A 226,884-nucleotide genomic window follows, 5' to 3' on the forward strand; every position below is an offset into this window, starting at 1 on the left:
CAGCTCTGGTGACAAGCTTATTCCGGCGGGGTAACGCACAGAGACACCCCTGCAATCACTGGACACGCTCACCACATTCCTGCAGTCCAGCTCTAATGTCATCACATTACCTAAACATTACAGAATGCTCTTCAGGACGATTGGGGCCACTGATTTGGCCTGCAGTCTCTGGCATGTGACGGATTCTGTGAGCAAGCTTCAAATCCAACAGTCATCTCTGCTGAGCCCGCGTCTGGCGACGGATTGATTATTGCTGCGTGTGGCACTATGTGTGCAGTATGTCCTCACCATGTGCCCTGTGTTGTACTACGATGTTCGCAGGCCAGGACGGCTCGCTTTGATGCTAATTAAGTGTGCCCATTCCTGTTTTTAGCTGATTAAAGCTGACATGGCTAGTTGGTGTTGAAGGCTGCTGCTGTGCGTTGCTGCGCCTCGTCTGCTGGTGGAGACGGTGTTTCCTGTAACCTGAGGCCTGAGCCTAGCAGGAGAACCCGTGGAGGCAGCCCTGGGGGAGGAAATGACACTTTGGTTTGAAATTGCTGCCAATCCGATGGCTGCTCTGCTCCCACACTAAATTGGCACAGGCCACGTCTGCTCTCGCTCAATTAAATGTGGACTTATTGAATTCAACCTCTGTCGTCCTTTTCAGGGACATAACCCGCCCACCAGAGGCCTGGACAAAATTAATGTTTTCTCTCAGAGCCAATTATCGTTTGCTTAAAAGGACAGTTTGCAATGACACGTGACAGAAAAGAAACTCCGAGCACTTGGTCTGTATCAGATATTGCGCTCACCGAGTGCCTTTGTTTTCTTCATGGCTTTTAAAATTCAAATACTGACTGTTCAGATTTGTACTTGAGCTCAAAGTCTAGTCTAAAGTCAAGTCTAAAGTAACACAAACAAAACAAATGGGGCAGGATGGGTGGCATAAAAAACAAGATAAAGGAAGTAAATAACGTGAACATTCGTATAACATAGCTGGGTTTGGCACTGAATTCCTGAATTCTGTGAAAATATTTTAGAAAACATATTTATTATATTGCTTATTTTACTGAAACCAATCACTAACATGAATGATACCGAGTTTATTGGGGACTAAAACCCATAGTTCAATGAGACCTGAGAGATCAAGGAATCAAGAATGAACACAACTTCTAAGTGACATCTTCTTCTACGTCGCACCTCCGTATTTGTCTCACTTTCAGCATCTGCTGATTGTCACAGTCACAGTTGTTATCTTGGTTGCATTGGCCGTTGTATTGGCCTCTGTTATCTCCACAGTCTCTCCCTGTTCATTTGAACTGTGTTATCATTAGTGCTCTCAGAAAAACTCCCTCCTCCCCCGCAGCGCTCGCTGATGGCTGCTCCAGCGAAGTGGGCCATATGGGGGCAGGGTGGAACCGGGCTAGGACATCATGTAGCCCAAGAGATGGCTGCACTGTGTTCCTTGGCCTTCATACGCAGCGCAGCTATGCTGGAGGACTTGCGGTCTGGATCAACATTGAGATCATAGCCATTGATTCCGCCGCCCATCCCAGGACCTCCAAAAAGGCTGCCCATATGTGTCTGTCCCATGTGGCTGCTCCCTGGACTGGGCACGCCCAGGAAGTCAGTAACGCCTCCAGGACCATGAGGGTGAGGCGGCATGCAGGAGGGGACGGAGTCACAAGGTACAACGCAACCCGGCACAGGAGATGCTCCACTGCTGCTCCCGATCCACGTAGGGTTCTGGATCTGGAGGAGAAGAGCAGGGATTATCAGTCAAAGCGGCTAAGGTAGATATTTTTGTAATATCAGTGTATCAAATGTCAATTTCAAAACAATGTGTCAGTGTGAAAGGGGTTGCTCGTACTGATGAACCTACAAAGCATAATGGAGCATTTAGCAGCTAAAGAGCCAGATATTTCCCCCACACGTTGGTAGAGATGAAATCAGAGCTAAAAGAGTGAATACTAGACTTGCATTCATCAAGGGGACATTAAACCAACTCCAAATGAACGATAATGTTCCTGCTTGACGCTGCCGTATGTGAAAATAAGCAAATGTTTGCGAACACATTCTCTGTATCAACTTAAAAGCAGCTGATGTGACAATGCTGTGTTCACAACTTGTTTCTGCTGCTCCCAAGTGGCCAAAAATATCAGTTATTGCAGGTTCATTAACAAACCATACGTCTTACTTAATAATTTCCACCCCTCATAACCATTTATGAGCTGATATCTCAGATAATGAGTACCTGTTCATCGTAATATTTAATGAGTGGACAACCACTGCTTTTCCTTTACCTGTGCATAGTTCTCGGGTCGAGTCAGTAGAGGCAGCTCGTAAGCAGTAGAGAAGTGTGTCCGGACCTGTTGCATCTGGCCAAAGCGCTCCCTCTTCCTCCACTTGGCTCTGCGATTTTGGAACCACACCTGAAAAGAAAACAATACATCATCAAGACACCTTAAAATACAGACCCGCCACTACCACACAGGACCTTAATATAAGTTTGAAAACCACTCTCATATCACGTGCAAGCCCAAGCACATTTTTTCCAGAGAGCGAGGCGATCCCCTCTGCTCAGCGAGACAAAATAAGAAACTGAACCACATAAAATGAAGATAGTGAGGCAAATAAATTCTGCTGCACATGAAAGTCCAGACCCAGGTTTTCTTACTTGACGTGTCTTTAAAGTGCCGTCCACACGGAGCTATTGATGTGAAAATGGTGAGTCTCCCCTGGTGCTGCACCTTTCAGCTCCTCCCTTTGATACACAGGCGTCTGCCTCCCTTCAGGCTGCCAGCGTCGACAGATCCACATCTGGGCCCGTAGCCATTCATAAATCACTCTGAGAAAGGTGTGCTCTCCCCCACATGTCAGCACAGTGGGATACAGTGGAGAATCCCTCAGTACAGTCCATGAAACAAAAGTTCAACTTTTGACCAAGAATATGCTTTTCTTCAGCCTTTATTAATAATGTGTACGAAGTATATGAAGTAGGTTCTTCTGGATAATTTCTCTTGTGAGATTGATAGACGTGCTGCTTTGCAGAACGATGTACTTTCAGTACTTGCTGACAGACCCAGTGCAGGCTACTTAGACCGCTTCTCTGTAGCTCAAGCTGAAGTCTTTGGAGAAAAATAGGACTGAAGGGTGAACGAATGGTGTGGAAGAAAGCACATTACAAGCAGCAAATCTGTCACCTGAAAGAAGTTCACTGAAATATTTCTACAACCCTGAAATTTGGGACTCAAACTGTGTTCACCGACAACAGTTTTACAAAGCGGTGAACCTCTCTCCATCCTCGCTTGTGAACGTCTGAGCCTTTCCAGGATGCCCCTTTCAAACCCAATCATGAGACGATCACCTGTTAGTGATGAAACTGTTTACCTGTGGAATGATCCAAACAGGTGTTTTTGGGGCATTTCACAGCTTTCCCAGTCTCGAGTTGCTCCTGTCCCAACTTGTTTGAAACATGTTGCAGCATCAAATTCAGAATAAGCAGATATTTCCTAAAGTAAATGACGCTGCGGAAGTAAAACATTAAATATATTGTCTTTGTACTGTTTTCAATCGAGTATATGTCCAGAAAGAATTAGCAAGTTATCACATTCTGTTTTATTGATGTTTTACACAGCGTTGCAACCTTTCTTGGTTTTGGGGTTGTACTGCGGTCTTGGTATTAACTGTCAGTGCTTTGTAATGTAGTAATCTGTTTATGTCTACTGCGCACACAATGATCTGTTGTATGTCCTGTCCGTCTATCCAGGAGGAGGTTGCTCTTTCTGAGATTTCTTCCTCTGTTTTTCCATGCTAAAGTTTTTGAGGCAAATTTGCCGTGTTGTGACTTTGAGCTATATAATGGAGATTGTCTTGGCTTGACTAGTGTAGATGAAAATAAGCAACAGTGACGTTGTTGGCCATATTAAACAGACTGGATATTGATTTCAGACATGTGACCAGCTAATATACATTCCTTGGCACAAGTCACGTCTTTTGTTTCAGTTCTGCTTGAGGTGTTACATTACTTTATGATTGGTTAAATATTAATCAGTTTTTACATGAAAATACCAAACATTTAATTGAGAATTCGCTGCTTATCCTCATTTCATCATATTTAACTGAATATATTTGGGTTGTGGACTGTTCCTCAGGCAAATCGAGGCATTTGACGGTATCAGCTTGGGTCATCAGAACTTGTGAATGGGTTTTTTTCTTCGTTTTTTTTCTTTTTTTTTTATGATGTTTCATAGAACAAACAATAATTTCATTAGTTAAGAAAATGACCTCCAGAATAATCGATAATGAGAATGATAGCTAGTTGCAATCCAAGCATGTTTTGCATGAATCATCAGTCAAATTAAAAGCAATATCTGCCTTAATGAAAATTAATTCAATTGAATAGAATTGACAAATTTAATATAACCAAATAACACAATTTAAGACATTACTGATATTAGTGAAATTCTAGCCGTTTTAAGCCTTATTACATTAATTTCATACAGTGTAATGCAGTGGTAGCCACCTCTTTTATTTCTCCACATTTCCTCCTTTCCTAAGCATGCGTCTCTGCTGTTCCCTGATATAATCAACCGTAACTTTTGCAAATTTTTTCTACAAAACTTTCTCACATCTACATGCAAGAGAATGAACAAGCAAAGGGGGGGTACTGGGAGTCTCCACATGTTTATCTGTATCTATTTGTTGATTGTCTGAATCTTGTCCTCCCAAGAGGGAAAGGGAAACGTCTTCAAAGAGAAAAGAGAGCTCGATCCTGCTTCGACACAGGGGTTTGAACTTGGATTGCGGGTTGATTCCCAGCCCAATCAGCTTGTGGTTTCCACAGTCCCTGACATGCAATTTCCCCTCAGTCAACCTCCTCAAATCCCCCCTCATGTCTCTCTCTCTCTCACCATTTCTCTCCGTCAACCTAAACACAATAGAGTTTAGTGACAAACATGAGCAACGTCACACAAAGATATGTCTTTTACAAAAGAGTGTGTGTGATATATTATCCTATGGTGAGTTTTTCTCATGGAACTGGAGGGGACTTTTATCATGACATAAGACCCTCTATAAGAACCCCGACATGCACACAGACCCATTGTTTTTCTGACTGGATAAAACAACTAGCTGGTTCATTTTTAAAAGAGAGGACCACGTATGGCCTGTGTTCCTTGCATGAAGCTGACGTAAAGAAATGTCGTCTGACTCCGACATTCCTCAGGTCAGCTGGCGAGATTAGAGGCTAGCTCACCCTTGAAAAGTGGTAAGCTGATATCTGAGGTTGTGGCTGAACTCCAGTGTCAAGGTGAGGGGTTGTTGCCCTTTGAATTAAATCATATGTTTGGAGGTGGACTCGGAGTCTATGTCCCCCCTGAGGATTTGGGGTTTATTATTGTGAAAGGTTTGTCATGTCTTTCCGTTGGTTCTTCTTTGATTATGTGAGCTCATAACATCACAGTTTTCCAAATATAATCCTCAACACTAAAGGTCCTGATTGGACTGATAAGCGTAAAGCTCGCTCGCATATTTGGAAATTTAGTTTCTGGAAAGTTTCGTTGTTTTTGAGAGATGGCGGTGCATTTGTTTTTTGCCTAATACATGAGAGGCGCAAACTGGGGCTAAGGTTAATGTAGGTGAGGTTAATGTTGTACGACTATTTCAAAGCTCCACGGTCCTTTTAAAATCTAAAGTTTTATCAGTTACCGAGCTGTCATCTTAATTGTGAGGGATCGCGATAACTCAGCTTTACTCCTCCACTCTTAATCTCTTTGTCGTACTCCCACCTCGCTGTTGAAGCTCGGCCTCTTCTCTCCCACTCCAGCCCCTCCCCCCCAACCGCCGACCCCTCTCTCCTCCCTCCTCCCTTTAAAGTCAGCGAGGGGAAGTGGGGATATTGGAAAGTGAGATGGGAGAATGTTCAAACTGGAGCTTGTTTTCATTTCATGTTTAATTTCCTGACGCCTAAGCCCTTGGCTTTCCGCAGCTAACCCCGCTGACCTCTCGGAGGCGTGCAGACGAGAGCGGCGGACCAAGCATACACATACACACACACACACAGGATGCTCACAGAAAACGCACACATTTACATACGGTATATACAGAATTCAAAGTCGACCACAAAGCAATGTGTTCTTTCAACCTGGATGCTCTCACACACTTTTTGGAACCTTTTATAAACAAGCAAACAATGTCTGAGCACATATATGCCCCTTGTCTTGGTTTCTGGGTGCTGAGTGTGTCATGTTTCACAGAGGGCTCGCTCTACGTAGCTTTGCCTTTGAACGGCAGTAGAAATGAGACCCAAGCCAAATAGTTTGGCAGGGAGATCATTCGGAGAACAGTATGAAGTCAGATGTGTCCTTTGCTGCTCCGTGTCTCTTATTCCCAAACTTTCTAAACTTAAAGTCCATTAGAAAGGAAAGCCAGTGGTGTTTTCGCACAAGCGGAATTTCAGTTAACATAAAGAATTTTCATTTTTTCTTGTAATGACCACCTGTTACACATATGAGGCACAAAAGGATGATATTTACCAACTGCAAACACTTATTCTTACTTTATCTAGCGGACATCTGCAAGGAAGGTGGCTCAGAGCTCTAAGTGCTTGGCGGCGATACAGTAATTGCTAAAGACGTTGACAGCAAAAGGCAGCTTACAGAGCCATTAAAGAGCTTTATTTATGCTCCAGAGCCAGCAGGCAGAGAGAGAGGAAGAGGGAGAGAGGGAGGGCAGAGTGCACAACTCCAAAAGCAGCTTTGAAGTCCAGCCGTCTCACCTCATCTCTGTCATCCAGGACCAGGGCGATTGATAGACTGCCTCAGCAGTCACTCACACACAGCCTCCTCCTCCATAAAAAGTAGGCAGTGCGGTGAAGTTCAAGTCTGAGGTTGAGAGCTAATTGTACTAAATAAACTAATGGCAGCAGAAGTCACAGATGTGATTATGGAAAACTGCAGGCCGACTTTATGAAGACATTCATCATCAAACTGAGGATGAAACTGTAGGACCTTGACACTGGCATCTTGGCAGAAAACATCTGCACTCTGGGATTTCAATGGCTGTTGTTTCGGAGATGAAAAGGATTCTCCGATCGCTTGCCAAGCTTCGAGTACCCCTCGGTATTCAACAATTGGATATCCCTGGACTTTGTCTTGATGGACCTTCACTTGAAATTGTAGGGTTTAGTCTTGATTGCGTGCATATTTAGGGTCTGATTTTAGAAGTATGGGTCAAACCTCACAGCGACTCAACAGAGTCTGCTGTGTGCCTGTCAGATGAGGAAGTTAATTATATTCATCTGGGGAATAGACGGGTCTGTGTGAACCTAACATGAATGTACTTATTTTACTGTACCACCACAAGGACCAGGCCAGGTTCTCTGTCCCTGACTATGTCTTGGATCACGCGTGGAAATTGAACCTGGCATCTCAAAGTGTTTTTTATATCCTTGCCAAATAGCTTTGATGGCTTTTCTTTTTTTTCCATGTGTTTTCCCTCCCTGCCTCCAGATTTGTGCCGTAGAGTAGTTTGAACGTGGTAGTGCTGGGGAGAAACCCTTGGCCTCTGACCTCTTTGCAGAGCCTGCAGCATGTAAGAGCTAAGAGCAGAGTATTCCCTTAGTCCCACCCATCCCACTCTGATCTAAAACTGGCAGGCAGAAAGAGAGACGGAGAACAATGGGCCTTGCTGTCTGCCCTTCCGAACAATCTTTGTCAACATGCCAGTCTTAACTATCCCAGCCCTCTCCGTCAGTTCTCTGAGTTTTTATTATCGTGCAAACATGGACAACTGCAGTCATACAGCACAGCTCATGGAGACTTTGCTCTCAAGAAGGACAGCGTCCATCATTTCAACCAGTTCCTCAAAATGACATATCTTTACATTCAAGTGGCAAAGCCCTCTAGAGGCTGTAGGTAGTTTTGGCAGAGGGTCAGGTGACGTTATAGTTATAGTTATAGTTATAGTTATAGTTATAGTTATAGTTATAGTTATAGTTATAGTGACAAAGTCTGCATGAGGAGAGTGGAATGGGCCAACTAAACATCAGGCTTCAACACGAGAGACCTCTGTTTGCTTCCGGTCGTTTCTAACCATGATGTCGACGCTCCCCTTACTTTAATAAAACATTCATTTTAACTCAAACTTTGTTTCCCTAAACCTAGCCAAGTTGTTTTTGAGCCTTAACCATAGCTTTGTCATATCATAAACCTGATATTTTTTTTCAACAGTGACCTGTAATGTTTTGGAAGACAGACAAACGATATCATCCTGCTGATCAGAAAACATCTGTCAAGCGTAGACAAATAACATATTTTTTTCTTTCATTTGGAGAACTTGTTAGCGCATCACTGCAGAAAGGAGTTTTTCATGCGTTATCACCCTGTCCTCACCTGCACACGAGCCTCCGTCAGGTCTGTCCTCAGTGCCAGCTGCTCGCGGGCGTAAACATCTGGGTAGTGTGTCTTCTGGAAAACCTTCTCCAGCTCCTCCAGCTGGTAGCTGGTGAATGTGGTGCGATTGCGTCTCTTCTTGCCTTTGTTGCTCTCAGCCTCGCTTTTGTCCAGAGGGCTGGACAGGTCCGAGCCCGGCCGCTCGCTGGGCCCCTTCTCACCAGGTGCCTTTAGGTTCAGGTAGCTGCTCTCCATCCCAGCAGGGTCGACACTCTGAGGCAACTCAGACTCTGTCAGGCCGCTGTTGTCTTTTCCTGCAAATGGGAGATTAAAAAGAGGCAAAAGAATGGACAGTTAATATCAGCAGTTTACTAAGTTTACCTGCTTGTACTTTACTTACAACAACTACTACTACTTAAACTGCTAGTGCTAATTTCTTCTGTGGCTCTGAAGGGAGCAAAATTGAAAAATGTCTCAGCTTTGACTTGAGACTTCAAATTTCTAACAGAAAGGCTGCATTACACACTGAGGAGTTTGAAAGAAGTTGTGTCCATGAAAGATGCTCTCCCTTTGCATTGTGGGAAACGTAGGGTCTGGGGTTTTTGGAGCTTGACCTTTGCTAGAAATAAATCAGGACATTTCTGCCTCTCCTGCATGAGTTTTGACCTTTTTTTTTTTTTTTTTTTTTTTAAGTGTCTCTTATGCACCCGTCAGCAAGTACAACACAAATCCCCTTTTAATTCTGTGATGTGGATTGACAGTACGGCTCAAAAACCTCGTAAAAAAATACTGCAGATTTTAAAGTTTAGATGTTACACTGTGGTTCTAATGAAAAACATTTGAGCAATTTTGGTTTCGGTTAAAGTGTGCCGTTCTTCCGATTTTCATCTGAAGCATGAAAAATCAAAGAAACCTTCACAATTTACTTAAGTGTGGCTTTATATATAATACAAATCATATTCTGACTGTAATAATATTATTTTCAAACAAGCTATTGCAACCAACTCTCTGACCATTTTAGAGCTGAAAAAAGAACGCCACATGTTGTCAATAACTCTCCTAAAATTATTGTTGCTACTCTATAATTAGAATACTCAGCAGCGCAATACTTTCTTTAAAATGTGGCTGAATGAAACCGTGGTGCCTCACATCCACTCAGCAAGCGTGTCTGCTCATCATCACGTTAAAACATCCACACGGAATGACATTTACTTTAAGCTTACATCACCTCTGTAATGTTTTATTTTAAGGTTCAAAGGCCTCATCTGTGTGCAGCTACAAGTTGCAGAGAAGAAACGTCGTTCTCTGTTTGAAAGGTATGTCACTACACATTGGCGTGACCTGTGACACAACCCTTGAAGCAGTCTCCCTCACATCTCTCAATCACGCCACCCGAAACCCGAGCCACGCAAAGTCCCGCTCCATCTCGAGCCGTGTATGGTGGGCCTTGTGTACTGGGGCGACCACGCTTACCCCTGCGGCCTTGCCCCTGAAATATAAACAACATTGTGTTTGTCACCTTCAATTTCGAGAGCGTCCACTTTGTGACAGATCTCGCTCTGTTCCTGTCAGCGCTTGCTAGCTTTTTTTGTTCGCTTTTAGGAGATGAAGAAAGCTGTCCCTTCTCCTTCAATAAACAAACAGCTGTGTGAATAAATAAGCTGAAGGGCTCTGGTTGCAGGCCAGCAGGAACAGCGTACTCTGTCAGCCTTTCTGTTTGCCTTTCCTACGAATGGGCACGGGGAGCGCCCTGTCTTAACTGTATTGGTCTCAGAGCAGCTCATAATGGTCTCCTCGACATAAACACACTCGTACGTCTTGTGCAACACCACCATTACTTTAGTCCAACAACATTTGTCATTAAGCTGGATCAAGTTTAGGATGATTAACCTAATAGTTATGTGCTTATGTGTGCGCATTTTACTCTGTCACTTTGCATTTTTGCCATGAGTAATGTCAGTAATGGACTCCTGTCTTTCTCAGAAACCCAGAGCAATGAGGGAAAGAGAGTTGACACCTTGTGGCACTGGTGACTCTCTGAGCCAAGCGTTTTAGTGGTTAGTAAGATGACTGAATAGTTTTAGAGTGATGAAGCTAGGCGGTGGCTGTCTGCAACATGCATGTTTGTTTTCATGGATTAGTACGCCTTTGGCGAGTGTGTCCCACAGTGAGATGTCAATAGTCATCCTCTCGATACTGGAGCAGCCCTCCCCTGCTCTCTGGCTCAGATTTGCCCCGACAGAGACACTAATGGAACAACACAGCTCACCCAGCTGGAGTTCATGACCTCATATCGCTGTGGCCCACCTGTCAGACCCTCTTACAGTCTCCACGCAGGCAGATGTTCTGACATCACCAGCCCCTGCGCTGGCCTCTAATGCTAAAGCACTGTGCAATATTTTCATTCTACCCCTGGGCAAGAGCATGGCTGCAATGTTATGAAGGAAGACGGGTCAACTCCAGGTTCCTGCTTGGTATTTGCATCTGTGAGAGAAAATGCAATTATGCCCCTGAGCAAGGCATATATCCTGTACAGCAAAGGGTGCAGCTGGGCGCACAGATGAGGGGATGGGATGATGCAGGGATAGTGGGTGGAAATGTTTAATGTTCTCAGTCTTATACAGACCTATATCAACAATATTTACACTGGAATCTGCACCAATTACAACGTTTCTGCCTTAGAGGTCCAGAGTGTTGTTTAGGGGGATCAGTGGGCAGAAATGTCACATGATATTCATAATTATGTGTTCATTAGTGTATAGCCTGAAAATAAGAATCATTGTTTTTGTTGGCGTAGAATGATCTCTGTATATATACAGAGGGAGTGGGTCCTCTTCCACAGAGTCTGCTATGTTGCACCACCATGTTTCGACAGTAGCCCAGAATGGACAAACCAAACACTGGCTCTAAAAAGCGACTCTCACTTTTTAAGTTTCAAGTGAAGGCCATCGTAACTTCTCCTACGAGCTTGAAAAGGGAGGGTGAGGTGGCAGGTATTCAGTTCAGTTGCTTGCAATCTGCAACCTCACCACTAGATGTAAATCCTACACACTGGACATTTAAAGGAAGAATATTTTAGGAAATACACTCATTTGCCTCCTTACCCAGAGTTAAATGAGAAGATTAATACTACTCTTATGTGTGTATGGCAAATTTGAAGCTTAGCTTAGTATGAAGATTAGTGAAAATGGGGAAATTGCTAGCCTGGATCTGTCCAAAGGTAAAAAAAAAAAAAAAAAAAAAAAATAGTTTGTTTGTTCTGTGCAAGATAGAAATCAATAAAGTACAATGATGACAATTCCAATTTTATAGAGGATAACTGTTTCTGGACCAGAATCAGTCACCAGACAACCAGCAGAAACTCCAGATAGTTACTGGTCATGATGTAGAAATAGTTTGGCATGTAACCTCCAGTAAAATGGCACTTGGTTTAGTTACATTTCATTGTTTGTACAGGTTAAATACGTGGTAATTAGTAAGCTTTAGAGCTCCTGGCAGAGCTGGACAGAGCTAGGCTAGCTGTTTCCCCCTGTATCCAGACTGTGTTAAGTTAAGCTAACCAGCTAACATTTCCTTTACAGTTCTCAGCCATCCACAGACTTATATCACCACAATTTACACTAGAATCTATGCTAGTCAACATCTTTCTCTTTGTAGTGCTCCAAACTCATCTCTTTTCTCGTCACGCTAACCACACACAGTCTTTGCCACGAACGTCTCTCAGTGTTCCCGCATGCTGATCTGTCTTTTCTGCACGCTGTTCTGGAGAACACAGACATCACGCACTGCTTTCCTTTGAGAGCCAAGATTCCACTGCGCTCTAGTTTTTTTGGCATTTGGAGGAATGTGTTTTTGGCTGTTGCCCTCATTTCAGCATTCATCAACGTATATCCATATAAATGCACCAAATATCACCGGCTGATCCTGCAATTTGCCAGAGTTGCTCTGTGACAAGCTGCAGACCTCTTCAGTTAGCCGAGGTCAGATGTTTACTAGGGTCAGCAATTTAATCACTGCTGAAAACAGAGAGAAAACATCAAAGTGTAATTTAACTGGTTGTAAAGCAACAGGGCACCCTCTCAGTTTTTATGGAATGGGATGGGGAGGGTCAAGTGAAGCCAAATAAAAGAAACACTATAAATTAGTAACCTGGGGAAGGGTTAATGACCAAACACTAAATAGAGAAGGGAATGCTTTTAAACAGAGTGCTCTAAGTTGTTCTCTCAGAACACTCAAAGCTGACAGCAATCTGCCACAATGGCTCTCCACTTATCACACCTTATGTGGACCAAATGAAGTCGAATATTCCATTGGCTTTGGTGACTATTAATTTTACATTCATTGCTGGTTCGCAGACATGCTTTGGGCTACATTATTTTTCCTGCAGCACAGTCTTAAGACCTGATGTTGACTGTTGTTTCCTCAGTGGAAGGGAGGCTCCCAGATGTTCCTGAGGAGAGATCTATGCCAGCGGCTCATGCAGGAATGCAGATTCCCTGGGAAACCAAAAAAAATCTCTCTGCTCAGCCTCAGCTCCTGATAAATTGACACGATCATGACCTCACTACTGTCATAATGCTTTGGGTTGTGGCTGTCACTGTCTCGTATCAAAGAGAAAAAAAAATTGTTTGGGATTTTATGGGGTTTTTGTTGAGGAGGGAGGCAGTTAATAGCGGAGGAAGATTTCTACTAAAGATGATAAAAAAAAGTATTTTCGTAAAACCTGTCATTTTAAAAGGAGAGCTTTGAAGTATCTGTAGTAAAATGCATGTGGCAAAAATAAAAGTACATGTTCCACCTAATGTTGTCATATATCAGTGCAGAGAAACAGTCCAATGCAATAACCTCTCAGAGTCCAGCTGAAAAAGATTTGTTCGCTAATCCTTTTAATGCTCCGCTTGTGTTTCGTATCATCATTGATACAAGTGAGTTTGAGTTTGGTGATAAATATGGAGTAAAAAGAAGAGCATCAAATGACAAGGAATTAAAGAGAGAGGAACTGAAATTAGATGTGTTTCTAAACGATGTAATCAATCATCTGTTAGCCTGTCCCTCGTTTAATGGTCCAGAACTCATTTCTCTATCACAAAATACTGTCATCGCATTTTTACACTGTGTTTTTGCCTCATTGCAACCATAGAGCAGCATAAAAAACGTTTGTGGCACAGGCAACGTCACTCGATGACGATTTGGATTACTTTCCACCCCTCGCTTTTATATTAAAAAAATATATCAACCCAGCAAAATGAGCTGTGTCTCTCTGCTGAAAGCAAGCTGAGAAAGAGAAAAAAGAGCTGTTAATCGTAGACCCAAAAGTGATCATCATACTTGTGCTTTGCCCAGTAGTTTCCATCATTAGTCTGTCACAGTTGGCTTTCTTGAATTTGCATATTGTGGCTTGTCAGGCAATAAGCCTCTATCCCTTTTTGACCATGCTATAGTACTGCAAGGCCAAATGTTTGCCTTATTCAAGAAGCTGATTGTCCATTGATAAGAATGGAGGAAGTAAAGACACAGCGGCAGCTCAGAGCCCAGGTCAAAATGTGCACCAGCTGTTTAAAGTTTCCAAATCTTTCCTTTAATCTGGCCTGCTTGCTGGTCTCAGGTAGGCGATGGGGAGTTTCTTTCCCCCCTGCAAGGGAGGTGGCTGCAAGTAAAGGCCAAAGCAAGCTGTGTTAGCGGCACAACAGATATGCAGGAACACATACGAGCTGAAAAAAACGAATTTTGAGTGGGGAGAAGGGGATCCTTTCATCACACTCATCAAACACAACGCTCAGAGTCCAACGATTTGTCTTTTAAGTCAATGGCAGGCAGATTGCTGCTTTTTGTGCTTCTGAGACACACATTTATATAGGCCATTACATTTTAACGAGTCAGTAATCCATCCTGTCAAGCATTCTCATTATATATTCAAATTTATTCTGGTTTGCAGACACATGCCGGCACGATCACAGGTGTCTGACATATCTGACATTTGCTTATTGTTAACGTCGGCACAATGTGTTAGTCATCAGCACATGCATATCCTGTGACATCACTTCCCCGAGCCTTTTAACATGTACTTAGAGTGCTATATTTTGACAGGATGCTTTTAAAACGTTGCCAGGACTTTTCTGGGGTCTTGTTTTGGTTTTCGTACGCCCAGGAAAAATGTTTTACATATCACAGGATGCTTCGATCTCCCGCTGAAGGGACAAGGGGTTGTCTGAATGTACAAAGATTGACAAAGCTGTATCTTATAAATGTGCAATTTGTTCTAAACTGTTATTTTATGAAAAGGCAAAGAGGGTGAGGCACAAATGGCCTTTAGTGAGTACCAGTGTTCACACAAACACTACAGCGCAATGCAGAACTCAACCTCAGTATCGACCACAGGCCTATAAACACAATGATTTTTGCTTTTCAGATTTAGCCTTGGCTCCACTTTCATTCTCTCAGATTTTATAGAGAAAGTTTGATAACATTTTCATCATAAGTTAGTGTCTACAAAACTTTGCGGTCTCTCTATTGCAGCAATCAATTTGTATCAAGGATAAAGACTGCGAATTAAAATTATGAAGCAAAAAATACATAATGCATCACAGAGCCATAGTTAAGTGAAATATGTGCATGTAAAAGTCACCCGCACACGTGATGCGGCTTTCCCAGAAACGCTCTCAAATCATTACCCAATCTCAATGTCCATATCTGACTCATTGCTTATTTGTACAAGGTATTGTTGAGACGGGGTTATGTAAACCCGTCCCACTTCTGTCATTTCAGGGACTCTCTGTAGCTTTGGAGATCTGATGTTTTGGGAGTATGAATAATAACTATAGGAGCCAGTAATGCACATCTGCCTTAGATTAATGTGGACCTCTCCTGCAGTGCTGACCTGCATTCCTCAGCTCTAGATCAGCTCTGGGGGTTTTATTTCATTCATCGCCATGTGAGCAGGTAGACGGCTCCATCCTTGTCCTCGCTGTGGGACAGTCTCGCTGATTAACGTGCACTCAAGGAAAAGAACCCGCCAGCCTGAGCCACTACTGTGCACATGTTCAGTCACTGTTCCAGGGACACTGTTGTAGTTTTAATGAACATCTTTTAAAAATCTGGTTGGGACTAAATGTGATTTTTCGTCCATGCATCACAGCATAAACCTTGCAAAACCCCCATTCAGTGATTAGAGACATTAAACCATAAAAAAAATAATTTTTACGCTTTTTTTATTGCAGCTAAATCATACTCAGTGGCATGAGGATGAATAAAATGTAAAGAAATAATTTGACAAAACATTTGGAAGTGTGCTGAATTAAAAGTGTGAAAATGAGGTGTGAATAATATGCAGCCAAAAATGTTTCCCATTAATTCAGTAAATCCTCATCTTATCGTTCGCTTCTCTAATCTTCATGTGCTATTAAATCTAAATATTACTATTTGAGTAATTTTTATCATACATCTACAATGTTTTTCTGCTTTTTTGTGTGTGTTTTGGTGCAGCCAAACACTGTTTCGCATGTAACATCCTCAGAATGACAGATGCTAAATGTTGGGTTGCCATGTAAACAGTATTACAGTTGGAGCTGAGGTTGCCACACAGAAAACTCCCTTCGGGTATGAGATGACTTTTGATGGAGATAAAGCATCAGCATTGAGCAATATATCTCCCATTGAGGACCACACATAAGAGCACAAGCCTGTTGACGCCTGAGGCTTTGGCAAGACCCCAGATTATCCTCCCCAGAGCCACGATGCCTTCATCTGGCTGCAACATTTTCAATAATAACATCGCAGGGCTCTCCTCAAGGGAGGCACGTTGCATTTAATGATGGTGTTTAAATGGTTCTGTCAATGCACTTGCCAAATCAATTCACTTCAGTAGAGGGGCGCTCAAATCTGTTTGGAGGCTTTGCTCTCAACCTCGAGAAAAAGTGACAGTGCAGCTTAGAATAAAGAGTGACTTCAGTTGTTTCTCAGGAAAACAGATTACTTTGCACTTTATGGATGTATTTTGGCAAAGTTTAGTTCTGGCTACTGCAAAGAAATGTGTTATAAAGCAGGCTTAGTTATAATTGGTCCCACTGAGCAGAATTAGGGCAGTTGGATTTTATTTGTTACACCTAATACTTACATTTACTGACATACTACAATCATGCACTTAGTGTTTTTAAATTATCCAGTGTTAAGTCTCTGTTTTCTGACCTGCATTTCCCCACTGATCTATTTTCAAGCGTGACAGGCCGAGTAAAACGTCGGCTGCTGGCCTGTTTAAAGGTTGGATCACTGCACAAGTTTCGATCCACATCAAATTTCAGTCATGATCACAGCAGATGTTTTCTTCTGTAACATCCGCATCATGATAAACATCTGGATCTGAAACATATAGGCGCCGGCGAGTCTATGCGTTGATAACTCACCAAAATAAAGCTTTTGTAATGTAGTTTTTAAACTAGTCTATAACATATTATACAAATATCATATGCATATATTATGCAAAGCTAATTGTAAGCATAATTGATACGTTTTAAGCCTATCGGCCCGTTCTTGTGACCCCACTGTCACACAGAATAGGTTGAGCCCATTTCTTCTGCTCATTGAGACGCTTTTCTCTTTTTATTTTAAACGCGCGCGTCTCATAAAAGGGACAGTAAAATGGATGTTTTCGCTCAATGGTACATGTGTAGTGCAACGAATAGTCGGAAGACTCTGTGAAGCTGTAAAGCTTTCTTTTAAAATGGATTTTATTTGTCAGGACGTCCAAGCAGTCTCTAAATATTTAAAGTGGCCACTGACTGTTGTGTTGTAATCTACAACTTGTGAAATCTGGGCCCGGAACTGGAGCGACTCCATTAAATACAAGAATATACTCTATAACTGTGGAACAGCACCGCCAGTCGTCATCAGGTATTTGTCTTTAAAGAATCACCTGTGCTAAAAATAACAATTGCAATAAAAATGAAGGAGCACGTGATAGAAATGGCCTTTAAAATAGTCCAATTGAAATGTAACTTTTGTCATTTTGACGCACGGATTTTGCCGTCTGTGCGTTTGTGCGCGCGCGTGTCCTGCTGACTTGTACAACGTGGTTCATAATTTAAAATTTGAAATAGCTCGTGACATTTGTAAGTGGTGAAGACTTTTTACTGTATGTAGACAATAACAGGCTGCAGCTGTGGGAGAGTGAGATCAGCGGCAGTGATGCTGCGGCTTCACCGAGAATCAGATGATAAACTGAAAGAAGGAATGGAAAACTTGTGACTCTCGATCTGTGCAAATCACAAGGTCAAAACACGTAAAAGGCCAAGCATCCATTCAAATGTTTTGAATGACCTCTTCACCTCTCAGTATAGGCACACGCACGCCTTATAAAGGAGATAATTTGCCATAATGCTTCAATAGCTCACCTCATCCGTGCAAGCTTACGGGCCAGGAAATCCTAATTTCCGTGAATATATTTCAAATTCATTCAGGGTTGGATTTGTCCATTAATCAGTCAGTCAGTAGCCTCTCCGTATAGGCACCTATTCGATGCAGCTATTTTCTGAATTTCTGAAGGTCTTGAGGGTTTTATGGTATGCGATTTAAGTTCTCCTCCCTATGATACACAAAAGTAAAATTTTCAGACAGCTTGTTTTTCTCGCCATAGCGCACAGTTTCCCACATCAGTTTGATAGGAAACCACGTTATTACATTTAATATGAATCTATTCTATAAACACAGGCATCAACGTTCAGTTAAAAAAAAAAAAAAAAAAAAAAAAAAAATGGGTGTCTGATGGGAGTCCTGGTGGGTTCACCCTCTCGTCCTCTCTGCTCTTCCCTAACAGATTACTGACTTTCAGATGCTGTATTACACACAGCATACACGTTTCTCTTATTGTTTGCAAATGTGCCCTCCTGTCATGCATCTCAGTTCAACTCCAGGCCGATATGCTGCGTCATATAGTGAGACTTCTCTGCCTCTCTTTTGCGCACTCACCATAGCAGGGAATGAGCGTCCCGTTGAGTCCGCTGTCCGGGTGCAGCTTGCTGCCTTCGGGCGGAGTTTTGCAGGTCGGTCGCTGCATGAAGAGCTGATACTTGCTGAAGGTGCCCTCCTCAGCGCCATCCAATGACTGGCACTCCGGCTGGAAAGGACTCCGGGACTTCTCTCCGTAAGGCGGCCCTTTCCCCGGAATGAACGTGGGGCTGTATTTGGTTTCAGTGGTCGGGAAAGTCCTGAACGGGTTCGCCTGGTGATCCCTACCTTGCGCAGTAGACGTGCTATAATATGAATCCATCGATGTCATATCGCAGTATGAGACGCACGCTGCGTTCATACCTAAAAAGTTAAATTAAAAAAAATCCACTCGGTTCTTCTTTCCCTCCCCTTCGCTATAGACAGCCGATATTCTCCCCAAATTCTCATGCACCGACAAACTCACACTGACGCGCTCATGCACGCACACACTCACACTACCGCATCTGGGACTGGTTAAAAAATGAATCAGATGTTTTCCAGAGACTGCAGACTGAACAAATGCTAAAAGCCCCCTGAAGGTTTGTCGGGGTAAAGAGAAATGCCTTGCTCAAGCTGATGCCGCCTCAGTAGCCTACAATGTATCTGACACACACACACGCACGCACACGCATGCACAGAGCACTCCGACCTTCAGGCTCCACACACATCTGAAGTGGGCTGCAGGCCCACACCGAGCTTCACTCTGCGCTATTATGCAGCCAGAAATGGGAGGTCAAGCTCAGAAGGGGGGAAGCTTTTTTGGTAAACACGCGGGAGACACAACACATGACATTAATGTAATTAGAGGATGAATATAACCGCTTTGATTCCTGCAGTTACATGGCTGAAGACCGTAACCTCTGACTTTCCCTCATATCAAACTTTAAAGCAATAAAAACGCGTTGTTTACATCTATCAGAGGAGCCACTCTTGGTTATTAATGGGCGTTTGTGGAAAATCAAACGTGTACTATCTCCTCCTCTGTCTCGTGCATACAGAAAGAGGATCCTAAATCACTGGATCAAGCCAAGAATTTAGTCCAATAACAGCTCCTAAAATCCCCCGATGTTAAGCTTAAATATTACATAAATATTTACTTTGCGCATTTGTTTTACAGACCTATATTAAACCAAACAACATTAGCCGTTTGACCATAACCTTATGTGCGGAGTCAGAGGCTGTCATTTCGGATATATCCACTTATACTGATGGGGAATTAGAGCCCATCATTGCAAAAACACTTTCAGCCCTGCTATTTGAAAATTGGCTACTTGTTAATATTAAATTAATTCTAAACCAATAAGCCTATGATGCACTTGGCGTTCTGCGCTATGACGACGCTGCGCCAGCAGTTTGCCTTTTCTTGGCTAGAAAAATCGGTTAAAGCGTGTTTTAAGGACAGGACATTGGCATTTATGTCTGTCGGTAGTCAAATGTGGTAAACTGCCTCAAATCACGTCCTCCTTTTTCCCCCCTTGAAAACATTATCCGGGTTTGTACGTAATGACAACATCAATTAGCATAAATTAGGAAAATATATCATATTAAATCTGGTACAGTAAGTTTTAATTTTAGGACAAAGTATTTTTTATAGTTAGGCTTCGTAATTATTTGTGACTGTTAAGCATCAAACATATCATTTTTATTATTGTTATTGTTGTTATTATTATTCGTATTATTATTTTTATTATGAAGTTGCCATTCATTAATTTTATTTTAAAAGGATGGAGCGAAATATTTCTCCAGTGTTGGATTTGCGGTTCTCAGGCCTGAACGCACATTAATTCAGTATGAACACTGAAATTCACTCCGCCCTTCTTTCTTTCTTTCTTTCTTTCTTTCTTTCTTTCTTTCTTTCTTTCTTTCTCATTTTGCGGTACAATTAGCGCATTAATTATGGCACGAGACATAACTCCTGTCCTGTTGCTCTTACAGAACATGATATCGGCCACATCTGCAGTCCAGCTCAGCCACGAGGATGATTATTACGTTTCTTAGAAATAAAGGATGGAAATCACAGACTGTGTTTTAAATTGCTGGCAGGTTTTTTTTTGTTTTGTTTTTTTTTTCTACTTCTTACTTTCACTCATCCTATCCAAATGACTTCCCAAAAGCACTAATCTTTTAGCATCTATTAAGTTTCTTGCAGGATTTTTAAATTAAATTGCTCAGGTTTAAAAATACCATTTTACTGGTTTGGGCCCAGTGCACGTGCAGTCTCGTCGGTGTAGTCTTGCTCACCACCGGCACCTCTCTCGCTGTGCAGGTATTCGTTAACGAGACTTTTGACTATATTCTTCATTGCTTTATTAGTACATGTCTCCTGTTCAGAGCTATTTCTAATATAACGTAATGCGCTTAACTCTGGCTGCACACCGCATCGAGCCCAACTTCTGTTTAGTCATTTAGTTATTTTTTATGTTGTGGCTTTTAATTTGGGGGAGAAGCTCGACCTGTTCTCATCTTATTCCGGCTGTGTTTTTGCGCTCATTGCTGCAGTTTGTTTCAGCCGATTTTTGTGTTCATGTCTCCACAGAAATGAGATCTCACAAAGCTTTTCTTTTTTTTTTTTCCTTTGATTGTCAATGTGTGATTGACACAAACAAGCAGGCAGGAGAAACATGACAGTTTCTGCGGATTTGTACATTTTGCACTGTTTTCAAAGGACTTTACTTCACTTTTCTATTTGTTTGCTAAAACAGCAAATTGATGTTGTCTTTGACTTACAAATAATCTCTCGGTCTTGTAAAATGTATTCAGATTTTCTTTTTTTTTTTCAGCATTAAAATGAAAAAAACGTTCTTAATTTTAAAAAACATTTGGTGTAGAAATTAGGAGATTTATTTGCATGTCATTTAGCTGTTGCCCATGCAGGGTCAGTATGTACATGTAAAAGGTGGACACATCCATGTGACTTTTGTCTGCTTATGAGAACATTTTGAATCAAATATAAGAACTTACGGGACTACAGGAGACTACGTTTTGAAGATGTGTGTGTGGTTGCATTTCGTTCTCTTTCCTTCTCTGTTACCTTTCCACAGTTAACTACCCTGTAGGAAAAGCTGATGCAAACATTTTAAGATAGCAGTGTCTCGACAGAGAACCTAGAAATTACAAGTCCAAGGCTGTCACACAGCTAAACAATCAAGAATGACAGACTTCTGCTTTGAGTGCAGCGTATGTGCAGGCCTCCCTTAATATAAACCACTCCACTGCTACAGGCTAAAGCCTCAGCTGTCACAGATATACATCACTCATGCGTGGCATTCTCTCTAAAAGGTTTCCACCAAATGGCGACTTGTCTGTTTAACTTCCAGCAGGAACCGTGTCCAGGTATTTGCTGCTGAGGGGACGGGCTCTCCACTGATGCAGCAGCTCAGACCCTCTGAGGTTTATGTTGGCACAGGCCTCATGTGTATCAGCAGCAGGGTCCCCGAAAACTCCTCTGGCTATTGCTTTCTTGTGTGAGAGGCGTGGCAGTGCGGGTAATGGGCTGGAGAAAGTGCTTTGACTTTATGTCTCAGCAATGCCATGTTCAGTTTGGCTGTGGGAAAGGCCAGGCATGAGAGATGGGAAATATGTTGTTGTTATGCTTTATGGGAACATTTTTTTAACGTTCAGATATGTTGAAATAGCATTTACATGTATGGACATTTTCTAGAACGATGACGATCAAAGTCTAGAGTCATCTGTGTGAGATATTAATTCACATGTCATTCAGCAGTAAGGACTGAAACCGGAGCTGGACTTGAACCTGTTTCCTGTGATGCCCAGTTTGCTCAGAGATGGGAATTTTAAATAATTAAAGGAATGCTGGGAATTCATAAACCAGCTGAGCCTCCTCAGCCGGGGCTGTCACATCACAGCTGCAGATCACATCTCACTCTATCATTTGTCCCAAAGTCTATTTTTGGGTGATGCTTCTCACTGTGTTACCTCCCGTATGCCTATCTGCAGTGGCAGCATCCTCTCTTTTATTCTCCATGCATCATGTAGCTGCAGGTTAAGTCAAAGGAGAGTTTAAAATGTTTTCATACCCGTCTTAAAATGACACTCACATGCCCATAACAATAAAACATTTTTTAATCGCTGTAATTGTTCTTGTGCTCTAAACTTTTGAGATTATTTCAATTTGTTTTCAGGTTCAAAACAGCTCTGAGTTAAAACAATGTTGCATTGGTGGAGGTGTTTTGTTTCAGGTACCAGTGAAACAAAGACATTTGATCCAAGAAGTGCTGATTGTAGCACTACATATATGACTCTGAAGGCTTACTAGATGCTGGCAGGGGCGTAGGACTGGGGGGCAACGGGGGACTGGGGGCCCACAAAGATACTTGAGTGAGTAGCCATATATGTGTGAAGGGGCCCACAGAGAATTTGGTGTTGGAGAATGCCAGAAAACTGCATAGCAGTTTAAAATACTATGACACATTCTCTGACTCGCTCAATCATTTTATCCTCCGTCGCAACAACCTCGAGGAAAACAGTAGAAATAAAGCGTTCACGTTACAAAGTAACCCACCAGGAATGTGCACTTGGCAAACGCGACTTCTTGCCGGATGATGCTGAATTGCTTTGCGGCTGGATTAAGTTTTTTTTTTTTGCCAGAAGACTCTGCGTTGTCACCCCCGCTGAGGTTGTTGTCTGTCTGAGTATTTCCTGAAAGACATGGGACAACATCCACTGTCCTCGTTCAGTGCAGAAATGTATTCTGAAGTTCAGATGAAGCTGATATTGGGCTTCAGTGGTCTCTGTGTGACAAATGAAATGGATTTCTTTCAAAGTTACACTGTTTAATGTAAAAGTCCCTCTTTATGATTCCTGACGGGGCCACAGTGGAGGAACAATAACATGAAGCGGGAATTTTAAACTGTGAAAGGTGAGAAGGGACTGTTGAAGCCTCATGTTAGTTTTGGCTGAACCTGAAAATGCATTTTTGTACCAAACAAGAACTTTGGGAACATCTCCCATCTCAGTGAAATGGCCTTCACAAGAGTGTAGAGACTGGATTTCAGTTTCAATTCAATCTACATGTGGGATTGCAAGTGTTGCTTTAAGACAGACTTGAATTTGTCTTTTGACTCATTCGCACACAGGTGGGGCTGCTGTTAGATCAGATCTGTCGTGCTTTTTGTTTACATAGACAGAGGCAAAGTATCAGTGAAGTTCTCATGTTAATAAGACGAGGACGGGTTGCACCACAGTTACCTCTCTTAGCTTGTTCCATTCACAAAACCCGTTTCCACAACAGCAACATGATGAGCCTTGGAGATGCTGCCACAGTATTTACGGCATGTGGTATAAATATACAATCCTTTAAACCACATACTGTTTGTAAACATGGATCTACTCACTATCATTGCCACACTGTTTGATGCTGCTTTGGTGAATCTGAGAAGTGTCTCGCTCACACCTGTGGACAAGCCATCGGCTGGGGTTCCCTGCTGAGAGTCATACAGGCGGATTATCACCAGAAGAGGGACAAATAGCACACACACCACACCCTCTGTATGTGTCTGTGTGTCTCCGTGTGTGTCACACACCAGATTTTTATGTGTAGCTTTAAATTGGTTTCACATGAGCCGGGCACACACTGCATCAGCAGATTCTCTGATCAAATTAAGCAGAGATGAGGGGAGAGAAAAAAGGGGCAGCGGTTGTACTGATGTGTAATTCAATAAACAGGATCAAGCAGGCGCAGACAGAGGGGATGCTGTGCTGCCTTCATCTCTCGGCTCTATATCTGGTCGAGGACAGTTAACCCATGAGCAGGAGACACATAGGAGTTCACCTCCATCCATCATCACTGCTGCAGCAGCTGACACAGGCCCATTGAAGTCCCTGCACATATAGAGTCAATATAGGTACATGAGGGCCAGGATGTACTTTATTCTGAGTTTTTCACCTAAGTACACAGCTTTATATAATTTTTGTAAGATATATCACAAATAAGGTAAAACAACAGTTAATTAATCAACAAGAAATGAGGTTGTTGTGATAATCGATTGTTTTGGTAATTTTCTCTCCACGTTCTCTTGTTCCAGCTTCTCAATTGTGGAGATTTTCCACTTTCCTTCATGTTGTAGACTGAATATGTCAAGGTTCTGGATTGTCAGTCGGCCAAAACAAGTCATCTGAAGAGCTCAACCTGATTTTTAGGAAATTTAAATAGTCATTTTTATGTATTTTCGGATATTTTATTGGCGACATTTATCAATTAATTAATAGAGAATGGTCTGCAGATAGGCTGGTTGATCATCTTTCAGTATTCACTTGCTGAAATGTATCATTAACCTCCTGTTCAGCTTTGCTTTGCAGGGAGCATGAGGATTCAGATTTGGATTATTCATATTTGGAGCAGAAACATCAATTAATTGATTTGCCATTGATTTTCACTTCAGTATTTTTTTAAACAAAAATGGCAAATAGTCACCAGCTCCAGCTGTTGCTTGCTCTGCTCATCTTTGTCATGTATGACAGTAAACATAGCAGTTTTGGTTTCGAGCCTGTTGGAAATTAGATTTTAATGGCCATTTTTTACCTATTACATGACATTTTATCTACACTATGGCAAAACTCTCTGACCCAACCAGTCGAGGCAGATGGCCGCCCACTCAGAGCCTGGCTCTGCCTGAGGTTTCTGCCTGTTAAAAGGAAGTTTTCCTCACCACTGTCGCCAAGTGCTTGCTCATGAGGGAATTGTTGGGTCTCTGTAGATAAAAGAGCTTGGCCTGTACCAGCTCTATATGGAAAGTGTTCTGAGACAACATTTGTTGTGATTTCGCGCTATACAAATAAAATTGAATTGAATTGAAAACAATCAATTAAGAAAATAATTAGCATTAATGGTTAATGAAAATAATCATGAGTTGCAGCCCTAGTGTCTTGCAGCTATGGATGTTTAATTAAAAAACAAAAAACAGAGAATTTAATGCATCTTTGGGTCACTTTTTGTGCATGTGGTTTGTTTTCTTGTATTCTGATATTTATTACGAGCCTGTTGATCTTTGCATTGTTGCAATCACTAGGATTCAGATTAGGATTATTCATGACTGCTGTTATATATAATGATTTAGATCTGAAACAATTAGGTTGCGTAGTCGACTGAATCAATCTGCAGCTGTTTAGATGATTGATTGGTTGATTGTTTCAGTCAAGCTTCTTAAATGTGATGATTTGCTCTTTGTTATATATGATGTGATAGAAAATGGAATATTATTGCAGCAGTATCATTACTACTATCATTACCACTATTCAAACAATAGAAACAAATACCACACACAGGAATAACAAGCCAGGAGCAAGATTTACTGTACGTCTTACTGAATTGTACTATTGATCTAACATGCATTCTGTAAAATCTAATAAATTAAACATTAAGAGAAAAAAGTCCATAAAATCAAAGCTTATGTCACCTCACTGGAACACATAATTTTTGCATATTACAAAGAGATTGTAGATCAAACATTTTACAGGTGGAAGATTGAATGTGGAATATATTTAGCACTCCCCAGTGTTAATATATTCATGGAGGTGTCTCACTCTAATAATGAAAAAATTGGAACAGTACCGTGACTGTTCAACACATGGAAACTTCAGAAGATGAGGTTGAGCAGTTGTGGACATGTGCTGTAAATAACACACACATGCACACACATGCACGACAGTAATGTATTTAAAAAAAAAAAAAACATTTCTGCTGTGGCGTTTAATGTCTTTATATCGAGCACAAGTTGATGACAGTTAGAGCACATCTTCATCATGAGTTTGCAGAAGACCAGTTGCTGCAAATGAACTCGGGACATATTGAAGATAACGAGTCTCTCTGTTAATGCTGTGCAGATTGAACGCAGACAGAAAATGTGCCGTGTGCCAAGCATTCTGAAAAGATTACTCTAATATCCTGTTATTTTGACGTAGTTTAGCTTTAATATTGTTGGTAAAAGCCAGATGTGCTTTGCTCCCAAATCACTGTGAAAAGCAACAAGCACAATTGTGCAAGTCGACTACTGAAATGATTTATCCTAACATCTTCCTCATCTTACTATTAGTCAAATATGGTTTTAACCTATTTGTATACACACATTTCCCAGTGGTTTCTAGCTGCTGCAGTACACCTTTACAGCAATTTCACACAGAGACTCACATTCAAGGCCAGCCTAATGCATTTCAAATGCTCTTCATTTGAAAACAGCACTTGCTGTGTTTCCATGTATTTATGTTTATTGTTCATCCGAGCCCTAATTTACAATAAGCACTCTTGAACATGCTGACTATTTTTGTCTTGTTCAACAAGGCCAAATTACCTGGAGGACTGATTACACTTCAAACTTCCATCCTTTCAGATCATTCTGAAATAAGCTGCTGATGATGGCAGACTCTCTGTGGATATCAGTGGACTGAAGTCTAAATTATTATAATTGAGCCTAACAAGAGTTTCTATTTGGTGTACATGTTGGCACAGTATTTCTGCAGGGAAAATGGCAAAGTTCATTTAATTAGATGTAACAAGGCTTGCATTGTATCTAAACAGTGTAATTGCCCAATTACATTTGACTTTGGTTTGTGGAGGCTTGGAACTAAATAAATACACAGGGAATTACACTCCACCATGAGCTTTAATCTCTCCTACTCACAATATGTTAGTCATCTTTGCTTGAGTGTCTAAAAGTCTGAAATGATGAAATTTCATTATCAGCCACTGCTGTCATCTCAAGACCATGCAAGATAATAGCCGAAAATACCACGGCATTATTTTTTTACCCAAGTCTCCTCTCTCTGCACGTTTGATACAGTTTTAGAAAGTGTTTGCATTGTAACACAACACCATGTGTGTGCTGACCCAGCCTGATCTTCCCACAGCAGTGTCTGGACCGGGCTAGGCGATGTGTGCAGAGACGCAGCACCAAAACAAAACAAACGGGTCTGAGGGAACATGTCTGTCGATCCAGGGTTCAGCTCAGCCACTCGGGGCTCAAGGAGGACTCCTATCTAGATGGGGAAAGAGCCACATTCCCCTGAAATGAGCTTCTCTGGGATGAAAGCCTCATGTGAGCTCCCCAGATGACCCACGACCCCATCTGTATTTGTGCAGGGGGGAGCCCTGATCCTGGGTTCTCTGCCTCCCTGCCAGGATCCTGGGGAGTCGTGTTGGGGTGGCCAGACAAGCTCACCATTCTGCCCTCGGGTGTTTTGGTTTTGAGGTAAAGAGAGCCCCTCAGATGAGCCGGCACTGTCACAGCAGTAACCTTTCACCCCGGGAATTTCAGAGGTGGGCCAAAGGAGGTTGTTCCTGCAGCGCCATGCTATCCCATGTCAGAGTTTGCAACATACTAATATTTCAACAAATCTCAAGATCTATTCTCAGTGTTTTGCTTCAAAACACAGTTTGACTTTTTAATATTGGTTGAAAATCACATGTATCTGAGTTCAAATTGCAGGCATGTGATTTTAGCATATTGCACAGGCAGCATGATGTCCACATTTCACTTGCCAGTAGCTCAGAAGAGCCTGGCATGTCTCAGCTAAGTGGAGACCAGCTCCAGAAAATCAAATCTCTGCAAGGAGGCGAGGACAGAAGCTGTCATCGGGAACCTGTTTGCTCCTTTAATCTCAGCCAGCAATGCTGTGCTGACATCATCACACCCAACAGCATCTGAGAACTGAGAGATGCGGGTTTTCAGGTCCAAAAGAAACACTTGTATACCCAAACCTGATGCTGAGTAAGGATGCTGAGAGTTCAAAAGCAGCAGCCAACGTGCAGTTTTAGGCATGAGCGCACTGTGCACCAGGACTGCAATGACTAACCTCTGCCCTCTCCCTTAGGCTTTGCAGGATGTCAGAGTCAGTCCCAAACACACCCAATTACAAACAAACACAGATGCCCTGAATTCCACTTTCACTTGAAACAGTTGTCTGACCCCCTTTTCCCCTCTGTTCAGGTAACCTCTACCCACTCTTACCCTCAGGCCAACGTTAATCCGATTGAGAGCTCGCTTTAAAGGAGGCTGAACAGGAAGACACTGTGGGTGACTGGTTGACTAATGTAGCCTGCACCTCCTACCCCACTCAGACTGGGACACAAGAATAGAGTGCATCTTGACCTAATCGTTATCGTCACCGTGACCCACTGCAGGTTACCTACATGTCGTTCCAGCTGACTGTTTTCCCTCATGTTCAGTTTTACACTTTTCCCCAATAACACTATATAACCATAAAATGACTCACAATAGAGAAAATGTGAATTAAAGATTTTAATTTCCATCTATGACCAAAACACCTAATATTACACATATTTTTCCATTCTGGAAATACCCAAGTAACAATAAAAGAGTGCACCAGGGAAATTCTGGTACATGGAGTTAAGACCAGACTGTTATTGATTAGGAAAAACACTGCAGCCATGATAGTGGCTCTGTGAAGCTGTACTGAGACACAGCAGGGTTTTGCTAGCTAAATGCTAATGTCATCATGCTAACATGCTCATAATGACATGGATGTCAGTGGCACATTTCACACCAAACCCAAAATGTCACAACCTTCTCTTTCTTCCTCTATCACTCCATCACACACATTTCTCTCATTTCTTGTGGCAGCGTTTGGTGTTCAGAATGCTCATTGTCCTAGGAGGCAATATCCGGATTTGGTTTTGTGGCTGTACCATTAAATACTCTGTACTAAGAGACATTCCCATTTATGTTCTTTGGTTCATTCTGAAGCTGAGCAAAAAGTATTACTCGTATTAGAGGCTGCACTGGCCCAATAAAAATCTGTCATGAAGAAATGAAAGGTAAAGTTTCTCCTTGAAAATCAGGGTTATATGTTTCACACCTTTGCTGCTTGTCATCTGTAACTGACATGAACAATAATAATAGCATTTACTGTATTTGCTGTGACATTAACCTTCTTGTGAATCCTACTTAACAGAAGGGGACTCTTCACCTGCCGTAACTTAACGCTGTCACTGCAGAGCTGCATGCTGATAGAAATCCTGGTTCCTGTGCATCTTAGACTCCCAGGTAGTCACTGAGCCAACAGACAAGGTCGCCTCTGAGAGACAAACAAAGCTGCACTCATCCTCCTAATTGTCAGGAATGTCCTCATTGAGACAAGAAAGAAGCTCATTCACATGGCGCTTAATCAGAGTCATGCTGCCTGCACTGAATTTCGGAGAACACTTGTTGAACAACTGTCTTGTCCTCTTACAAACGGCCGCAGAGACTCTGTGTCCTACCCACCCCTGCATAACCACCACAAGACAATGTTACTTCACAGCCTTGCCTGTGTCTAGGTCTGTCTCATGCCACATCCGTTCACTGCCGCTTTAAACAACCTGTCACCTCTTACTCTTGTGTTGCTTTGATTATCCAATTTGTTAGTTGTTTGAATGTCTGGGAACAACACTAGTGGAAAAGTTACAGATCTCCCAGCATAACTTAATCAGGGTTGTCTTGGGGTTGAACTCCAGGCATGAGTTGGCAGAGCCGAACAGCTCAGGTATTTACCTCTAAAGACTAGAGCTAAAACTGCAATACATCAGTGTATTTTGTAATTTTACTTTTTCTTAGCTGCTAAATGCTTCACTATGTTAACCAGCTAGCTTTGTCTGTCTGCTGTTGGGTGTTCAGTTGGTTTATGAGAACTTCTTTCACTGAAAACAGCTACCTGCTGCTGATGAGAGCCATGGGACTGAACCAAAACATAAAAGCTGAAGAAAACCAATACTAAGAACTTTATTCCTTATTGGACAAGGGGACAAATCTATCAGATGTTATGAATGAGTGCCAGTCATTAACATGATGCTGGTATCTGGGTGCCGATTTCAGCCTGACTTTGCTATGCTGATAGAAACACACTGCATGAGATGCTGACTTGACTGTGATTTGTGGGTTCAGATGTGATCGGAGTCAGCTGCAGTAGTCATCATTGCGTCCAGGAGTCTGTAACAATTATAGTAACAAAGCTTTACAACATATAACTTGAGAATAGGGCCTCTGGCTGCCCTGCAGTCCTCCACTCTCACTATTGTGCTGCAGGGTATTACTGTAAATCTATGGGCCTTCTTGGCACAAGCCAAGAGGGTGTAGTCTATCTTTAACAATATGACAGCTGGCAAGTGGGCTGACCAAGCATTAAAGACACATGTTGGATAATACACTTGTCTACACACACAATTGCCAAGATTGCTTCCACAAGTCAGCTCCTCAAATGGTGGCGAGAATTTTCTGACATTTCTACAATCCTGGATTCAAGATTAACATTTTCTTTTATATTTTATAACTAGCCTTGACTTTCTAATCCCACTGAAAGCTCGTGTCCTCTTGGTTTAGTAATGAGCCGTATTTTACAGACTTCAGCTCCTCAGGGGACTTTGATTTACTCTGAGAATTAGCAGACTTGAAGTAATTTATGGAACTATTTCACTGCATCATAGAGCTATGGAGTGGGCCGTTTTCATTTTCTTTATTATAATGCCAGCCATTTCCTGCCAAATTTGCATGAGCTGGGGCAGATTGACAGTAAACAGCTGTGTGAATATGGGGCTGATGGGTCCACACGCAGGGGTAATATTTCAAGCTGGGAGAAGTTGTGTCACAATTCGGAGTCATTTCACAATCCTGTGTCACTGATGTTGTTGAATTTGAAATGTTCCTCATCCAGTTGTTGAATCCAGTCAAGTTGATGCATTTGGTGTGATGGCTTTCGAGCCTTATCACAATTAGCTGATGGCAAACATTCCCAAACCATGACATCTCCCAGTAAAGGGATTTTTGGAAATTTTGCTTGCAGGCAATAATAATTGGGAAAATCATGTGTGGTTGATCCCAGTCTAAAGATAGTGACTCACATGGCAAACACAAGACATGGCAAGCCTGAGGACTAAACCTGCAAGCTGCGTGGTTCCTGAAATTGGAGGCCTTGACAATTAGAGTGGACGGTTCCACACGGCGGTGTTGACCAGAGGACGACCAGGCCGCGTGATTTAGCTTGAGAGGTAGCAGCGCTGGACTGCCGTGGACAAAGGTTCCACTCACCAGTGCTCTTTTGCTTTACGCCTCATACTCACGCGCATTGCCCTTCGATTGCTTATTGAATTACATCTAATCATTCAATTAAAGTCACATGGAGGAGCAGCATACGTTGTCTCAACCGAGTGACTAAATGGCAGATAACGGGTGCTGTGTTGTTGTTCGTGGGAAGTTTCAAAACAAGATGTCTGAAATGTTAGCACTATGACAAGCGTCTCAATCTCTGGCTGCAATCAGTTATGTTTGACGACGGCTTGGGAAAGCACCATCATGAATCTGGATCAAACTCATTTTTCTGTAACTGCATCCTGTTCAGCTCACATAGTACACATTCACATGATTAGATGGTTATATATATATGCATGCATCAACATCTCAGCCCAACAGAGGAGCACATCAGAACAAATTAAGCCACATTAAAAACAGGGAACAGGAGATGTCAAATGAGGAGATGATTAGGCTTCCCTGTGCAAGCAATCACCCATGTTGAATAACTGAGGAGTCCAAAAATACAGTATAATCTGATACTTGCATGTTTATGTTGCAACGTTTCTCATGAACAGCATAAATCTGTGAGAGGCATCTTTACAGCTGCTGCACTTTTTTGAATCATTCCTAGAAGAGATTTATCTGTTTTTTAGGTAACAGGTGTCCTACCAGGATCGAAAATGGCAGGACAAGGTGTGCATTTATGTTTACATTAGGGTTTTGAGTTTTTAGTCATTATTACTACAGATAATCTGTGGAATATTTTCCTAATTAATAATGTTACCAATAAAATAGAAGAAACCGAACTGACATTCATGTTCCAGTGAAAAGCAAATCATTGTTGCCAACCATGTATGTTGAGGGGAAAAAGCACAAAATTCTATATAAAAATGACACAAAACAATTGTTTTATAGGCGTTTTATACTTTCAACATCTTCCAAAACGTGGATAATATCTTTCTGAAATCTGTCTAATCAACAGTCACAAACCCAAAACTATATATATATATATATATATATATTCTACACACACACACACACGCACAGTATCTGGCCAGAATATACATGATAATCAAACAAACTCTCAGTTGTATGTATTTAATTACATATTATCAGATGTTGATATTGCAACCACATAGATTACATAATATTTCGGAGAATTGGGTAATTTATTGGCGGAGTTCTCCATGTATGTCTAAGGCCTCATGCAGGGTCGCTTCCAAGGTTTTCTCAATCTATACAAGTTCCACTGTGGCTGCTGCCGGTTGGGTGTTGAGAGGCACCAGTGAGTGAGGAGGAAATGGGGTCTGGCATGTTGACTCAGGAGTAAATCCCCCCGGACTTCTCGAAAGGCTGCTATTAGAGTTTAATCACCCTACGATCCTGGACATGCTCTGAAGCTGAGAGGGATGACTGATGAGCAAGCAGCATACAAACTGTAAGCATCAACTCATCCAGGAGCTGCAATCAACGCTTTGGATGGATGAGTGCAATCCAATGATGAGGAAACAGAATAAGCTCTCAAAAATGTAATGTTGCACTCTTCTTTCCACATTTCACACTTCCTTTTTTATTAAAAACTGGCTCTCGCCTGTGTTTGTGCAATTTTTTGCAAAAGCCACTAGATTATACTTGTAAATGATACCTGAATGCCCAGTGCAAGTTATTCTTCTTCCTTCTTAAATTTTATTAGCTCGAATTTCCCAAGGCCCCCGCAACAGTGTCCCCAATTTTTTTCAACAAGCGAGGCTCTTAGTTTTCATTATGCACGGCTTATTTTTAGACAAAAGGCCTATTCTGTTGTCTGCAAAAGCAAAAGGCAGAGCACCAGTGAATTGTTTCAAGAAAATTTGCATAATGCTTAGTGACTGAGTCTCTATTTTGAGCTGAATTTCTTCCAGACATGGCTGCTCGAGCTACCAGAGAAAAGAGAAAAGAACAAGTGTGGAGAGAAATGGACTATCAAAGGAAGGAACTGAGCTTTCATGTTAGGACACTTTGATTGTGTTACAGATTGGTTCCAGGTGAGGCAACTCTGAAAGAAAGGAAATCCAAGGGAAGAGAGAAATTCTTAACTAAGGATGGCATTGGCAGGATTTAAGCATTCAGGGATTTAGAACAGCAGGTGTAGAGAATCAATGGGGCTCAAATATTCTATATTGTGGTGGGTGGTAATTCCCTGTGGTGCCGCAACAGTTTGGGAAAGTGTCTTTTTTTAATCATAGACAAACTTTTCATAGACAAAAGCTAGTGGTGAAAAGTAACTAACTACATTTACTCAAGTACTGTACTAACTGTAAGTGCAATTTTAATTTATTTGTACTTTGAGTATTTCCTTCTGCGATCTTCTTAATATGTCTACATTACATTACATTATGTCTACATTACAGACATTTATTTAGCTGTTTCTATTTACAGATTAAGATTTTACTCATAACATTGTGAAAATGGTTAGTTTCATTATCCATGAATCTTCCTTTTGTTTTCTCAATTAATCAATTAAACATTCAGTTTCATTACACCAAAGCACCAAGTCACATCATGAAATGTGTTGTTTTGTGCAACCAAAACACTAAAACCCCTCTAATTATTATGATTATAATTCTTATCATAATGTAATTGTCACATTTGAAAATGCAGAACCATCAAATATTTGAAATGTTTGCTTGAGAAATGATTTAAATACTTAATCAGTTATCAAAATAGTTGCAGATTCATGTTTTTTTTCCCCCAATAGATTAATAGATTAATGGATTAATTGTTGCAGGTTTAAATCAATTTGTAAAATGCATGTGTTGTTACAGATGAAATTACCCAGGATACAAAGCAGTTCAAATTACACTTCTGTACTTTAACTTAATTAAGATGAACTTGAATGCAGGACTTTGTAGTGGAGTATTTTTATTTCTTCCACCACTGACAAAAGCCGTACAAAGCCTTTAAATGTGTTATTGAAAATCCCTGCCCATTTTCTGTCCTGAAGTTCTTCGTGATCTGTCCAACTGTGGTCCAGCATCCTGCCAGTGTGTCTGCCTGTGCTGGCTTTCTGCAATGATTGGAAGCAGGCATTGCGTGGGACGTCCAATTAGAGACGGAAATTGCACTGAGCCTGGCGCTGTGTAGCCAAGGTTTGCCGCATGGTCACTTACCTGCACATCTGCACTGATTTTTTAAAAGCAGTAGCCACCTTTTTCCACCATCTTAATTGGAGTTTCCATCGCTGATTGCTTGAAAGAGAAATGCATTGCCACGGTCTGCTTCCTGGTAACGGTCTGGCTTTTCACTGATGTCTGATGAGAAGGAGGTGGGAGGCAGGTTTAGATTTATACCAGGAAGTCCTTTTTTTATGCTCATCTAAATAAAGCTAGACTTATGAGGTCCCTATGATGTATGGTGCACGAGGTCACCTACTGTCACTAGAATGACTTGTCGAGATAAGATGTCATATGCATGATTGTGTTGTGTTTTAATGAGAAAATGGAGGTATGTGGCAAAATGAAAAGAAACCACAGGAATCAATCACCTAATGGCTAATAACTGAAATAGTGAAAGTATTCACGTGTAGAAGAGAATGAATCACAAATATTACAGAAGATTCTCAGTTATGAAACTCATTTTTTACTCAGTTTGTACCCCTTTGACCTGTAACGCCGTATGCACTCACTCACGGTCATACTGAACCCTCAAGAATGTTTTCATGTGTCACATTGGTTAATTTTCTCAACTGTTCATCCATGAACGCACCAGTCCGTGGTTTATTACTTATAATGCACATAATGCCCATGATTGTAGTTTCTAATCTATATGATGTGGCATATGACACGCAGCTACATTTATTACTCTGCAATATTGCCTGTATCAGTGCAGGATAAAAAATGGTTCAGCTAACACCCCACCCATCCTGTCAGGGCAGCACTTTCCCGCCAGCATGTTTGATGCAGGTCTTGGGACAGAGCCTCTAGTGCAATATGTAGCTGGTTCATCAGAAGCCAGGAACACTGCTCAACATATGGCGATCATTTTAGGGAGGGAAAATGACTTATGGCCTAAGAAACATATGTAAAAAACATACAGGCGATTGGTTCAAAGCAGATTTACTGCACTTGCATCACATATTTTTGCTGATCTGAAGAATTTCAGCCATGATAAATGCAAGTGTGTGTTATTGTGTTCATGTGTACAAACTGTTTCAACAGTGGTGGAATGTAACAAGGTACATTTATATTAGTACTACCTTTAAAGGGATTGCTTGACATCTTGAGAAATTTGCTTATTCATTTTCTTGCCAAGAGCTAGATTCAATTACGTACGGTAAATATGAAGCTATACCCAGCAGCCAGTTAGCTTAGCTTAGCACAAAGACTGGAATTGGGGAAACAGCTAGTCTGGCTATGTCCAGCGATGACAAAATCTGCCTACCATGGATTATTATGGGGCTGGAACCAGGTTGCCAGCTAACCAGCAGAGACTCCAGGAAGTTAGTGGTCCCACTTGTAAAACAGCAAACTATCATTTTTACACTTTTGCGGTGAAGTTCTAACTTGGAGCTATAACATGAGAATTTTAGAGGTGGTGTTTGGTAGATTTTATTTATTTTTTTTTTTCCTTAATTAACAGAGCCAGGCTAGCTGTTTCCTCCTGTTTTCAGTCTTTGTGCTAAGCTAAGCTAAGCTAAGCTAAGTTAAGCTAAGTAGTTGCTCGGGTAGCTTCATATTTACCACACAAGCATCAGATGGTATTGGTCTTCTCATCAAACTCTTGACAAAAATGTAAATAAGTATATTTTCCAAAATGTGAAACTATTCCTTTGTGAACAAATTTGAGGTACTTGTGCTTTCCTATTTTATGCTACTTTATTCCTCCACTGTATTACAGCTCAATCAGAAATATTATACCTTTCACTCCACTACATTTATCTGTCAAATACTAGTTTGATAATGAATAGTTACTTTAAAATTTAAGATTTTACATTCAAAACATTTGCTCATCTTTTAGAAAATTATGCAGTTACATTGTTTTAACTACCTAATTGTATATAAAGTTGAAAAATTTGCACTATTTTGACCAACTCCTGAAGTAAAATGCTACTTATGCATGAATGTAATGTAATACTGTTTCAAAAATAACACTCACAGGGAGAATTTTTCTGCATGGAGTACTTTTATTTATGACATTTTTCTGATTATAATTCTATACTTTTATTAAAGTCGGATTTTAATTGTAGGACTTTTTGTTGTGGTATTGGTACTTTTGATTTAGTAGCATATCTGAATACTTCTTCAACCGCTGTTCTCCAGTCCCTCAGCCTCTCTGTGATATAAAAGCCCGCAGGCATCCAGGCTGAAGCAGTAAACATCATAATAATCACAGAGTCCGTCACGTCGCACATCTACACACATGGCTGTCTGAGAGTGAAAGGGAGGGAAGCTTGGAATACTAAAATACAGAAAAACATACTGGGAGTAGAAAATGGACGAGAAGGTAGATAAAAGTAGGTGAGAGAGATTGTGTGAGGTAGGAAGAGGGAGGGTGAAAAGTCGAGGCAGCTCAGTCTTGGAGTTTTTCTGAGGCCCCAGAGGTCCTCTACCTAATAAATCCTCAGCACATATTTAATCCAGTCAGTGGACATGCCCGGCGAGAGTTAAAGGATGCACGCTTATTACTCACCTATGCACCTCTGAATGTGCTGCCATACCCCACAACCCCCACGCCCCCAAACTCCACTCCCACAGCCTGTCCTCCACCCAGACTGCAGGCGCTACAGGCTATCAGAGAATCGGAGCAGGAATGTGACTCCTGACAGACACATCTCTCAGGACCACAGACTGAATATGTTCCCAATTAGCTCCATCTGATAAAGTGTGAGTGCAAGTGAAACCCAAGGCGGGCATGATCAATAGCACTTGACTCATTTCGTCAGATGGGTTTGACATTGACAGGCCACACTGTGATTAATCACCGTGCTGCTGCAGATAATTGTCCAACCACATCTTCCTTTGTAGGTGTCGTCGAACTCTCACTGTCATGTCTGTGGTGCTTTGAATATGGCTCGTCACTTTCAGTTCAGTTCTAATTAATCTTCTCTCGAGCTGGCATCCATACGAAAACCAGCTTTCACTTAATCTGCCTGTCAGTTATTTTACACATACACACACGCAGCCTTTTTTTTTGTTCCTCCTGCATGTAAGAACATCTACCTGGACCAGACCCGCCATCTGCTGTTCACACTACACACTGCACTGGAGTGAAGTCGATGTGTGGTGGTTGTTTCAGTGGGGTGAGCTGTTTGATAAAAACAAGCTGCGAGCCGTTGCGGTTTCATCCCCAGAAAGTCTCCTTGGTTTCCATGCACACAGCTGGATGTTTTTAGGTTTACCCGTACAGGACTGCTGTGACATGGGCACTGGAGATGAAACAGGCCTGCCTCAGCACACAAACACAGCACTACACTCCCGGCCTTGTGTACAGCTGGTTGGGATGACACACGAGGCACAGGGCTTTATTGAGTCCTGCTGAGGCTGCTGTGCAAGTCAGGCCAGTGCTCTGGCAAAGCTCAGCCTGCAGGGCAACAGAGGAGAGCGGGCCGATGGAACACAGGCCGCTTGGCCGATGCTGAGGGTCTCTGCAGGCTGGTGTGTGGTGTGTTAATGTCGTGAGATGAGACCTGGCCTCCCCTCAGCTCCAGTCTCATTAAACTCAGTGAACTCTGTAGAAACACAGCAGCAGATAAAGAGTACAACACCCTCCTTTAACCTTTAAGTTCTGTTTGGGGTCCTGGAGACTCTGGGCTCTCATTAACAGCTCAAAAACATACTTAGAATTGTTTTATCAGTTTGACACATAATAACTTTGACTACTTGTGTGAGAATTGCTTTCAAAGACGATTTTGAACTGACAACATGTTTCAGAAGTCGTCTATAGAAAATGATGCATTGCTTCTGTTTGAGGTCCAAGAGACCACAGACATAAACAGGAGTCTACAGCCATGCTAGCAGCTCTGTGAGGCTGTACGAAGGCACAGTTGTGAAATAAATGCTGACACATCTTATTTTAGTGCCTTATCATGCTAACATCTGCCAATCAGTATTAAACACAAATTACAGCTGAGGCTGATGAGAATGTAATTAGTTTTGCAAGTATTCGGTGGTAAAACAAAGTATTGGACCAATTCAATGTTTCACCTGATGATAAAAAACTAAATAAATAAATAAGTACTTTATTGTTACTTACGTGATGTAACTTGTAAGTATGTTATGCAAGTCAAAATAAGTCAATGTTGGCTTTTGGTTTGCACGGGACATTAACCGTTGTCTCCAGAATGAAAGTCCAGTGTTTGTTTTTGCTACATCACCTGATTTCCTCCTTTGCACACATCACAATTACCACAGGCACCAGAGGCCACCTGACAATAAATGTAACTATGGGTCTTGATAACCGACTTGCTTTACGACCTGTACGACGAGCTGTCACAATATGTCTCTAGAAGTTCAAAATATCAACCTGTTTGTGATGCTGGAGAAAAGAGGATCACTGAAGTCAGAGGGTTTCATCCTCTGTGGACCATGAACATCTGTCCAAAATTCTATCTTACCAACCTTACGACCAACCACCAAACCAACATGCTCTCCATGGAGCCATGACACTAGCATGACTAAAATGAAGTACAGATCTACGTAGATATCTGTTGTTGAATTGTTCAGAAGAGGTTTAAAAGTGAACAGTTTAAACACGTTTCTCTGTCTGAAAATTACTTTTACAGCAAACAAAAGTAACAGATATTTGTTCATGCTTAGTCTAAATAACTTAAAAAACATGAAAATGTTCCTTTTTTGGTGCAATAACTGTACTTCATGATCATTTCTGTATGTTGACACCTTCATCAAATGTTTAACCCCACAGAAGGGTAACCACTTCTGTACTTTGGTGGGTTTTAATACAGTCAGAAGAAAAGAAAAAATATCTGATGGAAAAAATTGGTTGGTTCTGTAATTATTATCATTATTTTTAAACACAGTTTTGAGGTTTGTGAGACCCCAACCAAAGAGGAAGTAAAGTCAGTGGTAACAGAACACAAGAATTAACAGTCCTACATCACCAGCTCTGTCGACTACTGAGCTGCTACCAATACTCTATTCGTATACGCAGCTAAGCTGTTATTTACCCACACATATCTTAGGCTTGGTGTGCAGTATGGAGCTGATTTGTAGTTGAGACCACCATGTAGATTTTTTTTTTCTATGGAGCCATTCCTCAAACATTGCTTAATACCACACTGACGATTCTTGAATCTGCAGACCTCCAAATGAGTAAAGGCCCAGCATCCCTCTGTGTGCCTATACAGTATATTCCCATCTCTATTGTGGGAAAGCTCATTAGCCTCCCCATAAGTATCTCTTTCAGCAAAAGCGTCATCTCAGCCTGGGTGGGTTTTTAACCCTGTTGGTTCCTTCATTCCTCCCTCGCTTATGAATAAACGACTGTCAGGCAAAAACTAAAGACATCACCCTGGAGCGTCTGTGCCGTCTTCTCTCTTTTACCTTCCTCTCTCTTTGTCTTTGTTGCAAATTGTTTCCCGATCACATTTTTCACCCACTTTTTAGTGTCAGTTCAGACCGCTTCTCTCTGTGGTCAGGCGCCCTGGTTCCCAAACTCACACGCAAGAGCAATTCATGGCTTCAATTATTGGTGTTATGCCTGTAAAGATAACTGGGGATGGCAGGAGGTTGTGGGATGGCACTGGAGGAGCACGCCTTGTGGCCAGTTCAGAGTGAGCTGACAGCTGGCAGACATGAAGAAGAGAGCAGAAACACTCTGAAGGGCACCGGCTTTGAAGACAGACAGACAAGAGAAAAAGCCAGAGACAGCCCAAAACATCATGACTTCATTAACCCCAATTTCTTATGTTTCTCTCACTGGGATTCATTCTCTGCCAGAAGACTTTATTATGAGAAGGAGCTTAATCCCACAATAGATTGGCAATAAATAGCAGCATAGAATTCAGCTGTTCTCATAGCTCACCTGGCAAACACAAACCCTGATACCTGATTGAGCTGGTATTCATGGGATGGTTGGAATTCATAAATCTTTTAGTGACCTCTTGTGGCTAAAAACAGGTATAAAAAGTAGATCAACTGGAAAAAATGCAGTGATGTGAGACTGATCTACTGTCTATTAAACACACATTCACAGTATTTTCCTAAATACTCCTGAAGGCCATCGCTGTGTCCTATTGTTTGTTTGTTCCTGTTCTGCAGTTGGTGTACAACACGTCAAAACACTTTATACTGGCAGGAAATTACACAATCAAACTGATTTTTCAATACAACGACCAAATAAACTTCAAAAAGAGAAATGTATATATGTTTTTGCAAAAAATGTAAAGGTATTTTTTGGTCACACTTTATATTAATGTACACATATTCACCTTAAACTAGCTGCTTATTAGCATGCATATTAGCAGCATATTGGCTTTTTAATAGTTATTATAAAGCACTTGGATCATAATTCATACACAGGAACTTCCTGAACGCAGTAATTGTTAGTATTTAAAATGTGATTGATTTGCAGCACAGATTTGGAGCACAGCTTGTGTCAAAATCCTTTGAATGCTTGGATTTCAAGTTTCTTTGTAAATCCCAGGAAGACACACAGGTCGAAGATAATGCTGTTTCTCTAAATTGCAATTTATTTCATAAATTGACAAGTCAATATTCAAAAAAGTCTTAGGTGCATGTCCAGAGGATTGTAACAGTTACAAAAGAGACACTGAAAACATCTCCAAAGTCAGTTAAATTAGTATTGCATGGTTGCCCTCGGTCACTAGAGGGCGCCACCAGTTCAACCTGGCAACACAGTACAATCATTCTGATCTGGTCTTTTCAAAATGGACAATGTATTCCATTTATAATATGAAAGTCTGTTAACACTTAATTTGACAGGTCTGTAATTTCCTTACTAAGTTCCTAGATAAGTTTCATGGGAAGAACATGTAATTTTATATTTTTCATCTTGAAAAAGTCTCAGGTAAGCTGTGCATGCAAATGTGAACTTAGTCCACAGGCAAGTTTCCAAAGATGAATGAATAATAACTGAATATTTACTTGGGTTTGAATGGAGCAGTTCTCTATAATTATTACTAAATGACATTCAATAGTTCTTCCCAGGAAATTCTCAGAAAATTGCTGACCCATAAAATATAAAGTTACAAAAATTCTTATTTGAACATTTCAGACCAGACGGAGGCGATGCAACAGAGTTTGACTACAAGAAACAGGATTTAGTTTTTGTTCGTTACTAAAATTCTAAAATCTCAGTGTGTATAACAAACAATTATTTTTGCATGTTTAAGTATTTTCAGTGTTTAAGCATTTTTTGCATTTATGGATGCAGCTTTAGATGAAAAGCTTTCTGTTATTGCTGGTGCAGTCTTCATTAGTCCCCAGCAGGGGGCAATGCAGAGATGAAGCCCCCGTTTGTGTGACAATGATTCCATATGAATGTCAGATGCATGATAAAACCTACACAGGCTACAGAAAGTCAATATATCAATTGTTCATTCCCTTTAAAGCCAGTGGGGAAAGGCAGGGTGATGCTCATTCATCTTGAGCAACAGATTCTGCTAAACCATGTTGTTATTGTTAGGTTTGGTCCACTGAAAGATGTCTTGCTCGCACACAATTTCTGAGTTGATGAGCAGGTAGCGATCACCCACGCAGAAGTGCTTCTGGCAGGTGGCACACTTGAAGCACTCCAGATGGTAAACTTTGTCCCGCACACGCATCGTCATCTCAAATGCTCGAATCCTCTTCTCACAGGAAGCACAGAGACCATCCTGACCGAAAAGCCTGAGAGGATGAGGAAGATATCAAAGGTAATGCTGAGAGGAAGACGGAAGACATTCACAAACCCACTCTACAAGTCAGGGCACATCATTTTTAGCAAGTATTACACAAACCAGTATTAACGCTGCATTTGCTGGGGACTATTTTCCGCTGTGGATGAACACATAGTGTGTGCTAGTACAGCAATAGAGCAGTGTACATGGGATTGACTCCAAATAAAGTACAGATTGCACATTTCTTGATAAAAAGACATTATAGAATATCATCAGGCTTATCCTTTCATCACTTTGACTCTCTTTTGACACTTTACTGTTACTGTTAGGAGCATCTTATGATAACACAAATCATGAAATAAATCATGACATTAACCAACCTGAGGTAGTCTCGCCGACATAATTTTCTTCCCAGCTTGTAGTAGAGCCGGCGGCCCACTTCCCCAAGTCGACAGCCACACAGGTCGCAGCTCAGGCAGTCCTCATGCCAGTACTGCTCGATGGCCTTCAGGAAGAATCTGTCACCAATGCTCTGCTGACACCCACTGCAGGTTAGCAGAGATGGGGGCATCTGGAGAACCTCATCAACCGGCTCCCTAGACCAGACGGAAAACTAGTTAGAAATGCAAATATTCCAGACTGTAACAGATGATCGCTTTCTCAATTAATCTCAAACTGGTCTATAAAATATCTTCAAATTGCTTATTTTGTTCAAGAAGCACTTGCAAAGGTTTTCAGGTTCGTCATCTAAACAACAGAAAAACAAGGGCATTTTGGGCATTCATGCTTGGAAAAATGACCTCAACAATGAATGGATCAACTCACTGTGTCAGCTGTAAAATATTCATTTAATTACCCTTTTATATAAAATAGAATATGACTGAAAATCTTTGGCCGATTAGTTCATATTTTGAGGTTAGAAAATTATCTTGCAGCTGTTTGTTGATCCACTGATTTTAATCTGTCCATCTTGTGTTACTTGTACATTTGTGACTTGCCACTGTCCACCTGAGGGAGCCACTGGGTAGTATTAAATACAGTAGCCACAACACAAAGCTACTTCATTAACCTCTTAAAAATCAGATTTCCCCTTCAGAAGCTTTAATTCTGATAAAATCATCTAGCCTGTCTGTATCTTCATTGTAACTATATGATTGTTAGTGAAATAATCAAACCCCAACAGACTTGGGCTTTGAGCTGTGTCGTTCATCTTATACACATTTCCCCCAAAGATCACCCTGATGCATTTGGTATTTTTAGAAATGAAATTTATGTTTGAATAATGTTTGTCTTAAGTTTACTGACCCACCATCAGGCTGCTGCTTTTGAGAGAGAGAGACATAGACATACAGTAGGCAATTATATATTTTACCTTTAGGTTACTTCACTTGTTCTGGGAAATGCTGAACTTTTTCTTGCCAGGAGCTATTTTCATTCCCTTTTTACACACACACACACACACACACACACACACACACACACACACACACACACACACACACACACACACACCTAACAATCTGCTCTCGGCCTTGAACTTGATTATTTTTTCTTGCCTCACAGCAGGAGACTTCTGACCTCATGCTGTCAACCATCTGCAGATTTTACACGTGAGACAGTTTGGCTGCCTGTCACAGTGATGATGCCTTTTTAATATCAGAGGTAATATTATTGCCATTTCACACTTTAGCTACTTACTCATTGGCTTCCAGTGTCTTCCTCTCTATAGTGGATGTCATGTCTGAAATATGAAGTCCAGCCTGATCCAGATTAGGTTCAGAGTCCACGGCTACCTGCCTGCAGCCAAGACGCGCTGCACCTGCTCCCACAGCCTCCAAGCCGCCAGTTACACCCCGGTTTCGCCTGTTTCTGGGTTAAATTAATTGGTAGTTGGGTCCTCTGGAAATGGCCGCAAGACAAGAAGATTTCGCTCTAAGCAGCTAAGCGATGATGGAGGACACTGTCATCATTTCCTGAGGCAATAACCCGCGGTGACACTTCCATGTCATCTCAAGTGTATTTTACCAAGCTGCAGCGACTTTGAGGACTTGGATTAAAACAGCACCAATCCGATCAAGCGGTCACTTGCGTGGATCTCCGTGTCCGTGCGTCTTTTGTGAGTGCGCGGACCGCAGACGCGCTCCTCCGTGCCAAGCCGCGTTCGCCGTTATTGTGCAGCAGCATCGTGTTTAAATACGTCGGGCCCCCTCGGTCTCTGCTTTCGTTTCCCTCTTCCTGCTCACGACTGTTTGACAATGGGGGGAAATCGGTCTTAAAGCGACAGCCAAACATTGCACAGCCCGCTTCGTCAGGCGTGGAGTTGGGTCGTGACTGAGACTAATGAGTTCATTATATGCTTTGCTTCACAAGTGCCGGCAGGACAAAAGATAAAGAGCGGCGTGATGGAATAAGCAAACACACAGGGCCCGTGCCCTGTGTGTTTTCTCAGTCATTAGAGTGTGCCTCATTATTTCCCTGAAGAAGAAAATATGAAATATGTTGAAGAAGAATTCAGACTGAGTTTTTTGGTTACCACTTTCTAATAAGGTACCATTGATTTATAAATTAGCTAATGAGTTTATTTATGGCTAATAAATCATTTACTGATGTTTTATGGATCCGTTTACAAACCATTATTTAGAACCACTTTTAGGCTGACGTGAAAGAATTCTCTGGCTGCTGAGTCATTAACAGTACTTTAACTCAAGTAATGTACTTTCGCACCGTTGAGGTATTAGCATTTCCAATTTCTCCTACTTTATACTCATCTACAATTCAGAGGGAAACTTTTTTACTCATTTACACATTTATTTGAAAGTTATTGTTACTTTGGTTTTATATACAAAACATGTAATTAATTTAGAAAATATGATGTACTATGCTGCACGGTGGCGCAGCAGGTAGTGTGCGTGCCTCACAGCAAGAAGGTTGCCGGTTCGATCCCCGGGTCAGGCGGGGCCTTTCTGTGTGAAGTTTGCATGTTCTTCCCGTGCATGCGTGGGTTCTCTCCGGGTACTCCGGCTTCCTCCCACAGACCAAAAACATGCTCATTAGGTTAATTGATGACTCTAAATTGTCCGTAGGTGTGAGTGTGAGTGTGAATGTTTGTTTGTCATTACATGTGGCCCTGCAATCGGCTGGCGACCGGTTCAGGGTGTACCCCGCCTCTCGCCCATTGTAACTGGGATAGGCTCCAGCCCCCCGCAACCCCGAAAGGGATAGGCGGTATAGATAATGGATGGATGGATGATGTACTATCAGTGTTATCTGTTATGTGGCTGATAACACAGTTGTGTTGGTCTGTTGGGATTTAGATGAAGCCACCATGTGCTAATAAGAGTGATACAGTTGCGACTTGTCCCACAATGAGACTTAAAGAAAAGCCCCTGAAGTCCGAAAAACCTTTTTATTTTTCATGTTGTCACATAGATGATTAAAGACACATCATCTTTGGGGCTCCATAATTTCACACTTTTACCTGGTGTTTCTGCATCATGAGTACTTTGTCTGGTAATACTTATTTACTTTTACTCATGTAGAGTTTTGAATGCAGCACTTTTACTTGTAATTTGGGGAAAGGATCTCATTGATTCTTCCACCTGGTCATTGAACATCATTAGTATAAATAGTCATTTTTAAGGGCAGTTAGTGTCCCAGCCTTCAAGTCTGCATCTGATGAGCCAATGATTTATCAACTTTAATGAAACCAGTGATAAGAACTTGTTAACTGTTGGTACAAAGGTGCCTTAACAAATTCCTAAACTCATATTAGAAACGTGTGTTTTGTATTATGGTCAATTCTAGATTTTATGCAACATTGTACATCTGTATATGCTGCTCCTTAGAATATCAAAATTCAACATACTCATGATGCACAATCACCCCTTTCTCTCTGTCATATTCTAAGATTATTATTGATTATTATGTATGATTCATGAACATGTACATGTAAGATCAGGATTCACTTTACTGTATCATTTGTCAACTGATTATATGTTTGTTTGTTTTTTTATTTAAAATCTTAATTTGCCATGTACAATAACTACAGCCCTGGGATAAATGTATTGAAGTAAAAGTCCAGTTTTCTTGGTATGTTTTTCTTATCTCACTCTTATATAACTGTTGTTTTTAAATTGCATGCACTTGTTTGACTACTCTACCTGCTTTATTGATGCTGCTGTAAATTGGAATTTCCCCTCGTGGGACTAATAAAGGACTATTGAATTGAATTGAATTGAATTGAATTGAATTGAATTGAATTGAATTGAATTCCCTCAGAGATGTAGTTGAGTAGAGAGACAAAGTAAAAATACTCAATATGAGTATGAGTATTATATGAGTGAAGTTGGTCACTTTCCACCGCTGTTGAAATCGTGTGAGATAAAATAAAGACACTCTTTCAACATGCAAAGTTGATAAATTGCTCATTTTTCGATATAAAGGATTCTCTAGTAGTTCCCCCTCTACGAGTCAGTCTTCTTTACAGAGCTCTTGGTTTACAAGGTAGATCTACTAACATGTAAACTGGTGGAAGAGAAAAGATGCTATTAAACATCCCAAAATAAGATCTTTTGAAAGTTTTCTCCTTGATAAATGAATGCAATGATTTTACTTTTTTTTTTTTGACACAGCTGGTGTCCTCTCATCCTTTCCTTTTAAAACCAGACTCGCTATGGGCCCTTTTTCTTATCTGCAGCCAATGCCCCGGGGCTGCCTGCAGGAGGGAGGGACGCAGACAGCAGTTGGACTGGGCAGGGAGATAAAGCACCTCAACTTCAGCGCCCACAGTCAGCTCCTCAGCCAGAAGCATAGGAGGAAGATCACAGGCAGACTCTAAATTCAGGCTGAAAGCGTCCCTCGGCTAGACAGTTGTTGGACTGTGTCAGCTCACTGGATAGATACCAAGCTGAGAAGGCCCAGGAGCGAGGTGAACATGGCGCTGTGTTGTGCCAGCTGCACAGAAAGCAGAGCAGTTAAACAGAGATAAAACTCTAACTACTGTATGTATTCTTCAGACAAGACTTTTGCTGGCTGTCTTCGTACAGCACGACAGCACAGTGCAAGGGCCGTGGTCGCTTTCCTAGTCCTAAGTAAATAAAAATACCTCGCACCTGATCCCTAATACCCCCTTTAACTTCCATAACTCTCACCACTCTGTAGTTTATCTGGAATTTATCTGAAAATATAGATGTTCAAAATGTTTTTTTTATCAGGACTTTGAGGACCTCTCATCCACATTGGCTTAAAAATGGATATAAGGATGTATAAATCTTCTGTAGGATAAATTCCATCTCCTGAGGAAGGTAGTGTGATACAATCAAAAGCTCCAGAACAGCTATTGAATTGAAGGTCAGTCTCAGTCAGTCTCAATCTCAGTTTCAGTAGATGAAACATTTTTTTCAAAGGAAACAGCACTGCATCAACATATTCAATCCCAGGATGATATTTTTATGTCTTCTTCAATCTTTTGCACCATTTTTTCTTTGACATATTTGGTATCAAGTTATAAAGTTGAGTGAGTTTGTACAGTGCTTGTTTGTGCAAAAGTTGTTGCAATGATGAACCCACCTGATGGTCTTTGGGGTTTTAAGAGCTTAATAGTAATTAAACAGTGGTGCCATGATATCTAACCCTTCCAAAACGCCATGTTGCTCAAAGCTCAAAAACAAAAGAAAAAGAAGAGAAAGTCAGTACTGATGTGACACCCGAGTCATCCACTACTTCCTGTGGAGTTGACTGAGAAAGCCCAGAGGATGTGCAACTGGCATGCAGAGATGAAGCTTTCCTGGGGGGTTGGTGCACACTGTATTCACTTCCTACCCCGCTCCCCTCCCATGCATGATGGCACCCCTCTCATGGCTTCCCAGATAGACAGTTCGACACCAGATGGTTCAGTGTGATACGACTAACGAGGCTTACGGCGCACTATAAAAACTTGAGCTTGTTGGCATTAGCTGGTAAAACCCTTATCTGTGTCTTAAGGCTTCCTAAATGTCACCAGAAGGAAGGTCATGTATCAGTTTGAAATATTTCATCATTCGCGGTATATTATGGGCTATACGGGCAGTCTTTCACACTTTTATATTCGTGTCTAAGGCAGAATTTGGGGAGCAAACGGTTAAGATTGTACACACTTTTGGGAAGTGTGTCGCTCATGTCCAGCTTCCTGTTTTGCCTGTTTGGTACTGAGAGCATTATGGAGTTGAAAGCAGTGTGGAATTTGAGGGCAGCTGGAAAAGTGAGCATCAGCACAAAGCAAACAGTGACATTATATTTAACAGCTAGTAGCAAATGTTAATTCACCACAAGCTACAAGTTCCTCTAGCAAAGTGTAACAAGGCTGTTGTAGGATATACTGTGCAACTAATATCCCACCATCTTGCTAAATCATTAGAGATTTCCCGTTAAATAGATTGCCTAATTAGAAGTGGTTAACAAAGATGGCTATCCATACATCATGGACTATCTAGACACATGCTTGCAGGCCCATTTCCTGATATAAGAGGGCTGGATGTATTGTTGACTCTCTGATTGCACGAACTCTGGAACAGCAATAGCGAAACCGAGCACTTCCTGCCTAATCTGAAGTGCAGTGATAATTAGTCGCTGTTTCAAAACTGTTACAGGGCTACAAAGATGGAGAAGATTTATTGTTCACTGTTACCACACGGGTTTGAAATAACGGCCTGTGGGATTCATTGTAAGTTTTAAAATGTCAAGGTGTAAAGGTCAGAGGTCAGAAGAGGAACCACCCTGGGATTCTTTTAGAAGACGGCTGGTGTTCAGTGCTGTTGTTTGATTGAAACACAGCAGGCTACGGAAATGAGTCACTCGTTGAAAGGGAGCTTCACTTACCCTTGGGATCCTCCCATAATCAGTATTATCCCTAAAAGAAAACACTTTCAGTGGAACAGTGCAATCAAAAAGCTGTGCAGCCATGTTAACTGCTTCCTGTATTTGGCAAAACAAAAGAAAGCTGCTTTCACATTCTTCTGGTCAGTTTGCTTCCCTTTGGACACTGGTGTAAAGCATGTGCTCAGCCGTGAAGTAAAGCAGAAAAGATACTGGAAAAGTTTGATCATCAAAGATACATTCAGTTGTTTTGACTTGGGAACTCAGCATTTATTTAGTATGTGTGCGTATGCATATGTGCTGTGTGTGTTCTTATAATAGTAAAGTTGTCAGTAAAATTATCAGTAAATTTATTGAAAATTGTTCACATGCATATTTCAGTGTCAGAGAATTTTCAAAAGCTGAACTGTCTCTTCAGCCACAGTTTCACTCTATCAGTGTTTTGCTGTAGATCAGATGCTGAGCTTTACTGCCACCTACTGATATAAGTCATAAAAACATTTTTTCAACCAAATTACTACAACATGTTTTATTCTTGCATACTGTACATCTGAGACTTTCCACTTACTTAAGTGCTTGCACAGCTTATAATATGGTACAATTATTCAATGAATTCTCAATATGGGAAACACTGGAGTACTGCAGGGTTTGTCAACCTTGGAGTCAGAACAAAAGATTGATAGGACATGAGCCCTCTCAACTCACAATATGCACATGTATATTCTGATGTTCTGTAGAAACATCTTCAAATCATCTTCAAAACAGAATAGTTTAATCTAGACCGGTACTAAGATCACATAACTAACTCAAACTTTTCTACGTTTCTGAATTTCACTTTCAGTTTACTTGTGTGACCTGCATGGCAGCCTGTTTTAGTATTGGGCCTACTATTATTACTACTACTATTATATACCTATTATTATCATCAGTATTATAAGTAGTGTCAGCATTGTTGTTTCTTTATTGTTAATGTTTCATTTATTGATGTTATTACCAGTTTAATTTTCATTTTCAAATATCCATATTTTGTTTTTAGTATTGTATCTGAACTTTAAACTGATGTGCAAAAGATGGTACAATCATGTATTGTCGTGTAGGGAGACAGCTGTGCAACAACATATGCCAGTTTTCTCAGTGGGATGGGACAGCTGCTGCAGAACTAAATACTGTGTAAGGCATAGGGAGACACACAGGGTAGCCTAATCAAAGCTAATGATTGTGCAGATTTTCTGCCAAGAGACTGCTGACTATATTGCCTGTTCACAAATAGCAAATACATCACAATTAATTACTGTAAAATTAACCTATTACTAAACAGTTCAATTAACGGGTTTGTGTTGCATGTGAAAATATTAATATTAAGAAATCTGTACTCTATTAAGGTTCGTTCTTATAGTTTATTCGTTCAGGCATATATTTGACAACTAAAAACGGACCTTCGCCTTTATAAAGAGTTTCGCCGTCTTTCGTACTGTCTCAGTTGTCGGTGAGGCCGGCGGGGCGGATCCCACACTAGAGTGAAAGAGCAAATAAAGCAACACAACAATAATAACAACTTGGCCGTTTCGTACATTTCGCTAGCAAGCTCCCCTGTGGATATATAACATCAAGGTGGGTGAATCAGGAGTCGTGCTACGAAGCGAACGAGGCCGGGGCCGCCGGCTGCTGGTTAGCACGCGTCGCTGTAGCTACCAGACAACCAAGCTAGCAGTGCGTGAAGATGCTAAGTCAGTGGTCTGTGCTAACGGTAGTGTGGCCAGGGCCATTTTACCAGACCTCGTAGATAACACCGGCGAGCTGGCCTCACTGCTACGTTTTCTCTGGACCATAGAACTGGCAGCCGAAAATACAGCTTTGTATCCGAAGTTATAGTGAAAATATTCTGATAAGAAGAAGGATTCAGAAAGGTCCTCTCTCCAGTTTACACAGTTAGACTAAAGTTCGCCAGTTGCTATGCTGAACTGGTTTGGGGGCTTGGGGTTATAGTCTGCTACTCTTATTTTGTTAAGAAGCTGCACTTTATGTTTGTACTGTACGTCGTTTACACCTAACAGATTACATCGATAGTACATCACCTACCCTGTAGTAGCTGCTTATCTGTAAATTAATGTTTTCTTGTGCTATTAAGGCCCACATTAACCGTTCATACTTACACTCGTTATTCCGTATATTACTCGTATTACACATTTACTTTTTGAATTCATAGCTAATGTGTTGGTGACATATGTCTGTCTGTCTGTCTGTCTGTCCGTCAGTCTGATTGTCCAGGCCCACTGTATCATGCAACTGGACGGTGACGTTATCTGAGGTAGAGCAGAAACGGGAAGTTGATTTATCGAATAGTCGACTGAAAAAAACAAAACAAAACATAACAATTTTTCTGAACAATGGTAATCACTTGCAGTTTTGCTTAGGTTCCTGCTCTTGAATGTGTGAATAATCGGTGGTTCACTTAGGTTCAGAGTTTGTAAACTGATACCTTTGTGGTTTGAACTGTTGGTCGGATAAAAAACAAGCAATTTGATTATGTAGATTTGGGATTTTGGAAGTTGTGATTGACCATTAGGAATGCACCTTTCCATCCATATCTCTCCTCATACCAATACCTTGACTACGAGTATCTGCTGATAACCATTACCAGTGAAATAACAATGCTCTCTTTCCCAAAATAATAAAATCTATATGCTTCACTGCATGAAATTTATTGGAATCATTTTTAGTCAACCAGTCAAAGTTTAGATGAGGTGAGGCAGTGGAATGGCAGTAAAAAGAAAAACAGGGGAAACAAGTGGCAGATTGATCTGTAATGGAAATAGTTGTTAGCTGTAGCCCTAATCCCATCATACTTTCTTCATTAGTCATCATGCAGCATTTATTGACTTCTAATAATCTCTTCAGTGTTGGTTTGGAAAGGTTTCAACTCATGCTGATGACAGTCATTTTCAGTTAATCTAATGTTTATGAATTTGTATAGTTTTTGGTGGAGGCATCTCCTTGTTGCCACCAGAAGTTAACCTTTCACACTTAATTTCTAGATGCCCTCAGTAATGAATGCAAATGGGACCGTGCAGTCTGCCAGCCCAGATGTGGGATCCGCTCCAGGGTCAATGGGCAGTTTTGCACTCGGTGGACAGTCTGAAGTATTGAAGCAAGTGCTGGGTGTCATCGACAAGAAGGCCCGCAACATGGAGAAGAAAAAGGTGAGTAGTGTTGAGAGCCATTTGTCCTGGATGCATCCTGATTACAACATGGAGCTACGTCGCTGTTGTGTAAAGAATGAGGCATGACAGATGTCCCTCTCAGTCCATAGCTGAAGTGCTCTAACAGCCAAAACACTCACATCAAGAATTTCTCTTCTTAATATGTGTGGTAAGTCATTACTCTTTGTTGCATTTTTGATTGTCTATTACAGAGCAAACTGGATGATTACCAAGTCAGGAAGAATAGCGGGGAGCGGCTCAATCCTGACCAGCTGGTGGGTACACTTTGTCATTTTGTCCAAAACCACAAATAATCCAGTAAGTCTTGCAAAGATACTATAACCTAGTGATGCATGATTTCATCTTTTTAGGAAGCCCTATCCAAATACCAGGAAGTCATTAATAACTTGGAATTTGCCCGAGAGTTGCACAAGACATTCATCGCACTGGGACAAGATGTAAGGATCACTGTGGTTTCCTGAAAATGTTCCCTCAGTGGTGTCCACCCTCACTTGCAGTAGCTGGACCTTATGTGACTGGTGTATATCATTAGATCCAGAAGGTGGTGAAGAAGTCTGCAAGGCGGGAGCAGCTGCAGCGGGAGGAGGCAGAGCAGAAGAGGCTGAAGACGGTTCTGGAACTGCAGTTCCTCCTGGATCGGCTGGGAGACGACACTGTGCGGCAGGACCTGAAGCAGGGAGTCAGCGGCTCACCGCTGCTGACAGATGCAGACCTCACAGCTTTTGATGAGTTCTACAAGTTATTGGGGCCAGACCGTGATCAAAACGTCAGGTTGGTCTAAGGCATCGGTAGCTCTGAGATGCAAAAGACTTCTTCTACTTCTTTTTTCCTTTTTAACAAGGGGATCAATACGACTTATCTCTACAATTGCAGGTTGGCTGACCAGTATGAAGAAGCATCTGTGCACCTCTGGGACCTCCTGGAAGGGAAGGACAAGGCTGTGGTTGGAACAACATGTAAGTCCATTTTAATGAAAGCCTTTGAATGGTTGCAAGCAGCAGAGCTCAGTATTTTCATTAATGGGTGTTTTGGCTGAATAATTTCAGCACATGCTTTAAATGGAATTACTTGCTGGTTTCTTAGTCTTCTGTGATATTAAACTGAATATCTTTGGGTTTTGGAGTGCTTGACAGACACAACAAGCAATCTGAGGACATTGACATGGGGTCTGAGAAAACTGTGATGGGCATTGTTGGCTATTTACTGACATCCAGAGAGAAAATAGTGGTATAGTATATATTAGTATTGAAAATAATCAGTAGTTACAGTCCCACTGCAATTTATAGCAAAATTAAGTTAGTTTATGGAAGACAAACTGGCTTTATTTATATGCCCAGCTGGTTGTGAATGTTGTTGGCAGGACATTTTATCACATGGTTGGTGACAAAGCAGTTATCAGCAAGCTTTTTGTTGGCCATAAATAATTTGTCACATCCTTCTGAGTGATTCCACAGAAAGATAGATGAAGATGGCAAATGCTCTAAACAAAACCTCCTTGTCAGAAGGTACTGCAGGCCATTAGCCAGTCTTAATATGTTAATGTAGCATGTTCATTGTATTTTGTTAATGCAGCATGCGGGCAGTGCTCTGATGTGAATAATCAGGGCTTGGGGATATTGGTGTACTGCTTTCTCAGCAATCTGGCCTCAGGACTCGCACTGCTGCATTCTGCTTGGGGGCTGAGCGCTGTGGGCTTATCCTGACTCAGCACTGGGGCAGGGTGCCAGTGGCCTTGTCGCCTGTGGTTCCACTGGTCAGATCTCTGGAGCCACATTAGGATACTGGTGACCCAGTTCACTGTAGCCAACCCTTTCACCTCAGTAAGGAGGTCTTATTTGGTGACTCAGGGTGATATTTATTCAGACAGCAGCAGACTTTTTGACCTGAAGCACAAGACGGTAAAGGAAATAACACTGACCTGCTTTGCCTGAAGAGCCGAAAGTGGAAACGCCTGAGCTAACTAAAGGGCTCTGCTAGTGTTTCTAGTGAATCACAAGTCATGATTGTGTTGTAGTGGCATATTTCTAATCTAGTCGGTCAGTGATTATGGGCATTTTGGTCCCATGCCTGCGACTTTTTGTTTTAATCATTAATTAAGGACTGTTGCTTAGTTGGAGGTTTGGCATGTGAGGCACTGAAACATATTCTCTTTATTAGCTTCTTACTCCTGGCATTGGGGTTCATCACAAACTGTACAGTCATGGGTTTCCTCGCTTATGTTGTCAGTTATGTTATGTTGTCATGTTGTCTTATGCCACTGTCAGTCAGATGTGAATACTGACGCTTGTAGAGGAAATATTAAGACTTGAAACTAACCAGAGCCTTCAAGGTGAATAAGTAAGTTAAGTGTGTACCGCAGCCAAAATCCTGAGTTTGGGGCCTAATAAAAGCACTGTATTGGGCTTTGATTATGATAACATGCACAGTCTGGCTGGCTGAATTTGGTAAAATGGTCATGTGGCCTCATTGCATATTGTAACTTTGTAAATATGATTACTGAATATCAGCTTTCATAACTTGTCTTTCCAATAAATTGCTTGTTATGTTCCTTGTCTTGTAGACAAGGCACTGAAAGAGACTTTGGACCAGGTTCTGCTGAGCGGATACTTTGACCGGGTTCCACCTCACCAAAACGGAGTTTGTGAGGAGGAAGAGGAGGAAGAGCCAGCCTCAGCAGCAGCAGCAGCCTCGGCGGCGGCAGCGGCGGCGGCAGTAGTAGTTGCTGAATCGTCAGAAGCAGAAGAGCAGACTGTCGATCCAGGTCCTGACCATTCACTGATGTCGTGCTGCATGAAACACTCTATTTTTAAAATGCTAATGAAATCAAGCAATACAGAAATCAGCGCGGCATTCTCTAAAATTATTTTTCTCTTTACAGAAACCGAAATAATTGAGGAGTTCACAGAGCCCATTGCAGTGGAAACAACAGAGGTCAGATTAACCTGTCCTTTCCAGTGAGGTCACTGGACTGATTATATTTAGCAGTTTTGTGCTGATGTGTTTTTGTTTTTTTTCTTTCTATTTTTTTTTTTTTTTTAAATCCTCTAGTTCATAAATAGACAGTTCATTCCAGACGGCACTTACAGCGGCAGTGAGAAGGAGCAGGGGGATGAGTGGACCACGGAAACAGAGGTATGCTGCAGGGATTATGTTTGTCTGGGACTGAACTTTGCATTTTATAGTTTTGTGTTTTGCTGATTATTTGTGTGCTTTGTTGACTGAATGACCATTTTAGTATGTCTGGCTCTAACTGGCTGGGACACATTATTACATATGTTTCTAGTATTTCAGTGGAAGTATATCCAGATCTAACCAGCACATTTAAAAACGGTATACTAAGAACATTTTATAGAAAAACAGCAAAAATTCAAGTGATGTTAAAACCTTTGTATTAATTGTCTTGATGACATGATGAATTTGCACCGTAATGAGTTGATTTAGATGGACTTGAATGCAGCATTAGAAAGCAGAATTTTGCAAAGGAGGATATTTCAATTAAAACTATTTAGATCTTGACTTTGCCTTCGTTTAATAGTGACAGTAGAGATACTGACTTGACAAATATTTGTCAGATGTTTCATCCAGTTGGACAGTGTTGGACTGAAAACGCACACATCTAACGTTACTCACCAGTCTGTCTTGAGAGTGATAGTCCATCATAGTTCACCTGCTCTACAGATAGTCCCCGAGATTCACATAGCTTGTCTATTAGATGTAAGAGGCATCACACGGGTTTATTTTCATTGGCCAGTTGTTGTAATTAGTCCCAGAAGTTTTTAGCTGAGATAAGGACTCATTCGTTGGTAGTTGAACTATGGGTTATCGAGTCTTTTCACACTGATCCAGATTCCTTAAAAGATTTTTTTGAAGTAAATGTACTATTGATTAATAAATTGTAAGAGACATTGAATACACAGTGCAGCTAGAGTTTCACAGTGATCCTGTCCCCAGATGAATGTGCTTTTAATGCAGCTTATTTCCCTATCATTTACATCACTGTCATGGTGACTTTAGCTGCTGGAGAGAGTGTTGTGGGTTGTTGCTGCTAAGCACTGGACACCGGAGAGTTTGCTATCAGCTCTTAAATCACAGATACAGAGTACATCTCTTTTAATCTAGTCCGGTTTCTAAAGCTAGTGTTAATGTAGTTGGAAGAATATATGTAAGTCAGAAGAGGAGCTAACAGTCTGAGCCTTGTCTGCCTCGGTTTTCTGCTGGCCCAGTCACAAGAGTTGTAAAGTTATTAATTTATTAGATATTGTTTTCTTATCACTGACCAATAAAACTATGCAGTAATGTGCTTGCAAACTTTAAAACACAATATTAATACTGAGACCACACAGTGTTTAGCTGCTTGTGCTTATCACATTACGTTGATCATTAATGTGGGAGAAATCTTAGGCTACTGTCTATGTCCAACGTGATTACAGAGACACGGGGAAACATGAGTTTATTTGCTGCATCACATGAAGTTTTGAATGAGGAAATCTCAACTCTCTTTTAAGGGCACAACAGCCTGTTCAAGACAGGGCTGTCAAAGTGGGTGTGAAGTGGGCATTACGGACACCCCCTGGGGCATTCACAACGCTGGCTGTTTGGCTGTGGTGTAATTCATGCCCTGAACCAACTTTGATTCAAAGTTGATGAAAAATAAAGCATTATAAGTTCTTCAGACAGCTGTGAATTGTTTTCTAGGCACTACACTGCGTGTCATAGGCTCAGGCTCCGATGAGAGCTGTCAGACAGGTGTCTCAGCCACCACCCTGCGGTGGTATGATTCTCGTGATAACTCTGCAGCATGTGATTTCCTCTGATCAGTCCCAGGGTTTTGTGCAGTGGGTGTTCAAGCCTTTGATGTAATTTCTACACTGGAATGCTCACATTTGCATGTTTAATTGTCAGCTGTGAGGTTTCAATTTACAAACTATGATGTGAGATACACCCACTGGCAGCTTCAATGACTAAACCAGTTTTCCAGTTTTCACTTATTCCTCCTGTTTCTTATACGCCTGCGATGTCTGTCTTTTGCTCTTAGGCAGTCAGTGCCATGCAGCAGCAGCCTGTGCAGCCTGCGGCTTCCCCTATTGCCCTGGAGACCCACCCCTTGAACTTGGCGTCTCCTGCGCCGGCTACTGACCCCATGGCCAGGAAGCAGGTGGTGCAGGACTTAATGGCACAGATGCAGGGAACGTACAACTTCATGCAGGTGAGGACTTTGTGCTTGGAAGGACTGTTGAGTGTAGATTTTCAGCATGGTGCTCATCATGTCTATGTTCTCAGGACTCTATGCTGGAGTTTGACGGACAGCCTATTGATCCTGCCATTGTCTCAGCGCAGCCTATGAAACCCACTCAGAGCATTGATTTACCACAGATGGTGTGTCCTCCAGGTATGTTTCACAAAGAGAAACTCAGTTCTGATGTCATGTTATGTGTAAAATTCACACTTCAACACTTGAACTGGCCTTTCTGGTTTACTAAGGTGCAATACTCAAATCTTCTTAGTTCACCCAGAGTCCCGGCTATCGCAACCCAACACTGTTCCTGTCCAACCTGAGCCCACACAAGTGAGTAATCAAACTTGAATGGACAGCGCTGATCTTGTAGCCACCCTGAAGAAATGTTAAACAAGAGTGTCATTTTTACTTTCTGTTCTCAGGTTCCTATCGTCTCCCCAACTCCGCCACCCATGTATCAGACCTCACACACGCCAGATCCACGACCCTCAAAAGAATCCATCGACCCCATCCAGGTAAACCATGCTGCTCTGTCATGTCTGTCCTGTCTGTTCATGTTTGACGTGCAGCTTGATAAATTTTGTTTTTGTTCTGTTTAAGAAAGGATCAAAACGCAAGTAAAGGACTGAGTCCTAGTCCTGTATTAAGTTGAGTAAAAGTAGTGAAATTTAAGTATGAGGAGTCTGGAAAAACACTGGAATCACCTTGTAAAAAACTAGCCTTTGGCTAACACTGGCACATTTACAGTAATGTATGATTGATGTGCGCTGTCCTCTTTAAATAAACTTAAGAAAAAAATAAATAAATAAAAAATAAATGCTCACCTTGTGTAGATTGAAGTATTTTATTTAAGTATTTAATTGTAGTTTTCTAAATTATTCAGATAGCCAGGACAAATGCCAGGGACACGAGCAGCATACATCATATTAAATGAACACCTGGCAAGAAAATGCAACAGATTTGAATTGTGAATCCTGTACTTAAATCTGAACGACGTTTTCTGACCTCCTGATGTACTTTCTCACACAGCAGATAAAAACATGTTTATTCATCTTCCGTTGTGTTTCCCATCTTCAACAGACCATGTCCTTGTCGTCGGAGCAGCCTCCACCATCGACGGCTCTCCCGCCTGCCTCTCAAACGCAGGTTTTCCAGCCTGTTTCCAAAGCTCCTCACAGCAGTGGCATCAATGTCAACGCAGCACCATTCCAATCAATGCAGACAGTAAGGCCTTTGTGATGACACGCTGCCTGGTGTTCAATCCAAGAATTACTCATGTTGTGAAATAAAACCTGTATTTAAACCATTTCATGTTAAAGTTGAGTGAAAGACCAAATCGCCTGGTCTGTCATGCAGATTAAAAGGTGTTAGAAGGACGTTGAGCATTACTTCCAGTGGAATCAAAATAGAAATACATTAATAGCTCCCATTAGAAACTGCTTTATGGAGTCCTGAGGTGCCCTCTCGTCATATTGCAGTTGTATGGGTTTGCAGTGAAGCAGCTTTATCCAGGAAATAGTGAGTAATAGACTTTACTCCTAATGAGCGTGTGACCTTTCCTCTGGTTTTGGCTTCACCACAATGTGGCCCTTGTTCGCCCCTCAGGTGTTCAACCTCAATGCCCCGGTCCCACCAGCTAGTGAGACGGAGGCTTTGAACCAGGCCAACCAGTACCAGAACAGCTACAACCAAGCCTTCAGCAGCCAGTCGCAGCATCCTGTGGAGCAGACAGAGATGCAGTCAGAACAACTGCAGTCTGGTAGGCAGATTTTCAGTCTTTTATTCATTATTTACTTCTTGGATTAATTGTGCAAGATTGCGCTTTCTCTCAAGTTTGACTGGAGGTTGACATGCATCTGTTTTCGGGCACCCAATCACATATTTTTAGTAGTCGGTGCCTTTCATTCCCAAGACCAGTCAGGAGGCCATCAGCAGCCTTCCCAGCAGGGCCCAGGCTTCGGCAGGCAGCCTCAGTCCTTCTACAACAGCAGAGGCATGTCTCGTGGTGGACCTCGCAATGCCAGGGGCATGATCAATGGCTACAGAGGCTCATCGAATGGATTCAGAGGTAAACTCACAGCCCGCAGCCACAAGTGAATCCAGTATTTTCAGTTCAACCCTTTTCAGACGTGGAATATGTAACATTGCCGCTTTCATGTCTGTTAAAGTAGGACGGATCCAGTGGGTGTCTGTTACATTATGGCTTTCTTCAGACATAATAGGATCTTTTTCTTTTGTCCTTCAGTCTCCATCTGTGAATGATTTTAAAATTAGTGACCAACATAAGAGTGATTCCGTGAAATAAAAGTCCCCGTCGGTTTCATGTTTTATTATAGAACTATGCTGTATGAATGAAAGATGTCCAACATCAATAATTGTCAGACCAGCATTCTCTTAAGATGTTGACTAGTTTTGCTTTTTTTCATGTCTCTTTTGAGATTAGTGCAGGAAAAACAATAATAGAGACCTAAACCAATGTTATTTTCTTCATAATAAATGTATTTCAGTGCTTAGACAGAGGAACAAGACATACGTTTAATCTTTCTGTGTGTATTGACCCTCATTCTGATGTCCTCAAGTTAATTTCACCGCATTCTGATTCAATTCAGATTAGCTCTAATGGTTTTTTTTGGAAATGACACCCAGCTCAACCCAGCAAGATTGTCTCTGTGACTTTTAAGCAAAATTGATGCAGGCATACGTTGACATTTAAAATTGACATAATATGGAGCATGTTTGAGAAGGACTGAAGAGTTGGAGCTTATTTTATTCTAATTCTAAGTCGATGCATTTTAAGTGTAAAATCTTCTCATTTTTCAGGTGGCTATGATGGTTATCGTCCCCCATTTGCCAACACTCCAAACTCTGGTTATGGACCGACTCAGTTCAACACACCTCGGGATTACTCTAATGGGAATTATCAGAGGGTATGACAGAAGAATTCAGACCCCCACGCTGGCTTTGTTTATGTCATTTTTGCTGTCTGTTGGAATAGTTTCTAAAATGTCTTCTTTCCTCTGTTGCTTAAGGACGGTTACCAACAGAACTACAAGCGCGGAGCTGGTCAGGGACCCAGAGGAGTGTCAAGAGGCAGCACTCAGGCAATACGATCCTGAAAAGGCCTTTCATAATGACTGTGACTAACTTGCACCACACTGAAAATTCAAAATTCAAGAATGCATTTGCCCCAGCTCACTCATGTTCTCCTATGTTCGTTCTTCATCAGTGGTATTTTTCCTGTCTCTTAAATCAAAGTAATGCCTGCTTTGATATTTGGAAATATTCAATCATTTAAAGTCTAACACACAAGCTAAGCTGTAAATCCAGTCATCGATTTACACAAGCCTTGTGTTACAATATTCCTGTAAACTTGAAAGATTTCATAAGTTATTTTTTGTATGAAAAAATGCACCTGCCACTGCTGGTCCAATCCTTGGGAGTTTATTCCCTTTTTCAGTTCCTTTCTGTCATTTTGGTTCAAAAAAAAAAAGGATTTTTTTGTTCGATGAGCTCCCGTTTCCTTGTTTGTAAATTGATGTCGCTTCAAGAGTTTCAATAAAGTTGTGTTGCATACCCATGCTTCAGCCTCAGTTTTCTGCTGTGAAGTTCAGGCAGTCACACGGTTAGAGGGCAGAGCATGCTACAGTGGATAATTTACAGGCAAGTTAAAGATGCATAGGACACATGAGAAGACGAATTCCGCTAAGACAGCTACACATTGAGACAGGTGATGTGATCATGGTTGTAAGTTGTCTTTATTAGAGTATTAATATTTAGCCTGTGTTGAAGGTCAGTCCAAGAATTTGGGCCAGTAAAAGGAGGAGGGCTGATTTTATAATCTCAGACTGTTGCTGGGGTACATGAAACATGAGCCGGTCATTTGTGTGAGTCTGACTGGGTCCAAAGTTCCAGTCCAGCATCATTAAGAAGTAGGTTGGTAGTTTTCCAACAATGGTTTATAGGTAAACAAACGGCAACATTTATTACACCTCTCTGCCGGAGATGACTAACCCACCTTATTATACAAGATTCAATGGTGAGATTGAGTTTATAATTAAGTGCAAGGGAAAGTGCATGCTTTCTTTTCAGCCTTACATTTCATAGAGGAACCATGACCTTGCCTCACATGGAACTAGAGCAAGTGGTTTGTGGACCTAAGTGTTCCCCAATCCACAATTCCTCCATCTTACTGCATTCTTTAAAAGTTAAAGTGAAGCTATATGCTATTAGGTTAATTCAAGGCTAATTCAAACCTTGATGAACTAACCCCAAAAGGTCATGCTTTGGTGATGGGTGGTCCAGTTATTTCCCCTGAATGTGCAGTTTTAAGGTAAATAGTTTCACGTATCACAACATATTTTGTATGCAAAATTATTCAAAGTAATACGTGCAGGGTTCAGATAAATGTAGAGGCAAAGCACACCTGTACGTCAGAACCCTGAGTTTATGTATGTGACATACATGTCTTCAATAAGATGTTTCTATTGTAATTGCAGATTACAAATTAAATTATTGCAAATTAAATAATTGTTACTTTAAGTAAATCAAATAATCCTTTCTTTAAGCAAATTTAATAATTGTTCCAGCTATGGAGAATTCCACATGGGGGGGCCAACATCTGCTTTGTTATATTTGGCATAGAGTTATTTACAAACAAAACACAGGCATACAATTCAACAAAAAGACAGGCCAGAACAAATACACAAGGGCACCATCTAACAAGCAATAAAGAATTAAAGAAAAAGATTTGAAGCTTTATAAATATCTGTTTTCAGTGCTCTACTATTCTTCAGTCCCCATAATGTTTCAATATCTGGCCTGACTTCTATGTTAATTAGTTGTGTGGCTTCTTTTTAGTCAATTTGCATTTGAGCATGTGGTCTTTCCATATAAAATGAAGAGCTTCAAAGTAAACAGCCCTCCATCCGCTTTGTTTCTCCCACACCGACGCGCAGTGATGACGTCACCCCGGGGTCCTCCATGAACTGGTGTCTCCACGTGAGAGTATCAACAGCATGATGGCAGGCGTGTAGCTTCAGCCCTCGACTTGTTAGAGTTTCGTGAAGACTAAATAACCACCAGCGCGTCTGTATCTGAAGGTAATTGGACACGTTTAGTGTGTGAAACGACGCTTTAATTCTGTGTATTTCCTCCTCGCGTTGCGGCAGATTTTAGATTTCCGGCTGCCATTAACTCTCATTTGTTTGGGCTTTAAGTTAGCTCCAGTCAAAGCTTCCTCCTAACTCAGTTGACAGGACTTTATGGGTGTAACTGCAACGCTTATGTCACAAAGCATCACTAACATATGCTCATTTGCATTAGTGTGACAGTTCGTCGTGTGTGTGATATTTCTCATTTCTCTCAGCAGCAGTAAGACGATGGCGACAGTCCGCAAGAAGGTAGACAACCGGATTCGTGTCCAGATAGAGAATGGAGTCGCTTTGCAGCATCGGACCATATTTGTGGTGGTGGGAGATCGTGGAAGAGATCAGGTAATCTTAAATTTATCAGTCTGAGTAGCATTTGGCTTATTTTAAGATCCCTTTTGTTCGTGCAACTGACTACTCTCTGTGATCCAGGTTGTCATCCTGCATCACATGCTGTCCAAAGCCGCCGTCAGAGCACGACCCTCTGTCCTCTGGTGCTACAAAAAAGACCTGGGCTTCAGCAGGTGAGTGGAACCTCCTCTCTGAGATTTAGCTGTTTGACATTTACTGTGTCTGGAAGGAACGAAACGTGTGAAAAATGTCTCGAAACAGCAATCGCAAGAAGCGCATGAGGCAGCTGCAAAAGAAGATAAAAACTGGCACGCTGAACCTGAATCAGGACGATCCCTTCGAACTGTTCATCGCTGCGACCAACATCCGCTACTGCTACTACAATGAGACCCACAAGATCCTGGGAAACACCTTCGGCATGTGCGTCTTGCAGGTGAGTCACTCCTCTTTGGCTGTACTTCAATATAAGTACACCAAGATACACCAAAGAGCAGAAAAGATCCCTTAAAATGTTGGGAATCACTACTGTGTGTAGACTAATGGTGCTTTCTGTATCTCACAGGATTTTGAAGCCCTCACTCCTAACCTCTTAGCAAGAACCGTTGAGACGGTGGAAGGAGGTGGAATTGTGGTGTTACTGCTGAGGACAATGAACTCTCTCAAGCAGCTGTACACTATGACTATGGTAAGCCTCTGATTTCAACACATCAGACTCTGTTTGCTTGTCAGATGGTTCGGGATCATTGTGGCTTGTTTTCATCCAGGACGTGCACTCTCGGTACCGGACTGAGGCTCATCAGGATGTGGTGGGAAGGTTCAATGAGAGGTGAGCTCTCCTCAGGCTGTCGTGGCATTTAGAGCATCTTTAGTCAGTGGACTGACAGTTTAGCAGTGTTATTCATTTTGTTTTCTAGGTTCATTCTGTCGCTTGCATCCTGCAAAAACTGTGTTGTCATTGATGACCAACTCAACGTCCTGCCAATCTCCAGCCACATGGCAAACATCAAGCCCGTCCCCCCAAAGACTCAGGTGACTGAGTAGAATATTTTTCTTCTCCCTTCTATGAAATACATTGTGACCAGTGTTTTGAAAAGTGCTGTATAAATAAAGTTTTTATACTTGCTTGCTCAATGTCTCCCCCCTCCAGGAGGACAGTTTGTCTCCACGAGAACAGGAGCTGAAGGATCTGAAGGAGTCCCTTCAGGACACTCAGCCTGTTGGTGTGTTGGTGGATTGCTGCAAGACCATGGACCAGGTCAGGACCTCACCAATGAAGACCCACTTCAAAGATCATGACTGAGAAATGACACCTCAGTAGTCGTCCTATTTTGTATCCATTTTTAATGATTGCATTGTCTTCCAGGCTAAAGGAGTGCTTAAGTTCATTGAGGCAATCTCAGAGAAGACCCTGAGGAGCACCGTGGCCCTGACTGCTGCCCGTGGTCGAGGCAAGTCTGCAGCTCTGGGGCTGGCTGTCGCTGGAGCTGTGGCCTTTGGGTACAGACTTTTTATAATGTCAGTTTTGTCTTTTATAGCATCCAACATTTTTGCTAATGATTGCCTGACGTCTTTACAGCTACTCCAACATCTTTGTGACCTCACCGAGCCCGGACAACCTCCACACCATGTTTGAATTCATCTTTAAAGGCTTTGATGCTCTGCAGTATCAGGTCAGCTGCCTTAGAGTTCTTCCCTGTATCAGAGGTGGCATCTTCATGCTATGAGTACACGCTGCTTCATATCCTCCTTTTTCATTTGTAGGAGCATCTCGACTATGAAATCATCCAATCTTTGAATCCAGAGTTCAACAAAGCTGTGGTGCGGGTGAACATTTTCAAAGAGCATCGGCAGACTATTCAGGTGAACAAGGCCAGACCGCTCCTCTCTGTTTCCTGGTATTCACAGTCGTCAGTGAACATTTCTGACCTCCTGTTCATGTGGCCAACAGTACATCCACCCGGGTGACGCAGTGAAGCTGGGCCAGGCTGAACTGCTGGTCATCGATGAGGCTGCAGCCATCCCTCTTCCTCTGGTGAAGAAGCTGCTCGGGCCTTATCTGGTTTTCATGGCCTCCACCATCAACGGGTCAGTAATGGAGCTGGATGATATTCACATACTCACATATCACATCTTGTGAAAAACGTAACACATGAGGACATTTTGAGTGATGGATTTAATCACCAGCAACATAGAAGCAATAATAAGCAGTATTATTTGTGGGCTGCAAAAATGATTATTTCCATTTTCATTCCTCTGTTTATTGATAAACTGCTTCATCATTTCAGCTTTAGTTATTTGCATTTCTAAGCCCTGTGTTCCTTCATCTGTGCAGGTATGAAGGCACTGGGCGCTCTCTTTCCCTCAAACTGATTCAGCAGCTGAGGCAGCAGAGTGCAGACAGTCAGCAGAGCCTGTCAGCAGAGAACAGGTCCACCAACACAGCGAGGCTCGCAGCAGGTAAACATCTCTGTGTTTTACTGTGTGCGTGTGTGTGTCCAGTGTGTGTGTCTACCGTCTGTCCATCTGACTGCTTGTTTCCTGTCTCCGTGCACAGCTCGCTCTCTTCACGAGGTTGCTCTTCACGAGTCCATTCGCTACGCCCCCGGAGACGCGGTGGAAAAGTGGCTGAATGATCTTCTCTGTCTGGACTGTCTGAACATACCCAGGCTCATCTCTGGCTGCCCGCTTCCACAGACTTGTGACTTGTATCCTTGATGCACTTTAAAGGACTTTGGGTACGGTTGCACATTCATGGAGTTACAGAATCACGTGCACTTTTCTACAAATTTGGCATCGACAGGTGATGGGCATTCCCCTGCATTCGTTCACTTGTGACCGTACCCTTAAAGTTACCTTTGGTCTCTATCAGGCCTGTCTCTCGCTCACACACACACACACACACACACACACACACACACACACATGCACACACACAGCATGTCATACAAGCCAAAAAACAAGCTAATAATAAGGGTTAATGGTTAAAATGAGTGTGCTTCTCTGGTGACATTTCAGTGGACACAAGCATTTAGAGCTGAATGCAAATAATGATCATTGTTATTACAGCTGATCATTTTCTTGATTTATCCATTTGCTCAGAAAAGAAATATACCCATCGAAAATTCAGAAAAACGGCAGTCTGTGATGTCTTCAGGTGGCTAATAACAGATATTTAAAAATTGATAGAAGTCAGAGGCTACATCGATTCCAGATCAAATCAGGCCTGGATCGCAGCATATTGGATTATCTGCTTTAGGTCTGAATCATTTTGTCTGCATTTGTCAGAAAACAGATGAGTGAAGCATACAGGTTGTAGTTTCTTCTGCGTTTGTCCTCAGCCCACACGGTGCAGATATTATGTGAACAGAGACACTCTGTTCTGTTACCACAAAGCATCTGAGGCCTTCCTGCAGAGGCTCATGGCTCTCTACGTGGCTTCGCACTACAAGGTGATATTTATAGGTTGTATTCTCAAATCTCATTTTCCCTCAAGGAGCATAACGGCCCCGCACTCTTTTATGTTTTATTATGTTTATATGCTGACTCAATGATTTCTCCGGGTCCAGAATTCACCAAACGACCTGCAGATGTTATCCGACGCTCCGGCCCATCACCTCTTCTGTCTCCTGCCGCCTGTTCCCCCCACACAGAACTCACTACCTGAGGTCCTCGCTGTGGTGCAGGTAAAGATGAGATCTGTTTAATTCTCTGTTATGAAAGGGCACGAGCGATGGCTGCTCCATGCGTTTGAAAGCAAACAGCTGTGGGAGGAGGCGAATCTGTCCCAATAATAGAAGAAAGATGAGCTTCCTCCAAATCAGCTGTTCCTTCATTTACTGTCAGTTTGTCATTGATTGAAAGCGTTGAGAGAGAATCTGTTTCCTTGTTTGCATGTTTTTTTTTCCAGTTTTCTGCCTTTTGTGACAAACCAGTTTATTGACTTGACTGACTACATTTGTTCTTCTGCGGTTCTTAGGTGTGTCTGGAGGGAGAAATATCTCGGCAGTCCATCCTGAACAGTCTGTCTCGAGGGAAGAAGGCCTCAGGTGACCTCATTCCCTGGACGGTGTCAGAGCAGGTACACACTGGTCACAAACCTTTTTGACAGCAGCTCCTGTTTGAACTGTGCAAACACCCCTCTGCTCTTTTCTCTGCAGTTCCAAGACTCAGAGTTTGCTGGCCTCTCTGGGGGCCGAGTGGTGCGAATAGCTGTCAATCCAGACTATCAAGGGGTAAGAACCCGCAAAGAAAGGCCTGTTTGTCCAGTTTTTATCAAATCTGGATGCACTGTGTGTAACTGGTTTCCTACCTGTCCCCCAGATGGGCTACGGCTCCAGAGCTCTCCAGCTGCTGCAGATGTACTATGAGGGCAAGTTTCCCACCATGGATGAGAACACACACTCAAATCACAATGAGATCACCTCCGTCAGCAGTGAGGTAATACAATTAAAGCCATAAAATATGTTTAAAAGACTAGATTAGGCAGATTAAATGCATGTTTCTTTGACACTTCCTGTTGTTGTCCAGGCTGTCAGTCTGCTGGAGGAGGTGATCACTCCACGGAAGGAGCTCCCTCCCCTGCTGCTCAAGCTGAGTGAGAGGAGAGCAGAGAGACTGGACTATCTTGGAGTTTCCTATGGCCTTACTGCACAGCTGCTGAAGTGAGTTTCCTTGGAGGCAGACAAGAGGAAGGGGTCATGATAGTTCTGCAGATTTAGAAATGTTAAAAACTCTTTTTGTAACCTGACAGGTTCTGGAAGAAGGCGGGCTACACTCCAGTCTACTTAAGGCAAACCCCTGTAAGTGTAAAATGATCTTTCCAATGGGTTTCTGTCATTGTGCTGTTGTCACATGATGTAGTTATAAAGGTGTCTGTCTGTCTACCTAGAACGACCTGACAGGAGAGCACTCCTGTGTGATGCTGAAGGAGCTGAATACAGACGAAGCCCCGGAGCAGAGCCAGTGGCTGTCTGCCTTCTGGAAAGGTGACCTTCCTCCTCTTGTCCTGTGCTCCATCTTGAGAAATGCCACGTTTAAACTTATCAGTCTGACTGAACAGTTCTTTTCGTTTTCCTCAGATTTCCGCCGGCGCTTCCTGTCTCTCCTCTCCTACCAGTTTGGCGGCTTCCATCCAAGCCTGGCGCTCAGCATCCTGCAGAATAAGAAGTCCAAGGAGGAGACGAGCAGTAAGAATCCTCTGCTGACGAAGCTGATCATGTTTCCTCTGTGTTTTAACACCTCGGCTGACTTGTCTTTGACCTTCACAGAGCTCAGTAGCTCCGAGCTGGCAGCCCATTTCAGCCCTTACGACCTGAAACGTCTGGAACTGTATTCGAGGAGCATGGTGGACTACCACCTCATCATGGACCTGATCCCAACAGTGGCACGCATCTTTTTCCTCAAGCAGCTCGGCGACATCTCTCTCTCAGCCGCGCAGTGTGTAAGTTTCCCCCTTTTGTCGTGATTTTCGTTGTTTCTTTGGCATGAAATCAGTTTTTTGTTGACTGTTCCTGCCCTCTCTAGGCATTACTGCTGGGGATAGGCTTACAGCACAAATCAGTGGACCAGCTAGAGAAGGAAATCGAGCTCCCCAGCTCGCAGCTCATGGGCCTCTTCAACCGTCTCATCCGGAAATTTGTGCAAGTAAGTCCATTTTTGAAGATGCCACAAAATCTGCCTTCAAAACTATCGCAGTGACATTCACACACATTATTCTGCCTTTGTCATCCAAGGTCTTCACCAGCATCCAAGAAAAAGCTATTGAGGCTGAGATGGTGGCCCCCAAAGACGTTTCCATGGAGCCGACTGTCAGAAGCCTTAATGATGATCTGGTATGTGGAAAACAGTTTATTTACATCATTTATTAAGAGAAAATGTAAAATATTTGCAGGATTTTGAGCTGTTTGTTGGAAAAAGAAACATGTTCTTTTTATTTTACAACTGTGATTTATATAATTAACTGGAAAAGTCAACACATTGATCATTAATGGAAAAAATGTTGGCTGTGTCTCTTCTTATTTTTTCTGTTTGAGGGGAAAAATGTTTAAAAATGAATCTGCTTCTAACAGAATGAAGCAGCAAAGGAGTTTGAGGAGAGACACAAGCAGGAGGTAGAGAAAGTGAAGGAAATGGATCTAGAAGAGTGAGTATGGCACGGGGGGGGGGGGGGTGTATGGGGGTTTTAAATTTAAAACAATGAACGGGGCAATATTTCCTGTAATGATTTTCTTTGTTTTTCTAGGTATAAGATCCGTGGAGACGATGCAGAATGGGACCAGGTGTTGAAGAAAGCAGGGACCACAGCTCTTGTCAGCATCAAGAGGTACAGTGACACTCAGGATCTCTGGCTGTGGTGTTCGGCTGTTGTAGAAACACGTCAGTAACGATGTCTTCTCCCAACAGTAACAAGAAGAGGAAGCTGGACGGGGGAAACGCCATAGCAAGCAACGGGGCTCCGCAGCAGGGGAAACTAAAAAAGGAGATGCAACAAGGCAAATTCAAGAAGAACAAGGAGAAGCGCGGCAAGTTTGGAAAGAAGATGTGATCGTAAACGGTGCTGCGTCGAGAGGACGGTGTGTGTGGGCACAAAGCTGCATCAGCGGCTGTGATCTGGACAGCTTTGGACATCTTGGACAGACTTGCAGATAGTGAAGAGCACAACAGGACTGGATGTCTGAAGAGTGTTTTTGAGTTCTGCTCCCCAGACACACCAACATTTCTACATTGTGTCATAACAAGTTTGTTGCTTTCATTCATTTTGAGTGCAGCACTGCACAGACACTGAATATCAGCTCAAAATAACACACTTACTCTCAATCAGTGTCATTTACTTTCAAGTATTTCAAATGTCTTTACAGTTCTGTTAAGAGTTCCCTTTTAGTTGATGTCATCATTTGTACAAAGACGAGTAAAAAGGTTTTTTTTTTAACTGAAATGTGAGGTATATGATTGGCTCTAGTTTCCACTGAACGTGTCACTTGAACAGCTGAGGCTGGATTTCAGTCCACTTCTGTTTGAGCTGCTGTTTCACGGCGTCTGGTGCGAAGATGCAGTCTATGGCCTGCTGGGAGAGCTTCCACACGGCCTCGCGACTGAGACCGAAGGTGGAAGCTGCCAGCTGATATTCCTGAGACAAGTCTGTGCAGAAGACTCCTTTATCGTCAGTCTGAAATGTGACAAAGGATAAAAATCATTCATGGGGAACTTTGACTTTATCACCATTCAGCTTTGACATAAATGTTCATTTTCTAAAAGGAGGCTTCACTTCAGTGTCTGTTCACTCATCGTGAGTGCTCAGCCTATGAAAACAGAAGGTAGGTCTGAGGAGGGTCTATTGAGTTGCATTGTGGGAAATGTAGTGTTGAGAGTTTGAGGCTCTTCCTGAAGACTTAATATCAGTATTTTGACCTCTGCTGCATCTTTGACTTTTTTCTTTTTTTAATATAGCACTTTCAAACCCCACAACCAAATGAAACTGCAGCACTAACACTGCAGAAGAGCCCTTTGACAAAGCAAACCAGGACTGGATACTAAACATCAATACTACTGATTCCTGTCCAAATGCTTTGTTACATTGTCAAATGTTTTATATTTTTACATATATGATTAAATCAAAAGTTGAGGCACAGTTTTGTGACTGTAGACTGTTGAGATAATAAACACATACAACCCTAATTCCAAATAAGTTGGGACGCTGTGAAAAACAACAGAATGCAGTCATTAGCAAACAAACTGTGTTCACTGACAAACACAGGTTTGTCAGCACTCCTGAGCCCATGCAGTAATATCCTTCATACAATCAAGTGTTCATACCCAATCATGATACTATCACCTGTTGCCAATCAACCAGTTTACCTGTGGAATGTTCCAAACAGGTGTTTTTGGAGCATTCCACATGTTTTTCAGTCTTTTGTTGCCCCGACTTGTTTGGAATCAAAGCAGCCCCAATAAAAATAATTTAAATGTGAACTTGAAGGTTTTTAAAATTGCCTGTGAGGCGCAAAGAGATAAAACTTACACAAATGACACTTGGATGTCCCAGCTGGTACCAGTATTTGAAATGATGTTTGGAGTAACACGGTACAGTTTGTCCTTTGACATTTGACGTCAGACAAAGCTCTACGTGAAAGAGAAAGTTGAGAAATCAAAAACTAAACTTTGCACAGCACAGAAGATCAATCATTCGATCTCAGTCTTACCTAGCGGTATGTTGTTCTTCACCACTTTGTCAACAAGACTTTCAGATCCACCCACTTCAGGATGCAAGAAGGTGCCGTGACCGATCCTGTCTGGAGGAAGATTCAACAACAAGTCTGACTCCTCCAGCTGTGACGGCACCTGCAACAGTTTTTGCTGTAATGTTACAACACTCACAGATGATGTGACCACAGATAACACATAACTAAAAAACACTGTGGTCATACTTCTGAGAGGTGCAGCGACAACTTTAGCCCACAGTTCTTGGCCATCTGTAGAGCAGGAAGGAGGTCTTTGCCATGGCCAACCTTAAAATGAAAAACTACTTTAATTAACAGGAAGAACTGTGACAAAATCCAGGTTCAACCCCCGCTGGTGGAAACACACAAACTCATCTTTAATTTGACCGAACGATTTTCCATCTAGACAGCTCTGATATGATTTGAGGTAGTATGGAAGTATGGAGCATTAACTGCACTGTACCATCCCAAAACATTGAGCTCAATGGTATTTTGTTTGTGTCAGACTGTCAAAAAAAAATTACATCTGAAAATGACAATGCATCTTACAAAATATGACGAAGCACAATTACACAAACACAACTACCACTGCTGCTGCTGCTGCTGCTACTACAGACTGTTTAAAATGTGCAAATATATATAAAAAAAAACACTAATTCAAAGTATGTTGTGACCTGTAATAAGTACTTTACATGGTGGGTATTTTCACTCTAATGATGTGCAACATTTGGAGTAAAACCATAACCGTCTTTTCTTTTCTACAAGCCCTACACTGGATGACTGACCGTCGGGTCTCCACTGAGGTCGAGTCCCACCACCAGACCATCGGAGGACAGCATGAACTCCTCGGCCAGCTTCACCGTCTCCATGGCAACTTCAATCCCATTCCTGCGATCGATCGCCACCAGAAACCTTCAGGACAAACGGGCTCATTTAGACACACGCACTCCTGTGGCCAGCAGTTTCATCGCACTCAAAGACAATGAAATGAATACCTGACATCAATGTCCACTCCCTCGTCTTTACACTGTTGGATGGCTCCGAGGACAGTTTCAACATATCTCTTTTTTGTCAATCCTGGGAAAAGATAAACTTGTAAGACAAATAATTTCTGCAAACAATCCTGATGGTAAAACATGCCATCAAAGTATCGGCCTCCATGTATGTTGTTGGCACCATTACCTGAGCTTTTCTCCTCCCTCGGTGTGCTTCTCAGTTCTAAGTATTTGACACCATCAGCTGCAAATTCCTTGATGACATCTGTAGCCACCTGGAAAAAAGAAAAGACACGTCTGTTACTGATATTCTGGGCGAGAAAAATGAAGTAAGCTGGTCAACGCTAAATTGAACTTGAATCCTCACCATCAGGATGTCCTCCTCCGTGTCCACCAGCTGATGGATGACTTTAAAGACCTTAAAACACCTGCGGACACGCCCGTCATTTTTTACACAGATGCTCCTTCTCATCATTCACAGAGCTGCCTCCCATTAAACACGTGTAAAAAATATCTACCACTCACGATAAGAAACAACCTAAATGAATTATTTATTAGACCCACGTTGATTTCAAACAGCCCCGCTGGCTCTACAGAAAAACAGAAAAAGTAAAATAAGATGAAGTTTTACGCACTCGTCCAGGGTCCTCCGCTGGCCTTTGCCGATGGCGGTCATGCTGTGTTCGATGTCGAGATGCGGTTTTCGGCTGAAGAGTTTCTCGATGGTTTGGAAGCTGACGGAGCCGTTGAGGTGAGCGTGAAGCTCCTGGTGACAGTCGAAACGCTGACGTTAGCATGTGGCTATCACAAACCGCGCTGGCTCCCTCTAAAACTCCTCTCTGTCCATTTTCTTCCGAAGCTTTCTTCACTACATTTGTGACTTACCACTTTCGGCAGCTCCCGATAAAAGATATCATCCTCATTGTCCATCACAAAGTCCGAGTTTAGTCTGCGAACCCTGACTTCCTCTCTCTGTCTAATACCGCTGACAACCCGCCTGTTTTCAGTCTACATTTTCCTGTAACACCAGCGAGTGCGACGAAGAAATAAGCCCCCCTCGAACAGGTTCCGCTTCTTCGCGATAAAAACAATGACTCTTATTTTCTTAATTAATTATTTCGTTTTCAAAAACCTAATTTTACCGACAGAAAACACTGTTTGTTTTATGTTAGGAATACAGAAAACAAATAAATAGAACATCATAGAGCCACTACCTCATTCTCCTCCTGTCAAAACCATTCAAATCTATCAGATCTTTATATAGATTCATCCTCCTCTTTTAATTGTAAAAGATTGTATAATGTCATCACTTGGTGGCACTGTTGCCTTCTCTATATAGCTACACTTGATTTCCGAAAGTATACTAAAATAAGTATATGAAAAAAACCGTTGCAATACTAAAAGTAGCTCATCATGTAACTGCAGCTTACACATATTGGTGTTGTGACTATTTCTACTGCGCTGGCCTATGTTCTTTTACAAAGTTTAAGAAAAACAATGTGCTTTTTAAAACTTTACTATACTTACCTAATAGCTGTATCTAGTTACTTTGCAGTGATCATTGATTTTATTCAGTAAAACGCATGATAGGACCATAAAATATCAGTGGTGAAGGAAATATTTAGATCCTTTACTGAATTAAAAGTATCAATACTAGACTATCAAATACAAGTCAAAGTCCTGCATTGAAACTAGTACTTTAAAATTACATTAAGTATTATCAGCAACATACACCTCAAAAAAATTATTAAAAATACTCATTATGAAGAATGGAGTACTTAAATATTGGTAAACGTATTTTTTTGTATCTATAGCTATTTTGTATGCTTCTGGGTAGCTTAATCTAAAATAATGCATTGTAGTTTATAAGATGGTATGTTTTTTTTTTTTTTGGTTTGGTTTTTGTTTTTTTAAATCTTTGTCTCCAAATAACAAATACATCCAAATTATTCTGGTATCAGTTTTAAGCACAATATTTTAGTAATATTACACTGCAAGTTTAAACATTGGTGGAGTTTGAGCTAATATTTACTACTTCAATATTATAAATACTTGAACTCAGAACACTTTGATTAGAAAAAAATGATTAAAAATAGTCACTATTGCAAAACAATTTCAAAATTTAAGATTTTTTTATTGTTGAAATAGCAACACAGTACATTTATTAACATTCTCCCTTTCTTTCTACATAGAAAATCCAGATTATTTTCTTAAATCCAAAGATTCCCGAAATAAACCATTTACTGATGGAAAATTCTGTATATGCGAATGATGTCCACATGACTGAGCTCAATGGTGTTCCTGTATCAGTAGTAAAGGTGACGTTTGTCCACACTTGTGCTTCCTGTCTTGACTTACAGATGGACCCAAAAGTAGGCATAGCATATTTAAAAATACATAACCATGAAAAAATAAAGCTGCATAATTTTAGTTATTTTTAACTTAGTCCTTTAAACAAAACAATTCAACATTCATGCAAAATGATGTACCTCAAAACTGTCAAAAATAATACAGCGAGTAATGACATCAGAACTGTATTACTCCTTCTGAAGCGTCTTTCTTCGTTAAACGGATACAATGGGATCAGTCAACTTAGTCAAATGATGTTACTGTTGACATGTTCATAAAATGAAATAATGGCATCAATATGACTAAGTATATCAACATAAAGGACATAAAATACATTAAAAAATAAACAGGTCAAGGCACTGTGGCTCTGAGGCAGCACTGTGTTCTATGAAGGGACTCGTCGATATGACAGTTAATCATTCACTCTTGAAAACCGAGCACAGAGACTAGACTAGAGCGACTGAGCCAGGAATTAAGAGTTACTGCAGTTTGAACAAGTTGAGGTGAGGGACGACGCTCAGAAACACAAACTTTGTGTGAAACTTCATTGTTTGCCAAATAATACAGCTTGTCCCAGGTTACGGTCCAAGTGGTCAAAATGAAGGAGGACAGTCATTTATGTGTCAGATCTCTCACTGTTTTCTCCCCATCCCTTGGCAGATATGTTGTAGCCACTCCTTCAACATCTGAAAGCTTGGTCGAGCAGCAGGATCCAGGTTCCAGCACTGTTTCATGATGTTATACACCACTTCAGGACAGCCATCTGGACAGTCCATCTTGTATCCCTTCTCCACCCGAGGCACAACGTCTTTTAATGGCTACAGAAGGGAGAAGAGCAAAGAAAAAGAGGGTTGGCAGAAAGCAGAACTTATTCTGAAAAACCAGCGTGATCCCTGTATTCTGGATCACATGAAGGACAATTTGAGGTAAGACATGTCAAAAGTCAAAGATGCAGTCGACACATTAAAGAACACTGTATATACAGTACTTTTCTTTATGCAAAAGGTTCAAAAATATTGTAATGTACTACTACATTACCTCAAAGTTAATGCAATAGGAAAGAGTTTAGACTGTAAATGCATTGCTGATGAATCTCTCTCCTAAATCAAAGACCTGCATGCCTCTTTCCAAAACAGGTGTCGATACTCACAATTCTTGGGTAAGGAACTCGGCCAAAAGAGTAAATCTCCCAAAGCAAAATGCCATAGCTCCAAACGTCTGATTTGGTGGAAAATTTCTATGGATTAAGAGAAAAACATAGATGTAAGAGTATATTTCAGATGGAGGTTCAGTACACTGCTCCACATGCTGACAGTCCTTGTAAGCAGCAGTGTACCTTTTCTCTGAGGGCTTCTGGTGATGTCCACTTCACAGGCAGCTTTGCAGTATCCTGAGTGGAGGACGCCTCCTTGGTCAGTCCGAAGTCACTGACTTTGGCTATGTTGTCTTCTGACACGAGAACGTTGCGGGCCGCTAAGTCTCTGTGGACAAAGTTATTGGCCTCCAGGTACGCCATCGCTTCACAGACGTTTCTGTAAAAGTGTATGAAGAGGAAGTTTAAAACCTGACAGACATTTTCCTTTAAACTCTCAAAGCATGCAGTGCATATTTACTGATAATGTAAGAGAAGAGCACACTGTGGAGTTTTCACGTTAATAAACATGGTTTAATTTACATTCAGTATTTTGGTGCGCTGCTGCCCTTTGCTGATCATAACCATCACCTGTTATAAGTATGTGGAATTGCATAAAACAGCTAATTTTATCATCATCCAGCCAAAATACAATACATGATCTAAATTCACATTCACTCCACTTCACATCTGCATTTCCACCTTCTACAGTGGCCAAAGTGACACTTCACTCCCTCTCACATGCATGCTGGCAAAGCACAAAATATGAACAATTTTGGGACCTGCTCATCAAAACACTGCTCCACAGCGCCACCAGTGGTCAAAAACTCCACCGTCTACCTTTAATATAGTGCAAACATAGCTGTTGTAGACTGCAGGCATACGCACAGTGCAAAATGAAGGAGAGCATCTCCGCCGAGTACTGTCCGGCCTCTGGAACGCAAGTAGTCAACCAAACAGCCCTGAAAGAACGAAAGAAACGATGTGACATCTTCATTGACACTGAATGAGTGCTGATAAATGACCAGACAGGCTGACACCCACCTTGGCCATGTACTCAGTAACTATATACAGACTCCCATTCTCCTCCACAATCACTCCAAGCAGCTGCACCAGGTTGTCGTGCCGCAGTTGCCTGAGGAAGGCGAGGAGCAGACGGACGTGTTATTTGGTTCACATGTTGTTTGCTGTTTCGTGTTTCGAAAAAACACACACAAATATGTAATTTTCCTTACGTCATGACAGAAGCCTCTGCAATAAAAGCCTGTGCTGTAGCATCATTTTTTATGCACTTCACTGCGACTTTAGTCCCTCTGTAGTCTCCCACCATGACATCTGGAATGAACACAAACAATATCAATTAACCTTTCGTGGTCAGCGAAATTATCATGTGTACGACCCTGAGCTGACAGAAATCATAACATATCTGATCATAGGATGAGCAATAAAATAAAACTAGGCCACTTGTACTATCAAAGTGTGAACTTCAACAAAGATACCGGCGTGAACCTGAAGCAACTTGCCTCCAAACTCTCCTTTTCCAATGACCTGCTGCAGCTTGAGGTCCTTTCTGTTCATTGACCAGCCACCTGTTGGCCATTTAAAGAGGAAACAACACGCAGCTGAAACATAACAGGCCTGTACACATTTTTCATAGACAGAAAGTCTGCAATGATGCATAAACTGTGAAGGAGTGACACTCACTCCTGGAAAACTCATCCTGAGCGGCCACCGTCCCCTCCTCCAGCTTTGGCTTTATTAGTCTGGTGCACAGGCCGTCTGCATCTTTGGTGTAGTGCTACGAACAAAGCAAAGAAAAACAGAAAAGACAACCAAAAGTGAAATGAGAATAAAGTAGAAACCCCAGCATTCAGTTCATCACCGGCTGAATCATGTGTCGGGTCCCCTCCACTGGGGCAGAATCAGGTGTCTTAGCGTGGCTGATGGGTCGGGCTGTGGGTTGACCTTCTTGTTCCTCTCCTTTTTTTCTACTTCTCTTTTGATCTTCTCTTGTTTTGTCGGCTTTTCTTCATGTTAACTGGTTGTTCTCAGCTATTCTATCTTCCGTTTGTTACTGTACCAACTGCCTGAACACTGACGGGGCTTCAATAAGAACAAATATGACTGAAAAGCATCACAGTTTAGAAGGAATAAAACTGAGCGAGCAGTGCTTCATAATGACCAATAGAGGGCTGTATAGTCAAATTAGCAAAAGATATAAAGGATGATTGACTAAGTCTTCCCTTGAATGGACCATACTGAACTCATACTGTTCTATTTTACTCTGTAGGGCATTATATCATATGCTTCTGTTCAAAATAAGCATGTCACACAGGAAAACGAGTCATGCTGAGAGTAAAAGGTTGATCTTTTTTTTTTAGGTAAGTGCTGTGAACCTCGGCATACTGTTCACTCTTCCTCTTTGACACTTCCTGTTCACTATTTGTTCCAGGAACTGTATGTGGTCTATGTGGTAGTGCAGAGACACAGGGACTCTACAACAGGAAAATACAACATAGATACAGTAGATGAAAGCTAGAGCTAAAACTAAAAACACCTCGTTTAATTTAGAAAATAAGCCCTAATTTTACACCTTACCTCAACCAGCTGCATGAGGTTTTCAAAGTACATCTCGTCATCGATGGTGAGCTTGCCGTTGTGGTAGATGATGCGGTAGTGCTCCACCTTGCCATCGCAGCTCACACACAGGGTGTAGTCACCGGGGAAGTTGGTGCTCTCTCGTACCAAGAACAGGCCTGTTTCAGGAGGGTAAAGCAACCGCTCCGCCTGATCCCGCGTTATCTTCCCATGGAACCATCTGGGAGTGGAAGAGGTTCATGTTCACGTTACTTTATGAGTATCTGCAGGTCATCACACACATTTCACAAACACCACAGGCAACAGACAGACTTGATAAAAGTGCTCAATGCTCCAAAATCAGGACTTAAAAAGAGAAACATAACGAGAATATTGAAATATAACCGCTAAAACAAAAAAAGAGAGAAAGAAATCTTTTCCTCTAAAGCATCTGTGCAACATGCTCAGATGAACCAGCAATTGAGAGAAATAGAGAGACCGCCTCGACTGCAACCAACACTAATCTTATGGCTGTGAACTAAAAATATGTGAAATGCGGCCCAATACTTGTCATTAGAGTTGTGCCTTTTCCTTTTCTACAGATGTTGTCAATATGTCTGTGTGCAGGCTTATTGTCATTCATTGATGAAATGCTTGATAAATGTCGCTTGACTGAAATACAGTCACTGAATTCACCATCAGTCTTAATAGTATGCGATTTTTTTTTTTTTTGACAAGTTGTCAAAATGTTTCCACGTCAGGCTGCTTTAATGCACCTCATTACACCATCTCACCTTTTAGTTCTAAACAATTTTTAGACAACAAAGCACACTAACTTTTCTATTCACAGATTAATCAAAGCCTTTGATACAGTTGGTCTTCTCTTATTTTTATAAAATATATCCTCTGTCAGCATTTGTCTGCCTCTAACTGAGATCTTAATCAGACCAGCCTGAGTGTGTAGAAGCAGGAAAGCTAAAACCTGAAGGAAAGAGCCCAGCGCTCCATTCTGGGTCTGTGCTGCTGATTATTTTCCATTAGCCTTTCAGAAATGTTCCTCTTTTCTAGTTCATAATGTTGTTATTAACTTCAAATGGGGCCTAACGCAAATAACACACTGTTGTTGAGATCCAGTGGTGCAGATAACAGTCATTTGCATGCCAGTTTTATTGTTGAGACTGTACAGTAAATTCATTTGCATCTGGCTCCATGAGAAAGTTCCATTTAAATATGACACAGAGAAGCTTGCTGCAAGGCCGAGACAAAGGTGTTTTTTCACAGAAACAGAAGCAGGAGGAAGACGACTGCAGTTTTCCTTTCTGTTCTGTATTACTGAGATGGATGTGATGCTATAGATCCTCTTTACCAGTCAAATCTCACACTCATTACTGGTGATATTTACAATAATGACAGCTGTATTTTAGATGGTGGGATCAGTTCTTCAACTTGTGCCTGTTCTTTTAACATTATTTCAGAGTGACTCACAAGAAGGTGTTTCTGTGCACGAGAATGGAAGCCCAGCAGCACTATTCTGTATGTATAAATAAGACATTATGTAAGTGGGGCTGTTGTGTCATTTTGGGTTATTTTTTTGCAACTGGTTTGTCTTCATGAAGTCATTTAAGGCATCATTTTGTGACCAGAGGCTCTATAAATAAACCTGTCATTCTCCACGTGCACATGCATGCAAATGGAAACCCGTCATGTGGACGAACGGGGAGACTTTTGAGGTGACTTCAGTCTGAGATAGAGAAGAAACAACAGGAAACTGTGCAGAGCTGGAAACAGACACTAGTGCACTGCAATTACAACACAGCCAGACCCAACTGTGGTCTCCATTCACATAACTACAGCGCCACTGCCTCGACAAACAGGCCATCTGCCTACAGCAACCGCACAGCCATAGGAAGAGGACAGAGTCGAGCTATTTTAGCCATCGCTGCAGGCAGCGCACAAAGCTGGTATGCAGCAGCCTTTGAGATATAGACAGCAGATACATAAACCTAATCCTGTTTGCTTTGAAAGTGAAAGATTACATTGGGCATCAGAACTAAATAGACCATGATAATCTGTGTACTCACGGCATTAGACTCAGCTTGCCTCCAGATTTCACACCTTCCCTTTTCTGAACATAGTTGGCTGGAATCGTTCCCTCGCAACCTGCAGCGTTTTTAGCTTTGTACCAGTTTGGATCCTGAAACGCAAAACAGCAGACATTGTGAAACTGTTTCATATCATGAAAGGAAATCACATCTTTCATATCGACGTTGCACTGATCTTTGCGCTTCAGAGCATCAGTGCCAAATTCTGCAGGAGAACTCAAAAGCAAATCTTCACTGGAGCATAAATTAGGCCATGAATGCGGCACATGAAGACATTACCTTTGTGACGACAATAATAGTCAACACGTCTCCTTTGTTAAACGGCAGGTCCTGTTCTGATGTGCCCTTGAAGTTGTACCTTGCCACGCACTCTGTGCCCTGCGGCCATGGAGTCTATGGGAATATGATTAATTAGCAAACACATTTTTAACAAATTACTCATCAAACATGTCTTGCTGTGTATCTGAGATCTGACATGCGCCACTTTTTAAAGGCCTGTCTCACCTGGACCTCTGTCATGGTGAGGCGGTTCAGTCCTCTCACAGGAGATGTTTTCTAGCTGTTATCATTAGAGCTGGTAAACACACACACACCTACAGCACCTAAGAAGAGAAACTTAGTCAGTATTGCCGTCCAAGTTTTGATATTTACTTTACCACAAGCACATTCTTAGGAAGACAGCGAACATGTGGGTTTGCTGTGCAGGGGGGGCACGTTAATTCACAGGGAACAAGTCAGCTATTATCAGAAAGCTGTAGAGTAGCTTCAGATCAGGCAGCGTGAGTAAAAATAACTCACTGATACAGAAAGCAGAACTAACAAGTCTTCTTTTTTTATCACACTTTCACAACTGGGGCAGAATGTTTCCATGACGCAGGATTACAGTGTAGAAGTTTCATTGTGTCGATGGACCAGCAACACAAATTCAAAACTAGACATTTTGGAGTGATATTCTATCTGATGGATAAAAAGCACTACTTTGTACTTTCCATATGGTAACCCGGTTCATTTTGACCAAAAATGGACAAGCTCTCCAGCTCAGCCTCAATGAGTGGGCCTCGTAGGAATCAAGATAGCTCCCTTCAGTGCTGGAATGCAAACTTGCGGTGAGATCTGACCAGGCCCGAGGGACTCATCCAGCCCAGTGTTTCTTTACGTCAGCCACAGCGACACTGACCTTAGGCCTGAGTCAGCCGGGCCAGTGTTTCCACGATACGTGCACAACAAATTAGAGCAGAGGTGTTCTAGTGAAATGATGGCCTGTTGATTAAGTCATGCACAATGTCCCCCTCACCGTCCTCCCCCGAGAAACCCCACTTCCTCTCTTCCTGTATCAGCTCCCATGGAGAAGTGGCCGGCTTCAACGGTCAGAGCTCAGGGAAAAATCTGGCCCGACACATCTGTCACTGTACATGAGGTCACATCCTCTGACATGTCCATTACTATGACATCGACTTCCTGTACAAGAGCCCAGATCTGGATTTCTCCAACATTCGGGTGGGGTTCTTCTTACAAACATGAACGATACAACAGACACTCTGCTGTTATCACTCTCCAAACTTCTCCTTTTAAATTGTTTCGGCCATTGAAAACACAGTCTGACATCTCGTCTATGTCACACGTTAAATAAAGAACCGGCCTCTTCACAGTCACCAAATGTGAGACTGAAAACTCTCCTGTGTCTCACAGAGGACTGTCATCGCTCGGTATGATGAGGATGTGGCGGATGTTGCCCCCACTGGAGTGCTGCAGCTGTCTTTCTGTATCGAGGGACAAAACTATCTGGACACATTTCCCACGCCCATCAGCCCAGCAAGGACGCTCTCATTTTGCCTCTGCTCATCCCAGCCCATCTTTTCTATGTTACACTTTGACATTTCACACCGCACAGAACAGGAAGAGACGACTGACAGTCTACAGCTCTTTGAGGCCGTGATGCTCGCTGTGCGTTTCTCCAGGCGACCCCTCAACAGAGGTTTAAAATTGAAGCAGCAACATGTTTCACACAAGTTTGGACAGGAGCAGCTAAAGACTGGGAAAGATGTGGAATGCTCCAAAAAACACCTGTTTGGAACATTCCACAGGTAAACAGGCTCATTGGTAACAGGTGAGAGTATCATGATTGGGCATGAAAGGTTCAGTCATTCACAAGTGAGGATGGAGCGAGGTTCACCACTTTGTGAACACATGATTGTAGAAAGGCTGTTACTACATGAGCTCAGGGACACTCAGGGACACTATATAGACAGTATAGAAAATGAGTAAAATTATCTCTACCAGACGCAGCTACAACATAAAAATACAGCTTTCATGTTACTGCATCGATAATAATAATCATGATAACAGGAGAACTTAAAATATCATAACAACAGCCCATTTTAGCTGCATAGTGAGTATATTTACTTTAATACTTTTTATACTTTAGGTACATTTTCTTAATCATACTTGTGACCTTTTATTTGAGTAAAGAAAAAACTATTGCTACTTTAATTTACTACTTTGCTTAATGTTGTCAGTAATACTTAAGGTAGAAGTATTCAGATTTTTTACTTAAATAAAAGTACTAATACCACACTGTAAAAATACTCTCTCACAAGTAAAAGTCCTAGTTACTTAAGTAAAAGGAAGTATAATCAGAAAAATACAATTACAGTATTAAAGCAAAAGTACTCAGAGCAGAAAATGTCCCCTGTGATAGTTACCACTGAAGTTGGTCTATGTTGAACTATTATTTCCATTATGGATTAATCTGATGATTATTTTCTCCATTAATCAATTTATTGATTTGTTTGTAAAAATTCATAAAATTAGAAATGTCATCCCAGTTATCTAAAGGCCAAAATGACACACAACAGTCCAAACCCTCAAAATGATTAAAGATACATTAAAAGTATTAAAATAATGAAAAGGAAAAACAACAAATCCTCCCATGTGTGAAGCTGGAACCATGACATGGTTTTGCATGAAAAAATGACTTTAAGATCATAAAAACACATAGATATTTCAGAGGTGGGCTGCCGACGCTGACGCATGGCTAAAACCCTCATCTGATACAGGTGAGAAGTCCAGTCCTCTAACTGAAATATCGGTATGAGTTAGAACTTGAAGAAGGAAGTTGTGCGCATGAAGTTCTGAACACTGCAAAGCTATGAGAATTTGTGGATTGCAACAGACTATGTCTGGGCAAAGTCCTTGTTGAAGGAGCAAAGTGATCTCACCAAGCGAGGAATGGATCACCGCGGCCAAGGCTGACACACAACAGCACTTTTTAATTTATCTCTTTTGGGACAGTGAATGCATCTCAGCAGCAGCCCACCAGCAGCTGACTGAATGGGACAGAACTCAGTCTTTCATGGTGTCACATTGCCATTTCCAGAGAGCTCTGCATGGAGCCACAGCTTGCTCAATTCAAGACGTGGACAAGGCTGTCATTGTGAGGCGGCCTGACCCCTCGGCTTCGACTGACCCCTGTCTCTTTGAGAAGTCCATCATCATCAGTCTGTCCAGTGAGTAGCTTCAATTCTGCAGGTCTGGAGATATCACTTACACTGCACTTTTCATTCTCCCAGTGCAATCAACTTACATCTACTGCTCTGTTATTATCATGTAAATGAAACCATAGACATAAAATAACCTCACAAATACCCAACAGTACCATGCCAGAGCGACTGAAGCCGTGCATTAGCACATCAGACTGAGAGATGTTGCTTGCTACAGGAGAAGCGATGCATGACATACGCTACTGAAAGCCACAGGAAACAGCAGGAGCACAAACTTCATCCAAATTGAATAATGAACTCATAAAGAGAGGCGTCAAACCTCTCCAAACAAAGCTCACATAGCTATTACACTCCAATTTTCCATATTCGTGGCATCCATAACAATCCTATTGTTCAACCCAAACCGGTTGATCAACATTTGACTCTTATCTTATGCAATTAAGATGCAGTCTAAACTGTACAAATCCGTGGCAGCCTGAATGCACAAAGCAAGACAGGACAGGAATGTAGAAATATCTCCTTTGGCCTTGTTTGAATCTGCCACTCCCTCGTCTATCTGCAGACAAAATGTGAGGTGAAAGTGCTGATGGGACCAGGTGCCGCAGAAGCTGAGGTGATACAGTGATGTGAGGAGGGCAGAAAGACAGATCAGTCACTCAAAAAGAGCATCACGCACTAGTATTTGAAATGCTCCTTTAAAGAATAACAAGGCATCCTGCAAATAGAACCTCAGTGGTGGAAAATAACAAAGTATATTTACTCAAAGTACTGTACTGAAGCACAGTTCTGAGGTACTTTAGTATTTCCATTTTATGCTATTTTAAACTTCTACTACACAACATCTCTAAGGGGAATTTTGTACTTTTTATTGCATTTTGCATTTCAGATCAACATTTTATATTAAACTTATAATCAACTTATACAATAAATTGCCACGTTAAAAATTGTATCAGTGGCTCTAGTTGTCTCTGGTCTCCTCGGGGGCGCCTTGTCACATGCCCAATGTCTACGAGCTGTTATCAGTTCCATCAATGACAAGTTCCCGTGTAAAGATTAGAGAAAGGGCCGATAGACAAATCAAATTAGTGTACCAGATCCTTTTTTTTTACTACTTTCATACTCACTTAATCGTCTCATGACCTCTCAAATTAATCCTGTGACCTGTTGAAGGGGCTCGACCCTTAGGTTTGGAACCACTGGATGAAACTCGCTTCATATGCAGTTAAAAGTAGCTTCTCTGCATCAAGCTACAACAGCAAAATGATGCTTAGATGTTGATAAATCAGTTTTAAAAATCAAACAATTCAGTACTAATAAATCTGTCACGGGGGCCAATTATCCATGTAACAAGTATTTTTACTTTTCATAATTTAAGTGTATTCCTAAACAGAATTTTGAATGCAGGACTTTCACTTGTAATCAAGTACTCTTGCATGAACATATCCGTACTTTTAGTTACGCAAAGGATCCTTTTTCCACCACTGAATATCCTGCAGTAATAACATCTCAATGAGCATCATGTTTGTGTTATTAGCTGTGTGGATCCCTCTTCTGCATGCAGCAGGGGGTCTGGGTAATCCGCCCCTCACTCTGCCCCTCCATCCCCCAGGATGCTGAGTGGCTGCTTTGATGCCGCTGCCCTGTTATCATGGCCATTACAGCAGCAGGGTAGCAGCGCCAAGTGCAGAGAGGGGGAAACAATGATTTCTGTCCATATCCACTGAGCTTTTATCTGGCAGAAATACAAACCAACACACCGAGCGGTGAGAAATGTACAGAGAGAGTGCAAGCTAACCGTTCACCCAGCTGGGTCTGACAGCCTGCAGATGTTTTTGAGGAGCCACAGAGGAGGAAGTCACCTCTGCCTCGGGGACAACAGCTGGACTGCTCACTGAAACAACCGTCTGTAGGATGAAGGGCGGAAGCACGAGTCCAATGTTAGGCCCTGCAGCACAAGCCATCATTGTATCACGTTAATGATGTCAGTTTTGCCTGTGAGGCTTGGTGATACAAGGTATGGAAGCAAATGACAGAGTGTGTACACGTAAAACAGCATGCTGTTTATGATAAATAAACACAAAGCCTAACACTGAAAACAAGGCTGGTTTAGAGTAACAGGAAGGGAAAAAATCAATGATTGCTAGTCAGTGGGAAATCCCCTTTGATTTTGCATTTTTCGTAATTTAAATTACACTGAACTTTGCATTTTACTCCTATCCAAAGGTCATGCAACACAATGAAGGCCTTGACACTTGCGACACTTTGGGTAATTGAAATAAACTCATCGAAAAACGCCATGCAAACAGGGGACGGACACTTCCGTGCTCAGCACACCTTGCAGTGCAATGCTGCTCTGCTGATGCAGCCATGCACGACACATTACAGGGTAGCAGCTATGCTTTGCTGTGGTTTCATGAGCTCTCCTCTGCATGTTTCACCAGCTTAATCCTCCTTTACAGTTTTGTCACACTCTAAAAGAAGAATCCACTGAGGAACAGGATCGAGGCTGTGCCAGCTCCAGACCAGCTTCAGTCTTTTTCAGAAAGATGCTGACCTTTGAGGGAATTCCTGTCTCAGCTGGGGCCACATCACCCTGAAGCAGACCCAAGAGGTCCTCAGTTCCCCTCTCTGACAAATACCGTTTTCAGTGAACTTGTGTTTCCTGCTTGGCACTTGCTTTTGAACGCATTGGTGGCTTTTCCAAATGTTTTGATTAGTTGCTTCCTGAGGATGACAGACTAAATGAGAAAATGCAGTATCAAACTGAGATGCATTGCCATTTCGTAATAACCCTCTGCAGGTCACACATTTCCACAAGTACAGCAAGCTCTGCAAAGTCAGTAACAGCTTCCAGAAGCCAGTCAAAGATCCCAGCCTCTGTAACAGCTCTTATGCATGCTCACTATCTGCAAACAGCAGAAAAGCATGACCATCAAACCATTATCTGCCATGCTGTGAAAGTGCAGTGTGGAGAGCTGCATGATGCAACTGCTGCACCCCAGGAGTCAGAGGAAGTGGCAGAAGTTTGAAGGAGGATGTTAACGAGGCGACGTCCGTCATGAAACATATGACACACCTATTCTATAGACTTACTGTAAAACGATTTGAGCGGGATAAATTATAGAGAAGGAAGTAGATTAACGCTTGATTATCATGTTGATTATTCGCTCGCCACAGCCTCCAACCCCCCCAACCCCCCCCCCCCCCCTTTCTGAATCAAGCTTCGCCAGAACTGTCAACTGTTCCCTACTAAAACCGGATTTGAAAATTTGAAAAGGTGCAGCACGAGGCAACAGTTTCACAACATCCATTTCAAAATAAAGAAAAAAAAACTTACCTGTTTGCAGGCAAAGACGTGAGATCTGAGACAATAACAGGTGATGCGGCTACAGCCCGACGTCCGGCAGCAGCCGAGCTCCCATTCACGAAATAAACAACCGACAGCTGATGCCAAAGTGCAACACACATGAAGTCCTGAGGAGGAAGTGAAATCTGTCTCAGGTGACCTGAAACTTAGCAGTCCAGCAGCGTCTCAATAAAACCGGCCAAGGCTGTTGTCGGTGCGTCTCCCGTCAACATCATGAGGAAAAGCCGCCTTATTACTACAGGATGAAAAACTTTTCTGCCAACTTATCGCTGCGGTCTCGACTGTCCTACAGTGGAAAAACTAAAGTGAGTCAGAAAAACGTGACAAAAGAGCTGGACAGAGATAACAGCGGTGAAATTGACGCGGTTCAGGCTCATCTGACAGCGCTTCAGGCGGATCCGCCGCTCCTGCTGTCACAAACGTTCAAGTTTGTTTTTTTTTTCTTTTTGCCCCACCTTGATTTTGCAGCGCACATGCGCGTTCATGGTGAACTAGTGGGGCTAAATATGGAACAGTGGGTCTATTTGAGTCAAGTTGAAGGAATTTGATCAGTGTTTACGAAAAAAAAGTCCACAAAGAAAAATCAATGGTGAAAGTTTTATTTGGTTTCAGTCTCCACATAAGACACAAGAGGACTGCACAGGGGACAGTTGTCCCGTCTAGACAAACCTCCCACTGGCTGTTGAATTTTTTTTTTAAGCGCAAACTGATCTCGCCTGGACTAAACATCCGGTGCAGATCTGAGTCTCGAGCTGCGTTTAAACTACTTGACTTTCAAACCCCGGATCATCACATACTCTCTGGCTTCTGCACAAAAATGCGCTGTTCTTAGAGGAAATATCGGGTACATACCGCTGCCATTACAGCAGAATGAGGAAGAGACTCTGAAGGTGTGAGATCACCGCCCCCTGGCGGCCAAACAGAGACACAGCTCGTGCTCACATTCAGTGACGCCAGCTGGAGTCTCAGAGCCAGACTTGTCTCAACAGATGAGACAGAACACATCAGGCCGGAGGAATGTTGGAAAAAGGACAAAACTTTTGCGCACGAAAGTAATTTTCACTGAATCAGTGTATGAACTCTGCAGGAAAACAAACACAGCGTGCAAGTAGCTTTAATCCTGCTTATCTTGACTGCACTGACCTCAGTGACACAAGATTTAGGCACGTTGATGTGCACGGTATGCATGACCAGCAAAGAACAAACAACGGGTTTGACTCTGACTGTCAAACTGCCAAGACCTCAAGACACACGGAACAAGCAGTTCGTCATGAATCATATTTCACACACTGTATTCACACTTCAGCTTCGTGGTAAATACCACAAACAGTGAAGCAAATAAACAGGCTGATCAACACCGCCTCATCACAAAGACCCAGTCTAATCTAATACAGTACAGTGTGCAAGTGCAGGGTGCTGCATCTTGATCATTGTGAGTTTGGATCAAGATGATTCAACCCTAAATGCATTTGAATCCTACAGACACAAAGCATTTTTACCTCTGATCACAACTTTGATCAAAAAGTTGTCAACATTCGAACCTGCAAGCTTAAATTTCAGTGAACTTAAAGGACCATACCAAGACAGTACAAAGACAATACATTTAATGTTTGACCTCATCAGCTTTGTTGATTTTTGGAAATATCTTCTTATTCTGAATTTGATGCAGCAACATGTTTCAAACACGGTGGGACAGGAGCAACAAAAGACGGAAAGATGTGAAATGCTCCAAAAACACCTGTTTGGATCATTCCACAGGTAAACAGTTTGATTGGTAACAGGTGATAGCATCATGATTGGGTATGAAAGGGGCATCCTGGAAAGGCTCAGTCATTCACAAGTGAGGATGGAGCGAGGTTCACCACTTTGTGAACACATGACTGTATGAAGGCTGTCACTACATGGGCTCAGGGACACAGTTGTCAGTAAACACTGATTGTTTGTAAATTTTTGTTGTTTTTATTCATGTTTTACTTTTTGGAATCAAAACATTTAAAACTGTAGTCTGCATTTCCAACAGAGCGGCCTAAATGTTAAATATACATGATTTGTATAAACTTGTAAACACTGTGGTATGGTCCTTTAACTGGAGTGACACAGAGACAAAGTGACAGCAGAACTTCCAGGTTCTGCTTCAGAAGTCAGAAAACCTCATTCAAAATCTCACTGACATTTGTAACAACACTAATATCTAAAAATCCCATCCTGGACCTGAGCCTCCTCAACAGCATGTCATCATTCCTTTATACCCACAGCAATCAATGTATAGTGTCAGTTTGTTTTACCAGCTCTTTACATTAACGCTGATATGTTTTGACCATGATTATTTAATGCTTGCTATTTTCAACGCCGGGACAAACAAACAAATATGATGACGGGATTGTTTAATTTCAAACTTTAAAAGATTTTTGGTTCACATGAGTGATTGTGTGGATGAAAACATCAAATTATTTTGAAAATCTTTCAAGGAGTATATTCAATTAGAATATAAAGGTTAAACGTGAACACTTTCCAAACTTTGTACTAACTCTGAAAGAAAACACTTTCTTAACATCACATTAAAGTTTTCAGTGTCTCATAGCGGCTGCTGTAACAGATGCCGAATTATCTTAGAATATGACAGTAAACTCCAGGAACGTTACAGAAGCTAGAGGAACAGAGGCTCACCCGGATGTGACATCATGACCTGAGCTCTCCATTGTCCCAAAGCTTTGCAAGCAAACCTTTTTTTTCCTCTCTCTAAAAAGGCAAGGTTGCTAGAGGTTCTGCATGCCGCGTCACATCAAAGCCAAACATCACAGCCTAATTAGCCTCAGACACAGTAAACTGTTGATATCTGGATTCTCTCCAGTAGCTGCCCTCTTCAACACTGGTTTCATTTGAAAACACAGCATTACTCACATGAATGACAAACAGTCCATGTTTTCTTACATGTAATTTCTATCCTAATAAAACATCCAACAACAGTAACTCAGTGCTGCAGAGTCTGGCAGGCTATAAACAAAGCCGTAAGCGATGGTAACACCAATGTACAGTGTTTGATTTCTGGTGTCTCATCCAGATTAATGTATATAATAACATGGCACATGCATGTATGATGGATCTGTTTATTCACCAGGCGGCTTTGGAATGAGGTTAGATTACAGTGACACTGAGAAATGATCCATTTTAAGTCACAGATTGTCCTGTTCACTTTAAAACTGAACAATATATTGCATTGTTCTTGACACTTCAGCTGTACTCTTGAAAATCTTCCACATACCTCGTATCATCACATGAATAAAACGGTATCTACATGAAGCCTCCGATGGTCAACAACTTTACTTTTTCAGTAAAGTTCTTTCCTATCATACCCACATACACTTAGTCCTGGAAGAACTAATGCACCAAACAGAAGTCCTTCAGAATGAGGGAAAAGTCCTGTTCACGTGTCGATGGTTAGAAACTTAACAGATGAACTGAAAAACAGCTGAAGCTCTGGAATAAACAGTAAGGCGCCAAAACCCAAATGGTCATGTTGGGTGAAAGACTCAATCTGTCACGTAGACCCTTAGTCCCACTATGCAGAGTGCAAGGGAATGACAAATTTGCAGCCAAAAGGAGAATGGTATTTGATCCCCACTTCCTGGAACACCTGGCGAGGGACACCTATGTCACACAGGTAAACCCTGCCAGCCCCTTCAGCTAGGGGTAGGGGGAGGCAAAGAGAGAGGGACCACTTGGCCTCCACTGCCTGCCCCTGTCCGCTACCAGGAGGGTCTAAGCTGAGCACTGGCGCTCGGTTCTGGTTAGCCCAGTCTGCGGCCGCTCGGTACCAAGGCTGATCCATCAGGAATGTGTTCTCGTGGCAGTCCAGACAGTTAATGATTAGGTCCACTGGTGTGTCTGGAAGGTCTGTGGAGTCAGAGAGAAAAACTGAAAAATCTTAAAAGTACAATGCTTGATGGGATCATTGAGAATGCAAAATGTATGAACCCTCCCTCCAAAAGACAACAATAATAATAGAAAAATACGCCTACCTTTGATACTTGACACCTGTTTGCCACCAGTCTTGTTGAAGAGTGTGAGCTCACTGGTGACCGAGTCGAGCATCTTGACAAAATTGGGCAGAAACAGGATGACCTCTACTTCATGGTTGGCCAGGTGACGACCACAGCTGATGCCCTGAGCTCCCTGAACATGGGGGCCACACAGCAGGGCCACTGTGGGACGCTGGTGTAAATTTTTTGGAGTGAACCTGAAAGAAACATGAGACAGGAATGAACCTGCTTTCCTGAAATTTGTGCTGTCCAAGCACTTATTACCAGTAAATTCATACCAGGCATATTAAACAATAAAGTTAAGTAGTATACAGGGATGTAAAGGGATGTGCAATTGTTAGTACAGGATGTTTGATTCAATATGCAATTTCCTTATTTCAGGACATCATATAAGCCAAACCAATAATGTCAAATACTCATATGACAATTCATTTAAAATTTTGTCACAGTTGATAATGTATTGGCTAACAACACTAACCACGGTAAACAGGTCAGTTTTCATCTGCATGCTCACCTGTTGGGCCCACCCAGCAATGTAAGTGCCATCTGACTGGCACACACTCCAGTCATCTCAAGTCTTCGCTCCAGTGAGAGACCATGACGCTCAGCAACTGATAACAGACGCTTGTGTAGTTCATAGGATATACTGGGTACAACAAGCCCAGAGTCTGTATGGAGAAATGGACACAAGTACTTAACGGATTATTCACATCGTTTACCCTCACTACTACTTGTTTCATTACAATGTGAAACACTTACCAGTGCAGTACTCTTTGGCGCCCGGCTGTGGCACAGTAATCTGTCTGTACACAATAGGTTTGGCCTCCAGGATGTTTTCATCATGACGGTATCGTGAGGGTGTCTGATCTTGAGGTGTCCCACGTGACCTCACACCATTACGGCGCTCCGATATGTCGATTTCTGAGAAAACTGCTGCCTTGTCAAAAAGAGCCAAGTTTCCTTCAAAATCAAAGTCCGTATCCAAACCGTCATCCATGCCATCTCCAAAACATTCATCGTCTCTGTGCTTCATCTGACCATTCTTCACCCCGTTCTTTTTCGGCGTCACTTGGTTTGCCCCCCGACTACTAGATGACCCTGATGGAAAAAACACATGATAAATGTCAACACAGCAACAATCAAAACTTTTCTTGTTGATTTATAGTGCATTGCACTTACAGGAGTTGTGTCTTCGCCGGAATCCTTTTGGCTGGCCGGGTACATCCAGATGACGGTCTCCATAGCTTTTGGAGCAGTGCTGAGGGGAGTTTAGCTTCTCCACAGCCCTGGGGTCACCCTTTGGGACTGCAACTGGAGCACTACTTACCTTTGTAGATGCAGAAGAATTGTTCCTAGGATTGCCATTTCTTATATCTAAAATCTTTAGTTCCTTTATGTCAATGGCACTGAAAAAAGAATAAACTGTTGCATTTAAAAGACACGCCAACAGGTGTGTGAAAAACAGCCAGAGAGCGAACAGTTTGAGGCTGAGCTTTACCTGAATGTGACCTCGGGAACAGGGCACTTGACTCCATTATGGAAAGGTTGTCTTAAGGAGATGGTTTGGCTGGACTGGTCCACAGATACCACTTCTCCTTGATAGACTCCCAGTGTTGGTCCACAGTTAATTGACACCAAACTACCCAGCCAGTCCGCAGCCATGACCACACACTGATGAAGAACCCAATAAAGAACTGATGAAGAACCCACGTTTTAATGTCCCATGATAGAGAACAAACCTCCTATTTGACCACAAACTTTATGTTCAAACAAAAAGCTTTCTGACAGCAGGATATTAGAAATACTAATTGCTTGGTGTTAGCGAACAGTTGCTAGTTGAGTAACGTTAGCATCGGCCTGTTATCTAGCTACTATTTCGCGTTAATTTTGAGACGCAAACGTCGTTACTTGACTAAAGACCGAGGGTTGAAATGTTGTACCTTTCAGAAAACAATGCGAAGCACACTCTACCCGAACACAGATGAACAAAGTGTTGCGTTTAGTGTTGAAAGGAAAACTGCGGCTCCCTTAAACTGTTAGCTTTTAGCTTCTTGAACAGTCGACAGCTACTGCTGCTGCTAGCTTCTGGATGACGACATCCGGCTTCCGATATTAAACAGATTTCAAAATAAGAGCTTAGCCGCAAAAACGTTAACCCAAGCATAGGTGTTAATCGAAAATCTATGTTTTGGTCTATTTTTGTTTTGTTTGATCTTAAATGCTGTGTCACATATATCTCGTATGGCAGTTTGTGCCTAAATTGGGATGTGCAATGAAAGATGGAACTGAAAAATGGTCTGACTGTCACATGCAAAGAATCAACGGGATTTAGTCAGTGACGTGCAATATTTCACACTGAGCTGTAGAGTATTAGCGTGCTTATATAGCCATGATACTATCTGACAATTCACCACATGCTTGCTTATCCCTGGAGCTAAAATAGAATCCTTTAAGAAAATAGTTCTAAAGCAGTTTATTCTCCGTTTTGTGCCCAAAGGCAATCACAATCAATCCTGAAATATTCACTGTCATAAGTAATTAATCAGAGGTAAGCCATGCGTATTATGATCACTGAGAGATGTTCTTAACAACTCATGTCAACAAACACACAGTTAGCAGACTGAGTGAGATCATGCAGAGACATCCCATAAGTGTTAGCACATGACACACCCACCCCGCTGCGTCCTGTGTACATAGGTTACCATAGATACACAGTTCAAGGACTACTGAACAGCTTGCAATCAAAGCTGTGTGAGGCTTAGGAGCAGATCAACTGACCATTGTCTTTGGACAGGAGGGTTTCTGCAGCAAGGTACCGTGAGAGCAAGTGCCATTTTGTGTAGACTTCAGCTATTAAATCAACTCATATTACATGTTGCTTTTCTTATCAATCATATTTTCCTACATTTGATCAGGCACCTTTGTATAAAGAAATGGAAAAGGGGTTGTCAGTGACAAATTTAGAATAAGAGTAGATCACAAGCACATTGTATTAGTCATGCAGTCTTAAAAGCAGTTGTTGACCATCAAGCAAGCTGTGGAAATACCAAGACACATGATCCGAGAATAGCCACACACCTCAGGCTGCCACCATTGTGTGAAAGTCTTTGTACGTTGCTCGGCGTGCATGTGGGGAGATGAGGACTGCAGCCTCTCCCATACAAAGGGAAGTCATAGCTTGAATCTGGGAAGACACTCCAAGATGTTTAGACCTTCGTGCAGAGGTTCAAGTCCATTTTCCCTCACAGACCTCGACATGTGGGACACTAAATCTCGCCTTACAGCCCAGGTAGGACCCAAACATACTCTTTATGTGGTATAACAGTAACTTAACAATTAGAAATGTGTGTTTTTCTTACTCAGACCTCAGCATGGTGTGGTATGGCATCAGTCTCTGGGGCAGGGTTTCTGTCCAAAGTAAGCACAAGGTGAGAGGTAAATGTAGAGCGTTAAGTGAGAGATTCATAGTAGTGTTTATTTTCAAGTCAGGATGGTGTAATAAATTCTGGCTGGCATACTGTGTGTATGACAGCACATCTGGGAGCACCGGTGGCTTCAGACAGAGCGACCCTGGTCTAAGGAAGTGGCAGTCAATGTCTCATCTGGTGCCTGAGGGTCCTACACGATGCTTCCCTTCATCTCCTGAGACTGAATTAAGGGCTGCCAGAGGTGCAAGTAGACAAGCAGAAGTGGGACAATGGCTGCAGGGTGCTCATGAGCATCTGGACACTCAGCTGGACCGACTGATGACCAGAAATGCACAGCTGAGCTGCAACATTACTACCGCACAACTGCATGACATGAAATATAAAGTAAGTAAAATTTTAAATGTCCATGGAAAAAAAATTCTATGATCTACCTCTTTTGCATTTTCCTCCCTTCTTACCACTTGTGTGGGTGACTGGGGTGGATTTATAGCTTTTCTGCTTCAGATAGGTGTTTGGTACGTGTTGCACACAGCATCCTGTTATCTCAATGTCTTTCACTGCAGCTGTCAGAAAGGATGAGCACTCTTGAGTGGGAGAAGGAGGCAGCTGAATTAACCCAGTTTGAAAAGAGCCGACAACGTGGAGAGCTTCATGAAAAGTAAGGGCAGCAATAGATGTGGAATGGAAAATTTGAATGGCTTTAGAAAAGATTGAAATTCCTCATGTGAAATTCACTCACAAGGGTCCTACAGCTGGAGAAGGACCTGTTGCAAATGAGGTCTACTTTGGAACGAGGAAACCATGATCAACCGACCAAAAGAAGTCCTGGCTCGCTTGCCAGAACATTACCAGTAAGCCAAGAAGACTTTAACAGACAGGTGTGTAAGCTTTATGTATTCTGGAAATGCACGTGTTCTAAATGATGTATTATTCTGTATTTCTTTTTGCCAAACTGTACACATGGCTTTAATTCAGGAGAGGCAGAAGGTTGACACAGAGCTGTGTAAGGCGAGAGAGGCTCTGAGAGATGCTGAGGCAAAGGCAAAGACACAAGAAGAAGAACGAAACCAGGCTCTCCAGAAACTCCAGGCTTCTACAGAGGTCGGTCTGAATATATATGAGGGAAGTGTCAGAATTTACTGCTGATCCTTTTTATATAAAATTACAAAGCTATGCTGCAGCTGTCTGTGATGCCATTTTCTTTTCCTTGCATATTTACACCCTTAGGCTGTGTTTATTTTCTTTTTCTGTGAACCTAGACACAGAGGGCGCTGTTGAATCAAATAGAGGAGATGAACCAGAGACATAGCCACACAAGACAGAATCACTCTGAAGTGCAAGAGCAGCTGAGTGAAGCTAACAACAAGATCAGCCAAGCATGCCTGGTCTGTCTCTGATTCAAAATGATCTTAAACTTGATTACAACATTTGACAAACACACCTCGAAAATGATCTTTAATTCTTCTCAGGAAAAAGCCATCATGTCAACTCAAGTGCTAAAGCTGGAGGATGATATAAAAGAACTGAAGGCCAAACTGACGGGGCCTCTGCCTGACAAAGATCACCTGATCCAGGTATCACACTGAATCTTTAATTATAATGTCTGGGGCATCTGAGATCAAAATATCACAAGTGTTGTATGTGTGTGCTGTGTAGGAGGAAGCAGGTGTGCAGCAGGGGGCCCAGGTCCTGGAGCTGCAGCCGAAGAGTAACCAACAACACTCAGAGTCTTGTGAGGTCTTTGCCATTCAGACCAACACAGAGTCTCATAATGACAAACAGGATCAGGAAACTGTTCTGATGGCTCTCAGAGAGGTCGAAAGCTTTAACTTTTTGTTGAATGTTTCATTTTTGCTGATTTTTTTTATTGAATGACCCCTGTTGTGTCTTTCAGCTAAATGAAAAGCTGACATGTGAGCTTGACGTGATTAAGCAGAAACTGAACACATCACAGTCTCAGCTAGAGGAGATAACGGCAGAGCGGATCATCGCTTCCAAACAGGTCACAGATCTGGAGGCACAGTGCTCTCAGCTGATCAGAGAACAAGAAGAACTGCGTAAAATTAATGAGGAGGAGCAAACGGAGATGAAAGAAAAATGCTGCCAGCTCAGGTGAGATGGTGATCAAACACTGTTCTTTGATATATGAACATTAACTTTTTACTTTTAGTACAATTACCCTCTGTTTGCTGAAACCCTCAAACCATTTTTCCAGGGAATCTTTGCAAGTTTTGGAATTAGAAAAACTGAAACTGCAGGACCGGTGCCTGTGCTTGGAGGCTGAGGTCTTTGAGAAGGAGGAGAAGCTCCACCTGCAGGAGGAAGAGCATCGGAAACAAGACGCAGCGAGAGTCCAGAACACAGAGGAACTAAAAGCTGTGGTCAGACACTGGACTGAGAAATGGCAAACGGTGGCTTTGACCCTGCAGTCTACACAAGAGGAGCTCAAGGAGTTGAAAAAGAACTCTAGAAAGGAAGTGAGAGCAACCCTTTAATGCTCACTTTAGCTGTTATTAATAACTTTATACCACAGCCGGGCATTTAGCTGCATCTAAGTTTCAAATTGTATCTAATTTCAGCTCCAAGCAGAAGCTGTGGCAACGGAGACTGAAAAACTCATGAAAGAGGGCTGGAAAGACATGTAAGTCAGTATTGTAAATCACCAATTCCACCAGTTAATTGCTGTTTAAATCACTTATTTCTTGTCTGATAACACACATTTTCCCACACAGAGACGCCACTGAGAATCTACAGCAGCACAAAGCTAATATGACGACAGAGCTGACCAGAGCCAAGGTGTCGCATCCCTGAAAAACTAGTGCCTGAGCATTATTTTTCTCAGTGTTTGAGCACTGAGATGATCTCACAGTTAAAGATGCAGTAGATGTAAACAAGTTAATTAACTTTATGTTTTTTAACAGAAGGGATCTGACTCACTGCTAAAGGTTGAACTTGATGCGTGCAAACAAGAGCTGGAGCTGGAGAGGAGCAGGAGTCAGGCGCTGCTTCACAAATATACAGATAAAGGTAAAGACAGTGGCAGGCATAGCAGTCCATTGCTATGCCTGCAGTCCTATGCAATACTTTTACTGCAGTACTATGAAAGTACAGCAAGCATCAAACTCAACTCTTTAAACACAAGGGGGCGTTAAACTGCGGTGACCTTGTATTTGCAGGTGACGAAGCCTCAGTGCATACTCAGGACAAAGAGAGAGTGACAGAGTAAGTGGATTTTGATGAGATTTTCATTTTCAAAATGCACCATCAGCAAATCCAAATGAAATTCTGCGATCTGTCTCTTTATCATGCGCTCTGTCTGTTTATCAGCTTATCACAATCCTCTTCAGACTCCCACAGCAGCCACAACAAACCCCCTCAGGTAACGAGATGTTCCTCGCTCACTGAACAGACAAGATGTAATTACATATCTCATACAATGGCGCATTTTCACATAAACATACATTCAGAGTAGATATTCTGTGTTAACTTCCATGATTAACAGATGAGTTCGCAAGGCCATGAGGTTCAAAGGCTGAAGCAAAAACTGGCTGAAACAGAGAAGGAACTGAGAGAAAAGTAAGCTTTTCTTTGAAAGACTGATGCGTGACTGATTCTTTTAAGGTTTCTAACAAGTTTTCATCCGTGCTGCAATAGGAAAGAAGCTTTGAAAAGTCTAGAAAGGCAGAGAGAGATGGAAATGAATGAGGCCCGACTCAAGAGTTCTGCTCTGGAGCTCAAGGTGAAGTCGCTACATCCTGAACATGCAGTCTGAAATACATAGATCTGTGTTTACCAGCAGGTGGACTGAATGTGAAATTAACAAACACATTTCTTGCTATTATCACCTCTATTCCTCATGAATGCTCATGAAAAAGACCTCTGAAGAGGGTCAAGATGATGGAGGTCAAGCAAATGCCTCACTGAGGGCCGAGCTAGAAGGTATGAGTCTGCTTTTGAGAAAGCTAACAAGTGTTGATTATCCTGTCCGGCTCAGCTCTTAAACTTCTTCATCCACATGTTTTCAGAGAGCAGGAGGAGAGCAACCCAGCTGCTGCAGGAGAAAACACTGGCTGTCCAGAAGCTTCAAACACTGAGGCAGCTTTACCTGGTAAAGTTCATGAACAACACCTGTGAAGATGACCTCCTGTGCTGGTGATGAGCATAATAAATGTTCGAGCCCTTGTCTACAGGTTAAAGATGAAGAATCATCCGCTGAAGGCCGGAAAGATAAGACTGTGTGTCCAGTTAATCTCGAGGCAGAGCAGCAGAGGAGGATGGTCACTGAGCAGGTATATACTGAGTGACGCTGACATGCTTTCAGCTCACCTTCTTTGATACTGCAGCATCTATCGGTCCGATACTTTGGTTCACACTCAAATATCTCAACAACTATAAGGTAGCCTAATGAGTTTGGTGATCTCCTCACTTTGTCTCCAGCGCTACTGTGAGGTTGACATTTATGGTTTTGACTGAAATGTTGCGGTAACTTTATCTCATCAAATTTGTAGTTAAAGAGTCTGTTTAAGGAACGAGAAGGAAAAGATGCAGGAGAGACTGACAACAGATCAGCAGCGCTTCAGACTGGAGCCTCCTCGCAACAAGAGCGGACCCCCACATCTAAGGTTATGAGGGTGAGAAGATTCAGCAAATCAAAACTGAAACAATAAAAGAACCCCGACCAACAGACTCCCATAGTGATTAACTGGATTCCACTGTGTTTATTGATGCTCGCTCAGAGTGCAGTGGACAGGAGGAGCTGGCAGCAGCGCTCAGGTTTGATGCCAGTGTTTGAAGAGGATGAGGAGAACAGTGACTGGCCAGGAGGAGAGGACGGAAAGCCAGCGGAGGAGGCTCATGCTGAGGTGAATGTCCACAAGCAAAACCAACAGGTTGGAAAGGCTTGAATTTCACCAAGTGGAATGCTTACCGCGTCGAAAATCCATAGATATTCACCTTAAACAGGCGATGTATGCATGCATGAGGCCAGCTGGTCTGTTAAGAACAGCAGCTAAATGACTAAAGCATCAACATAACACTTCCAGCCACCACACCACTCATGAGATCATGTATGTTTGTCCGTCTGCATGCTGGGATGTTTCATAAATGATGTATCAACATCTGCAGCTGCTGCAAATTAATATCATTAATGGCATAAATCGCAGCGCACAGATTATATCATACAATTAACAGAACTGACCGCACATTCATTCATTACATATACACACATATGTGCAGGCTGCACTAATCCCAGCTTCTGCTTTAATCAAAGAGCATAAAGCATGCTGGGAGGGGACTCAGCCTGGCCGCATCACCACTTAAACTCTATGTGAAACGTAGGTCGGCTATAATCTCACATATGACTCTTTCTGCTCTGTAAGTAATCGGATTTGAAGCTGAGGAGTGAAGCGCTCGCCTCCTGCAGCACATCTGACTCCATCATAAGAGGATAGGAAAGAGTTACAGCATGTCACTGTCATACTGATGGCCTGTGACTATATGACAACAGAGAACGAGTGCTGATAAATACATTTTAAGGAACTCCATTATCTAAAAACTAGACAGTACGCGATAAAACATCTTTAATGTTTAAAGGATGTTAGATTCCTTTTTTGGCTGCAATTAAGAAAAGAAATGTGAAGCAAGTAATTTAACATTTTAAAAAGGGCAAAAAGATATTTTTAAAAGCATTCATTTAAAAAAAAAAAAGAGAGATAATATCTGCAATAGAGGTCTATATCTCCAAATATAGAGATGACATTAGAGATTTGAAACCATTCTCTCCTCTGCCAGATGTCGACAATGAGCGCAGAAGTAATCAATCTGAAGACGAAAAATGTGACTCCGCGGCAAGGTGAAGTTGTACATGAATCAGTGTTATAATCGTCAGTGTAGACGTGTGCTGTGACCTGTGTTGTCCTTAGATTTTGGAGCCTTTGGGAGGATTCATATCTCTATCTCAGACAGGGACATATCTACAAATAGACAGATAGAATCTTGTCATCACTATTGGTGGATAAGTCCCTGATCTCAGTTCATTTCCCTTGACCTTCAGTCCTCTGCATGTGTATGAATAGAAAATTGATTTGTAACATTTTGAAATACTAATCTTTGTGTAATTATTTCCCCATTTTTCCTGATTTAGCCACACTAAAGTGCAGGCAGCCAGCACAGGACAAGTCTTTGGCTGTCGAAGTGCCAAAGCTGTCTCTCTGTTCAGATGAGATTGACCTGCAGCAGAAGAGGCCACCCTCCCTCTATCCTGATGGGATATTCCTGGCTGAGATTGTAAATATCTGTAGCCCTGATGAAGATGAAGAGGAGGGAGAGGTCAAATGAGGCATTTCATCAAAATTCCTGCATTGGGCAAAACTTGCTAATAAAATAATAATAATCAATAAAATTCAGCACCAACAGTTTGAACATTTATACCTCAGACAAAAATAAAAGCCACCAAGCTTCCTCAGGCAAAAATGTGTTTTATTTATATGACATGACATGGTTCTTCACATCATCTTTACATTCAGAAGATCCAACAAGATGGTTCACTCTTAAAAGAACTGTGAAAAAATAGGTGTATGTGAGAGTATATAACATATGTGTGTGTGTGTATTATATACATCAAATGAATGACAGTGTGTTTTAGCCACAGGGACTGAATACTATAGAATAACTCTGCAGTAGATGTAGATAAAGAGCACATTGCTCAGTTCAGTTACCTTTTTCCTTTGTTTGCTGGGGAAGAGGCTGAATGGTTGTAAGAGATCACTGAAATTGTACAAGAACCATTCAGAAAGTCTGATCTAGGTAACATTTCACAAATATACTGTTCTGTTATAAGCCAACAAACTTACGCTGTGTTGTTGCAAAAGTCATTTTGTGCACTTACAGTACTTTCCCGAAGGAGAATTTACATGTTGATACATTGAAATAAGGCCATTGTAAAGATTTTATCACTGAGTGTCCGTAAACACATCATTTGATATATGAAATATCAGCTGTGTGCACTCTCATGGTGAAGGTTTATTTAGAGTTCATACAGGTCAGGTCCACTGTGGCAGAGCTCTACAGAGGCTCTGGTTGTACAGTGTGCCAGCGTGTCTGCTCCACCTGCAGGTTGCACATGTCCCTCCAGTGAGCCCGTCCTGCATCTGCAGCCTCTGCACCGATTCGGATTCGGCCCAGAACTTTACCTCCTGAGAGGACCTGATTCTGTCACATAAGGAAGGAGGAGGAATATAGAAATCACAGGATAGCTGCAATACAAATAAATCAATTTTATTCTGTGATTGTGCTCCCACGGCAATCTTTACCTGCATGATTATGAACTCGAGCATGAGGGGCAGCTGACTGATGTCTCCTGGAGGCAGGTCAAACAGGAAGGAAGCGTTCCACACTGCGCATGACCCGCCTTTAGTTTCTCTGCTGCTGATCACAACTCCGTCATGATGCAGACTGATCACCACCTGGTATTCTGCACACAGGCAGACTAATGTTAGAACGTGTGAAAGAAATCTAATGAAGAATAAACATAAAAAGACAATATGAATATGTTAAACATGTACATACTGTATGTACACAATAACAGATAAACACAAAAACTAAGATTAAAATGGAAGCTGGGAAAATTTGACTTTCTTTCCCACTGTTAACAAATGAACAGCAATGGAAACAGCAAGTGACAGTTCAGCACTCTGCTATATGATCATGAGACAGGTGGCAAAATTAAATGTAGTCCTGACTTCATCATTTCTTCTGTCAAATCTTTCATTTCTTGCTGTGTTAGTAGCTGCCAAGTGCAGACAAGAATATATTTTCTCTTCCACCACAGTCTCTTTATTAATTGTGAAACACAATGAAACAAAACAATTTTACTGTCGTCACACGCCATTTTTTTCTGTAATTAAAGAATAAAGTTGTTTTTTTCTTCCGTCTTTTTCCGTACTAATCCATTTCTTCCTGCTCTGTGTGGTCTAAATATTCATGAGCAAATTCCTTCAGAATCTGATATGAAAGAAAAAGAGATTATCCAAGTTAGATTTATGTGACATACTGTACATGAAACAGATATCATAAATTCTAATGGCCCTGAATACAGGAGGTGCTTGTGTGCAATGAAAAATAATACTTAGACAGCCCAATGCTGACAAAGATTAGATCTGTCAGATCAGAGATTCAGAGTAGATTGGAACATTTTCCAGAGGATTGTGAATAGTGAAGGATTAAACCACAATGTCATTAAAAAAGGGATGATCTCCTGCTGCATTCGGCTCCTGTAAGACATCACTTAATCCCCTAAACATAAAAAGCAAACATAGGGAATTACTTTACCTCCCCTGTAAGGCAAAAGTTAGTTCTGCCCATGCATGCTTACACAATTCCTCTATGCATGATGTCCTTATGGGATCTCTAAGTGAACTACACATTTTGTGAATGGCATTAAACGCTGGTTTTACCTGCCGCTGCCATCGTGTGCAGCAGGCTGTCTAGGTTATCTGCTCTGAGGACTGTGGCTTTGATGCGGTGGGCCAGAGTGTGATACTGAAGCGAAATGAAGATCTGTGGAGGACAGCTAAGCCCCTTACACATGGCAGCATCCTGTGAGGTCAGACCCTGCAGTCAGAGGACCAAAGTTCAAAGACCAGACACAGAAACCTCAGCAACGCTTTGCAAGAAACAGGAGAAACGAGCATGGGGCCCTAAAAGTCCCAGGTTCACTCTATTTAACTATAGTATATGTAGAAATTGAATGTAGCTTGAAATTTCATTCTTGACCTTGAAAACTGCAGTCAGGCCTCCAAACAGGTTAATCAACCTCTATATTTTAAAAATAACTTGCTCACAGATATTAATTCAATACACCACAAACCTTGCTCAGTTTCCACTTGTTTGGGTGAAGCTCTTTCTTGAAGTGAAACAGATGCTCTGCTCCCCAGTCTCTTCCTCCACATTCGGCCTCCAGTTCACCCAGTGCGGAGCCTCTCAGGCTGGGAGGTTCCCGTGTGTATACGGCTATTCTCAGTACACACCTTTGGAGCTCCTTCACAGAGCTCACCTTTAAAAGTAGCACCAGGCTGTGGGTCTCGGGGCTGAGGCTGCTCTGGGCAGAGGCTTTTATGGGGCAGGGGTACAGAGGCGGCAGGCTGCCCAGCGCAGACACATCATCCAGCCTGTGGGGCATCCCATCAAGGCTGAGGACAGTGACTGCCAAGGTTTGCTGCTCTGGAGAGAAGGCCATAGTGAAATGGAGGCATGGTTTTGGTGATATTAGCTGTTGGCAGCTGGCTCCGGAGCCATAGCTCAGTGGAGCCAGCGGGATTGGTTCTTCAGGCATAAAAGGACACACAGCACTGGGGCTGGTGAGCCTGCTGTGTTCATTGTAAGATATACTACCCCCAGTCACCGTGCAGCGCCTCTGCAGAGCCTTACATGTTTTGGACAATAATGCCAGTTTGGGAAAAGAAGGCAGGGAAGTATGACTGGGATCTATGGGTTTATAGAGGGGTGATGTTAGTGGTGGTGTGCTGAGGCGGCGCAGGGAAAAATAAGACTTTGGCTGCTCCTTCTGCCCACAGGCAGCTGTAGCTTGAATAGAGAATGGCGCAGAGGCAAATTCACCCTCCGACGGGGCAGGGCTGGTGAAAGTGGAGGGGTACTCCAGTATATCTCCATCCAGCTCCTCATAGTGCTGCCTGGATGCTGTTCCAGCTGCTGAGGGAGGTGGGGTCTGGGCAAAGGTCACAGGTTCAGCAGGAGCTGGTGCTGACGTCACAGGATCTTTGTCTTTTACTGGACAAACCTGACTGCTCCTCCAGCACAGAATACATCCCAGGACCAAACACAGACAAAAAACTATCAGTCCAACCAACAGGAGAATTTGGAGGTGAACTGTAGACAAAGGAGAGAATGATAAGACCAATCAGATGGCAGTTTAGAAACTATTGTAATTTACCCTTATTCAACCCCTGGATTACTACTATTCTACCTCATTTGCTTGAAAGCACAGGCCCTGTGCTTCATATCAAAGCACTGTTAAATAATTGGTTAACATTTTTTCAAACCTATCTTTAAACAATATTCACATTCCTATATGTACATTGAAAAAAAATGTTGGTCACATTTTATTCCAATGGAGGAAATGGGGGACGAAATCCACAGTCCTCGGTCTGTGCAAAAATGCATTATGAAATGGTGCTTCAGCAGTCTGAATTAGTCATAACAAGAGATTATCTCCCAAAGTTACAGCCTTTGACTGCAAATTTCACTCTTTCTTCCCCCGGACAGAGTTTCTTTGTTGAGCTATGAAGGAGGGATCGAAACACAAAGAGGGGATGTTGTACTAAAACCACTTTGGAATCTCTGCACAGGACGAGGACTGTGGATTTTGTCCCTCATCACATACATTGGAGTTATGTTAGGAAAATATCCCTTCATGACCAGTATGGACAGGAGGAATCATTACAGTGACAAATAATTAGTCTTAGACTTGAAAAAAAACTTGAACCTCTCCTCTAAGACCATACCTTCTAGTTGTTTGGTGAAAAGGACCTGCACCAGAAGCCAGAAGAAGAGTATGACCATGATGCCCTCAATCATACCCTTACAGCAGAAGAGCAGCACAGACTGCCACAGAGGCTGGCCTGGGTACTCCTCATCATGGTAAGGCATGGTGCCAACAGTGTGCTGAAGGTTTCAGAGCCTATTTCAAAAACATTCACAAGAGGAAGTCCAGATGTCCTAGTAAAGAAGTTTTTATCTCACATTGTGACTTTCAGCCCTGGAGATATCTGCCCATGTAATTCTGCTCCAGAGGATCAATCAAAGCCATTTTTTGTCACAAAAACATCTGTATCCCATCAAAACGTCTTGGGCAGAATCTTTGAGCAACAATTCAAGTAACAAAACCTGCACATTACATGATATCCCCAAACAAAAAAAAGGGGGAAAAAATCTCATATGGACCTCCTTCTATAAGTTATAGTCAGTCTTTAGCAGCCGCAGGTGTCTTTCCCTGTTCAAAGCAGAAAAACCATCCAGCTGTCCTGACTTGCTGCTCAGAGTATATTCCAGCCTCTGTCCCAGGACAGTGATCTCCTCATCTGCAGAGACTTGGCCGGTATTATTGCTCCCTGGCGGGCGGGGGCCGTGGGCGGAGATACCCATCTCATAATACCTCTCAATTGTGCCTGTTGCATCTTTCTTCCACAGTGCTCCAGATGCCAGACCAGCAGTGTCACTATAGAATAACCCAGCTGTAAATCCTGCAACCCATCCCCTCCTCTCATCCTCTGACCCGTGAGCTCTTATCTCCATTAGTGTAACCTCTGTCATAGGTCTGCTGTGGAGTTCAGGAATTAATACAGTACAGACTCTTTCTATACTTCTCCATATACACTATGTGTACAGTTTAATTTGATGAATATGATGTGACATTATTCAGTTTGTCAGCAAAACATAACTGACAATAAAAAACAAACAAGGAATCTTTGTAAAGGTTCAGGTTCCTGGTTAAACATGCTGAGAACAGATGAGAGATGATTTAGTACAAATACTGAGACATGTGCATGTCTGTGGATGTCTAATACCCCTGAACTTGAAACAGTCGTTGTGTCTTGTTCAGAGGATGTACTACCCCCATCTGGCCACTCACTCTTCTTTTGGAATGCAGTTTCCGTGAGTGAAGAAAGTATTCAGATCCTTTACTCGAGTAAAAGTAGTAATACTGCAATATAAAAATACTGCTTTATTAACTAAATGTACTTCAAATATCAAAATGCAGAATAATGGCTCTTGTATTATTCTATTATATACATAACATTTTAATCATTCAGTTGGTCAAGAAGGAACTAATTAAATATGTAACAAACATCATGACATATAGTGATCATGTGTTTTCTATTTCTATGTAAAATCTTAACCAGTACAGACACTGGGAGCTTTGTGAAACTGTTGTGCAGAAGTATTAAGCAGGATCAAATGGAAATACTCAAAGTACAAGTACTTGAGTAAATGTTTCTACCACTGCTTTTATTTGTAACTGTGAAACACTTAATAACGGTGTCTTGCATTGAGATTATTTTGTCACACATGGTATAATATTTATAATAATTTAATGTTTGATATAATATTTTAAGAAACACTATGATGTTGAAAGAGAGTTTACAAGCACAACACTGACTGAGAACATAGTCCTTCTACTGCACACAAGATTGTTTTATTCCTCATGGCCACATGTCCAAGAAATATGTTAATCAAAGACCAAGACAGAGTTAAACATCAAGCCTAATGATTCACAGTTGTCAAGTTCACAGTGACATTTGTTGGCAATGATATGTCTACTTGATTGTCCACATACAGAGGATTTCAGCAGCTGGCTAAATCAACACACGTGAGTATTGCATATTTCTCTAGAGGAGTGAGGTAGCATTGTTTCAGTGTTCACTTGTCAACAGCTTGAGGTCATTAACGGTACATTCTCTGCATTCATACAAAGACAACACAGCAATATATTATGAGATACAGCACAACAGTGATGAGTTCAGAGGGCATTCCTGAGCCCAGAAGAAATTCCAGTCAAACTTACCAACAAAGGAAGTCAAACAGGTAAATTTGCATCACTTCCATCCTACATACAGGTACCAGGAGAACGCTCGTCCCTCAAAGCTGACATGACATAAATGTTTTGGAATTTTGAGGCCGAACCAAATGATTAAATAAAAAATTACAAAAAATAACACACAATGCAAAACATAAAAAAATCCAACCAACCTGCAACCAAATTCTTTAAATTCTATTTGACTGTTCGGGACACAACATTTCTGTGGTAACCGATGGTGTAAATAATCCCTGAACGCTGCTGTGGAAAATATTAACCATAATCTTCAACAACAACTTCAACAGTTACAGACAGGAGCTATGACACTGAGCTAAGGCTTTTTGGTCTTCGTCAGCAGCGCCACATTGTTCTACTCTGGAAAAAGGCAGCTGCAGAACTGTCGGACAATCAGTGACGCATAAAGAGGTTTAGCATTGGTTCTCATTGTGCACTTTTCTGCTCTAAAGACACTTTGAACAAAGCTTGTAAAGCCCTTTATACATGAATCCCACTATATTTGCATTGCTTTTAACAGGCACTAAGGTAAACTGTCATATGAAACTACATTATAGTCAGTTTGGATGCCTTTGAAGTCAAACGTCGATGTTCTCATTTCAAGCACATGACACTGTCAAAGTAACGGAAAAAACAATGCAAGAAAAAAACGAATTGCTTCATATGTTGCGGCTGATTTTCCCTAAAATTTACACCATTCTTGTCTTACAAGAAAGATATGTTGTGTAATCATTTTGCTCTGGACAGACTGAAACACCAGTGAACATTAATTTGGTCCCTTTGATGAGGTGGAAGATGACGAGGAGGGACTGTGTGAGGCGGAGAGGGCACTGAAGCCACTTGTTCCTGCCAGTGTCACAGCCTGTGACACGACAGGAGCAGCTGACTTCTGGGCAAACAGCATTCCTGCAATACAGAGATCAGAGAAGATTAAAACCTATAGACAAATATATTGTTTGATTAACGTGTCCTATTTGTAGAAATGACAAATTTCAAGATTGACTTCGAATGAGAATTTAGTTTCATTGGATTACTGATAAATATATGGATACAAAAAAGCAAAATACAGAAGTGGTAAAGAAATAATTTGACATGTTGGAAAAGACTTTTATTTGCTTCTCTGCTGGGACTTTGATGAGAAGAGGGATACCACTCTAATGTCTGTACACTACATATAAAGCTAGAGCTAACAGGCTGGCTTAGTTTAGCACAGGGACGGGAAGCCTGATGCCATCCAAAGGTAACAAATCCCCCTACCAGCCCCTCTAAAGCTCACTAATTAACACATTATGCTATGTTTGCTTAATCTGTACAAAACATGTCCAAAAAAGTGCATCAAGTTCAAGTTCGTTCACAGCCAAGAAACAGTCTGTTACGTAATCCCTCATAAAACCACAAACCATTGATTTCATAGTTAGGTTACTGTACACATTAAACAAGATCTACCTTGTCAATTTAACTTCTGACAGAGTCAAGTTAACCGTTTCCAGTCTTAACCTCCTGACGACCAGTAGTTCAAATTTGTCCTCTGTGGAGGACATTTGTAAACCTGAATATCTCCCACACACTGCATACTACTGAATTAACTCCTTTTGCTATCTACAGAGGACATTTAGGGCTTTTCAAAGATACCAAATGTGAAGGGGTGGGGCTTTGGTACCTTTCTCTTTCTCATTAAGGAAAATGGCATCAATCAGTGCAAGCACATTTTATTGGAAGAGGAAAAGTAAGTGCATAATACTTTTTATTGAGCAAAGTTTGGCTTGAAATGTTGTTGGTATATTTTATATAAGTCTCTTAACAACATATTAAAACATTGTCTGAATTATTTTAACTGTATTTTAGCATAGTATTTAAGTGTTTAAAAAACATGTCCTAAAAAAATACAACAAAACTTTTAAAAAAATGTTTTCATTGTTCTAATTACCTCACAAAGATTAGGGAATGAAAAAAAAAATGTGATCGGGAGTCAGGAGGTTAATGCCAAACTGGGCTAATACTTGCTGGCTCTAGCTGCACACCTCACACGCAAATATGAGACTGACTATTTTCTCATTGAACTCTTGGTAAGAAAGCAAATATGTATGTTTTCTTTGACGTCGGAAAGTCACTCTGCATAAAAGTTTTCATGGAAATTTCTGACTGAGTGGGACCTCCTAACATTTCTCTAACTCTTTCAACATGTATCAAGTCTAAGTTAAATGCTGTCACATTAACGTTAAGAGTGCAGCAGCACAAAATAAAAGACTATTCTTTCAGTATAACTGAGTAAACTGAGATTCTAGTTATACTTTAGCAGCTGCAGCGCAGTGTCACACATAACAATGCGCATCATAAAATAACAAACATAAGAATTAACCGAGAAGATCATAAAAAACATATTTAAATAATATCATTTCAAAACTACATTTTAACTATTTTATAAAAATAGTGTTTTTTGGAATTTCAAAGAAAAGGCCCAAACCACGTTTTTCATTAAAAACTAATCACTCACCTGAGTAAATGGTACCATTGACCTCCACAGATACACTGATACTGGCTGCACCATTGGTGGAGATACTCAGAGACAAATCTTGTTTGCTTTCTGAGGGAGAAAAAGAAGATAATCAAATTAATGGACATTCCTAAAATAAAGCATTGCAAAAGGCCTGCACCATTACAGCAAAGGCCACTCACCATGTCCACTGTTAAGTTTGAGATTCATGGGGTTGAGGTGAGAGGCAATGGCCAGGAGGTTTTGCTGGAGGGCCTGCTGCATGACGCGTTGCTGCTCCTCTGCCAGCTGCATCATTTTCTTCTCTGGACCGTCGGCTGCAGCTCCTCCTGCTCCTCGCTCCAGCCTCTCTCTCAGATGCTCTAAGGTGGCAGCTTGTGCCAGCTGCTGCTGCTGCTGCTGCTGGCCCAGTGCCAGAGCCATGGGCAGCCGGCTGGGTAACACAGGGGTTGACATCTCATCTGATGGGGAAAAAAATATGTTAAAATACATTTTAAACATGTCACAAAAAAAGGAAATGAAAATGAGAGTTTCCCTTTAGTTAAAATGGGAGCTGCTCATAATGTGTCTAAAAAATGATCCTGTCGTTTTAACCTGCGTTAATACTAAAAAATATGTGTGGGATGATTTAAGCCACCGGAGGTAACAAGTACCTTAAATCCCCCGGGTTAACCACAAAGCAGCCACAGTGAATGGAGTCAAGTCAATGTGAGGAAAGTAGTTTAACAGTTAACAGTAGGTCTATAATGGATTGGTATAAAACAACATGGTTGCATGATGGATCAAACTGATCTGAGATCAAATCAGGAGTAGCACAAATGTAACAAAGCACATACACTCTGTTATACCTGTCTTTCTCTTTAGATTTGGGCTGGCAGAGGTATTCAGACCATTGTGTTGGGTAGGGGTGGTCTGCATGGTGGATGAAGAGAGGAGGCCGTGTGGAGCAGAGCTCGGGGAGGGGGAGTAGCGGTACAAGCTGTTGGTGTAGCTGGGACGGCGACCTTCTCTGCGATTGCTGTCGATGGCGGCCTGCAGCTCACCAGGAGAGCTCAGGCGCTTCTGCTCACACTCAAATGGGTACAGATACTTCATATACCTAGGATGTGACAGAAAAAAAACTTTCAGCAAACCTACTAGGAAATAACAACGTAATAACTACTACATTATATGCAAGACAGCATATTTTATTCCTCAGTCCGTGGGTCAAGAGACAGAGAGAGCGACACCTACTGGGTGCGGAGGGTGAAGGCTGCGCTGGTGATGGATGTGGGGAGGTTGAGACCTTTGGTGATCTCCCTCCAGATCTTCTTGTTAATGACCTCCACCAAGCCTCCTTTATCTGTCACAAGCTTATAAAGCCTGTACAGGTCGAGCACCTGCTTCGCCATGATGGGAATCCGGTTCACAGGAGTTCCTGGATGAATGAGAAGACAAATACAACAAGATGAATTCATTTTCTTTGGATTCCGCTACTGAAAAGTTGGGACGATGTAAAAACAGAACATACATTCAGACTTTTCCACCTGAGGGCCTGAGGTTAATGTTAGGTTAGGTTTGGCTTAGCATGTATACTCAGTGTGGATAGACTTCCCTAATGAAGCTTATTTCCAATGGATGGGGGTGGGGATAATTCTACAACAGTAGCTCTGTAGCTGCATTGATTTGAGCTGTGGGGGAGGGGTGATTTTAAAGCCAGCAGTGCCTGCCAATCACAAGGTTGACAACTAAAACCTTCCAATCCCGATTGGGAGAAAAGCCAATTAATGAAGGAGGTTAAAAAGCAGTTAGAAATAAGATTACTTGGATGCTTAGGATGAACAAATGCCACGGATGTGCACAAATGCACATATGTCGTGACCTTGGCACACAGATTTAAGACTACACACAGCATCCCGCTGCATCTATTTCTGTTAACTGGAATTTCTTTTCATTGGTCCAAATTAATGTACAAAACTGTCTTTAACTTACTTTAGGAGTACATTGGTAGAGTACTTCACAGAGCAGGAGAAATACAGGTACAAAAGTACAATGTTAAAGCTTCAAGTTTGGGTAAGGTCAGTTTTGAAAGCAAAAGTATATCATATAGAATTTAGATTATTATTATATTACACCATAAAACACCTGCTTTGGTTTAGAGGGTATTCTAATGTATAACTCACGAAACTGGGGCAACCTACCTGCAAATAATAAACCTTGTAAACAGCATAAAGTAATGTAGGGAGTGGGGCTAAACCCAACCTGCTTTCTACTTCTCTCGACTTCCAGTAAACACAAACAGCTAACATGGTGGTTCTGCTTTTCCACAGTGATGTAATTAGTTTAAAGTAATGTCACATTGGACAGACCAACATCCAAAACAGCAAATTAAAGTGTACTAATGACAGAAAAAGCAACAGATGTCAGAAAGATCTATCTATCTATAAGGTAGCTGTATATGTCAAGTGTGTCCATTTTGATGAAGGCAGACTGAAAGGACGCCTATTCAACTCTTAATTCTTATTTCTTTATTTTTTTCTATATAACAGCAATCATTCATCAGCAATAACAATTGTAAGATTTAGGCTCCTAATAGCTAAAAAGCAATGCAACATTCTTATTTTTTCCTAGTACATTGGCAGACACCTCAGAATTTGTATTTACCACTCTCAATGAGAGGGCCTTCAAGCAAAAAGGGGGGGGGGGGCATGACGCAAGGGCAGAGTATCCAAATGCGCTGCTCTCATCCATAAGAGCTCCCTTAGCTGCTCACAAAGACTTAAAAGACCAGAAAGCTCTAGCTCTGAATCTTACCTCGTTTCTGCATAAAGATGAAGAGATCATCAAGAAACTCCTTCCGCTGTGGGTCATTATCCAGCTCATAAAGCTGTTTACAGCAGGGGAAAAAAAAACATTAATGACAAGCTAGTCAACAGAGACTCTGATTACTTCAGACATTTGCTTGTTTACATACATCTACCAAATCTACTGACCTTGGCAAAGTCCCTGGAAGGTTCTCCTCTTATTTTTCCTCCGTCATTCTCCTCAGCCCAGGTGGCACCTCCTCTCTGTATACACACCCACATACAGAAAGATCGGTTAACAGTTTGTCCTCCAGATTCTCCTCTTGGCAAGTGTAAAAGTTAATTTCCAATTGGTTATTTCAGATTAAAAATGGATGCACATGTGGAACTGTACTATGGATGGTGTTACTTTATATACTGATCACTATACTTGCAATATATACAGTAGACACACACTATTACAATCCATACTGGCATGTTCTATCCTCAGTGCTTGATAAGGCTTCTCTTTATTTGCCACTTTTCCTCATGGACTCGGGACTGTGCTTCCCTCCTCCTGTGTCCAAACCCGCTTTATTCCCAGCACTATGGTTGTTTACTGCAGGACAGTCACACAGCAAACAGCTGGTCACTGTAAGCATCTGGCTGCCTACGCTGTGTATACATTAATGCATATTTTTCAAAGGGAGTGTCTGTTTAAGTGTCTGGGCACAGAAAAAAAGGGAGATTAATGAAAGGCCCCATGCTCGTTAGGTGGTTTAATATGACATGTTATTCCTCCATCACGTCCCCCTTAGCATGACAGTTAAAGGTTAAAAATGTGAGTGGAGGGCAGCATGTGTGCAACTGTGTGGAAAAGCCTGCTGAGAGGTTATTGTCCTGCGAAGGCGCACAGAGAGCTGCATTATCATTCTTGTCTTAAGAAAGCTCGGCCATTACAATCAAATGAAGTAGATGGGGTTTTTTTTTCTATTATCGCTGCTATCGTTATTTAAAGCTGACATTACAATGAATTTATTTTAGGGATATTGTCGATCTAGTTGCGGCTCACGTGTCACACAGTTTCCTTCGTGGATTTATATTCTTGCTTTCCTTTCTGTAGGCGTCTGAGGGACATTCAGTTCACGCTCTGTTTTATGTGAACATGTTTATATTAAAACAAGCAACATGTTTTTGTATTTGGTCTGATTAAATGCTTCAATTACCATAGCATGCTTGAGGTTAATCAAAACAGTGGTTTTCCTTTGTTGATTTTACTTGATAATTCCATTTAAATGTATCATTTTGGACTTTAAGCACATTATCCCAGTCTCTTACTGTTTGGTATGGCAACCTGATCCTGCAGCTAATGACCATAACGCTTCATCCTTTGAGCTATAAAATACATGGGGACCAATCATCTGTTGGCTTCCAGTTCAACTGTAACTCCCCTCGTGTTTGCAGTAAAAACACAATTCAACTGGCGACTGCTGACACACAAACAGCTGCATGATACTGTGAGGCTGTTCCCAACCTTTGCAGTCACATGAGCCCCCAACAGCATTACATTTAGCTAACGATATGTATTTCAGCCTTTTACATTTTCAACCATTTATCCGTTACTTTCAGCTAATTATTTCAGTTATTCATCCATCACTTTTCACTAGCACTATCTAGTTGAAACTTTATGATATTTAGACTAGTTATCCATTTCTTTTAGGTCATCATTTCAAGCATTATTTTACTTTCTAATTTTTGTTTTTAACTACTTGACCTACTCCAGGATCTTTATGTAACCCTAATTGCAGTTATCCAAGGACCGCGGATCTGGACACACTGTTGTAATGGACCCCTGTAAACTTTTCCTGAAAATTGTTTGTTTTTAAGTTGTTGAACTGTTTAAACAGCACAAGCACTAAAACTGTGCCCCTGTGGTGACAGAGCTGTTGGCTTCACAGCTTAGAATTTCTAATAAAGGGCTTCTACTCCCCCACCAGAAAGCTTATTGATGCGAAGGTAGATAAACATCCCAGTCTCTTGACCATCAAATGGAAATAAAACCCTACCCCCTTTATTGATGAGCAAGTGAGACCTACTGTGGATCTATTAACAAAGAGCTTTCAGTTAATTGCTCACAGAGTTTTCACACACCCAGGCCTGGGAATGCTGATAGCATTCATGATGTAGGTCGGGAAAAGGTTTCTTTTGTTGGATAGTTTTTAGTAGCTTTAAGATGAGTTCATGTATTTAAATTACAAATGATCAGATTAATGCATGTGACTACAGTCCAAATAGTTCTGTAAAAAATGTCTGTTCAACCAGTCAATTTGCAAAATAAACAGATAGTTTACACTTCATATGAAATGTCCCATTACAATCATCAAACATTAACACTGAGCGAAATTACCTCTTATAATGAGCTTCATTAAAATCATTCAGCCAATTCAACAGAGGAACAGTGACAACATAACCACGTCCAAATTTCAATGTAACTGCAGGGGAGGACAAATTTTTATTCCAAATTAAATTATTGGGCCTTTATTCACCCGAACAAGTCAAGATCATTTATCTGGCCCCTCGCTGTGCTCTGAGCTGAGACTGAGAGCAGCTACCGGCGTACAGTGAGACTGCACTCAAGGATTGAACAATGGCTGCCCAGCATGCGGAGGCTTGGACAGCACTGTCCGCGCCATCAAAGATGTTTGATTAATGAAATTAGTCAAACAAAAAGCTTAAGACTCAGTAGACAGGCAAACAATTCTAGAGGCAGCAAGAGTAAATCATAATAACCAATTCAACCAGCCACCAATTTACTTAACTGCATTTTAAACTATCTGTAACAGAGTTCACTTTTTTTTCAATGATGTCACATGAGACAGTTTCAAACTACGGAAAATGAGTCCTGTTTGGAAATTCACTCAGTCATAATAAAACAGGGATATATCTACATTTTAGGCGTGGAATGCCTCTTTAACTCGTGTGTGGTTATAGGCCGCATACCATTTTACTAGAGCTTGCTAAGTATAGCTTGCTGATAACTGCTTTTTATCCGAGGTAAACAGGGTGATACTAAATATCTAAAGCAATCCCTGCAACTTGTAAGCTATTTAAACAGCATATGATTAACTACTTTCAAAGTGCTTCCAAATTAAGTAAGTAAGTTAATCTGACCACATACAATTGGATCACAGCAAAGGTCGCTTGTTCTAATTTGTGCGTTGAGCAACAGAAAACAGAATCTAAACCACTTCACGGTTAGGCTCTTTGAACAGCAGTCTCACACAACTGACTGTGACATTACTGTGCTTTCACTAAAACAGAAGGAACGGCCTTAATTGCTCCAGCTGCTGTGTGCTGGTCTGAGAAGAGGAAATGCATTCTCACTGCAGCGGCCATATAATGTATTGATTACTTGCTGCTGAATTAAGCTGCCATTTAGCGTTGCCAAGCAACAGCTAAATTATGCAAAGCTATCCACTGAGCTACAGCTATGTCAGCACTGAGTTTTCTGAGCCTAGAGGTTTTTAAAGGGGCAAATGAAAACATAACTTTTTGAATGAGTGTGAATCTTAAATTAGTACAGAGAGGCAGGTCTAACTTCTATTAAAATGCAGTGAACAGAAGGGGAAGAAAAACACATGAACATACACGTGAAATATCTGAAAGAGATGTGTAAAATCTCTGACAACAAAAACCAAAAGCCTATTCTGCTCCAGTGCAAATAATGTAAGTAAACTTTATGGGTAGTTGCTTGCTGGTATGCCGTAAAGCTCTAACCCAGCTGCCCCTCATCCTACTGGCCTCATTAATCATAATGTATTGTATTGAAGTGGGGCCTTTTGAGGGAAACACACACAGAAGAACCAATCAGATTGGTCTTCATAAAGATGAAGAAAAAAAGTGAGGTCAACCCATTTCCTATAAGTAGTCAAACATATCTGTTGGAAAACTTATAATCCCATGTTTTTTCAAAATTAAAGGAGATGTGGTGAGAGAAAAGTCCCCCTACCCAGCAGTTTCTTACTGTAGGTAACCATTGAGGCAACCATGTTCATGAATACATGCTTAAGGTTATTTCATGAATCCTCTGCTCTCATTTTGACTCTATCAGGCCTGTGCTGGCTGCTTTTAACAGTTAGGATTGGACCACAGCCAAAACCAATTAGCTCAGCTGGTGGCCTGAATGTGTTTTCAAAAGTGTCAGACATGAGGTGAAGTAAAGCAGGAGATCTTTGGCCTGGCCAGCAATTAAACATTATCAAGTCTGGGTATCTTGCCAAAAGGGACACACTTCTTTCCTCCACGCGTGAGCAAAGTGGAGGCAGCAGTGAGCCTGACCCTCAGCAGGAAGAAGTCAACAATTAATAACACGAGGCAGAACACATACCAGCCAAAAAATGAGCAGTTATAAATGTTCATTTACGCTCTATAAACTGAGGCTCTGACTGCATTGAAATAGAGTTAGAATCACTATAATGTATCCAAGATTGGACAGAGGTATGACGATGCAACAGTTTGATGCATGTGTATTTTATGAGAGGAAATGTTCAAAAATCCACTATAAAACCTGGTGAAGAAAAACAATATCGCCATGGTTTGGACAGTGAGATCAAAGATAACTCACTTGTTTGAATGGCTCATCACAGCCCCAGTCAGTCAAGCTGTTGGGTGACGTGAAGCCTTGGTGGCCTGCAGGAGACAGCAGCTCCTTCTCCTCGTGCTCCTGTTTTACTGCTGAAGGCAAAGACTCGCTTTGGTTTACAGCAGACGACTGAGATGTGGAATAAGGAGGGAAGGGGAAGCCTGCGGCCTGCAGGAGTCTGGGCTTCTTCATCTGCAGATGAACTTCATTCCCCTCCTCGTCCTCTTCCTCGTCTTCCTCATCATCTTCCTCCACCTCGTCGAGCTCTTCAGACTCCACCATTTCTTGTTCCTCCTTGTTTGGATCCAGTTTTCTGAGATGGCTGTTCAAGGCTTGATGAGCTGTCTGATAAGTCTGTCCATCTGCTCTGCCAAATAATGCAGATTCTAGTCTGGAGCCAGAGGCTCTCGCCGCTGCAGCCTGTTGAGCAAACAGGAGCTGAGCTTGAAGAAGATGTTTCTCCTGCAGGTTCATCTCCAGTTTGGCCTCTTGTTGTCTCTGCAGCTGTTCCATCACCGCCTCCAGCTTGACCCCAGCAGGACTCAACTGCGGACACCCGGCTGAGCTGCCCTCCTCGGGTAAGCTTGACTGTGAAAAAAAGCGCTTTTATTTTCACGTGTTGCAGCAAATTACCCAAAGTTATATGGAAGCTGCAGTCAGTAAGTTCAAAAGGCTAGAGGAGGGAAATTAAACTTTCATCGAAGTGTTAAATAGTAGGTGTATTGTTTGAATAAAAGATCTTTGTTTTTGTATCCAGACGAATATACAAGTTTAAGTGAAACACTTACACAGAGGGGCTGTTTGGGCCAGAGAAGGCACATTACTGGTGGATTTAAGCGAAACAAAGCTTGGGGGCTTATGGCAATTATTAACAGAAAGTACATTAATTCAGTTAAGAATAAATTAAGAGCAGGAACCAAATGTTTCTCACTAGGCTTCTCTGCCCCCTCACTTTGCTAACAGCTACTGAAATATAAGAAAAGTTACTTTCATATTTCTTTAGTTTCATAGAATAATTAACTTTATTTCCCAGCGGAAATAAATACGAATCTACGATCTGCGTTAACAATGACGAAAAACCACTTAATTAATCCTCGACTAAACCGAAAACTTCATCGCGAAGGTGGAAATGTGCCTGAAAACGCATACATGAATGGTCATTTGCTTTGTTACTGTACCAAACACGAGAGGGTGCGTTAAACAGCCGTCGACACTCACCATTTGCGCCTTGGAGTAATCCATCATCGCCAATAGGTCTTCTCTAGTTTTTCCTTCTTTCCTCTGGCAGAAATAAATCGCATCGCATGACCACTTATTTCTAGAGAGAAAAGATTCTTCTGATCAAATGTGATTTAATAGCCCCTGTAGTGTGGAGGCCGGGTGATCAGGGCTGGAGGAGGGGTGATAATGCGCCGCTCTTTACCTCCCTGGTCACAGCGCATGGAAACTCAAACATCTTTTGATTGTGTTTGACTGAGTGCCCTGCACCCCCAACTTGGATGAATGAAAGACCCGCCCCGTGCGTAAAGCTCGTAAAGTGGGTTTTCTTTACTGCATCTCTGTGGAGCTACCCACCCACTTTAAATCCCACCCACTGCCATTATCCTATACATTTAAGGTAACACGACCTCCACTAAAAATACCACAAAAAAACATTGTTTCGTCTGGAGCTGCTTCTTTGACGCCGGGTCTGACCTCTACAGTCACATGTTTTTTTTTCCTCTTGCCATGTCATGTCACAGCAGAAATATGCATGCACATTGACGCTCATTCACATTATAAAGTCAATCATTAGTCACTGTCCTATTTTCTTTGCAGCAGGCTGAGTAAACTTAACAGAAAGTGTGTAAAAAAAAAGTGGCCAGAGAAAATGTTTCAGAGGCCGACAGGGGTCATCTGTTCTCCATCTTTACTTCCTATATTCATGGTGCAGTAAGTACATGTATGTACTGTAGCGTGATTAGTTTCATCACTGAGTACCAGCTGGGTTTCTTGCAGCCCAAGCATAAGAAATGGGGCTCTTTTTATTTGCAGATAGCTAGAAAAACAATTTAAATGCAATATGGCATCTTGGTCAGCATCTAATGTGCTTCTATTTTGAACAGCCCAATAACCATGACAACCACACAATCCTGGAAATCTTGCTTTCATGGGAATGGGTGGTTACAGTGACTCCCACCCCTCTATAAACAGCCCACGACAGATGCTGTTGACACGGCCTGATTGATTACAGGATAAGAGCAAAAAACTAAGTCAAGAATTAACCTTTATGAAGCTCAATATGTTTTTTCCTGAGAGAGCGTCGGCAGAAACACTACTCACAATTTACTCACAATCTAGCAGGCGAACGGTATACGCATGGCCTTGAAAGGGGCAGCAGTAAGCATACAAAGCCTAAGCTCTGAAATCTGTTCCTCATATAGATTCAGTCAATCCAAGCCAGTGACCTGTAGCAGGAGCGGACGCAGAAGGGCGAACTTCCCAGTTAACATCTATTCAGCATGGTAAACCAATGCTTTACTTACTTATAAACAATGGCAAAGGCTGAAGAGCTCTGAAATATTTTACTCACATTCAAAGAGTATTTTTCCATTAAGAGCATGAAGATCTCTCTCTCTCTCTCTATACACACACACACACACACACACACACACACACACACACACACACACACACACACACACACACACACACACACACACACACACACACACACACACACACACACACACACATATATATAAAATAGCCATGCACATTTCAAAATGTTACAACAGTTTCACACCACGTGCCCACTGACTCAACCCTTGAACATTTTGACTGTTGCACTTTGGAGTCATTTTGTGTCACCTCAGAAAAAAGGTACAGCGTTCATGATAATCACAAGCACGACCAATATTAGAATAATTCAATATTATCCATATAGTACAAATCATATTGAGAATTTTTTTTAATGAAATCTCAAAAAGCCCATTAACTGTGAGAATAGCCTTCTTTACTTAAAAAGAGTCGTGATTTAAGCTGACATATTTAATATCCCTTCAGCAATATCCCAGTTATGTGTCGATAACAACATTACACCATTTGCCATTTGAACAAGTTTATTTTACCAGCATGTAAATTGTCCCTGAAATGAAAACAGATGTAATGTAGACTGCATACAGTAGAATGATTTTTACATTCACGTGAAAACGCTGCTCCCTGGTGGCAAAATGTGACTCCACAAACATGTCCAGACAACTTGCAGCGTAAAGTGAAGCTCTGCTCTATTAAAGCAACTTGCAATGAATGTATTGCTTCAATAAGGACTCAAACTATTTCAAATATCCCAAACATACTTGTGACACTCAATAAAGATACATTTTCCTTTATTAGGTTCATCAATATTTTACAAGCAAAAGAACTTAATAAAGGCCGAATTAAATATCACACGTATTATGAGGCAAACATTTAAGTACAAGGTTTCTGTGTCATGGGGCTATCCACCATCGTTAGATCTGAAACATAGAAACAAAAGTTCTGTTAGACTGGAATCTTACGAAAAAACTGGTAGACCAAAAAAAAAAACAAAAAAAACCCACCACATGACTGATTAGGTGATTTTAATACCTGCTCATCTACACTTTGTCGATGCCAAGCTCTTCAGGTGTAGAGATGCCAAGCTCATCTAATGTTGGCCTCAGCTCTTGGATCACATACGGGTAGATGTCTTTATGAGGGCCGGATTTGTCCTGAGGAAATAACAAATTGAAGAACACAAATTAATCATTAACTTATGACTACCAACTGTGAAGATGTTGCTTGGCAATATTCCACAAATTACCACCAAGCTCAGAAAATGGCCTTTTCTCTCACCTTCACAGCTTCCAAAATTCGGATGGCGCTGGCCAAGTCGTTTAACCTCCGACAGGCTCTCAGAGCTGCCTCAAGTATCTTTGGCTCAGGTACCAGATCATAACCGATCAACGTGTTCATCCCTGGAAGAAGAAATCACATTTTTGTTAACTGTAGATCAAAATCAGAAACCAACACTTTTAATGTGAACCACATTTCTTTCATTTCATCTGACGCTTAAAAGGATATGGCAGGTGACTTTCTACATTTACCTCAGGTGAATAAATCTCACATCGAAACCCTTATCCTACTGAATCTTTTCTGTATTTTCTTATCCCTTTGTACCATAGACCTCCCCACAATTACTGGATGACATGTTCCTTCATTAGAATAAAACATGAGTGCTCTCTCTCTCTCTCTCTCTCTCTCTCTCTCTCTCTCTCTCTCTCTCTCTCTCTCTCTCTCTCTCTCTCTCTCTCTCTCTCTCTCTCTCACACCATATGTTAGAGCAAAAAATACTCACTAGTGCGTAATTGTTTATTAATCCATGGCTGAAAATAGTCCCGAATAATGATAATGGCACTATTTACTTAAGTAATTCAGTGTCCAGTTATTTCAGGAAATTTCTGAGCCTGTTTTAACCATGAAACTTGATACCTGTGACCCATTTTTAAAAGGTTTACATCTTCAGATGGAGCCAATGGTGCTTGGGGTTGAAAGCCACACACGGTAAGAAGTTGGAAGTACTGTCAGACTAACAAACTGCTGGTTTTGGTCTTTTCAGCGTATTTGTGGACAATTAAAAATATGGAAAAGACCTTGCCTCATCCTTCAATGCTGTTTCAATATACAAGTTGAGGACATAGATTTTTTTATGGTTACAATTGCAAATCAACCACATTTTCAACGCTACTTCCTCAAATCCTGCATACTGCATATGCTTCGGTGTAATGTTCAAACACTAGGACTGCCTACTAAGCCATTCCTTTAAATTTCTGGTCTTATCATTTGTCACCTGACATTAAGCCTTTCCCCTTCCTTCCTGCAACGTCAACGTCAAAAAGTGCTTTTTTTTTTCTCTCTTACTGCCACTGAGACTGAAAATGCAAGTACCACTGAGAAGATGAATTATAATCCAAGTCCAGTGTGAGCAACAGATTAATGCTGATGGCTGCTTATCGGAAACCTGAACAATGCACAACAGTTTATAAGAATTTGTGACAGGATATTATCACTCTGGAATGCTATCACAGTCATCATTTTATCTTTTGTCGTGAAAATGGCGAGGTAAAGAGCAGAAGTACAGTGCTCACATTACGTACAAGCGTATTTCTGGTTATTATTTTGGTCAATGCAGCACCTTGCTGGATAATGTTGTGTTGCATTACAGCAAAGTTAAGCCATGCCTAAACTGAGAGAGATTATTTACTGTGGTTGGGTATCAAATCTCAAGCTTTTGGTACCGGCCAAAATGTGTCTGTAGCATGAAGTATGAACTATCATGTAAGACAAGACAGAGGTGATTACTTGTTGAGATTGGTAAATTTCTTTTTTTTCCTTTAAATCACAGCGTCTCATTCAAATCTTAAATTTTCTGATTTAGAGTGTAATTTATTTAGGTAAAACTCCTGCTGGCTATTTGTCTAAGAGTTAACATAAGAGATTTTTTTATAATATATGTAGTAGAAGAAAAAAATATTTCATCATACTCCTGTAAACTCAATATTGTCATAAAGCAGTCATCCTCATGGATTTGATTAAAATCTCAGATTAGACCAAATCTCTACTAGTTTACCACCAGTGAAAACAACTTATGATAAACTCTAAAATATCTGCTGAACAATATGTACAGGTCATCCATAAACGTACCTTTTCTCAGCTCCCATGCATCAATGTCTGGCTTGTTGAAATAGGTGACCCAGCGGGCATCAAACTCCTCATCGGTCTCTTGCTTCCCATGTGAGTAATTCCTTGAGGCCAAAAGAGCTGCATGATGAAATTTTTTTTTTAGTTGGACAACTTCTCATTAACTAACAAAAGCACTTGCAGTGGCATCTGGAGTTAGGCAATGTAGAAGGGCAAACACAATCAAGGGTACCTGACTTACACTGAGTCAAGTGGAAAGAGGATAAATGAAATACAGTACTGTATTGCGGCTGGATCATTGCCAGCATCCTGACATGACCTATCTACTGCACCTAAAAGGCTGAGGGCACCTTGGAAACAAACAGGAAATCTCAATTTAAACTATGGTTCTTGTGGTATATTCAAGAGGATGTGGGGGATCAGACAGTGTCCATTTAATGAATGCAAACTGTAATTATCGTGCATCTACATGTCTACTACAACTTCCTTGATAGAGGTAGTTCAGCAGAGTTTTAGCAAAAAACATCACGACAACATCAGAACAATGTGCATTTCATGGTTGCTAATGTCTAAACCAAACCGTACCTTGATGCCATGAATACTATGAAGTAGTTGGCTGCACACAGACACTGTCAAATAACCTAGTTAGCATGTTAGCAACTAGCATCAGCAGCAGAAGCACAGGGCCTCACACTCAGCCTTACAAATGGGTCACGGCAAGGACACAGACACCACTGAGCTGAACGCCGGGACATTTTTAGAGCTGCACACACCCAAGTTAAGTGCGTAAATTGAGTATTGAACGAAAGTCAACACAATTTGGACTGACACATTAACACACTGAACAATACGACGTACCTTTAAGTGATAGTTATATTGGCTAAGTCAGTGGCAGCTAGCTAGCTTAGCCGCGCGGGCGCCGCAGTGTGCCGACAGCCACACTTGCTTTACGTTGGGGCTTCGCCCTGACAGGTTCATTAGCTACCAAATTGCAAAATAATACTCAAAGGTGATAAATGAACAAACACATACCTTGACACCCTGATTGTGTACGAGTTAGACTCCGAACACCGGAGACCGAGAGTCGGACGGCGGCTCTGAACATGTTGAGGGACAGCAAGCTACACGAACCGGCGAGATTTTTGGAGAGGAAGCTAACGTTAACTTGCTTTGGCCGTCACGTACGCGACCCCGTACTGCGCATGCGCATGCTCGTTGATATTTGTGTCCGTATTGTTGACCTCCTGGTCGTGACTCTGACCTAGAAATAATAGGTCATACATACATTATTATTATTCCCACAGAAAAGTAAATCTATTATGGTACGTATTTCAGAAAGATGCTGTTAAAAAAACAAAAAAAACAACTCGAAGTGGGATGCAATGCAGCTGCTATAAGACACCATGCCAAAATTCTCTAAGACCCATTTAATGCCATTATGTCATTACTTTGAATTACCATGTGTATCTAAATTAGTAGGGTTTGTTTGTAGTCTATATTCTGTCAGGATGAGAATGAGAGGGCTATTTCATTGTATTCTGCTTTTATTGAATTATTAGATGCATAATACTGTACACTCTCCAACACAGCCTAAAAACATCACAGTTGAGATGCATTTTCAAATGAGTTCATTTATTCCAGTGATGTTACATCCATAAAAAAAGGACAGCATCATTATAAAAAACCCTTAAGCAAAACATTCTTGTCATGTGATCTGTGACATGCACGAAATTCCTCTCAAAGTACAAAACAGAGAGAAAATGATTGATGCAAACCTTGATTTTTATATTTACAGTGACTATGACTGACTTTTTGCAGTGCTTTGTTTCCCTTTTGCATCAGAAGAAGCTCTGACACTACTATTATATAACTACTAATGTGAATATTTATACTGCTGTTGATACATATTTAATCATATATATTGTTTTTGACAACTAATATTTAAATTTCAACATGCACATGAATTGCTACAATCTCAGAGTATCATCACATTTTATTAATTCTCAAACTATATACTGATACAGTGTTGTAGATTACAAAATTTAACTGAAGGCAGAGGTAATTGTTCACTTTAGTGGTTGAATACTTAATGTAAACATTCAAATATAAAAGTTGAAATTCATGTTTTATATTTCAGAAAACCTTGATGCAGAGAAGATCTGATAAAACGACCATCCAGCCAAGCCTAATATACATGTTAATTTTCCAATATTTTACATGATGCATTCAGATTTTGGACGTTCGTGGAGAACAAACACTCCAGTCATCCAGACAGACTCTCTTGGCTGTGTGCTGTGAGGACGGACTGTGAGCCGGCCTGAGAAGACCTCTATGTCTCTCTCCGTCCTCTGTGGGAACACTCAGGGTTTGAGGAGGTTGGTATCCAGGCTCCTGGGGATCCAGAGGGTCTTTAGAGAGCAGGATGCAGATAGCAGGGACTGTCCTCTCCATGGTTATACCTGGTGCTCCCTGTTGTGGACTCTCCCACACCTCATTCACTGTCTTGTAGTAGAGCTTGGACACCTGGTGCAGCCCTCCCACTCTACGTTTCAGAATCTCCACACAGGTGATGGTCTTGGTGACTCCTCTACCTGAGCCAGTGAAGACCACCTGTCTCAGTGATGTCCCGTTGCAGTCTTTTCGCTCCCCTTGCATGCGAGCCATTGCAAAGCGCAGCAAATTGCGGATCTTGCTTCCTTCTTTCACCCTCATGTGCAGGATGTCTGATGCCAGGCCAGGGATCGGGTAGGGACTGCTGTCCACTGTGCGGCTGACTCTCCTGAAGCTGCTCCCGCTAACTTTTGGAGACAAAGATGAAGATGGGACAGGGCTGAATGAAGCAGACTGCATTTCCATTACAGTGCTGCTCGCACCATTTGAACTCTTCATATGACCCCTGGGTTCAGTCATTGTTCAGATGGCAGTGAAATGATGGTGCAGGATGCTGTTTCTGAGTCTGCAGCCTCGGATTATTTGCATATCTCCCTTGACATCGGAAACACGTTTCTTGTCCATTCAGTATGTGAAACTAAAAACTGATCAGCTTTGTAATCCAAACTTGTGACTTATCCTGATCTTCTTTCTGTCCTCTATCCATACTGTATTTCCGTTCTGTCTTGTGAGCACTGAGATGACAGCCAGCAGTATGAAGAGGGTATTTCTTCCTCTAATCCCATTGACGTGAAGGAAAAGATGTCCTTGCTCTGTTCAGCACTGAGTACAGCTGATGCCAACAAACACATATGAGGCTCAGAGAGAGACATGTAGAGTGGGACATAGTGCTCTTAAAGGCACATGCAACATTTAACAATGTCTGTCACATTCTAGTTTGTTGGTTTTGGAGGGAAGCTTTTGTTAAACCCTTGAGGGCTCAGAGATTTTATTTGTCCATGTGGTTGCTTGAATTATATGGATGAATAAACATGAGTTAATGAGATTTAACAAGGCATGCAGTTGAAACAATCCTTTGTTCCAACTGAATTGGTTTTGATTGTTGACATTCTTGATGTCCCTCTTTGCAGATATTGCACCAATTCACAGTCTCAATGAGTTAAAGATATTCAGAAATAATAGAGCAATTATGGCAACATATAGTCTATCGTGGTTTTCAAGACAAACTCCCCCCTGCATTATCATCAGAGAGCCATATGGTCTTTGAGAAGTGTCTTCCTTTGGGCTATTGCAGCAACTTCACAGTTCTCCTCCCTTCAGTCCATCGCCTGCTGGGCTGACCCAGAAAATGCTTGCTATAACATTTGAGCCTCTTTTGAATCAATGACATTTCTGGGGACAATCATACCTTGGAGCTGCTGCTAAACTTGCATAAAACCGTGAAACACGAACTTGCAGGAAAAGTTCTGTATCCAGCTGCAAACAGAGGTGTTTTCCTGAATGCTTTCTTTAAAGAAGCTGAGCCAAGGGTCAAGAAGCAGCTGTGAGGCTCATATGGAACCAGTATACTGTTATAATGGTGCTTTTCTGCCTCACAGGATGGCGTACACCCTACAATATTCACTGACTCGAACAATGAGCACAAATATGTGGTTCTCATTGGTGTCAGTGTAGAGAAAATTACGGGAGAATAATCCACTGGTCATGAATACTAGTTAAACAACATATTTATTTCCATCAGTGAATTTATTACCATCATAAGAATATTTGTTCACTGGAGTTACTGCATGTGCCACAAAACTCCCATTTTTATTTTTTTATTTTATTTATTTTTTTGTGGGGTTTGTTTAGTATAAAGCACTTGACTATTTGTGTGTGACTCCTGTGACACATCTGGTGTGTTATGTGCAGTTGACTAGTGCTGCAGAGTATAACACAGGCTCATGTCAGTGCCTGAGTTTTGAATGTGCTCACAATGTCTGTCTAATTCAAACATCTGTAGCAGTCTCTACTCACAGACATGTAGAATTATATGGTTGTTTTTTTTGTTTTGTTTTGGGTTTTTTTTTTTTTTTTTTTAGCTCTGTGTTAGCCCTGGGAGTAGTTGCTCTTGGTTACACTTCCACCTTGTGGTACAACACACATATTACATAATAGCAAAGTGTATCTTAAAGCTGTGGGCAATCTGCATTAACAAGTAAAAGGAAAATATTTCATCTATTACACAAAATGAGCAAACATTATATATAAATATAAGAACCTTTATTTAAAAAATGTGTTTTTATAAAAATGTACAAATTATATGTTCACAGTACAGAACTATGACACTGGTGGTAGACACAAATTTAATTGACATCAGACGGTAAATAAAGATATAAGGCCAAAATATAAATAAGTATATTAAAAAAAAGTGCATGACACAACCAACTAGTTTCGTCCATCTAATATTAGTGCAACTGATAACAGAAATAAGAGATTATCTTTTCAGTGTTTTCCTTCCTTTGAGTTAACATTTTTTCATTAAAACAAAAGCTAAAAAACGTAATATCAAGCAGTTCATTGTTTTAGGTTCCGCTGCCAAACCAGTAAAGCCAAACGTAATGAATTTAGCAACAAAGACACAAAGACATATTCTCAGCCAGCGTTTCTTTACTTCAAAGCCTCAGCACAGCTTTGAAGCAATTACTTGTAAAATTTCCCTGTGGATCCTGGCTTCCTGAGTGTTGATGTGGACATCTCCCACCTGGCCGTTCTCATACCTGAGAAAGAGGACAGCAGAATGTTGTAGAATTCTGAAATATAGTCTGGAACTTTCTTATTGCACTGGGAGGCAGAAAGGTTGCTGCCGATTCATATAATACTCACACAAAGAGGAAACGTGTGCACACGTGGTCAGATACCGGACACACCCAAATGTTCCCATGTTTCTGAAGGTCCTTTGAAGTTATTACTGTTAAGACATACAGACAACTTTTATGAAACAATGTCAATCAGTCCTTGTGGTATCGCATCAAGGCTCAAAGCTCTCGAATTTACCTTCACAGAGAGCAATGCAGTTTAAGTTCCTGCTTTGCAGAAACCTGCTGTGACCCGGCTGTTCCTAAGACGAGGGACAAATACAGGATGGGATACCAAAAAACAAGATGTCCCTGCACAGCATGCATCTCCATAAGTTGAAGACAAATGTGAATAATAATTCACCTGTTTGATTCTGTTTATTTGGTTGTGTTTCTTTATGAGTTCTTCTTTGGTGGGTATCTGATGTCGCCCTTTACCCATCTCTGAACAAAGAGGAAGGATGAGTTTCAACAAGTCAGAAACAATAATGGTAATCTTAATAAACAGGTCAGTTTGTACTTTGAGTAGAAAAATGTGCACTCATACCAGAATATCCAAATGATATGCTCGAGAGAGGACTCAGGTAGATGCCTTTCCCGTATGCAGCTCCATGAAGCTTAAACAGGAAACAGGCCAGTAATGTGAGACTATAACAAACTAACACTTAAGCTAAAATACTCATAGGTTTCATAGGTCTGACTGCACATTTAAAGGACGTATATCAAACAATAAAACTCTTTTTAATCTTATACTCTACCTGTAATTTTGTATAAGAGGCATTAACCAGCCCATTTCGTAGAATAGAGTGCCAGTTTTCAATGTGGGAACCACTAAAAGAAGAGAAAGTAGGATCAAAGCATATTCAGCAGGAATTCTGTTTACAGTGTTGATGTAAAGCTTTTATATTAGCGGCCCAGCTTTGATTTTACCCACTGGAAAGCAAAGGTGCTGCCATAAAGTTTCTTGGCAGTTTGAAAACGAGCCTCTTTGGACGGCGGGCTGCTGATCAGCAGGAACTGATGGGGCGTGTGCATGAATTCCAGTTGCTATTGTGAATCAAGTGATAGAAAATAGATGAGAGAGCAGCAACAGAAGAAAAGCTATGTAAAGTTTAAAACATGTGTAATCTAATATTTAGCCAATTATTAATTACTGTTGCTGTAAAACTGTCAGATGCTGTGCTAAGACATCAGATACTAACTGTGAACTACTCTATCATACCCTGTTCAGCGGAAGCTTGACAATGTGTGATCTGTTGCTTGCTAAAATCCTGTTGCCAAACATACAAACACACACCCGCACATGAATCTAAGAAACATTCATGATATTTCATGTCTATGAAATAGAATAAAAATATGAGTGAAAGGCCAGTTTAGATTTTGTCACTCACCATTGTAGTAAGGGATGAGCGAGAGGGTCTATCTTGTCCATCTGCTTCTTTATTTCAGAATATGGACCCTGGATGTGATGAAATACAGTTTAATCCATCTTAGCGTTAATGCAGCTGTCGAGGAAACATTCAGCAGCTTTCAGATTATTCTCAGATGAGATGAGAATCTTGAAAATGTGCATAGGATTTGTTTTAAGGTCACCTGTGCCATCCTCCTGACCAACAAAACGCTATCCAGAGCTTTTTGCAGCCTCTCGTAGCTCTTTCTCTGCCACAACAAAATAATAAATGAATGCAGAATAAGATAAAGACAGAATTATCTTACTACAAATCAAGTCAGTCATAAATTACAGTAGATTGTTCAGCTGATACCTTAGGACTAAAGGCCAGGGTTTTGGGGTTGCATGGATCAACAACAGAAGGGTACGGTTCAAATATGATGCTCTTGCGTGAAGACTCGAGGGCAGCTCTGCACATGGCCACCAGCAGATCCACTACCTGCAGGATACACACTGCTAAAATACAGTATTTTTAAATTACAATCATCCAGACCACCTGAAAAAGTGTGTATGTGCACCACCAACCTCTGCACCGGTGGCAACCTCTTCTGTCGCTCCAGACATAACCCCCAGTGTGTAAAAGGAAAACACACACAGCTCCCTGGTGCAAACTGCTGGCTAGAAACACACAAAGCAGAATAGTGACCTCGTGTTAACAGCTGCTTCAGTCGATGAGCCACTGAACCAGCAGTTAATGTCTTTGTAGGAGTGTACCTTTAAGAGGGGGCCGTTCTGAAACACATGTCGCTCGTCACAGACAACACAGTATTCATTCAGCGTGGGGATTCTCTGCTCAGCGTACCTCATTACCTGTACACAATGGCAAACATTATACATGATCTCACTGTGTGCTTCATATGAGCTACAACCATTTTGTTATTCTTGTTGTTGTTCTTAACTTAATTGTTGGGTATTTTATTTTTCTAGTATTTTACTGGTCTGATTTTATTCGCCTCAGTCCTGAAAAGTTTCAATCGTGGTTCAACCATCTAAAAGATGAGATTGCTGTGATCTCATATTTGCTCTTCACTTCTGTATTACTTCATGCACCTGCAGCCTTGTGGGGTTTGTCTCAGCTGGAGCGTGAAAATGAGCGTTGTTTCATGGAGGATTCTCCTGGATCTACTCTACTGTCTTACAATGTGCTTCATTTGCATGTCGTTTTGAATAAAAGTGTCTGACAAATAAAAAAATGGAAATGTCAGCTTTTAAGCCAACATGGTGTTTAAAAGTGCTCAAAAAAGGGAAATGTGGGCAATTCCATGACAGCTGGGTAAGTCCATCTGCTGAGGAAGAGTGTGTGGTCTTATGGACCTTACGACGCAACTCTTTCATCAGCACTTTCCTTTGTTCGTTGTTTTTTGTATTTTTACATTGATATGCATGGTGGGATATGCAGGCATGTTAGAGTGAATTACTCTGATTGCATTGAGATTGCAGGTGTTTTTGTTTAATCCACTCCTTTTACAAGAAAGCACTAATACAAGTACTAACTTTGTATTACAGTACCACATTAAATCACTGCTGCACGGGACGTGGAAAGACCATGTGGTCATGAGCTGTCAGGACATGATGGATTATGAGAGTGCGCGCAGATACTCTTTAAATTCCCTCTCTGACAAAATAGAGTACTATTTGACTTCTTATGCTTTACCTGCACCAAGAAGCCATGCTGCAGAGTTGGAGTGGTCTTACAGTGGCCGATGGCCTGGGAGGAGAAAAGCAGCTCTATCAGCTGTTTGGTACTAAGCTGAGCTGATGACTTCACTGCTGACACCGCCACCCTCTGTGGATGAAGGGACACAAACACTATTATTAAACACTTACAGATCACTACCACTGTCAAGTCACAGAGGTGTATTGAGCTGAAGAGGGAGCTCTCACCTTTCCACTGGGCGTGTAAGTGAAGAGCTCTCCTGTGGGATTCTTTATGGTGTAGGAAGTCGTGTGATTTGTGAAACGGTTCAGTTTCATTGCTGGTAAAATGATCCTTTCTTTCACACCAGGTTCCTGGAGTCCATTGGTCCTGCTCATGGTGAGAGAGGAAGCAGTGAATAGAGACTCAAGAACAGATTGAATCAGAGATTAAATCTGCAGGACTGTCTCATACTTTGATAGCGGGAGCCAGATGCTAAGTCTTGCGCGAACTTTCTTGATGGTTCCACTCGGCCTGAACCAGCTTTGCCTCCTCTTCTGTCGGATTACGACGTTTTCATTGCTCAGATGTTTCCACTCACGAGACAAGAAGACTGTGAGAATACTGGAGAACACAAACAAAGGGTTGATCAGTGGGTGGGCTGAGAATAGCAGAGAAAAGGCTTCAAATCTTCACCTATTTGAACTAAAAAGGTTTGTAGTCTCATCTGTGGAGGGAGGCTTTTGCAACATGTATTAAAGAAATAATTATCACCTCCAGAAAAATTATAGTATCAACACTCACTTCTGTAGCTGTTTCCCAAGGCTGAAGTTATCTGTGTTGGATGGTTGAAAGACTTCAACTGAAGGTGCTGTGGTGAGAAACATCACCCAGTCAGGTAACACATTGACTTATAGTCTGAGTATAGCGTGCATTTTGTTTGCAGCAGTGTTGCTGATGCTCACCTGCTCCGTCCAGATACTGAGACAGAGAGAAGCGCAGCCGGATAACAATGGGCTCCGATGCATTAATCCTCCAAGCCAAAGCCACTTCCTCCTGTGGACACCAAACAGTGTAATTAAACAAACCAAGATGCCACGACAGGAAGCATCAAAATATTGTACTTGAATTGAGTATCTTAAATTCAACTTACATCCAAAATGTTGGTATTTATGTGTAAGTCAACATCCACATCATCAATTGGCCCATACTCCCTACAGGAGAGGAAAAGAGAAGGAGAAATTTGATGGAGAAAAGCAGCAGAGATCTTTTCCTTCTCAGACCATGAATAAGAAAATAAGTTCTGACCTGATAGAGACGGCAGAGTCTGAATACAAAGTCCTGACTGCCTCGATGTCAGAGTCCAGCTGGGGGTGGTGATACAGGTCAGTGGCACTGCTCTCCTGCCGAGACAAACACTAACACACTGACCTTATGGTGCTGAGGGATTGCACCACTCACAGGGTTTGCAACAATGGCTGAGAAAAAGGCTGTTATTATACAACCATGTGACATTTAGGGTAAGGCATGACACAAATGCAGAGACACACCTACAAGTAACTGTCCAACTGTCCATGACCTGACAGGTCATGTGACTACAAAATTATAAACAAAAAAGAAGAAATACATAACAAAGTAAATCTTGTAATTGCAACTGATGTACAATTAACCCTGTAAGTATAATTCGTATGTACAATATACTTTAAATCAGCTGAATACACCATGACAGAATCATCAGGTACATAAGCTCAACTTGTCATTATGAGTTTTGAACACATTAAACAGCTAATAAAGGAGTTGTTACAATACAACACAATCTGTTTACAGCTGCATTATAGGGTTATAAACCATTTATTAAATGTTTATATTATCTCCACACTTTACTCGATGCCATTGCCATTCAAACATCTGGTGACCATGTGACATGTTAATCAAAACTTCATATTTCTGAAGGTAACAGTCTTTACTCAAGTGTGTGTTGATAATTGGGATTGTCCAAAAATAATATTCAAAGTCATGCTTACATTGATCCCACACAGGATCTCCTCTGTGTCACTGTCCTCATCAGTTTGGCTGTCTGTCCACTGCTCGCACTCACTCTCCTGTCAGGTTAATGGGGAGAACTGTCAGTCAAAAGATCCTCTTACACAGCTAATGTGTTCCTTCTGTCCAGCCAAACAAAGTCAACTAGCCATGCTGCCACTGATTCAACACACGTGCAGGTCCTTCAGAGGATAATAATACTGCATCTACTGTAGACCATGATCATTTCAATCCTGGACATTATGCTCTTGATTGAGCAATTAATTATTTGGTGTATAAAATCTCAAAAGAAAAAGAGAGAGAGCAGGAAACATGTCACTTGGAGCCCAATTCAAATGCCTTGTTTTGTCAGATCAACTATACAAAACCCAGAGATATTGAATTTAATATTGCAAAAGACTAAGAAACAACAACAACAACAACAACAACAACAACAACAACAAATACTCAGATTGAGAACCTAAACAGAAGCCTGAATTTGTGGAATTTCTGTCTAAAAATGATTTAAACCCACTTCATCCAATGGAAAAATTGTTGCAGATTAGTTCCGGCCAACTAGTCAATATATCAAACTTGACTTCAGTTCTTTAAAAAGAGGTTTATATCAATGCAAACAAACTTACTATCCTAAAGTCATATCCAGACTGCGTAAGAATATAATCAGAATGAGAGAAATCCGGAGCTTATAGACTCACCATGTGTTTGGTTTTTTGGCACTTCTTCAGCAACAATCAACAGTCTGCTTCCTCCACTGTGACGGACGCAATTAAACACTGTGCTGGAAAAACGTGGCTTCATTAGTTCAGCTATACCTCAGCGGCATACATATATGAACATAACACTCGCTGTGTCGCTGTGACAGGAACATGTTCAGTCCTAATGATGTCGACGGCACATCGCCAAAAAACAATTCTTACCTTTTCTTCCAGAGAAAAACTTGCAGTTTCCACATATTCCCATTGAACAAACAATGCAGTGATATAAAACAAAAACAAAAATGAAAATCTCATGTCCATATGTGACCCTGAAACATCAAAAACAGTGAATGTCTGTGTTTGTTGGTTCGTCTGGCCGCTGTGCGCTTGGCCGTCCTCTCCCCCTCTGGTTTGGGACAGCAGGAAGTCCCACATGTTCAGTGCCGGACTTCAGTGTCACGTGATTGGCTGCAGATACTGACAGCCTGATCAGCTGAACCTGGTCCAGACAGAGGAGAGGATGAGGAGGAGATCTGCAGCTCCAGAGCTTTAAGCCCACGCTGCTTTTATGCACAATACCTCCATCCTGTTTGTGTGATATGGGTACCATCTTTTCTACAGCCTGTGTGATATATTCCTCAGTGACAGAGGAGAAAAACCAAACAAAGCCATATATCATACCATCCTCCAGACTCTTGAAAAGTCAGGTTCATGAATCAGTTTTAAGACTGTGATGACAACAAAGTTCCCTGGTGGCAGAGTTGAAGGATGGTGATACGGGTGGTGTTTGGCATTTATTAGTCTTCCTGTCTGCCTGCTGTGCTGCAGTCTGACCTTAATCGGCAGTTACCCTTGTTAGCCATCGCCTGCTGCTCTGCAGTCTGGCCAGATTAGACACTTCTAGGACTGCATACATCTGTGCAAGTCTTCTCCCAACAAGTGCTTTTCTCAGGGTAATCCACTTAGACATGAGTGGGTGTTTGTTATGTGTTTATTTATAGTGGGTGGGCACAATATCATGAGCCCCTGTTCTGTATGCTGCCATCTTCAAGGCTGTGCATGACCAACAAGACTATAAAACAGTCAAATACAAAGCAGCTGAAATTTCTACTGCAGTGGCGAACAATATTATGAGCTTCATAAAGCTGGTATTTGTTGCAAGGGTATTGATTTATGTTGTGTTATATTGTGTTGTTTTTGTGCTGTTGTATCCACCTCCTTCTCATTTTATACACCTACTGTTATATCATAACTATCTGGCTTTATCCATCCAGCCCACATAATAAAGAAACAGCAACCAAGCTTTATACAATAATTGCAGTCAATAACAGTCAATAAATGCAAGTTGGTAAATCGTTTATTTAAACAGTCTGGTTGAGATCCAGTTCTCACTCTCTCTCTTTTGATAAATATCTTATTTGATAGTGACAGCAATAACACAGACAGAAAATTGGACAGAAAGAAGGGAACATATGTCCAAAACTGGTTTTGACCCAGTGACGTTGCAGATTGATGGAAAGGGTCTTACCCAGCCGAACACCCCAGAGAGCTGGACCTCTTCGCACATACTGCAGCACAGCATCATGCAGACGAACAAGCACAATTCAAACACACATGCACAACATCTGCATTAGTTTCACATTACAGAAAAGAAAGGAAGTTTGCAGTTTTAACAAGTTTAATCAGTCTTGTTAAGTTTACATCTTGACACTGACTTTAGCATTAGCATTAGCATTAGCATTAGCATTAGCATTGGGACTGAACATTCAGCACTGTATTTAGTGTTTGTAGCAAATCTACAGCTGTCTACAGGAAGCCTTTTTAAGTTAAAATACAAAGAAGAGAGAAAAATAATAGATAGAGAATAATAATAATAATACCCATGATTTAATACCTCCATTGAAAACATTAAATTGCAACATGGTGGGTGTGACCTGACATCATAATTGGTTTGCAGGTTGATACTCTAACCCAGCAGCCTAAGACACTTAAACCTGCTGTCCACAAGAGAGAGCTGTTGTTGAGAGAGAGCCAGTGTACTAATTGTCTCAAAAAATCTAACTGACTTTGAAATGTCACTGACAATTAAACTTCACCATTAGATATCAAAATGTTTACTCACAGATTATTTTTACTGCTGTTTTACTTACACCTTCAATTTGTTTTAGTGTAGAATTAACATACAGGAAAATAAAGTGAAAAAGAACAAACTTAGATAAATATCATGAGTGATTTTGCTAAAATGATGTAAAATAACAAGGGAAATCATTCTGAGCTGTCTAATTATGCACCTGTTGTGCCATGTTTTAGAATATGTAAGATCAGACACTTATATTTTACATATGTTTTTATCTTACTTGTGTGTTACTGTGATGTTGTGAATGTGTGAAAACTTAATGTGTGCGGTTGAAACTGAGGTGAACCTGGAACTGAGAAGACTTCATCAGACGTCATTTCAATAGAATGATTTATTGTTTAACCAATCTTTAGACTGGAAATCAGTACTGCAGGCAATTTTCTGCAGATTTCACACCTTAGGTTTGGACATTTACGGAGGTGAGTGAAAGTCTGTTTGGAGTCACATTTCTGATCACAGCCTCAACATGCTGCAAGAATATTAAGGAGTCATAAGTGACACAGGTCTAGATGAAATATTGTACCACTTATTGATTTTTTTTTCTTGTTAAATAGACATTATCTTATTTTTACAGATTGTTTTGTTGTTTTAAACGTTGCTCTTCAGTCGCACTGCAGCTTTCTCAGTTGAGGCTGTTTTTAAGGTTACCTTAAAGCATTTGTGATTTCAGGTAAATTAGCTGCCCAGTCAGCAGCTCAAGAGTAAACCTGAGCCTTACCCTGCAATATTATAGTTAGTAACAAACACCGAAGACAAATATTCTTTCTTTTTTCAATTAATGGAAAATATATGGCTGAGTTAAAAAGAAATGGGGTGTCCCTATCAGTAGATAAAAAATATTTTATCACAGAGGAGGGCTGAGAGTGCATTTAGTTTGTACTGAATAACAATGAAGAGAGTGCACATATAGACTCACCAACAACTTAATCTGGTACACTTCTTTTAATGATTTGTTTTTTGGTCAGACTGTCTGAAAGGTGATAATTCTACTAAGTGTTTATCATTGAGGTTGGGGTGGCTGCTGCTGCTGTACTGGAGTGCATCACATTTAAAGGTGTTTCTGACCCTCTCCTGCATTTAAAGGTGGTGGACAAAATATTACAGACACCTTTCAATATAATGCAAACTACAATCTCATGCAGTTAAATCCAGAGCTCTCTGACAGTGTCAATCACAGCTGAACAGGATTATGTTTGTAAAGGCAAAATTTCAGAGACAGTTCTTAAATTGGCTCACATTAGATTTTACACCTTGCGTACCTCATGAAGTGGCTGCTGAGTGTATGTTGAACTCGGCACAGAGCTACTTGTATGGTGTGATACACCATGTTCTTCATGCTACATGAAGCTCTACATGGCTCAACTATATATACATATACAACACTGGCAAATGATAACCGGATATATGGTTGAGGTTTTAAGCCTATTTTTAGTAAAAGTGTGTCATGTGTTACTATATCTGAATGAATGTAAATTCTGCATTTGTGCATCTGTATAATATCTCAGCAGGTTGATATCAAGTTTGCATCCCTGCTGTTGCCTCTGACAGTAACATACAACATGTGGATCATTTTCTCTGTACGTTGCAGACCTTTTGCACCACTTGTTTTTTTTTTTGTCCTTTTTATTTTCACATGCTATGTTTATTAGTATGCACCAAACACTGAGGCTAATTCCTTGTACTACTTGGCAATAAACCTGATTCTGATTCTGCCTCTTCAGGTGTCATATCCTCCGGTGCAAGTGATTTTCAGCTTGGCTGCACCTTTGTTCCCATTTTGAAAGACAATTACTGTATATCAAGCTCTAAGTGAATGCATGTTTTCCATCATATCACGCTGCAGGAATGCAGATACGGTCCCACCCCTGCTGAGATCATGAAACAGTCTAAAATTACACAGCACTCCCTGTCAAACAGTATGACATGCCAAAAAGGAAGCAAAAGACATGATCTTTTTGGTTTCGAAATGAGAGATCATGGTGCAAGCAATAAAGGAAAATTGTCAAAATATATAAAAATAAATAAATAAATAAAAAACAATGTTGAATTAAAGATTAGGATCTTTACAAATAAAGAACATTTCTTATAAGATGTTGCATGATGTTGACTATAATGTATCCTGGGAAGGAAAGAAGCCAAATGAAACGTATGAGTGTTTTTGTGTTTATGAACTCATTAAGGGTCCTCACAAGAAGAAAAATGTGAGCTTGGAGTCAGAGGTCAGCACAGGAAATAAAGGCTCGTCCTCACAGGTAGCCCATATAATACCGGTATTGTGATTTTAACTGTTAAAGCAATTTAAAACCATATTTATATTGCCATTCACAGAAAACATCAAATATTGCAATATACAAATTACTAATACAAAAAAATGAAGTAACTCCTTGATCCTTGAGATAAAATAATAATAAAATACAGAAAAAGAAAACTAAAAGCCATAATAAAATCATACAAAGAATATAATCCAGAGCAGAAAAAGCAGCGCAGCGTGAACACAGTCAAAAGGTCATCCTCTAGTTTAAAATGTAAGGCTCGGGTCCAAGCCGGTGACCCAGGCTCATGTTTAGGTATCAGCGGAGGACTTTGTGATTGGCCAGGCGAACAACGCTCGCACCTGCGCTGTATCCTCCCTCAAATTTGTCCAACTTTTGCGATTTCAGCAAGAAGTTTGGCACTTAATTGAATATATACGTATATATGTGAAAAACATGTGTTCAACTCGCCGACCAAACCGTAGACTGTGCCCTAACTGTCGCGCCCTATATCCTGTGTCGCGGGGTGCAGTTCACTCAGGAAAGTAGTTCCGGCCGGTGAGGGGAATAAAATGTGTCACCCCAACAGAGCCAGTGGCGCCTCCGTCCCTGCAAAGTTTACCCCGTCGGTGAGTAACAGCAGTAGTTTCAGCTTTGTAACAGAGAGAGAGGAGGAGATTCTGTATTAGTTTTAACTGAATTTAAATTAAATGACCATTTGCTGTCATGTTTTTTAAAAAGTCCTGTCAATCACTGAGCAAACGTCTTCTTGGAACACAAATTGACCTTTTATTAAATTTTATTAATGTAATATATATTTCAAATCTGCAAATATACTGTGTCATTTTGATATGGACTATCAGGAGAGTGCACTGTTGGTTTTGCACACACAGGTCCTTCATGCACACTGTACCAAGGTGAAGTCCTTCTGCTTCTTGCTGCTGTAAATTTCCTTCCTTGGCATAAAGATTTATTTTTCCTGTCTGAATGTTGACAGTCTAGATGTCCTCAGTAGCTGACAGTTAGGTAGACAAAAAAGAGAGAAATGAAATAAACACAATAAATAACAGCTTAATGTACATTAAGCACAGTAAGATGTCATACGTATGACATCTTACTGTGTAATCTCTTGCATAATGACTGATTCTCAGTGATTAGCTGTGACATTAATTACAAGGAGCTTTGACTTGTGTAAGTTGCCCTTTTATCATGTCATGATGAACTTTCTCATTTTCCTGAGCTGTTTTTCTCAGATGTTGCTTCAGTCCATAAATACCCTCAGCTGACCATGTTATTTTAGGTGTATTCTGTGGGCAGTAATGGTTTCCCAGTGCACACGCCATGTTTCCATGACTGACGGCACACATCTGTCATGCATGTTGCATACCTCTTCTGTAGCCGACTGTAAACTGAGTCCTGATAACTTGGCTTTGTCCTTTTAATATGCGTTGTTTGGACTCTCAAACAGCATTGCACTTTGGGCAGTGTAAATCCTGTTTTCAGCTTCCTCCCGGAGTGTTGGAGTTACACTTTGTGTGTAAGAATTACCTTCAGCCTCAGTCAGAAGGGGCTTGCTCCTCTTCTTCAGCTGCACATAAACTCTCGCTGGAATGTGGGAGAGTGCAGTCAGGCAGGCACATACTGTCGTTGTTGCTTTATGCGCAGGCTGTTTGGTCAGTTTGCACTGGTGGAGACTTTAGACAGAATCCATGGAGAGGTCACACCTTTCTATAAGTGTGTATTTATCCACTGAAATAATGGATATCTTTAGTTTCTGATTTACTTTACTTTGAATATTATATGCTCATGTTTATGTGATAATTTGTGACGTTAATGTAGGTTCTATATAAAGCTCTTAGTTGTGAGTTTCAGGAGCCTCAGTGTCGCGATTTAGACCAAACTCAAAGTATTTACCTGCACTGTCTTCAGTTTATGGCCCATGCATATAACCTACAACCCTGATTTCAAAAAAGCTGGACGCTGAGTAAAACATAAATAAAACAGAATGTGATAACTTGCTAATCCCTTTAAACCTCCAAAAACACCTGTTTGGAACATTCCAGAGGTAAACAGGTTGATTGGTAACAGGTGATGGTATCATGATTGGATATGAAAGGCTCAGTCATTCACAAGCGAGGATGGAGCGAGGTTCACCATTTTGTGAATGAATTGGATAAAGGATATTACTGCATGGGCTCAGGAAGACTTAACACTTGTAAAACTGCTGTCAGTGAACACAGTTAGTTTGCAAAAGATTTCAATCTGTTTTTATTTATGTTTCACACAATGTCCCAGTGTTTTTGGAATCTGGGTTGTATGATTATCATAGGTTAATACACGGCAGAGGTAGAGTTGTGAGGTACTAATCGATCATCGCACTTCATTTCCTTCTCTGTCTCCTGTGGTGTATTTGTAATTAAATACTTGCTACAGTATACTGCTCATTTTTATAAAAAACATTTATGCTAATTTCAGAATAAGTATAAGCCCAAAACAGCCTCAGCAAAGTACCCAACATGTGCCCAGCTCGGGACAGTCCCGGTCAGCTGACATATGCTCCTGTGGTACGTAGGTGCAAACATGCCTCTGTGAGATGTGCTCTCGTGATATGTAGGTGCAGGACATGACCCTGCGATACTAAGGCTCTAATATTTTATTTTTAGAACTAAGTTGGGCCGGAACACACGAATACTTACAGAGCTCATCACCTAATGACCAGGTGGCAAGAGGAGGTACTTGGTAATGGTCCAGCCATAGATCCCAAACAAAATATAATGGTGGAAAATCCCCAAAATATGGAAAAAATAAAAAGCAAGGTTGTGGGAGACTTGGAGATGAAACTCACTTGAGAAAAGTATAAAAGGCAGGAGAATCTGTTTGTACTTCAGTGTGTGTGTTCGTGAACCAGTCTCAGTTTTGCTCTGTTTGCATGTTTAATACAGTAAAATCTAAAGAATTGCACCAAACTCTGCCGGACTCTTGGTCTTTCTTTATTCTCTCTGATTTGATAAAACAGGAGACTGAAGAAACATTAAAAGATAATATAAGTTACATGTGTGGAGAGGTCTGAAGTTTAACTGGCCTAACCAAAGACCTTTTGTTTTTTTCCACGTCACTCCATAGGACCTTTCCTGCAGCCACAGATCCAGTCATGTCGCAGTCAAAGAATATGGGCTCTTCCATCATCAGCACCCAGCAGCTGCACGCTGCCATGGCGGACACCTTCATTGAGCACATGTGCCTGCTGGACATTGACTCTGAACCTGCTGTGTCTCGCAACACCGGCATCATCTGCACAATCGGTCAGACTCATTAACAAAGCTATGACTGTTACAAACGTTATCCATCAAGTTTTAAAACATCCTCCTGACTTCATAAACCTCACATTTAGCTCAGTGGTTCCTGTAAATCCCATCATTCCTCTGTCTCCATCCAGGACCTGCCTCCCGATCTGTGGAGATGGCCAAGGAAATGATAAAGGCTGGGATGAACATTGCAAGAATGAACTTCTCTCACGGCACACATGAAGTGAGTCAGAAATATAAATAATGCTTATTTGTTTGTCCTTGTATTTTTTTTTACTTAAACCTTCTCACCTGTTGCACTGCTTAATTCCAAATGGTCACAGCAGGTGATTTACTAGTGGTTATCAAATCCAAAACTTCTGTGTGTGCAGAAGTTCAACATGTTTGAGAGTTCAAACCCACACCCGGCAGCAGAGCAGCAGTTCCTTTACCCTCTACAAGTGACTCAGTGCAGATTTACCCTTTACAGCTACCTCTGACATCAGCGTGACATTACTCTTGTGGCCGGCTTACTGTCTGTGCCTGTAATGTGATCTATGTGCTTGTACTCGCCCCCTCAGGGCCGGGTCTGCGAAGCAGCTTGTGATTTGGCGAGGAAACTGCATCACAGCCAACTCTTTGACCCACCTTATACTACTGACCCCTTGCCTTTAAAAGTCATGCCTCTTTACCTTTTTCTCTGTCACCTGAGTGGACGGGCCATCAAATGTATCATCAGCTGTAGTGTTACCGCCCACAGTTGATATTTGGATCTTCAAAGGTTAACAGCAGTGTTTTTTTTCTTATTTTAACTCAACTCTCCGGGTGGCTTTTTACTTGTCTGTGCAGTGGTAATGTGGCCAGGGTTTCAGCAACAAATAACCCCAACAAACAATGAAATTGATGATCATAACTCCAGAAAATCACAACAAAGTGGACATAGCTATGAGACGGGCAAATAGATTTGACCTCTATCTCATTGGTGTGTCAGTTGTCCAGTACAGCTATTAATAGGTCTCCTCTGGGAGTCCGCTTCGCAGCAACAGTACGAGTAGAAGGCACGTGGTGAAACAGTTCATTATTGACCGAGGACAGTTGACAGTGTACAGATGAGACTTTGTTGTCCTGTGTTTTGCATGTAGTGTACATTACTACATACGTAGCTGTTTGTCAAAGGCCCCTCTTTAAAGACTGCAGCTGAAATATTTTGGAAACTATTCACACAAGACGTGATAGTCTGTGAGCAGCTATTTATGCACAGTCAAACTGAACAATGTCGTGTGCTAAATATGTGTTGCAGCTGTTGGACGAGATTTACTATGTATAGTTATGCAATCAGTGGTACTATTTAACTTTTTAAGAATGTGACACATTCAGAGATAAGATATTCTTCACTTAAATACAACAAGGTATTATAACTAAATATTACAACTACTATGCCAAAAACAGTGGGAGGCTGTGTAAAAGATTAATGAAAACAGAATGAAAACATGCAAACTGTGTTTACTGTTTTACAAAATGTTCCTGAGCTCATGTAGTAATCTCCTTTATACAATCATGTGTTCACAAAGTGGTGAGCCTCACTCCATCCTTGTTTGTGAATGACTGAGCCTTTCCAGGATGCCATGGCAGTTTTGTTGAGGGTTCCAGTGTGATAAAATTTGTTTATCACTTTACATCATACAGTACCATGCTGAGACCATCAAGAATGTCCGTGAGGCAGCTGAGAGCTTCAGCGCAGGATCTTTCGACTACAGACCATTGGCCATCGCTCTGGACACCAAGGGACCAGAAATCAGGACCGGACTCATCAAGGGCGTGAGTCCTCACCAAATGACTTGTTAAATAAGACACCAATCAGGCCTTTTTTGATTTATCATGCTCAGAATTGTATGAAGGTTTTAAAGTAGCAACTTCACCCTGAGAATGACCAAGCTGTCTTTCTGTGGTCTTGTTTAGAGTGGCACTGCTGAGGTTGAGCTCAAGAAGGGTGAAACCATCAAGCTCACACTCGATGACCAGTACATGGAGAAATGTGATGAGAAAATCCTGTGGCTCGACTACAAGAACATCACCAAGGTTTTGCAGACCGGAAACCACATCTACGTTGATGATGGTCTGATTTCCCTCAAGGTTAAAGAAATTGGTAAGCGCACAAAACAACCATTGAACCATTTGGCTCTTCCTGTCTGTCTGTCTGTCTGTCTGTCTGTCTGTCTGTCTGTCTGTCTGTCTGTCTGTCTGTCTGTCTGTCTGTCTGTCTGTCTGTCTGTCTGTCTGTCTGTCAGTCAGACACATTTAGCTTTCACCTTTCTGCTTCCTGGTGGAACTGAAGTTTCTCCTCATTCTGTGCGTCTTAAGGCAGCGACTACCTGATGTGTGAGATTGAGAATGGCGGTCTGCTGGGCAGCAAGAAGGGCGTCAACCTGCCTGGAGCTGCTGTTGACCTGCCTGCTCTGTCTGAGAAGGACATTAAGGACCTGCAGTTTGGTGTGGAGCAGGGTGTTGACATGGTCTTCGCCTCCTTCATCCGTAAGGCTGCTGACGTGCACGCTGTCAGGAAAGCGCTGGGCGAGAAGGGCAAGGACATCAAGATCATCAGCAAGTTGGAGAACCATGAGGGTGTGCGCAGGTGGGTGGATTCCGACCGATCACGTGTGAATCTCCACAGATGTTAATCTTTGGAGAGTTGTTAACCCTTTTTTTGTCTTTTTGTGTGTTAGATTTGATGAGATCCTGGAGGCTAGTGATGGCATCATGGTTGCCCGTGGAGACCTGGGCATTGAAATCCCAACAGAGAAGGTCTTCATCGCCCAGAAGATGATGACTGGCAGGTGCAACAGGATTGGCAAACCCATCATCTGTGCCACACAGGTCTGTGACATCAGCAATGGAAAAATTTTTTGGAAAACATTTTTAAGAAGAGAAGACTGTCAGGGGGTATTGTTGTTTCTCCTCAGATGCTGGAGAGCATGACCAAGAAACCTCGCCCTACTCGCGCTGAGGCCAGTGATGTCGCCAATGCCGTACTGGACGGCAACGACTGCATCATGCTGAGTGGTGAGACCGCCAAGGGAGACTACCCCCTGGAGGCCGTGCGCACACAGCACATGGTAAGAGCACTACATTTTTGCTGCTTATTGTACTTAAACAGGGGAAAAACAATCTGAGGAGGAATTTTGCTTTTTAATTGTCATATAAGTCTGATTTAGTCATGTACTGACCATGAAAAATACACAGTAATCCATATAGATCTGTACATTTTGGTGTGTCCACCAAACCAAACAGCTTAAAAATCTCTTCTCATCATATGATCAGTTACATAATGCTGCATTTCATTACATTTCAGTGATGCTCAATGATTAATAAACAAGTAACCAACATTACACAGTCAATATAAACAGTCCGTGAAAGGCAGGAATGCCTCTATTCTATTATGGTGTAAGTTGTGTTTTCATCGTGAGCACATCGTTGGTAGCAGCTTGGGTTTGACTAACAGCTTGTTTAGTACTTGTTTGACTTACTTTGTGTATCCCTATTGCACCTGCCCTTCCCTCCGTCCATCTGCTACCATCTCCCTTGTCTTCTTGCATTGTGCTTTAACTGTGTGATCATATTACTCAGATAGCATGTGTCTGAGGATCTGCAGTGCACAGCAACAGTCCCTGGACATCATGGCCACCGCTGTTGTTTAGCTTCATGTCTCAGTGTGCTGTCAGGTATGAAGACCTCTGCAATGAGGTGAATTGCCTCTTTGTCTTGTCCTTTTCAAATACAAACTAACTCCTGCAGTTGAAACCTGCTTTGTCACTGTAGCCTGACACCGCTGTAACCTGTTTTTTTTTGTTTGTTTGTTTTTTTTGACATGTTCAGATTGCCCGTGAAGCCGAGGCAGCCATGTTTCACAGGCAGATGTTTGAGGAGCTTCGCCGCATCACTCATCTGACCCGTGACCCCACAGAGTCCATCGCTATTGGTGCCGTCGAGGCTTCCTTCAAGTGCTGCGCCAGCGCCATCATTGTGCTCACCAAGTCTGGCAGGTGAGACGCCAAGAAGTTGTTCATCCTGTAAACCTCCTCTGCAGCTCTATGAGTCATAATATTCTCCACGGTGGCCACTGTGAACAAAACTGGTGCATTATAATATCTCTCTATCCCTCCGCCTCCACTCCCTCCTGAGCATAAGCTCTCGGCTCCTATGAAGTGTGCCAACTTTCACTGTACTCACAATCTGTGCTCCACTCGTGACCTTTTGAGATCTGAACCCTGACATTTCACAAGTTAATTTTAACTCTCTGTTCATTCCTCTCCGTCTGGGTGTTCATCCTCCCAGCACATGATACAGAGGACGTACTACTGTCAGATGGATGGATTTCCTAATGATAATGGCATAATTAAAGCAGCTGTATAGAGATTTATATGGATGAAACGGCTACTTGTATGTAAAAGGAGTCACACAGTTATTACCTCCAGGCTCTCCTGTTCCTCTGGAGCTTTAAAGTGATTGCTTTATTATCATTGTTTAGTTTTTAGTCTCAAAAAGTTGTCTTCAGCTGCAAAAAAAGCTCTACAAACTCACTATGCTGTATACCTGCCCAGGTACAAACAGCAGACAGGCACAGTTAGCAACTAGCTGGTGATTGCAGTGAAGCATTTAGCAGCTACAGAGCCAGATATTTCCCTCGGGAGTTGGTAGAGACCAAACATAGAACTAAAAAAGAAAGAATATTGGTGTTTTCAGAAAACCAGTTACTACAGAGCGCATTTTTTTTGTAATTGGGTTTGAAGCTGAAATATTTTTCCCACATATTGCTAATAATTTGTACCTGTTACCTGCAGGTCTGCTCACATGCTGTCAAGATACAGGCCACGTGCCCCCATCATTGCTGTGACCCGCTGTGGCCAGACTGCTCGCCAGGCCCACCTGTACCGTGGCATCTACCCTGTGCTGTACACCAAGCCCGCGAACGACGTCTGGGCCGAGGACGTTGACCTGCGTGTGAACTTCGCCCTGGAAGTTGGTGAGTGCCGATGTGTTTTGTTGTGTTGAACTTGTTCTCAGATAAGAGGACTTTTAGCAGTAAATTATTATGAGGGGGTGAAAAGCCAAGAGGTGAAGAAGAGTTTTTTTTATCACTAATAGTCACAAGGCTTTATGTTTTCAACTAACACCTCTCTTTCCTCTTTCCACAGGCAAGCACCACAAATTCTTCAAGAGTGGTGATGTGGCCCTCGTTGTTACCGGCTGGCGCCCCGGTTCCGGTTACACTAACACTGTGAGAGTTGTGTTGGTGCCTTGAACTTCATCAAAGGACATTAGTAACCGTGCCCCCTCCCCTCTCCTGTAACCTGCCTCCACCTGTGTTGGACTTTTCTTTTCCATAGGTCTTCATAAGTGACAGAAACTCAAAAACCAAGCCGCTCCTTCAAAGGACTTTTAATGTTGTCGTTCACAGACAGTAACCCCGATTCCAGTCATTCATATGTGTAATTTATTGTCTAAATCCTGCTGCCAGAGACTGAACTCAAAACCTTTTAGTGGAAACTCTCCTGTCATGTGTGTGCCTGTTTGCAAGGTGAACAAAGTGGAAATCAGTGTTCCTCTTCAAGTACACGTTCCATCATTTCCTTTTTGATTCTTTAATTGTCCAGGGATGAACATAAACATGTACTGTCAATGTCTTCTCCAGTTGGTACAAAGTGTAATTGAGAAGTGATCTGGCATGACTGCGTTTCCATTAAAAGGAATTCTGGGGTCAAATGTGTTTGTCTTCTCTCGTTGCCACACTGAACTGAGGGTCTTTTTTCAATCAGTATATTCCATTCTAAGAACTGCAGTGAGATCCAGGGAGAGATAGATGTAACAAAGCTCTAGGGATGGATTCAACAGCGGCGTGTTAATCTGTGAGCTGCAGGGCGCCACAATGCATGAATTTCTGAGTAAATGTTTGTGTGGAACAAAATACAGGAAACACCATGCTTAATGTTTGAGGAACATACTACGAAAGTAAAAAAAAATCATAAGTTTGAATGGACGTGTGTCTGAGGTCAATCAGTAGTATGATGTTATTAAAAATTGTTCTGTTCCGGCAGGATTTGGACTTGATAGCAGACACATAGACAGGGAGTAAGGGTAAAATAGGAATTTATCGAATGAACAGTGGAGACTCCACATACACAGGAAACGTGTAGCTGGGAAGTCCTGAAAACAGCAGCTTGAGGCTTGAGGCGGGTGAAGGCAAGAGGCTGGGCATCATGGTGGCTGAGACCCTGGAGCTGGAGATCAGTGCAGGGGAACTCATTGAGCAAAAGGGAAAAAGACAGGAGACCAGGCACTGGTGATTAATACAAGAGAACAAAAACTTAATATTCTCTTTTACAGTACTCTCAGGTAACACTGATAAACAACCAACTCTACCACTAAGCAGCAGAGACAATCTGGCAATGAGTCTTCTGCAGTCCACAGTCTTTATGCTGTGCTCAATTGTGATGAGTCCCAGCTGTGTTGGAGCCAGCTCTCAGCCACCTGGAGAACCACGGCCAGCCTCTGCCAAAAAAGACAACACAGGAAACAAAGCCCCACACCTCTCCACAGCGCACAAGAAAACACTGCAGTTTTCCAAATCACCACAGAAAATGTTCCAAAGAGCAGCAGTTCTGCCAATGTCTCGAAGGTGACAATGAAAACATGTTAACCTTCAACAAAATGAATTAGCAAAAAAGTCGTTGAAGTTTTGTTTAGATTAATTCTTAACGAGATCATTGTCGGACACCGGGGTTGTAAGTTTATTGCAGGAAAGTTTGTATTTAATTTGAAATGTCCTTTTGTATTTATGTTATGTAATTTCCCCCAATATTTAATTCTGCTGATTTTAATCAATTGTCAATCAAGATAAACAGAGCAGAGCCAGTTTTGTGATTGGTTGTTGCTTTGCACGAATTAAATGGACAGCCAATCACATAACTGGCCCTGCTCTGTACATTTTCAAAAAATGACATATCATGTCTCTCTGCTACAACTTTAGGGGTAAATATAAGCAACAAAAAAATAACATTTGACAATTATGAGCTGAGTTTTAAAAATATATTAAAATATATATTTTACAGTTTCATTACATGGACGTATTAGATATTGTGTATGCATTTTGTCATTGAACATTATGGGTCTACATAAAAATCAGATCACCAGAATGCTCCAGGGAGATGTCTTAAATGAATAATTCAATCATTTATTAATAATAAATAATTAAATTATAATGCAATCTTCATCAAACTAGCTCTCCTAGTTTTGTCTGCTTTGGATTGACCTGGCAGCTTCATCTCAAAGGAAAAGCATTTTAATCAAACCTTGCAGAGGAAATGAATTAAACATCCATATTTACTTAGTAATCCAACAGCCATCACTCCATGAACACGGCAGATAATTTTCTTTGACGAGTCGAATATTTGGCAGATTATAATCCTGGCTATTTTGAATGTTGGCACCAAACATCACCATGCAGTTCTCCATTTATAATCTGGCTTAAAGCCTGAAACTTCATCAGCGTTTTATCAGATTCTCCTTCATGCCACGCTCTGCTCTTGAAAAGAAACAGCTAGGATGAGGATCATTGACCATATGTTATTTTATTGCATTGAATTCAGTAGCTAAAATAAAATATGCCTAACATACATAGGTGATGGAATCCTCAGATTTGTTGGTTAAAAGGCAGCAAAATGACATATAAATATATAAATACATGAATGACTGACACCTCCTCTCCTGCACGCACCTTTAAGTTGAATGCACTCAAAGTAACCTCACACTCGATCCGAGCTGATGCTTCTGGCAGGTGGTGTGGTGGTGCGGGGTTGGAGGAGAATAGTAATGAGGGATTGATCGAGCCCATTGGCAGTGACTGGCTAGTGACTGATAATATCTCTCTGCCCTCGGGGTTTGGGGGGGGGTCAGAGTCACAACAAACCTCAGGTTCAGTAACCAGGCAGTTAAAGCCACTGGGCAGGATCCTCTGATGATTTGACCTGCTGACCGGCTAGCTGCTCACAGTTCCTCGCCAGCCACAGGTCCAGAGAGAGAGAAGTACCATCTAAACACATGAGCTTATTAACAAGGATTTAAGAGTCTGGTTTTAAAAAAGCAGTCAGTGATACGCGTCTTATTGATTCAGCATAGCATCACAAAGCAGCAACTGTTCAACAACAGATGTCAAATTTTACAATCAAATAATGTAAAATGAAAGAGGTAAATATGCAGCAATATGACCCATCAGGGTTTCTTGTTAACCATGTGTCCAAGTAACTGCTTTTAGCCCTTTGACTGGTGCAAGAAACATTCAGATCAGTCTTAGTGCATTGCTGGTTTCAGGATGTTTGATTATCCGCAGTTGCTTTTTATTCCGTTTAATTCCCTTGTTTTAATCTGCTCTAACTAAAAACAGAATCTCACTAACTGACTCAAGTGCGTCGATTCACAGTACCTTTGTATACCCATAAAAAAAACACAGATTATTGCATACAATGCTGATGGCACACAAACCTTGGCTCAGGTGTATGCTCTGTTCCAGAGTTATTGTCAGGCTGAAATGAGTTGGCATCAGGTCGTGCACCCAAACAGTTTTTGGAGGGACGAAACAGAAATGTGTGCGTTGTCTGAAGCTGGTCGCCCTCTCTAGTACTCTGCAGAAAACCATCGCCCTCAAGTTCAGCACATTCAAAAATTAATCCCCACTCAGGCAGACAAACATTACATTACATTCATTACTTCAGTGTTTTTGATCTGATTTGTGTGACCCACTTGGGTGTGCAGTATTGCTGAAACACTATTGTGGAAGACATGCCGTCATCAAACCATTGCGTTGGGGGATCTCTGAAACAAGCAAAGTGCACAGTCTGTCTCTCCTCTAATCTCTTAAGAGGTAACCTCGCATTCATGCGACACACTCAAGTGGTGGGAAAGTAATGATATAAAAAAGGACAATAATTTTTGGTTTCAATCATAAATGGATACAGTTGTGGGCAAATTTCCAACTAAACGAGTGTTGCTAAAAGGTTTCACAAAATTGCCTGGACAATGGGGTTTAAACAAATACTTATAACAAATCACAGAGTGTGGTTATAATACAATACATAGAACAATTGATATTTTCATGAGGTGCTATATATACCCATCAGTAAGTTTGGGGTTTTATTACTATATTCAAAGATGCAACATTCTGTAGAAAAAAAACATCATTGTCCTTTATTATCCACGATCCATTCACTCTGATTAAAAATGAAATCTCTGATCTTCAATCTGATTAGAGCAACACACCCTCCTTCTTTAAAATTTGACAAAACAATGCCAAGACGGAGGTGATCTCCCTTCTGTTCATGCGTTACAGGAGGGTGTGTGTGAACCTCACAAGTTGGATGGAAGTTTGGACTGTTTGTGTTCGGGCTCCAAGATCTTAGCGGGGGATCTTGCACGGGGAGAGTGAACACCAGCGGACTGGTTCTGAGGTTCGGGCCCTGAATGTGTCCGACTGACTGGTGCGGCTTGACCCGGGATCGGGCTGTAGGGTTTATTGACAGCCATGGGGGAGGAGAGGGGGTTCAGTGCCCCTGCTACGCCCTCTGAGGAGCCGCTCATGGCCAAAGGCCTTTCCTGGTGTATAGAGCTGTGAGAGCCTGAGATAGTCTTTATTTCCTGGGTAAAGAGATCCACTGAGGACTCGGCCTTCTCTCTGAGGGAGCAAGCCACCCTGGCAGGACATGAGGTCTGGGGGGTTACAGGGCTGTGAGGGCCCACGGTGCTGGGGAGCTCACTGTGGCAAACTGTCCTTCCCCTCACAGGGCTCTGTATGCTGGGACTGTGGACCGGAGGCGTGTAGCAGGGCGAGGCCTCAGCAGAGCCATACTGGGCCAGGGAGGCGAGGGCTGAGTGCTCGGGGAGGACCTGGGGGAGGAAAACGGACTGGAGACCTGCGAGGCTGTGCTGCGCCAGAGAGGCTGCGGCCCCTGCTCTGACTCCAGACCCTGGCTGATTATATCCAGTGGAGGACTGGGTGCTGGTGATGAAGGGAAAATGTGGGAGGCCCAGACCACCGGATGTCCTGCCTGCTCTGTCATGACCGTACCCCATCTGCTGCGTGGTGGCATGAGAGGTCTGCTGCAGCTGGCTTAGTATGGGGCCAACTGAGCTGGAGATCAGTGGGCTTATGGCGGAGGCAGAGGGGGCTGAGAATCTCCCTACTAGCCTCCCTGGCACCCCCTGCTGGAGTAAACCTACCGGGTGTGGCGGAGTGGTCATAGCACCATGGAAGGGCTGAGAGTGGAGCTGAGCGGAGCAGGTGTAGGAGATGGTGGCCTGGCTGATGGGGAAGACTGAGGTCATGCTGGAGTGGGGAGGGTGGGGCAGGGGCTGGTGTGAGGGCAGAGGGCCCAGAGGCTGCAGGTTGCTGGTGAAGATGGGCTGGGACATCAGTGTAGGTGACACAGGCCCAGCGGAGAGATGTGTCCTGAGGGATGCCAGTGTGGGAGTCTCTACCCCAGATCTGAATTTAGTGGAGCTGGCAGGAGAAACGGGTCCTGAACCACAGATGCTGGACGTGTTAGCTCCAACATGGACTCTCTTTGGATGGGTGGTGGGGTCCTTCAGGGTGCCTGGTGCCAGAGGATGGTGGAAGAGGATGGGAGGCAGCTGGGATTGATGGGCCAAGGCCAGAGCAAGCGGGGTGGTGGCCGCAGCAGCCTGGAGCGGGGCCTGAACTAGTGGGGCCCAGATAACTGGGGTGGGAGATGGGGGAGCAGCAGGAGGGTTCAAGCTGGTCTGGATCAGCTGTGTGCACTGGGCCATGTCACGGTCATGTTGCACTATTCTTTGGATGATCTCGCTCTCTTGGAAGTTTAGAGTGCCAGAACTTTGGTGATGCTGGACTTTGTGCTGAAGAACAGAGTTCCTCTTCCCTGTTAAGAAAATACAAATAAGACCATGCTTTCTATTTTCCCTCATAAATAAGTGCACACTACATATAATTAGGACAGCTCCTCTGCACCATAGGCTTGTGTCTCTCAATAAAAAGGATGAAAAGTGAAAGCGTAAGATATCTATATACCTGCAACCACATTACGTGGATGTTCAGTTCTTATCTGAGGCTTTAAAATACAGCAAAATGTAGCTGAAACACTAAAGACTGAGTGGGGTCCAAAAGTAATACAGAATATAAATCTTAAAATGGTTTGTGGACCACCATTTTGAAGCCTCAAGTTTGCCATTATGGCCTTCGTCATCTTGTTTTTTGTTTTTCTTTTGGAGTCAGAAGTGGCAATCACATTGTACTGAATTGAAACTAGCGTCTGAGGCCATTAAGTCAGGAAATTGTTTAGTTACGTCATAAATCAAGTAAGAAGTAGGGTCATTTTCTCATAAGCTTCCGTACAGTTAGACTGCTCTTTGCAACCACTGGACATTAGAAAGAATGCAGGCTAAAGAAGCTCTGACCACCATTTATACCATCTTTGAAAATGACTCATGTTTCTCATGCTACACACACAACAACAGTACAAACTTTGCAAAAACAGAGAATATTCCAATAGAAAGTGCCACTGTTGTCTATATATCTGTTGTCTATATATTCCACAACAAGTTCCACAAAACGGATGGAGGACTGTAGTAACGTCACCTCAGTCTCAAACAGACATGCATGTATGAAGCCTTCATGTCTTGTTTTACCTTGAACCACCACACCCAATCCCTCTTAGGCTCTTATTAAAAACTCCACCCTCCAGAGTACAGAACAAAGACAACACATATGTGAAAAAAAATTGATTTTTGTACTTATAATCTGATTTAACTTGGTTAATATTTCATGTTTGAGCATCAAACAAATTGCTCATCATCCTAGATTCCAATGTTTAGTTAAGCCTGAAGAAGAGTGCCAAGATTATGGATGCATTAATGATGCGATGACACCGATGACCTAATGTACTTAATTCTGCAGATTTAATCCATCCTTTAATGTGCGTGCTGTAATGTTTTCTTTGTAATATATCCTAATCACCTATTGAAAAAAAATCACCCATCCATCCATTTATTCACTTATCCTTGACTGATATTAGTGAATTTAAACAGCCTTGTTGCATTCTCCCCCACATGACATGCTCTGTAGCATTAAACGTAGTACATGAAGGACAAAAGCAAACACAATTAAAACAGCAACATATAAATAACAAACATTATTAACTGTAAGTGGCAGGTTTTATCTCTTGGCAAAGGACTCACCGATGCGGTCCAGGCGGTCCAGAGCCACAGTCTCAAAGGCCCTCCTCATCATGGGATACTCCTCCAGCACCTCGTTGAAGTTGTCCACCGACAGAGAGTACAGCCGGCAGTAGTTATCTGCTCGCACGCTGGCTGTCCTCCTGCCTCGAGTCAGCAGGCAGATCTCTGCAGGTGGTGGAGAGGAGGGGGGGTTCAATTATTTGTACCATTTCTTTAAAACATGTCATTAACAAGGATTCTTTAAAAAAATGGGTAAATAATATCAAGCGCTTCATGATGATTTTCCACTTTTCTCATACAAGTTTTGTGGCGCCTTGCAGCCACATTTCTGTCTTTTTAGATCCATTCATAAAAGCAAAGGCAAAAATAGTTTTATTAGTGCGAGACGATAAAACACAAAAAGACCGATGCCTTTGAACCCCACAGATGGAGCACTTAATGCAATTTCTGCAGCTTACAGTTTGTCCTGACCTCATCTGTCGTGCCAGATCAGAAAAATAAAATAATGCGCCATTAAAAAAAAAAAAAAAAGTAGACATATTTTTCAGGACAGACATATTGAACCCAGATTCACACGCTCTCTCTCTTCCCTGTCCTGTTTAACAATTTAATCTATTTATTACACATGACACCATGGGATTTCTGACATGTTCATTTTGCCATGTGTTGCTTTTAAACACACATTTTCTGTCCTTATTTACCATCTTTAAACCTGTGTGTGCATTCGGCTGTGATGGGTAGCTTTAAGACAACATATTTGGAATGTTTTGTGATTATTGTTCATTCTTGTTACAAACATGGACGCTGGATTACGGTAAAACATCACATTAGAATAAAAAATAATCTCCATTCTTTGGTGTAGAGAAAAGTTGCTCAGGTTGTTGTATCACGCTGCTTTCAGTTGAAAATGCAAGTAAAGCAAATTATATATCGACGTTTCCTGGCTGACATTTGATGATGGCATTTCACTTTGCCACACAGCTGGACGCCGACAAGGGCGGCAACAAATGGAAAGTTCTGGATCTCAGCTTTAAATATGGTGTTAACAAAAGGGAAAACCCCACAGATGGAATCAAAGATCACAAAGCTTTGCTCCTCTTAGTCTCGAGCCCTTTTAAGGAGATGATGTGGACAATTTTTCCCAGCTGTAATAGTCAGGGAAGTTAATCTGCTGAGTGCTGGAGCAAAATAAATCAAAACAAATCATACTATCACCACTCCTTCACATCCATTCAAACTGACTCGCTGCCAGCTGCAGGACATATTAGCATGCAGTACGCACAGCAGGCCGTGTGCAGACTTTACCTCCAAAATAAGAGCCGTCGGACAGCTTGGTGTCTTTGCTGCTCTTGGTCAGGACGCTGACGACGCCGTGCTGGATGAAGTACATCTTCTTGCCGATGGTCCCCTCTCTGATGATATAGTCGCCCGGCTGGAAGACCTCAAAGCGCAGTTTAGTCAACATGGAGGTGACGAAGTTTGGATCGGCGTTGGCGAACAGAGGCATGGAGGCCACCAGTTTGCGACAGTTAAAGTTTATGATCTCCTGCAGAGAAGCAAAAAAAAACATTTTAGATTTCAGAGCTAAGGCAACAAAAATGTCAGCCTTAGTACATGAGTACATTTCAATCAGTGTAAATGCAGGGTGGTCAGCGGCTGCTCGGTGCTCTGTTAATGAGGCTCTCTGTCCTCCAGTCATTACTAATCAGATTACATGACCGTTAGCATGCAAAGCAAGAGAGCAACATTAGATTACACAAATAATTAACTGTAAAGCAACGAGGATGCTGACTTCATTATATCAGCAACTTCCCAATCGAGCATATATAAGCAGCAGGAAAACATTTATAAATGGGTGATAACACACAATAACTGAGCTGTAAGCAGGTATGACGGCATTTTGGAGCGGTTATTAATGCAGAATATTTTTCAATATTTAGAAATTCTTCTGTAAATAGCAGTATTTCATATCACTGAAACTGCGTTTTACAATATCATCAATCATCACCTGTTCAAACAGCAGCCTGCACTTATGTCTGCCCACAGGAGGAGCATTAATAACACAAACTATCTGCTTAGAACTAGAACACCAATTCCAAAAAAGATGTGACGCTGCGTAAAACGTAAATGAAAACAGAATGCAATCATTGGCAAACGCAGTGTGTTCACCAACAACAGGGTTCGGGTTCGGGTTTATTTATGTTTTATACAGCTTCCCAACTTTTTTGGAATCAGGTTTACACATTATAGTGTGTACATTATGCTGACTCAGCAGTATTATCATCAGAACAACAACAAGGAAGATGACTTCTGACCTCTCGCAGCGGCTCATTCAGCTCCTCCAAAATGCTTTCCTCGTCAAACATCTTGCCCTGATATCGGTGCTCGTAGTACTCGTGGATCCTCTGGCGCATGTCTGCAGGCAGCTTGTGGAAGGACATGTACTGCTCCACCTGTTTATACTGCAACAACGACACATGTCCAGTGATCAAACTGAGCAATAAAAGCATCGAAGTGAACAAGTGCCGGGGAAATAACTGTAACTGTAATGTAGCTGCATCTAGAGACAAAATGCAAAGTCATGTCAAAATGAAAATATTAAACTGATTGATGTGTTGGCTCAGAGGTGGACTATAATGTGTCTCATTATGTTAACAGTCAACTGTCAGGCCATCTGTGAAACCTGCCCACAGAGCAGTGCTGTGCCTCTGTCCCATCTGACAAATACAGTTGTGCTCTGCAGGCTGCAGCTAATAACATTAACTAGTGTGTCCTTCAGCAGTGTACTCCACCAGCAGAGCACATACGAACGTTCTCAATCTCTGTGTATGTTATGTGCTGCTGGAAGTTACCTCTCTGTCTCATGTCTCTAAGCCTTGCCATCTATTCAGAGTCTCCCTCTGGGGGACATTTTCTCCCTCAAATGTCTACAGATGTATGCCAGGTGGGTAGAAGCCGTCACATCATTTTAACTGCATTTCAAGTGGAATATTTATTTAGCTCCTTACTTTACCCACTGTAATGGAAATCCAGTTTTTAACCTTGTTAACATGTCCATATGGTGTTTTTCTATGCAACGCATACGCATGATGACATTTCTGCCTTGGAGCTCCGGTGGACCAATGACAGTCGCACAAACATGGTTCAGACAGCAGGATTTCATAGGTAACATACATAAGGAACGTACCCCATCAACTTGAATGGTGGCTACAGTGAAACAAAGGGTATCCAGAGGAGTAGCCAGGTGTATGGCCAGGTATAGCCATATATCTTTGGCAAGCTAAGTTTCACTATTTTCAGAACGATGGCAGAGACATGTTCTGCATTTGTTTGCAAAGTTGCAAAAGCAGAAATGGTGAGCCTTCATTTATCAGCAGAGGACCTGAAAATCCAAGAGCCAAACTTCCAGGGAAAACTCAGGTTTGCAGTGGCCTTTTAAAAACAGATGGATTTGCCTGATGCTGTTCTATCCATTTATTCTGAGTGTGCTAGATAATGTTCCTCAACGTTAGCCTGCTAAGTCACATGATGATTCATGTTGACAGGACGCTTTATATGGGTTGGGTGTACTGTGTAAGTAGCATTATACTGTTATAGTTTATACTGTTTGGTAGTTTCATCTATTCCAATGCATCTTATTTTAGAAAATTATCATATGTTCTGTACATAAGTCATAATCTGAAGACTAAAGCTGTCAAATAAATGTGGTGGAGTAGAAGTATAATGTAGTATAAAAGGGACACAGTGCTTGTGTAAATGTACTCTTTCCACCTCTGCTTCCAACTCAGAAAGTAGATTTTCTGACAAACACCCACCTTCTCCTGGTACTGCCTCCTGGAGGAGTCCAGAGACTGAATGAGTGCAGTCGCATGACCCACAAACATGGCGAAGCAGGTAGCGCCCACAATCATGCTGAGGATGGTGAGCCACACGTCAGCCATGCCGATGGGGGGGTACAGGCCGTACCCGATGCACAGCATGTGACTCATGGCCTTGAACAGGGCGTAGGAGTACTGCTGACCCCAAGTATCATTCTGAAAGGCACAAAGAGGAGGAAAGACAGAGTTTATCAATATCCGCAATGGCGGAACACATCTGTGTGAGACGATTTAAGATCAGAGCACCAGGTGATGACGTCTTTATTTTCCAGGTTTGCTGGCTTTGAAGCACCTGACTGACGGGCTCACACTGTCGTAAATCATCCCTTTATCACATAAATGCTGATTTATGCAACTGTGTCACTGTCCTGCTTGATTTTTTGGTGTAAGTCTATTTCAGTTACCAGAACACCTGCTCATATACTGATGATTAAAAAAGCTTATCTATAAATACTTGACTGTGATTAGGGCTGCAACTAACAACTCTTTTCATTATTGATTAATCTGATCATTTTCTCACTAACTTTCTCACGATTTGTTTTGCCTATAAAATGTCCGAAAATTGTGAAAAATGCCCCCTCATAATTTCCCACAGTCCCATTCAAGCAATAGTGATATTCAGTTCACTGTCACATATGACAAGAAAACAAATCAAATCCTCACATCTGAGAGGCTGAAAGCAGGAAGTAAAATGATTCATCAATTATCAAAATAGTTGGTAATTAATATCATAATGTGTCTTAATCTTACATCAGTTAACCTAATCAATTAATCGAAATGTTGCAGTTTAAAAGCTCACAACAGCGTTTCTCCATATGAGGCTTGGCTGCTTCATCAGGACTGCGTGGCTGTGGTTTCATCTGACAGCAACACAACAACAGATCAGGCTTTGCTGCTAAATCTTGATTGGCGGACAAAAGTATGTGACATCATCTTTCTCAAGCCAATGAGAAGAGAACGGACAAAACGAAAAACACAGAAAATCTTTCGTATGAAACGACCAGCACTGACTCTGGCTGAAAGTGTTGTTACTCAGAGTAAGAAAGTTACTGAAGAAACAAGTTTAGCATAAACCCACTTCGTCTAAGGTTGCCATTAAATTTTCATCTGAGGATGCCTTAGAAAAAAATGAGGTGCATGAAGTCACCATAAGGATTTCCTCAGGATGTTGTCAGGGAAAACTCTTTGATCTCTAAGTGTTTGCCCTCAATGCCAGCGACTGCAGTGTTCCTTCATGCGCTGCTGGAAGGTCCTCGGTCACCTTTTCTTTCAGGGAGACACACCAGCCTCTTCACAGTGAAACAATTTGTGGAACTTGAGACAACAGCTGAATTTATGGTGATTCATTTTTCGGACAAAAAGAAACTACGAGCACAGATTTGATGTAGCTAACATTAGCGAGCCAAACGTAACCGCAACTCTGTCTTATATATTAACATTAGCTATATCGTTGTATTGAAACCGGCCAGTCTTTGCATCCTGTCGATGTTTCATCTCCTTTCTTCTTCTTTCTCTTCATTTCTTCATGTACACACCGATGATTGATTTTGTCAGTTACTTCTGCCTGTGCGTATTTGTTATGTCCTGGGTTAAATTCTCATCCTCCGTCCCGTTTAGCTTTCTTTGTGTGTTTCTATTCATTTTGTTGTCCGTTTTGGAGCAGCTGGCGAACACTGACAATAATTCTGCCAAGACACGCTAAAGGATGATGATGTCAGTGAGGTGTAACCATGGTAACTGAAGTGCACACATGCTGCATCATGACAGGAACTACCGTGAAAGCCTCAGTTTAAACACTTAGGCAAGTAGACAAGCTAAGAGGCTTTATGCAACACTCCTAAATAAACCCCTTAGCTTAGGGAAATATTCCGCATTAGGGACAAACTTAAGTGTAAAACTTAAGTTAGTTGATGCAGCCAGGCGCAGGGCATTTAAAAGGAGCACATTTGGATGCTGTCTGACTCATAAATAATCCACTTACCACCATCTTATTTCTGGTGACCCAGCAGTCAGCAGGGAAGTCCTGCAGCATGGGAACCAGGAACTGCAGACAGCCATCCCAGTGACACAGCAGCAGCATCATACCAATCAGGTTCATGATGCGCACCATGGCACTGGCCAGGTCATAGGTCATATGGAAAACCTGTGGCGCAGATTATCAGCATTAATGGAACTGAAACAAACAAACGCACATCTCTTTGTAAATAAATCTATAAAAATTAAATTCTCTGTCATGCAATCAGAGGATTTGACATATACGGTAGGTCCTGTGAGAGCCAATGGACACAGGGGTCCTACACTAGACCACGATGTTCTTAATCTTCTACAGACCAGCAGAGGCTGTTTCAGTGTTGCGTAACCATCTGCAAGCAACATTAATGGCCTAGCTTCGGTTGGAATTATAAAAATAAGATAATGCAGGAAAATATCTGTTATTAAGTAAGTTGATTGTGTGTGAGTCTCAGAACCAACAAATCAAATCTACAGCTTTAGGAATATGGACATTTGTATTTGTTTGTTTTTTTGTGTTTTTTTTTTTTTTTTTTTACAATAAGCAGTATTGTGTGTTTTCCCTGAGAGAAAAACACAGAGTAATCCAGACAAGGTTAAAAGTTATGGGAAATCTGCTAATGCAAGGCAAATCTCACTATGTGCAGCACTACAGTCAGAGGAGCATTTGAGAGTAGAGCTGAGAACTGTTTGTTCTTGTGTGAGAAATGTCCATTGCATGTTCCCAAAGCAGGAGAGGCATCTTTACATCGGTGGTTTTGTGCAACCAGCAGTTCAAAACTCAAAAATATTTAATTTCACTGTAGTAAAGACTTGCTGTAATGCTGTAAGCAGAGACATTTTGGCACTTTTCCTTAAAAAATGACTAAAATGATTCTCAGAAGTGTTGCTGATTAATTTTCTGTCAAACAATCGGCGAGTAATCAACCAGCTGTTACAGCTCTGTTAGCAAGTCTGAAGTCTTATAACCTCGATTTCAAAAGATTTGGGACTTGTGCAAAACATTAATAAAAACAGAATGTGATCATTTGCAAACAAGCTGTTTACATGCGACGGTTTTACAAACTGTTTCCAAACTCATGTAGTAACCTCCTTTATACAATCATGTGTTCACAAAGTGGTGAACCTCTCTCCATCCTCGCTTGTGAACGACTGAGCCTTTCCAGGATTCCCCTTTCATACCCAATCACGATACTGTCACCTGTTACCAATGAACCTGTTTACCTGTGGAATGATCCAAACAGGTGTTTTAGTTGCTCCTGTCCAAACATGTTTGAAAGGTGTTGCTGCATCAAATTCAGAACATGCAGATATTTGCAAAACTCTATGAAGTTGATGAGGGAAAACATTAAATATATTGTCTCTGTGCTGTTTTCAGTTGAGTATATGTGAAAAAGGGTTAGCAAATGATCACAATGTGTTACATTTATGATTTACTGTACACAGCGTCCTGACTGTTTTGCAGCCAGGCTGTAGGATCTACCTCTTCCCACTGGTGGATGTAGCGAATGAGTCTGGAGAGGCGCAGTAGCCGCAGCAGACTGAGAATCTTGGTAAAGCGGACGATCCTCAGGGCTCGGGCCGTCTTGTAAAAGTCCGAGTTGATGCGTGTCTCTACGATGAGAAAGATGTAGTCCACAGGTATGGAGGAGATGAAATCCACCACGAACCAGCTCTTCAGGTACTTGATCTTGATCTGCTGCGGGTCCAGGATGATCTCTGTGTTGTCCTCCTTGACGATGCCCGTGCGGAAATTGAGGACCAGGTCCATGAGGAAGAAGGTGTCAGAGACCACGTTGAAGACGATCCAAGGCGGCGTGTGCTCGTCCTTGAAGAAGGTGATGCCCACAGGGATGATGATGAGGTTTCCCACCATCAGCAGCAGCATGGTCAGATCCCAGTAGAACCTGAAACACACACATGTTAACTAAGCCAAATGATCTACGTCAGGATACATAAGTGATTTTTGAGGGAGGTTTTCTGGTGAAAGGTCTGACAGTGAAGAGAGACGATGAGGGCAGAGAAATGTGGAATGACACATCCCGGCTGGACTCAAATGGGAGACACAGAACCAGTGGTGAGCAGGACTGCAATACAAGTTTTGTTTAACGAATGAGTATTTTCCTGTTTCCTTTTTTAAACTGTACTTCTACTCTTTCCTTAAATGCATTTTTGAGGCAGTAATCCACTGTTTACTTCACTACATTTGCAGTTTATACCATCATCCCAACTAATCTGCTTTAAATGCAGAGATAGAAGTGGAGAACGCGTGAGGAGCACCTCGACTGCTGCTGCCTTTTGACCACGATGCCACAATGACAGGACAAAACCCAGAACAAGAGGCAGCTTCCAGAAACACTCCCTGGCCAGAGACTGTCTGGCAGTTACATGATGAAGTGCTTGCTTTGCCTCCCTTTTAAAAAGTCCTCCTCTGACCACTGTAAGCACACTGGAGTAGGCTGCACATACTGTAGATGAAAATGTCGACAGCTAACATTAGCTTAGCTTTATCCACAAGTACTGATTTTCATTACACTTGATTTTCATTACACTTGATTTTCATTACACTTGATTTTCATTACACTTGAATAACTTAACTTACTTGTGTAATTTCTTAACCAGGCACTTTTTACTTTGGCTTGAGTAGGTTTCTAAAATGGTAATTTTCACTTTTATTCAGTTTTTTTTTTTTTTGAGTAATTGTTCTTAAGTTTAGACTTTCAATACTTTACCCAACTCTGTGCAGAAGTGACCAGAGCACAGAATCAGCAGCTATTTTGATAATTAAATAATCGTTTTAGTCACTTTCAAAGCAAAAATGCAAACCGTTATGAGGATTTGATGCTTTTCTTTGTCACATATGACATTAAACTGAATATCTTTGAGTTTTGGTCTAAAAGAATGAATTTGAACATGTTGTGAATATTCTATCTATGAATAGACAAAATGATAAATGGGTTGATCAAGATAATAATCAGCAGATTAACCAACAATGAAAATAAATAATAATAAATGCAGCCCTAGTATGAGAATTGATTATCAGTGGTTTGGACTTTTGGGTCTGTTTCCTTTCATCAAATTGGTACAAAAGAATCTGAGTGACACAGAAACAGACTATTAGACACCAGTTTTATCAGTGGTTACTGCTGGGCTCACACAGAAGCAATTTAAAGTCTGAGTGTGTGTGTATGTGCATGCTGAGTATCTGCTGCATATTCAAAGCAGTTCTGGACATGTAGGAACTTCAAATAGATATTAATCTCTAGGGAACTTGCAGTCGCACACTGTAACTCCAAACTCAGTAGATTTCTGTAACAAGGCAAACAAACTGCTCGAAACTAAACAAGCAAGACGACGATGAAACAACGATGGCTCCCTAATTCAGTTCAATACTGGCCTTCTGGCAGCAGTGACGGAGAGAAAATGGGTTATTGGAATTCATGTGAATTTCTCATGAGGAAATATTGATTTTCTCAACTAACTAAACCCTCAAGTATCAGCAGCAAAGGGTTCAATATCGCCTATAATTGCACATAAAAATGGGCTGCTTTTAGTTGTTGTTTACAGCAAAGTCAACAAATTGCATTTCAAAGTGTTTCAAAGCAGTTTCATTAAATTTCAAGGCTTCATTAAAAATTCTGGCAAGTCAGAGGCAGCAGTCCTAAGATAAATATAGTTATGTTGTCTGACGCTATATGTGGCTGTTCCACTGTTTCCAGTCATGAGATCTGATATTGTCAGTTGTCAGATGGAGTCTGCAGACTGCTTTAAAACGTTCAGGAAACATGTACATATACAACAACACACACACAAAGGCCAGCCAAGCTATGGAGTATGTCTGTTAACCAATTACCATCTTGAGTGTGTGTGAGACGAGAAAGCATGCACGCGTGTGAGTGCATGTCCGATCCCTTTCAGAGACCTAATTAAGCACTGATCGATCCAACAGGAGCCTGACACACCCACAGGGCCAGCACAAACTGTGTGTGGGGGGGGGATGGGAGACCTGCAAGGGTACTTGTGGCATGTGAGGCGGCATAGAGTAACGATGCTGTGTGAGCCAAATGATTGAGAGAGGAAAGAGGAAATCAGAGGAAATGCAACATTTTCAAAAGCTCTGATTGGACAAAGTGCCTTGTCAACAGGTCTAATTCAAGACTTTAATCCATGATTGCCTGAGAGGAAAGAGGACTACTTGACTAAATGTAAGTAGTATGTGGTGATGATGATGTCTATGAATGCTGCAAACAACATCAATAAAGACACAGCTAAGAGCCACAGGCAGCTGAACTGGGTTCCTGACCGGGGTCCATCACAGCGCCAAACCTTCATGGGAGAACATCACAAAAAGAGGGAACCAGCGAGGGCAGGGTGGCCATTTGTTCTAATCAGCTTTCTGTTGTTCTCTGCCAAACAAAGCATTTGCATTCCTCTCTTCATCTGCCTGTTGTCTCTGCGGTGACACACTGGTCCTAATTGCACTTCCCCTCTCTAGCTAAATCCACCGTTATCTCCTGGGAATCCATGTCATCTCCAGAAGTCAGCTCCCATCAGCCAGATGTTGAGTAGTTAGCATTACTGCTCTGCACACGTCACTGTGCTGCAGAACAGTGGAACAGCTGGACCACAAAAAAGGGGGAAAAAAAAGGTCTGCAGGGGACAGTGCATTACTGCCGTCCCCTGCAGACCATCCCGTTTGCTCATCGGCTGACTGTGCACGCAGCATTCGGCCTACAAAGCTCAGACAAGTTGCTGGTGTAATCTGGTGTTACCATGAAAATACAGCAGTTGTGGCGTCTCTGAACCTCAACTGGTCCACAGCGGAATCTTGCACTATTTGGGTCAGAGTGCAACTATGTTAAAGAGCATGAGAGCACAAAGAGAGGGGAGTTACAAGCTAAGTGAACACAAAAAGGCTTAAAATGGTGAAAGAAGCTTAGATCAATCAGGACAGCTGAAAAAGGGATCACATTTGTACTAGAGATACTTATCTCTTGCTGCCAGAGCGCAGCTGAAGCACAACAGCCTGCATGCAGCTCAGTGGCTTAACACACACCTGTACTGTGGCTCAGGCCCACCAGCAATCATATTAACCATATTTACACAGCGTGCCAGTTCAGTATGTCTGCTGCTATATCCAGCATAAAATAAAAGACAGTAGTCACTTATGGTATAAACATCTGTGTTTCTGAAAGACACAAGGAGAGGATACATGGGTCACACTGTACTGAGCTGCTGCACAGTGCTCATGGAAACACACAGTATGTCAGCACACAACTGTTACAGATATCAGGGGTGAAGTTGAGAGTTTGCAGGATTAGGATTGGATTCGTCAGTAAGCCAAAAATGACCCAAATACTCTTTAATGGCGCAAAGGTTTACACCTGTAACTTGAAATGGGATCTGCAGGATGAAGTGTTCGCCTTCAGAGGCCCACGCCAGGCACCTGCTCCTGCTCACAGCGTGATCCAAACCGAGCACGAAGTAATGACACCTCATACACAGAATTAACAGCTGGGTGTCCTGATTCCCCACAACATCATTTTCATTTCAATCTCTCTTTCTCTCTCTCTATCTGCGTGTGTGTGTATGTGTGTGTGATCAGTGTTTTGTGGTGTGTCCCCTCCCCGTCCACACCATCTCTGCTCCATTAGACTAATTGTACTGTAATAATCTCCACTGATGTGTGCTTCTAATATCTTGAATGGTCATGTTACCCTATTTTGATTACCCCATTTCCAAGCCCCTGCTGCACTCTCTGTAATCCACTGCCCTCGCTAAATGATAAAAAAAAAGTGTAATTCAGATGAGTGGAAAAAAACTGCAGTGACACACATCGGCATACAACTGGCCAGTGAAAATATGATGACGGTGAGCCTCAAGGTTAAATGTCATGAAAATCCCTTGACGGCGCTGATGAACAGAATGCAGGTTTGTATGCAGCGTGCAATGAAATGCAGAATGTGCATGAATGCACGGCTGGCAAATTAGGGAATCACAGGTTGGCTTAGTTTGGTGCACAAATTCAATGTATAAAATTGTACAGAAAATTGGCTGGTTAGATTACCACCCCCCCCCCACCCCCCCACCCACACACACACACACACACACACACACACACACACACACACACACACACACACACACACACACACACACACACACTTCTGCAGGCCACCCAAAACAGGGACTTACATACACTTACATCCTACACATGTATGGTAGTATTTGGCTTGTAAGAGGATTTTGTGTGCCAACTCCTTTACATCAGATGTTTCTCTGTAAGAATGGCTTGTGCAGGTTAAATTTAGAAAAGGATCATTTTTAGAAATCATGTCATTTATCTGTTGACGGTGTGTATTTATCTCTAAGGCACAATAAGCTCATGTTATTCTACCCACACTCGTGACTCTCATGTTATCATAATATCAAAAAAGCATTCCTGCATACATGGGGATTAGAGTGTGTCTGTGATATAAAGTTTATAGAGACCTGATCATATTTGAAGGCATTTTCTGTCCAGATTAGGCTGCTCTAAAATGATCACGCGAGCCTAAAATGTGTGGCAGGCTCCCTGCTGCACTTCTCTGTAAGACACCACTGCTTGTCAAGACAGGTTTTCTGCGCACAAATTACCTAAAATCACTGTACGGGTGGATTATCCAGAAGCCAGCGGACTTCACTCGCTCCCTCTCATGCTCCACGGCCCTCTCACTCCCCAACATCCGCAGGGAGAACTTGTTGACTCCCGGTTGGAGCATCGCCCCAAACTGCCGGTGCATGAAGCCGGCTTGGTACAGCCGGTCGTCCTCAGGTATTATTTGCTCGCTACCCTCCAACTTGATGAAACTTGACTGGTCAAACACAGACGCTTGCCCGGTTGCGCCACTCAGACCACCCGTTGCCCGCTGCTGGGCCCCGGGGCCGTGCTCACCGGGGAAACTCTCACTGACACCCGCATCAGCCTCGGGGATGAGGCGCCGCTGCTCCGCTGGATCTGACCCGGGAGGATGCCGCCCGGTGATGGAGGAGATGCTGCCCCTAAATAAGCGACAGTCCCCGTTCAAGTTGGTCTTCACAATAACGTCCCTTTCCAAGTCTTCGCTCCTGGCCTCCTCAATGCTCCTGCAACTGCTTGCAGGAGACGGAGAGGACAAGTGTTTTAGCCGAATACTTTTCCTCTTAGTGTCCTTGTCGCCGTTGTCTCCCTCGTCAATCACGAAGGCTTTTTGCCCAATGTTTTGCGGCAAGCTGTAGAGCCGTTTGCGCATGGAAGACTGGAATCTTTCCATTTTGAGGAAGGAGAGACGATGCGCTCTAAGGATAGAAAACAGAGGGATGAATCATGAATCTCATACACTTGGGGTGCCACTGGAGGCAAAACAGTGACGGCGCATCCGCAGGACGGGTTGTATCTTATCTGACACTTGGGACGTGCCTCTCTCCCCCTGTTCAAACATTGAGATGCGTCAACAATACGTGGCCGCTTCAATCCGACGGTCATGTACAGGCGGTAAACGAGAAATGCGTGTAAATCCAGGTAACCCCACGGCGTGCAGACGAGAGCGCATCAGGATGCAGCATGCTGAGCGTCGGACGTGCCGGAGTGGGAGAACGCTGCTGCTGCTGTTGCTGCTGCTGCTGCTGAGCTCCTCAATGACAAAGCATGATCTCCACCTCCCCAAAATATCTGAGCTCCCTGCCAGCGCCAGGTGATGACACACATGCACGCAGCTGGCAGCTGCATTCAAAGAGCGCTGACATCACTGATCCATCAGCCTCCCGCTTTCTAATAACGTGAATATTGATGGAGTTAATCTATCGGGTTGCCATAGGAGCCAGGATGGCACATGCGCTCACCCCGCCCAGTCAGGACAACTGGAGAGGATGATTCAAGGATGCGATCCAACCTTGGAGTTCATAGTTAACTAGTTGAGAGAAAGCGACGGGATGTCAGAGAATCTAATCCTTGTGCAGCATCATGCAAACATTGTGTCGAAAGAAGAGACAGTATTAAAATAATGCGTCGTTCTCTGGCAGCCAGTTTATGTTGGGATCTATCCTGAAATCACACTTTGTATTGAGCTTATATCTGCAGCCTAAACGGTCTTTTAGATACCCGCATGACGAATTGAAGCATGCATAATGGGTTGTAAGAGCGGACATTACACGTGTGGTCATAATAGTCTCAGAATTGCTCTATAATTCTGCATAAAAAGCGTTTTCAGTCACCAAAAATGGATGAAAACTGTATTTCTCAAGATCTGCTGACAGCAAATTAGAGTCAGAGGGTGCGTTTGCAGCATGCAGCACTCTGCATCAGAGATATGGGTTTGATAGAATAAGTGTACCAAATTCTGATATGAAACACATGAATGCATACTTAGCTGGTTAATACACAAGTTCATTCAATCAAGCTGCAAACTCGCTTTTAAAACAACAGATTACAAGAAACAAAGCAGGGAGAAATCTTTGAACTGATGCCTGTCACGGACGGACACTTGGGACGTGCCTGTCAGCCCTGCTTCAAACACTAAGATGTGTCAACAGTGTTTGAGTCCCCGTTCCACAGAGACCCGTATGGTTCAGGGGCTGAAACATCTCAAATGAACAGAGGAAGTGATTATTTCCAGTTCTGCATAGCCAGATCTTCTGATCAACCTTTGAACCTACATCATGAGCAAAGCTTCCCTTCCATATATTATAGTAGATATATGAATATTATAAGTGCGTTAAAGTGTGAAAAAGACATTTTCAGTCATAGGGAAAAGTGATGAGATATGTCCTTGGCACAGACCAACAAGGCAAATTCATTTGGTGAAAGGTTGTTGACAGCTGTGTTATTGTTGAATGACTGAATGCAAATGGCACTGCAATTATTTAAAACGTACAGCAACACAGGGAGAAGTAAACAGTTTGTTTATGCTATAATTTATCCACATGACACAAATAATCTGATATAATACATTATCATTTATGAGAGTTCAAGATTTCCCTTGATAGCATGCAACGACATGCAACAGAGACTAATTAATTTTCCAATCAGCGGTTGTAAACTGGCACAAATTTAATAGAATTTCCTGTTTCCCTTTATTGCCGCTTGTTATATGTGCCCCTTTCCTTCAGCAATCATCTACAGAGCCAGACACAAGCTCTATCTTTGCATCAGCACTTCAAGTTTGGAGTCTCCTGATCATGAGCTGCCCAGATTAGGATTTCACACTGTGTCTTATTTTAGTGTCATCACTCTCCACTCTGTTCAGAGGCAGAAAAACCTTGTAGGCTGAGCTCTGTGTTCCTGTCATTTCTATTCACTGTAACAGTGAAACTCTTGTTTGTACGAGTCTGATAGAACAGTTGAAGGCAGGAGGCTACTGATTCATGTGAGCTGCCGCCAAGTGAGATAATTTCCTCTCCTCATATGATTTGGCTGATTTACACTCAGCTGCAAGTTTATTAGGTACACAGAACTAGAACCAACGCTGTCTAATTCAATTGTCAAGCTCAGTTTGTCTTGAAACAGCTGCAGAAACATGTGGAGTCAACTTCAAGGTTATTCTGGAGGCTGTGTTTGTGGTTCTGTTGTTGCACTTCACAAAGTTGTTTCTAATATTTTGTCCGCCTCTTTTAAATCAGTACGGGTAATCTACATAATAGCTTTAGTTCAGTGTAAATAAACAGAGGGTATTCTACATCTTATGCTAATATGATTATTTGGAAACTGTTCTGTGTGCTGTGTTTTCAGTTTATCAGAGTGATTTTCTTGCTGTCATGTTCAAATTTTTAACACCCTCATAGGAAAAGTATTTATATAATTTCACATGGGAAACATACACTGTTTCACTGCAGTGATTCTCAATGGCCAGGACATGAACTGGTACTACTCAGTCTTAGCTACTGCATCACAAAAATGTTATTTGACGAGAACCGATCATCCACCCACAATAGTGCTATGTAGAGTATTTTTATGTGTTGTAAAACCTTAATTTCTTAAGGAAACTTAAGAAGGAAAATCTCTTGTGTCAAGTTCATTAACTTTTGCAGAGGAGCAACAGAACAGCCCAGCACAGCAGGGCTCTGCGGCTGGTGACTAAAACCACCCAAAACATCTACTGAGCATCAGTGATATCTGTGTGGTGTCTGCACAGAGCTGAAAGGCAGTTTCTGTCTCAGTCACAGCCTGTTCATCCCACTGCTGTCTGCCAAGCGATACAGAAGTATCCACTGCCGAACCATCAGACCTCAGAGCAGCTTCTGTCCTCAGGCTGTGAGACTCCTCCACTCCACCATAATGAACAGTCTACTTTTTATTACTTATTATTTATTTGGCCATTTATTTTTGTTTTGTAAGTAGCATACAGGCAGCACAAACATTTGATGACACAACTCTGCTGTAAAAAGATAAATAAATGAATCATGCACGTCTGGAGAGGATCTGTTTTTGTGGACTCAGTCTGATCTCTGGCCATTTACGACATAGCTACAATTGTTTAGATGACAACGTAAAACAGAGGACGTGCAGTAAGTAGCAGAACAAAACCAAAGGAAGGCTACAGTGTGAATGTTTTAAAACTCAAACTAGAAACCTCTCCAACAACATTTAAATGTACCCAGTAAATACAATCCACTGGCCTGTTTAGGAACTAGTTCATCAGATTATCATTTGAACTTCACCTGACATCGCACTGTCTGAATGAGACGTTAATCCACACGGACAGAACAACAAATCATTTTTGTCAAGAGTTGTGTTCCTTTTTTTTCTGGGTTCACAAAGTCACAGATGTCTCTTTGCTCTACAAATGAACCATTTGTATTACTGTTCGAATCCCAGTGACATATTAATGCAGAACACAGCATTGCCTTGTCAGAAGCAGGTCCAAACCATTAAGAGACCAGTTTAAAATGTATGAAAACACATAACAATACTCATTACATTACTTTTCAGCTGGTGATAGTTATTGGACATGTGTCCAGAAGCCCAACAATGAGACCTGGCCACTGGTGCCATCAGCCAGCAAGCACAATAATGTAGCGCCCCCCTTTGCTGTACTGCTGCAATTTCCCAAATACTGTGCTGAACGTGCTGCACATGCTGTTTTAGGATAAAACAGGAGAAAAATACATTCAGTTGCCGGTTTATTAGGTACAGCCAGGCCTTTCTGAGGCTTTCAGTTTAAGCAAAAACTGAACATTATAACCTTCACAATGACAGAAATAATTGCAGGACTGTTGCATTAGACTGAAGATGTACTTGATGTACTAATGAACTGCCAATTGAGTGTGCATGAGGTGTTCTGTATCTTTGTAATAACATAAAATGGCGAAACCCCACGATCAGTATATGACAAAACAGGACAGCTTCTAACTGTGTGGATGACTCGTAGGTTTGTTCATCTGTCCAGGCCTGCAGCCAGGATTTTAGAAAGACTGAGGCCAAGAGTCCAAAGTGCCCCAGTGAGCTGGTTTGGTTCACAGTAATTTACAGCCAAGCATCTGGTCAAGGATGAAGGAGACACTTTGAGTCCTCTCAACTCTTTATTCCTTCATAAATAGACCACAGGAACTGTGTGGACTATAATTAGAAGAAATAACACAGGACACCCAATGAGGACACTTTACTCATTCCAGCGGGGACGTCCATCGATTGCCGTCCAGCTCTTTAAATTATATAAAAAAAAAACTTCAACAAGCTTAATAAGTAAAACCTGCAACACAATGCATTTCTGTGCCAAACAAGGCAAAACAGCTTAATACACATGGTGCATTGCTAGTGTCTTTACTACTTAGATTTGGACAAACTTAGATTGCAAACAGTAAATACAGTTTAACTTAACACTACGGTTTCTACAAGAGCTCACTTACTTTGTTAAAACTGCACACTGCACAGCTTCATCCCTAGGATTTAAGGGTGGCACGGTGGAACAGGGGTAACACTGTCGCCTTACAGCTAGAAAGTCCCAGGTTCAATTCCCACCTGGGGCGCTGGGGGCGTGTCCTCCACCTTTTGGTGCCTGCAGCTCAAGAAAGGGGGCCTTTCTGTGTGGAGTTTGCATGTTCTCCCCATGTTCACCCAGGGTATCCTCCATAAAAAACCCCACTAAAAACATGCAAGAAGATCGCCACCTGATCAATGGTGACGATAAAGAAACTGGGTCCCCGGGCGCCGGTCAGCTGGCAGCCCACCGCTCCTGGTCTGCCGCGGAGGAAGGACGGACCAAGGATGGGTCAAAAGTAGAGAAGAATTTCACAGAAGCATGGCGTGTACAGTTTCCCGTCCTAAATCTGCATGTTGTGTGTTTGTGACTAATAGAGGATGTCTTCTTCTTAATCATGGGTGTTGGCAGTATCACATTTTCCTTTTCACATTTAATCTGAAGCTTATAAATCAAAATCAGTGGGAAACAGTGTGGGCAGGGTAGGTGGAGTAAGAAAACCTTTGTGTGCTTCAACACAGTGCCGCTGTTTAACTGCAGGACTTTATTTTAGCATATTTTTTTCTTTCAAGTTTGCTTCATTTAACCTCTTATAAAAAAAAGGAACCACAAAAAGTAAACATAACATGTTCCTCTGATGTCTGACAGTCAGCCTGGCAGCTGTGAGTCACTCAACACCTCACTAGGTGGAGCTGTCTCCTGCACGCTCTTATCCTCCTGCATTCCCATGAAACGGCCTGTCTGCATCCACAGTGCTGCACCTGAATGTATCGGCTGTTTTCACAAAGAAACCAATTCAACAGACACGCTTTCCTTTTTGAGATATTTATTCTTAAAAATGAGTCGGGACCTTGCAGTTTGCTTCACATGTGTCAGTCGTGACGTGGGCTTCTCTCGCCGCCTCCACCCCCACGTCAGCTGTAGAGAATTCATGCAGCTGTGTTGTATGCCATCAACGCTCTACGGTGATCCTACTAGTTTAAAGCTTTGTCACAGAGAAATCAAAAGCTGCAATGATTTTCAATATATTGATATGGATAATAATTGCATAGGATAATAGCCATGCTGTACAATACACATGATTATAAAACAATATGTTAGAATGATTAGTACAGATCTCCTAAAGTAGGTTTTTACAGTTTTTCATTATTCTCAACATTTAAGTGCATCATATAATATGAATAGTCTTTATAATAATGCTGATTTGATACATAGTTATAGTGATTTAACACATACAGTACATACATACAGCAAAGTAAACCTTAATCAAATTTAGAGGGACATTGCAAAGCCCTTAACCTGCAATAGATATTGTCTGATAAAATGACTAAACTTAGAAAATGGTATGCAGCAGAATGATAAAACTATACACTACTGTCATACCAGATTATGGTGGCATTTTCTTTTACATTGCCCTGTTTTGTTTTTCCTCTAGAACACACAGATTATCTACATGAAGCCAGTCTCAGAGAAAATAACATGAAAAGGAAAAAAAAGACATTTCTGCCTTCAAATAGAAGGTCGACATCTTGCATGCATTATTTTAGAAGTAGTAAAAATATTGAAATTAGTGAATAAGAGGGAAAAATCATAAACATCAACAACTGCATGCAGCAACAATGGTTATAATGTTAACAATCCCGTAATGGTTTGAGTACCTCCTGACCTCGCACGCTCACACAACAAAATCATAAGGCATGCCTCACTTAACTCCTCCACAACCATACTTTTAATGGCAGAAAAATCCTAATAACAACTGGTATGGATTCCCTTCTTGTTTACCTTCATATGGTCAATACATGTGTAATGCAACCTGCAAATAAAGAGAAAATTCAACCAATTAGCCTAACAGTAGTCTTGTTTTGGTTGACAAGAGCTTTCAGTGATACTTATGGTGGCTCATCTTGTAATTTGTGGCCACAAGCATGTAATACTATTATTAATCAGGCGTCTTCTTAATAATTGAACACTTACTCAGCAGACAGGCTGCTCAGTTTGTGTTCCTCTGGCGGAGGTTCTTGTCTTTGTGGTTGTTGGTTGAATTAGTTTTCCTTCAGCAAGAAACAAAGAAGACAATCAGTTCAGAGCTCAAATGACAGATGAGTACTGCTGAGGTGACTGACAGATAATGACTTGATTCCGATGCTAAAAACCACTAAATCATCTATCAAATAAAAAGACAAAAAGTTTGCTTTTCTGTCTTATAGTCTTCATAAATTTGATATTTGTGTTTGACAATTACAGTAACTCACCAATTTTGGGGGGGTCATCTTTTTGGGATTTGTCAACTTGTGATGGGAATTTAACATAGTTTGTGACATTTTATAGACTGAATAATGATTCAATTTGGGAAAAAAAAGATTAAAGGGACACTTCGCTGACTTTACACATGGTTAGAGCCACTCAGCCTGTGAAAACAGTTGTATAACGTCTTCTGTGGCTGTTAAAGGAGCTTTCTAAAGTCTAACAAAATAACCCTGATGATATCATCGGAGTTATTTTTAATGGAACGTCCCTTTCATCAATAATGATAATAATACTGAGTTACAGCTGTAGTGTACACTGAACAGCTGATTACATGAACACAAAAGCTATTAAATGCTAGTAATTATATGCAGTATATAAACATTCCATAAGTCACTTATAACACACTATAATGTAGCTGTAAGCAGCTTTAAGGGCATTTTAACTGTTTATTAATGCACAGTATTTGTAGGGTTTTACAATATTGTCCTTCATTATCTGTTGATACAGCAGTCTCCTTATGGGTGTTATAGTTGTTGACATATATATATATATATATATGTATTAATAAACAATTACATCTGTTTACATATAACTGTTACAAACCTTTTATTAAATGTTTATGTAATGCTTATGACTGATAAAAGGTGACTTAAAGTAAAGCGTGGCCTTTAGAGCTTCCCTAATTCGGACAGTTCGGAGGGTAACTGGCCAATAATATGTCCTTACTTGACTTTAAACTAATTCCCTGTGATTTATGTGAATGCAGCAAAGCATTACTGCATGATGCTCCCAGTTATTTGTGACCCAGATTTGAGGAGAACTGAGCACTGAGCTCTATGACAGACAGGGGTGAAGCGACAACAAAAGACACAATATCAAGTTTAAGAGAGAGGAGATACTGAAGGTAAAAGGTTCAATACTTACACTGGTCCAGCTGGGTCATCATCTGAGGCAACAAGGGAAAATATGGAGAAATGAAGACCAAAAATAAAATAATCGCAAGGAGGTTGCACACGTTGATGAAATGAAGTGTTTTGGTTTTTTTGTGTTTGTTTTTTTTTTTTTTTTTCAGAATGCATAAAGGATGGCTGTGCCTGACACATGTTGCACTCGGTCCTGAAGGTTTTTGAGATATTTTATGTTTCATCTGTGCTGTATGTGCAGACTGTGTTATGGCATGGAAAACGCATTCTCAATGAAGTAACAACACAGTAAACAAAAGGCTGTCACGCCGCAGGGAAACCTCACGAGGTCACCCACAAACACACAGAATGCAGTCAAATCCAGCACGACACCACATTAAAACGCATGAGCAACACTTACATACAGGCAAAACTCACAGTTAAAAATATACCGTTGTCATGCACAGACAGGCAGAGCAGCTGTTCACTCTCAGAGATTAGAGAGGAGCAGCTCCATCAGCATCAGCCCTCTGCTGAAGTCACTGACGCAGTGAAGAACAGTGACATCGGAAATGATTCACGAACACAAAACATTTCGCTTCTTTGCAGTGACTTGCATGCCATTTCACTGCTGCAGGAGCTGTGAGTTTGATGCAAGAATGTGAAGCTGCTGTCGTAAAATGAAATCTTAAAAACTGAAACTTTTGGACAGCACTTGACATTAATGAGGAAGCTAAACAGTGTACTGTGCTGTGAACTGGAAGAAGATGAGGCAGAGTAATTATTGAAATTCATGAAGCATGCAGAGTCTCACACTTACCACAAACATGGTTTAGGTTATGCAAATTGGAAAAAGGGGAGGATGGGAGATGTTATAACAATCTGCTACAAAACTCAACAGCTGAAGCTAGCCTCATTTAAAGGAAAAATATGAATTATTAACATTTACTGCAAGAATCTGTTGTATGACTCACGCAATCTACATCCATTTTGTAAGACTGAGGATTCTCAACGAGACTTAAAGGTGGACTGAGTCATTCTGGAGAAAGATTGTTGATATTGGCTGAATTTCAAATTCAAGGCTAACTGTCCACTTTGTCCAAATTATAATTTTGTGTATGTAGCCCCGGTTCTATAGAAGGGAAGCAAACAAAGCGGCACAGACCAAGCCACGTGACACTATTCCAGCCAATCAGCAACAGGTGCTCATGCACAGAGCAAGAGGAAGGAAATAGAGGGACGTAAACCTGGCATGCCAACGTGTTATCGCAACCTTTCTCCAACCTGACTCACCCCAACTTCAAACACGATGGTCCATTTCTGACCATGTAATGAACCATAATGACATTATCTTCCTGTGCAGCATTACTGCTCTGAGCTGCCGGTCCTTCGCTGCACGTAGCATCTAATCAGCAACATCAAAATTCTGTTTGAGAGGAAAAGGTCACCCAAATACCATTAATGCATAATTTATGATATAGCTAGACTCTTGAAGTACTCAGTAGTATTAAACAATCCCAGGATGGCATATGCAGGTTGAATAGCTAAATGAGTCTCCTGGTTAAGCTTGCAGCAGCTTGGGGACAGCACAAGGTCCCTGGAAAGCCATTAATAATTGAAACTGTCCACCTCCGCAACACTGCAGTATCATATTTCTCATGAATATTAAATGCATGAAACTGTCCTGACATGGTGCGACCTCCTGCAACAGTGTTTGCCTATTGGGCCAACCTCTGCAGACTGAATTATTGAGTGCAGGCGCAGCACAGTGTCAGGGGACCCAGACGGAGTCTCTGGTGAAGGAATGACTGCAGCAGACACTCGAAAAGAAAGCGCGCTGCCTTTTTCGACATTGTTTCCGATGCAAAATAAAACTTTGCATAAAATTCACAGGAGAGATTCGAAACTGAACAGTGCAACCTGTTCCTTGTCAGGCATATTAAAAACTGTGGAGTAATAAAACAACCGCTGGTGACTCACCGTCTTGTAAATCCTCTGGCTTCTTACGCTTCTCATAAACAACGATGATGACGACCAGGATGATGATCTCGGCCAGAACCCCCAGGAGAGGCCACAAGGGGGCCAAGTGGCTGCGGACCCTGAGCACAGACTTCTCCTCGCGGCTGCCGATCATGTTGGTGGCGTTGCAGTGGTACTCGCCTGGATCTAAACCAATGTCCAGGTTGGCAATGTGGAGCTCAGTGTAGTTGTCTCTGCTGCTGATGAAGAAGCGTCCGGTTGAGTTGTCGATTTCCTGTCGAGGGAGAAGAAAGAGCTGAATGATGTTGAGCTCTGATACATTTTACCTGTTTTATTTGTTCATTTGGCTCTTCTTATCTTATTTCATATGCCTGAGTTTGTGTGTTTGTGTGTGTAAAGTCGGAGAATGTGGTGGTAGTGGGTGTATGGTGTGGGATTCAAGTGTGTATGATGATGTTTGATGTTTTCTGTCCAGTTTGATGTATTTGTGTACTCTGAGGCTGTATGGAAGGTGGAAAGTGTTTTCCTTGCAGAAGGACAAATAAATCAAAATCTAATCTCAATAATAAACATATAGTTGAATTAGCTCCTCTCTGACAATTTCAACAAGAACTGAACATTATAATCTTCCTAAATGTAGTTTGTGGCACATCTGTCATATTGGATTGCATTAAATTGTAAAGGGGTATCTAATGAAGTGGCCAGGGAGTGTTGATTTCTATCACTCACCCTGTAAATGCCGTTGTCGAACTTGCGCCAGGTCCAGACGGGGTGAGGATAACCCACAGATTTACAGTAGAGAACAGCACGCTGGCCCTCGTTCCTATTCTCACTACGCTTGTGACCTGTGATTTCAGGAGCAGCTGAAACAAAAAAACCCCACAATAACAGAAAGATCAACTGTTACAATACAGTCAAGAAATTCACCAAAATATAATCAGTCCACTGTGGCTGTAGACGTTTACAGGTATAATCATTTGAGTTGCATGAAAATGTTTAATTAGTTAATTTGTGCTTTTCATCTTTTCACATAGAAACTGATAATAAACAATATTAATTAATGCCAATGGAAAACAGACGTTCTTCACGAAATGAGCATCAGATCAGAAAATGTATGATGATAATTATTTCTTTATATAGCCCTTTTCAAGCAAGATGCATGAAGCTCTTTGTAGACTTAGGAAGATAAAAGGAAATATAACTGGCATTAAAACAGCTGCAGGGGGTAAACAATGCAGCAAACAAGGTTAAAACAAGTGGGGAAATAAAACAATTAGTGGAAAAATTAGTCAAAAATATTGCATTATTAACGCAAATTAATTTTAACAGCGTCATTTTTTTATCGTGAGATTAACGCTCTTCATGACCTAGTGAACTTGTAGTTTTTTATAAGCTGTGGCCACTGCTAGTAACGTAAGAAAAACTACAGGATCCGGTTGTAAACCGGAAACAAAACAATAGCTCACTAGCTGTGTAAGAGTAGGCTACCGGTTTGTGTGGATGTCAAGCGCGAAACGCCAAATTGGATGCAAATAAGATTCTGAATGGAAAGTTTCGTTTCAAAAAGTTGCCAGATGGGTCGACTGACAAGACCAAAGTTATCTGTGTGTATTGTCGGTGTGAACTGAATTATCAATGTAGCACATCCAGTCTGAAATACCACTTGATGGCCAAACACACGGCGAATGCGAATTCTCCGCCGCCTCCTTGTCAAAACCAGGCGACAATGGATGGCTTTCAACAGAGGCATATGGATGCTGTTATGTTCAAAGGAAACTTAAGAAAGGAAAGTTTAAGCCATGGTTTAACTGCACTATAGGCTGAGTCCTAGTTTACAATGATGTGCGCTTTGTAACTTTATTTTGGATCACCCTGTTTTGATCCCTTAGACAGTGTTAAATTGTGTGAGATTTGATTCATTCAAATGTGAATGACTGCTCAACGTGAGAATGTTAGTGTGAAATATAACACCACACATTGTTGTTTTCGATTAAAAAACATTTGCACGAAGCAAGCCTGTCCACTTTTCCATGTTGATAAGAGTATTAAAATGATAATTCAAGGGACATTTAGAATAGATAAAAAGGTGCGATTAATTTGCAATTAATCATGAGTTAACTCTGACATTCATGAGATTAATTGCAATTAAATATTTTAATCGATTGACAGCACCAAAAAAATGATGAAACTCACAATAAAAGTCTGACTAAGTCTGACTAACAGAGTTCAAATCGTTCTTTCACAGCATTTCATCTATCAGGAACATTCGATGCAGCCTGTTTTATTCTCTGTATTCTGTATTATAAATCTGCCCGGCTGTAAATCTTTTGTCTGCCCGAATGAACAGAAATGCCCCATAAAATAAAAAGCAAACCATCCCCAAATCCAATTTGCCTCCATAGTGTTGCATGTGACAGCAGAAAAGGCTGACCAGATTTTAGCGTTGAGACATAATCCCTTGCCATCAGACAAACAAGACACCATCTGCTGCCACTGAGCCGGGCATTGGTTAGATGGAGGTGTCAAGGGCGCCGGCTGCCCCTGAGCCGCCAGCAGAGCCGTGTGAAATCACAGGTCCTCACATGACAGGGCTGCCGGCGCTCAAGGCCACTCGGGCCATTTTTATTGGTGACATCTCTAATGTGGCCTTGAAGCCGACAAAGACGCCCGTGGTTCACAAATCTGCACCTACATTTAACTTCGATGGTGGCGTTGGCTGGAGGAGCCATGTCGAAGGTGTAGACGCACATGTACACTCCGGCGTCGTCTCCTCTGGGTTTGTTCAGCCTGCAGAGTGGAAACACACCTTGCATGAAGCCACATCAGGCTGCTACACTTGCACTCACACACACACACACACCAAAAGGTTTTGCTGTGACTCCTACCTGTACTCGGTGTTCCTGTTTGGGGTGCGTGTTTCCGGGATCTCCTCCCCGTTCTTCATCCAGTAGCTCTCCTGGTGGGCACTGTGGGCGCTGGTCAGGTTGCACTGCAGTGTGAAAGCGTCGCCTTCCACAGGAAGTGTGGTGTGTTCAGAGGCGGTGATTGACGGCTCTGCAACAGAGACACAGATCAGCCACGACAGAAGTGATGCTTGCTAGGACTCGTGGGTGAGGGTGTGCTGGAAGATGTAAACAACAACGCTCAGATGGTTCAGACAGACACCTCAGCCAGCCGCACTTTATACAATACAGCACAGGAATAGAGCTGCAAAGTGGGAGGAATTATTTCGGGCATCCGGGGTTCCTTAAAGTAGAAGTCATATTCTGCACTGTTAGCTGAGGGTGGAAGTGGGAGCACTTCCAAGGCTCGGCTGGACATGAAAACCCTCTCGGTTGAATCATCAGTACAAAACATGAGCAACTGCGTTAGAAAATATCTGGTTCTTTGATAAAAAGTTCAAAAGAGAAGTCAAGAGAAGCCAACTACAGCTCCCAAAGTGCACTGCAGTAAGAAGCATCCAATCATCTTAAATTTCTCTTACATGCTTCACTAATGATGAATGTAATAAGACAATCTGCAGCTGTTCCTGTGCTGAGGGTTCTGATGAAAGAAAAGAGTTTAGAGAGGAGAAAACCTGTGGAACCCGTTTCTATTATAAGTCTGTGATCTTTTTTCCAAACGCTGTTTTTTTAAGCTAAATATAAACTCATGGAAGACTTAACATATGGCTTAATATTCAAATGCTAATTATGTGAAGTAGAAGCTTACAACAACGGATTCACCGTTTGTAAAAGAAATATTCATGCTGGGAGCCACTTAGGATTACTGATGAAGGTGAAGGTTCATTCATTAGCTCTCTTGGCTTTAACTCAGTGATGAGATTAAGTCGCTCTGAAGGAATCCCATAAAAAACTCTGCAGCAACGTATTTGTATGTGGTTCAGTTTCAACCTGCAGAAAATCCTCACGTGAGCTTTTAAAGCACGAGGACCTTAATTGGACCGTTGTATTCTGCTTAATCCTGATTATCTACATCTCGTTTGTACAAAAACCTTGTCTACATGAAACCAACTACAAGTGTAAAAGTTTGATTATTAATCTAGAATATAATATAAATCTGATCAAAGAATAAGTAAACAGGATTACTGATATGCTCAGTCATTTGGTGGCAGCTTTTGGTACTTCTTGATACACAAACATTTCAGCAGCTACCAAAAAGTAAAAACACGCAAAATTCAAGATCAACAAGTTTTTGATTTCCATCTAAGTTCAGTGCATTTCAGATTCAGGGACACGACATCTGCATCAAGAGTTCTGCTTTAGAGATAAGCATGACAAAGTGATGATTGATCGCTGCTGGTGGGCAAACACCAAACAAACGCTGTCATTTTATGAGAACCAGATAAAGCGGTTATGATGCTTAAGTGTAGTCAGTCTGCAAAATTTGACACATTAAAGAAATAAGAAACACAGAAATAAAACAGATTAATGATAATCACAGGAAAAAATGAAACTGATGATATTCAGTTCAGGGATATGAGAAGATGAAAGCTAAAGGGAAAGAAACATGCAGTAAGAATAAATGAGACTGGGAGGAGGCTGGGCTCTACAGTGCAGAGGCTGAAGGATGCTCTGAACCGAGGGATGAACACAATATAAAATACTACTCAACTCTGCAGGTAAAGGACTAGTAGATGGTGTTTTTCTTCGTTTTCCAGGCCTGCAGGGGAGGATGGCACCTATGGAGGAAGCTAGTAGTCCTCTGGAGAGGTTTGAGGGGGGCTGAATCACACAGGAAGTGTTAAATCTGGTTGCTAATGAGGGGGTTGGGGGGTGTTTCGACTACACTGACCACTCACTCTGCAGCACCGTTATAGTGGCCTGAGCACGGATCCAGGTGGTGGCTGGATTTTGGTGCAGGTCGTTACGTCGCGGGTCATTGCTGGCTCTGCACTCATAGGTCCCAGCATCGTCCAGCGTGAGACGAGAGACACCCAACACGCTCACGGCGTTGGCGCCGTATGCCGTGCTGATGGCCACTCGCCGCTTACGGGCGCCGTCCCACAGCTGCCTGAAGGAATCGGCTCGGTTGATCTCAGAGTACCACCATTGGATTTCTGGGGTGGGGTTTCCCACCACGTCACAGTACAGCTCAAAGGTGTCGCCCGTGAGCTTAGTCTCAGACAGAGGTGATTTCACAAAGCCCGCTGGAGGAGGTGGAGGTTAAGGGGAGAGCATAAGCCAAAAAAAAAAAAAGGAAAACAGGTGGAGGATGGAAAGACAAGAACATAACAGGGTAAATTAAACGTGAACCAGAAAAGGAAAGATTAAAAGAAAAAAGATAATATGAAATGATCAAAAAGACACTGACAGACAAAATCATTCTAAAAGGAAACAAAGAAAAGTGAAATATGCAGCTTCAGCTAACGATTATCTTCTGATTAATGTCCATTAAATGGTTAACTGTCTGAAAATAGTGAAAAATGTCTGTCACAATTTTCCAGAGCCCAAGCTGATTTACTCAGATTGCTTCATTGTAGCTGAAAAACAGTCCAGAACCCAAAGATATTCCATCTGCTCTCACAGAAGACTAAAAAACAGGCAAATATTACAAATTGAAAACCTCTTGTTTAAAAGTCTCTAATTACAGCATCTCAATTCAAACACAAAACAGTGAAAGCAGCATCAAACTGTGTGTCGGACGCAGTCACATCAACCTCTTTGGTAAGACACAGAGACGGAGACAGAGGCGACCTCAGATCTGCCTGAGCCATTATTGCTGCTATTCCTGGGAAGCTTTAATTCAATTCTGCTGGGACGTCCTTGCAGGGCTGCTCTCACTTGGTTTTGTCCAATTAATGATATCATATAAATTTGTGTCGGGCTCGCACGGCGCTCACATCCAAAAAGTCCTCCAAGCGACCTTGTCGTTTTCAACACGTCTTGTCTGCGTGATGAGAACATGACTCGCACTCAGGAAAGCTTCAGAGAAGAGCGCACACACCGGGCGGACTGTGCTGTTAGTCTCACTGGACTGAAATGTCTCCCTCTCTGAACCGCAATAACAGTGAAACAATTGATAATGGCTGCACAGAGAGGAGGAGGAAGAGGAGGAGGAGGAGGAGGGTGGCTGTAGTCATAAGCATTGTCTATAGGCACTGTGGAGAGCACATGAGAGGAGATTTATAGAAGCTGCAGCTCTGGGTCTCTGGGGAGTGTGTGGGCGCATGGTGATAGACCCCCTCTGTTTCCATAGAAGCACTCTACAGCAACAAAGTAGGAAGAGGAAGAGACATCCAGTCGGACCAGGCGGATCATCACAGGACAGACAACCACTTTTTGTGCGTGTGTGTGTGTCAAGCTGGCAACATAACCACGCTGTACAGCCCACAACTGCTTCATCAACACCAGCACATTTACTGCAGGCACCTATAGATTCCTACAGACTCTCAGTTGCCAGTTTATTAAGCACTCCCAGCTGAAACTGATGCACTCCCACACAGCAGCCCTGCCGTAAATCCTCCAAACATGACAATTAGAATCACTTGTTATAGGGAGGTGTTGATTAAACTGCCTGGTCAAAGCAGAGGCTGCAGTTTGTGGCGCTGTTGGACTGTACCCTCATTGGTGGACAAAATAATAGAAACACAAACTACAGCCTCCAAAATGATCATAGAGTCAAATCAGCACCTCTATAAAGCATGAAGGTAGGATTTATTGCAGGACTGTTGTATTAGACTGCAGTCATGTTGGCTCGGTGTACCTCACACACTGCTCACTGAGTGTGTAGAAGTACTAGGGCTGAGTGATATGCACAAACAATTATATTGCGATTAGTTTGACAGATGTGTGAAAAAAAATATGAAAATGAAGATGTGATTTTTTTGCTGGCATTGGCACCAACCAAGCATGTTCTCTTAAGTCTGGAGGATATGATTTGTAAGCTGGGGCATCTCTGCGGCACCACAACGCTTCATTTATACCGGCAAGCTGTGACACATTTTAACTTAGCCTAAAAATCACAACATGACTGGTGCTGAAAACTAAAGCCAACACCTCAGCTCTTAACATAGAACTGCTGAGAGACGGATTCTGCCACCTCGGGTTGTCTCGATGCGTCAAAACTGCTGAGCCAGTAACACTTGTCCCTGCACGCCACTGCAGCGTCCACGTCCGAGTGTCGTCACTCACGTCAAGCTGATGTCGGTTTAGTTTTGCCGTGTGGTTATGTGTGGCTTGTGGGCGATCTAAGGACTGGACAGGCTGCGCTGTGCTTTTTCAGTGTTGTTTCAGGATCACTTGAGATCATCCTGATTAATCTAACACCGGCTGCAACCAGCTAATTATTTTCATCATTAAGGAATCGATCAGTTATTTTTTGATAGTGTCTAAATGTCACAGAAGCCCAAGGTGACTTCAGTTACTGACGGCCTGTAAAAGCTGCCATCTTTGTCTTCATTTCCATTTTTTATGTCAGTGTCGCCTCATAATTTGTTCCCACTTTCATTTATGCAGTCTTTTTGTTTCCAGTTTAATTCCTGCACCTTTAAAAGGTCAAATAACTGAAAAGCACTTTTTTTTCTGTCTATATACACGCTTTACATCGAATCTGCTTTTCTTTGTTTTCTTGGGGAATATGTGCAAAAATTATGTTTATATTAGGGGAATTTTATGACAAATTTTGAATCTATTAGTCATTTGGTCTAAAAAAATATGATATATATGCCCATTGCAGTTCTTAAGAGTCTTGGGTGACACCTTCAAATGTCCAAAAACAGAACAAATCTCTGGCTTACAGTGATACAAAACAAACAAAAGCAGTAAGTCTTAACATTGCAGAAGCTGGAACCACAGAATAGTTAGAGTCTGAGCTTGATGAGTCTGAGCTGATAATTAAATTTCTGCTGATCAGTGTTATTTTCATTCAAGCCTTTTCAATATAGTTCTTCCATCCAATCAGACTCTTGGATGTTTCAGTGAGGACCAATCAGAATGTGCCATTCAGCCACGTCCTGCCAGCCCCTGGTGAGTGTAAAGTGACAGGATCGTTAATATGGTACTTAAACCAGAAAATATGAAATAAAATTGAAAATGAATACCCCTCACACTCCACTTTTTATTAGAGCTGGAGACTGGCTTGAGTTTAAATTGATGCTAATTTCTGATTCATTATTCAAACAGCAAATCTAACAGCAGCACCTGACGACAGATGGCCTCGAACAGTCCTGAGTGTTTCTCTGTATCTTCCGGTGAATCCATTTAAACCAGTGTAATATGAAGCAATTCTGGCCGCCGTCCCAGTTAATGTACCAAAAACTGTTGGAACACATATTGAGGAGCTAAATGGATGCTAAATGAATATTCTATCAGAACAGAAGACAGTCCTGATGGACAGAGACGATGAGAGATCGGGGCAGAAAAGCCACAGGAAGCATCTATTGCATATATTTACAAGCTGCTCAGAATCACTGGAGTACATCAGATACTGAATTTGGACATTTTCAAAAACACACTTATGACCCTCAGCACTGAGTGACTGTTTAAAGGAATATAAACGTGACTCAAACCTAACGTACTCAGATTAATATATTTTAATGCCATCTATTCATATCTTGAATAAAAAAGTTGTACTCTGACAAACTGCATTTCTCACTATTTAGCATGTGTGAGGGAGCATGAGAACGAGCCAAGCTGTGAAGAAAGTCATTCATAGTCATTGATGCTCAATGACAGAAATGATTGGTTCATTAATCAGTTAATCAATTGAGAGAAAAGCACCAACCTTGATAACAGTGATTGAACTCATTTCCACCATTTTTATTTTTGCTGTGTGTGTCAAAGAAAATAATGGTCACATTAATCAATGATGAAAATAATCAACGTTTGTAGCCCTGCTGCACATTACACTGATAGGACCACATCATTTCAGATACACTGAGCTTTATGCTGATTAGCTGCAGCACACTCCTAAATAAATCCTTGTATATTCCCAGTTTGATTATATGAATCCAAGACTGGTAACTCCCAAATATTCATTGATTGCACTCCAGTCATTAATGAAGTCACAAAATCCACTGTTTGCAATTGAGACATTAGTCATCAGCTGTTTTTAACAGATTTTGTATCAGAAATCACCCCAAAAATGGCTTGAATGACGCCATTAAACAGGTTTCTTGGTAAAAGCCACTGTAAGGGGATAGATAGATAGATAGATAGATAGATAGATAGATAGATAGATAGATAGATAGATAGATAGATAGATAGATAGATAATGAACTCTCATATAATGAACCCTCAAGTCTCTCTGGACTCTTTGAAAACAAGTGAAGATAAGAAAATATCACATTTTCTAGCTACCTGCCACACACAAAAAACACCCATTACATTTAAGCAGCACTCTGAGCTGCATCCAGAGGAGTGCTGAGCGAAGGAGAGATGTTATGAGTGGGTGTGCAGTATAGGAGGGGATGTGTAATGCATTCCTACACATGGTCAACTCCAGGGAGGGCCAAGGCTGAATAAATTCTCACTCATTCTCACACAATGCTTGCAAAGGGACACTCACAACATACACCTACAAAACACTCAGCTGAGATGGGTCTAAACTGCTCTAAACTGGTCTGGCGGGGATGAGATTTATGAGCAGAGGGTCATTCGAACAAGTAGAATGAGAAATCAATGCCATTCTGCAGTGCAGTGCATCTCAGCAAAGAGTTAACAGATTCTCTCTTCCAAGAGGACATTAAAGCCATGGTTCCCAGTGCAGCATCTCCGCTCTAAAAATAGCAGCATGCAGCAAAATGGACTGTTGCTATTTACAGAGGCGCACATCTAAAAAGGTCCAACGTCTAATTACATGCATTTTACAAGAACCTGGACTGGTGCAGAGCATTGTCTCAGCCAGCAGGGGAGGAGTCACTGATACCGGATGAAGATTCCTGAGCTACATCCTAACATGCCAGAGCGTGACAGCATGCAGATTGTGTGCGTTCTCATCTCTGAGGAAAAGCAGATTGTGAACTTCGGTTTGACACCATGTCCACGTCCACCTCCTCCTATTCCTAACGAGCAGAACTCGTCCTTGCCGGCCGAGCGGCTCATGTATTCAGCTCCACACTTCAAAAGGACATTTTAGGGACATCGCACAGGCCTCCGTGTGGCCCACTTCAGCCCAGCGAATACAGATTGTAGCCTATTAATCATTTACTGAGCCTTCATCGCAAAAACAGCGCTTCATTCGATTAATACGGTGTCTCTTATCGGCGTGGCGTTCAGGGATTATCGGTAACATCTAATGAGGCTGGAGAGATATTGGTGATGGACAGCGCTCTTAATAACTGAGACGTCTTGCAATGATTCATTAAACAAAATGCCCCAATGCATATATGCAGGCGACATCCCTCCTTAAAACCCGCATTTTCGCAATCAGATCGCCGTCATGTCTTTTCTGTAAGGGGGCACATTTCCTACCGTTCTGGGAAGAGACGGACTGCAGCATCAGGGCTCCAAAAATCGCCACCGAGAAGGACATGACTGCAGCTCTGCGATTGCCAGGTATCATCTTCGCAGACGGGAGGTGGAAAATGCCGGTAGGCGAGCGCTGAGGTGACCTGAGCGGGGTATGATGATGATGATGATGATGCGGGGTGGATTCACTCGGAGGCTCGCACCTCCAGACTCTCCAATCGTGTCGCGCAGGGGGGGAAGCGTCGCTGGGTAGACTAGCGGGAGCCTTCAGCACCACTGCTGGCTACCTGTGCAGCTCTGTGCCGTCGGCCCGGTGCAGCAAGGGAACCACCTTCTTTAAAGCGACCCGTTTCATGTCAAATCCCGCGAGATCTTGGAGGAGCGCAGAGACCAGCGGGTGCATCATTAGACGTCCCGTCATGAAGTGGAGCAGAAATCAGTTTAAACAAATAACAAGATGGACGCTGTAATTGTACGTCAGGTTTTTAACCACAGACATTTAACAGTGGAAAACCAAGTGAGAAAATTGTTTGCAGTTAAATAGCGCAATTTTGGTGGAAGCTAGTGATAACGTTTTTACAGCACACCTGTCAACCAATCAGGAACGAGTATTTTTCAGATATTGCTGCACAATCATCTAACTGTAAAACAATAGTACCCAGCACTTAAAGCGCTGCTAGGCTCTAAATTGTGCCTTGGGTCAAGCAGTTTCTCAGGCTGACTAAGCCCTGACCTCAACAGGACCTGGAGCTTTAAGTAGACTTTTAATCCTATTTCTCTTTGAACTAATATAGGGTAATGGCAACCTCACACCTACACCAGTGTAACCTTGTTCCCAATGGAGCTGACAAAGTGACTTAAACTAACAAGCCAGACAGGTTGTCTGATGGCCTGTACTTTTGCCTATGTAGACACTGACTGTGTCGGTGAGGCAGTGTGTCACTCTCGTCTGTCTCAGGTCAGGAACAACAATATCTCAGAAAATGTTGTCATACATGTTTCAAGAGTTGATGTTTGGAAAAGCATCCGCTGAGTTTCCCAAATCAAAAAATATTTGAAGAAAATGCTGAAAGCATAAAACATGATAATGCGCGATCCTTGCTGGCCCAAATGCACAGAAAAAAGGAGATGTATTGCAGTAACACCAACTGTGATGCAGCGCCCTCTAGAGTGCCCTACACGCATTTGCTGGCTTGTACATGCCTTTGAATAGTAAATAGTCCTGTGTTTTTGGAGCAGAGGTGTAGCAACCCAGTTACACTTTAAATTTTTCTTAACAAGGGTTTGGGACTGTTTCACCATAAATGCATCACAACTTTGTGCTCACTGAGACTCTTTATGTATTTTTTTTTAACCGCTGAGTCTGCCAATCATGTCATACTCATTGGTGTGGGACTTGAAGGACTAGCTGGCTTAATAATAAACCAACAGTCATTCTGTGACAGCAAACTAGGGCATAGGTGGTCCTGGGGATGTGGTTCCCCTCTCAGGTGATGCAATGATTCCCAAAGCCTCAAAGTAATAGTACTAAGGGGAAAGAAATAAAAAGACAGAAAAAAAATATAGAGCTAAATGTAAAATAGCATTTGATTGGTATTATCAGGCAGTATGATAGGCAGAAACAGGTCTTTGGCTGGATTTGTACGTTTGCCACAGCAGGGGATGGAGATAGATGCCACTGATGTCAGTATGTGAACACTCCTCACAATGCATGGAGATTTCTACCAAAGTCCAACACCCTGAGACAAGCAACAACAGGAGGATAGGCAAGGATTAGTGAGTGTCAGAGCCACCATCCAAGGTAAAAACAGAGCGCATCCATTAATACAACTGCCAAGACAGTGTCTCAGGCAGCAGAAGACTGAGGGTGGTGAGGACAATATCATAGAAAAATATCATGGAAGTCTAAGCCCCTCCATGGGATGTATCATCAGCAGATAGAGGAAGTGGCCGCCATCAAGAAACTCTACCAGTGGCTAGAAAAGTCCAGCCTGAAAAAACAACAGAGGCAAGAGGCTCTGATCATGGCATCACAAAAACAGGCCCTGGGTGTAAGACGCAAGCTGGGACAGTGTTCACTAAAAAGCATAACCAAGTTGGTGGGATAGTGTACACGAACACCTGTGCCAAGTATGGAGTAGAAGTCCCCAAGTCCCAATGGGACACACCAATGGAAGTGGTTGAAAACACCAGAGCTAAGATCCTGTGAGATTTCAAGCTGCAGACTGACAAGCAGTTGCTGGCTAAGCAACCGGACATGGTGGTGGCTGACAAAGAGCAGAAGAGGGCAGTTGTGACAGATGTGACAATCCCAGTTGACAGTAACATCAGAGAGGATCAAGAAGTACCAGAGACTGAAGGGACAACTGGAACAGATGTGGAAGGTGAAGTCCATAGTGGTTCCAGTGGTAATTAGAGGCTGTGACCCCCAAAGAGGGAGGGTGGTTCCAGCAGATTCCAGGTAAAACATATGAGGTCTCTGTCCACAAGAGTGCAGTCCTAGAACCAGCTGCAGAGAACCGTCAAATTCCCAGGGGCTCTATTTTCGTCCCCGCCACTGGTGGGGCACAGGGTGAGCACCCCGCGCAGTGTTTTTTAGATTTACCATCTAAGGACCTCCTCCTGGGAGAAGTTTGGGCATCGGACACTTTCCTGCGCGGGCTCAGTCATCCTTGAAACTTGCCATGCGCCTCGTCAGCGGTGTTTTTAAAGGTGAGGCAAGGAGCTGGTGTGATTGGTGAAGATTGGACTCGGCTGTGTCAAACCCACACCATGCCTTCTCCCCTCCCTCCTTCCGAGTTTCGCCGCTGGGTGGGACTGAGATGAGAAGGGGGAGTAGTTGCACCGGCAGCACAGCGCACGAAAATACCAAAGTCTGCGCCGCTACGCCCCATCGGCGAAGCGGACCTGACTTTGTGCTACGCCTCCACCACACCGGCGACAGAATCAAAAATAGAGCCCCAGGTGTCTGTTAGAGGAACCAAGCTTGAGGAAGATACGCTGTGCTGCAGTGTGTTATCAGTCATTTGCATAAATTGGTCCTTTTTTTGTTGTTGGGTGAAAAGAAGAGCAACAGGAAATGTATTAACACACACCCTGCAAGACCCAGATATCATGAGTTAGTGCCCTTGTTGTTCATGAGAACAAGAAGAGCAATACTCCTCGATAAAGATCTCACTTTAGCTCCTCAAAAGCTTGTATTCCTTCATGCAGACCTCTCTGCAGAGCCCACAGAAGTGATTACTGTCATTCAGGAGTTGCCAGATTACTGAAGCAATCAAATCCTCCCCTTTGACAGTTGCTAAAAATGTAAGTATTTGTCACAGAACACAGTCATTCTTTGTGTTAAAAAAGTACAATCCTATTTCGAAGTTTTATCCATTCTTTGTGTTCACACATTAAGCCATTTTCCTGCATTTTCCTTTTAAGTCCTAGAAGAGTGTCAGTGCTATTTGCCTAACAGTCTAGTTCAACAACATGAGCTGGTGCAGTTCAATAAATGTATTAAAGCAAAATGGCAACTAACAAAGACTTACAGGAGGGTGAAGCAGGTGAGGGTCAAGACCAAAGTAATCAGTCCAATAGACAAACAAAATCCAAAGATCCAAAAACAAGCAACGAAGACGAAGCACAAATCCAACCACACAGGAAAACACTCTTCACACAACACACAACATGTACAAGGACAAACTAGAAAAGACTGAGCAAACACACAGACTTAAACACACTGGGAGGGAAGACTGACAAGGGACAGGTGAAACAAATCAATCACAAGGGTGGGAAAACACAGGAAGTAAAATAGAAGATCACACATGAGGTAAACTTTCAAAATAAAACAGGAAATAATAAAGCTAATGCTTAAAACCATGACACTACAACGATGTGGCATTTGAAATGCAAATTCCTACCAAGAGTAGCAGACTTGTTAACAGAGTTGGAATGACATCAACTAACCAGACGGTCCAACAGCATTGTGTAACTGTAGGTGATGGGCTCATTCATATCTAAACAGCCAATAGTTGACTACCTGTTGGCTGTGTAAATTGATGCCTATATGTGACAACACGCAGACTGACAGACCTGAAGGTGAGATGTCATGTCATGAGGACAGAAAAAGTGTTGGGGGTAAACAAAAGGTAATAAAAGGCAACTCCCAAGATAGAAGGTGTGCAAAGGTCAAAATGATACACGAGTGAAAGAGAGAACACCTGAAAGAGTTTCACTTTCTCACCTTGACTTTCAAGTCAAGTCCTCAAGAAGAGTACGTTTGTCGCGGTATCCTCAATCTTCAGGTAAAGCTTACTGTATCTTATGTATTCTTACTGTAAAAATTGATATTGGGAAACAGATTGGTGCCAGGTTTTATCAAGTCCTTAGGTTTTATATTAGATTGTGTACTTTTTTAAATCCCTATTAAAGTTTTTTGCTGTTTGTTTGTGTTGCCGAATTACATGTACTCTTCTTACTCTTCTTTTATTTTAAAATGAGAAACTAAGTCATTTATTTTATTATTTGGTAAAAAATATAGAGATTTTCTATGCATTTGATATTCCACAACATGGAATAAAAGAATTAGATCAATCCATTTTCTTGTGTGTGCAAAAAATGTTTTTTAATTTTAAGTTTAAGAAAGGATCAAGTAGACTGAAATTGTTTTTAATTCAGTCTATCAAGATCATGTTTCCCTGAATGTTCATGGTGAATGTGACTCATGGGGAACAAAAGATAAAGACACTTGTGACTTTTGGCACTTGAACCAAATCTTACAGGACAGGACGACACATGACATATAAGATCAGATACACAATGAGAAAAACAACACAATTACATCAAGTGAGCAAATAACAAAATTATTCATCTTGCTTCCATGTTGCAACCCTGCTTACAATAGCTTTTAGTTTCGTAAATAGATATATGATCACTTCTGACAGATAAATGTTGTATCTGTATTTTGATTTTTGATTTTCAGTTGATGAAAATAGAGCCTTCATTGTCATTAATTCACATTTTCTGACCTTTCATCTTTCTCTTTATGCAGATTGAAAATGAAGAAAGACTGGATCTCTATAGTGAAACGTGAATTTGAGAAGAGCCCTGTTGCATCAAATGCGGTTTTTGGCTTCATCCTTATTTGCTTGGAGAAGTTGGTTGAATTGGATTTTGCTTGCCCTTGCAAAAGTCAATATAATGCTTTGTTTGCATCTGCATTTTTTGTTGTTCCTGCAGTTTTGGTCTTTCTGCTGATGGTCAACATTCAAGGATATCAGCGTCGAGGCTGGTCACACTGTGTAGCAGTGGTGGTCAACAGCTTTGCCCCTGCTATAGTGTGGCTCATCCTGATGTTCATGGATGGCCGCTACTTTGCCTGTGCCAAGACCTTCTGGTCAGGCAGTTATGTAGTTGTTACTGAAGCTGCTCCTCAGAAATGGTGTAAACCAGCCAACCAAAACTCATCGCAGGAGTTCATGATCAAGACTCAAGAATGGTTTTCTCTGTCTCAGGTAAGGAAAAATCTGATGTTTCTAAAAATAGTTGGTTTGGCATTTGTCAGGAACGGATCTGCCAACAGGACTAAGAATCTGCAGCCATGCTCCATGAGACTGTAAACATAGCGCCACTTTCAGAAAACATTAGCATGCTAACATGCTATGATTAACAATCCTAGCAAGAAAATATACTTTCTACAACTAACATTTGATTATCAGTGTTGATAGCCGGCTTTTAATTTCACTTGTCTATTTCTTTGTTTATTCTTTGCCCTGTGGTTTAGACCATCGGAATGGGGTGTATCGCAGTCCTCACGGCCTCGTTTGCATTATTTACAATCTATAAGACACTCTGTAAGTGCTGCCAAAAGGAAGAGCGAGTCCAAGAAACTGGTTACTCACATGAACAAAACAGAGGCGATCTGAAGCTGGAAGAGTTGGGAACTTGAAAAGAAAATTGGACACAACTTCAAAAATGGAGAAGACCGAAGGCTAATATAATATATTACATGCTTCCCTTCCAGTTCATCTGGCAGGCTACATAATGTGAATAACATGGAAGTGGATAAGGGCACTTTGCTCCTCAGTCAGTCATTTCTGATGTAAATAAGTAAAATTAAGAAGTCAATTGTATTTTTATGTCCTGCCATGTGCTTCAGAATGAAATAGGAAATTCCTGTTATTATAATATTCTTGCATGTACTTTACACAAGTGCCAGACTAAAGCAAAGGCTGTAAACACAAGTTTGAGATTTTTTGCATTTAATGTAATTCCAAGCAAAAACTGTCAAGCTAAAATTTCCAGTAACACTTTATATTGAGGTACACATATTAACCATTAAGTAGCTGCTTATTATCGTGCATGTAAGTAGCATAGTGGCTCTTTGTTAGTCATTATGAGGCACTTAGTAATGCCTTATTCTGGTTCAGGGGTTAGGGTTATTAGGATTAGGAGAGTTAGTATTCTTCTAATATGCATTCTGATAAGGAACTAGTTAATGGTTAGTGGGTGCAACTTAATATCAAGTGTTACAATATTTCCTGTAACCAGTCTAATTACATTTTTTATTTAAATGCTGTGATGCATTTACCATTTATGTGACACTTTGATCCTTATGTATGGAAGAGTTAAAATGTCTATAAAAACAAATCAAAAAAAGAACGAAAAACAATACAATTTAATATGTATTTCCTTTTTATATATGTATATATTGTAATACAATTAAATAAAAAGCATATGTTAAATTACATTTATGTTAAGCTTTTTGTCATTAATAACTGAAGGAATTGTTTCTAATTAATACATTATCTCTTTACTGGGAATCAACATTTAGCTCCTTAATGGAAAACCATGCATATGAAGCATATAGGAATAGCATATATTTCATTACCCCAGCATGGGATAAATAAAGTTTTATCTTACATATTTGCAAATTGATATAAGATGTGAAAATTGTGTTCAATTTCTGAGAATTCACTTTGCCTTGCAGATTCTGAGTTGTTGATGGGTGGCAGAATGAATGTGGTCTATACCACATGTCGCAGATGCTTTCACACATAACCAGTGATCAGCCTTTGTGGCCTTAAATGATAGACAGCTTCAAACTTTTTGATGTTTGGCGGTTTCGAAACCTTGCATCATTTCAAGTCAACTCAGTCTGTGATATTGTGGTCTGAAGGAATATGTGACACCATACTGGTGTCAATCACAATTTTTTTTTATTTGTATTTTTTTTGTCCTCGAGCTGTAGGTCTTTTTTTTCTATGCAAGTCCATTGACTGTACATTATTACAATTACCTGTCTTCTTTTGTACTGAATTCTACCTGCTGTTCTGCTTTCGGGCTCTGCAAAACTCCCCATTATGACATGCAATGCTTAAACTGGGGTCAAATTCCTTCTATGTGTTCACATACATCTACCAGATTCTTTGCAGATGACATTCTCAGACACTTAACAGACATAGAAAAGTCTATGACCTCTCTTTTAGAAGTATTTGAAGACTGCGAACACCAGTCAGGGCATGAAATCTGCTCTGACGCTGTTAAACAAAGCATCTAAAAATGCTAAAATATTGAGCCCAATTCCCATATCACCAAAAATGACATATTTAACAATCCAGATGCACACACCTCTCCAGACCATCATGAAGAGTAACTATGAATATGACCTCCCAATTTGTGCCAAGTCACGTGCTTCATTACAGACTAACACATCTGCAATGACAATGAAAGTTCTGCCTCGCATTGACTTCGTGGGTGCAAGGATCCTGCTCTCTCCCCCATTCAATTATTGGGTCCGAATTCATCAATTAGTACATACCGGTCGAGGCAGATGGCCGCCCACCCAGAGCCTGGTTCTGCCTGAGGTTTCTGCCTGTTAAAAGGAAATTTTTCCTCGCCACTGTCGCCAAGTGCTTGCTCATGGGAGAATTGTTGGTTCTCTGTAGATAAAAGAGCTTGGTCTGTACCAGCTCTATATGGAAAGTGTCCTGAGACAACTTCTGTTGTGATTTGGCGCTGTTATGATTGTTATGATTTGTTGCATTTGGTTGGTGTATCCTGGATGCTGTGTGTCATCCTGGGCACAAGAGGGTGTGTGTGTGTGTGTGTGTGTGTGTGTGTGTGTGTGTGTGTGTGTGTGTGTGTGTGTGTGTGTGTGTGTATGTGTATCTGCCCTTATTACAGGTGAGGAGGTGTGATTGGCTGGTGCTGCTACTTAAGGGGGAGGTCGGTGGACCGTCTCCCTCTCCTGCTTATCCTTCCGCTTCCAAGAGAGGGCTGTGCCGCTGTGGCCTGTGGCTGAGTTTGTGTGTGTTCGTTACCTGTTATTGGAAGTCTTTTGTTTGTTATTTTGGCCATGCCCTCCCCGACGCCATTGCTACTTGATTAAATAAATAAAAACCTTGTTAGACTGCATAAAGTTGTGACCAGCCTTTCTTGGGAGCTGGGAGGAAGAGGGGAGCCCTTTTGTGTTGTGTCCTGGTTCCCCTAGTCTGGGACATAACAACACTATACAAATAAAATTGAATTGAAATTGAATAAATATATTTAGAATAATGGCCACCCTAAACTCAAACTATCATTACTGCAGAGACATAAAGGTCACAGTAGGCTTCCCCTTAATAACTTAAAATTTTCAATGAGATCTTATCATGATGTTACTTAACAAATACTCTTTTGACCTTTAGAGGACAATTACATTCAACTGTGGAGATAAAAGGATGTTGTATTTCTGGTTCAAAAGAGAAACACGGTATGCTACATTATGGTCCCATTATTGCCAACAGAATTAGAAAATTCGGGAATTGTAGAGAAATAACCTGGAGGGGAAACTGAAATAGTAGTATATCACCCCCTTGTGGCATAACATGGAATATATTCATTGTAAATGGACCACTGGAATTCAAACCATTGGCCTCCAAAAGCATCAATAAGATTGGTGATTTAAACAGCCTGTGTGAGGAACCTGTGTGGGCTGAGAACATCGAAGAGAGACTTTTAAAGCAAAAGATGAAAACATTTCTTGTAACAGTGTGTTGAAAAATACCTTTTGTGCCTCTAAGAACCCCAAAAAACTTCTTCTTTTAAAGGTCTGTCACAGAGTTTGTTATTGGCCTGGGCACAAAGACACAAAGTCCAAACTGTAATATGTGTCAGCTTAATTCATTAGGGAGCTAAAAACACATGATTGAAGATTAAATGGCAGACAGTGTAAGCTGTTGCTGGGGGGTCTTACAGCTGCCAAAAAACTTTTAGTCCAAAGATGACTACCGGCTCACAACATTGTGTTATTTGAGCTAGTACAGAACAAGTACAGAACAAGCTCAAAGGTCATGAACAGATTAACGCTGCACATTACTCTTTATCTATGAGTGAGCAGTGCATCGGAGACCCTGGGGAGGACTATAAGGAGGAATGCTGCCATGGGGAGGGATGTGTAAGTACGGAAAATGTTGTCATTATTTCTACCTGTCACTTGTCAAATAAAGATTTGTTCACACGGACAAAAAAAAGATTTTAATCATATTCAGATCATGTTTAGGGTGATATCTACATCAAAAGGTCATATATTAGCTCACTCATGCATTCCTAATTTACCATTTATTTTAAATTTCAGGTCTTTTTTTCTATTTGTAATACCACAAAAAACGTGCACTTACTGATTGAGTCAATCCCATAAAATAAGAAATAAAGAAAAAGGCTGCACTCCAAACATATTTTAAATCACTGACAAACACTGTTGTATGTATTTGTGTTAGATGACAAATACATGTTTGTTACTGAAAACATCTCTTCATTCGTTGGGGTTTTTGGAAATACTGTTGGTATATTGGTTTTATGAGCCTTAATAATGTCAAAGTCATTTTTCACATTTTATCAATTAAAAAATGCTGCAGTATTTTCCGTAATGACTTCAACATTAGCAGCATCTCACACAGAGATAATTGTTGGTTAATTTGGTGATGCGTTGATTTCACACACAAAACCCACATTTTATTTTTTATGTCATTGTTGTTTAACTTTCTTCTCAGCAAAAATAATTCTCCACAGTAGCCTTACAGCTGAAATGCAGAAGAACATTATAACCATCACAGCTGTCAACAAAGCAGCAATGACATCCACAGAGTTGTACACAAACCAGGACATTTTGTTGGATTGTGTCTTCAGATGACGAGCTCCTTTATGTCTGATCACGTATTCTATCCAAAACACTGCCTGGTCCAGTGGCTTCATGGGCTGATCTCTGTGCAGCCTTGAGAGCGTCTGCATGTTTTCTGTGTAAGATGAATCGTAAAGAGCTGTCCTCAGGGCATCTGCAAAGATGTGTCTATCGAGCATGCCAATATCCACTATCACTGCTCCTCCCTTTGCTCTGATTCTGGACAGGTTGTCAGGCTGATCAAAGAATAAAGGAAGCCCAACCACAGGAACTCCGTGGTAAATTGCCTCCTGAACCCCATTAGTGCCACCATGGGTCACAAAAACTCTAGTTTTGGGATGTCCTAAGAGGTCATTCTGAGGCAGCCAGTTGACCATTAATGTGTTGTTGCCCAGATTTGCTGGTCTTTCTCCCATATACCTCCACACGACCTTCTGAGGCAGCTGCGCGAAGGCTGCAGCAATCTCCTCAGCGATATCTTGAGGAAGCTTCGCCACTAAAGTTCCCAAGGTCATCATAATGACCCCATGGTCTCCAGAACTCTGGACAAACTCCTCAAGGTCTGCAGGAAGCGGCTTTGGGGGCTTGCACTGAAACCCACCCATATAGACTATATTTGGCATCGTTGGACGTGGAAATTCAAAGACAAAATCATTCCTCATAAGCCATATATCAGCATCCAGTAAAAGTGATGAGTAGTCCACATCAGGACCAAAGTACTTCTGAACTATTGGTTTGTAATGAGGTGCTGCGATGGATGACATTGTGTACATCCCAAGGATATAACTCCAAACATTCCTGACTCTTTGAGGGAAGGTCATCTTATCTGTCAACTCTGTTGCTGTGAAAGGAATGAATGACAGAGGTGATGGGGCAATAAGGAAATGAGCTTCTCCTTCAACAGTCCATCTTACATTAAAAACAAGAGGAACCTGGAGCCAACGTGCCAGCATTTCCCCTCCACCAATGCCGGGGTCAGTCAAAACCACGTCATATTTGGCTTCAAGAAAAGACTGCATCAGGCTTTTATCTTCAAACATCTGAATGATCAGTTCACTCATTCCCTTATGGAAATGAGAGAACTGCTCCACAACCACCCTGTTCAGCTCCATTTGAGTCCGCATGCGAGACCAGAAAGAGGTTTGCTTACTCCGAAGCCGGATATCCAGCTGTCGAGACAAAAATGTATCAAAGTTTTGCTCAAATCCATTACTGGTGAGGGTGACAGAGTTGTAGAAAGGAGACTTTTCAGCGATGTACCAGCTATCAGACGCCCGGACCACGGTGATCTTATGGCCTTTGGCATGCAGTGCCTCTATGAGTACTTTCATGTTTACCCAGTGGCTTCCATCCAATGGGAACACCAGGATCTTGCCCCCAGATATACCGGATAGTTGTATAAACAGTACAGCAAAGGTAAGCAGAGATGAATGAGGCAGCTTCATGCCGAAGTCCCTTGGAGACCTTAAAAACACAACAACAAGTAGATAAGAGACTACTGCCTTTCTGGTTTGCATGTTTTTGTGTTTGCAGCCGCACTATAACATGAGATACAGTTGTGGAGAGAACAAAGAAAATGTACTCAAGCACAGTACTTGAGTATGTCCATTTGATGCTATTTTATTTTACTTCTACTCCACTATATTATTTGACAGTTTGTTACTGACTGTAGATTAAAATTTAACATGAGAATATATGATGTGCTTGTAAAGCTTGTTAAAGATTAAACCAGTGGCTGGAGCCCCGTGTTGCATTTCATGTTTATGAGTCATCAACAGATTCACCAAAGAAAAATTTCCACCCAAAACTGCTTGTGACCAAAAGGATCAAATCCAATATTTCAAAAAAAAAAAAAAAAACCCCAAAAAAACAAAAACTAAGATTAGCTCAAGAAGATGACAAGAGATTTGTACAGCAGAACTTTTTCTTCTTTCCTGTCCCATTAATTATCTCACAGCCCTTCAAATTTATCTCATCACTTTCTGAAGGGGCTCGTACCCTATTTGAAAGCACTGGACAAAACAGCTCAGCTGTATTTCATACAGCTGGGCTGTAGTTAAAACTAACTCCACCTCAGCCAGGTACAACAGTAAAATACTACTTAGACATCAGTAGTAACAATATAATAATGTATTGCTTCTTAATATACTAGTCATCGTAGACATTTTACTGCAGAACAAGAACCTTTACTTTCGATACGTGGTAAGTAAATTTTGCTGAAATTAAGATTGTGTATAGACTTTCACTTGTAATGGAGTATTTTTCTATAGTTTTATTGCTACTTTTAGTGAAGCAAACAATACGTCTTCCAGCACTGATGAAATGGCCAAAGAAAAACAAGAGTCGCCAAAGCAGCAAAATTCACTGGATTTTTTTTCTGTCATTTCCAATTGACTGACTTGGTGTTTAATGTATGCATGTTTAATACATTTAAATGAAAACATAAGTGGATTGCAATAACTGTTAGCAAGCATTACCTTCTGTTAAACTTCACACTTCCATTTTAACAACCAATGTTGTATCATGTTTCCACAGTCCATAGCTGTTTTTACTTTACACGTGCTCACAATAAAGCTTTTCATTCACACTTACCAAAATCCACTGTTACAGGAAAGGTAATCCAACTTCAAAGTGCCAGTTAAACTATGGTATTAGTTATTCAATAAGGAGGCCGGTGTTGTGCACAGTTGTTGACTGAGTGGTGAAAGCACCTCTTAGTCAACCCTTCAAAGTCATGACTTGCTGACATGTAGTTACATGCAATGCACTACATACAGTTCTGTTGTAAAAGAAGGTGTGTACTGCTGCAGATAAAGGCCCTGTCCTAAAACGCGTGCACAGCTACAAAAAGAGTTCATGTTTAGTTGTAAGCAGGGCATGTTTATCTGTGGTGCCATCTAGTGTCAAGTCAGTACACGTACCATAAAATGGTACATGATTGTACCTGAACAGAGAAATGATATTAATAAGTCCAGTTTTCACAACGGCTGCACCCATGTCCAACAATAACACTCCATTTTCCAAAAAGCACAGACACACAAAGAGTTTAGGATATTGTGTTGCATGGAGTACCTGTGTTTTACTATAAGACACCTGCAGGGTGGAGGGGGGAGTAAAGGTGGGGACTTACAGGGTTCTGCTAATATTGGGATTATTGTGTTCATTAAATCAGCCTCTGCATTAAAAAAAGAAAAAAAATGAAAATGCCAAGTTAAAACAATAATGTTCCATAAAGGAACATTATGAAGACAGCTGTCGATGTAACATACATACATGACATACATGGATTTTTTTCCCCTGTTTTTTTGCTCATTTGACATGCAAAGGGTCAAGGTGTCAAGAAGACACAAATCAAGACCTATTTCTATTGCAGTCCATGATGTAAAATTAAAAAAAGTCACAAGGTGACATTACTACTACTACCATTGTTGTCATTAATATCACATTAAAAGGCTAAAAGAGGAGCTTTACCAGTGGAACAGCTTACCTGTTAATCAAACCTGTATTGTGCCCCAGAGCAAATACCTGCTGTTGGGACCCTACTATCTGCAAGTTCCCGTCAAGCACACAGCACGCTGCATGCAAATAGCGGCAACTTTATTATATTTTACACAGAGACGCAACTATACCAACCCCAGAAACTCTGAGTACAGTCCAAACTAAAGGTGTGACATGTTTTAAAACTGGAGTGTGAGACAGGGTTAAGTAATAATTCAGGACCTAGTTGACATTGTATGGTTGTGGTGGAAATTCCCAAACAACTTTGCAAACAAACCAACTGACACACAGTGAATGTGGGGCTTTTGGGGCCTCTGGTCTGGGGGCCCAGGCCAGCTGCCACCCTGCCCAGCTGTTGTTTGCCTGTATATTATATATTGTATACTTATTAGATACATATAGAAGTCATTTAGAATGTTTTCGTCCTGTTTTAAGACCCTGTGGGTTGTGAATACTGGTATGAAATTAAATAAAATCATATAATATCAAAAAATACAGCAAAAAAATAAAATCAAGTGAAATATAGTGAAGCACATATAAATTAAACAGAAACTGTGGAGTGTCCTACCTGTCAAATAGTTCTGACAGTGCACATGATGAACCTCACCCTCCAGCCCTTTGTTGTTGTTCTCACGCTAACATGCGAGATCCGTAGACCCGACTCAACTGCGCGGTCACATCCCGCCCCGACTTCCCCTCTGCCAGCGGCCTGGTGGTTTGAGATGAGTAGAAGATGTCGGTTTCGGGGCTGAAGGCCGAATTGAAGTTTTTGGAGTCAATTTTTGACCCAAATCACGAACGGTTCAGAATAATAGACTGGAAACCTGACGAACTCAGTTGCCAATTCAACGTAACAGGAGATAAGCTGCTGATCATTCACTGCAACATCACGGTGAGTCCAGGCCAGCTCTGCGCACAAGCTAACGCAGCTACTGACTATCAACTGAAACCAAATCTTTCCGCGGAATGTTCCGTGTTTACAAATTAAATACAGTTAAAGTGTTGGCTTTTATGTCCGTGTTGTGTTTAGGCATCAAGGTCTAAGTAATCTCACTGATTAAAGAAAACGACACAGCACCGGTGATAAATTCACTTTGAAAAAGTATACGAGAAAACGTCGATTTGTAACGGCGCTGCGGTAGCTTTTGCTAGCCTCCTCTTTACTGAAAGTAACGTTGATGCTAGCTTGTCTTGTTAGCCAAAATAACTACGTTACTGTTTGCAGTACTACGGTTGCTAACTTTCTGACTACTGAACCTGCGTATATAGTTTAATCTTGACGTTATTTAGCTGAGCCAAAGCGGGACTTGAGCAAAATCACTGATGTTTTTAAGTATATTTCAAATAGCACGTTAATATTAACAGACTCTCAGCTGAATGTCCCTTAAACATCTTTAATGTTCAATAGAGGCGGTTTAACGATGTGTTGTTCTACTGTATTTTCTTCCTCTTCAGTAAATAGACGGATCCCTCTGACGAACTTACTGGCACATATTAAAGCTGTGACGTTAACGGCTCCTTTACCAGGACACTTAAATATGTACACAGCGATATAATGTAGATATGAAGAAGTCTCCACTGTACTTAATTTTGTGTTATTTTTCTAAACAGCTAATAATTTGATCGTAGCTGCAACGTGATAGAAATTTTGATAAAGTATATACCTGACGTGATACATCGTCAGATGGGCCTGGTATTTTGTTGCATTTCAACACAAACTCTTTAAAGTGGTGTATGTACGTTATCAGCTATGTAAATGATCATCAAACATGATGTTAATCATGACAAAGTGTAAGTGATGTCTGCAGCAACTGGAGCGCTCTCTTGTCATGGCACTTGTATTTGTATGGTTCAGGTGGTGCACACCATCCTGACCACATCCTCATCTGTAAGCAAAAAACACACACGTACACTTCCACTTGTGCTCATTTGTGGGGACAGACAGGCTTGTTAAAATGTTTTGATAGCCGTGTCATGTTGAGACTTAAGCTGAGTCAGTCTGCATCGCCTTTGAGTGAGATCAACCTCAAAGCAACCTGAGTACATTCGGCCTCACAGTCTTCCCTCTGAAAAACAAAGAAGTGAGTAATTACAATGTGGTCCCACCATGTAGTTCAGTCTGTCCTGCCCCTGGATACCCCAAGACATGCATATTTCCCTTGTCTGATTAGTTGGATCATGTGTGGTCAGCAGTGCTTGATTGGCTGAACTCATCTGATTTAGCCAATCAGTTCTAGGACGAGCAGGTAAAGGAAAATATGCATGGCCTGGAGTACCCGGGAACAGGACTGAGAACCACTAGCATCATTATCTGTGGTGATGCACTGATTTGCTCTGTTGGGACATAATCCACGGTGAGTATCTTCTTTGGCTTTGGTTTTTGTTTGTGCTGGATCGCATAGCTGAGATAGCTGAAATGTTGAGTGATGGCTGTTTGTATTCAGTGGCTTAAGCCTTGTTCATGCAATGATCAGGAGGCATACGTAGGTCAACATATTTTCGCAAGTGCTTGGCAATAACAGTCTGCTCAAGAATGATTTTTTTATGACTTGTTCATATCAGAATTACTATAATTACCAGATTTTTACTTCTAAATAATGTTCACTTCAACATATAAGTCATAATTATGCTTGCAATTTTTGTGGGAGCTCTGATATGTCTGACTTGGTGCTTAATAACACAAAAGTGTCTGAAAACCAAACCACCATTGATGCATCATGTCAGCCAAAGTCATTCAAAGTAATAAAACTCAAATTTAATTGATATGTTGACAATGCATCTTGTCATATAGTAGTCATGTAAACTGAAGTCTGAAGTGACGCATGTCTTAACAGCTGTATAAAGGTCTATTTTGAAGTAGGGAAGGGCATTTCAAGCAAAGATAATGTGATATTCACTGGGAACTTTTCAACCATTCTTTGTCCCTCCACCCCACCCCTGCTCATGTGGACATGTGCACACACCGAGTGAGAGTGCTTGGCTCATAAATGACTGCATAGTTTTGGTAGACTTGTGACATGCTAGCATCTAGCTTTACCTGTCTTACCATAGTTGTGAGCGCACTGGTTTCTTTGGACTACTTTAGCCGGGCTCATAGCTAATAACCAGCTCTGGCAGAGCTTGTAACTGGCTGAGCAGAGCAGTCTGATGAAGGATGGTATTGAGACGCTGTGGTGCCATTTGTAAACAGCAACTTTATTTCCTCTGAAGCAGCAAACACCCTGTCTTCTCACACTGTCAGGCTGTAACTTAAGCTTATCTGGACACTGTTACAACTCACTACTTGAAGCATGTGCTTACTCACTAGCTGCAGTAACATCCAGGTACTCTTCACTCACACACGAGAGGGATGTACTTCAATTACATCACACCCACACAGGTTAAAAAACTATGGAAAATATACTTTAAGACAAGGTGATAGTTGCAATTTAATGACTGTCCTAAAAATTTTGAAATCATAACCCATCCAGAATTTGAAGGCTCAGTGCAGCATTCGGCCACTTGCCATCCAGTGCGAGATGCTGTTGCAGGCGGTAGACAAATCATTTTGTTCAGTGGGTGGCTGTGTGGGTTAAGAGTTTTGGTCTGAAATCGTTTATAGATTTGGGCTAAACTGCAGCATTGGCTATAAGATGAGCTTCCCCTAGGCAACATTTGGTTTCATAAGAGTAGTGTTAACTGTTAAGTTCTGATATACAAGCTGTATACAAGAAAGCTGTTAAATACAAGCACGGTTGGCTAAATTTCCATCTTGCACGGTTGCCTCTGTTGCAGGAATCCTATCCCTCAACACCCCCAATATGGTTTGTTGACTCTGATGATCCTAGTCTGGCTGAAGTATTGGAGCGCTTAGAGGATGTGAGAAAAGGCAGCACGTTGGTAAGTTGGTCGATGTGGATTCAGCTCACAGAGGCTCGCTCAAAATGTCTATGTCACATTAGTTTACTGCTGTAACAGTAGAAACTTGGTAGAACGTGGTTTTCATTATTGTTGCTTTATCTGGCCGATTTCACCTGCAGCTTCTTCAGCAGTTGAAGCGCCTCATTTGTGATCTCTGTCGGCTTTACAACCTGCCACAACATCCAGATGTAGAAATGCTTGACCAGCCTCTACCTGCTGGCCCTATTACTCAAGAACGAAAGGTACTGACCTAAAATAAGAGTAAAATTCAGTGTCTCTTGTGTTGCACTTGAAATCTCAGTGTTTGTCAGTGACAATGTTTCAACACACTACAGCACGGGCCGCCAGATGAGGTGACATCTGAAGAGGAAGAGGAGGAAGAAATGGGAGAGGTACCTATGAGCATTCATTCACTGCAGTCATATTCTTTATAGCTTAATGGTCTGGTTTGTTTTACACCCTGTTTCTAAACATAACTGATACACTGGCAGCAGGACATTGACCTGGACCAAGACCTGGACCATTATGACATGAAAGAAGAGGAGCCGGCAGATGGAAAAAAGTCAGAAGATGACGGGATAGAAAAAGAAAATCTGGCCATCTTGGAAAAGATTCGCAAAAACCAGAGACAGGATCACTTGAATGTAAGTGAAAATTTACTTGTTTTTCTCTGTTGATTTTTGGTGATTGTAATAGAGGCGAAAAGGAGGAGCTACTTTTTCCTCTTTTTTTTTTTTTTGTTTTTACATCAACAGCATTTTAAAATCCTTTAAAATACTTCATCATATCTCATTAGATCTCACATTTGTTGGCAATTGACATTATAAATAACTAAAACTCAGAGTCAATTTAGATCACCCTTTGTTTGCTGCGAAGGCTGAAACACTGCAGTTTTCGAATAAACATTTGCTGTTCAACCCTACTCCTGGATAGTTTGACAGCACTAGAGAATTATGCTATACATCTTCTCTTTTACTCCCGCTGACAAATGACATTTCTCAGTCACTTTGGCTATGTTCAGATGAACAGCAGAACTAAATCTGAAACGCAGACTCATCGTTCCTTTCACTGCTGACATAGTCTGGCTGCTGCCGGCAGATAAAAACGCTAAGCTGTCCAGCAAGACATTTAGTTGGCTCTCAACTTTTGCTGCAGCACAGCCGGACGTTATCAGGTGACACAGTGGCCTCATCGATGAAGGTGACGATGCTTCCTGGAATCAGGAAATCTTTTCATGTCATTTTTGCAATCAGGAACAAAATACCAGACAGCTGATGAAATGATCCCACCTTAATGCAAAACTGAACTGAACAAATTGCTGGACCTCAGCATGTCTGACTGCCCTGATGTCCTGCCCACCTCCATGCTATACAGTGTCTGGTTATTTGTCCTGATGTCCTACTGTCTGTGTGAGTCACCTCTGATTTATGTTGCAGGGTGCAGTGTCTGGCTCTGTGCAAGCCTCAGACCGCCTAATGAAGGAACTCAGGGAGATCTACAGATCACAGAGTTACAAGACGGGTGACTACAATGACACATTTCCCTGCAGTGGTGACTTTTATTGTTTGAAAATCTCAGCAGCAGACTGATGTAATGCTCTGTGTCTGTTTCACAGGTATTTATTCAGTCGAACTAGTCAGTGACAGCCTTTATGAATGGCACGTCAAGTTAAGGACGTAAGTGTCTCATTCAGTTGCTTTCAACATTTTACAGCTTTGCAAACATTGTACTTTCTGACAGATTTGACTCGTGTTTCTTCCTTACAGGGTAGACCCAGATAGTCCATTACATAGTGACTTGCAGGTCTTAAAAGAAAAGGAAGGGGTGGACTACATTCTGCTCAATTTCTCTTATAAAGTGAGTCCTGTGATAATATTTGTCACTTGGTTTTGGGGGGAGGGGAAGAGATTTCTCAAGACTGAAGGTTTTTTTTTTCTTCATGTGACAGGATAATTTTCCTTTTGACCCACCTTTTGTACGGGTTGTCTCACCTGTGCTCTCCGGAGGGTGAGTGTGTTGTGATCTCCCCCTGCTCAGTTTGCACATTAAATGCTCTGAAGAAAGTATTCACTCGCTGGGACTTGGTCCATATTTGTTGTGCGCACAATTTTGTGATGGATTTCAGACTTTGTTTGGAGAGATTTACTCACAGTATCAATGGATGGAAATTGAAAAACTCAGATGTGCAGTACTAACTCTAAATGTTTCACACCATATGCGTTTGCAGATGTGGTGATACTGTGCTTTGCTTGCTTACAAAGCTGATGTCAGATCCTTCGAGGAATCACTTTATGATTTAGGTGCAGGGTGGACTTTATGTTACTACTGCTTCACACAGGCTATGTGGTTTGTTCATGACTGGCTGCAAATTATAGCCTCTGACTCTTAAAAGCATCATCATGACCCACTGCAATTCGGCTTTAAGACTTCTTGGCAATGGATTCAGTGCTTTAACACTGTGATACAATTCCATCATGCATCTCAAATCAGACAGATTCTTTTAAGGGTTCTGATTATTAATGACAGGCAAAAATCAACTAGCCTGAAAATTACAGCTTGGATTTCTTTGCACATCCAAAAGTTGCAGTCACAACAGATTCGCGGCCTCTTTGTGAAAATCAAATCAAAATCTCTCCTTCAAGGCAAATCAAGGCATTGTTGAATGAATTTGAAGCACAACAAATTTGCAAAAGTTCTAGTGAACACTTTCTTGATCAAATGTTCACACCAGCTTTAATATAGAATATTCAATACTAATCTGTGATAGTGAATTTTGATTTTTCCATTTCAGTTATGTTCTTGGAGGAGGGGCCTTGTGCATGGAGCTTCTCACAAAACAGGTATATGAATGAGTTTGATACACCTTATGACATTATTTTCCTCAACTTGAACAACAGAATTAATATTGTGTGTGTGTGTGTGTGTGTGTGTGTGTGTGTGTGTGTGTGTGTGTGTGTGTGTGTGTGTGTGTGTGTTTTTGTTTTTTTATTTTTTCAGGGCTGGAGCAGTGCCTATTCCATAGAGTCTGTCATTATGCAGATAAATGCAACTCTGGTTAAAGGAAAAGCCAGAGTGCAGTTTGGAGCCAATAAGGTAACTGATGACAGTAGTCACCTCTCAGCCTGTCAGTCGACCGCATCTAAAGGCACAAGTGTTTCTGGTGGGGCGAAAAGCCTCCAGTCAGAGAGAGATTGAGGCCCTTAAAGAGTACAGCAGCCTCGTTACACTTGAAGTGATGGGAAAAGAGTTAAATCCTAGATCTGTTGTACACCTATCATTTCAAGTGTCTCATAACTGGTTAAAATTAGTGTGATTTCATTAACTTAAGCCACATATATGCATCTCCAGGTAGATTCTACAACAGCTTGTGACCACCTCTTACTGGCCATATGTGTTGAAATCCCCCTCACTGCTTTTCACCTGTCACTTCATATGTGACGAGGAGGGCGGTGTCATAGTGACATAGTTACACTTGCATTTACATCGGTCATTTTATGCCTTTATTGGAGCCAATCGTAAGAAGATGACAGAAAATTATGGGGAGGATGTGTAGTAAAGTGTTTTTCATTGATTGGTTGTTTATATGCACTAGTTCCTGCAGAGCGAGTAATTTCTGTACGTCTGACAGAACGTCATTTACTTTTCAGAACCAGTACAATCTTGCCAGAGCACAACAGTCATACAAATCCCTCGTGCAGATTCATGAAAAGAATGGTGAGTGAATATTTGTGAATGCTTGGGCCTCAGCAGACAGACAATGGTACAGATGCACCGGCAAAGCAGTTTCTCTCTCTGTTCCTACAGGCTGGTACACACCACCGAAAGAGGACGGGTAAGGAGCTACTCCCACTATGCACTGAGAACATGTCTTTGGGTCAAAGTATCTTGTTTTCTTTGGAATATTTTCCCCCTCTGACTTGACTGGGGATATATCATCTTTCTCGTGGAAACCATCTCACTGGCTCACCTGACAGGTATTCCCTTGCCCGCTCCAGGAAAGACTTTATTCTGGTATCACCTGGCTTCTCCCCTCAGTGCTACAGTGAGGGGGTCGACATGAGGGTATCACTAGTCCTGTTTTCTAAATATGCTCATTTGTCTTTAAAAAAATCTTTCACCCTTTAAATGTGGGGAAATGCTTTTTCTTTAGCTGCTTTGACAAAGTGGGCTTCACAAGCAGTCAGTCACCCGCTTTGAATGGGAATTTTAAAAGAAGGTTGATGCTGAAGCTTTTCGAGTGGCACCTCACTGCGCCTGTTTTTATTGACCCCGGCTGTTTTTTTCCCCCTTTTTTCTTTTGGAAATGAACTGGTACATAACTGCAAATATTGTTTTAGAAATATTGTTTGGCAATTGTTTTTACTATTTGAGCATTCTAGACAATAAATAAGCCAATTTTCCTATTTTGGAAGCTTATCTTTGACTTGAGATGACCTGCCACTCTGTATCTCTCAGCCCTTGTTTTTTAAAATGTGTGAAGAATATTCAGCCAAGCAGAATCAAAATGCTTCAAAGTTATTGAAAAGTGTTGTCGGTGAACAAATTCACCAGTGGTTAATAATAAAACAGGGCCAAAGGACATTGAAACATCTCAGAATCCACATATAGCATATCCTGGAAGGAGGAGAAATAGATATATTTTCACCAGAAGAGGATAAGATCAGTGTTATGGCGTCATTTTGGAAGTTCTAACAGATTCAGCGTTGACGCTAAAGAGCTCTTTTTGCCTTATTTTTAACACGTCGGCCTGCAAGTGCTCAGTTTGGCTATTGGGCTTTCTCTTGATTACAGCTGTAGAGGTTGATAGCTGGTTTGATGCTGAAAATGAAGCCCTGTGTGTGAAAAGTAAACCGCGTGCTGCACAGGAGCCTCAGCCTCTGTTATGAAATATAGTTGGATTTGATGACAGTCACCATGCTGCGATGGCCTTTATAGAGGGACTAAATGAAGGTTTTGGGTGTGATTGTTTTTTTTCATCATTCTGCCCAGTTTCGCAGCATTTTTGATTGTAGTGCTTTGCCCCTGTCATGGTTAGAATTGACACTGCTACCCTCTTACGTGCAGCTGGATCCCCCCCCCCCCCCCCCCGGGGCTAAACACTCATTTGCAGGGCTTCCTTTGCCACAACAATATACCACAGATGTGTTTCCATGTTGCTCTTGGTGTATAACAAGAAGGATCATTTGTAGTGTGATGAGAACTGACATGAAACTTTGTATGTTTTAACTCTGATCATGCAATATACTGTAGTACATCTGCAGTACTGCCCCCCCCCCTTTACTACAGGACACACACTGTATCTATCTCTCTATCTGTTCGCTCTTTTGCAGTTTATTCAACACTGTCTGCAAAAGTATGTTTGACTGGCAACTCAGGTAACAAACAACACTTAGGAGGGGATCTGTATATGTACATGTTGGGTTTTGGATTCTTTTCTGGAATTGATTATCGCTCTGCAGTGCTGACGTTTAGGCTTTCTCGCCCACTGATCTGATGTCTAAAGCAGAAAATGTAACCAGCTTTACAATATAATGGGCCACATGTTTCTATTCATTCAGGCGATGCAAGAAGGACATTTACAGAAAGATGCTATTTTAACAGGTTTGCAGTCGCATGTTGACCACCACATGTAAACAGCTCATCAAACCCACTGTAGTGTCTTTGTTTTGTTTTGTTTTTTTCTCGTCCCAATAGATATGTTTTCAGTGTGTGATCTTTAAATATTCCCCATGAAGATATTTGCACAACTGGAGCATTGTGTCTGGATAGGTCACTTATAACAACAAACACCTTCTGAGCGAAGTATTTTAAAAAGCAGAAAAAACATTTTTTTGTGTATTTTCTGAGCACACTGCTCCACATCCTGTTACATGTCTGATATCGCTGAGGGGGGAGGAATTATCGGGTATCATTATCAAGAAGTGTCCTCGCCTCTTAACGGCCTGTGTTGTTTGGCGGCTCAGGAAAGTTGGACCATGAACTTTGACTTAAACTTTGAAGTACAACCTCCCCCACTACACAGCCTTTATCCACCTGTGTGATCGCCCCCCCTCCACCCAAAAGCCAAAACTCTGGTGAGAGGGGACATGAAGAGATGATTGACGTTTGGTGGCCATGCCGTGGTGAATAGACTTGCACGCTTCTCTAACTGGACTGTGTGTTGAAAAGATTCATTTATCTCAATTGTCAGTTCATTTTCTGGCACCGTTGGTTCACTTTGGTTCTCTTTTATTTTTCATTCTCCATTTGAAGAAATTTTGACCATGTACAGTAATTTGTAAACTTGCATCAAGTTTATGAATAAAGAATTTTAAGGTTATTGCTGTTTTGCTGGTTTCCCTTTGATTATTTGAGTGACTAGAATGTTTCAATAAATTACTTCTGTCTGTTGTCTTATTGGGTTGCAGGTATGTTGGTCTGATATTGATATTTTAAATGATTTTCTGCTGGAACAACTTTAATTAAAATGTATAAAAGAGTGATGTGTCCTGCCTTACAGCCCTGCAAATCCTCATCATGGATTATCATTCAGGTTTTTTTTATTTCCTGGAACTTTTTCTGGAAAGAACTACTTAATTTGGTATTAAAAGAAAATAGGAAAGCTCCATCTGTCAAACTTAAAATCATCTAATATGGAGCTTCATGGTTCTACACCTACAGGGATGTAGAAGAAGAGGACCTGCATGCAAACTCATCAAATAACAAAACGAGGTGCAACAAGAACTGTTTAATATCTATTAGGGTAAGACCAAATAATACAAAAGTAATACAGAAAAATGTATTCCTCATCTTCTTCACTCATGGAGACACAGCCTCCTCAAACATTTCACTCACCTAATTCGAGCATGTTTCTACTGAATGTGTCTATCCATGGCAAATATTTACCTCACCTCAAGTAATTATATTTATATCTAGTTATGGTATAGTACATGATAATACATATCAAACAACATACAGTACATGTGGGAACATGGAGTTAATGGGAAATGGCTTTCGGAAGCTTTGATACAGCAACATGAAATGCAGAGTAACGCTGCAGTTCCTGCTACACGATAACTATACAGCTGTAATTTCCATAATCACATTAATTGTGCTGTATGTACATATGGCAGAAAGTTTAGACTGATCCAAAATTCACCAAAGACCATGTTAACTTATTCCACACAGAGAAAAGTAGCTTGTTTGTTCATCTTTGTGCATACTTTACACTGAATTTATAGAACTGATCAGCTGAACTTTGTGCATTCACTAACAGATGAGCGTGTGACTGGTACGGCTTACAGGGTTTCACTTCTTTACTACTGTATGTGCATCTGCTGGTGAAAATGTTATGCAATTGTTAAATTGTACTAGTGGTGTCCAACATAAAAACAGGCCCATTTTTCAATTCATGACCATTTATGTTACGGTCGTTTTGATTCATGTCTGTATGTGAAGCCTACCCAACAGGACCCCACTTGACCCCAGTAATTCTACCGTTTAATATATTCATGTTAGTATTGCTCCACTGTGATTCACTATGAATTTAGTTTGCACTGAAGTCAGCAGGTAACCCAGTGCAAACCTCACTTAAAATCTCAAAACAATTCAAATAGTAATAAAAAGAAAAAATTAAATCTGTTAACCGCAGCCAAGAAAAGACACAACAGACATGTCGGTCAAACTCATCCACACATCATCCAAAATACACGGAATAGGGTGGTACAAAAAGACAACTAAAAAGTAAAACAACAAGCAGCCTATTGAATACCACATCATCACAATCAGACAAGACGACTCACAGGTTTTGAAATAACGAGCATTCAGACACGAATCTTCACATGTTTCAAGTCTAATACTGTATTACTGTAATAACCATCTACTGTATCTGACCCTGTCGGCCTCACGAGGGCGACACTCAAATATTCTCGCTTTCAGTTTCACTTCGTAAAGAAATAATCGGCTTGAATTATTTTAGATTTTCTTTTATATAAATATCATATTACACCTACTCATAGAATAACACCAACAGCCACAGAATGACACACTAAGGCCTGAAATCCAGAGCTTCAGAAACAAGTAGTCGTTTAAGCATTTACATGTAGGGGTAAAGTGGGAGAATTGGCCAAAGGGGGGAAACATCCATCACTTCATACAACGCTATGACCACCTACAACGATGATTGTTAATATTTACTGCAAGTGTTTTGGTTTTCTCTTACTTTTAACCTGTACAACGTTGATCTGGAATGTTTAGTCCAATGAATAGCAATCCTAAATACTCCCTGTGCTTCACTTTAACACGTAATAATAATTTATTTCACTGAAATCAACCTGCGAAACACATGACCAGCGTGTAATGATAAAAACCAAACACCCCGAACGGTCGGGTGGTGGTGATAAACGGAGACAAAAGCCCGACACGCTGACACTCAAAGGGCTTCACAGGTAGAATTTAAAACCAGCTGTCACACAATGTAAAAGAAAGGTTGAATTAAACTGAAAGGCTCATTGATGAAGAGCGACTGCTCATCAGAAACATAAATCAGGTCACCAAAACATGAGCTGAAAAGGGTTTTCTCTCTGAAACAGTTGGGAAATACCTGCTTGATTTGTGCTGAATTCTGCTTCCAGTGCACGTCTGGTTTCAATTATGTTCGAGACAAATTATTTGATACTTTTTATTCACTTTCCTGTAAACTTTTACATTTTATGTATCTTGAAATACTGATTCTGTTGTCAAGATTTGGGCCAATTCAACAAAAAAAGTAACAGTTTAAACACGCAGCAAGCAGAGGTGAACTTCTTGGCCAGCATTGAAAGGATAATACGTGTCATAGGTTTATACAGACGTGATGGTCATATCCGTTTTCTCAAGAAAGCGAACAAGCGTTTTTTTCCCAAATTTTCGAATCGATCTCATTAATCATTTAAGTTTCCTGGAGCTTTTGTAATGTCAACAGAGCAGCAAGCAGCTACAGTACAACTGAGGGGCAAATGTCTGTGGCGTTTAGTGACCTTCAAGGCTAATGAAAGTAAACACTCTTATCAATGTAGCTACTACAGTACATTAAAAAACACATTAAAGGTCATTAAATATTTTAATAGTGTGACACAGGCAGAGGCAGAGAAGTCGCGCTGTGCTCACCACAGATGAACCTACCTGAATAAACTGATGGAGCTCAGGGGAGTGGTTTTTAGCCATGTTATGTGTCTCCTTTGGAAAGAAACACACACATATTGCCCAACTAAAATTGAGCAGCATAAGAGATTTTTTTAATTTTATTTTTTTTAAAAACAAACCACAGCTTTTTAAGTGGCTGTTTTGAATGCGAGTTAAATGATTGACTCCCTCGTGTGTCAGAATTCAATAAAAGTACACTTCCACCAAAAACATGACTCTGTTCTGTTTGAATTCAGCTTGTACCGTGTTATAATCAACCTAATTCTGAATTGTGTTCTTAATTGATCCCTTTTTTATCTCTCCCACATGGCAGCCCGGCCCCCTCCTCTGTTCTACATCGGGTCATCGTAGTTGTAGGTGGGAGCTGCTGAGTACTGGTTCTGCTGCATGGCTCCCTGCGCAGCTCCCATGGCCGCCTGCTGAGCCGCCTGCTGGACGTGGGGGTTCTTCCAGGCCCCGGTGGCCCACTCCTCTTGGGCCTTACCCAGGCTGCCACCACTGCCACGGTAGAAGTTATGAACCTGCAATGTCATTCAATACAGGCATTTTACCATCATGACTGTGTTTCAGGAAAAAAAGGTTCTACGGATTTAAAGTCAAAATAAAATAGTTTTTTGGAATTGGTGTTCCCTGGGTGGCTTCTGATGTCAGGGCTGTGATTTGATTGGTGCAACATCTGTGTGGGCGGCCACTAAAAATAGTCCATTATATCTTATTGCTTATTGCTTAGTCCCATCTGTGATTTGAGCACTTGAAACAGGGAGTCTGCACATTAGGCCTTGTTCACATCATCTGGGATGGATGGTTGAGATGGGAGACATTCCCATATTAAATGACTTGCGAGCATTCACATCAAAGTCAAAGTCAAATGATGAGAGTTTGTTGTGTGAGGATTAAAATACTGGACATTAATTGTATAAGAGCTACAATCAATGGTGGACCTGGAGCGGGCAGGAGGATCTCCTCCCCTTCTGGTTGGTTGGGTTGGTTAGGTTTAGACATGAAGAATGAGACTGGTTAAGCTTAGGGTAAGAATATGAGGTTGAGCCAATCACGGGCAGAGTAGGGCGAGTCTTGCCAAGAAAAGCAGTGTGATCGTGCTGATGTGAGGACTTTGAACCTATATCAGACAAATCATTTATGATTTGAAATAACGATGATTGCCAATTCCTTGAGTTGTCAAGGTGTATGTCCGATGTGTGATGTTGACATGGACACTACAAGTCCTAAATTCGAAATTAACATGGCATGTATAGCACATGAACGCAGCATTTGTTACTCCATGACAGCCACTGGTTAATGTAAAAGGCGCTAAGTGTACTAGCTAACTACTAACTGCTAGTTGAAAGAGACATAAGGCTAATGCTAGCTACACCAATTCTTTGTATAATGTGGCTTAACAATGAGTGAGTGGGAGCCGCCAATAACTCAGCAGGTGATGAGATATCAAGAACAGAAAGTACGTTAGCAGTGATTCCCCCTAAAAGGGAATCACTGCTAACTTACTAGCTGAATCTGTTCTACTGGGAACCAATGCTAGCATTAGCAAGCTAGGTTAATTAGCTTCAATTTGTTGGGTGGAATGCACACTTAAACAGTATTATTGGCACATAATAATAAGGATTTGTTGAAAGAGGCTTGAAGCTTAGTTGCTGTTTCACAAATGTCAAGAAACGGTCTTATCCTCTTTTGAAAAATGCTAAATAATAATAGCACATGCTAAATAATAATAGCACAATATGATTGTAGCAGTATCATTACAGTTTATTTTCCTCACACAAAAAGGGGGGAGAATTCAAATTTCTTTAAAGAGCTGTTTTACCAAATAATAACCCTCAAAATACAAAAAAAAAAAATCTGTTTCTGGTGAATAAGCTAAAACGTTTTTACCGCAAGAAGTAGAAATGTGTAAGTCACCTTTGTGAGGGCGATGAAGGAGAGTACAGCCACCGCAGTAAACATGATGGTGGGAATCAGCATGACCACAGCTGAGCCAATGTTGGTGCTGAAGAAGGTGATGGTAGCCAACCAGCCACTGATGGGAACAACAGAAGAGTTAGCAACATCTCACACCTACGACATTATTGGTCAAAGGCAGAGATGTGGGGCAAAGAGACACCGTTTGAGGTGAAAGAGAGACAGATGCAACTAAGGTCATTAACTCAATCAAATCTGAACATTCAGATATGATAGACGTATTTTAAAGTTCAGTGTGTTTCATCTCCTTACATCAAAAAGCTGTCTGTGCATGCATGAGCACACTGCAAACAGAAACTAGTGAAAGCTAAATCAGCAAACTTTTAATGGTGCCACTTTGCCACAGTGTAAAGAGATGTAGGCTTTAGGGGCACACAGTGATCTCAGTATGGTCTGAGGCAGGGCCAGTGTCAGACTTTGAAAACCCCCTGGTTTAAGGTAATATGGGACACTGTTTGAAGGCTTTTCTGAAGTTTCTGATCCCCGTTTGAAGCTCTGTCTGCATCTTATGTGACCCAGATTGACCTGGCAGACAAGTATCACCCTGTCGACTAACCTATTCTCATGGTATCATGAACTGTGCTGTGTTTAGGCAGAGCCGGATGAGAAATTTCGTCAAAAATCTGAATAAATCTATGGAGAGAGCAACTCATTCTCACTCCCAACTTGCCACATTGGTCAGAAACCCTTGATGTTCCAACGCGTCAAATGACATAGTGTAAAGAGTGAGGAAAAGTCCACATTAGGAGTAAGACGTGGTGGTTGGATGGATCAAACGCCGGACTTTGATCCAAGAGATGAGAACATGATAACATAACGTACGTCAGTTAATGTAAGTAACACACGGAACAAACATATTTCTTGCCAGCCAAAGCATAACCAGACATTGTATATTTATATTTATTGTATATTTTATCTGTGTTTGACACTTATTCAAAGTTCTTACCACACTCCCCAACCAGGAATGCCGACAGTCTGGATAATACTGATCACCACCTGCGCCATGAAGACGAAGAAGAAAGCCATAAAGTTGAAAGAGCTGTCCGTCCTGCATAGAGAGGATAACAGACGTCAGAAATGAGGCAATTTGGCAGAAACAGCAGGTACAAATGTCGAGGCTGTTCAGAATGGAGCTGGCTCACTTGAAGGCCTTGTAGATGGGCCTGAACCAGCACACGTAAGAGCAGGGGGTGAAGAGGATCAGCCACAGGAAGGCCATGCCGAAGTTGGTCGCTCCGCCACCTCCACACATCCACGCCAGACAGCCAATCAGATTAACAGCCAGCGTGGCACTATTCACTGTCAACATCACAGAGGAGGAACAAGGATGACCAAAACATGACAGACAGAAGCCTCTGTGGGGAACGGCCCACAGGCTGCATTACTCATAATTCAGCAGGACTGAATCACTGTGAATCTCAGCAGCTACTCAACACCACATTTTCAGTTCAATGTTCAAGCTATGCTATTTGAATGTAGACTGGAGCTACAGCTTATTTAGCACACACAGCACACAGCTTCTACTCTACAAGTACCAAACACTTTGTGTAAACTAATGTACCTTTTCACCAGACTTACATTCTTGCTTTCAAATGAAGAACCTATGTGATAATAAAAAAGTTACCATGACGCGCATGTAAATATTACAGTTTGACACATTATTATGATGTACTGTTATCACTGAGGGCTGTAACTAATTACTATTTGCTTAGTTGATTAATCTGCCAATTATTTTCTCAGCTGAACAGAAAAAAAGCTCCTCACAGGTTCCCAGAGCCCAAGATGTCTTCTAATATCTTGTTTTGTCAGACCAAAAAAAGATGTTCAATCCTCAATAATGTGCAATAAAAAGGCAGCATATGTACAACAAATCTTCACATTTAAGAAGCTGGAACCAGAGAAATTTCACACTTTACTTGAAAGCAGCCTGAAACACAATCAAGACAATCAAACTAATCATTTTCTGCTGATCAGTTGATCCAAATCAGTCTGATTTTAGATTTGCGAAGGTCTTGTCACTCAAATCAAAGAGCCTAAAGCAAATGTGTCAAACAAACCTAGACAATTATTTCAAAAGATGCATAAAAATGCACAAGCAAACAGAAACAATATTAAACTGGCTTTGTGCCGTACAGCGAAACCGGTCAATCTGGTCTCATGACACTGGACTGTGATGTTTGCCTCTCATAATATTTTGGGTAAAACAAAGCGACACAACATGACAAAACAGAAGCGGTGGACAGGTTAACAGCTCATAGCATGATGCAAGCAAACGTACATGCTTAAAATTGGAGTAAGAGGTCGTGAACACACAAGGCAGGTACACTCACAGATCCACAGGTAGTAGAGCCTCTTGCACATGGTGCGACGCTGGTCTGGGATCTCATTGAAGTCTTGGTAAAAACATGGCTTGAGGGGGATGAATCGAGGCAGGGGTGGGAAGTTGTTTTCTAGGATACAAAGACACAGTTCAACGCAGCTGCCCACACACCAAATTCATAAAGAAATCAAGTCAAGACAGCTGCAATGGCTACAATTTAGCCTTTATGAATGGGCTGATTTTGCACTAACAGCCAGCTTTGAGCACAGCCTCTAAAATCACATACACGCTGTGTGGCTAAACAGAAAGCAAAGCTCACCTGCCATGATGACCGCTCAATATTTTCCTCCACTTGCAAACAGGCACACAGACTTCAATCTCAGCTGCCTTGAAAGCCAAACTGCAGAGGAAGAACAGGAACTGTGTTATGAAGTGCAGCATCACCCTCACACTGCTCTGCTTGCAGGCAACAGGCCACAGTCCTCCACAGGCCTTCCAGTGGATGCATGCACACACTTTAAATCTCTATAGGATTTAATTAGAGGTGGTGTTCAGCCCTCCCAGTACGGGTGCATCGTTCATTAAATCGTCACGGTTGAACATGTATTTGACCACATATTACAGCTGTGTAATGCGCGCGGAGGGAAACAGTGTGGCCTTGTCGTGATTCCTAAAATGCATTCATAACCTATGGGCGCAAAATAGGTGTGTTACCCGCCTACAGAGTTTACAGATTCTAGTACAGCTGTTTGTTTAGCTCTTTCACCTGCTTATAGGCCACAATCAACCACCTTCCACATCATTTGACTGATTGTAAACCACATTTCAAAGCATATGATGGTGGATGTGAGAGTACAGCTCTGAAGGGCATCTTTCTGCCACAAAATAAAGCAATCTGGGCAGAGGAAAAGCGACTGATCCTACAGGATTTCTTGCACAGGGGTCCTAAAGCTGTCTTGTAGGTGTATTTCTTTCGGCGGATGGCAGTGATGCTGCAGTAGGACACGGCGCATCGTGATCACAAGCGATGGAGAAGCGTCCTTCAGGCTGCGCGACACGGCGCCTCCTCTCCATCCGGACGCGGAGCAGGTCAAGCCCAAACCCTTTCACAATGAAGCGCCCAGAGTACACATTTCGAGGTTTTACTGGAGCCAGAATCCAGTTTATTTTAGCACAACCAATTCCCCCCTCGCATAGATGGAGTGTAATGAATGAAAATGCAGCGATTAAAAAGCCTTACCTCCGGTTTAGTCCGAGAATGTCGCTAGAATCCCTCCGGTCGTTTAAAGAGCATCCTATGCATTAATCGGCACTGAAAGACATTGGAGGAAGCGGCCTCATCCGGCGCTGTGAGGACAGAAATATGTCAACGCTATTTCTCAAACGACGGGTTTGGGAGCGTAAGAGGCGGTCACGTGACGTAAGGTCTTTTCTTTACGCACATACCCCCACTCCGCTGCTTTTACCCGCCCGGGCAGGACCAGGACCCAGGACAATAAAACGGGATTTGTTGCTGGCCCGAACGGACCAATCAGAAAGTAGAGATGTCTCATCAAGCCCCGCCCCTGCCTGATGCTTTCCTCAGTGCTGAAAATCAGAGGAAGCGTTACACCATGTGATGTGATTGGCTGCTTGTTAACATCCACTACTGTACAAAAAATACACAAAAGTTGGAGATGTACAAGAGGTGACGTCACATGTTTGACAAACACTATACTTCTTTTTCAGTCATTTTTCAGAGCAAATCACAAATTTAAGGTAAGGCAAGCTTGTTTGTTATACAAATTGAATATAATGTGGAAAAAATATTTGACCGAAAATGCAGCATGTAAGCTTTGTGAGAAAGTGGCCCCAAGCTTTCTAACCAGGATTTAAGGGTATAAGTCAGAGGAAGATTTCCATCTCTGAAAACTGAAGTTTTTGCTTCAGTTTTGTGGTATACCAGATGATCTGAGAAGCAGACGGTTCACATGGTTCACATCCTAAGACACACTGCAAATCACTGCAGAGACCTCAGTTTTCTTTGTCTTTTTGAGGATGCAAGAATTATGAATGAGCTGACACTCGTTATGGGGGGAGATTCAGATCCGTACAGTCTACGGTGAGACCTGAGAAATGGTCATAACAGTCGTCTATCCTGCTGGAAGTGAAAGCAAGACACATTTTGCTAACTCATGCCTGAACATGAAGCCTCTACATCTTATTAGAAATAGCACATCATTTAATTTAAAACTTTTTTTTGTTGGACAGACCACACTTGAAGGTTTGAGCTGATTTATTTGTGCAATTGTATGAATAATAACTCATAAGAATAAGTTTTACTTACCTCGGCCTTTCCATAATAAAAGCCTACATGTAGGTAGGAGTCAGTGTCATGGTAAGCTTTAGGTTGGTTCATTGTATAGACTGTAAAACGTATAATTTTGCTGCTGAACGCACAAAAGAGTTTTGGCCCAGTGGTCATCAAGTTAATAAACAACAATGATTCCCAAGCTTAATACCAATGACGCATTCTATTTTGACTGGACAGGACTGTAATAATAGTAGGAGGATGGACTGTGTGGCAGGCTTTGTAGATATAGTCACAGGCCGACCAAGCAGATTGATCTCCTCTGCCATTTTTGTCTTGGATGGGAAAATGGTATTTTTAAGGGGCAAATAAATCACACACTGCCTGTGTCCACCTCGTTCTACTCTTTTTGCTTTTGACGCCTCTGTACCTCACAAAATGTTTGCATGTTTCTGGGCAGCTGTTTAATTTCGGCTGTGGGACTTTAAATGGCTCTCTGGACCTCAGTCCAGTGTGATGAATGCTGCTTTCAGTGTTGCTCGTAAAAATCTCATTTTTGTTGCCTCTAACACATCGTAGAATGAAAATGAGAAGTGCACACCAAACACTCGTTGACGTTTTGCTCGTTGCGTGCTCTTCCTCTTCCTATCGATTTACTGATACGGCCCCTACACATTTCCATTTGCTACTATATGTGCTATGTTTGTTTTCACATATGTTGTCCTTGCACAAACGTCCCATTAGTTTAACGGCGCTTGAACGCAGCAGTCCTCCAAGCTAACGTAAGCTGTTCCTGCAGTGCTATGAGTTGAGAAAGATAGAAGGTATCGGCAAATTATGATATAAAACTAGTTTGTGTCACGTGAAATGGGTTTGTGTACCACAGGGATGTATTCCTAATACGTCCAGGACGCCACAGTAGTCCGACCGAGCTGTATTTCTTTTCAGTAACGTTACTCGGCGATATAGCAGCTGTTCGCTAGCTGTAGCTCAGCTAATGTTAGCTAACGTCGCTTCCTCCCACCCTGTTTTGCTGACCGGTTAAGAGGGACAACATGATTAGCTTTGCTAAAACGGGCAGTAAACAGTAACGCCACTTATTTCCATCAAACTTGCCAGCACAGGAAAAAGTAGTACAGGGAACTTTTTTGTCCTGAAGTGTCAGTGTTAGTTTTGATGTTGACCATAAAAACTTAAAGTAACTGTTGATAAGAGTAACGTCACGCAGAACTTGGCAGGAGCTGAAGTGTGTAAAGGAGCTAAGGTTAACTAAAGTTAGTTACCTGACCTTTTTGGCCTCTACGAACAGGTTCAATTGTACAAAATGAGTTTCATGTGAGGCAGAATTTTGCATCTTGTCATAACATCTTCCCTTCAGAGTCAGGGAGAAGAGGAGGGTGTGCAGAGTTTGGCGCAATACCTAACTCAGTCAGTTGTTTTTAGCCTAAGTTTGTGTTGCTACGCGGTGTTTGTCGGGCTATCATCACCTGTGCTCACTTTTGTGCTATCTTATCACCCCTGCCTGCAGTGCTGGGAATGCAGCCACCGCTCCCACCTGAGGCGGTCAGAGAGCTGGTGTGCTCCTGTCTGCACAGAGACCCAGTAGCTGCAGACCTCCGCTGCAGCCTGTTTGTTGCTTCTGCAGAGAACTACAAGAGGGATTCTTTGCTCAGACCTTTTCCTCCAAGATACATCAGTGGTGACAGTAAGGACTTTGAGGAGCTGGTAAGATACAGTGACAGTCAAAAGCTTTTGAACAACCTCTGTTGTTGCCATGTATGCTTTCACGTGGAGCAGCGGCACAACACACGTACACTTGGTGGCAGTGGTGCACTGTTGGGAAGCAGTGTGTCAAAAAGGTGAAGAACAAGACCGTAAGACTACGAAGATCTGTTCAAGGTTTTCAAGGACCTGCCACAGTAATTTACACTCCTACACCTGTTTGTATGTGAATCCAACTCAACCTACTGTTCAAATAAGTTGCTTGGGAATACAATTAAAATGAATGCATTTTGCATTTGTTTTGTTCTTTCAATAAGGAATGCTGTGTGGTTCACTACAGCCTCATGACACGTGGTTCAGAGGAAATGCAGCCTCACATAGAGGGAAATGGAAAGCAGATGTACTCAGGACAGGTGTCATTGCTCCTGCTGTGTGAGCAAAAGAAGTTTGTTTTCTTCTCTAGTTGGCAGATGTGAAATCTTTGCCTGGTGTCAGAGACCTTGTGAGACTGCGACCCGGAGAGGGAGATCATCATCTGGCTCTCACACATTGGATTCTCTCTTCAAAGAGCTTCGCGGTGAAAACGCTGCAGAAAGACGAGGTACATCCCAAGTATAAATCCTTAAACCACAGTGTCTTTGATTCCATGCTTTTTCATTAACAGTGTGTTTCTTTGATCTCGGCCAGTACGCCAAACTTTGTAACCTGACGGAAAATGAAGGCATTTCTGCGCCTGTGCCAGACTTCCTGTTTGAGCTGGAGTACTGTGATCAGATGAATGCCAGGTTTGAGAAGACAAGGGCAGGCAGAGACGTCTTCTATGCTTTCCATGGGAGCCGCCTGGAGAACTTTCACTCCATCATTCATAATGGGCTGCACTGTCACCTCAACAAGGTGAGTGATTTAGTGCAGCGATGACGAAAGGATGAAGTGGAGATCAGAGATATTCTGTTGTTTCTTTCTGACACAAACACTCAGTCGATCTTTCGTGCATGTTGTGTGCAGAACTCAGTGTTTGGAGAGGGGACCTACCTCACCAGTGACCTCAGCATGGCTGTGCTCTACAGCCCCCACAGCAGCGGCTGGCGAGAAAGTCTCCTGGGTCCACTGCTCAGCTGCGTTGCCTTGTGTGAAGTCATTGATCACCCAGATGTTAAGTGCCAGGTGAAGAAAAAAGGTGTGTTAACCGCGTGACTCACACTGCACACAGAATCACACAAAGTTAAACTCATGTCACACTGACGTTTAAATGGCTTCAAATTAAAACCAGCCACTCGTTTCCCTGTCAGATTCTGAAATCATTGACCGTCAGCGCTCAAGAGCAAAGAACAGCGAAGGAGGGGAAGTACCGCAGAGGTACTTTGTCGTCACCAACAATCAGCTTTTGCGTGTCAAGTACCTGCTCGTTTACTCTCAGAGGAGGCACCTGTCCAGGTAAGAATCTCCCAGGTCAAATGTAGTGTTGCAGGTCACTTGTGAGTAAATGGTGTAAATGCTGAAAAAGTATTTATAAGCTGCATTAAAATTAAGTCGAACAAAAGGAAGGACAGGAAGCTTTTAACTGGAGTCAGTGGTGACGATGATCATTTTCTGTGATATACAACTCTGATTCCAAAAGAGTTGGCAGGAAGTAAGTCATGTGCAAACAAACTGTGGGTGACAGCAAAGGTTTTTTACGACGAGTTCCTGAGCTCATGTCGTAACAGTCCAGTCATGTGTTCACAAAGTGGTCAACCTCCTTCCATCCTTGTCTGTGAACGATTGAGCCTTTTGAATGTTCCAAACATAAAACATTAAATATATTGTCTTTGCACTGTTTTCTATTGAGCACGTCAAAAATGTTGTTTATTGTGGTGGTACAGGAAAGATGAACTCTGTGTTTTTCCTCCTCAGACATTCCCGCAGCACCTCCTGGCTGCTCAGACACCATTTTGCCGTGATGATGGGTCTCTACCTTCTGCTGCTCATATTCATCGGTGCCTTTAACTCCACCACCTTCGTATCCTTTTGGAACAGACTGTTCAGGTGACAAGACAGCAGGACAGACGGCCTGGATGTTGATAGTCCACAGTGCCTTCCTGATCAGAGACTGACTGGAGGCCCGAGCAAAGTTTTATGCACCTTTATACTGTTTTCTCTCTGCAATTGTTCTTTTCTTTGTTGGTACAAATAAGTATAATCACTGTTATTCCAAGATAACGTATCTTTTCAAATAGCAGCTGTGTATTAATTCTCTTGATATAGATACTGACCATTCTGCATTTTAAACATGTTATGCAAAGTTTCATCTGTCATTTGTACGGTTTAGTAAACATCCTGTTTTGTAGACCAGCATGGTGATGTCTTTTTTTGGGTTTGTACTGAAGAGCTGTAGTGTCCATCTATCGATCAGGCACGAATGACAATATTCAGCTTAAATGCTTTTAATGGTCTGCATCACCCAGTTTTTAGGAAATAAATGGGAAGGGTCCTTTAATAACTCATGATTTAAGTGTGACTTTAAGGTATTAAATATTATAATTAGGTATCATGAAGGAAATTGTGTATTCTTTCCTTACAGCAGTAGAAGACGAAAGCTGTAAATCCTCCTAAAGGTTCAACAAAACAATACTTTTAATGTAAATTCTTTGGAGGGTTTGAGTGATCTAAGTTTGTTGTGAAGTCGTTTTAAACTCTTTAAATGATTGTCAGGCTTGTGTAAGACGTCTGTAACATCACACGTTAGTCAGAGGCGCTGAGATCAAACATTTGTCTGCAGCTGCTTCCTGCACATCAACATCTACTCGAAGGTCACTCCCTCGTGGTAATCTCTTGTTCTTTTCTATTGTTCCTGTGTTTTGTCGTGTATTCAAACTTTAACATGGGTTTCCTCTGACGGGGGCACATTTATTACAGCTGGCAGGCAGACAGTCCTTTGTTATCTGTTGTTTTTAATCAGTAAAAAATAAAAAGCCAGACAGCTATATGGGATTGATAAGAGGCGGCCTGCTTTGGTGACAGATCTTGTCCCTCTAATATCTAGCTGATATGCTGAAGTGTATACGCAACTAGACGCACAAGAAATGTACACAAGGAAGAGAGTTTGGATCACAGTTTGTGGTACCGTGCAGCCTTATAAGAGGACAAATTATTAACTAAAGTGATGGAGTACTCGATACGGGAATTTATGCAAAAGTTTTTGCTCTAAATATTATCTGCAGTTCCTGGAAGGTGTGTTAGAGACTGATTTGTACCCAACTGCAGTACTTATATAGTACCTTTAACATTGATTTCATTCATTGAAGCATAATGTACAGTACTGAGCAGCACAGGAACCATTTTTTATTAATGTCCCTCCTCTGGCTCTGATCCTGTTTGTCTCAAAACAAAATTGGACAAAGAGCTGCACCGTCGCCTCTTCTGTCTGATTAAACGCTGGATATTATTTGGCTTCAGTGATGCAGCTGACTCACAACAGAAGATGAAAGAAAGCACGGGCCTTTGTTTTGGTATAAAAACTGATTTGTTCTTGCGACATCCGTCAGATAAACTGCTTCAGAAACGGCTCACATTTGAAGGACACAGAACAAACTGTCCATTGTTGGTCCACACTTTATTCCCTTTCTGTGCAGGCTTCATTATTGCTGCCTCATAAACCGTCTGTTATTCAATAACCATCAGCTGTCAGGGGGGCAGCCATGGCAGAGGGGACTCGAGACGCTCTGCTTCTCCCGCGAAGCAGAGAAACAAAATGTGAATGATTCGAACAGAAGAGACGCAGCTCCAGACTGATATGACCATTACTATACGTATTGTTTCACTTCATTTCTCTGCCACAGAGTTAGTTTTTTAAGCCTCAGTGCTTTGTTTCTCCTTCTGTTTAAATTGGTTCACTCATTCACGGTTGAACATTCACTGTAAAGGCAGCTCTTCATAAACAACTGCAACCCCCATCGTTATACACCCATGTGTTCACAAAGTTGTGAACCTCGCTCGCTTCTTGCTTGAGAACAGCTGAGTCTTTCCAGGATGCCCCTTTTATACCCAGTCATCATGACTGACTATCACCTGTTACCAATCAACCTGTTTACCTGTGGAATGATCCAAACAGGTGTTTTTGGAGCATTCACGCAGCCTTCTCAGTCTTTAGTTGCTTCCTGTCCCAACTTGCTTGAAACGTGTTGCTGCATCAAATTCAGAATAAGCAGATATTTACGAAAATCAATGAAGCTGATGAGGTCAATTATTAAACATATTGTCTTTGTACGTGTCTTACACGGCGTCTTCTTTTTTTTTTTTTTTTTTTTTTTCTGCAGTCTGGGTTGTAAACTTAAGAACAAGACCAAGAGTTTGCTGCCATGCTTGCAGCTCTGTGCTTTGAACTAAATGACATTTTGTGCTTCATTAATTGTCTTTCCAGTCCTGTTTATTGGGAATTTGGGGATTAATTGCACCTGGTACACAGTGTAATAATTTTCAAGAGAGACTTCATACATCTCCAGTGAACAAGAGCATATCCTCTCAGATGTGCTGTTTCTATCATTTACCCACAGGTGAACCCAGAGGGGGGATTTAGTCTTGTACTACGTTTACACGTAGCCGGCTATTTTCATAAACAGACAT

General features: G+C 41.7%; 19 protein-coding genes and 1 pseudogene across 28 annotated transcripts; 7 read left to right on the forward strand and 13 right to left on the reverse strand.

The window, feature by feature from the left end:
• Nucleotides 1-1,173: 1,173 nt before the first annotated feature.
• Nucleotides 1,174-18,675, reverse strand: LOC139337403 (homeobox protein aristaless-like 4). The gene is made up of 4 exons (XM_070971948.1): nucleotides 18,336-18,675; nucleotides 8,376-8,689; nucleotides 2,286-2,414; nucleotides 1,174-1,734 (listed from the first exon to the last, which is right to left on the reverse strand). The coding sequence occupies exons 1-4, from the start codon at nucleotides 18,673-18,675 to the stop codon at nucleotides 1,414-1,416; spliced, it is 1,104 nt and encodes a 367-aa protein (XP_070828049.1). The 3' UTR covers nucleotides 1,174-1,413.
• Nucleotides 18,676-41,034: 22,359 nt separating this feature from the next.
• Nucleotides 41,035-44,453, reverse strand: lmo2 (LIM domain only 2 (rhombotin-like 1)). Its single transcript, XM_070973202.1, has 3 exons — nucleotides 43,905-44,453; nucleotides 42,587-42,802; nucleotides 41,035-42,216 (listed from the first exon to the last, which is right to left on the reverse strand). Exons 1-3 carry the CDS (start codon nucleotides 43,943-43,945, stop codon nucleotides 41,991-41,993), a joined length of 483 nt encoding a protein of 160 aa, XP_070829303.1. The 5' UTR covers nucleotides 43,946-44,453; the 3' UTR covers nucleotides 41,035-41,990.
• Nucleotides 44,454-50,509: 6,056 nt separating this feature from the next.
• On the forward strand, nucleotides 50,510-61,094 carry caprin1b (cell cycle associated protein 1b). Its single transcript, XM_070972160.1, has 18 exons — nucleotides 50,510-50,669; nucleotides 52,094-52,258; nucleotides 52,471-52,533; nucleotides 52,630-52,716; nucleotides 52,812-53,050; nucleotides 53,153-53,235; nucleotides 54,840-55,040; nucleotides 55,158-55,210; nucleotides 55,328-55,411; nucleotides 57,315-57,485; nucleotides 57,560-57,668; nucleotides 57,784-57,845; nucleotides 57,938-58,030; nucleotides 58,596-58,739; nucleotides 59,121-59,274; nucleotides 59,404-59,583; nucleotides 60,336-60,442; nucleotides 60,545-61,094. Exons 2-18 carry the CDS (start codon nucleotides 52,094-52,096, stop codon nucleotides 60,629-60,631), a joined length of 2,082 nt encoding a protein of 693 aa, XP_070828261.1. The 5' UTR covers nucleotides 50,510-50,669; the 3' UTR covers nucleotides 60,632-61,094.
• A 1,401-nt stretch (nucleotides 61,095-62,495) lies between these two features.
• On the forward strand, nucleotides 62,496-69,557 carry nat10 (N-acetyltransferase 10). Of its 2 annotated transcripts, none has more exons than XM_070972445.1 (29): nucleotides 62,496-62,614; nucleotides 62,881-63,007; nucleotides 63,095-63,186; nucleotides 63,275-63,446; nucleotides 63,576-63,698; nucleotides 63,778-63,839; nucleotides 63,928-64,042; nucleotides 64,161-64,268; nucleotides 64,377-64,510; nucleotides 64,590-64,683; nucleotides 64,775-64,873; nucleotides 64,962-65,098; nucleotides 65,346-65,470; nucleotides 65,568-65,718; nucleotides 66,366-66,462; nucleotides 66,580-66,696; nucleotides 66,990-67,091; nucleotides 67,171-67,245; nucleotides 67,334-67,450; nucleotides 67,541-67,674; nucleotides 67,764-67,812; nucleotides 67,902-67,998; nucleotides 68,092-68,199; nucleotides 68,281-68,453; nucleotides 68,537-68,656; nucleotides 68,746-68,844; nucleotides 69,082-69,155; nucleotides 69,255-69,335; nucleotides 69,416-69,557. In XM_070972445.1, exons 2-29 carry the CDS (start codon nucleotides 62,894-62,896, stop codon nucleotides 69,555-69,557), a joined length of 3,111 nt encoding a protein of 1,036 aa, XP_070828546.1. In that variant the 5' UTR covers nucleotides 62,496-62,614; nucleotides 62,881-62,893. The 2 variants fall into 2 exon arrangements, with proteins under 2 accessions (XP_070828546.1, XP_070828545.1); XM_070972444.1 differs by having other exon boundaries at nucleotides 62,512-62,614; nucleotides 62,884-63,007.
• A 273-nt stretch (nucleotides 69,558-69,830) lies between these two features.
• On the reverse strand, nucleotides 69,831-73,246 carry mapda (N6-Methyl-AMP deaminase). Its single transcript, XM_070972446.1, has 10 exons — nucleotides 73,110-73,246; nucleotides 72,860-72,990; nucleotides 72,592-72,652; nucleotides 72,412-72,499; nucleotides 72,225-72,306; nucleotides 72,015-72,141; nucleotides 71,437-71,517; nucleotides 71,212-71,350; nucleotides 71,031-71,131; nucleotides 69,831-70,178 (listed from the first exon to the last, which is right to left on the reverse strand). The coding sequence occupies exons 1-10, from the start codon at nucleotides 73,152-73,154 to the stop codon at nucleotides 69,987-69,989; spliced, it is 1,047 nt and encodes a 348-aa protein (XP_070828547.1). The 5' UTR covers nucleotides 73,155-73,246; the 3' UTR covers nucleotides 69,831-69,986.
• Nucleotides 73,247-74,655: 1,409 nt separating this feature from the next.
• On the reverse strand, nucleotides 74,656-87,682 carry LOC139337985 (tyrosine-protein kinase CSK-like). Of its 2 annotated transcripts, XM_070972854.1 has the most exons (14): nucleotides 87,222-87,663; nucleotides 85,680-85,829; nucleotides 80,889-80,986; nucleotides 80,664-80,777; nucleotides 80,364-80,476; nucleotides 78,304-78,523; nucleotides 77,410-77,503; nucleotides 77,229-77,294; nucleotides 76,941-77,040; nucleotides 76,750-76,840; nucleotides 76,594-76,667; nucleotides 75,910-76,105; nucleotides 75,724-75,810; nucleotides 74,656-75,391 (listed from the first exon to the last, which is right to left on the reverse strand). In XM_070972854.1, the coding sequence occupies exons 3-14, from the start codon at nucleotides 80,901-80,903 to the stop codon at nucleotides 75,206-75,208; spliced, it is 1,356 nt and encodes a 451-aa protein (XP_070828955.1). In that variant the 5' UTR covers nucleotides 80,904-80,986; nucleotides 85,680-85,829; nucleotides 87,222-87,663; the 3' UTR covers nucleotides 74,656-75,205. The 2 variants fall into 2 exon arrangements, with proteins under 2 accessions (XP_070828955.1, XP_070828954.1); XM_070972853.1 differs by lacking the exon at nucleotides 85,680-85,829 and having other exon boundaries at nucleotides 87,222-87,682.
• Nucleotides 87,683-87,829: 147 nt separating this feature from the next.
• Nucleotides 87,830-93,399, reverse strand: edc3 (enhancer of mRNA decapping 3 homolog (S. cerevisiae)). 2 transcript variants are annotated; one of them, XM_070972880.1, is made up of 7 exons: nucleotides 93,232-93,399; nucleotides 92,790-92,962; nucleotides 92,471-92,697; nucleotides 92,051-92,389; nucleotides 91,806-91,959; nucleotides 91,271-91,488; nucleotides 87,830-91,145 (listed from the first exon to the last, which is right to left on the reverse strand). In XM_070972880.1, exons 2-7 carry the CDS (start codon nucleotides 92,951-92,953, stop codon nucleotides 90,811-90,813), a joined length of 1,437 nt encoding a protein of 478 aa, XP_070828981.1. In that variant the 5' UTR covers nucleotides 92,954-92,962; nucleotides 93,232-93,399; the 3' UTR covers nucleotides 87,830-90,810. The 2 variants fall into 2 exon arrangements, with proteins under 2 accessions (XP_070828981.1, XP_070828980.1); XM_070972879.1 differs by having other exon boundaries at nucleotides 92,790-92,985; nucleotides 93,232-93,356.
• Nucleotides 93,400-94,547: 1,148 nt separating this feature from the next.
• LOC139337335 (golgin subfamily A member 6-like protein 6) lies at nucleotides 94,548-97,214 on the forward strand. Its single transcript, XM_070971879.1, has 9 exons — nucleotides 94,548-94,580; nucleotides 95,283-95,377; nucleotides 95,462-95,597; nucleotides 95,695-95,820; nucleotides 95,979-96,104; nucleotides 96,189-96,293; nucleotides 96,376-96,534; nucleotides 96,614-96,831; nucleotides 96,935-97,214. Exons 1-9 carry the CDS (start codon nucleotides 94,548-94,550, stop codon nucleotides 97,212-97,214), a joined length of 1,278 nt encoding a protein of 425 aa, XP_070827980.1.
• Nucleotides 97,215-97,328: 114 nt separating this feature from the next.
• LOC139338075 (uncharacterized) lies at nucleotides 97,329-100,013 on the forward strand. Its single transcript, XM_070972990.1, has 12 exons — nucleotides 97,329-97,360; nucleotides 97,452-97,515; nucleotides 97,641-97,746; nucleotides 97,896-97,941; nucleotides 98,047-98,098; nucleotides 98,222-98,295; nucleotides 98,374-98,458; nucleotides 98,595-98,658; nucleotides 98,745-98,827; nucleotides 98,910-99,008; nucleotides 99,228-99,350; nucleotides 99,456-100,013. Exons 1-12 carry the CDS (start codon nucleotides 97,338-97,340, stop codon nucleotides 99,621-99,623), a joined length of 987 nt encoding a protein of 328 aa, XP_070829091.1. The 5' UTR covers nucleotides 97,329-97,337; the 3' UTR covers nucleotides 99,624-100,013.
• A 1,298-nt stretch (nucleotides 100,014-101,311) lies between these two features.
• syt18b (synaptotagmin XVIIIb) lies at nucleotides 101,312-105,731 on the reverse strand. Of its 2 annotated transcripts, XM_070972752.1 has the most exons (5): nucleotides 105,240-105,731; nucleotides 103,586-104,604; nucleotides 103,173-103,329; nucleotides 102,030-102,190; nucleotides 101,312-101,928 (listed from the first exon to the last, which is right to left on the reverse strand). In XM_070972752.1, exons 1-5 carry the CDS (start codon nucleotides 105,382-105,384, stop codon nucleotides 101,782-101,784), a joined length of 1,629 nt encoding a protein of 542 aa, XP_070828853.1. In that variant the 5' UTR covers nucleotides 105,385-105,731; the 3' UTR covers nucleotides 101,312-101,781. The 2 variants fall into 2 exon arrangements, with proteins under 2 accessions (XP_070828853.1, XP_070828852.1); XM_070972751.1 differs by having other exon boundaries at nucleotides 101,312-102,190.
• Nucleotides 105,732-106,947: 1,216 nt separating this feature from the next.
• LOC139337337 (AT-rich interactive domain-containing protein 3A-like) lies at nucleotides 106,948-118,466 on the reverse strand. The gene is made up of 9 exons (XM_070971882.1): nucleotides 118,443-118,466; nucleotides 117,207-117,812; nucleotides 112,793-112,867; nucleotides 112,614-112,686; nucleotides 111,054-111,237; nucleotides 110,669-110,919; nucleotides 110,003-110,281; nucleotides 109,821-109,910; nucleotides 106,948-108,232 (listed from the first exon to the last, which is right to left on the reverse strand). The coding sequence occupies exons 1-9, from the start codon at nucleotides 118,464-118,466 to the stop codon at nucleotides 108,093-108,095; spliced, it is 1,722 nt and encodes a 573-aa protein (XP_070827983.1). The 3' UTR covers nucleotides 106,948-108,092.
• Nucleotides 118,467-120,307: 1,841 nt separating this feature from the next.
• On the reverse strand, nucleotides 120,308-124,111 carry cox5aa (cytochrome c oxidase subunit 5Aa). The gene is made up of 5 exons (XM_070972145.1): nucleotides 123,957-124,111; nucleotides 122,928-123,044; nucleotides 121,080-121,201; nucleotides 120,834-120,955; nucleotides 120,308-120,721 (listed from the first exon to the last, which is right to left on the reverse strand). The coding sequence occupies exons 1-4, from the start codon at nucleotides 124,027-124,029 to the stop codon at nucleotides 120,842-120,844; spliced, it is 426 nt and encodes a 141-aa protein (XP_070828246.1). The 5' UTR covers nucleotides 124,030-124,111; the 3' UTR covers nucleotides 120,308-120,721; nucleotides 120,834-120,841.
• A 424-nt stretch (nucleotides 124,112-124,535) lies between these two features.
• LOC139337419 (protein mono-ADP-ribosyltransferase PARP6-like) lies at nucleotides 124,536-134,367 on the reverse strand. 2 transcript variants are annotated; one of them, XM_070971971.1, is made up of 23 exons: nucleotides 134,199-134,367; nucleotides 133,977-134,032; nucleotides 133,263-133,340; nucleotides 132,547-132,641; nucleotides 132,392-132,452; nucleotides 132,204-132,294; nucleotides 132,043-132,109; nucleotides 131,713-131,862; nucleotides 131,487-131,628; nucleotides 131,257-131,388; nucleotides 130,317-130,412; nucleotides 130,128-130,220; nucleotides 129,916-130,041; nucleotides 129,746-129,811; nucleotides 129,544-129,611; nucleotides 129,375-129,423; nucleotides 129,087-129,199; nucleotides 128,911-128,983; nucleotides 128,700-128,769; nucleotides 128,517-128,596; nucleotides 128,352-128,415; nucleotides 128,181-128,265; nucleotides 127,563-128,074 (listed from the first exon to the last, which is right to left on the reverse strand). In XM_070971971.1, the coding sequence occupies exons 2-23, from the start codon at nucleotides 133,977-133,979 to the stop codon at nucleotides 127,978-127,980; spliced, it is 1,899 nt and encodes a 632-aa protein (XP_070828072.1). In that variant the 5' UTR covers nucleotides 133,980-134,032; nucleotides 134,199-134,367; the 3' UTR covers nucleotides 127,563-127,977. The 2 variants fall into 2 exon arrangements, with proteins under 2 accessions (XP_070828071.1, XP_070828072.1); XM_070971970.1 differs by lacking the exons at nucleotides 127,563-128,074; nucleotides 128,181-128,265; nucleotides 128,352-128,415; ... (1 more) ...; nucleotides 128,700-128,769; nucleotides 128,911-128,983 and adding an exon at nucleotides 124,536-125,718.
• A 4,609-nt stretch (nucleotides 134,368-138,976) lies between these two features.
• On the forward strand, nucleotides 138,977-147,403 carry pkmb (pyruvate kinase M1/2b). The gene is made up of 11 exons (XM_070971906.1): nucleotides 138,977-138,994; nucleotides 141,489-141,667; nucleotides 141,802-141,893; nucleotides 143,336-143,467; nucleotides 143,609-143,795; nucleotides 144,011-144,281; nucleotides 144,373-144,523; nucleotides 144,610-144,762; nucleotides 145,523-145,689; nucleotides 146,488-146,669; nucleotides 146,842-147,403. The coding sequence occupies exons 2-11, from the start codon at nucleotides 141,517-141,519 to the stop codon at nucleotides 146,946-146,948; spliced, it is 1,593 nt and encodes a 530-aa protein (XP_070828007.1). The 5' UTR covers nucleotides 138,977-138,994; nucleotides 141,489-141,516; the 3' UTR covers nucleotides 146,949-147,403.
• Nucleotides 147,404-149,254: 1,851 nt separating this feature from the next.
• On the reverse strand, nucleotides 149,255-167,653 carry LOC139338108 (potassium/sodium hyperpolarization-activated cyclic nucleotide-gated channel 3-like). The gene is made up of 8 exons (XM_070973034.1): nucleotides 166,432-167,653; nucleotides 161,279-161,702; nucleotides 159,767-159,928; nucleotides 157,723-157,941; nucleotides 156,223-156,369; nucleotides 155,213-155,453; nucleotides 153,908-154,072; nucleotides 149,255-152,592 (listed from the first exon to the last, which is right to left on the reverse strand). Exons 1-8 carry the CDS (start codon nucleotides 167,085-167,087, stop codon nucleotides 151,046-151,048), a joined length of 3,561 nt encoding a protein of 1,186 aa, XP_070829135.1. The 5' UTR covers nucleotides 167,088-167,653; the 3' UTR covers nucleotides 149,255-151,045.
• A 4,884-nt stretch (nucleotides 167,654-172,537) lies between these two features.
• LOC139338144 (neuroplastin-like) lies at nucleotides 172,538-187,687 on the reverse strand. Of its 4 annotated transcripts, none has more exons than XR_011602561.1 (8): nucleotides 187,270-187,614; nucleotides 179,743-179,911; nucleotides 179,550-179,644; nucleotides 177,587-177,720; nucleotides 175,698-177,131; nucleotides 174,900-174,921; nucleotides 173,703-173,779; nucleotides 172,538-173,541 (listed from the first exon to the last, which is right to left on the reverse strand). XR_011602561.1 is itself a non-coding variant. In XM_070973084.1 (8 exons), exons 1-7 carry the CDS (start codon nucleotides 187,358-187,360, stop codon nucleotides 173,719-173,721), a joined length of 846 nt encoding a protein of 281 aa, XP_070829185.1. In that variant the 5' UTR covers nucleotides 187,361-187,687; the 3' UTR covers nucleotides 172,538-173,541; nucleotides 173,703-173,718. The 4 variants fall into 4 exon arrangements, 3 of the variants coding, with proteins under 3 accessions (XP_070829185.1, XP_070829186.1, XP_070829187.1); XM_070973084.1 differs by having other exon boundaries at nucleotides 176,858-177,131; nucleotides 187,270-187,687; XM_070973085.1 differs by having other exon boundaries at nucleotides 174,900-174,909; nucleotides 176,858-177,131.
• A 9,468-nt stretch (nucleotides 187,688-197,155) lies between these two features.
• LOC139338036 (UDP-glucuronosyltransferase 2C1 pseudogene) lies at nucleotides 197,156-201,541 on the reverse strand (annotated as a pseudogene).
• Nucleotides 201,542-201,567: 26 nt separating this feature from the next.
• Nucleotides 201,568-211,130, forward strand: LOC139338037 (ubiquitin-conjugating enzyme E2 Q2-like). Of its 2 annotated transcripts, none has more exons than XM_070972930.1 (13): nucleotides 201,568-201,803; nucleotides 204,686-204,790; nucleotides 204,931-205,053; nucleotides 205,147-205,203; nucleotides 205,303-205,455; nucleotides 206,248-206,332; nucleotides 206,427-206,487; nucleotides 206,578-206,668; nucleotides 206,760-206,818; nucleotides 207,603-207,651; nucleotides 207,809-207,904; nucleotides 208,459-208,525; nucleotides 208,616-211,130. In XM_070972930.1, the coding sequence occupies exons 1-13, from the start codon at nucleotides 201,645-201,647 to the stop codon at nucleotides 208,645-208,647; spliced, it is 1,137 nt and encodes a 378-aa protein (XP_070829031.1). In that variant the 5' UTR covers nucleotides 201,568-201,644; the 3' UTR covers nucleotides 208,648-211,130. The 2 variants fall into 2 exon arrangements, with proteins under 2 accessions (XP_070829031.1, XP_070829032.1); XM_070972931.1 differs by having other exon boundaries at nucleotides 205,306-205,455.
• A 393-nt stretch (nucleotides 211,131-211,523) lies between these two features.
• scamp5a (secretory carrier membrane protein 5a) lies at nucleotides 211,524-219,767 on the reverse strand. Its single transcript, XM_070972933.1, has 7 exons — nucleotides 219,511-219,767; nucleotides 218,590-218,670; nucleotides 218,281-218,400; nucleotides 217,093-217,249; nucleotides 216,897-216,998; nucleotides 215,891-216,008; nucleotides 211,524-214,494 (listed from the first exon to the last, which is right to left on the reverse strand). Exons 2-7 carry the CDS (start codon nucleotides 218,594-218,596, stop codon nucleotides 214,306-214,308), a joined length of 693 nt encoding a protein of 230 aa, XP_070829034.1. The 5' UTR covers nucleotides 218,597-218,670; nucleotides 219,511-219,767; the 3' UTR covers nucleotides 211,524-214,305.
• A 1,550-nt stretch (nucleotides 219,768-221,317) lies between these two features.
• parp16 (poly (ADP-ribose) polymerase family, member 16) lies at nucleotides 221,318-225,256 on the forward strand. The gene is made up of 7 exons (XM_070972932.1): nucleotides 221,318-221,384; nucleotides 222,089-222,285; nucleotides 222,746-222,883; nucleotides 222,970-223,176; nucleotides 223,288-223,459; nucleotides 223,572-223,716; nucleotides 224,176-225,256. The coding sequence occupies exons 2-7, from the start codon at nucleotides 222,097-222,099 to the stop codon at nucleotides 224,309-224,311; spliced, it is 987 nt and encodes a 328-aa protein (XP_070829033.1). The 5' UTR covers nucleotides 221,318-221,384; nucleotides 222,089-222,096; the 3' UTR covers nucleotides 224,312-225,256.
• Nucleotides 225,257-226,884: the final 1,628 nt, after the last annotated feature.

The sequence above is a fragment of the Chaetodon trifascialis genome, chromosome 10, assembly GCF_039877785.1.
Source record: "Chaetodon trifascialis isolate fChaTrf1 chromosome 10, fChaTrf1.hap1, whole genome shotgun sequence".
In the NCBI taxonomy this organism is placed as follows: domain Eukaryota; kingdom Metazoa; phylum Chordata; class Actinopteri; order Chaetodontiformes; family Chaetodontidae; genus Chaetodon; species Chaetodon trifascialis.

Bases quoted from the DNA above. Each gene is read 5' to 3' on its own strand.
- LOC139337335 (XM_070971879.1), top strand. From the start codon at position 94,548: ATGTGGGACACTAAATCTCGCCTTACAGCCCAG. The intron at 96,105-96,188 runs GTCTGTCTCTGA...AATTCTTCTCAG, and splicing joins AGATCAGCCAAGCATGCCTG to GAAAAAGCCATCATGTCAAC. The intron at 96,535-96,613 runs GTCGAAAGCTTT...TGTGTCTTTCAG, and splicing joins TTCTGATGGCTCTCAGAGAG to CTAAATGAAAAGCTGACATG.
- nat10 (XM_070972445.1), top strand. From the start codon at position 62,894: ATGGCGACAGTCCGCAAGAAGGTAGACAACCGGATTCGTGTCCAGATA. The intron at 64,511-64,589 runs GTACAGACTTTT...ACGTCTTTACAG, and splicing joins GCTGGAGCTGTGGCCTTTGG to CTACTCCAACATCTTTGTGA. The intron at 67,092-67,170 runs GTACACACTGGT...TTTTCTCTGCAG, and splicing joins CCTGGACGGTGTCAGAGCAG to TTCCAAGACTCAGAGTTTGC.
- LOC139337985 (XM_070972853.1), bottom strand. The intron at 77,295-77,409 runs GTGAGTGTCACT...AATGGCCAACAG, and splicing joins TCAGGATGAGTTTTCCAGGA to GTGGCTGGTCAATGAACAGA. The intron at 75,811-75,909 runs GTACACTGCTGC...CTTAATCCATAG, and splicing joins CAGAAGCCCTCAGAGAAAAG to AAATTTTCCACCAAATCAGA.
- LOC139337337 (XM_070971882.1), bottom strand. From the start codon at position 118,466: ATGGATTACTCCAAGGCGCAAATG. The intron at 117,813-118,442 runs GTGAGTGTCGAC...TTTTTTTCACAG, and splicing joins ATTACTCCAAGGCGCAAATG to TCAAGCTTACCCGAGGAGGG. The intron at 112,687-112,792 runs GTCAGTAGATTT...TGCTGTAAACAG, and splicing joins CTTCCAGGGACTTTGCCAAG to CTTTATGAGCTGGATAATGA.
- LOC139338075 (XM_070972990.1), top strand. From the start codon at position 97,338: ATGAAAGAGGGCTGGAAAGACAT. The intron at 97,747-97,895 runs GTAAAGACAGTG...TTGTATTTGCAG, and splicing joins TCACAAATATACAGATAAAG to GTGACGAAGCCTCAGTGCAT. The intron at 98,828-98,909 runs GTAAAGTTCATG...CCTTGTCTACAG, and splicing joins CACTGAGGCAGCTTTACCTG to GTTAAAGATGAAGAATCATC.
- caprin1b (XM_070972160.1), top strand. From the start codon at position 52,094: ATGCCCTCAGTAATGAATGCAAATGGGACCGTGCAGTCTGCCAGCCCA. The intron at 58,740-59,120 runs GTAAGGCCTTTG...TTCGCCCCTCAG, and splicing joins CATTCCAATCAATGCAGACA to GTGTTCAACCTCAATGCCCC. The intron at 60,443-60,544 runs GTATGACAGAAG...CTGTTGCTTAAG, and splicing joins CTAATGGGAATTATCAGAGG to GACGGTTACCAACAGAACTA.
- parp16 (XM_070972932.1), top strand. From the start codon at position 222,097: ATGCAGCCACCGCTCCCACCTGAGGCGGTCAGAGAGCTGGTGTGCTCC. The intron at 222,286-222,745 runs GTAAGATACAGT...TTTCTTCTCTAG, and splicing joins GTAAGGACTTTGAGGAGCTG to TTGGCAGATGTGAAATCTTT. The intron at 222,884-222,969 runs GTACATCCCAAG...GATCTCGGCCAG, and splicing joins AAACGCTGCAGAAAGACGAG to TACGCCAAACTTTGTAACCT.
- LOC139338108 (XM_070973034.1), bottom strand. From the start codon at position 167,087: ATGGAAAGATTCCAGTCTTCCATGCGCAAACGGCTCTACAGCTTGCCG. The intron at 157,942-159,766 runs GTAAGTGGATTA...TGTGCCTTTCAG, and splicing joins TCACCAGAAATAAGATGGTG to AATGATACTTGGGGTCAGCA. The intron at 152,593-153,907 runs GTGAGTCCTTTG...TTTTCTTAACAG, and splicing joins GGACCGCCTGGACCGCATCG to GGAAGAGGAACTCTGTTCTT.
- scamp5a (XM_070972933.1), bottom strand. The intron at 217,250-218,280 runs GTGAGTGTACCT...TGATGTTGACAG, and splicing joins GCTCTACTACCTGTGGATCT to TGAATAGTGCCACGCTGGCT. The intron at 214,495-215,890 runs GTGACTTACACA...ATGACATTGCAG, and splicing joins CCTTCATCGCCCTCACAAAG to GTTCATAACTTCTACCGTGG.
- lmo2 (XM_070973202.1), bottom strand. From the start codon at position 43,945: ATGACATCCACTATAGAGAGGAAGACACTGGAAGCCAATGA. The intron at 42,803-43,904 runs GTAAGTAGCTAA...CGTCTGGTCTAG, and splicing joins AAGACACTGGAAGCCAATGA to GGAGCCGGTTGATGAGGTTC. The intron at 42,217-42,586 runs GTTGGTTAATGT...TCATCCTCTCAG, and splicing joins TGTCGGCGAGACTACCTCAG to GCTTTTCGGTCAGGATGGTC.
- LOC139338037 (XM_070972930.1), top strand. From the start codon at position 201,645: ATGTCGGTTTCGGGGCTGAAGGCCGAATTGAAGTTTTTGGAGTCAATT. The intron at 204,791-204,930 runs GTAAGTTGGTCG...TTTCACCTGCAG, and splicing joins TGAGAAAAGGCAGCACGTTG to CTTCTTCAGCAGTTGAAGCG. The intron at 206,333-206,426 runs GTGACTACAATG...TCTGTTTCACAG, and splicing joins ATCACAGAGTTACAAGACGG to GTATTTATTCAGTCGAACTA.
- edc3 (XM_070972880.1), bottom strand. From the start codon at position 92,953: ATGGCTGCGGACTGGCTGGGTAGTTTGGTGTCAATTAACTGTGGACCA. The intron at 92,698-92,789 runs GTAAAGCTCAGC...TTCTTTTTTCAG, and splicing joins GTTCCCGAGGTCACATTCAG to TGCCATTGACATAAAGGAAC. The intron at 91,146-91,270 runs GTAGGCGTATTT...CTGACTCCACAG, and splicing joins ACAGGTGTCAAGTATCAAAG to ACCTTCCAGACACACCAGTG.
- LOC139337419 (XM_070971970.1), bottom strand. The intron at 130,042-130,127 runs GTTGGTGGTGCA...TGTATCCTGCAG, and splicing joins AGGTTGCCACCGGTGCAGAG to GTAGTGGATCTGCTGGTGGC. The intron at 129,812-129,915 runs GTATCAGCTGAA...TTGTTGTGGCAG, and splicing joins CCCTGGCCTTTAGTCCTAAG to AGAAAGAGCTACGAGAGGCT.
- syt18b (XM_070972751.1), bottom strand. From the start codon at position 105,384: ATGCCTTACCATGATGAGGAGTACCCAGGCCAGCCTCTGTGGCAGTCT. The intron at 103,330-103,585 runs GTTTGTGGTGTA...CTCTGACTGCAG, and splicing joins ACAAGTGGAAACTGAGCAAG to GGTCTGACCTCACAGGATGC. The intron at 102,191-103,172 runs GTAAAACCAGCG...GCCTGTGTGCAG, and splicing joins GCACACGATGGCAGCGGCAG to AATACCAGGTGGTGATCAGT.
- mapda (XM_070972446.1), bottom strand. From the start codon at position 73,154: ATGGACAATGAGGATGATATCTTTTATCGGGAGCTGCCGAAAGTG. The intron at 72,991-73,109 runs GTAAGTCACAAA...GACTGTCACCAG, and splicing joins ATCGGGAGCTGCCGAAAGTG to GAGCTTCACGCTCACCTCAA. The intron at 72,653-72,859 runs GTGCGTAAAACT...GCGTGTCCGCAG, and splicing joins CAGCGGAGGACCCTGGACGA to GTGTTTTAAGGTCTTTAAAG.
- cox5aa (XM_070972145.1), bottom strand. From the start codon at position 124,029: ATGTTCAGAGCCGCCGTCCGACTCTCGGTCTCCGGTGTTCGGAGTCTA. The intron at 121,202-122,927 runs GTACGTTTATGG...TTCTTCTTCCAG, and splicing joins TGCATGGGAGCTGAGAAAAG to GGATGAACACGTTGATCGGT. The intron at 120,956-121,079 runs GTGAGAGAAAAG...TTATTTCCTCAG, and splicing joins GAATTTTGGAAGCTGTGAAG to GACAAATCCGGCCCTCATAA.
- LOC139338144 (XM_070973084.1), bottom strand. From the start codon at position 187,360: ATGATACCTGGCAATCGCAGAGCTGCAGTCATGTCCTTCTCGGTGGCG. The intron at 177,132-177,586 runs GTGAGTGATAGA...CTCCCTCGACAG, and splicing joins TCGACAACGGCATTTACAGG to GAAATCGACAACTCAACCGG. The intron at 173,780-174,899 runs GTAAGTATTGAA...TTCTTGCTGAAG, and splicing joins GATGACCCAGCTGGACCAGT to GAAAACTAATTCAACCAACA.
- LOC139337403 (XM_070971948.1), bottom strand. From the start codon at position 18,675: ATGAACGCAGCGTGCGTCTCATACTGCGATATGACATCGATGGATTCA. The intron at 2,415-8,375 runs GTGAGGACAGGG...TTTTCTTTTCAG, and splicing joins TGACGGAGGCTCGTGTGCAG to GTGTGGTTCCAAAATCGCAG. The intron at 1,735-2,285 runs GTAAAGGAAAAG...CTTCTCCTCCAG, and splicing joins GACCCGAGAACTATGCACAG to ATCCAGAACCCTACGTGGAT.
- pkmb (XM_070971906.1), top strand. From the start codon at position 141,517: ATGTCGCAGTCAAAGAATATGGGCTCTTCCATCATCAGCACCCAGCAG. The intron at 143,468-143,608 runs GTGAGTCCTCAC...GGTCTTGTTTAG, and splicing joins GGACCGGACTCATCAAGGGC to AGTGGCACTGCTGAGGTTGA. The intron at 146,670-146,841 runs GTGAGTGCCGAT...CTCTTTCCACAG, and splicing joins GAACTTCGCCCTGGAAGTTG to GCAAGCACCACAAATTCTTC.